Raw genomic sequence first — 237,244 nt, 5'->3', positions numbered from 1 at the left:
CCTATAAATACCTTGATCTAGGACTTCTAACCCCTAGAATCACGAGACAATAAATTTCTGTTGCTTAAGCAACCCAGTCTGTGGTACTTTGTTACAGCAGACTTACCAAACTAGTATAATCCATTAACAGCCTTCTCTCCCAAAAGGTTCTATTATTTTATCCTCTTATGATAGTGTATGAGAGTCCCCATTTTCTCATCCTAACTATGAGCATTGTCATTCTTTCTAATCTTCTTGAAACAAGAAATTATTTTAATTTGCATATCTTTGAACCTTAGTAAGATTGACTAGCTTGTAAATACTGGGCTCATTATAGTTTTTTGCCCATTTTCCTAATGGTGCAGATAAACTTTTAAAATACGTTTTTTACAATAATGCATAAATAGCCAACCACACGTGCACGTGCGCACACACGCACACACACAGCTGAAAAAAGTCTTGCAATAAACATTAAGTCTCCTTCCTCTGCTGCTTAGTTTTTTAGTCCCTCGCTCTAGAAACAGAATAACCATTGTTACCAGCTTCTGGTGTCTGTGAGCAAGTCACTTCTTTTTTTTTTAAAGATTTTATTTATTTATTTGACAAACAGAGATCACAAGTAGGCAGAGACGCAGGCAGAGAGAGAGAGAGAGGGAAGCAGGCTCCCTGCTGAGCAGAGAGCCTGATGCAGGACTCAATCCCAGGACCCTGAGATCGTGACCTGAGCCGAAGGCAGAGGCCTAACCCACTGAGCCACCCAGGTGCCCCTGATCAAGTTACTTAATCTCTCTGTGCCTCAGTTCCTCATCTATAAAATGGAATAATATCCTCTACCTTAATAAAGTTGTCGTGAGGATTAAGTGTGTTAATTTTGAAAAGCTCTTAGCGTTCTAAGCTAAGCGTTCTAAGCGTTACCTATATTACATAGGTAATGTTAAATGCTTTCAAAATCCTTCCAGTGATATTATATGCATGTAAAACCATATGTATATACATAGCTTTTTTACACATGTAGTAGCATACTATGCATGCTACACCATAACCTTAACTATAACATACATTAAGATATATGTTCATATCAGTAGTTGTCAATAATTCTCATTTTAAAGGACTGCATAATCCTCCAATATATATATATGTACCCGAATTTTTTTTAAATATTTTATTTATTTATTTGACAGAGAGAGATCACAAGTAGACAGAGAGGCAGGCAGAGAGAGAGAGAGGGAAGCAGGCTCGCTGCCGAGCAGAGAGCCCGATATGGGACTCGATCCCAGGACCCTGAGATCATGACCTGAGCCGAAGGCAGCGGCTTAACCCACTGAGCCACCCAGGCGCCCTGTACCCGAATTTTTTAAGCACTGATCTATTGATGGGAATTTAAATTATTTCCAGTATTTTGCCTCTGTAAACAATGCTGCAATGATTAGATATTGGCTTGCATGGATTGTATTTAACAGATAAATTCCCAGAAGCATAAGGATCGAAGGGTAGGTATATTTTTAACGTTAAAAGTTATTGCCAGATCACCCTTGACAGAGGAAGCATCAATTTACAATGCTGCCAATGCGTGAGAGTTTATATTTCCCCATGCCCTCAGAAGCACAGTGTGTCTGGATACGTTTGGATAACTTGACATTATTGCAACCTTACTCAAACCATGAAAGTAAAGATGAGTGAAAAATGTCACGGAGCCCATGTCTTGCTAAAAGTGAGATTCAGGGGTGCCTGGGTGGCTCAGTGGGTTGAGCCTCTGCCTTCAGCTCAGGTCATGATCTCAGGGTCCTGGGATAGAGCCTCACATTGGGCGCTCTGCTCAGCGGCGAGCCTGCTTCCCCCTCTCCCTCTGCCTGCTTCTCTGCCTACTTGTGATCTCTGTCAAGTAAATAAATAAAATCTTTAAAAAAAAAAACAAATAAAATAGGGGCGCCTGGGTGGCTCAGTGGGTTAAAGCCTCTGCTTTCAGCTCAGGTCATGATCCCAGGGTCCTGGGATCAAGCCCCACATCAGGCTCTCTGCTCAGCAGGGAGCCTGCTTCCTGTCCTCTCTCTCTGTCTGCCTCTCTGCCTCCTTGTGATCTCTGTCTGTTAAACAAATAAATAAAATCTTTTTTAAAAATAAATAAATACAAAGTGAGATGATTCATTTGGAACAATTGCTTCCTACCCAGCAGTTGCTTCAATTCACCATTCATCACCTGTATTCTGTCCTAATTATTTAGGCCCTAGACCACATCAGTATAAATCATACCATACCAGCCAGTTATCCAAACAGTACCTCTATCCATGGCTGAACTGACCAGTTTCATTCGGAAGCAAAACATAATTGAAAAAATCAAACTGACATCATTTTGCTTGAAAATTCTGTTTTGCTCTTAGGATAAAAATTACTGCATAACATTTCTTTGGTTAACTAACCAGTAACTCTTTTTTGTGTAAATGATTATAACTAGAGGCCCTAACAAAAACCTGATATAGTGCTTGAACGCGGTGGAATAAGGATCCATAATAGGCCTGCAGGCCAAGATCAGGAAGGGCTGTTTTTGTACACTCCCTCCAGCGAAGAATGGTCTGTGCAGCAGTGATGGATTGTATAAAACAAAAAACAAAAGGAAAGAAAAATATGTGACAGAATCCTTATGTGCCCCACAAATAACATATTTATTAACTGGCCCTTTATGGAAAAGTTTTGCTGACTGCTGCAATAGAAGAAAGTACTACACATTTTCTATGAGAGAAAGGAAAGATGATGGGCAGAGAGTAATTTGTCTTTTTTCCTTTTTTTTTTTAAAGATTTTATTTATTTATTCCTCAGAGAGAGAGAGAGAACGCGCATGTGAGCACAAGCAGGGAGAGCAGCAGGCAGAGAAAGAGGGAGAAGCAGGCGAACAAGGAGCCTGACAGGGCACTCGACCCCAGGACCCTGGGCTCGTGACCTGAGCTGAAGGTAGACACTTAACCAACTGAGCCATCCATGTGTCCCCCGCCCCCCACTGTTTTTTAAGATTTATTATTTGAGAGAGAGAGACAGTCAGGGGAGGGTCAGAGGGTGAGAATTCTTTTTTTTTTTTTTTTTTTTTAAAGAGAGGGTGAGAATTCTAAGCAGACTCTCTTCTGAGCATAGAGCTAACTCAGGCTGGATCTCACAACCCTGAGTCCATGACCTGAGCCAAAATCAAGAGTTGGACGCTCACCTGACTGAGCCACCTGGGTGCCCCTTGTCTTTATTCTTTCAAGCATTAACATTTAGAAAAGGGAAAGTTTTGGGGCACCCACGTGGCTCAGTGGGTTAAATGTCTGACTTTAGTTCAACCCTCAGTGGGGAGTCTGCTTGTCCCTCTACTTCTGCCCCTCCCCCACTCATCTTCACTCTCTCAAATGAATGAATTCATAAATAAATAAAATATTTTAAAAGATAAAAGGGAAAGTCTCAGAAATATAAAATAGGGACCAGTCTGGACATTTTCATAGGCCTATAGAAAACTCAAGAGCATTTTTTTAGAGCACCTATGGAATGATTTCTTCAGAGAACTTACTAATATCATTAATTGGGGCTACATATGAATATTAAATATTTCTATGGTATTTTTCAGTTTATAAGTTACTTACAAACACATTATCTCAATTTGAGGCTCATGACATTCCTATAAAGCAATGATGGGTCAGAAGTGATTGTTCATTTTTCTAGGAAAAAAGTGAAGCTCAGAGCTACAGTGATCAGTCCAAGGTCAACAGTAAGCACCAGGGTCAGATCTTGACCCAAATCTTGAGACTAGTCTTTCTGTTGTATACTTTCCATTATCCATAATGATTCGCATCCTGGTTTTACCTGGTTTTATCTCAAATTCATGCATATTGATTTCATCAACAAATGAAAAGAAAAATGCATTAAATCATGATTATGATTATGATTTGGGTTCATATACAAGATCAAAAGAGAGTTCTCAAATCAGATTGTTTTCATAGCATTTATCATCATTGCAATCATCCTAGAAAATTTAATTTTTCCTTAAATGACTCCAAAGAGATGAAAATATAATCTAGATTCTAAATATAAACTCAAGGGGTTCCTGGGTGGCTCAGTGGGTTAAAGCCTCTGCCTTTGGCTCAGGTCATGATCTCAGGGTCCTGGGATCGAGCCCCACATCGGGCTCTTTTTTTGGCGGGGAGCCTGCTTCCCTCTCACTCTCTGCCTGACTCTCTGCCTACTTGTGATCTCTGTATGTCAAATAAATAAATAAAACTCATTAAAAATTTTAAAAATACATTAAATACAAACTCAAAAGTTAAAACAATCTCCTTAAAATATAAGATTTATATCCAGACTATATGATACTGGCATAAGGATAGACATATTGATCAATGGTATATAATTGAAAAGTCCAGAAGAAAACCCCTACATTTATGGTCAACTGATACTTAACAAGGATAGTAAGACAGATCAATGGGGAAAGAATAGACTTTTCAACAAATAATTCTAGAAAAACTGGATATCCACAAGCAAAAGAATAAAGTTGAAACTCCCTGTCTCACAGTTATGCAAAAATTAACTCAAAATGGATCAAAAACTTAAATGTAAGGGCCAAAACTAGAAAACTCGGAGAACACATGGATGTAAATCTTCATGACTATAGACTAGGAGGTGGCTTCTTAGGTATGACACCTAAATCACAAGCAGCCAAAGAAAAAATACACAGGTTGGACTTCATACATAAAAATCGTTGGTGCTTCCAAGGACACTACCAAGAAAGTAAAAAGACAGCCTACACAATGGCAGAAAATTTTGGATGTCACAGATTCTCTAAGAGTCTAGTCTAACCAGAATATTGAAAAACAACAACTTTTAAAATCAACACTGAAAAGACAAAAACCCAATTTAAAAATGGGCAAAGGGGTTGTATAAGGCATTCTTCAAATGGTCAGTAATAAGCACATGAGGTGTTCCAACACCCTCAGTCATCAGGGAAATGTAAGTCAAAACCACAATAAGTTGTCACTTCACACCCACTACAATGGCTATGGTAAAAAAAGAAAAACAATAACAAGTGTCGTCTGGGATGTGGATAAATTGGAACCCTTCTACACTGCTGGTAGTAATATAAATTGATTTAAGCAGAGAGCCTGATGCAGGCACTTTGGTAAACAGTCTGGCAGTTCCTCAAAAAGTTAGAGTTACCATATGACCCAGTAATTTCACTCCTAGGTATATACCTAAGAGAACTGAAAAAATATGCTCACACAAATATTCACAGCAACAGTATTCAGAAAAGCTAGTAAGTGGAAACAACACAAATATCCATCAACTGACAAATAGAAGTAAAATATAGTATATCCATACAGTGGAGTATTACTCGGCCATAAAAAGGAACGAAGTATTGGGGCACTTGGCTGGCTGAGTTGGTAAAGCATGTGACTCTTGGTCTCAGCGTCATGAGTTAGAACCCCTATGTTGGAGGTAGTGTTTACTTAAAAAGAAAAAATCTAGGGCGCCTGGGTGGCTCAGTGGGTTAAGCCGCTGCTTTCGGCTCAGGTCATGATCTCAGGGTCCTGGAATCGAGTCCCGCATCCGGCTCTCTGCTCAGCAGGGAGCCTGCTTCCCTCTCTCTCTCTGCCTACCTCTCTGCCTACTTGTGATCTCTGTCTGTCAAATAAATAAATAAAAATCTTTAAAAAAATAATAAAAAAAGAAAAAATCTGAAAAAAAAAGGAAAAAGGAATAAAGTACTGACACAATGGATGTTAACATGTACAACATAGATGAATCTGGAAAACATGATACCAAGTGAAAGAAGCAGACACAAAAGGCCCCATATTGTATGATTCCATTTCTGTAAAATGGCCAGAATAGGCAAATCTGCAGAGACAGAAAGTGGATGAGTGATTCCCAAAGGTTGTGGGGAAGAAGAGTAGGGAGTGACCGCTAATGATTATAGGGTTTCTATTTGGGGCAATGAAAATGTTTTGGAATTAGACTATGGTGATGGTGCACGACCTTGTGAATATACTAAAAACCACTGAATTACATATTCTAAACGTATGAATTTCAGGAGTACCTGGCTGGCTCAGAAGGTAGAGCAGACAGTTAATCTTGGGGTTGTAAATTCAAGCCCTGTGCTGGGTGTGGAGATTACTTAAAAATAAAATCTTTACCAGGAAAAAAAAATGTGAATTTCATGGTATGTAAATTTTATCTTAATAAATGTTTAAATGAAGTTCTTTAAATTATCTTACCTATACTATTGTAATGTAAACCCCTAATGAGGTCATTGTAGAAGTCAGTAAATATAAAACAGATTAGGAACATATTTCAAGGAAAAGTTTATAGAGTTGAAGTGGCAAAATAATAACACAACTGAGTTGACTGGGAAGGTAGAAATAAAAAATGAAGCTGAAAATAAAATTCATGATTAATGAAAAGGTATTCTGGATCCACAAGTTTAGGTGAGAACAGAGGAAAAAGAAACTAATTCCTTATTTAGTAATTTTTTTTAAAGATTTTTTTTTTTTATTTATTTGACAGAGAGAGAGATCACAAGTAGGCAGAGAGGCAGGCAGAGAGAGAGAGGAGGAAGCAGGCTCCCCGCGGAGCAGAGAGCCCTACGTGGGGCTCGATCCCAGGACCCTGAGATCATGACCCGAGCCGAAGGCAGCGGCTTAATCCACTGAGCCACCCAGGCGCCCATATTTGATTATAACCCTGAGTCACACCACCTCAGAGACACAAGAAGGTTATAAGAATAGCATTATTATGATCCTATTTTATTTGCAGCTCAAGGAGATAGAACAAGCTGTCCAGTTTCACACAGTAACTTAATGATGAAATTAAGAAATTTCACTGAAGGCTTTCTCCTAATGTTTTACCTGCTTGCTATTTTCATGTTGCAAATATCATCTGTGTCAACCTTAAAGTGACATAATAAAGCTATATTGGCATTGCTCAGTCTAAACTCATCAAGAATTACTGTTTATTCCAGCTTGCATTCTTTTTTTTCCCCAAGTTTTTATTTAAATTCCAGTTAGTTAAGAGACAGTGTTAAATTAGTTTCAGGTGTAGAATTTAGTGATTCAACACTTACATAAAATACCCAGTTGCTCATCACAAGTGACATGTTCCCTAATCCCCACCCCCTGTTTAACCCATCACCTCCCCGTCCCTATACTTATGAGTCTGGTTTTCTTGGTTTGCCTATCTCATTTCCCCCCATGTTCATTTATTTTGTTTCTTAAATTCCACATGAGTGAAATCTTAGGGTAGTTGTCGTTCTTTGACTTATTTCTCTTAGCATAATACTCTCTAGCTCCATCCATGCCACTGTACAATGGCAAAATTTCACTCTTTTTTATGGCTGAGTAGTATTCGTGTGTGTGTGTGTGTGTGTATGTTTGTGTGTGTGTGTGTGTGTGTCTACACACACTACATCTTTTCTTAAGGTTTATTTATTTGAGAGACAGAGAGCATGTGCCTGCATGAGGAGGGGGAGCGGAAGAGGGAGATAGAGAGTGAAAGAACCTCAAGCAGTCTCCCCACTGAGCACAGAGCCCAATGTGTGGCTTGATATCACCATCCCAAAATCAGGATTTGAGCTGAAATTGAGAATCCAACACTTAACCGACTGAACCACCCAGTCACCCCACACTACATCTTCTTTATCCATTCATCAGTGGATGGACGTTTGGGACCTTTCCATAATAAGGCTATTGTAGATAATGTTGCTATGAACACTGGGGTGCATGTATCCCTCCAAATTAATATTTTTGTATCCTTTGAGTAAATAACTAGTAATGCAATTTATTCTACCTTGCATTCTTATATGAAACTGTTTAAAAAACTTCTGTTTAGATGAGACTATTCCACTTTCTGGTTACCGGAGAATTAAAATTTAAAATGAAATTAAAATGTTTCCTTAACTGAAATTACAGATTAATAATTTCTACCTAAATATCCCAGCCACAATAAATGAATGAATGAAGCTATTTACCACACAATTGTGAAGAACCAAGTTCCTTCAATATAGCCTTTCTCTCACATTAAACACAAGAGGCAGAAAATAATATCATCTCATTGGAGACTTATGGGAAGAACATTTTGCAAGAACACTTTATGCTTTAAAAACAAGTGTCAGCCTCTTCATTAGCTCTTCTGCCTTCCTGGGGCCAGGAATCACAGGGACTATTTGTGTAATGCTTTCATATCTTCATTTTACTTAATCCTCTGTTTACAACAACCCTTTGAGAGCAGAGGTTACGAATTATTACATTATTATCTAGTTTACATTTTGGGAAGCAGAGGTTCAGCAGAGGGACTTGCTCAAAGTCACAGGCTGGTCAGTGGCAGGGCTGGGACTCAATTGAGGCTAGATCTTCTATTACCAGATCCCATCTTTTCACCGCATCCCCTACTTCAGGTAAGCTGTGTTAGAGGCAGTCTTAGGAATTCCACAAGAAGACAAAATAAAAGGAGGGAAAGGAAAAGCAATGAGGAAATAGGGATGATGACAAGGGAAGGAGATGTCTTATTAGGAAATGAGTCTAAACACTTTCAATTGCCCCAAATGCCCCTTAAGTGGCAACCGTGCCAAAGTTACTCTGCTCTGTATCTTACGCCCCTAGGTCTACAGCTACTGTTATTTTACTAGTTACCAATCATGTTGGAGACTTAAACGCCTAAAAGAAATGTAAAGATTTTTCTCTTCTGAGATTCTGACAGCAGAACTTGGCCCCTCCCACAAAGGTCCGTGGCCCCTAGGTCTCGGTCATATTAAATGCCTTGGGGGTCGAAAAAACCGCGAACTGTAGGGGGAACCAAGGGAAGAGGATTTGGGTTGGGGGAGAGACTAAGGTTGGGCTAAGGCGAGGGGGAGCCTGCGGTGGAGCTGTGGTTGGGGGATGTGGGTTTTGTGGCTAAACTCAACGGTAGGGTAAAAAACCAGTATCGGAGGTGACTTTCAGGTCCAGGGAAGGATAGGGGAGCTGAGGGGCTGACCTGGATGAAGAAAGACCGAAGAGGAGGCGAAGCTGCATGGTCCCCGGGGCGCGAGGATGGAGGCGAGGCCCCCCTCACACGTCTGTGATTGGATGCTCCCTTAAGTCCCTCCTCCCCAGACCCCCCTCTCCCCTCAAGCCCCGCCCACGCCACCGGGCGCGCGCCTGGGGAGCGGGGAGGGGGACCAACCCTGAGAAGGGGGGAGGGAGAGAGAAGAGGCTCGTGCACGCGCCCCACTGGCTGCGGGTGCGCGACCAGCGCGCTCCCGCCGCCCGCGTCGCCATCTTTTCCCCCTCCGTCTGTCTGTCTGCCGTTGGCTTTGTCCGTCTGCAGCGCCGCCCCTCGGCTCCCCGCCACCGGCTTGGCTCGAAGCCGCCATCCGCCTGCCGGGGCTCAGTCCCGGAGAGCCCCGGCCCAGCCAGCCCGAGCTGCGGTCCGGGGCCCATTGTCCGGCGGTCCGTCTGTCCGGAGGCGGGGCCCACGGACGCGGAGCGCCGCAGAGCGCCGAGGCGCCGGGTAAAAAGAACCCCGTCTCTTTCCCCTCCTGGGTTAGGCTGAGGATGCAGGGGCTCCTCGCCCTCCCTCTTGTTGCCGGCTGTCGGTCCTTTTGTCTGTGTCTGGGGAGGGGGCTCCGGCTTGCTCTGGCCGGGGGGCGGGGGAGCCCAGGCGTGGACGCTCGCCCAGCGCCGGGTTCCTGAGACGAGGCCGGACCCGGCTGGCTCCCCACCGGCCGTTCCTCTTTCAGTCCCTCTGTCGGTCTCGGGCGCGGGAGGGGCGTCCGCACCGCCGCCCTCCCGCGGTGGGCCCAGGTCGGGCAGGGCCGGGCACAGCCGGGGCGGCCCCGGCGTCTGACAGGCTGGGGTGGAGCCGGGAGAGGGGGAGGATGGGCGTGGGAGTGCAGACCCGGGTGTCAGTCCCGCGTCGCGGTCTCGCAGAACGGTTTCTAAATTTAGATTTCTGAGAAGACTGTGTCGTCTGAGGGTTTGTCTGAGCCGCCTCGGAAGACCTCTGGCTTTTGTCGATAATTCCTGGGAATCTACCTGTGATCATGCTTGAAGAAGCCAAAAGGACCATCTCGGTACACATGCTCCAGACCAAAGAAAGTGGGAACAGGGTCAGTGAGGCAGCTACGTGACCGGCTTTCTTTCCTCTCCCTTTTGGCAGATAAAAATCACTGGGATTCAGGCGAGTTTACTTTGCTCCGTGGGAACTGCACCAGAGCTGGAGGTGGGAGTGCACCCTCTTTTTTTAAAGATTGGATTTCACCTTTTTTTTTCATGCTCAAGTCTGTGGTGTGTTCTGGAAGCTGCAACCTAACACCTGTGGGAGAGCAGGGACAATGTTAAGGGGAGATGTTGGCCCCCCTCCAAAGGACTCATAACCTCGGTCTAAAGACAAAGCTTCCTTCCTTTTTACATAGAACCCCTTGTAAACCTGGATCTCACCATTTACCTTTCTTCCTGTCCCGTTTTTTCTTCCAGATGGTGATGTTCAGGCGGCTCTCCATTTACATTTTTGTGTTGGTTTTAGATTCAGGCTTGGGAACTGAGGCAGTGTTAAAAGTAAAACTGAATGCGTGATCTTTAAGTCAATGTGTGTATGAATTTTAGCTTTTACTGCCTATAAAACTGTTGTCTAACTTCTGAGATCTTGCTGTATAGTCAAGAATGCACTTACATTGCCGTTTATGTGTGTATGTATTTTCTTTTTTTTTTATTTTCTAGAGTCCACGACTCCCCGGGCTTTCTTTTTTTTGAGGGAGAATAGGGTGTTTTCCTGTTTTTTTCCCTTAATCACTCAGGTGTGAAGTCCCATTGGGTACCATCTGGTCAGTTCCCCCTTCGGCCACTAGGAGGATTGTGAAATGGAGTGGACCCTGCCTATTTAAATATGCAGATACTCATCTGTGTTTCTTACTTGTAGCGTTAGCATTGAACTGTTGCCTCCCAAGATGGTCTGAATTGAGCCTGTCTCAAGTTATTTGGTCTTCATTCGGAAGGATCGTCATTACTTTTATCTCACAGTTTCAATTTTTAATCTTGATGAAGAGAGAAAATTTAAAGATTAGTTAGTATTTCATTTTTTCCCTTATATAATAGAGAGGTATAGCTCTGCAAATTTTAGGAAAAAAATGATAACCTGCATTTTATTCAGCTTTCTACTTTGTGATTCCACAGAGTTATAGGAAAAGACCCAAAGTGAATATGCCTTCACTGTTTCCATTAATAAAGTAACTACTTGATTAGAAAGAAATGACCTAGGCAAACAAAACTTAGAACAGGAATACATACTGCCCTCTAACTAGTTAACATTGATTTTTACTGTATGCATTTGGAGTTGGGGGTTGTTGGTTGTTTTTTGTTGTTGTTGTTGTTGCTTAATTTAAGGTCTGAAAAAGAACTATGTTTGATATGCAGATATGATAGAAGACTGCCCGAAAGCTGCTTCCTTTGCCACTTCCTGTGGAGGCCTGTCTTTGCCATTTGCGGTTTCTTTCTTCTTTTGGTAAGGGGAGGCAGGATCTGATTACAGGTCTGAGGTCCTTTCTAGCTACACTGAGGAGTTAGTTGGCATAACTGGAGATGAGTCTTCACTAACTGCAGTGCAAAGTATAGTTAGCAGTGCCTCTCATAAGGCCTTGTAAGGCATTGAACTACTTATTTATTCAATGTAAGTACAGTTTGAAAATGCAGGAACTGAAAGAAAACTTAGAGGGTGATCAGATCCATATTCTTGTCTTTGGTAGGAAAGACAGTCTCTCTTTTTAATCTGTTTATTCACTGTGCTTTCATAGAAAATTTCACAGTTTTCACTACTAATCCATTTCAGACTCTCTAACAACACTTACTGCTGGGAAAGTCTTTCTTATAAACTAACCAGGAACCTCCAGGCTTAGGAAATCTGTTCCCTCCAATTTCAGGGAAGCAGATGCAGGTCTCTGCAGCACTTCTCATTTGGGGAGCTTTTCTCTTTGTTCTTCCCACTGATCTCTTGCTACATAGAGGCTGAAGTGAAAGGAGGCACTAAAGTTATTAAATCTGACCGCCACTCCAAAGCATGTGAGCAGGGCCAGATTGATGTTCTGCACTGGGGTGTTGAGTTAGCAACAGTGTGGATGGCATCTGGCTGTTCTGGTGAGAGCTCATCTTCAACATTGGAAGCTTAATTGGTTTTAGTGCCCTGTCATCCACAGGACTCAGCACTGTGCATACCCCACTAGGTAAAGGCTCTATTTTCCATGTTGATCTCATTTATAGATGCCTAAAATTTCGAGACCTTTTCTGTCTCACAGGGATGGGATGCTTTGTCACCTTCAGACAAGATAACTTTTTGAAAAAAACATCTGGAGGCTCCCATTTGTGCGGATTGCAGGGCCTGACCTCCAGTGGGCGGATAATACGTGAGCTGCCACCCCCTTTTGCTTCCTTTTGCATTCACGGGGGTTATCCCTTTGAGCCTGCAGTGCTTCTGAACCTGTTTGCCTGAGTTTTTTGCTTCCTTTTCTATCCTCTGACCTTGATCATGATCACTTAATAGTATTCTGGATTCCACAGATAGATTTAGAGTGGCATTTTCTAAATCCTTTGAAGGCATCCCCTCTTAAACTTCTTGGGATCTTGATGTTGTGCTAGAGATCTATTCATTTCTTTCTTTTTAAAATTCTATTATTGTAACTGGTGAGTTCTATATGCTCAATAACTATTTTTAAAGTTTTATTTTATCTTTAATTTTGTCTAATTTCTGGCAGAAATGACATGTGCTAACAATATCCTTCTTATTATAGGTCAGCATCCTACAAGGAGGTAGTAACATATCCAGTTGTGAAACTGGGAAAGGCCAGAGCTCTCGGATCAGGGAAACATGTCCCGTCGGAAACAGACAAATCCGAATAAAGTTCACTGTGAGTACTGGGTTTTGTCTTCTGGAACCTGGGTACATTAAGGGTTGAAATGAGAGAGTCATCTGAATTTAAGTGAAAGGCTCACAGTAGTTTGTGAAGGAAAATAGGGTTAAAGAGTTTGAACAAGATTTTAAAATGTGGTTGCTGGAGGTTTTAGAAACCTGTTTTAGTAGGTGTACTTGATCATATCAACAAACATTTATAGGATATCTGTACAAAGCCTTGTGCTAGATGCCAGGGCTATAAAACAATGTAAAGATACATAAGGCTATAATGTAGCCACAGATACATAAAATAATATCTAAAAACACAAGATAGTATGTGCTGAGTGCCATATAGGGGTGCTGTAGACTGTGTGTACGACAGAAGTTAAGAGGAGGGAGAGAGTTCCATGGACTGAGGAAGGACGGAATGCTTCATGGAAGAGGCCCTAGACTGTGAACTTGAACTGGGCCTTAGAAGGTAGGAAGTGGATTTTTTAAAAAAGGAAGAAGGAAGAGATAAAATCAGTAGGGGAAATCATGTGAGCAAAGATATAAGGGAAAATGCACAGGGGTGCCTGGATGGCTCAGTGGGCTAAGCATCTGACTCTTGATTTTGGCTCAGGTTGTGATCTTAGTTCGTGAGATTGAGCCCTACACTGGGCTCCATGCTCAGCTTGGAGTCTGCTTGGAATTCTCTCTTCTCCCTCTGCCCCTCCCTCCACTTGCACTTGTGTTCCCTGTGTCTCTCTTTCTCTAAAATAAATAAAATCTTTAAAAAAGGGGGGGATGCACATGTTCAGGCGATAAGGAGACTGTATGAAGCAGAAGTTTTATTTATCCAGATGTCATAGGACACAAGATGAGGTTAGAGATGTTAAATTCTATGTTGTAGAGGCCTGAAGACCAGTCCAAGTTCATACTACATACTGTGGACTATAGGGAGGTACTGAAGGTTTTCAAACAGAGCATATGGATTGCCATTTAGAATGTAGTGTTTTAGGGACTATGAAGCAGAATATGGGAGGGATCACATGAGAGAAAGACTAGAACAGGAAAACCAGATATGCGTTATTGCCTTGCATTGTTTCTCACCAGTTTTATATGTATGTTTTATTTCATCAATTAGACTACAGAATTCTAGAGAGAGCCTATGTCCTTTTTATATTTCCTGCTATTCCTCTCTACTTCTCTCTACTTCTAGCACTGCTTATAATAGAGGATATTCAAAAGTGTCTCTTTTGCATAAAACTATGCAGATTTGATGGAATTAACCAGTTTCCTATGATCTGGGCAGATGAGCATCCTCACCCAAATGTTTAAAAAAGAGCCAAATAGCACTCTATTATTATGGAGGACTGACTAAATAAGGTACAGCAACATCTGAAGAGAATCCAGTGGCATGACTATGACAGGTTTTCTTGAGGAAAGAACTCTACATATGGGAGAATACATATATAAAATAAATTTATTAAAAACACACCAGGTGTCAGGTTCTGTGTACCTTATTGGGTAATTTCAAGAGAAAGAAAAAAAAAAAAAACAGTGCGAACAGAGGAACGAGGAGGACTTCAACATTGTATAGGTTAATGAGATTAGGGTGGCAGACCTCCACATACAATAATTCTTCAACTTAAGTCTTGGGAAGGTTTTATAAGAGAACAAGCCTGATGTGTCTAGGAGTATATTCTGGAAGAGGTGGCAGTGGAAGTCTGCTTAATACAAAGGTGCATGAGTGGTTCAGGCAGGGTTTAGAAATTGCTGCTAAAACAGTGCAAATGTGGTAGGCCTGAATGTCAGACTGTCCAGAGCAGTATCTCTAGCCTAGGTAATCCAACCCAGAGGTTTAGGAGGATAGTCTTCGCTCTGGTTGAAAATGAGTATTAAAAAAAGACACAGATGTGACCCCAAGAAGGCAGGGCAGGAAAGGTACTTTTAGTAGAGATGAGGTGTTCACAAATAAGGCAGTCACAGGAGTTGGGCATTTACCTGCAGAAGCACCTGTCCAAGAAGACTTGGTTAGATTTAAGGCGAGGAGCTGGCGGAGATGATGGCATGATTGTGATAAGGCCAGAGGAAGCCAGTGAAGGCCCATGTGGTCCGTCCCTGTGTCCACAGAGCTTACATCTGACCGCTGACTCTATTCCCACCATAGCCGAATGCAGGATGAGCTGGTATTAGGTCAGAAAACAGAGGGACACACAGGCCATGGAGAAGAGAGTATCACACATACACAATGGCAGAAATACCGTTTCCAGAATGAGTGAACAGCGTATTGTGGCTGAGTGGGTGGAACTGTGCGGGCTCTGTGCTGGGGACCGTTCGAGGGCTGTGAACAGAAATGTTCACCTGCAACTAAAAAGCAGACCCCCAGGGAAGGGCTGTGATGCATTTGGGTAGGGAACCGTGGAGGCTTCTCAGGTAATGGACTAAGCCTGACGAAAGAAGAAAAGACACTGAGGTTTGCTAGTGTCTCAGGACTTTCTACCTAATGACTATGCGGGGACTGAAGCCAATCCTACCTTTTTCAAAAGGGCATCTTCTCATTGCCCATGACAATAATGGCAAGTAGGAATAGGTAATTTCAGTCTTCTGGCCACTGGAGTCTCCTATTTCCTTGCAGTAAAATGGAACCAGTCGAATGTATTGAATTTAATGCTGCTCATCTATTTAAAGTAAATGGAATGGACTCAAGGTCTGGGAGGCGAGAATGTCTGCACAAGCTTTGCTGAAATGGTAAAGCCAGTCGGCACTTGAGTAGAGTAATGGCTGAGCTCCATTACATCTGCCTTCTGGGAAGGAGATTGTGTAGCATGAAGCTCAAAGCCCGCCTCAAAGAATGTATTAAGAATCCCACTGCTGTAGCCTGACAGCATTTGTCAGATCCACTTTAGAAGCCAGCGGGCAGGCTGCGCTGGCAGTTACTCGGCTTTCCTTAGGACTGTCTCTGTATCTAAATTACTGTCATGATTTCTTCTTTCCCCAGTAACATCCAGGCATACTCGTGTATAGTTTGTTCAATTCATTAACAGATTTGACACAGAGCTTTCTGAATAAAAGCCCAGAATTGTTAGTCTCAGAGAAACTGTGGATGGACTGTTAGACCTTCCTCATATCACCTCCTTCTGAGTACAAGTTTCTGTCAGCTGTTTCTAAAGAGGTTGAAAATAGAGTCCCTTGTACACTCTCATTTGGTGTTAATGCCAAGCAAACCACTAAGAAAAGGAAAACTTTTTTTTTTCCTTAAGAAAAACTCTTTCTTCAGACACTTTTGTTTTCAGATTGCAAAGTACAAACAAAACTAAAAACTTTGAACTTCAGTAAAAGCTTCTTGGCTTTTACAGACAAGTAGGGGAAAAAAGCCTTTAAAGTCCCTTCTCTTCCAAAAAGCACAACTTGTTTTGTCCTTGTTCGTTCTGTCAGCATCCTTGTGAGGTAAATGGCTGTGTTCCCAGCATGTGGTAGCACCTTGGGTTTTAGAGACTGTCAGCTGGAATGGAATCCTAAGCTCCTCATTCCCAAGATTAGCTCATTTTTTCTTAATTTGACATCTGCTCTCTTAGAATTTTTTTCAGCTGCTTTGCTTTACTTAATTTTAGTCAGCCAGAAATTGCATTTATTTAATTGCATCAAGGACTCAATACAGAGAATTGTAAAATCTTTGCCTTTCTAGTAACTTTCATCCCAGGCTTCTCGTCTGTTCTACAGACTTGCTAGAATGGCCTTGTTCTTGTCTGGTCTGAAAAACCTTAGCCAAATCAAACAGTATTTTGATTTCATACCCCACCCCCTGCCAAAAAAAAGAGAGAGCTAGCACCTTCATTTTTACTGTAGAGCTTAGATGACTTGTTCTCAACTATTAATAGACAAATAAATACCCGTGTTAAATAAGATGGTTGCCCTACATTAATATCTAAAGACCTGAGGTTTTTTTTAACCTACTCCAATAGTCTCAAGATAGAAAGAAATCATAATTCAACATTATAAAAGCAGGCAATTATGTAACATTTCTTAAGCACCTGTATCTCTGTGGATCACATTTGACTTGAGTTGTTATGATACACTTTTAGGTATGTAAAAGGTATCACTATCTTTTTATGAAACGATAATTCTGGAGAGTGGGATTTAGAGCTTAGGTAAATAGTGACTACTGGAGGATCATTCATGTACCTTCTCCTATGAGATAAGCCAAAATCACTTTTCTAATGATTTTTATATATTTTGCTTTATATTGATAGGAATAGCCCTAAGGAATAAAGTTTCCATTGACCTTTGTAAGTCAGGAATAGAACCAAATAGAAGAGCACAGTTTTCTTTCCAAACAGCCAAAAAGGAATAACAGAATTAATTTATTCCAATAATCGTAAGTGAGATTGCCAGCAAAAGTCCTAGATAGGGACATCTTCTAGATAGACTCTTCTCTGTTCTGTGAAGGCCTAAATATTAGACAACATCAATAGACAAAAGTGCTGAGCTCAAGTTTATGGGTCTAAACTGAATTACTAGTTGATCTGGAAAGTCATCCTTTTAGATGCCCTTTTATTAATCCAATGGTAATGACCACTGGTAATTAAGGGGGAAAAAAGTTTTCTTCGTATGTTATAAACCTAGTTGGTTTCTGAATAGGTTTCTTTAGAGATGAGAAGTGTCACTGATGAGAATGGTCTGCCCCTTGATAATTATCTGCTGGTATATAATGTGTCCCTTAGGGCCACTTCTGCCCATAGTTTCCACATCTGGAAGCATGCATCTATCCAGAAGAATTCAGTAACTAGTCCACTTGGCCATGGTCTCGTGGTTACAGTACAACCACCATGAAGAAAAGTATTTTCCTTCTGCAAAAAGAATGAGGAGGTGCTATAATAGAATTCACTGTTTGCCTTCTCTAGCAGTAATATTTACCCAGTATGTGATTGTGATATTTTAAAAATAGACTTAAAGCTGCTTATTTTTCTTTTACTGGAGGGCTTTGTGGCTAGAAGTTCACTTGAACCCTCAACACTTCTACTCCCACTCACAGTATTGATCAGAGTAGCCCCAGCATGGTAACTTATCACAGGGTATCAGAACTATCAAAATGATAGGTCTCTTTTTCAATGACTGGCCCTGAGAATCTTACTTTGGTATTTGAGGTGTAGCATCAGAGTCTTATGGTACAAAGGTAACATTATCACTATGATCAGAACCCTTCTTCTCACAGAGATAAGTGTTTGTTTTCAGCAAAATCACTCTGATGAACCACCTAACCTCACATCTCTGCTTGAAAGAAGTTTAAAATATGGATTTTAGAGCTATATAGTCCTGGGTTCAAATACTTTGCTTTCCTATAAACCTGAGTTTTCTCTTAAGTAAAGTATGGGTAGGAAGAATACCTAACACATAGAGTTTTGCAGAGAATCTTTAAGATAGAAATTATAAAGCACTTAACATAGAGCCTGGAACTAGGACATGCCAAATAGTAATTATTAGTGTTTAACACTTAGCATATGGATGCTCACTGAATTTTTGCTGAAAAAATGCCTAAAGTGAATCACATGAAGCCTACTTCATGTCAGTTCTTTCATTGCCCAAGGACTTATAGTACAGGTCAACTGACCATTTCTCCTACCTCATTGTATCCTGTCTTGGAATCCAAGCCTGTTTACTTTCCTTTCTCTCCATTAAGAAAGCGCCTGGCCTATTGTCAGACATTTCACTAGGGCTTTTTATTAGTCTCTCTTGGTGGCTGGAGAATGGGGACTGTAGTTTCCACTCTGACTGAGATAATGGAAACCTCGAGAAACCCAATTCTCTTTTCTCCTTCTGCCTGGCCTCTTGGAAATAAAAGAGCACTTAAATGTTAACTCTTCAGTAACCACACAGATCCTAAGAGAGTTCATCGAAAGTAAATGCATAATCAAGGACAGGTCCAGGGCTTTTGGATATTCCATACAAGAAAAGAAAAAAGAGGGGCGCCTGGGTGGCTCAGTGGGTTAAGCCGCTGCCTTCGGCTCAGGTCATGATCTCAGGGTCCTGGGATCGAGTCCCGCATTGGTCTTTCTGCTCAGCAGGGACCCTGCTTCCCTCTCTCTCTCTCTCTCTCTCTGCCTGCCTCTCTGCCTTGTTGTGATTTCTCTCTGTCAAATAAATAAATAAAATCTTTAAAAAAAAAAAAAAAAGAAAAGAAAAGAAAAAAGAAAACAGACCACATTGACCAAAGAAACTGATAAAATATTGTTGCAAATTGGTTGCTGTCTTTCAGGGAGTTTATTCCTCAGCAAAAATGACTTCCCGTATTACCTGTTCTTTTAATCTACTATTCAGCCAGTTGTTGATTTGCTTGTGCCTAATTCTGATAGACCCAGAAGTAGAGTCAAGGAAGAACTTCGAGAGCATGTCTTGGAAAGAAGATGGCTGAAGATGAGATTAGAGAGATTGTTATTGGAAGGGTTAGTTGACGCACTTGTTTGTAGTCAGAGCTAGACACTGAGCCAGGGCCACAGTGTTAGTATACTAAGAATCAGAGATTGTGCCCAGATTTGTTGCCCTATCTTTATCATCCTATCATTTTGCCTCTTCTGCCTCTCTCGCCAGTCCTGATGGAAGGTTATAAAAGGAATTGAGATTCTGAAGTTAAATGTGTAAAGTGGAAATTGATTACCTTTTGAAAGGAGTCAAGATTAGGAGGATTTAAGCAAGTGATGCTTTCTAGAGCATCTGGCTTACTGCCCGGGAAGAGTAGCGGTGCCCAGAACTCCAGGAGGCAGCAAGCTGACTTAGTGATGGATGACCCCACCATGGGGTACCTGCCTGTCTCCTACCTTTGAATGGTCTGACTTTCCAACCAGCTTCCCTGGGGATACATGCTGCCCAGCTGGTGGCCTGACTATTTTTCCTTGTGACCACCAGGGGATCAAGTATTTGCTGGGCTAGAAGAGCAAGCCCGCCAGGCGATGATGAAAACTGATTTTCCTGGAGACCTTGGCAGTCAGCGACAAGCTATCCAACAACTAAGAGATCAGGACTCCAGTAGCAGTGAGTTCTGCACCTTCTGGTAATGACTCAGGGCAATGGGAGAAGAATTATCAGAGTGTGTGTGCTCTGGGGATTGTGCATGGGGGTTGGGAGGAAGATATGAAGAAGAAGATTTGTGGATCCTCAGTGTTCCCAAAGATGTTCTAAGGTGTATGAGCATATGCTTGTCCAGAGAGAGGACAGGTTTGGTATTATATATATATTTTTTAACTCATGGACTGCTTACTTGGTGCAGTACCATATAGAGATAGGTTTGTGATGACTGTGATAGACAGGAGCATAGGGATTATTATTGCTCAACCTGTCCCTGAGTTAGGTCAATTGAAAAGAATTTCTGTCTCCTAGAATCTATTTACTCATAATTAACAAAATGTAAGAGTGGCATTAATGAAATTTTTGCTTGAGATTTCATTATAACGTTATATAAGAGGATTTCCTTACTAATGAGATTATGCATCATATAAAGTGCTGAAGTCAAAGAGCACCTGGCTGGCTCGGTAGAACAGGCGGCTCTTGATCTTGGAGCTGTGAGTTTGAGCCCCACAGTGGGTATAGAAATTACTTTAAAAAAAATTTTTTTTAATGGAATTTTTAAAAAGGAGTAAAATGTTAAAGTCAAGGTCTTCCCACACCAAATCCTAAGTAAATCCCTGGAAAGAGATGGAAAAGACAGTGGCTGGTAACTAGCTGAGCCTCACAGATCATCTGTTCCGTGAGCTGCCTGAACAAACACATTTTGAGATGTGTCATTTCCTAGGATGATCTCCTTACTTTACTAATCACATCCATCTGACATTAGTTGGTATTACTGTCAATTCAGAGTGATATTTTTAAATTTTTCTCCACATTGACGAATAAATGACAAATAAAGAAGGAAAGAATTCAGCACCTTCTAGGAACTACAGTTTCCACTCTAATAACTTAGCAACAAAAAACAATAATAATTTAGCATCTAATAGCAAATAAAAATGAACCAAAGGTTTCTAGAAACCCTGTGGGAGTTACCAGTTTGAGTAATAGGATAGGAATGGCAACATCTATAAAGTCTAATAGGCTTCCATTCTGGAAAAGCTGCATCGTCCCTCTAGATGGCATACTTATTTTGTAAAAATCATTTAGTAGAGAGATATGTTTGGATTTTTTCACCACTCATGTAATGTGTCTGATACAATGTTGTCTTAGACTAAGTTTACAAATATTCCAAATAAACTGGTGAGAAAATATGGTATGATTTAATCTGTTCCAGTCCTTCATTATTTAGATGCATTCAGATGAAAGCTTTGGGCTAGGGAATAAGGCATACAGGGCCCAAATCCAGTCCACCAAACAAGTAGAATATCTAATAGAGACATATGTAACTACTAGCAGATGATTTGGTTAGATTTTCTTATAAAGAAAAGGAATGTAATCAGTTTTGCCAAGATGCTGGTGGATTTCAGAATTGTACAAGGTGGTAGTAGAGAGAAGACAAGAAGCACTGTTAGCTGGGAAAGCTGAGTCTCACAGGTGAAAGTCTACCTTGTATTTCTCTTGCTCATAGTCAGGCCCAGGAATCCAGTGTGGTTGGGTTGGGGCTGGAGTCTCACAGCTTACCTAGACTTGGCTTCTTCTTATGATCTTCAAGGTACTAGCACTTCTTTTTTCCCCTTTTAGAAATTCCCTTTTTTATTGTGTGTGTGTGTGTTTTTTAATCTTTCCCCTACCATTTTATAAGTAATAGGGGAAAACATCAGCCCACAAAAACCTTGCAGATTCCCCCAGTCACAGGCAGACCACTCCCCCATAGCCACATCCTACCCCCTAAACGAAAACAAACTCAATTCTTACTTTAGTCACAAGAAAGTATATTTCATCCTTAAGAATGGCCTGTTCCCTTCACTTAATGCAGTCAGTTATCTGTCAGATAATCCAGAGACCCAACAGAAACAATGGATTTATTTAGCCTAGAATTCTGAGTTTCTAGCAGAGTAAGAACACCCTGAGTCAGGTAGCACAACAAATGGCCTAAGGTTGGTTGCTGTGCTCTTTTTTCCCACTGGACTGAACAAACCTTTCCCCATAAGGTGACATCACTACTACCTCCTTTCTTGAAAAGAGGAAGAAAAAAATGTGTTGGTTTTTCTCTTAAGTGTGCCTTAGGGTTGGTTGGGAGAGAAAAGATTAGTGGGACTCGGAATAGAACAGTACATGTGATGCCACTGGAAAAGCTGTACAGGGGGGTTATGGAGAAAAGTAAGTAATAGAATCAGTGAGAAGTGTGGGTAAGGCAGAGTTGGTGTGTTGTGGGAATGAGCATGGTGTGAGGTGCGTGGGAGGTGTGATTTCAAGTATGAGATGTTTGGGAATCGTGTAAGAATTATTTTTAGGATAACGTACAGGGCCCAGTAACTGTTGTCTAATGCAATTTTGCCTGAGATTTTCTCTTTAGTGTAAATGGCATTATAAACAATAGCTCTAGCTCTTTCACCAACATGATTTGTACCCAACTGTACCGACTATACGTTGATACAAACTCCATTATGGAAGACTTGAATATGTTTTCCATTATAGCTACAAACTCTAAGATGGAAAGCAACTCAAGATGTATTCATGCAAAAATCAGAACAAGTGACCAATTTGTGTGTTCCAGGTGACAGTGAGGGTGATGAAGAGGAGACCACACAAGATGAAGTCTCTTCCCACACATCAGAGGAAGATGGAGGGGTAGTCAAAGTGGAAAAAGAGTTAGAAAATACGGAACAGCCTGTTGGTGGGAATGAAGTGGCAGAGCATGAGGCAAGTGACAACAGCTCCCGAATTCAGGACCCCCAACCTTTCTTTTCTACTTGGCTCTGATATGTTTGATCCACAGTAACGATCTTGCATCTGGTGGTCTCCTAGGCCTTCATGTGAAGACTTTCTTCCTTCACAGCTCCATTTACCCAAACCCCCCACGCAGCTCTCATCACACCAGCTTTCCTATCCTTCCACATATGACTAACCCAGGTACAGCTTCCCCACTTCTTTCCAGACAGAATATCCACTTTTACAAGACTATCAGCCGACTTCTGAAGTGTACTCTTAAATATGCTTGCAAATATAAGTCAGAGTGACCTGAGGTGCCAACTTCTCTCTAATGTGTTTCCTGAGGATTCCTGCAAGAAGCACAGCAGGAGGAAAGCTAATCTTCTCTCTTCAGAGTTTACTGTGGGGAGTGGGGGATGGATCAGCTCTCTTAGGGCCGCCCTGTGTCCTCAGGGCAGGAAGCCTTGGAGAAAATAAAGATAGGAGTAAATGTGATTCCCTTTCCCTATTACTTTTCCCTTCAGTCCATAATGGGACCTGAGAATAACACGTGATATCAGGTTGTGTTCCTTTTAACACGACACCCTGTTAAAAGAGGTAGGGGCAGGGCAAAGAGTGGTAAACAGTCTTAATGAATTGCCTACTTGTTGAATTGCAGGTCACAGGGAACTTGAATTCTGACCCCTTACTTGGACTTTGCCAGTGTCCCCTCTGCCAGCTAGACTGTGGGAGTCGGGAGCAGCTGATTGCTCATGTGTACCAGGTATGGGCTGGGGAGCCACATGCTCCGGAACACGAGTGCCAGCACCTTGTTTAGCCTTTGCCTCAGCTCCCAGGGGAACCTTGGGTCGTTGCTTCCAGTAAGACTCCACTCTAGTCCCCAGAATGTTTTAAAGAATAAGTGGAGTGTGTTGTGTAAACCTGTTCTGGGTTCCCAGACAGACACACTCTGAAAATTAAATTTTTTTTTCCAAATTATTTAATGCACATTTGTTTATTTATTGATTGATGAGGGGTGAGTGGAGCAGGGGCAGAGTGGGAGAGAGAATCCGAAGCAGGCTCCACACCCAGCATGGAGCCCAGTGCAGGGTGCAGGGTTTGATCTCACAACCCTGAGATCATGACTTGAGCCGAAATCAAGAGTCAGACCCTTAACCCACTGAGCCACCCAGGTGCTTCAATGCATATTTTAAATAGTGAAATAGAAACTAACATCTGTTAATAATGAGGCCTTGTTTTAAAGAAGAAAAAATGAGTTAACATAAATGTTTCTATAATACTAGAAAAGGTATAAATGAGGGGATCAGAAGAACATAAGCTTTTTGTTGCTCTTTTCTTCTCTGATCCAGTCGCAGAGCACCTTTGCCTTGTGATCTGTATTAGAAAGGCATTAGCACACATGGCAGCCTGGGTTTTACGTAGTTGGTTCATGAAGGGAAGCCTTTCTTTAGAAGATTGTTTTTCAGAGGATTTAAGAAAAGGCAGGACAAAATGCTTTTGGATACCAGTCTTCCTAGCCAGCTTCTACACTTGGCCTTCATTGCTCCCTTAATATGCACCTGTACCTGCACAGTGTGAGGCTACAGACAGAAATTATCCCAACCATGAATTCTTTGCAGTTTTGAAGAGGGCTCTGGCTCTGGAGCTCTGTTGTTTACAAGCCAGCCACATGTTCCAGAATATAGTCAAAACTCTAATGAAATCTGAACAATAATTGGATTGGCCTGGCCCTTCTAAAGGGCCGTTAACAGAAGAGACTCTTACTTTTCCAGGTGCTAAGCAGGGAGAATAGTTGCAAATCCCTTGTTCTGAGACTAAGGAAAAGGGACATTTCCCAGAGAGCAGTTTCTAAGTGGGTGTAGATTACCTTAAAGGAAGCCTGAGCTGACAGATGAAGGCTCTGTTTTACAGCACACTGCGGCAGTGGTGAGCGCCAAGAGCTACATGTGTCCTGTCTGTGGCCGGGCCCTAAGCTCCCCAGGGTCCTTGGGTCGTCATCTCCTAATCCACTCGGAGGACCAGAGGTCTAACTGTGCTGTGTGTGGAGCCCGTTTTACCAGCCATGCCACGTTTAACAGGTTAGCTGGTCACCTAACCCTCTTGCTCTGGGAACAAATTACTGGGTGTGGGTTCTGCTTTCCCAGATCAAAAGAAAGGCTAGAGATAGGTAATGCAAAGGTGACTGACTCTGGAAATACAAGTAATGAAGCCAATAAATATATCCGTTCCATTAGATATCCCCAAAGGGAAATGAGTGCTCATTTCTTTCACCTATTAGAGTAATATTTTCATCTACAAAGATATTGGGGGGGCGGTCCAATAACATTCATGATAAAGCTTGGAGAAGTTACAGGGTGGTAAAAGGCCCCTGATGTGAGGACACAGTCTGTACTGTGACCCAGGAAGGCTGGAACTGTGTGAATTGTGTCCTAGTTAAATTGCCTAGGATATAATGCAGAGTCGGCCAGGGCAGGAGGGGTTGGGCCAGTGGACTCCCCTAAAGGCAGCCTCTACCTCAAGAGGGACCACCATTTCCACAGTAGGACTGCCCTGCACAGCTCTTAGAAATACCAGCCAGCTGGAATGAACCCTGCGCATTTGTGGGGGATATCTGGCAGGTGGCTCAGTCTCTAACTCCAGGAGGGCTTTAAAATTTGGTAGACCACCCAAGCCCAGAGAAGGTATGAGGTGGGGGAGGTCAGAGGTCTCCCAAGTACTCAAATTTGACCCCTAGTGGTCTCCCAAGTACTCAAATTTGACCCCTAGTGGTAAACTTGGAGCAACTGGCCTAGTAGGACAAGCGTTAAGTCAGAGCTGTATACCTGAGCCTTGCTAGGAGACGCTAACAACCCAAATTTTTGTATTCCAGTGAGAAACTCCCTGAAGTACTTAATATGGAATCCCTACCCCCAGCCCATAGTGAGGGTCCCTCCAGTGCTGAGGGGAAGGACATTGCCTTTAGCCCTCCCGTGTACCCTGCTGGAATTCTGCTTGTGTGCAACAATTGTGCTGCCTACCGTAAGCTACTGGAAGCACAGACCCCCAGCGTTCGCAAGTGGGCCCTACGCCGACAGAATGAGCCATTGGAAGTACGGCTGCAGCGTCTGGAACGAGAGCGCACAGCCAAGAAAAGTCGGCGGGACAATGAGACCCCAGAGGAGCGGGAAGTAAGGCGCATGAGGGACCGTGAAGCCAAACGCCTGCAGCGCATGCAGGAGACGGACGAGCAGCGGGCACGCCGGCTGCAGCGGGATCGGGAGGCTATGAGGCTGAAGCGGGCCAATGAAACCCCAGAGAAGAGGCAGGCCCGGCTCATCCGGGAGCGGGAAGCCAAGCGGCTCAAGAGGAGGCTGGAGAAAATGGACATGATGTTGCGAGCTCAGTTTGGCCAGGACCCTTCTGCCATGGCAGCCTTAGCAGCCGAAATGAACTTCTTCCAGCTACCTGTGAGTGGGGTGGAGTTGGACAGCCAGCTCCTGGGCAAGATGGCCTTTGAAGAGCAGAACAGTGGCTCTCTGCACTGAACCCGCCTGCCCTCCTGCTCACCCAGGTCCACGGGGATCTGTGCTACAGCCAACTCACAAGGCCTTGTCCTTACTGCCAGAGGAAGGCCTGGGTTTGCTGCAGGTGGACCTAAGCACCTCTTGCATGTGGGAGCAGGATGATGGGGTCAGCAGGGAGCCGGATTAAGGCAGCTCTGGACAAGGGAGTAGGCACTCCAGGGAACTGGACTCCCAGCCCACTGCTGCAGGGCATGCTTATAGGACTATGGGGCCCAGTGCGGCCCACAGAGTTGTGAGGGCAAATAAATTAATTTTATCTTTACTGGCCTTTGTCTGCTTTTCTCTCCATTTCATTCTAGGAAATGAAGTGATCTAGGAGAGTCCTGGGTGGAAATTTTAGGTGGCCCAGAGATCCCTTGTTTGGGCCTTTACAGGTCAATGAGGCATAACTATGACATTAAAGAAAGAACCGATGCTAACTTTGTGGGTCCATTCCCACAACCCTAATGAAGATCATCTATAGTCCCAAAAGCCACTTAAACCTAGCTTACCTTTTCCAAACTCAGAAGTAGATGCCTTTCCTCCTAGCTGGCATTTTCTAAAGAGATGCAGTATTCAGGCTAGGTATTGGCTACTTTTCCCAGCAGATTGCAGTTTGTCAAACTTTAAAAACTATCATAGATAGTAGTCACCTTCATTTAGGAGTATGTTCATAGAAACAGCTCTAATACTAAGGTCTGTAGTACCGAGGAGCTCTCGTTTGAGAGAAGAGATGATCCATCTTTTTATTTATACCCCAGAGCCAAGATAGGATAACACCCATTGAGAAAAATCCAGAATTAAGATGAGACGAGAGCTCAAGCTGACAGTGGTCAAAGCCAGAGCAAAGTGACAGTTTGTATGTCTGCCAAACCAAGGAGGAGACAAGAGCTGAGGTCATTTCTAAAAAGTGTCTGTGATGGTACAGAACAAGTACAGAACTTTCCTTAGCCTGCACCAAAGATTGTATACAGTTTAGATAATTATAGATCTTGAGGTCCAGAAGGAAGTGCCCTAGTTAACTTGTAGCCAGAAAAATAACTATGCCAGGAATGTGGACCTCTTCCAATATCATAACAAGGAAACTTGGACTCCTCTCTGACCTCCATAGGTTTAAGGCTATTTAATAGTGTTAACTGACCCCCTTCCCACCACTGAGCTACGGTTAATTCCTACCAGGCAGGCTGAAAGATTTCTGTTCTGGGAAAATAAAAATTTTAATAAGCTTATTCAAAAGTACTGGACATTTGAAAGAAAGTACTTAATTAGTCAAATGTCTGTCTGTCACAGAGCTCCATACTGAAGTTCTCGGGATACCTCAAAATGGTTGAGCACTCTCTATGTGTTAAAGATTATTCTGAGCAGATTAGATGGATTATCTCCTTGAATCTTCACAACAAATTAGGAGTTAATACAAACTCAGGAGCCCAATGCCTGGATTTAAAAAGCTGCACTGTCATTTAAAAACTAACTTTGGGCAAGTTACTTAACCTCTGTCTTGGTTTCCCCAAACACAATGGAAATAATAGTATGATCAACAAATGACTATCAATCTATAATTAATATATATTAATATATTAATGATATAGTTATTAATATATGTAACTTAGGATGGTTTGTGGCACCTGGTAAGTACTCAATGAATGTATCTGAGTCACACTCCTGTATCTGAGTGTTTCACCTCTTACTACTGGCAAGCTTTCTAGTTTAGAAGCAGTAGTTTAGGAACGCCTGGGTGGCTCAGTTGGCCTTTGGCTCAGGTCATGATCCCAGGATACTGGGATCTACCGCCGCATCAGGCTCCCTGCCCAGCGGGAAGCCTGCTTCTCCCTCTCCCACTCCCCCTGCTTGTGTTCCCTCTCTCGTTCTCTCTCTCTGTCAAATAAATAAAATCCGTTTTTTAAAAAAAAGTTAAAAAAAAAAAAAAAAGCAGTAGCTATGATTGCAGCTGATGTATTCCAACAATTTTTGGCAGCATTCCTAAGGAAAGAAAAGAACTGGAGAAAAGGCCAGCAGTGAGGACATCTACAAGTCCTTGTGATTGATTGTACCAGTATCTAAGTCTATAGGTAGACTTCCAGGTCACTGAAAGACACACCAACAGAATGCGCAGATCTGGTCAGAGCCCACCACATAAAGATGGGCACTATTAGCCATTACAAGCTCTCCCATGAAGGGCTTCTATCCCCCACCCAACAGTCACTGTCTGAGGCTGGGATAAGAAGAAGGCGCAAACACCAAAAGGAAAAGCTAGTAGTTTATATAGATAGATATATAGATATATAGATATTGATATATATTGTGTTTACATAGTCCACAAGTTAAATGCAGGTATCCATAAGAAGAGCATTAACAATAAAAATACAATCTGTGTGTAGCCAAGTACAGAGACTTAAAATGGTAAAACAGCAAAAAGGATCTCACAAAAGTACAAATATACAGTACAAATTGATTTATTTAAAACAGTTACAAAAAAGCACAACAAAATAGAGATTATCCTTAGAATTATTAATGCTTTGTTAAAGATCAGGTAGGATTAGAGGGTAAGAAATGGTACTGGGTGGGGGGAGCACCTGACTAGTTCTAAGGCTTTAGATACAATGCAGTTGATTACATATTAATTCAGCCATTACATACTGGGGATAGTAGTTGGGGGATCAGTAATTTATCTACAGGGAACTCCTACACAAATCAGATCCATCCAGACCTCCCCAGTGCAGTCCTTCTTTACTCCTCAGGACCCTAAAGCCACCCGATGACAACATTCCCACTTTCCTTTCTCCACCCCATTCCCTATCCGTATATTCTTCCCTCCCCTAAGGTGCTGTGCAAGCTGAGAGCAGTCTGCTCTCTGCAGCTGGAACATATACTGTTTTGGCTACAGGGATCCTGTGTGTGACTAGGAAGGTTGTAGGGGACAGCCTTATTTTAATACTTCAAGTTTGCCACGAGTACAGTCAGTCTCTTCCCAGCACAATCTATATTCTTTCGAGTGTGAGTATCAAGCAAATGAGGGATGAACCCTGCCTTCAGCAATACCAGCAATGCACTAACCACTCACAGCTCACAACTACGTGCAAACTCCCTGTCCAGGGAGTGGGTGTAAAACCACGGTATCACCAGCTCACTCTGTGAAGAACCTCAGTCCCGTGACAGTCATAAAGACAGAAACAAATGCAAGTTTGACAATAGGTAAAGGCACATGGGCTGCTGTCATACACACTGCAGACAGGAACCCAATTTGAGGCCATCTTCACTGCTGGGCATTTGCAGTAGAATGGCTTTGGGATCACACAGACTTTGAGTTTGCAACCTACCGGGGGAGGATCTAGGCTTAACAGAAGAACTAATAAAGAAACCTTAGTGTGAAAAGTGCATTTATTACTACTGTTCCTGCTGGGGAGGCTCAGCAGGGCAAACCGCACCACCTCTCCTCCTTCCACCCCAGGCACTGTGCATAGTCTGCAGGTAAGGAGAGAGTGCAGTCGACTCTAGCATCTCGAGGGCCAGCGTCATCCGAGGCCCAGATCAGGTTTCTGGCCCAAAGATGGACCCTAGAGTTGAAAGAGCAACTGATAGCTGCAAAGACCCAGATGCTTATTTTATTATTGCATAATGTGGGAAGCCCTCCCGAGCCCAGGGAAGCTGGATGGTGAAGGCTTCCCAGCAAAGGGCTAATAGGTTCCTGGTCAACATCCATCCTTGCACAGTCCAGCTCTTCAACTGTAGTGTACACTTCTTTCCACCTGGAAAGTATTGTAGCTTCGGTGTGGTTTAGTAAACTTAGCCCTAGGAGGCCAAAAGTCTCCCTAAAACTTGGCCTCTACCCAATTTACTTGCTCTTAAGACTGTGACCTCATCTCCATGACCAGTTCAGTTAATCAGGTATCTTTACTCCAAAGGACCCAGGCCCTTTCCCAGTCAGCTCATGCCCACCCTTCATCTCCAGTGTGATCATTCAACTCTCCAATGTGCCTGCATGTTGCAGGTTTAAATCATACCACCACCCTGTTTCTCTCCTATGATGTCCACTGGTAAAAATAAAACTAAACTGAACCAAGGGGCTATTTCGGCCAAACTTCAAACCCTCTTCAGTCCCAGAATCCACGTAACTGGAGCCAGATGACCCTAACCCTACCACGCTGACAAAGGCCCTAGCCCGGTTCCCTGTCATTTATTTTTAAAAACAGGATTTAAGATACCACAAAGGAAAGCAGTTAATACATAGAAAACGCCCACTAATACGACCTGTTTGCTTCTCCCTCAAGACAGTCAGGTGTTTGAAGCCTAAGGACTCCCGACAAGCACTGAAGCCACATCCCTTTGGATTCACCAGCCCACCAGCAGCATTTCATACTATCCCTACTCGATATGACGTTGCTATAAAGTAACACTCGCACAGTTAAGAATGGACAGGAAGCCTGGATTTCCTCTATATGGTCAGACATGGAAGGAGAGGGGGCTACAAAGGGTAGCAGGCAGGACAGTGAGCAGACAGCAGCAGTGGCAAAGCAGCACAAGAGCAAAGCCCTTGGTGTTATGACCAACTGGGACCAAGACTGTAGAAGGGTCAGTCCAGATCTGCTAGGGCCCCTCCCCCAGGTCTAAGTATTTAGCTCTGAATTCCCTTCCCCCATGCAGCCACCCTCCATGCCTCTCCCCAACCATGTACACATGTACATCTTGATAGGAATAATGATCCAAGACTTGGATGTATTACCCATCCTTTACCTGATCTCTACTCCCCAACTGATACAGGCATTCCTGGTCAGTGCGGGTTAACAGTCCTCCTTACTATTCCTCAATTCTGGGAATTTCCTACCACTGACAAGGGAGTGGCTCTGGCCTTCTTCAAATGCCCGTTTCCCAAAAAGCTGACAGCTTCCCACTAAAATGTTCACTATCTCAAAACTACTCTTAGGTCTCTTGCCAACTTATGAAATTCCTTACGGAAGTACAGACCACCACAGGCTCCTCTTACTTCTCATACCTGGAAGAAAAGACTGAACGGGAGGGAAAAGATAAGCAGAATGCCACAGCTCTGACCAAGATTTAGAGCACAGAGCTTCTTTTCCTGGGAGCCCATACTTTACAAAAGACACCTCTGTCGCTTAGCAAATCGAGTATTAAGATGTTACAAACACATGGCATGGTACTAGAAGAGCTGGTGATACTCCTTCACGGGCAAGAGACAGAAGGGGAACCGCAGCAGAAAGGTCAGGGCCCAACTTGCCAATGTGCACAAGATGTTCTCTTTCCAGGATTAAGTGGAAATTGCCAGGCTGAGAAGTGGAGGGTCACTTGGTTTAAACTACTGTCTGGTTGGACATGGGTTTGTTCCCATCGGGAGGAAGCTCAACTGGTGTCCTTGGTGGACAATTCTTGAGCATCTACTGTGTGCATGCCACTGTATTCAGTTGGTGGGCCTTCCTACGAGGAAGGAGATTTCTGAGAAACCCATGCAAACAATAATCCCTAGGAATGAGCTGATCACGGAACAGGCAGAGATGAGGTCTTCTCCCAGGGCTATCGTCTGAGAGGATTCCTCAAAGACTTAGCCCCACAGGCCCCCTCTGTAGGAAACAAGCCAGAGAAAGCAGCATTCAGAGAAAATGGGGGACAGAGCAGGGAAAGGTGAGGATCCCAAACACATACAAGGTTGAGTGTTCACCAGAGTTGGTGTTTGGTTCTGAGGTGACCCAGAGACTGAAGTACTCACAGTCAGGTCAGCAGCTTCCTTTGGATGGGCCTCTGAAACCTGACTGACTGCTCTCTAGGAATGAAACAGTGGTGTGTAGGGCTTGTAGCAAACAAGCCAGTCTCAGTCCCTTTGTTCCCCCAGGAGAACAACCTTTAGCACCTGAACACTAAGAATGACTCCATTCTCAGAGCTCCCCCTCCCCCCAGGAGGTAGGTAAGATTATTTATCCCCGTTTGGCAGCTGGGGAGGAAGTGAAAGAGCGAGAGGTCACAAGACTTGCCCGAAGTCCTTGACGGAGTAGAAATCAGACCTCAGAGGTTTGGGACTCCTGATGACAGGCAAGGCCTTGGCTAGTCCACGTACATTTCTAAACGAAATGCCAGGATCATACGCTGGGAGAAACCTCATCAGAGAGCGGGGTGGACGATACCCTGAGTTGCTTCAGGAGTCTAAAGACCCCTGAAAAACAAACAAAAAACCCACCCACCCACCTGAAGGCTGGTGGGGGAGCCTAATTCTCAATACCAGTGGAAACCCACAGTCCAAGCTGATGCTAAAAGTTGTGAAGAAAACGTGGACTTAAGACACGAGGTGGGGGCAAATGCAACTAAGATTGAGAATGCTCTTTGCAGAGGAACGCTCCACCACAAAATGAGACCTAGGAGACTTCAGGTACTGGAAACTTGTCAAGACTATCCCAGAACTCTAGAGCTGGCTGTGGGAGGGGATGGCTCGGAGAAGCCTGAATGCTGACAGAAGGTGGAATCAGATGGGAGGGGCTGTGTAAAAACACCAGGATGGGCACTGCCCAGCCAGGGGTATTTGCCCTGACCCAGGGCACAGTTCCCTTCTTGTTTCTCTCCCAAGCTGTTCAGCTGCAGAAGAGGAGGGGACATGATTATGAATTTTGAAAAACAGGGAATATAACTGAAGAGGAAATCAGAGAGACCCCCCTCCACACCAAACACTAGAGGTCTTGGTCAGAGTGGACAAAAACAATTTTGCAGAAGGGGAAAGGCAGTGCAGCTACAAATCAGGCCCAGGTCAAGACACCATGCAGGGGACAGGGCAGCAGAAGGGTTGGGGCAGCGCAGGCACTTAGGCACAACATAGACAGAGGAGGAGAGTAGGGGACTGGGGACAAAGGTCCACTGGTTCTTTCAAAAGTCACCATCACCAACTAGAAATTCAGTACGATTTCGAAGTAGGTCTGGCATGCTGGGTACAAGGAGCTCTGTTAGGTCAGCTACCTTCCCAGAAGCCCTGCCTAGAGCCCGGTCACCTGGCCATCGGGTCTTTCTCCCAAAGTCCCCTAACTGGGTCCCTGCCAAAGCAGTACTTCACTCTGAACCCTGGAGGGGCTTCTCTTTCTTCTGGTGCTAGAAGCCTCGTGGGAGGAACTGTGGAGGGATGGAAAGGGCTGAAGCACGGGATCAAGCAGAGTCCTGCAGATGAGTGCTCCTCCCCCACAAACCCACAGACATCTGTAACAAAATCACCCTTTAAAGTGCACAGCTCTCAAAAGAAGAGTTCTGGGTGGGAACCCTCTTAATCCCGATCATGGGGCTTCCTCCCCTCCCACCACAAAAAAGAAAGGAAAAAAACTTCAGACAGTTGAACTGCTACTATAAGCTGTGGATCATCATTTTTGGCTCTTTCTTTGCTCCCTCCCTCTGCCACCTGCCCCCGAAGTCCGACCTTCCCCTTGCAGGAGCTAGGGATGGGGAGGAAAGAACAGGGAGGCCCTGATATTTGGAATGTTTCTTATCCTGTGTGCACCCCCATCCTTCCTTAGCTCAGGCCTGCTGCTCCCCATCACGGCACCCTCCGGGGCCGCCCTGAAAGGATGCCATGGGGTAATGAGCAACAGACCCTGCCTTGGGAGGCTGCCTTCATGCCTCCTCTTTCCCCCCAATCTCACTGCCAAGAGAGCCATTCCCTGCTCGGCATGTGCAAATCCTCTGCCTGCTCACGCTGAGGCCCAGCTCTGGGGTAGAGCCCCAGTCCTGGTCTGGGAGAGAGGTTCATTTTCCTGCATTGGAACGCCCTTCGATGGACAGCTTTACCTCCTGCGGAATGAAAGAGGGACGGAGCAGTGCAGCCCGTGCCTCCTCCCCTTGCATGCTGTATCTTTGGAAGCTTGGGGCTGGCCAGCAGGCCTGAGCACCAGGCTCCGGCTGCGAGGGCTCTACCATTTGGGAGCCCTCACCTGACGGCTGGCTCTTCCCCTCACTGTCACATTGCTCTCTGGGTCCCAAGACTGTCCTCTCAGGCCTTTCTCGGGGGGGACCCAGCTGGCCTGGGGGAGCACAGCTAGCCTGAGAAACTGAGTTACTGTTCAAGCTCTGTAAACTGATAGAGATGCAGACATCTCCCACCTGCAGCCGATGGCAGGGCAAAGAGAAGAGCTGTGCAGTCCGCCCAGGGCTGCAGGACGACCAGCCCTGGCCATACACAAAGAAGGGGTGCTCGGGGGGCACCTCGATGCTCACTTTGCTCTGCTGCTCACCAACCACGAAATGCAGCATGACAAATCCAGGCCACTGGCTCTCCTGAATGTCCACGACCGTGCTAGAGTCAATCTTCAGCCCCCCGCTCACTTCGGCACTGCGCACAAAGTCCTGGGTCTGGAGGTCCTCCACCCGCTTCAGCTCCCCTGTAGCCAGCTGGATGATGGCGCCTTTCATGAAATGGGAGGGCAAGTGGGAGGAGGTAATGGGGGGTGGCGTTGGCTCCTTATCTGGGAAGGTGGCTCTGGCCTGCATGTCCAAACTTGATGCCACCAGGATCTCCGAGCCCACGGGCAGCAGACCTGGATCAGTTCCAGTGGGCACCAGGTTGCCATTGGCTACAACCATTGCTTTGGGTAAAGGTCTATGTTTCACCGGTTCCTGATGGGATTGAGGGTAGAACCCTCTGGCCTGATTTTTCTCGGCCATCTCTGCTGGGTTCCTGGCTGACCCTCGCCCCTCACCCTGATGGTCAGGGGTATGATGCGACAAGTTGAGGGGGCTGGGCTCATCCTTCCTCTGAGCTGTCACCACACGATAGTCCTGAGAAGCTAAAGCGCCAACCACCCGCTGGACCTCGAGGTCGGTGTCTGGGGTCCCTCGGTGTGTCGGCACTGCCACCTCCACCCGCGCAGTCTGAGAACCTGAAAACAACTGTCCGTCCACCACACATTCTACCACTGGCATCAGTCCCTGGCCTTCACTCTTGCTGTTGGGGGAGTCGAGGGCTTCGCTTTCCCGTCTTACTAAATTTCGTTCTCGCTGTCTCTGTCCGTTGGCAGCGGCTGCTTCCAGAGCAGACTGGCCCTCCTGAGGGGTAAGAAGTGGGCTGGCACCTGCTGGAGGGGTTTCATGCAAAGTGTACCCAGCAGGTAGCCTGGACATCTGATAATAAATGGGCATCCGGCCTGGAGCAAGGTCCAGTGGCTGAGTACTCGAGTGATGCGGCAACTGCCCAGGTGGGGAGGTGGCAGAAGGGGCTTTGCTGAACGAGTGGGCTGGGGATGAAGCCTGGGGAGGCGGAGTGGCTCCTTCTGCCAGGAGTGAGGCATATGGCACAAAGTGTGGAAGGTGAGAGGTGGCGAGGTTGGCAGAAGGAGAAAGGAGGGGACCTGGTAGGAAATTAGGTGGCACAGCATAGGGAAGGCTATAAGGAGACCCGATAAACTGCAGAGAGGTGGACGGGAGTTGAGCATAGTGGATTGGGGGATAATGGATTCCTGGATGTTGAATCAGTGAAGACGCTACATTAAACGTTGGGGGCAAAGGGCTCATGTTCACCACAGATGGGAGGCCAGTTGGGGAGAAGGTAGCAGGTGGCACAGCCACCTTATACAGCATACCATACTGGTCCACTGTCAGACCAGTGATGGCCTCAGCTCCCTCACCCCCCAGACTGACTCTGGCTCCTGCCTGGCTCTGCCCGGCCACCACAACCCCTCGGGACCATTCAGAGGCATCACTGGAGGGTGTGTGGTTAGTTGAGCAGCTGGTAGTTCTCCCCATATCCTCGCTGGTCACGGGGAGGTCTCGTTTCTTTGGTGGAAGGCATTCCTGACTCCTCTCATGAACAGGTTTCATATTGCTTTATGATGTTCCTGGAGCCTGGAAGGGGTCGGCTTGCTCCTTGGGGCATCAGAAGGGGCTTCTCTGTGGCTCCCCTGCACCCCTCTCTGCTGCTGGCTGGGGCGCCCACATCTGCTAGGGAACAAATCAGAAGCAAAGAAAAGTAACCTAGGGGCGAACCAAGTCAAAAGAAGTAGCAAAAACTGTGGCCACAGAGGAAGGTGTAACGAAGGGGACTGCTGGGGAAAAAAGGCATGATAAAGGGGCAAACAAGGATGCTACCCTCCCCTCATTCATCCAGCCCAGGACATGAAAGAAACAGCCAGGGAAACCACAGAGATCTATAGGAACAAACATTCAACAATTCGTAAACAACCTGTGAGCTCTACAACCCCAGAGAGACCAACAGCTTCATGATCAGGTGTCCCACTGATGGGGACCTTGACTCTTCCCAGCCTTCTCCCCAAAGAGATTTGACTACATGGTTGTTGCCGCTGGTTCTTTTTCCTAAGCTTCTCCTTTTGTCACCAAAGATTACCATGCTATCTTCTTTCCAACATATGACCTCATCCTCACTTCCTTTCCCCAGCCCAGTTTGGGTTATGATCTCACCTTTCCCCATCCCCCCATCCCAGGCCTGGTTAAACTCTCATCCTCCTTTGCCTCATATCACCACTACCTCAAAGACCCAAGTGCCACTGAAAAAAAGCATCTTCTGTGCTCCATGAAATACTACATTCAAACTTGGGCCCTATGGAAAGTGATTATACTAGTGTGTTCTATAATGTATTTGTTTCTGCTCTTCCCTAAACAGCAACAAAACTCTTCTGACCAAAGACTTCCTCCCCCCGCCCAAGTCTGGAAAAACTTCTTTTCTTCTCAGTAACCATCTTCAGTATACTTTCTTCATTCATTCTCCTTCTTTTTTCCCGTACGTTTTCTTTTGCCAATGGCTCTTTTTGCACTGTAGGTCTGCTCTAGGCACCACTCCCTAAATTCTTGTCCCATTCCTCCAAACCTGTCTAGTTCTCTATTATTCATAAGAAAGTTCTCTCCCCCTTTTCTCTTGCTGTCACCTTTCATACACACGTTTGTCCCTTGTCATAAAGTACCCTTTTGGTCCAAACATTTCAATGCATGAACTTTATCACCTATTTCTTCCAATCAAGGCTCCAGTTCTTTAGATTTGGATGTTACACTGCTCTGTTTTTCCACTGATGAATCCCAGTGTTTCTTCTGGCAACAAGGAAGTCAAATCTCCCTCTAGTACCTGAGCTTCCAGTAGTGCCTCTGAGCAGCTGAAGTAAGAAGCAGTGTCCTCCCCGCTGCCTTGGGAGCCTAGAAGACAGAAATAGGAATAACGTAAGCAGAAGTCCAGCCTCTCACTTCCCCAGGGTCATCAAGGTAATTCTAAAGCCACAAAAACATTCAAGTCCATGAGTCCCTGCCTCATGCTCTGCTCCAGAGGTAACAGCACATTTATCAAGTTTCTAGGCATTTGAACAGAGAAAAAGCTATCTCTTAAGCTCTAATTTATGGAAGGACATCCCTGAAAAAAATTTTTCAAGGTGTGTCAAGTTTCACTGTTTTCCTTAACGTTTTATTCTTCATTCTCTACCTGTTCTTATTCCCCAAAGGTTAAATTTACCACCAATCCCAACTTCAGGTAAATGTGCAACTAAAAATGTAAGATTCAACATTATTCCCACGTGAACAACAGGAAGCTGGAAAAATCAACTGCATGGATTTCACCTTTATTCAGGGCTGATGAAAACATAGATGTCAGGGTGCCTGGTTGGGTTCAGTCGGTAAGCATCTGCCTTCAACTCAGGTCATGATCCCAGGGTCCTGGGATCAAGCCCCACATTGGGCTACCTGCTCAGCGCAAAGCCTGCTTCTCCCTCTCCCGCTCCCCCTGCTTGTATTCCCTCTCTCGCTATCGCTCTCTGTGAAATAAATAAATAAAATCTTTACTGAAAAATACAGATGTGGAGGTTATTTAAATGAAAAAAGTGCCACTAGAGGAAAAAGAACACTTATTTATGTTTCTGGGGCAGAAAAAGAGGTCAAGGGGGAGTCACTCAAGGGGAAGCATTATTAACAGATTTTCAGGGTAAAAGAAATAGGATCCTGTGTGTGTGTAAAATTTTCTGAGTGACAACTTTGTATCAAGTGTTGAATCAGGTGTGACAGAAAATGCAAACACTGTCTGGGTGCCGGTAGCTCTTAACAATGGGGAAAAAAGTTCACATTAAAGTATCAAAGCTGAATCTACACATGCCAGTAACATCAAGCACTGAAGAACAGAGCCTTAATCTCTGACAACAGATAAAGCAGCACTGACCAGTACTCTGAGAAACTATCCATTGTCCTGTCCAAGTCCTACAGAACTGCAAGCCTCTAACCAAACTGAAGCAACATTTATCTCTTAAGATTGGCAAGGTGTGTATGGACAAGAAAAGGTGATGAGATAGGAAAACAAGGGGGAAAGAAAAATTCTCAGTTCCACAAACGCAAATTACACAGTGGGCACGGGTCTTGCATCCCTTCTTCACCAGCAGTGCCAGTAATCGAACAGCAATTAGCTTTCTCCCTCATTCCCAACAGAAATTGGGGTCACATCTCCAATCCCTGAATGCTTTGCTTCCTGCAATTAAAACCTTAAGGAAAACCTGCCTCTAGATTAGCCAAACACGGCCGAATAAAAAAAGGCAAGAGGTCTGAAAGAATGACAACAAAGAGCCAAGTCTGTGCACCAGGTTCCAACAACGCAAAACACATTTCCGAATCTGAAACCTCGGCCTCAGGAGGGGCTCGATGAAGACTTCTCAGAAGGAAGATAAAGCCTGTGACCCCAACCAAGCTGGCGGGGAAGAGAGTCTGTTCTGGTGAGCTGCCAACGCTGCTAGTGAGAGCCCAGAATCAAGAGAATGAACCCCAGATTCGGTGAGGGCGAGAGGTACGCCCGCCAGAAATGAGTGGTGCTTGGAAGAGACTATGGGTTATGGCTTCCCGTGATCCTGCAATCCTTGCTTCAACAAGGGTAGGGCCTGAAATTGGGAATTTAACGTTTAGGGGTGGGAAGTCGATCCTAGAAGCAGAGGGACAGGGACAAGGCCCCGCAGGCGATGCTTCCTTGTTTGGGGGCCCCTTCCCGCCCCCAAAGACTCGGACACCCCGGCCCGCGGGGACACAGCCGCGGGGGTGCCGGGGCCTGAGGCCGCCTTCTGGGCCGGGCCGGAGAAAAGCGCGCGGGACTCGAGGCGCGGCCTCTTTTGCTCTCCCGGTCCGCGGTTCTCGGGCCCCGGTCCGGCGGGGCAATGGGCTCCAGGGGGCCACTTCCTCCTAAGCTCCGAGCCCAGGCCTGCTTGGCCTCAGTGAGGCCGGTCCAGCGGCCCCCACGCCCAGAGACACTCACCGGCCCATCTCACGGCGCTCCTCGGGCTCCTCCCGCTCTTCCCGGAGCCGCCGCGACCGCGGCCGCCGCCATCCCCGGCCCCGGAGCCGCCCCACACCCAGCGCCCCCCCAGCCGGGCGCCCGGAGATGGCGTCAAGTGCGTTCCGCCCCCGTCGCGGGCAGATGGCGTCACGGCCCAGGCCCAAGAGCGACGCCCAGGAGTCCCTGGGAAGGGAGGGAAACGGCCCCTAGCCCCTCGCCCCTCCGCTCCAGCGCCCCGGTGGTAGGAAAACGGGCTCCTACCCGCAGGAAATAGGGTCACGTGAAGAAGGTTGGGGCGTCTCTCTCGCCCTGACCCCACCATGACCCCTGCATTCTCTCTACGCCAGTAAATTCTGGGGGTTCCCAAACAGAGCCCTAGGGCGTGGCCAACTGCGACCCTCATTTCCTGGAGTTCCGAGGCCTGACAGGTGAAGCCTCCTCCTGGGAACCTCGGGGAACCCCGAGGCGACCCCTAGCCAGGAGAGTAAGAAGATGCCCCTGGAGTCCCAGAGTGGAGATGGGGGAGCTCTTTGAGTTGAGAAATGGCTTTGACAGGGATGAGAATGGACGGGATCCAGGATCTGGGAGGTGAACCAAGTAGTGGGAACTTGAGGGATGATAGGAGGGGGTTCAAATATTAGGTCACCATATCGGTCAAATACTAGGTCACCATTCATTGCTAATTAACTAGTCACCTTCATAGTAACATGAACATCTGATTAACGATAAGTGAACAAGTGAACACCAGTCAAATTCGTGGTTTGATTGAAACCGTGTAAAAAAAGTTCAGCATGCAGACAGAAATAAACTAAACTGAGGAAAAAATAAGTTTAACTATTAGAGAGATTGGATCTGAGTGGGTTTTTTCCCCTTTCCGTTTCTGCAAATTCTATTCACTAAATAATAATTGATTTCTGTTCGATTTTAAAAATACTGGCTGGGCTCTGGTCCCTGCTCGGTAGCTATCGGACCTTAGGAAAATTGTTTTACTACTTTAGACTTAGGTTTCTGCTTCTGCAAAATGAAGAGCTTAAATTAGATGAAGGGATGGGAGTAAGATGTAGATAAAAGAGCTCTTTATAACCATTTTAAGTGAAAATATAAGCAAATATGTACAGTATGAAATCATGTATTTAATGAAAAGACATTTATGTATCTGTACAGAAAAGGAATGGAAGGCTGTGTAACAACTAGTTAACACTGGTTATCTCTGGAGAGGAAAGTAGCATTGATTGGTGACCAAAAGATACAAAAGGGACTTATTGTTTGGATTTCGTATGAAAATATTACCTTAGAAATATTAAGATGAGTAACTTAAAATACAAGTAAAGTTTATGTTCTCTAAGATTCTTTCTAGGGTATCAATAGACCTCAATTTTGGTATTTTCTCACCTGGATGGGCACAAATATCATCAAAATCATTGCATGCTGCCACACACATGCCTTGCACCAGTGGGTGAAACACTGAAGCTACTGATCTGTAACCATCTAATTAGTATTAGTCATGACAGTCATCTTCTCCCTCAGTTTGGCCAAGAAGGAAGTCCTGTGGTTACTCAGTGATTCCGTTTTAGCACTAACAGGAATTCTGACTTCTAATTCATTATTTAGCTCACTAAATTGGCATTAAAACTACCAAGATTTAAAAACAAAAACTGCCAGGATAGACAAACAAGCCTATACTATCAATCTATTTAATTTTAAAGATTTTATTTATTTATTTGCAGAGAGAGAGAGAGAGCACAAGCAGGGGGAGGAGGAAAGGAGGAAGCAGGCTCCCCGCTGAGCAGGGAGCTGATACAGAACTTAATCCCAGGACCCTGGGACCATGACCTGAGCTGAAGGTAGATGCTTAACCGACTGAGCCATCCAGGCGCCCCTATGCTCTTTTTTTTTTTTTTTTTTTTTTGTTAATCGAAGTGATATACATACTGCTTGCTATCTTTGCCAATTGTTTCCATATTGATAAATTCAAATCAATATAAAACAATCTGCCAAGATAGAGGCCCTTTGGATCATCCAGGTGTTTTCAAAGATAACCATTTCCTCCTAGATTAAGGTATACTCTCAGAGAGTTGGTGTTTCAGACATAATTGAGAGAGCAGACACAGGTAGATGCAAGCAAAAAGAATATTTTGGCTACCAGCTGTTAACGTGATTACATAGTGCAAAGGCGTGTTTGTTTTAAAGACAAAACAAACAAACGAAAAAACCAAAATGTTCTGATTGGTGAGACACAGGTGATTCCTGGTTTGGTGTGGCATTCCCAAAAGAGTGGGTCGTACCTCTGCTGTATTCTCTTCTAGAACTCTACTCCAAGCAATCTTCATGTCTTTGTACATATTGACAGTAGGAAGCTCCATAGTGACAGTTTGATAGGAGTATTAGTAATAAGTAAACTAACATAGTTTTAGATTTAAGACGCTAAAATAACAAAAAATTCCCTCATTTCCCCCAAAATCTGTATCGTTCTCTGGAATCTGGATAATTCCCTATATAAGTTATTTATAGTAAGTAAACTCAGGGTCTTATTCACTGTAACTGATTCAATGAATAGTTGTTGAATGAAATTTCGCAAATATATCTCAAACTGCGAGACTCTCCATGCTGATTTTTTTGCCCCCATTTCCTCATTTCTACTCTTACCTGGTTTTGCCTATTTGTTACCTGTTTTCAGCCTCTGTCATCTGAAAGTCCTTCATTTTCTTTCACCAAATTTGTTTAATTTCCGCAGAGTTTTATGAACTGATGTAGTGAAAGGAGGTTGGTTTGTCTGTTTGTATTCATTAAAAAAAAAAATTTCCCTGCTCTATAAAAGGAGATTTTTAAAGGTATTTGAGACATTACAACTCAATCTGTTTTGTCTACCTCTGCTCTTTCCTTGGATTCCCACAGAATTCCTTTGATGTGTGTAGAATGAATTTGTGTGATGGGAGATTTTTAGCTACTCTGTTGAGAGGAAAACAACAATGACCACAAAACCCTGCTGGGCTGGTTCTTCTTCTCCCTAAGCAGGCACAAGTTTCAGACCAGCTCTCTTTGTTGCCTAGTTCCTCATTGGTGATTTTTCTACACCTGTCGTAGAGGCAGGGGCTATTCAGACAACTATCCCAACTCTTTTTCAATGTTACAGGATCAAACCAGAGAGAAGAGCTAGTAATTTGGGAAACTATGTGTGTCATAACAAGAGGAATAGGTGTTTTTTTCATACTGTCAGTCTCTTCACTTGTATTGCTCAGCATGTAAATGTGTCATTGTAGGGAAGAACTTTATCTTTGAATCCCAATGGCAGAAACAACAATCTCAAGTGTAGGTTGAAGTTCTAGAAATACTTGGCAGATTTAGCTTTCTCAAGACATGTGTTGGTGCCTGGTATTAGATGATTTTTCAAAAGCTCTTCTTGTTGTCCAAATGTAGAAATGTGCCATTTTCAAGCTTCTGTTTTATCTACTTCGCTGAACAATGCTGTGTCCTTATTTCCACATGATTTTAATGTTATATACCCTCTCCAGATTCCAATGGGGAGTTCCCTTTCAAATTCATTAATATTTTATTTACAAGGAGGTCTTGGAATTTCTCTGTAAGTGACTAATACATCCTTTGGGGAAGGGAATCTTGATCTGCTGTTTGCTTCCTCAGACACTTGCCAAAGGCTTTCATTTTTATCAGAAACTTCCTGCATAACTCTGAAAAGTTGCATTCAGAACACTGACAATTGAAATAAACCAAAGGAAACCTAACCCTTATTTAAATTGTAAGAGTCCTATCTGGGGAGTTGGGCCACAGAGAAGGAGTACATTTAGACCATTGCTGAGCAGACAGGAATTCCTTACAGGGGCCTACTGAATGAATAAAGTAGATGTGGAAAAATTAATGCCCCATGACTTTGATAACTCTTCCTCTGTGAAACTGGCTCAGCAAGGTGATTTGTGAGCTGCTGTGCCTTGTGGTGGAATCTTGTTCATCTCTGAACATGAACATCTTCCAAGGCAATCGCCCTTCATGTCAACCTTCAAACTGGTTGTCAGTAGGCTGAAACTCCTGGAAAAAAGGAAAAGTGAGTGAACAGTTCAGACAGTACAACAAGCTGCTTCTCATCACGGAGCACTACCCTCCCACACCCCATAGATCTCCTGAGATGTTACTTAGCAATTCTGGAATTCAAAGGAATGTGGCTGACTTGTGGGAATGATGATTATAGTGATCAAATCGCTTAAAAGTTTGCAAAGACTGTTCTGTATCTTGATGGTATCAGTACCAGTATTTTAGTTTTGCAAGATGTAGTCCCTGCATGAAACTAAGTAAAGGGTACTCTGGATCTTTATTACTTTTCACAAACTGCACGTGAATCTGTGATGATCACAAAATAAGAAGTTTAATTTAATAAGAAGTTTCCAACGATTTCAAATGTAAAACAATGTCCAGAATCCTGGACTCTTCTTCATCAAAGTAGAGAACTTTATCTAGTCAAGCCTTTTCAAATGTGCAGGTGCTATTAAGTTTGAGCTGCCGGGCCAATTTTTCTGGAAAGTCTTCCTTATGTTTTTTTAACGTGCCAAAAAAGAAATAAAAAAGCTCTTTCTTGTCAGGTAACAGCTCAAGTAGTGTTAGACCCATGAGCTGGGGTAGTAGCTGACAAGTGTTGTCTTCTTTCTTTGAATCCAACTTCTTTTCTGTTGCCTCTTGTTCTTTCCTCATTTCAATGGGTCACATGAACAGTTAACCCCTCAAAAAACTGAAAAAAAAAAAAAAAAAACCAAACCCCCCCAAAACAATGATCTCTGATTATGAGGAAGGTTCAGGTAAAACAAGTCTTGCTTGTGCATGCAGTTTTCTGAGTGCCCCTTAAATAGCACTATTTACTATTGAATTACTGTCATCTATTGGTGGAGAGGCAGCTGTTCCTTAAACTTCCAAATTGATTTTTGGGCATTCTTGAGACAATAGGGGCCGTAAAAAAAAACCTTAAACAAAGAAAATTTAGGCAAGCCCAGCGGTACCCATCATTGTTACCATGAACCATGATGATGGCATTGGTGGTATACACAGAACTTGTGAATTTTCAACTGCACGTCCGTGTCTCCTCTTATTTGATCCTGGCGGTTCAGTGACACATATAATTATCCAAATAAATTATATCCTCTTTTTACAAATGATGTGTAAACTTGAAGTGCCGGAGTGATTTGAGGTAAATAAAGCAAATGAGCCCTGTCTTACCTAAACTTAGTACTCTTTAAAGGGAGACAGTTATCTTGACTTTCTATCACTCCAGCGTTCTATTTTTTTTTTTTTGAAGATTTTATTTATTTACTTGACAGAGAGAGAGAGATCACAAGTAGGTAGAGAGGCAGGCAGAGAGAGAGAGGGGAAGCAGGCTCCCTGCTGAGCAGAGAGCCCAATGCTGGGCTCAATCCCAGGACCCTGGGGTCATGACGTGAGCAGAAGGCAGAGGCTTTAACCCACTGAGCCACCCAGGCGCCCTCCAGGGTTCTATTTTTAACACAAACTATAACCTGGGCACATAATAAGTGTTTGCCAATATTAGCAGTGGTGTAACAACAATTCAGTATTTAACTGAAACAAGCCAGTTCTACTGTAATTTCTTTTCCATGTGACATCTAAAGCAGAGAACAGTTTCCTACTTTGGACATGGCTAAGCAGACTTTCAAGCCCTGAGCTTTGTGTTTATTTCAGATTCAAAGTAGTCTCATGTCAAGATTTGCTTGCAATGACAGAGTAGCTCCGTTCCTGATTAGAAAGTGAGCACGGCTCGGTGAACCAGAGGGGTTACATAGTTTGGAGGCTCAGGTTTTCCTGATTTGTGAAATGCCTGTTTCCCCAGGCTCAGTCATCAGTTGATAAAACAAGGTGGAAAGACTTATCTCAGTGGATTGGCCTGGGACAGGTTCCATTTGCTACCTCCCCAGCATGACTCAACTTGTTCATTTTATTGGCATACTGTGGTGAAAAAGCACAGAAACTTGCAGTTTGAAGATTTCTTCTAATTCAGTCACTCCTAATCATGTGACCACTGGCAAGCCATTCAACCTCTCAATATCTCAGTTTTCTCAGCTGTAAAGTGCAAATAACAACATGAACCTCACACAAGTGTTGCAGGGGTCACGTGGCACTATGTGTATGAAAACAGTTTCTTGTTTTTTATTTTATTTTCGAAAGATTTATTTTTTAAGTAATCTTTACACCTAACATGGGGCTTGAACCCACAAACCTGATATCAGGAGTTGCATGATCCCCCACTGACCCAGCCAGGTGTTCCTGAGGACAGTTTATTATTTTTTTTATAATTTTTTAAAAAGTTTATTCATTTACTTTTCAGAGAGAGAGCACAACAGGGCCAACAGCAGGCAGAGGGAGAAGTAAGCTCCGCGTTCAGCAAGGAACCTGATGTGGGGCTCGATACCAGGACCCTGGGATCATGACTTGAGCCAAAGGCAGACGCCCAACCGACGAGCCACCCAGGTATCCTGAGGACAGTTTTTTAAATGCAAAGCACTTCATGCATCTTCTTTTTTAAATAACCTTTTTATTATGGGGGTGTCTGGGCGGTTCAGTCAATTAAGCATCTTTCTTTAGCTAAGGTCATGATCTCAGCGTCCTGGGATTGAGCCCCACCCGGTACTCTGCACTCAGTGGGGAATCTGCTTGTCCCTTTGCCCCTATCTCCATTCTTGCTCTCTTTCGCAAATAAATAAAATCTTTAAATAATCTTTTTATTACTGGGGTGCCTGGGTGGCTCAGTGGGTTAAAACCTCTGCCTTCGGCTTGGGTCATGATCTCGGGATCCTGGGATCGAGCCCCGCATCGTGCTTTCTGCTTAGTGGGGAGCCTGCTTCCCTTCCTCTCTCTCTCTCTGCCTGCCTCTCTGCCTACTTGTGATTTCTGTCAAATAAATAAAATCTTTAAAAAACTCATTTATAAATAATCTTTTTATTACAAAAATAATAATTGTTCACTGTGGGACATTTTAGAAAAGCAAGACAAGCTGAAAGGATAAAACAAAGACCACTCATCAAAGCACCCCCTAGAGCAGTAGGCCTTCAACAGGTGTCAGAATTAGAGGGCTTGTTCAAACACAAATTGCTGGACTCCCTTCCAGAGTTTCTGATTCAGTATTTCTGGGGTGGGCCCCAAGAATCTGCATCCCTAACAGTTTCCCAAGTGATGCTGGTGTTACTGATCTGGGGATAGCCCTTTGAGAACCACTGACCTAGTGCAAAACACTGATAACTTTATATATGCATATATGGTGTATATTTTTTATTGTTTTTATTAAAACACTGTTTCACCCTATCGTATGCCTTTTTTATTCAACGAACTCCACTTTGTACATGCATTTTTCTATACGTGTGCTTCCTGCTACCACTGGGCTGGCCCAGAAAGCAAGGAAGGAGATTGCTGACTATCTGGCTTCTGGGAAGGGTGAATGAGCTCAGATCTGAGTGGAAGACATTATCCGAGAAGACTGCCTCATGGAGACCATGGAGATCCTGGAACTATATTGTGATCTGCTGCTGGTTTGGTTTAGCTTGATCCAAGCCACAAAGTAAGATCTATGGAACTTGCACCATTTTTTAGGCTCAAAGGGGTGAGAGAACATCCCTGCCCCATAGTGAGGAAGAGGGTGGACTTCAACTTGTTGAGACTGTGCCAAAGGACTTTGTCTCTAATTTTTATAGGAAGAAGTAATGCTGTTTGAAGAGACTAGGTCAGTCCAAAGAGCCATTTTTAGAATCATATGGTTGTCTTTTCCCCCCTGAGCTTGTAGAAAAGTGGAGAAATACAGACAAAAAAAGAATCTGTAATCACCAAGTATGGAGCTAAGAATTTTGGTGTATTTCTTTCAGTCTGTATATGTATTTCTGTATTTATCTATGTTGCATAAACACATTGTGTGTGTGTATATATATAGTTATATATACCTAAATGTACATAGAAGTATGTATTCTAATTTCAGTTAAGAGGAATTATTTGACATATTTTGAACATTGTCCATGGGCTACCTTTTATTTATTTATTTATTAAAAATTTTATTTATTTATTTGTCAGAGAGAGAGAGAGAGAGAGGGCACAAGCAGGGGGAGTGGCAGGCAGAGGGAGAAGTAGGCTCCCTCTTGAACAAGGAGACTGATGAGGGGCTCAATCCCAGAACCCTGGGACCATGACCTGTGCCAAAGGCAGATGCTTAACCAACTGAGCCACCCAGGCTCCCCTACCTTTTTTTTTTTTTTAATTTATTTATTTATTACAGAGAGGGTGCAGGAGCAGGGAGGAGGGACAGAAGGAGAAGCTTAATCCCAGATCTCTTCAGGGATCATGACCTGAGCTGAAGACAGATACTTAACCAACTGAGCCATCCAGGCGCCTCCATGGGCTAACTTTGAAGCAGGGGTGGGGGTGGGGAGAGAAACATAAAATCCTGTGTCGCCTAACTTTGTGTTTTCCTTAGGGAACTGGATTCTGGTCTCACTGAATCTGTGTCTGCACTAATCTGGATAGCCCCGTCCTCCAGTCAGAGGTACCTGAGTTGAAAATAGTAAGTCTAGGGGTGACTGGGTGGCTCAGTGGGTTAAGCCTCTGCCTTTGACTCAGATTATGATCCCAGGGCCCTGGGATTGAGCCCCACAGCGGGCTCTCTGCACAGCAGGGGGTCTGCTTTCCTCCCCCCCACAACCCCTTCGCTTCTCTGTCTACTTATGATCTCTCTGTCAAATAAATAAATAAAATCTTAAAAGAAAATAGGAAGTCTAATAGTTTTCACTGCCTGTGCTACGACTGTAGGTGAGGGTATCACTAGTGTTTCTTGTTTGGAATTGTGGGAGTAGTTCAAGGAATCCTTTTTTCTCTTAAAGGACAACGATAAAAGTTTTTTCTCCTGCTAGTCTTTAAGTGAAAAAAAATGGTTTTATATAGATACAAATAAATAAACCTCACCTAAAAAAAATAAAGCAAAATTTGAAATTGGATTTCTTTTGTGTGGAGACAGGAATCCTAATTTATAAGGTGTTTACAATTAGAGTTTCTAAGTGTAATATCAGATATTTTAAAACAAAGCAAAGCACTTGTTAAATGTTGCTGTTCCTGTTGTTTTGATGCTAAAAGAATATAATTCTAATGAGGTAATATGAAAGTGATTTCTGCTCTTTTGGTGGTTCTTCATCTCAAGCAAATTTGCCATAACTTGATGAATTTTGCCTTTATTTCTTTCTTGGTGATGGTTTGCTCCAGGTATCTAATCAGCCGTGTGAAAAGTACAGCCAAGAATATGGCCAGCTGTGTTGAACCAACGAGATTGGAACTGTCGGCTTTCAGGTAGTTCTCTTCCAGAGACACACATTTTTCTAAGTCAAGAAATCCAAGAAAAGAACACTTAATTTTCTGCAGATTGAAAGATGTTTAGAAATAAGTTTTGCAGGGGCACATGGGTGGCTCAGTGGGTTAAGGCCTCTGCCTTCAGCTCAGGTCATGATCTCAGGGTCCTGGGATCGAGCCCTGCATCTGGCTGTCTGCTCGGCAGGGAGCCTGCTTCCTCCTCTCTGTCTCTCTCTCTGCCTGCCTCTCTGCCTACTTGTGATCTGTCAAATAAATAAATAAATCTAAAAAAAAAATCCTTTTAAAAAAATAAGTTTTGCATTGGAGGCAGAGCATTTTAGACTAGGGAACTCAGATGCTTATCAAAAAACTAGCCTCAAGCAAGCTGAGATGATTCCTTTATGAAGAAGGCATACATTTTCCTAAATGAAACCGGCCTAGTGATATAAAGGAAGTTAATAAACTTAGAAGCTTCAGGTTTTGGACATCTTCCATCAGGACCACACACATAAAATTCAGGACTGACGTTCAGCTGAGCCACAGAGATCTGGCTGCAGTGTTGTTTAATGCTGGCATACGCTCTCAGCCTCTAGTGTGTCCATTTTTTTTTTTAGGATTGTGTTTATATATTTGACAGAGAGATCACAAGTGGGCAGAGAGGCAGGCAGAGAGAGAGAGAGAGGGAAGCAGGCTCCCTGCTGAGTAGAGAGCCCTGGGATCATGACCTGAACCAAAGGCAGAGGCTTAACCCACTGAGCCACCCAGGCACCCCCAGCGTGTCCATTCTGATTGGATGGTGCCCTGCTGTACTGGTTGCTGAGTGTGTTGTATCACCTCTGACAGAATTCAAATACGTATAAAGTCAGAATTCTCGAGTCAAAGTATTTTTTATTATGTTTATTTTCTTCCTCTTATTTTAGTTGGTCTGAGGCTCTTTCATCCCAGGAGAGGGCTGCCGTATTACATAAACTAAACTCCTTTAGTTTCCGAATTTGTAGATATGTGTGTGACCAAGTCTGTTATGTTCTTTATCTTGTAGCTCATGTGTAATTAAATGTGAACACTCTACTCCAAGTTCTAGGAGAACAATACCTGGTAGAAATTGCTAAGAACTATAATGTGTCAGATAAATCCAAGGCAGCCATTATGGTGAGTACGTTCAGGAAGGGAGACTTGACTTACAGCTGAGATTTTTATTGTGCACCAGAAGGTTTTTTTTTTTTTTCTGCTTAGGAATGTGGCTTTCAGAGTAACCCTGGCAAGAATGTAGAGCAGGTGACATTTGCACCTTTTTTCTGCCCACATACTTTTCCTAACAGAGCTCCACTTCTGCTGTCACATGACCCTTATAAGCTGGTAACATCGGAGTAGAAAACAAAGATGAAGATATCTTTAGAATGTACTTGTGTAAAAAAAAAACAAATAAAAAACAAAACACAGGGCACCTGGGTGGCTCAGTGGGTTAAGCGTCTGCCTTCGGCTCAGGTCATGATCTCAGGGTCCTGGGATCGAGCTCCCGCATCAGGCTCTCTGCTCAGCAGGGAGCCTGCTTCTTCCCCTCTCTCTGCTGGCCTCTCTGTCTATTTGTGATCTTTCTCTCTGTCAAATAAATAAATAAAATCTTTAAAAAATAACCACACACACACACACACAAAGAAGTGTGTTAAACATTTTTGTTCTTAAGATCTGGATTTTATCCCCCCAGAGATAGTTTGCATTTTAGTAAAGGGCTCTTGGATTAAGGGCAAATAGTTTTGCCCTCTCTTATGAATATAAGAGTATAAAGCACTCTCTTATGGTGTTGGTTAAGAGTATGAGTTCAGTAGTGAAATGGCCTATATTCAGATCCTAGATTCACCATTTATTAATTGTGAAACCTTGGGCAAGGGGCTTATCCTTCCAAAGACTCAGTCCTCTGAACTTTAAGAAGGGAGATGATCGGGGCACCTTGATGGCTCAGTCGTTAAGCGTCTGCCTTCGACTCAGGTCATGATCCTGGGGTCCTGGGATTGAGCTCTGCATTGAGCCCCTCATCAAGCCCCCCATCGAGGCCCACATCGAGATCCACATCGGGCTCCTTGCTCAGCAGGAAGCCTGCTTCTCCCTCTCCCACTCCCCCTGCTTGTGCTCCCTCTCTCGCTGTGTCTTTCTGTCAAATAAGTAAATCTTTTTAAAAAAAAAGAAGGAGGATGATCATGGTTAATAATTATTACCAAGTCTCATAAGTTCATTGAGATTATTAAATGAGCTAATATGAATAAGGAGGTTAAATGCAATGCATGGCATATAACCAATGCAATCAAGTTTTGCTTTTTGTCATCATCACTGAGGGTGGTTTAAGCTTCCAGAAGGTAGTCATGGAGTGTTTTAGGACAAGAGGGATATCCTCATAATGCCTTTGAATTGCTGAGGGCGAAGAAGAAACAGACTCCCCGCTGACGGGGACTTGGGGTGGGGCTCAGTCCCAGGAACCTAAGATCATGACCAGAGCTGAAGTCAGACACTTAACCAACGGAGCCACTCAAAGGCCCCATTCCATTGGCTTTTTATTTCACTGACAGTAACAGGCAGCAGCTTTCCTCTGACCAAGGAGGCCACCCATAGGCACTGTCATCTCCTCTCTCTGCCCTCAATCTCTCTGTTCTCCCCTTTATTTACTCTGCCTCAGCCACACTGGCCTCTTCCTGCTTCTTCAAACACACATGCTGATTCCCACCTCAGGACCTTTGTACTTCCGGTACTCTGTGTTCTCTAGCTATCTGCCCTGTCCCTAGCTCACTTCCTTCAGGTCTGCACTTACCTGATCTCTTCTCTGAGTCCCTTCCCAGCTACCTTCTCTGAAATGCCCACCTCTTCCCACTTCTCTGCTTTATGTTTTTTCCTCTATGGCTCTTATCTCCAACATACTGTACCATTCACTTAGCGATCTTGTTTATATGTTTTGTCCCTTGGATTATCAGCTGTATGTGGACAGGGACGTCTGTCTGTTTTGTTTACTGTAGCATCCCCAGCCCTGTGCGGACTTTATGTTAGGTGGTCAATGGATTCTGTCAAATGAGGGAATAAATCCAGACTTTGCCACTGCTAAATCTTGGTGAACTTTCTTGTAGATCTGTCTATGCATATTTATGTGTAGCTCTTAATCACTGAGGTACCACAGGGCCTGACCCTCAAATGTAGTCATTGAAAGAGAGAAAGAAGCAGCTTGTGGGCCAGAGGTTTGAAGCCTGCTTTAACGGTCATTGACATATACTAGAGTCTAAACTGCGTGAGGGTAGGAACCATGTCTCTTTGCTCACCACTTCTTCGCCTGTGCCTCCAAGAATGTTTGGCAGATGGTAGGTATTGCAATAAACAAATGTGTGATAAACTGAGAACCCAATGTGATTCTTACCTTCTTGCCTCAGGAGGAAGCCCCGATAGACCTGGTCAGTATTGGATTTACTAAGGATGTCAAGAAAGGTGCCCTTGCGCCTGGGTGGCTCAGTGGGTTAAAGCCTCTGCCTTCGGCTCAGGTCATGATCCCAAGGTCCTGGGATCGAGCCCCGCATCAGGCTTTCTGCTCAGCAGGGAGCCTGCTTCCCTTCCTCTCTCTCTGGCTGCCTCTCTGCCTATCTGTGATCTCTGTCTGTCAAATAAACAAATAAAAAAAAAAAATTGCTGATCCTCTCATTTAAAAAAAAAAAAAAAAAAAAAAAAAAAGAAAGGTGCCCTTGGCAGAACCAGTGGAACTTTAACAAAAACCGGTGATCCACTCAAGGCATTGACAGTATCGGCACTGGGGCCCTTTCCTCTGAGATCCCTGGCCCCTTGTTTCTCATGCCTTCCTCATGAAAGACAGGTCAGTACAGAAATGGGAAACTGAATCTGGAATGATACTACCATTAATGGTAGAATATATTTCTACATGGGCATTTTGAATGGTACAATAATCCTTGTGAAGTTTTTAAGGCCAGGGGGCATATTTACAGTCATTTAGCTGACATTTGATGTGTTTTTATGCTGACCTCATGAGACATAGGCCTATAGTCTTTTATCATCCTCTTGACAATACCACAATATGGATGCAGGAACATTTTTATGAGCTGGACAAATCTGAAAGTCTTTAATGTACAGTGATTTAGACTCATGTTTCAATATTTATTTATTTTTTTAAAAAATATTTTATTTATTTATTTGACAGAGAGAGAGGTCACAAGTAGGCAGAGAGGCAGGCAGAGAGAGAGAGGGAGAAACAGGCTCCCCACCGAGCAGAGAGCCCGATGTGGGGCTCGATCCCAGGACCCCGAGACCATGACCTGAGCCGAAGGCAGAGGCTTAAACCACTGAGCCACCCAGGCGCCCCTCAATATTTAATTTATATGTGGTTAAAAACAATTTACTCTCTTGTTGAAAATAGTATAAAAATCTCGAAACTTTGTATGTATAAATCTAGAAAAATCAAATAAATAGAAGTTCAGGAGCCGTAGACATTAATATTCTTTATTCTCTGTTCCTTCAGTATGAAGTAAAGAGAAATTGTTTTTATTCTTTTTTACCTTGCTAGGCATTTCTGACTCCATGGAACTCTTTTTTAAAGATTTTATATTTCAGACATAATTTATCTCTGATCTTCCTTGTTGACATTTTTGTCTGAACCACACCTTGTGTACTGCTCCGCTTCCAATCTTGGAATGCAAGTACTCTGATTTAAAATCAAAAAGAGTAATAATCTCTAGCTCCATCCACGTCATTGCAGATGGCAGGATTTCATTCCCTTTATGGCTGAATAATATTCCATTGTGTATATATGCCACATCTTCTTTATCTTTTGATGGGCACTTGGGCTGCTTCTGTATCTTGGCTATTGTAAATAATGCTGTTATAAGTCATTCAGAGAAAGACAAATGCCATATGATTTCACTCATCTGTGGAATTTAAGAAAAAACAAGCAGAAGAGAAAAGAAGAGAGAGACAGAGAGACAAACCAAGAAAGAGTCTTAACTATAGAGAACAAACTGATGGTTGCCAGAGGAGAGGTGAAACAGGTGATGGGGATTAAGGAGTGTACTTGTTGTGATGAGCACCAGGTATTGTATGAAATTGTTGAATCACTGTATTGTACACCTGAGCTAATACAACACTTCATTTGACCAAATGGAATGACACTAAAACCTTAAAGAAGAAAAATAAAAATGAAAAAGAAAACTTTATCATGGAAACTTAAAACACACAGAAAATTAGAGAGGGGGCGCCTGGGTGGCTCAGTGGGCTAAGGCCTCTGCCTTCGGCTCAGGTCATAATCCCAGGGTCCTGGGATCGAGCCCCGCCTCCAGCTCTCTGCTTAGCAGGGAGCCTGCTTCCTCCTCTCTCTCTCTCTGCCTGCCTCTCTGCCTGCTTGTGATCTTTGTCTGTCAAATAAATAAATAAATAATCTTAAAAAAAAAAAAAAGAAAAGAAAATTAGAGAGAATAATATAATGAACTTCCAGGTACCCATCAATTTTAACAGTTGTCAACATTCTGCTTCTTTTATTTCTTTTATCTCGCTCCTCCTGACACTTTTTGTGTGTGGGGGGAAGAAGGAATTTAAAGCAAATCTTAGACGTCATATAATTTCACCCGTAAATACTTCAGTATATATTCAGTATATATATTCAGTATATATTTCTAACACATATCCTTTGTTTTTGTAATATAAAACAATGCCATTATGATGCCCAGTACAATTAAAAATAATTCCTTAATATTAATTCCTTAATAAATCCTTAATACTCAATATACATTATATTTTATTTATTCTCAGAAACATATTTTTTACAGCTTTTTGTTGAAATAAAGATCCAGAAAGATCCAAAAAGATCTACACACTGTATTTGCTGATATATCTTTTAAATCTTTTCATCCTAACACTCCCTTCGTCCTGCTTGTCCTTTTCTCCTCGCCACTTACTTGTTGAAAAAAGGGTCCTCTGACTTTATTAAACTGAATCATCTTTCACAAGTAGCATCTCCAGGCTTAAAGATAAAAGATTTCCCAATTCGTATATGAGACCACACATAACAAAAAAAGCAAAACTCATGGTCACTCCTAAAGCTAATTTTCAGAAGGCATAAAAAAAAAAATAAATTCCCCTTCACAGAAAGGAAGTTTGACTGTGATTAAGTTAACTTAATTATATGAAATATTGGGGCGCCTGGGTGGCTCAGTGGGTTAAAGCCTCTGCCTTCGGCTCAGGTCATGATCCCATAGTCCTGGGATCGAGCCCCGCATCGAGCTCTCTGCTCACTGGGGAGCCTGCTTCCTCCTCTCTCTCTGCCTGTCTCTCTGCCTACTTGTGATCTCTGTCTGTCAAATAAATAAATAAATAAAATCTTTAAAAAAAAGTATATGAAATATTTATTGAAGGCTTACTATGAAAAATTGTGTGTTTGGATCTCAAACCAATCATATCCCAGTGATCTTTTTTCTTTCAGAGTGACTCCTGTAAGAAGAATGATTTGTTTCCTTCACTGGTTCCTAGTAAGTATAGGGAATGCTGATAGAAACTGGAATTGCTTAATATCTGTTGAAGTTGTCCAGTTGTTATACGACTATTCCTTGGGGTGCTTGGGTGGCTCAGTCAGGTAAGCATCTGATCCTAGATCTCAGCTCAGGTCTTGATCTTGGGGTTGTGAGTTCAAGCCCCACTTTGGGCTCCATGTGCTCCAGTTAAGGGAAAAAAAAAGAACTATTCCTCCATAGGTGAGAGAAGGTTATTAGTGATTGACTAGGAGTACAGTGGCTTCCTTTATTGTAGCTAACAGTTTTCAAAGTGGATATAGATCTCTGAGAGATCTTTAACACACACACACACACACAGAGGTTTTTAAACCACTACCACACTGGATCATCATGGCACATATTTTGAAAAAGTGTTCTTTTTTAAAAAGTCCAGTTTGAGAAAAAAAAGTCCGGATTGCCCTTGAAGCAAGGGCCAACAAAATGTCACTGCTACCACCGTTTGCATGCTGGGGGAGTTGTCTAGTTCTCCAGATTATATGCTGCCCTCTTGAAAGTAATAGTAGCCTACTGTCTTTAAGTCTGGGATTTCTTTCTGGGAGACTGTATTATTGTGACTTTGAATTATATTTATTGAAATGAACAGGTCAGGACTCAACCCCCCAACTTCTCCAAAGCCAGAATCAAGATCCAGGGTTGGTTTTGTTAACTTTATGCTGCCTGATTTGCCCAAAGTAAAACCTCAGGCAAGCCTATCCATTGACCCTCATGGTTCTGAGGAATTTGATCTTGAAGATCGTAACCAGAGACTTGAAATGCTGAAAAAGACCACACAATTCTTTGGTCTTGGATTGGGCAATTAATTTTTGGGACATCAGAGCTCTTCAGCACATTTTAATATGGCTACTCATGTGTGGGTCTGAAGTTTTCTCATTTAAAATTCCTTCCATCTCACTTTTTAAAAATTTGTTTTTATCCTTCCATCTCTTAAAGTCTGTGGTTCTCTGTAATAATATGTATGTGTCTGTCTGTTTGTATATACACATATAATTATTCCTGTCTCTTAAAATTCTATAAATCTTAAATGAAGATTCCTGACCTAAATAATTTTATTAATTATAGTCAATAAGCTCTTGATTTCTCCTGGATCCTTATTTCTCTCGAAATTATCACTTTTTCCAGGGAGGCAGAACCGTGTGTATTTAAACCCTGCACTTACTAGCTATAAGACTCCTGGGTAAATGGTACCCTTGTCAGATGTGCATGAGAGAGCAAAGAAACTAGAGAAATATGTGTCTTTTAAAAAATGAGTATTTGGGGGGCACCTGGGTGGCTCAGTGGGTTAAAGCCTCTGCCTTCTGCTCAGGTCATGATCCCAGGGTCCTGGGATCGAGCCCCACATCGGGCTCTCTGCTCAGCGGGGAGCCTTCTTCTCCCTCTCTCTCTGCCTGCCTCTCTGCCTAGTTGTGATTTCTCTCTGTCAAATAAATTAAAAAATTAAAAAAAATAAAATAAAATAAACAAACATATAAATAAATAATATCTTTTTTTTAAAAAATGAGTAATTTAAAGGAAGAATGTGCAAGCACAGAGATGAAAGGTGCTATCAGGAAATCAGAGGAATCCTGTGCATCTGGGATCTGTCACTTACTAGCTGTGACCCTCCTTTTTCTCATCCATAAAATAGAGACAGTAGAGGCGCCTGGGTGGCTCAGTGGGTTAAAGCCTCTGCCTTGTGCTTGGGTCATGATCCCAGGGTCCTGGGATTGAGCCTCATGTCGGACTCTCTGCTCAGCAGGGAGCCTGCTTCCTCCTCTCTCTCTCTCTCTCTCTCTCTCTGCCTGCCTCTCTGCCTACTTGTGATCTCTATCTGTCAAATAAATAAATAAATAAAATCTTTAAGAAAATAGAGACAGTAATGAGAATTAAAAGATATGGTGTATGTAAGTCCCTTTAGCACTTAGTAGGTGCTTAATAAATGTTAGTATCCTTTTCAATTTCTATTATTTGCTAAGTTCCAGTGAGCTAAATATTAGTGACTCTATGAAACTGGATAAATGGGAGGCTGAGAAAACAAATGGTCAGATTATTTTGTATTTTGTACGACTGTTTTTGTTTTTGTTCTTAGCAGCCTCCATGCCCAGTGCGGGGCGCCAACTCACTCTTGAGCTGAGATCAAGAGTTGGACGCTTAACCAACTGAACCACACAGGCACCCCTGTTTTTCTTTTTCATAGTCTTTGTGTTTTAGAGCAGTTTTAGGTTCACAGTAAAATGCCAGATTTTTTTTTTTTTAAGATTTTTATTCATTTACCCGCGCGCGCATGCACACAAGCAGGGGGAGCACCAGGCGGAGGGAGAGGGAGAAGCAGGCTCCGCTCTGAGCAAGGAGCCGGTTGTGGGACTCCATATCAGGACCCTGGGATCGTGACCTGAGCCTAAGGCAGTTGCTTAAGCAACCCAGGTGTCGCTTTTTTTTTTTTTTTTTTTTTTTTAAGATTTTATTATTTGGGAGCGAGAGCACCAGTGGGGTCGAGGAGGAGTGGAGGGAGAGGGAGAGCGGAGGAGTGGAGGGAGAGGGAGAGCGGGCATCTTGCTGAGCAGGGAGCCCAACTGAGATCATGACCTGAGCGGAAATGGAGAGTCAGATACTTAACTGACCAAGCCACCCAGGAGCCTCCCATTTTTATTTTTATTTTAATTTTATTTTATTTTATGTTTTTAAGGATTTCATTTATTTATTTGACAGACAGAGATTACAAGTAGGCAGAGAAGCAGGCAGAGAAAGAGAGGAAGCAGGCTCCCTGCGGAGCAGAAAGCCCATTGTGGGGCTCGATCCCAGGATTCTGGGATCATGACCTGAGCGGAAGGCAGAGGCTTTAACCCACTGAGCCACCCAGGAGCCACCCCATTTTTATATTTTAAATATTTTTTTTTATTTTGCCAAACTGATTTAAAGATTTTTTTTTTATTTTGAGAGAGAGAGCACATTATTATTTATTGAGCACATGAGTGAAGACTGGAGGGGCAGAGGGAGACGGAGGGTGAGAAACAGAAGCAGAAGAAGAGGGTTGGATCCTAGGACCCTGAGATCATAACCTGAGCTGAGGTCAGCAGACCCAGGTACCGCCAAATTAATATTTATTTATTTAAATTAGAGAGAGCACAGGTGGTAGGGGCAGAGGGCGAGGGAGAAGCAGACTCCCCAGTAAGCAGCAAGTCCTATACGGAGCTTTATCCCACCACCACGGATCATGACCTGCGATGAAAGCTGACGCTTAACCAACTGAACCACCCTGGCACCCCCAAATTAATTTTCATTTTATTTTATTAAAGATTTATGTATTTATTTGAGAGAGAGGGAGAGAGCGTGAGCAGGGGGAGGGGCAAAGGGAGAGGGACAAGCAGATTCCCTGCTGAACAAGGAGCCTGACCCATGTGAGGCGCTATCTCACGACCCTAAGATCATGACTTGTGCTGAAATCAGGAGTTGGTCATTCAACTGACTGAGCCACTCAGGGCAGCCCCCAAATTAATTTCTAAATACAATTATTGATTATGCAAAATCTTTATTCAGGATCCCATTTAATGTGTCTAGCAGAGTTTATATTGCCCCTTTTGCAGGTGACAAAGTGATACGTGTAAACCAACTTCTCTCTTTAAAAAAATCAGTTTGATCTTGAATGTTTCATTGAAGGATTTCCCCCTCCTCGTATAAAGCACGTTTATTCAAAGACTTATGGGGTCAGAGGGAGGATCTTCCAAATCCAAGGCCAGGGACTCGCACAGCCAGCGGGCTGCCTCTCCTGTGGAGTATAGCGCCTCACTCTGGCACCTGTTTGAGTCCTAGATCATCCTCTAGAATGTGTGCGCAGTTTGGTGGAGGATTTTGGTGTTTCCTTAACTGGGTACAAGGTAATTGCTGCATCAGCCGCTGTATATGTCTCAACACTTCTTGGACTTTCCAGGCTAATTTTATTTTATTTTATTTTATTTTTATTTAAAGTAGGCTCCACGCCCAGCATGGAGCCCAATCCGAAGGCTTGAACCCAGAACCATGAGATCAAACCTGAGACCATGAGATCAAGATCTGAGCTGAGATCAGGAGTCAGATACTCATTTAAAAAAAAAAAAAAAAAAAGCCAGATGCTCAATTGGCTGAGCCATCCAGGTACCCTTTCCCAGACTAATTTTAAAGCAAATTGTAGGTATCTGGGTGGCTCAGTCAGTTAAGTGTCTGCCTTCCGCTCAGGTCATGATCCTGGTGTTCTGGGATCAAGCCCAGCATTGGGCTCCTTGCTCAGTGGGATCCTGCTTTTCCTTTTCCCTGTCACTCCTCCTGCATGTACACTCTGTGTGTGTGTGTGTGTCAAATAAGTAAAATATCCAAAAAAAAAAAAAAGCAAGTTGTAGATCTGCCTTATTTTAGAGGAGTAAGGATAAGGCTATGCACTTAAAGAAAAACAAAACCGATTTAGCATGGACTTGTAGGCAAATGATGGTGCCCATATTAAGGAACTAAAATTACTTGAGTAGGGAATGAGTCAGAAGCCCTGCTGTGTTTCTGGATAGTGCAACCCTCTCTGGTGGTCACAGTTTTGTCTTCCCTAAACTAAAAAATGGCACTATTTCCTCAGGTTGGGGTTTCAGTTGGTTGCAGTCTCATATCTAGTGAGAGTTTTCACTCCAGAAGTGCCAACATAATACAGAATCACTTAGGGACGCCGGGGTGGCTCAGACAGTTAAGCGGCTACCTTCAGCTCAGGTCATGATCCCAGGGTCCTGGGATCGAGTCCTGCATTGGGCTCAACGGGGAGCCTGCTTCTCTCTGCCTGCTTGTGCGCGCGCTCTCTCTCTCTGACAAATAAATAAATAAAATCTTTTTAAAAAGATATAGAATCCTTTACAAACCAAGTATAAGTATTCTACAAAAAAGAAAATATTGTGACATAAAACATCTCAAGTGGCACTGTGGACTGCCTTTTTAAAAAAAAAATCTCTAAAGCAAAGAATTGGCTTGGCTGAGCCTTGTATCCTATAGACTTTGAAGGAACATGTAGTAGATTTCCTGCTGGTCTTGGTAGGTTAAAGAGCATATGGAGTTGACTCTTAGAGTTTCAATTTTTACATCATTTCTAGCTCTTTTGTCACAACTGAAAAATCAATTCCTAAACCTTTTCTCAAGCCAGGATAAATTGTGAGTAGGGACCATGCTTAAAAGAATTGTAAAAATGCTTTTTGTGAAAACAGAGGGACTAATTTCTCTCTGACTTTCAGGCTTATTTATAGATTTGGGTGACTCAAAACAGTGGAGCTGCCTCACGTCACTGTCACTATATTTCCTATGGGTTGTATCTCCTTCACTCTCCTTTCTTGGCTGAGGTCTCTGGCACGTGGAGAAGCAGGAAGGGTTCCTTGTGAAAGACGCTCACCACATTTCTGCAGGGAGAGCTTTCCCTATCTGCTGTAAAGATCATATGGCTTCAGCTGCTGATACTGAGTCATTTAAGAACCCCACTGCATCTAAGCCCAAAAAAGAATATCCCGCCTCACCCAACCCCCTGGATACCACAGATTCCAAATGGCATGCCATGTCTTCCAAGACACCTCTTTCACTGTTCTGCTGCCCCATGATCTCTCCTTTTTCTGCTGATTTTGGGGTTAAGACTTATCTGCTAAGTGATAATATCATTGACATTTTTGTGTTAGAGAATTTTTTAAAAACCTAGCTTACCTTAATGAGATTAAGGAAGGTATGACAGTCTCTTTTGAAATGTCCCGTACAGGGGTGCCTGGGTGGCTCAGCTGGTTAAGCATCTGCCTTTGGCTCAGGTCTTGATCCCAGGGTCCTGGCATTGAGTCCCACATCAGGCTTCCTTCTCAGCAGGAATGTCTGCTTCTTCCTCTGTGCTTTCCCCTGCTCGTGCTTGCACGCACGCTGTCTCTCTCTCTCTCTCTCTCTCTGAAAGAAATAGAAATCTTTTAAAAAAATTAAAAAAAAAAAAAGAAAGAAATGTCTCTTGCAGATTCTGTGCACCCAGGACAGTATGGTGTGGAGACTCAGGCAGACCATTTATTAAATGACTACTATGTAGACTAAAAGAAATATACAGTTAGTCCTCACTTTTCAAAAGGTCACATTAGACCGCCTCACTTTTATGAATGACCTACATTAGTACCTGTTCTTGCTAACCAAAGGAAATCTGAAGATTTTCACTTCTACCAAAAAAAAAAAAAAGTGAAAATGGCACTCAGTGTTTGTTTCACAGTGAGCATTGAGGCAGCGTGCACATGGAGCAGTGAGAGTGTCCCTGCCAAGTTTCTTCCCTGAGATCTACGCGAAAATTTAGGTAAGATTTTTCCTAGAAAGACCTTATATTTATTGGGCCTTTACTATATACGCCTATCCCTGTTCTAAGTCCAAGTGTATCAGCTCATTTGATAATGACACCAGCTTTAAGATGACCATGTTACTGCTGTTATTAACTCCATTTTATAGATGGAGACACCGAGGTTCAGAAATCCTCAGAGATGCGAAGTAACTTGCTGTAGGTCACATAGTAAAGAGAAGAAGTGCGGTATTTCAAGCCCAAGCAGTCTAGCACTAGAAACCAACATTTTTAACTGCTACAGTATAATGCCTCTATGGTTCACAGCCTCCTGAGGAGCAAATGAATCAGTGCGTAGGAAAACACTTTTGTGAGTTGTGAGACACAATGCACTACTGTTACTTGTAGTGGACAATCAATACATGGCTCAGCTGAATTGTTTGGTGGCACAAAAAGTATTTATACTTACATTGTAATGATCCTTGGTACTTTTCAAAGTGCTTTCACACATTTGATCTCTCGGGATAAGAAGCCACTTTGAATCCATTTTGGAACAACGCTGGTCATCAATACATGTGGGGCCGCTGAAGTCACAGGCCCAGAGATGGGAAACACCTTGCTTACAGCAGGAAGTCAGTAACCCAGTCAGGACTGGCACGTGAATGATCCGACTCCTGGCTGATGCCTCTTTGGTTTTGTCCTTGGTTTTTGTTGTTATTATTTGTTAAATTGAACATGTGAGTTATTAGTAATAAACAGAACTATACAAATAATTATCCTTTCTCCCACCTGTTTTTTCTTCTTACAGGTTTTGCTAATTCTTTCAAGATGTTGCTGTATAAAAACAAAAATCCCCTGGGGTGCCAGTCTGAAGAGCATATGACTCTTGATCTCAGGGCCCTGAGTTCCAGACCCACATTAGGTATAGAGTTTTACTAAAAAAACTAAATAAACTTTAAAATAAATAAATAAAAACAAAGATTTCCTTTACGATTTGGATCTGTACAACTGCATTATCTTATAAGAACTTTTTTCCAAAATGCAAGTCTTTTCCCCCCCAAAAGTACAGAATGCTCATTGCAAAAACCAAAATGTAATAAAGTAAAAATCCTCTCTAATCCCACCATCCAAAGATAACCATTTTCACATTTTAGTTTTGTCCTTCAACTTTTTTTCTGTGTACATACACACTTTCTACAATATTATTATAACGCCACTTTGTAATGTTTTTTCTAATCTGTCATACCATGATAATAGAGAACTAGAGCTTTAGTTTTATTGGCAGCATAGCATTCTATTTTATTGATGTGCTGTAATTTATCTGAAACTGAGGATTATGCTTGACTAGACAGGGAGTAAGTCTTCCCAAACTTTAATGGCTAGCCACAGAAACCAAAGCTCTTAGGATAATGATGACCATGCTCTCTACTGGGTCAATTGCTTTTATTTTTTGTTGCATTGGAGGAGTTTGGTAATTATAAACACAAGTAAAAAGATACATGGAGGGAGTTTACATTTTATACTGTCTGTCATGTTCTCTTTAATGCTCTGCCACTTGGCATGGTACTAGAAAAGTTCCTGCCTCTTTCTTAGGAAGATAGTTTAATTTTCTTTTGTGGTTTGCAGTGGTAAACACTTAAATTCAAGCTCAAAGCAAATTTTTGTGATGTTGCAAACAAAATGCCTTAACTGCTTTGTAACCTGCAAGCTTTTTAAAATTTTTATTTTAAAAAAGATTTTATATATTTATTTTTCAGAGAGAGAGAGAGAGAGAGAGAGAGCACACAAGTAGGGGGAGCAGCAGACAGAGGGAGAAGCAGGATCCCTGCTCGGCAGTTGCAGAACTTGATGCAACGGACCCTGGGATTATGACCTGAGCCAAAGGCAGACGTTTAACCAACTGAACCACCCAGGTACCCTCCACCCAAACTGTTCTTAACATGTGTTCATGCCTAGCTATACTTCAGAGGAATATTTGTAGTGACATCACCATGTTCTCTAGTTTTGTGCTACTACTGAGTGGATGCATGATCCAAGGCTGCACGGTACAGTAGTGCTTTGGGGGATATGAGGCAACTGAATTCCATAAGCTTTCTGTTCCTTAGACCATTTGGACTGATTCTACCTTGAGTGTGGATGTGGGGGTGGGTGGGTGTGTACTCTTTTCTAATTCAGAAGGTGGCACCATGTAGCAGAATCCCGATGTGAGAGGGGCTGGGAGGTCTTTCAGTAAGTAACACTTTCTGTGAGCCTCAGCCTCATTTTTTTTATTTTATTTTTTTTTAAAAGATTTTATTTATTTGTCAGAGAGAGAGTGAGAGTGTGCACAATAAGCAGGCTCCCCGCTGAGCAAGGAGCCCTGGGGCTCTATCCTAGGCCCCTGGGATCATGACCTGAGCCAAAGGCACCTGCTTACCTGACAGAGCTACCCAGGTGCCTCTGTCTCCTTATTTGTAAAATTAAGTTACCTATGTTTATCTAGTCTGATTTAGCAGGTTGGTGGGAGGGCCAAATTAGGTTACATGAGGAAAATGCTTTTATAAACAATGTGGTGTCAATATTTAATAATAAAAAATGGTAATTACTATTATCATGCCCCTGGGCTTTGTTTCCAGTAACTTGGTAAGTCCTAGTAGTCCAGGAGTGAAATTGAAATTGTACAGGTTGACCTCCTCAATTCAGTTTTTTTTTTAAAAGATTTTATTTGACAGAGAGAGAGAAATCACAAGTAGGCAGAGGGACAGGCAGAGAGAGGAGGGGAAGCAGTCTTCCCGCCCAGCAGAGAGCCCAATGTGGGGCTTGATTCCAGGACCCCGAGATCACGACCCAAGCCGAAGGCAGAGGCTTAACCCACTGAGCCCCCCAGGCTACCCCTCAATTCAGTTTTTTAAGAAAGATTTTATTTATTTGAGAGAGAGAGAGAGAGAGAGAGAGGAAACAGGAACAGTGGGGAAAGGCAAAGGAAGAAGAAAACTCCCCACTAAGGTGGGAGCCCTGGAAGGGCTGGATCCCAGGAACCCAGGATCATGATTGGAAGGCAGAGGCTTCACCCATTCAGTCACCTGGGAGCCCCTCCTCAATTCAATTTTTGGAAAATGTTTTGAAATCCCCAAATAAATGTGCCTAAGGAAAAAAGCACAACCTCCTGTCTATAACAGGTCCTAAACTCAAGATTTATGGTTAGTAGTTTTAAAAAATATATATTTTATTTATTTGACAGACACAAGTAGGCAGAGAGAGAGAGGAGGAAGCCAGCTCCCCGCTGAGCAGAGAGCCAGATGCGGGGCTGGATCCTGCAACACCAGGATCATGACCTGAACCAAAGGCAGAGGCTTTAACCCACTGAACCACCCAGGCACCCCTGGTTAGTACAGTTCTTTTTGGCATCCAGCCAGGTGCAGTACTTTATTCATTTTCAGGACTACTTTACTGCCAATCTACCTGAAGGACTTTAGTTTAGGTAGGTCACCTTTCCCTTAAATGGGCCAAGGTATCATGACCCTCTTTACCGTTCACGTGGAAAATATATGAGTCAGGTGTTAGTAATTATTTATCAAGCCAGGAACTGTCTGGGTAGACTGTCTTTGGCTCAGGTCATTAGTTGTTGGAGACATGGTCAGAAAGCCCACTCTGGAAGGGTTTTAACCCTTACTAGTCCAAATCCTTTGTTTTTACATATGAAGAAACTGAAGCACTAAGGGTTTAAATGGCTTGTCCAATGCAGGAGGTTGAGCGATGGTACTGGAACTGGAATCCACTCTTCTCTATCATTCTCTAATCTAATCTAGAGAATCCGAGACCACTTGGAGCATGTTCCCGAAGGTAACCTAGAGAGAAAGCTAAGGTCTCAAACACAATAGGAAATAGTTTGGGATATTTGTTCATTAGGTCCCAGCGGCCACCTGCCTCGCCTCGCCCACTTCCTCAGCCACCTTGGTAGCCCCGCCCTCTTCAGGTGGCCCCGCCGCTTCCTGGTAGCCCAGCCTGCTCCTCCCCCACAAGCGGAACCAATATTCGGAGGCTTCCAGGGTCAGCCGGATCTTTCTCTCTCAGACTCTTCGCAGCGGTGACTCGGCAGCAGCGTCTCGCGTCATCAGTGACCGCCCCGTATCTTACTACGCTTTGCGTCGCTCTGCTAGGAGCAGTCACCTCCTCCTTGGCAAATAGTCCTCGGCGGGGTCCGAGTTCTTGGATAATAGGAGAAGGGGGGCACAAGAAGTTGCAGCCAGGGAACACAGAATCGACAAGAAGAGGAAGACAGAGACCATAGTTTCTGCGATACTGTGTGAAGTTAGTTAAAAACTTCCTCCTTCCTAAAAGGATCCTTCCGCCTGCAGTCGCGGTGGTGAGGCCGAGGGAGCCGCCATTTTGGATGTTCGGTTCCTGCTGCCACTGCTGCCGCCGCCCCCGGAGCTGCTGGTTTCATTCGAGGTTTCGGGCCGGTGAGTGTCACTCGCGGCGCTAAGAACATATTGCTTCTTTTGCCCCATGCCTGCCGGCCCCACTCGGCCGGAAGCTTCCTGTCGGTACCAGAGGTCCGGTCCTGGGCTTTAGGGGTTGAGAAGAGAGGACAGAGGCTGGCCCAGGAGGGGCCCGGAGCCCCAGGGGCTCCTTCCGACTTCTTGAGGGCCAACCCGAGGCCTCGCACCAGGAGGCTCCGCGAGCCGCTGTCTTCTGTGCTGTGGCCTTGCCCGGTCGGTGCGGGCCTCCGTTGGACCCATTGACTTTCTCGGGCTTCGGTCCTCTTTTGAGGACTCATTTAGGGAGCCTGGGGTTAGCGGGGCGGGTCCCGCGGGTCCCACCCCCGCGTGTCTTGTCTGAGCCACGTATCAGCGTTCTTGTATCTTGTACTCGGGTCAGGTCTTTCGTAGAACTCTTCTTTAGCTCCTCATAATGCTCAATTAATCGCTGTCTACTCTGCAGTGCCGTCCTCTCAGAACCGGACATTGCCCTCGCCTCTCTCTACCCTTCCAATCAACTTCTTTCCCAATTTTTAGGGTCCCTCCCCCACTCCCTAACTCAGCTGCGAGTGCCCTGCTTACCCTTCTCTCAAACTCTTGATCTTGCGGACTGCAGTTTCTAATAATTCTCCCTGTTTTCTTGACTGTCTGGAAGAGTCGGGACGATTGGTTATGTTTCCCTGTTAGGGTTTGATGAAGGAGACCATCGAACCACTCGCTTAGAGTATACTTCAGCAGTAAATGTTTGGAAAACTGATTAAATGGCTTTTGGGGAGGGGTGTAGGGAGGAGGCTGTCAAATGTTTTCTCTTTTGTGAATTCCCTCCTTGTGTTGAAGACTTGGCTTTTTGGTGCTTATTGACACTTATGTGTTTGTCTTGGTGTTATATATCCCTGGGCATGAAAATTGCCCGAGAAGGATCTTAATTCGACGTCGGCAGAAAGGGAAGTAACTTTCTTGGCTACTGTAAGGATTAGTTTCACAGAGGAGAGGAGTGAAGATTTCTTTTTTTTTTTTTTTTTTTTTTTGTGTGTGTGTGTGAAGATTTCTTAATGATCTTAACTTGCAGGTTATGATCTTTGCTGACTGACTCTGAAAAATACTTAAGTGGATTGTGTGTTGAATTGGGGGGGGGGGGGTAGTTGAATTTTGAATATTCACTTCTGCTGTTCTCCCATAATACTTGTCAGACTATATACCTTAAGTTTTGGTTTAAAAATATAGACTCTCCAGGTATCTATAATCTCCCCACTTTTATGCTGTTCTTAAAGTATGTTTGCAGTGTGGCATGCTTGAATAAAAAGTATTTCACAGTAATTCACTGATTATTTCCTACATTTCAAGTTAGGCGAGTGTGATTGAATCACCTGTATTTCATCTCAGCCTGGGTTTTTAAACCTGCTGAAGAGAGCTTATTTGAGATTACAGCCTAGTGACTGTTGAAATTTAAATTTGTAATTTAATGGACTCCTGTAGAGGGATGAAGAGGAAAGTGAAAAAAATGTATAACTTGAACTTGGATCAAACCTTTTAATACTTCTAATCCATGTCTAAGTGCATTATTCTTATCACCAGGTAGATAAATTCCAGTACTGGTCATATGATGTCTCAGTAGGAGACTGAATGTTTTCATTGTAAATAGTGTTCTTGTTATTTAAAGAGACTTTTCAAAATTATGTTAGTGTTTCTCTATTTACTCTCAGGATAGGGAGTTTCTCTTTTTGATAAAGGAACTATCACAGCCCTGAACATCTGTGGAATGCTTACTCATTTACTAAGTATCCCTTTGTAATTGTTAATGAAATGTTCCATTTCTGAGTTACATTTTTAAAAACAAGGTTATTGGAAGAGCTATAGGGTAGGTGTTACTTAACTCTGTTCATTTCGTGGTATAATGTATTGATAGTCAAACCTTATTCATTCTTAGGTGGTTTGCATTCAGTTGGAAAGTGTCCTTTTGCCTTACAAATTATAACCAAAATGCTGTTTAGTGCACTGTTGATTAATCACATATTTGAATGTCCACTTTGTCTAAGCTTGTAGGATTATACTTGAAAGAAATATTATTGTTATATGTGCTGCCGAAGCGAGCACGAAAGAAATATTATTGTTAAGGAAACTTCAGTTCATTTTCTTTTGGGAGCAATTTCTTGTTCCTTGATCTGTTTCACTTTTACCAGTTCTCGATTTGAACTAAACATGAATTTTAGTTTATTTTTTTAGTGAACTCTACCCCTAACTTGGGGGTTGACCTCAAAAACCCTGAGATCAAGAGTTGAATGCTCTACCAACTGAACCAGCCAGGTGCCCCTTGATAGTGAATTTTAGAGTGAAACTATAAAGTATAAAAATTGTCAGCAATACCTTGATGCTATTTTGCCCCCTGTTTATTTTAAAACGTAGTCTTGAAATTAGTGATGTGCAAAAACAAAAGTCCAAGTTTTTTATGATTTCTTTATTTGGAAGAGAGAGCCAGAGAGCATGCACACAAGAAAAGCTCGAGAGCAGGTGGAAGGGGCGGAGGGAGAGTGAGTCTCAAGGAGTCTCTGCACTGCGTGTGGAGCCTGTCTTGGGGATCCATCTCACCATCTTGAGATCACAGCCTGAGCTGAAACCAAGGGTTGGATCTTCAGCCAGGTGTGCCTCCCAAGCACCCCCAGGTTTTTTGTGATTTATTTTTATTATTTTTTAAAAAGATTTTACTTATTTGAGAGAGTGTGCACAAGTGAGAGAGCAGAAGGTGAGGGAGATGCAGACTCCCCATGAGCAGGGAGTCCGACGTGGTACTCTGTCTCGGGATTCTGGGATCATGTTCTGAGCCAAAGGCGTCCATTAACTGACTGAGCCACCCAGGTGACCCCAGATTTTTTTCTGATTTATTAAAAGTCTATATGTATCGAAAAAGTTGAGTATTTTCCAAAGATCATTTTTAATTAAAAAAAAAGGTATTAGGAAACTACATACCAAAACAGATTTTTGAAATGCCTAATCCCCTTATTTGCATTTGATGAGGATTTAAAAATTTTGTGTATAAAGCAGGACTTAATTGAAAGCAAAACTTTGAAGCTCTTAGATTTAGCTTCAGAGAATATAAAACTTTTACTTTACCTTTCTGTAAACTGGAACTACTAGTTTAGCTATATTTGGTCCTTAAAATTCATTCATTCTCAGCTTTATCAATTGTTGTGGGTTCTTGATTTTGATGTCTTCATCCCTCTGTTACTTTCACTCAGTTCCTTTTGTGCAGGATTAGGTTTCAAATAACAACTAATTTTAAAATTAAGAGAACATATAGATTTACTTAAGCTTTCATATTTCTGGGTGTATAGGTTTTTAAAGTTGTATTTTGGAGCGCATGGGTGGTTCAGTGGGTTAAGCTTCTGCCTTCGGCTCTGGTCATGATCTCAGGGCCCTGGGATTGAGCCCCCTGTCAGGCTCTCTGCTCAGCGGGGAGCCTGCTCCCCCCCCCCCCCCCCGCCTCCTTGTGATCTCTGTCCATCGAATAAATAAATAAAATCTTTTTAAACAAAATAAAGTTGTATCTTTGTCAGAAAGTATTAGGATTTTTCCATTTGCCTTTTTGTATAGAAAATTTTGTATCTGTGAAGACATTCATTTCTATCTTGAAAATATACATAAGGTTTTCTGGGGGTTGGGTTTTTTTTTTTTCCTCCTTCACTGAAGGAGTAACAACACAGTTTGGCATGGAGGAATAATTTAATTTGGCATGAGTCTTGGTTACCAGAACATCTCTTGTCAAAGTTTGAAGGGTCCAGAAGTGAAAAAAACCCTCAAACTTGCCAGACTTGTTGAGTCAGCATTAACTAACACTTTTGTATAAAAAGGGCAAGGTGTAAGATACTATGATTGAAATGAGAAATGATTTTTCATTAGGTACTTGGAAGTTTTGTTTTGTTTCGTTTTTTGGCTTACTTAGACAATTGGAGAGAGAAAATTGAGTTATAAATGTTGTCAGTGAAAAATAGGTTTCAAAAGGAAAAAAAGTAATGGTCTTTTAAAAGATGATGAAAACATACGTGACCTTTGCACTTTATAAAGAAATAAAGACATCTTAAAGGCAAGTGGTTTTTACCTCCTTTCTCTGTTGTTACAGTGCAGCAATCACAGTGTAACCTGATAGGCAGTTGCTTTGCTCACCCATCTTTCTTGTGTTTTACTGAGCATCCTAGGTTTTTCAGCTTGTTTGGCCTTGCGGTTAATGTTACGGGTTTTGGGGAAGAGCAAATATGAGAAAGACATGATCTTAGATCTTTGGGATTGTAAAATATTTGCACTCCCCTCACAAACCTTTGGGTTAAAAATGAGACTGATTAGAATAGATGATGTATACTATTGGGTTAAAAGATCTAACTTTAGTAAGTAGCCATATAGTTGTACAACTCAAAAGGAGTTCCATTAGTGGTTTTTAAAAAAAAATTTTTTTTAAAGATTTTTACTTATTTATTTGACAGAGAGAGATCACAAGTAGGCAGAGAGGCAGGCAGAGAGAGAGAGGGGGAAGCAGGCTCCCTGCTGAGCAGAGAGCCCGATGTGGGTCTCGATCTCAGGACCCTGAGATCATGACCTGAGCCGAAGGCAGAGGCTTTAACCCACTGAGCCACCCAGGCGCCCCTCCATTAGTGTTTTTACAGCTCATTTTAGTGAGGCTATTTACTAAATGTCACTATTGGGAAATTATCCCATTTGAAGCTGAAGAAAAGGAAGGGAAGTTAATTTTTAAAAATTCCTTTTTAAAGTCTGCACAAAGGATTTGGTTCCTTTCCCACTTTTTGATATTTTGAAAACGTGATCCTTTTAAAATATGGTGAAAAGAGGGGTACCTGGCTTGCTTAGTTGTTAAGCATCTGCCTTCGGCTCAGGTCATGATCTCAAGGTCCTGGAATCAGAGCCGCACATCCACCTCTCTGCTCGGCAGAGAGCCTGCTTCTCCCTCCCTCCCCCTGCTTGTGTTCCCTCTGTAGCTGTCTCTCTTTGTCAAATAAATAAATCAAATATTTTTTTTTAAAAATATGAAAACATTGGTTTGAGCTGAATGGAGAAACTAAGTGAGAATAATATTTTTGTAGATAGTAGGTTTTGGATATGATTTATTGAAGGTAAGCTGTTGTGAGAAGAGCTTCTTTTTCTGATAGTACTTTGGATACGTGATGTTTTTTAAATATGTGTTTGTCTCTACCAATGAAAGTTGGGCTTTACGTTTTCCTTAGAAACATTCCATGATGAAAGTTAGTAAATAGTGTTGACTATTTAAGAAAGTAGAATTAGGGAAGTAGTTTACTAGCAATTGGTTGTATTATTTTTATTTACATATACTGAACTTCATTTATTTTATACTTTTAACCGTAAGCGCTGTTATACCCAAGGTGAGGCTTGAATTCAGCGACTCCAAGATCAAGAGTTGCTTGGTGTATGGATTGAGCCAGCCAGGTGCCCCTACACACACAACTTTTTTTTTTTTTTTTTTTTTAAATACTGTTCCTCTAATACTTTATGTTCTTTAATTTTCTTTGTACCTGTTCTACCTATACCTGGAATGCTTTTCTTTTCTCCCTTCTACCTAGTGAATGTGTTCTTCCTTCCTCTCTACCCCCAGGCAAAGGGGTATAGTACTTTCTTTAAAGTACTTCAACTGTCTAACTTTCCTTGAGTTTTCAGAGGACAAGAACTATCTAATTTATGACATCATTAGTACATAGCACAGTGACTGGCCCCTAGTACCTACTCCAGGGAATAGATGTTACGAATGAAAATAATATGGAAAAATTATTCAGGTACTCAGATATATGGTAACTGGTTGATTCCAGAGCCAAAAGCAGTCAGGGTCCTGAGTTATGAGAAGCTACTGCAGCTCATTTACTTATGACTTGTAGAGTTGATGTCAGTGAAGTTTATTTTCAGATTTGGAAAACATATATGAAACCTCATATCTTTGTCCTTGAAAATATTATTTAAATGTTTAATTTTGAAGTTGGCATTATTCTTTTTTCTTTGTGATTCACTCAAACTCTTTTTCAAAAGTTCCAAGTGGCAGCAAAGAATCCCACTCTTCCCCATCTTCTTTCTTTTGAATTCTTACTATGTAACTCATTTTGCTAAGGAAGCTGATAGTAAGTGAGAATGTCAGTCTCCCCCTCCCCCCAATGGAAATATGTCGATGCAGTTCAATGAATTGTTTCCTATTCTCTTCTCCTGTTTGAATAATATACTTTTATAGTGCTGAGTTTTTAAAATCTTTTTAATTTACAAAAAAAATAGGTTTCCATTATGATAAATGAAATACTCTAAAAACATATTTAAAGCTATGAATTTCCCTCAGTCTCTTCATTGTTATTACCCAGCTATTTTATCAGGTTATGGGTGTACTTCAGTATTTCTCTCCATGCTTGGTCAGGTGTTGTATATAATAACCTAAATGTGCACATTTATAAGGATTCTTTATTTTTACAAAAGGGACATCATACTTATTATATTACTCTGTAACAAGCTTTTCTTAACACATCCTGGTTAGTAAATTTAATTCAGTTTTGTTTTTTAAACATCCCTGTTATGTCTCATAACATGAATGTGTACCATACATAACTTACTCAAGTTTTTTTTTTTTTTTTTTTTTAAGATTTATTTATTTTTAAAGATAGAGTGTGTGGGGAGTGGGATGGGGGAGAGGAGGGACAGGGAGAGAGAATCCTTAAGCAGACTCCCAGCTGAGTGTGGAACCCAGTGTCAGTCTCAGGACCCTGAGATCATGATATGAGCTGAAATAAAGGGTCAGACCCTTAACCTACTGAGCCACTTAGGTGTTCCTATTCAGCGATTTTCTTAAGGACATTTTCCTGCAACTTTTATTTCTGCAGAATAGATTCTCCAAGATGGGATTTCTGGGTTAAAGGAAATATACTATAAATGTGTTGATTGCCAGATTATTCTCTAAGTAGATTTTCATTTCTATCTCCACTAGCAGTGGGTTTTCTGTAGCATCACATCCTTAGATGTACAATTTAATTTTTACTCGTCTACCAGATGATGAGTCTTCTTTCAGTTTGTCTCAGTTTTCCTGGCCATTATTAGAGCTAGCCTCTGTTGATTTGTTTGTTTGTTTGTTTTTTGGTTTTTCTGTTTGAATTAGCTTTATTGAGAATTTTCTGTTCATGTCCTTGGTTCATTTTTCTTTTAAGTTGTTTTTCCTCCCTTTTATTTTTTTTTATCTTGTAGGAATACCTTATGATATATTAATTCTTTGTTGTATGACTCATGTATTTATTCATCTGGAATTAACTTTTTTTTAAAAGATTTTATTTATTCATTTGACAGTGGGAGAGGGAGGAGCCGGCTCCCCACTGACCAGGGAGCCCAGTACAGGACTCGATCCTAGAACCCTGGGATCATGACCCGAGCTGAAGGCAGATACCCAACTGACTGAGCCACCCAGGTGCCCCTGGAATTAACCTTTATAGGATAAGAAGAAGTGAGTCTTATATGGTTTTCCTTTGAATAGAGAGCCAGCTACATGAGGATTAAACTGTCTTTTTCTCAGTGAATTGAAAGCCATCTTTAAAAAAAAGATTTTATTTATTTGACTGAGAGAGAGTGAGAGCATGCACAATCAGGAGGAGGGGCAGCAGGAGAGGGACAGATTCCCCACTGAGCAGGGAGCCTGAAATGGGGCTCTGTCCCAGGACCTTGAGATCATGATCCAAGCCAAAGGCAGACACTTTAACCAACTGAGCCACCCAGGCACCCCAATTAAATGCCATCTTATATGTTATGTTCCTGTATATGTTTGCTCTATTTCTGGTTCTTTTTTTCTCTTTACTATTATTTTACTTTCTTGAGTGTAATAGTTTTATAAAAAGTTACCCTCTGTTAAGAAAAGCTCCTCTTGGGGCACCTGTTGGTTAAGCTAAGCTTTGGACTCTTGGTTTCGGCTCAGGTCCATGATCTCAGGGTCATGACATCAAGCCCCGCATCAGGCTCTGTGCTTAGCACGTCTGCTTGAGATTCTCTCTCTCTTTTTCTACCCCTCCCGCTCGTGTTTTCTCTCTCTAAAATAAATCTTAAGGGGGAAAAAAAAAAGAAAAACTCCTGTCGCTGTACTTTTTCATTTTCTTAACTATTCTTGAACATTTATTTTTACATCTATTGACAGAAAATAATTCTGTTGGATTCAGTAAACCTCACAAAAAGCCCACTGTTTGGAATTGCACTATATTCACATATTAATCCTGAGAGGACTGACATTTTTAATGACGAAAATTTTTCCTTATGATGAATTTCCATTGTTCAGGTCCTGTTTCAGTTTTAGGTTCTTCAGTACAGGTTTCATAGATTTGACAGTCTTCTTCATGTAGTTCTTTGCCTTTCTTGCTAAATTTGTTCCTAGGCATTTTATAGTTTTTGATACTATTGTTAATGGGACTTTTCCTTGTCTGCTTCTTTTTTTTTTCTTTCTTTCTCTCTCTCTCTCTCTCTCTTTTTTTTTCTTCAAGAGAGGGAGAGAGAATCTTAACAAGGAGTTAAGATGCCCAGTGCAGAGTCTGACATAGGGCTCAATCTCATGATCTGATCTGTAATCAGTAGTTGGATGCTTAACTGACTGAGCTACCCAAGCACCCCTTCCCCCATCTATGTCTTTTTCTTTAAGATTTTATTTATTTATTTGACAGAGCAATAGAGTGAGAGCACAAGTAAGCAGAGTGACAGGCAGAGGGAGAGAGAGGCTCTGCTGAGCAGGGAACCCGATACGGGGCTCCATCCCAGTATCCTGGAATCGTGACCTGAGCTGAAGGCAGCTGCTTAACCAACTGAGCTACCAGGCGCAACCCCCCCCCCCCCATCTATTTCTAACTAGTGTCAGAAACATGGGTTAAAATGAATCTTTAATTTCCTGTGGACCAGATCCCCCTCCCCTCCTTTCTTGGTATCCAGAATTAACAGAAGTTGGGTTTGTGAAGAATATTTAGGAAAACTTTATTATTTTAGTATGAAATCACTTTCTAGTGATTAGAAATAAACTTTCTAATGTTCTCCTGTAGAAAATGCCTTTAGGTAAATGTGACTCTGTCCTTCCAGGATGAATACTGTCTTCTTATTTTTGAAAAGTTCACAGTTTTCCTGATTTTTATTATTTTGAATTTTTGAAACAAGATTTATTACTGAAATAAATTTTATTATTTAAAAGTTAGCAGAAAATAGGTGCGCCTGGGCGGCATAGTGAGTTAGGGCTCTGCCTTTGGCTTGGGTCATAATCTCAGGGTCCTGGGATCTGGCTCTCTGTTCGGTGGGGAGCCTGCTGCCCCTCTCTCTCTGCCTGCCTCGCAGCCTACTTGTGATCTCTGTCTGTCAAATAAATAAATAAATAAATAAAATCTTAAAAAAAAAAAAAGGCAGAAAATACAGAGAAGTTAAAAAGGCATCTATATTTATACAAAGCACAGATAGCCTATCTCTAATATTTATTGTACCCTTTGCGGCATAGCTTTAAAAACAAAATTTTTGTTTGGGAATTTTGCTACAATTCTTGATATTTGTGGGCTCTTTAGGACTTTTTTTTCTTTTTGCTAATTTTAGGGTTGAGAGTAGAAAATTATTTTTCTTTCTTTTTTTGTTTTTTAAAGATTGTATTTATTTATTTGACAGAGATCAGAAGTAGGCGGGGGATGGGGGGAGAAGGCTCCCCGATGAGCAGAGAGCCTGATGTGCAGCTCGATCCCAGGACCCTGGGATCATGACCGGAGCCAAAGGCAGAGGCTTTAACCCACTGAGCCACCTAGGTGCCCCAGAAAATTGCTTTTCATCAGTGTCAAATTAGGTATTAATCGTGTTTATCATTATTTGGCCTTTGTATTTTTATTTTATTATTTATTATTATTTTTTAAAAGATTTTATTTATTTCGCAGACAGAGATCACAAGTCAGACAGAGATCATAGGTAGGCAGAGAAGCAGGCAGAGAGAGGGGGAAGCGGGCTCCCTGCCAAGCAGAGAGCCCGATGCGGGGCTCAATCCCAGGACCCTGGGATCATGACCTAAGCTGAAGGCAGAGGCTTTAACCCACTGAGCCACCCAGGCACCCCGTTTGGCCTTTTTAAAAAAAAGATTTGTTTCTTTGTTTAGAGAGCAAAAGAGTGCTGGAGAGGCAGAGGAAGAGAGACTTTTCAAGTGTACTCCCTCCTGAGTGTGGAGCCTGATGTGGGGCTCAATCCCAGGACCCTGAGATCATGAGCTGAGCCAAAATTAAGAATTAGCCACCTAACCGACTGAAACACCCAGGTGCCCCTTATTTGGACTTTATATTCATGCATCTTATGCAATTAAATTGTCCAGGAGGCATATTTGCATTTATATACATCTATTAAATTCTCAGTTTCAGTGAATTTTGATTGGATAATTTAAAAAGAAGATTCCTGTAATTACTGTGTCATTTTAGGCAGAATTGAGCTTAGGACTTCTTAGAGGAATGCCAGCTGGCTGCCTAGACAGAGTGTGGTGGTATAGTGATGTGGTCACACATTTCAGAGTCTATTCCTTAGCCTTGAAGATGGAAAAATTCCATTTTAGTATTTATTTGGGGGCGATTTAGCCTAATCAGATTCACTGATGTGAGTTAGAATAACAGTTTTGTAATTCACAAGGGGCTGTGCTTTTATCCTTAATTACCTGTGATTTCCAGGGCACCCCTTTCCTTACGTGTAGGAATTTGGGAGACAAGCTACTTGGAAAGATGATTGATAGTTGCAAAGTTGCATTATGAGCCTGAAACCAGAGCATATATAAAGTTGAATGGTCTTGAATGTTTCATTATTCTAGGCCCTGGTGAAACCTAATGAAAGAACTATCCCTGTCCCACATGGTGTTTACCTTTGCAGTGACCAAAAAACTTATCCCCAGATACAGTCTCTCTTATTCAAATAGTGATGTACTAACATTGCTCTCCCTTTTTCTTCACTCTGTAAAACATTTCCCTTCTGTAAGCAGCACACTTCCTCATACAGGGGAGATAGATGTGCATTGCTTCCCCTCCCTGCCCCCAGTACTCAGAGGAATCAGCTGAAACATAAAAAGGTGAAAAGATCCAGCTCTCTGCTCAGCAGGAAGCCAGCTTCCTCCTCTCTCTGTCTCTGCCTGCCTCTCTGCCTACTTGTAATCTCTATCTGTCAAATAAATAAATAAATAAAATCTTAAAAAAAAAAAAAAGGTGAAAAGAACCCAGCTAAGTCAGAATAATGACAGTTGGTTTCTGTAAGATATATTGGAAAGTTAAAGTCTGATCAAAGCTTAATACTGTTGATCAGTTTGGTGTAAGCTTTCTTACTAGTTTGGTCAGTGTTTTCTAAGTTGTAAATGCATTAAACCAATTCACATATCATATGCAATAAAAAATTTGAAATAAGGCTTCTCTGTGGAGCATAATCTAAATATACGGCCATGTGGAACGGGGCCCCTGGGTGGCTCAGTCAGTTAAGCCAACAGCTCTTGATTTTGGCCCAGGTCATGATCTCAGGGTTGTGGGATCAAGCTCTGCTCCAGACTGTGTGCTTAGTCTGCTTGTTCCTCTCCCCCTCGCTCATATAACTAAATAAATAAAACCTTAAAAAAAGTATTACCGTTATTAATTTGAAAAAAAAAATGGGGGGCGCCTGGGTAGCTCAGTGGGTTAAGCCTCTGTCTTCAGCTCAGGTCATGGTCTCAGGGTCCTGGGATCAAGCCCCACATCGGGCTGGCTCTCTGCTCCACAGGGAGCCTGCTTCCTCCTCTCTCTCTGCCTGCCTCTCTGCCTACTTGTGATCTCTGTCTATCAAATAAATAAATAAAATTTTTTTAAAAATGGCCATGTGGCAAATGTGGGTGAGAGAGCACAGTAACTTCCTCTGTAGGGTTTTGCCTTGTGTTAACTTAGGTCCCTTGAGTGTTCTTAGCCATACTTAAATCTGTGACTGGATGTTATAGGGTAATCACTGGCAAAGTTAATTGAAATCTATCTTGAATCTTTTCTCATTGTTAAGCAAGACTTCATGTACAGATTTTGTGTTGGTTAGAAAAGGAGGCAATTTTAATATTGAAGAAATTGCTTTTAATTTAGGTTTTTTTTTTTTTTAGGTTAGAGCTCACATAGCTTCACGTTTGGGGAAAGAAGGACAACATACAGCAGGAACCCCAGCTATTCGGTTATATGTTCTTAACTGGGCTGACAGTGGTTCTGAGCTTAAAGCCAGGTAGTATTAGCTGAGAAGTAGAAAAAAAGTTAACTGAGAGGGTAGAATAGAGGACTGCGTTGAGTCCTGATGCCTGCCCGTTGCTGGTGGCAAGGAGCCAGTGCACCTTTACTTTGTTTGCTTTGGAAAGGACAAGTGCATTTTCTTTATTCAAGACTCCTTTAGCATTTAGGATTCATTTAAATACAGTGTTTCTCAAGTTCCTACCTTTAAGTAAGGGGAATACAAGGATGAGTAAGGCTCACAAGGATCTGGCCTTTAGGAGCTTATATTTGAGTGGGAAAAATACACATTTCAAAGAAAAAAAGATATTCACGGTCTGAGGTTAGTATTGCAGTATGAGGAAAATTTTTATCAATTAAAGAGATTTGTGTGGTGCATGGGTGGCTCAGTAGGTTGGTCATGGGCGTCTGCCTTCAGCTTGGGTCGTGGTCCCGCTCTCCTGGGATTGAGCCCTGTGTCCTACAAGCATGTGTGCATGCACTCTCTCTCTCCCTGTTTCTCTTTCCCTCAAATAAATAAAGTCTTTTTAAAAATATCAGAGATTTGTGGAGAGTTTGAAAAATAACCATTTTCTCCGTTTTGGAATAAAGTTTAGGAGAATTGGAACATATACAGTCATTGTTTTTTTTTTGTCTTTCTTCTTTTTTTCCCCTATAGTAAGCATTCACAATTTTGGTTATTTTTTGGGTATATAAAGTAATTAATTTAGCTTTAGCTCCAAAACCTAATTTTGTTTACATTTTGGATAGAAACATCTGAAATTAAGTTCTCACTTGTTTGTGTTCTCTTTATTTTTTCAATGTTTTTTTATTTTTTATTTTATTTTTTTGAGAGAGTGTGTGTAGGTTGGGTAAAGGGAGGGGGCAAAAGGTGAGGGAGACAGAGAATCCCAAGCAGGTTTCGTGCTCTGTGTTGAAGCAGGGCTCAATCTCATGATCCTGAGATCAAGACCTGAGTCAGAATCAAGAGTTGGATGCTCAGTGAAGTGGCTGCGTTCGGTTAAGGTCATAATCCCTGTGTCCTGGAATCGAGCCCCACATTGGGATTCCTGCTTATAGGGAGCCTGCTTCTCCCTTTCTCTCTGCTGCTGCCCCTGCTTGTGCTCCCTTGCTGTCTCTCTCTCAAATAAAATCTTTTTTTTTTTAAGATTTTATTTATTTATTTGCCAGAGAGAGAGAGAGAGTGCGAGCGAGCTTAGGCAGGCAGAGTGGCAGCAGAGGCAGAGGGAGAAGCAGGCTCCTTGCTGAGCAAAGAGCCCAACGTGGGACTCGATCCCAGGACGCTGGGATCATGACCTGAGCCAAAGGCAGCCGCCTAACCAACTGAGCCACTCAGGCGTCCCTCAAATAAAATCTTTGAAAAAAAGAAGAAGAAAGTTGAATGTTTAACTGAGCCGCCCAAGAACCCCTCAATGTTATTTAACAAATAGCCATTAATGAAATAAATACATTTATCCACAATCTCTGTATTTTAACAAGTTAGAATTTTTAATTTTTCCGTGTTCCTTTCCCATCCTTGCCCTAGTAAGTATTTTAGGACAAAAAAGGACATTTTATTTTTTACAAAATGTACCAACTATGTAAATATAAAACAGATGGACACATAGGCATTGAATACAACTATTGAAATCCTAAATGTAGGGCTCAGTCAGTTGGGTGGCTGCCTTCCGCTCAGGTTTTGATGCCAGGGTCCTGGAGTCGAGTCCTGCATCTGTCTCCCTGCTTGGTGGGGGGTCTGCTTCTCCCTCTCCCTCTGACTACTGATCTGCCTATTTGTGCCATCTCTCTTTCAAATAAATAAAATCTTTAAAAAAATACTAAATGTAATGGATAGAAACACAATTATAGTGGTAGACTTTATGGTTTTTTTTCCCCCAAAGATTTTATTTATTTATTTGACAGAGAGTGAGAGAGAGCATGAGAGGGGAGAAGCAGACTCCCTGCAGAACTGGGAGCACGATGTGGGACTTGATCCCAGGACTCCGGGATTGTGACCTGAGCCGAAGGCAGTTGCTTAATTAACTGAGCTACCCAGGCACCCAGACTCTATGTTTTTTAATTAAAAAATTTTTTTAAAAATGTATTTGCTTGTCCTAGAAAGGACAAGCAGGGGGGTTGGCAGAGGGAAAGGGAGAAGCAGGCTCCCCACTGAACAAGGAGCCTGATGTGAGACTCGAGCCTAGGACCCTGGGATCATGACCTGAGCTGAAGGCAGCCACTTAACTGACTGAGCCACTATGGTGTCCCATAAACTTTTTTTTAAAGATTTTATTTACTTACTAGAGAGGGAGAGGGAGAGAACATGGCAGGGGGAAGGGAAGGGGCAGAGGGAGAGGGACAAACAGAATCCCCACTGAGCAGGGAGCCCAGTGCAGGTCTCAACCCAGGACACTGAGATCATGACCCAAGACAAAGGCTGTCTGCGCTACCCACAAACCCCTTAATTTTTTTTTTTTTTAAAGATTCTATTTATTTATTTGAGAGAAATTGCGAGGTGGGGATGGGGCAAGAGGGAGAGGTGGGGATGGGGCAAGAGGGAGAGGGCAAAGCAGTCTCCCTACTGAACAGAGAGCCTGATGAGAGGCTTGATCCCAGGACCCCAGGACCATGACTAGAGCTGAAGGAAGATGTTTGACTGACTGAACCACTCAGGCACCCCTGTAGTGGTAGACTTCAACATACCTTTCTCAGTCTTGGATGGGTCAAGTCGTTAAATTAGTTAAGAACAGACAGTGTATGAACTATACTGTATAATTTTTAGAAATTGTTCCACAGGTATTATTTTTTTCATTTGATTGTCATCTTAGTTTTAAAAAACAGCTTTATTGAGGTATATCAATATTTAATGTCTGTAATTGGATTATAAATGCATTATGGATTGAATTATAAATTTCATAATACACATAAATGCACTAATATATATATTTAATCTATATAATTTGATGTTAGGATAAAATTTTATATTAAGGTTTTTCTGTCCTCTGCATTAAGTGCTAAATGTTGATGTTATTACACCATTTCTTAATAAATCGGGGTCTTATATAAAAACCAGTTACAGTACTCTTTGTTATTTAATACTCTTAAGACTTTAGGGAGACTTGCTTCCTCCTCTCTGTCTCTGCCTGCCTCTCTCCCTACTTGTGATTTCTATCTGTCAAATAAATAAATAAAATCTTTAAAAAAAAAAAAAAAAAGACTTTAGGGAGACTTGAATGCTTTTTGCCAGTACACTAAATAGGCTCAGATTACTATGTTGTGTGTGTATTTAAGATAAAGACTTCAGGGGCGCCTGGGTGGCTCAGTGGGTTGGGCCGCTGCCTTCGGCTCAGGTCGTGATCTCAGGGTCCTGGGATCGAGTACCGCATTGGGCTCTCTGCTCAGCGGCGAGCCTGCTTCCCTCTCTCTCTCTCTGCCTGCCTCTCTGTCTGCTTGTGATCTCTCTGTCAAGTAAATAAATAAAATCTTTAAAAAAAAAAAAAGATAAAGACTTCAATTTTGGATTTGTAAAAAAACGATAAGGTAATTATTATGGAACTCAAAGGCAGGGATTTGCAAGTGATTAGATCTTTTCCTTTTGATTAATCATGGAAAATTTTTATAGGATAAAAATATGATTTAAAAGGCACAAACTTTTTAAAAATTATGGTAAGAATGCAAGCTGATTTCTACTCTTGACAAATTTTCAGTTGTATAATATGGTATTGTTATCTGTAGGCACAGTTTGTATAGGAAATCTGTAGAGTTTATTAATCTTGCTGCTGTGCTGTTTGGATACTTGTTTCTGCTAAATACAGGTTTTGTTTGCATTGCTGCTGCTGCTGTTTCTTCCCTTATTGTTAGATGACACTTTGGCGGCCATCAGTGTTCTTCCCTTAAACAGCCTGTCTCCTGGTTCCCACTCTCTGTTTCCTCTCTAGTTTTCTAATTTGTAAATTAGAGCCTGCAAATAGAATAAAGTAGGTGTTCTACTATATTGATGTGATGTTCTCTGTATTGCTCCGTGAGGTTATAAAGATGTGTTTTGAGTTATGTCCTGTTTAGCTGAGTCATTACTATACACCATATTCATCCTTTATTTTTAAAAACAGGGTAGTTCGTCGCTATTACTAATAATAGATGTTTAAGCTACTGTATTTTAAGGAATCTTGTGGTTTTGGGTATTTTGAAAGGCAAGTAAAAATTCTTAAAAAGTAAGGAAATCCTCAACATTATATTAAGAGCAAGTAGGTTGTGTTTTCCAGTTTAACTTTTATTTATTTTATTTTTTAAAAGATTTGTATTTAATTATTTGTTGGAGAGAGGGGGAGCAAGCGAGCGTGTATGCACAAGCAGGGGAAGCAACAGGCAGAGGGAGAAGCAGGCTCCCTGCTGAGCAAGGAGCTGGATGTGGGATTGGATCCCAGGATCCTGGATTTCAGGACCCAGGACTGGATCATGACCTGAGCTGAAGACAGACACTTAACCGGCTGAGCAACCCCAGGCGCCCCTGAATTTAATCTTCTAATACGAAACATTTCAGACATAAAATATTTGGAGGATAAGGATAAATATTCATTTACCCACTACCTACTCTTAGAAATAAAACACCAGTATAGCTGAAACCTCCTGTGTGTTACTCTGTTCCTCATCATATTCCCGTTTCCAGATGTGCCATTTTTTTGGTCTATGTTTCACGTGCATGTTCTTACTCTTACTGCAGTTTTGTATCTCTAAAGAATAGGTTCTTTTATAATATTTTAAATCTTTATAAAATATTAGTACTATATCTTTCTCTACCTTATTTTTGCTCAGAATTAATTTATTCAAGGATAGTATATATAACCAGCCATTATGTCCAGCATTTGTTTAGTGCATACATACTATGTGTGTGGCACTGTGCTAAGAATTTTAGATGTATTCTCATTTAATTCTTGTAACAGTCCTTTGAGGTGGGTCCTCTCCCCATTTTACCGATGAGGAAATGAAAGCTCTGTGATGTTAAGCCATTTGCTCAGGACACACAGTTGGTAAGTGGTAGAACTGGGATTCAAACTCAGGTGATTGCACTCCAGGGTCATCATTTTAAACAATGATTCGGGTCATTGGATTCTGAAATTAAACAAAAACAAAACACAGGAGTTCTTCTTAATTCTTTTGGTGTTAAAATCTGATGTGACCAGACAGGAGGCTGTAGTATTTATTTTTTCTCATTTGAGAAAACATATATGAATATTCATATATGAAAATATGTGAATATTTGTATACGAAAGTATACAAATATTCATATATGTTGCTGCAGAAATATTGTTTGATAATGGAACTGCTATCCCAGAACATATTAGGCGAGTAATGACCTATAATATATGCACTGCATTACCTTTCTAAAATTCAGAAAATTCTAAGTTTTGTTCTTAAAGGTTTTGGATGAGAAATTGTGGACTGGTACTGTGCTGTAGATCCCTTTCTGGATGGAATTTTGGAGTTGTTGGTTTAATCAAGAGGGCACTTAATTTTGCAAAAGAAAAATTTTCTAAATATATTGAATTAGTTTGGCCATGACACACTTTAGCTTACCATAATTATAATTTTCTGTTCTGTCACTGATCAGCAGAAACAGATCTTGCTGATTTTTTATATTGCTGGAATTGTAAAAATCTGTTTTCCTCACTAGACTTTTGAATTCTTAAGGTTAGAGATCATGACCTTGGCTGTCGCCAGCATTTATCGCCTTGCCTGACATAGAGAAGGCTCAGCAAATATTTGTTGAATGAGTGGTTGGCAACTTTTTGGTATAACGTGTTTCCCTATTTCTTAGGTCATCTATGGGATAGTGTGCAAAATTGAATAAGGAGGGGAAAAGAAGAGATGCATGAAGCTAACTTCTGATTCCAAATTTTTTTTTAAAGATTTTATTTATTTATTTGACAGACAGAGATCACAATTAGGCAGAGAGGCAGGCAGAGAGAGAGGAAGGGAAGCAGCCTTCCTGCTGAGCAGAGAGCCTGATGCGGGGATGGATCCCAGGACATCATGACCTGAGCTGAAAGCAGAGGCTTTACCCCACTGAGCCACCCAGGCGCCCCATGATTCCATATTTTTTACATTCTCCCTGCCTCCTTTGAAATGGATATAAATGATATAATTTATGATATTGTTTTCTCTGTTAACTGTAGTTAATAGGTCCTGAAGTTTTAAACTATTTTTTAATTTTCTTGATTAAAGACTTTGATCCTGCTGCTTTCTGAATTCAAGATTCTCAAAACTTAATGCCCATTTTTATTTATTTTTTTTTTAAATTTTTTTTTTAATTTTTATTTATTTATTTATTTGACAGAGAGAGATCACAAGTAGACAGAGAGGCAGGCAGAGAGAGAAGCAGGCTCCCTGCGAGCAGAGAGCCTGATGCGGGACTCGATCCCAGGACCCCGAGATCACGACCTGAGCCGAAGGCAGCGGCCCAACCCACTGAGCCATCCAGGCTAAAAATTGGGTTTAACTGCCGTGTTTTGAGAGTTCCTTTTTATAGTCTGGTTACTTTTATGTCTGGTTACAAGTCCTTTGTTGGATACGCATATCCAGTCTGTAACTGGTCTTTCCATTTTCTTAGCACTGTTTTTCATAGTGCAAAAGTCTCTAATCTTTTATAAATCCAGTTTTATAATTTTTTTCTTTTATGGGTGTGACTTTGGTATAATGTCTAACCCCAAGTCATGAAGATTTTCTCTGTCTTCTAACAGTTTTTTATAGTTGTATGTTTTGTTTTACATTTAGATCTATGATCCATTTTGAGTTAATAGTTGTATAAGGTATGAGATTTAGGTTGCCGTTCAGTTTTTTTTCCATATGAATGTCCAGTTGTGTGTGTTTTGATACCTTAGTATCACCTAATTATCTTTTTAATAGTTGTGGTGATATCCCCTTTCATTACTGATACTGGTAATATGTGTTACTTTTCTTATCATCTAGCCATAGATTTATCAGTTTTTTGTTTGTTTGTTTAAGATTTTATTTATTTGACAGACAGAGATCACAAGTAGCCAGAGCAGCAGGTGGGGTGTAGGGGAGGTAGGGGGGTGGGCAGGGGCTTCCTGCTGAGCAGAGAGCCCGAGGTGGGGCTTGATCCCAGGACCCTGAGATCATGACCTGAGCTGAAGGCAGAGGCTTAACCCACTGAGCCACCCAGGTGCCCCATATAGGTTTATCAGTTTTATTAGTCTTCTCAAAGAACTGGCTGGCTTTTTTGGTTTTGTTGACTTGACCTAATTTCTGGGTTTTTTTTGTTTTTTTTTTTTAAAGATTTTATTTATTTATTTGACAGAGAACACAAGTAGGCAGAGAGGCAAGCAGAGAGAGAGAGAGGAGGAAGCAGGCTCCCTGCTGAGCAGAGGGCCGATGCGGGACTCGATCCTAGGACCCTGAGATCATGACCTGAGCTGAAGGCAGCGGCTTAACCCACTGAGCCACCCAGGCGCCCCCTAATTTCTGTTTTTAACTTCATTGATTTCTATTTTTTATTATTTGCTTTTTTCCTACTTCTCTTAGATTTATTTTCCTTTTCCTAGTTTCTTAAGTAGACCCTTAGATTGCTTGGGATGTTTCTTCTGTTCTGACAGAGATAAATTTAATCCTGTTCATTTTCCATTAAGCACTATCTAGGTGTGTACCACAGATTTTAACATGTGTTTATATTTTTGTTCAGTTCCATGTATTTACTAATGTCCCTTGCTATTTCCTCCTTCACCAATGGATTATTTGGGAATGTATCAGTTTCCAAGTCCATGGAGGATTTTCCAGTTAGCTTTTTTTTACTGATTTCTGGCTTAATTCTGTTAGTGGTCAGAGACTGTACTTTATTTTTTATGATTCCCATTCATTTAATTTATTAACTCTTTAGTTTTTAATGAACCAGGACATGGTCTGTTTTGGTGAGTGTTCTGTGTGCACTTGAGAAAAATGTATATTCTGCCATTGTTGGTTGAGGTGTTCCATTACTGTTGGATAGAGTCAGTCAGTTGATGATGGCATTCAGGTCTTTTATATCTTTGCTGATACTCTGTAATTTTATCATTTACTTAGGAGCCATATTGAAGTCTCTGTAATTGGGGTATAAGCCAAAAGGGAATTTCTCCCATCCTTCTTTTCTTGCTTCCTGGACCAGAAAGAGAGGGGTTTTCTTAGAGCTCCTTCTCTAGTGAACACTTCTGGGTTTTGGGTTGCCATTGGGTCTAGGCTGGGCAATACGGAGGAAAAATGACAACTTCTTGGCATTTTGATAGAACTTCAAATTCTGCTCTCTTTCTCAAATCTGCTGTCATTTACTTTTCAGAGTTCTTGGGTAACTGTGGTATGCATTTTGTCTGGGATTTATAGTTATGGTCAGAGGGAGGGACAGGAGTCCCCATGAAGTATGTTTACTTCATCTTCCCTGGAACTAGAACTTTTTGTTTAGCTTTGAACTTAGACTGTATTTTGAAATACACTGAATTCTTTATTCTGTAAATTAACTTTTTCATTCATGCCTGAGAGAATTTCTTGTGATTAAAAAAAAAGAAATAAGTAGAAGTAAGTTGTCACAGCCAAGGGAAGAAAATACTGCTTTTCTCTAGAGATAACCTGGTGCTGGAGAAAGAGTGTTGATTGGGGGAATCACAAGATGTGAGTCAGGCTAGTAATTAATTCTTTGACCTTGTGCAAGGTAGTTAACAGCCTGGATCCTCAATTTCCTCCATAAAAAGCTAGTGGCATAAACTGTCTGTGATCCTCTGGCTGAGTTGAGAAATTGCTCCAGGTAACTTTTCTCTCAGCAGCCTTAAACTCTTCTGATTTGTTTACCCTGCTGTTGGCCTAAGTGTTTTGGAAATAGATTTAGGCTTTCTCTAATAGTCTTGTTTGCTTTATAGAATCATTCAGGCCCTCATAGAGAAAAGTTATTTTCCTCCACATACCAAATTTGGGTTAATCATAAATAAGATTCTTTTTTTTTTTTTTAATCTTTGTTTAGGTAATCTTATACCCATTATGGGGCTCAAACTCACAACCCTGAGATTGAGAGTTGCATGATCCTCCCACCAAACCAGCCAGGCTCCCCAAATAAGATTTGTGTTTTTTTCCAAAGATATATTTACTTATTTGAGAGAGAGAGGGAGAGCAAGCATGCCCATGCAGGATCAGGGTAAGGGGCGGAGGGAGAAGAATACCCAAGCAGATTCATGCTAAGCACAGAGTCTTGACCCAGGACTGGATGGTGATCAGGAGCCATGAGGTCAGGACCTGAGCCGAAACCAAGTTGGATGTTTAACCGAATAGCTATTTATGAAAAATTTTAGGACTTAAATGCTTTGTTTATTGAACCTTTTTGACTTTTAAAAAGCTTTTGATTGTGAAAATTTCTAATATATATAAAAATAGAGAATAAGAGACTGTAATTTCATGTAGTCATCATATACCCTCAGAAGTAATCAGTGTTTTGCCCGATTTGTTTCATTTTTTTCCCTCCTCAATACTTTTTCCCCTGGAGTATTTTGAAACAAATCATAGCAGTCATATAATTTTATCTCTAAAGATAATGTTCATTTTTGAAGTACTGAGAAGAACTCTAGCCTTGGAGTTCTAATTCTTGGAGTTCATGTGCTAGCTCTGTCACTTACCCTTTGTAATCTGAAGTTGCATAATTGCTCTGAGGTGAAGTTTCTTCATGGGCAAAGCAGGGATAATGATCTCTGCCCTTACTTCAAATGGATTAGAACAAATGAAATAATGAAGATAGTGAATGTATGAACGTTGAAACACGAGGCCCACAGTATTTCTATTAAAAAGTAACAAAATATTGTACTGGTAACCTTATACAGCTTAATACGTGTGATTTTTAAGAGGGCCATAGGGAGGAACATACCAATACCTAGAGAACTTTTCAAAAAATTGCCAATATACTATCCCTGCCTTGAGAAGTGATGCTATAGTGAACTAATGGGACTGGGATATCTTACTGGTTTGTGCGATTAGAACAGCTTTGAGACTTACTGGTTTAACGATCCCATAGCTTGTATGTACTGAAGATGATAGTAATGATATTTTAATCTAATTTTTTAATCATTTTTCTTAACACTGTTGAGGTATAAATACATAAAACAAAATGCACTTGTTTTAAGTGTTCAGTGAATTTTGAGATGTGTATATACCCATCATAAACATTTCTGTCACCTCAAGAGGTTTCTTTACATCCCAGTCGATTCCCATCCCCACCCTCAACACCAGGCAATCATTGATCTTTTTAGCATCACTATAGATGAGCCTACAGTGTCATATAAGTGAAATCATACAGTGTGTACTTTCTTGTTCCTGCTTCTTTTGCTTAGCATAGTGTTTTTGAGACTCTTCCATGTTGTGTTGGTTCTGTTTTATTCTGAAAAGTATTCAGTTATGTGGGTATACCCTTATTATTCACCAGTTTATGGACATTTGAGTTGTTCCTAGTTTTTAGTAATTATAAATGAAGCTTCTGTGAACATTTGTGTACAAGTCTTGGTGAGAACATATATTTTCATTGCTTTTTGGTAAATACTGAGTGGATTTGCTGAATCCTATACTAAATATATATTTAATTTTATAAAAAATTGCCAAACTGTTTTCCAAAGTAGTTGAGCCATTCCATTTTGCATTCCATGTGAAAGTTGAGCACTGGTGTTATACGTAAATAATGAATCGCTGAACGCTACATCAAAACCTAATGATGCACTACTATATGCTGGCTAACTGAACATAATAAAAAAAATGAGGAAAAAAGTTTTACATCACTGTCAACACGTGGCATGGCTAGTCTTTTAAATTTTAGCCATTCTGATGGTGTAGGGTGATAACTTATAGTTGTTTTTTTGTTTTTTTTTTAAGATTATTTATTTATTTATTGTCAGAGAGAGAGCACAAGCAGGCAGAGTCATAGCAGAGGCAGAGAGAGAGAAAGCAGGTTCCCTGCTGGACAAGGAGCCTGATGTGGGACTCGATCCCAGGACCCTGGGATCATGACCTGAGCCGAAGGCAGGGGCTTAACCGACTGAGCCACCCAGGCGTCCCATCTTATAGTTTTAATTTGCATTTCCCTGCTGACTAATGACATTAGCATGCTTTCATGTGTTTATGGACATTCATATATCTTCTTTGAGAAGTGTCTATTCAAATCTTTTACTCATTTTTAAATAATACGTCTTATTGAGTTGTGAAATTACATATTTTGAATACATGTCCTTTGTAAGATCGGAATTCTATTTTTTTCTTTGTGGCTTGCCTTATTTGCATCTTTTGAAAAGCAAAAGTTTTAACTTTTTGTCAAGTCAGTTTTATTATTTTTTTTGTATTTTGTGCTTGTTATATATGACATCGGTGCTTAACCTAAGTTCCCAAAGATTTCCTCCTATGTTTTCTTTCTTTCTTTTTTTTTTTTTTAAGATTTTATTTGACAGAGATCACAGGTAGGCAGAGAGGCAGGCAGAGAGAGAGAGTGGGGGAGGGGGAGCAGATTCCCTGCTGAGCAGAGAGCCAGATGTAGGGCTGGATCCCAGGACCCTAGGATCATGACCTGACTGGAAGGCAGAGGCTTAACCTACTGAGCCACCCAGGCACCCCCCCCCCCACCATGTTTTCTAATGGAAGATTTTTAGTTTTGGCTTTATTATTAGGGCTGTGATCTGTTTTGAATTAATTTTTTGTATGTTATGTGAGGTTAGGATCCAAGGTTAATTTTTTTCTCTATACAGATATCTCGTTGTGCCAGCACCATTTGTTGAAGGAATCCCTTTCTCCTATTGACTAACCTTGGTCTCTGTTGAAAATCAGTTGAGCTTATATGTAGGTCTATTCCCAAACTTTTTCTTTTGCTCCTTTGTTCTCTGAGTCTGCACTAAATTCATCTCCGCATTGTCCTAATTACTGTAGCTTTATAATATTTCTTGAAATTAGGTAGTGCAATTTCTCCAACTTTGTCTTTTAAAAAAATTTTTTTTAAAAAAGATTTTATTTATTTAGCAGAGAGAGATACAGCGAGAGAAGGAACACAAGCAGGGGAGCAGCAGAGGGAGAGGGAGGGAGAAGCAGGGAGCCTGATGTGGGGGTGGATCCTAGGACCCTGGGACCATGAACCAAGCTGAAGGCAGACGCTTAACAACTGAGTCACCCAGGCGCTCCCCCCCTTTTTTTTCTTTTTCCTTGTTTTGGCTATTAAAGGTTTTTATTACTGTTACTATTACAATTTTAAAAATACGAGAATATGACTCTAGTAGTCTTATCCTCTGAGATTGGTTTATTATTTTTTCCTCATCACAATTTCCAAAGAGTACCCAGTGTGCTGAGATGATTGTTTTTTCTTGGAAAAAGTGTTTAAATCTAATAATTGGTTTTGTAATCTATATTTTGGTGAGTCGAACTTTGTGATCATATTCAATATTCATCTGATAATTTATTGTGTTATACTGAGTTAACAGTTGAGCAGAAAATATTTGTCTTTAAGGTTGGGCATAGACCTTTTCTTAATTACTTTAAGGATGGAGTAAAGATTTGGGTTGAGTTTTTCCTAAGATATTTTGATAATAATGATGGATTTTTAGAAATTGGTATATTCTGTGTCTTATCTTGCTTAACTTAATACTTAACAATTTTGTTTGTATTCTTTCCAGATACTTACTGAGTTGAGTTTCTATGTAATAGCTTTGCTGAAGCTTTGTATCCTTGGACTTAGCAAATCTTGAATTCTTAAAAATAAGAAATTTTTGTGGGAAGTTGTGTGAATAGTTTTGATAGTAAAAAAGTGAACATTTTTATTTAATGTCTTTCCATATCCAGAGGATGCCAGCCCCCATCAGATTGCGGGAGCTGATCCGGACCATCCGGACAGCCCGAACCCAAGCCGAAGAACGAGAAATGATCCAGAAAGAATGTGCTGCAATCCGATCATCTTTTAGAGAAGAAGACAATACATACCGGTGTCGGAATGTGGCAAAATTACTATATATGCACATGCTGGGCTACCCTGCTCACTTTGGACAGGTAGGCTGGGCTGAGACCACATCTAGCAAGGGTACGCTTGTTTGAATGACAGGAGCTCAGGGAGGGTCGGTCAGTATTTTCCTGTCAGGAAAGACAGGATACTTTTCATAGTCATGTAGTCTGATCATTGTGGAACTGAAGGTAGAATTGAGAAAGTTGCAGACCTGGAAAGGCATGATACTGCTGTCAGTTGTGCTTTCCATTGGGAATTTCTCATTATGTGGATTAGAGTATGTTTTGATGGTGGCAACTAGCTTGTTTTAAGGATTAACCAGTAGGTTGTGATTGGTCAGTCAGAGGGGCTGGACTGTAATGAATTTTTAAGAAATATTTGCTAAATGTTTCCTTAGCTTTATTCTGTATGCACAATGATAGAAGGAGGACTACTCGGAACAGATGTTTTTAAGTAAAAGAAATTAAGAGGTTGCCACATAATGGCATTTATGGATTCTGTCGTAATTACCTCATTACTCGATCGCTATAGCCACTGTGCAGGTCTGCCTCCTGATTTTCTCCTACACACAAATGCTTATTACTAGATACAGCCAGTTTAAGCTCTGAGAAGGGTATTCTTGGTGACAAGTGCTTTCTTCTTTTCATGTTTATACATGTTAATGGCGATTGAGTCACAGAGAAGGGTATAGTGGGTTGTTTTTTAATTCTTATTAATGCTATTAAATTTTATCTCACTGAATTTAGGAATTGTATTACATGCTAAATAGTCTTTTTAAGGAAAAGACTACAAAATTGAAAGAATGTGCAACATTAGGAGAAAAATACCACCCATGTTTCCATTATTCAAAGATAACTATTGTTAATGTTTTGGTATATTTAAATTACCTGGAAAGGTGGACATGTTTATCTTTTGTTCAGCTCAGTAAGTCCAGTGAAAGGAGATTCCCCACCTCTGAATTAAAACAAAACAGTAATGGGATTGAATCCTATCAGACTGACTTGGGTTAGTTTTATGCTTATCTTAGGGCTGGGAATGAGGTCACTTTCTATAGAAATATATGATTGAGAGTGGGAGAACATTAATTTCCCAAAGGAAAATTGAGGTGTTACTATCAGAGGAAAGTAGGACCAGGTACTAGGCAAACAGTGTATGTTTTTGTTGGTTGATTTTAAGTAGACACATTTAGGTTAGATTTATAGAAATCTATTATGTTGGGCTCTAAAAGATAGGGGTGGAGGTGGGGAGACTTTTTAATCCCTATACTCAGAAATAACCGTTGTTAACATTACAGAATTAAAGGAGTTCTTTAAAGACCAACTGTTGAATTTAAAATCATATGATAGGTTTAACACAGATGATATTTCATTTTGTGAAAGAGTACTCTCTATTTCTAAGAGTCATTACTATGTAAATAAAATATACTTTCCAACTTTACTAGATGGCAGTTTTTTGGGTGTTCTGGAATTTAATTGTTTGATAAAACATTTAATTCTTAGGTGGAAAGTGTGAATATTCAAGGAAACTGTACTAAAATTTTGGTACCAAAGAAAAGATTTTTCCGAGTAGGGATAGGAAATCATAATTTTAAGTCCCTTACTCTATTTCCTCTACTGAATAAGTCAGGGCCCTATCCAAGCAGTAATTTGGTATCCTGCCCATCAGAATTTCCTTTATAATGTACCCATAAAAAGATTCTTATCTAGGTTCTCTCACCTGCATGTATGAATCACAGTATCATTTTCATTTAATTATGTGTAAAAACAGCTATCGTTTATTGCATTTTATTAGACTTGTTAGACTTGTGCTGTTCATTATGATAGCCAGTAGATACGTAGCCTCCATTCTCTCGAAATGTGGCTAGTTCAGCTGAGGTGAATATTAAAGGAAAATAAATTTTTGATGGGTATTCGATGCAGTTACTGGAAAACTTTTAAGTGTTTTCGACAACTTGGGTATGTGAATCTACTTTATCAATTGTAAATTTTATGAAATCTAAATATAGTTAAAATATTTCTGATGGATATGTAGTATACAAATTGAGATGTGCTGTTAAGTGTAAAATACATACTGTATTTAGAAGCTTTAGTACAAAAGAAAGTTGTAAAATATCTAATAATTTTGTGTTGATTATATGTTGAAATGATATTTTAGATATATCGGGTTAAATAAAATCTATTATTCAAACTAATTTCACCTGTTTCTTTTTACTTTTTACTGCAGTATCTAGCATGATGCTGTTCAATAGAAATAAAAATATGAGCCAGATGGATAATTTAAAAATTTCTAGTAGCCACATTTGACAGTCTTTCAAATTTTACAGTAATACCCACAAGATAGGTAATATCCTCATACTGCTGATGAGGAAACTGAGATTCAGAGATTAAGGGACTTGTTTAAATTCACACAGCTAGCAAATAATTAGGGAGAGGATTAGAACTCAACTTTGTATAACTCTAAAACTGAATCATTTTTTGGATATGTTTAAATCTGTAAATAAATGTATTAACTAATTATTTTAGCCCTGACTTACTGTACAGAGGATTTGAGGTGACATTCATTACCAACATCTGTTTAAAAAAAAAAAGGATAGTAGAAAATAAGAGTTGAGAGAAGGAAGAATTCAGAACCCAAAGTCACTGTACTTGCTGTTGGTGAGGCAGGTAAGCCAAGAAAAAGAATTCAGTTATGTGGTTGTTACAACCAGAGTTTAAGAGGATGACTACAGGAACCAGGATTCCTAGATGTGTATTCTGGCTTTCTTACTTTACTATCTGTGATTTTGAGCAAGATCCTTAACCCCCCGCCCTTTTAAGATTTTATTTATTTATTTGTCAGAGAGAAAGGGGAGGGAGGGAGTGCACAAGCGGGGGAGCTGAAGGTAGAGGGAGAAGCAGGCTCCCACTCTCAGCTGAGCAAGGAGCCCCATGCAGGACTTGGTCCTAGGTGCCTAGGATCGTGACCTAAGCCGAAGGTAGACACTTAACCGACCGAGTGACCCAGGCGTGTCTGGATCCTTAACCTTTCTTTTCTCAGTTTCCTCATCCATAAAATGGGAACAATCTTCATACTACTCTATGGGGTTATAATGAAGATTAACAAATTAGATGAGTAAATATTAAATGTTTCTGTTTTGTATATAAAAAAATATTACTGACTTTACCATTTCCTCAAGAACAGCAAATTTTTTTTTTTAAGAAAATCACTGAATTCTAAAATAGGTTTTCATTTATTTATGTATTATGTAATCTCTACACCTAGTGTGGGGCTCAAATTCACAACCCCAAGATCAGGATTTTCATGCTTTTCCAACCGAACCAGCCAGGCACCCTTAAAATACATTTTCTTATGTGGGTTTTTAATCTAGGAGTCTCTTAGGTAATGTAAAACACTGTAACTCAGTATTTTTACAACAAAAGCCATGATAAAATCTCCTGTAGGGTTTGTAACCTTTCATGTGTCTGGCTTAAACATGACCCAGAAGTAAAGTTGAGTATCTAAAAAAGTGGGTAGATTGCAGGGGTAAAAAATAGTGGCTTGGGGGCCAGATTCTTCCACAGATGTGTTTTGTTTTGCACAGTATGTTAAATTTTTTAATTTGCTGCTGACATAAAAATCAAGGAACTTCTCATGGATATCTGGATTTCTAGTTTCTCAGAAAATCAGTAGGATTTGATATCACTGGATCCACATTTTGCCATGGCATTTGTAGGCTGGTGACCTTTTCCAGGCTGGGCTTGCGTTGTCTATTTCTTTCCCGTCCCAGCCTGGCCTGCTGTACTCAGTTATCGGTCCATAGTAGTCTTCCCTTCCATCAGTATAGTGTAGCACTTCACTTCCTTATGTTCTTTAAAGTTTTTCCAGTGTTCTCTATAAAGTCGTACAAACCTTTGGTGAAATTTGTGGGTTCCTTGGAGCTCTTCTTCCTATTGCAAATAACACTCTTAAAACTTTAATAATTAGGATTTAGATATACAGAAATATAGTTCATTTTTGCATATTTATCTCCTTAGCAACATTATTGCCTTTGGTTCTGGGAGTCCCTGTAGACTCCATTGCTTCCATATAATCAGTACTGTTGTCTGTAAGCATTGGCAATTCCCTGACTTGCTATCCTTAGTCATTTTTTTTCTTTTTCTATACTACACTGTACCTGTAATTGGATGGTGATAGTAGGTGTCTTTGTCTTGAGCACTGTTAAGCCCAGATTGTGGCCAAAATAAGCCTGAACTCTTACTGTGCCAAAAAACAAAAACTACAGAGGTCATGGTAAAAGGTTTAGCCACCAGAAGTAGCTTTTTGTTGTGCCCCCAAATAAGAAAATTTGAGCATTAATACGAATAATTATAATTGAATATATCAAGTAAGTTTATATCAGTGAGTTCATAATTTTTTTTTATCCTAAGTTTTTATTTGAGAGAGAGAGTTGCGCGCACACAAGTGAGCAGGGAGGGGGCAGAAGAAGAGGGAAAGAGAGAATCTCAAGTAGACTCTGCCCTGAGCGAGGAGCCTGACATGGGGCTCAGTCTCACGATGCTGAGATCATGACCTGAGCCGAAATCAAGAGTTGGATGCCTAACCGATTGTGCCACCCAGGGGCCCCAGTGAGTTTATAAGTATTAAACAAATTTTTTAAAACTTCATTGGTCATCTTTGGAGCATACTAGGGTCTCATTTTGAAAATTGGTAAATAAAAGGAAAGAAACATTTATCCTACCTTTTTTCTTTTTGAGATTTTATTTATTTATTTGACAGAGAGTTCACAAGCAGGCAGAGAGGCAGGCAGAGAGAGAGGGGGAAGCAGGTTCCCCTCTGAGCAGAGAATCCTAGGCAGGGCCTGATCCCAGCAACCTGAGATCCTGACCCGAGCTGAAGGCAGAAGCTTAACCCACTGAGTCATCCAGGTGCCCCTATCCTGCCTTTTCTACCAGTAGTTCCTTCTGAAGGAATTATTGGTAAGTTCCTTCCAAAGGAACTCTTGGTAACCCAAGGGTACGTATAGAAAAATCGCTCCTTAGAGGAAAAGCCCAACCAATAAATGAAGAAAGAATAAAAGAATTAGAATATTTTGTAATTCCTGGTGATCATCATTGATACTAATGTCACAAAAGAGAGACAACCACCAGAAATAATTGTATGCTTCTTGATGAAAGCTCATACCACCACCTATGAAGTGTATTTGCTAAGTCAAAACAAAATAAAAACTGAAAAACCTGAATCTGATCAAGAATCTTGTCCATTTAACAAGGGACATTCATAAGAGTTCATTGTAGCATTGTTTCTGATATGAAAACATTGGGAATAATCTTTGTGTCCACAGAATTGGTAAGTTGTGGTATATTCTCAAGTGGGATAGTATATTAGCAGTGAATATAACTGAATTACAATTTCTTATCTGAATATGAGTAACACTCAAAGATGTTGAATGAAAAGAGCAGGGATACGGTATGATACTTAGGAGAGCTTAAGACATTAAAAAATAATTGTCTCGGGCGCCTGGGTGTCTCAGTGGGTTAAGCCGCTGTCTTCGGCTCAGGTCATGATCTCAGGGTCCTGGGATCGAGTCCCGCATTGGTCTTTCTGCTCAGCAGGGAGCCTGCTTTCCTCTCTCTCTCTCTGCCTGCCTCTCTGTCTACTTGTGATCTCTCTCTGTCAAATAAATAAATAAAATCTTTAAAAAATAATAATAATTGTCAACATATGTAGTAAAGACATGCGGCATGGCAATGATGAGCAACAATTTTGAGTTCTGGTTACTCCTAGGATGGAGAGAAGGGAAATGGGACCAAGTCAGAGTATGCAGAGGGCTTCAGTTGAATTTGTGATACTAAAAATTGTAAAATAAAGTGAGTAGGGTAAAATGTTAAGATCTGCTAAGGCTGGCTGGTGGCTCAATGAGTACTGCATGATTTTTGTGTATTTTTGAGTGAAATATTTCATAATTTCATAATTTTTCTCAAGAGGAGAAATGGGATGCAGTAGCAATGTTAAGTATTTTGTGTTTGTTTTTCCCCTTTGCCAAAAGAATGAAAAAACAACCTGGTCTCATAGAGATTTTTATGTTGTCAGACAACATAGTGGTAAAGCAGTTACAAGCTTATTCTTCGTGTGTGTGTATGTGCGTGCTGTGTGTATAAGCTAGAAAGTTATTTCTGAATATTAAATAGAAATAAAGGTAATTTTTTAAAAGTTAACCAATCAGTTGCAGTTCCATTAATGTATAGTTGCAAATTTTCATCAAGGTGATTGTTCACATCATAAAGCTTAGATGTTAAATTTAAAAGCAAATGTATATATGCATTTGACCTTGTGGGAAATTGTTCTGGAAGCTAACAAAAATAGGTGTAGATTTTTTTTTTTTGAAGATTTTATTTATTTATTTAACAGAGAGATCACAAGTAGGCAGAGAGGCAGGCAGAGAGAGAGGGGGAAGCAGGCTCCCTGCCGAGCAGAGAGCCCGATGCGGGGCTTGATCCCAGGACCCTGGCATCATGATCTGAGCCAAAGGCAGAGGCTTAACCCACTGAGCCACCCAGGCGCCCCAGTGTAGATTTTTTTTTTTAAGGGCAACCAGATTAAATGTTGATAAAGGGCAATATTTGTACTTGCTTTAGAACAATGTAAAAAGGCCAAAAACCTTTCTTTAAAAAAATTGCTTTGAAATTCAGAAAAAAATGGAATATTGAGTCAGAAAATGTTTATGAAAACAGTCTTTACCTGAAACCTACTCCATCAGGATATTTTGGGGATGACCTAAGTCATCAAAACTCTTCCAGTTGATTTTGATCAGTCAAGTTTGGAAACCACTTCCTTAAGGCATTATATTTATTACAAAGGGAGCTGGAACTTCACTCTCTAGGCTTGCTAATGGCTGCCTGGAATGTTTCTGCTGAGAAAAATTCTTAGGCCACTTCAAGGGTCAGCTGTAAAGAATTAGTGACTACTGTATTTGCCTTGAAAGTAAAGAGTGGAGGGCAGCGTTAGGGTTGTCTTTCATGATGTGACCCAGTTATCTTAGTGAAGAGGAGACTGAAGCCCAGGTTGTTGAAGTAACTTGCTTAGGTCTCTTAAGCTAGAACCAGGATTAGGGCTTTTAGGTCAAATAGTGTCTTTCTATTCCACTGTGTTATATAAAGGGATAGGAATCTTTCTCTGATGTTTTCTTACTGTTTCTCACCTTGAATGAGTGCCCTTCCTAACTTGTTTGCATAGTAGCTTGTGCATGATTGTCACAGTGTGTATATAATAGATATATATCCTACGATGTATATGTATGTATCATACTTGTGATATATATCCAAAAATTGGTTTCCTTTTGTGTGCCCTTCTAACTGGGTATCAGTGAGAATGTCTAGCTCATTGGTTTTTATACAGCAGGAGTTTATAAAGTTGAAGAAAAATCACAGCTTAAAAAGAACTGGAACGTAAATATAAAGAAAATCAGTGAACAGCTAAAAATTATTGCAGTCAGACCTTTGGAATGGAAGATAACAGGGAGAGCGAGGAGGTTGCTGTTGAAAAGTCAGTTATAAGAGTTGTTGACAAGGAAGAAGCTGATAGTGAAAAATGCAGAATAACTGCCAGCAGAAGAAAACATAGCCATTGTGGGCATTAGAGATAAGGAATGGACATAACTTTGTAAGCTCTTACAGCATTACAGGTATGCACAATAATCGTTCATTAGGAAGTTAAGTTATTTTAAAAAGGCTGATTGTTCCCATTTACTGAGTTGTATTTTCATAAGATCTTTGGTCTTAAATTCTCAGTCTTTTCATAAAACTATTTTAAGACTCTAATGCTTTTTTGTTAATTTTTGAAATTACATGTTACTCAGTTTGGGAGAGGGAGTAATTGCCCTAGGTTTTTTTTCCCCTCCTTTTTAATTGTATTATTATATTAACTTTTTTTTTGCTTTTTATTATTATTATTATTTTTTATAAACATATAATGTATTTTTATCCCCAGGGGTACAGGTCTGTGAATTGCCAGGTTTACACACTTCACAGCACTCACCATAGCACATAACCCTCCCCAATGTCCATAACCCCACTCCCCCTCTCCAAACCCCCCCTCCCCCCAGCAACCCTCAGTTTGTTTTGTGAGATTAAGAGTCACTTATGGTTTGTCTCCCTCCCAATCCCATCTTGTTTCATTTATTCTTCTCCTATAACCACAAATTAGATATAAGTTCCCTTTATCCTGCAGTTTTAAACTTTTTCCTTCTAGTCCAATATTATTTATCTTTGGAATAGATAATGACAGTTCATTAATGCAAAATTTAAAAGATAGAAAAGAATATATGATGAAAACCCTGCTTTCTGTTCACTTTCAGACACTTAGTTTCCTGTTTTGTTTTGTTTTTAAGATTTTATGTATTTATTTGAGAGAGAAGGAGAGTGTGAGCGAGAAAGCACAAGCAGGGGTAGCTGCAAGGGGAGAGGGAAAAGCAGGCCTCCCGCGAAGCAGGGAGCTGGATGGATGGATGCAGGGCTGGATTCCAGGACCCCAAGATCATGACCTGAGCAGAAGGCAGAGGCTTAACTGGCTGAGCCTATGAGGCGTCCCTGCTTAGTTTCCTTTTTATAGGCAACTGTCTGTGTCTATCCTTCCAGAGATACTTAATACATCTCCAGGCAATGGAAATGCCTACTCCACTGTAAAATACATGTGTGCACTGTCTACTTATTAATCTGCCTTGAAGATTAGCCCATGTCATTCTTTTTTCCAGCTTTTTTGACATACTCATTCTTTTTGCCAGCTTCTTTGACATACTCATGGTAATGTATCTAGCATAGTAGTCCATGATACTTTTTTTTTTCCTTAAGTTTCTGTTTATTTGGGGGGGGGGAGGAGAGTGCAAGTGTGAGCACAAACGGGGGGAGGGGCAGACAGACAGGGACAAACCAGATTCCCTGCAGAGCTAGGAGCCCAGTGTGGGGCTTGATCCCATGACCTGAGCCGAAGGCAACACTTAACCAGCTGAGCCACTCAGGTGCCCATATTCCATGATATTTATGGATCATAATTTATTTACACTGATGCCTTATTAATGGACACTTATTTCCAGTCTTACTGTTTGTTTATTTAATTTTATGTAAGCTCCACACCCATTGTGAAGCTCAAACTCAGGATCCTGAGATGAAGAGTCACATGCTGTCATCAACTAAGCCAGCCAGGTGCCCCTCCAGTCTTACTGCTTAAAGTAGTGCTACAATTGAATAATCACCATTATTTTACACGTATATGAAATGTAAAGGTAGTGTAAGTTCCTAAAAGTGGAATTATTGAGTCAAAGGTTATGTGTATTTGTATTTTAGATAGGCCAGATCTTTCTGGCTACAGCTTGTGCCATTTTATAGCCAATCACTAATGTCCTCACTCCATAATGACAGTCTAACTTTGCTAATGTAAGAGGTTAAAAAACTGTCTCACTGTGGTTTCCATTTGCATTTCTTTTTCTCTTCCAGTAACTTCACTGAGACATATTTTGCATATCTTATAATTCACCCTTTTCAAGTGTACGGTACAGTGATTTGTTTTAAGTAAATTTACCTACTTGGGTTTGCATTTGTTTTATGAGGAGGTTGAACTCCATTTCCTGTGTTTGAATTATTTTTGTTTTCTTTGAACTGTCCATATTCTTTGTCCATTATTATATTGAGCTGTTGGTCTTTTTGTTTTTTTTTTTTTAGTTGTTGGTCTTTTTGAAAATCAATTTGTAAGATCCTGTTATATAGGATTTCGTGTCTATGAAACAGGTTGGAAATATTTTTTCCACATTTGTCATTTGTTTTTTTACTTTGCTCAGGGAGTTTGGAGTAAAATCAAAAGTTATTTTTTTATCTCTGTCGTTGTGTGAATATTAAAGCTAACTGTTTTCTGTGGTCTTAAAGCATATGTTAGATTTGTAGGTTAGCAGTGTTTCAGGTGGGATTTTCAAGTAGCTTTAAGTGAGATGGAGTAGTACTAAATTTGAGGTTGTTACCTAAGGGGCAAAAACATTTAATCGATTTTACCATTTTTCTTCTGTAACTCACACTAGAGTTGCCTATTTAGTGGTTGCTGCTCAAAAATGGATGCCTTCCCCTAGTATTTCCCCCAAAACCCCATTGTCTATCCCTCCATCTTTTTTCTTCTTCCATATCTGAAAATTTTGATAATATTCTTAAAGATGAAACACAGTGCTTTCTTAGCACTATTGCTGGCCATTAACACCAAAGTGTAGAGGATGATGAGAATTAATCCTTCAGTGGAGGATGTTTTTCAAATGCCATTTCCAGTCTTTAATCTTGGATTTTCCTCTCAAAATTTGCCACCTTTGTAAAACAAATGTGTATTCTTGAAGCAAAGTCACTGTACCAATGGGGAATGTTAAAAAGAATTAATTTAGTGTTTGTCCCTTTACGTTGTAGTTTTTTTCTTCATTTTTAGGTAAGTTTTAAACAAGTGTCACAAAGAGCAACAAGTTGTACTCTCTAGTCATTGATGACTTTTAGTGTGACTATCTTAAAACTTGGCCTAAAAAATACACAGTCATATTAATGCCTAAGAGTAAATCTGTCTTCTTCATTAGTTCATCTTAATAACATTTTTGGATAGTTTATTTGCATAATGCCTGGTATTTGTTAAAGGCACGATTCAATAAGGATGATTAAAAATTTCAGTCTTTTAGACAGAAACTCTAAGACTAAACTCTTAGAACTCTTTTTTTCCACTGCTTAAATATTCATTTTTAGGATTATTAAATGGGAAGGTTAAAAATCCTTCTGTTTGAAAGAGTAAGATTTTCTGATAATATTTTAGCTCCTGTTCTTTTCATTCACCTCAGCAGTAATTTTCCTGCTGAGATTGTGAAAATGACTTTATTCATTTTTTATTTCAGAAACTTTTTTAAAATTTAAATTGAATGCATAGAAGGAAGGGAAGGGTTGTTATATAATCTGTCAGTTTCAGAGGCATTTCAGTTTCCCTTTTGGATCCTGGTTATTCTTGGAGGATTTGATTTGTTCATGATAGTATAGTCATTCTGCTAACTTGAGGTGTTTTTTTTTTTTTTTTAAAGATTTATTTATTTGACAGATAGAGATTACAAGTAGGCAGAGTGGCAGGCAGAGAGAGAGAGAGAGAGAGGAGGAAGCAGGCTCCCAGCTAAGCAGAGAGCCCGATGCGGGGCTCGATCCCAGGACCCTGGGATCATGACCTGAGCTGAAGGCAGAGGCTTTAACCTGCTGAGCCACCCAGGTGCCCCACTTGAGGTGTTTTTAATGCAGATGTATCAAGAAAGCAGTTTTTAAGTAGCTTGAAACAGTTTTATTTGCAAATGCTTTTATTTTCCTCAATTTCACTTTTGAACTTACAGGCAAATTCAGATGGGAATAGTCTCATGATTTTAGACTGTTGTGTACAGATCTGCATTTGAGCCACTTTCCTTGGGATACAGTGATTCTAAATGGGAACATAGTTTGCAAAACTCCTTTTGGAATTTTGGAGTGTCTAACTTAGGTACACCCTTTGAAAACCATCACTATAGAGGAGATGTTTGGCCTTTTGCATGTTAGTGAAGGTGGAATGATAAGGTATATCAAAATGATTGTGATATTCAAGAAAGGCCAAGTAGCGGGACAGTCTGTTTAACTACAAAGAGTCTTAAGCTCTGAGAATTTTTATAAATTACATAAAGCAAAGGTGATATAAAACATTTTAGGTTTATTCCACTCCTGAAATTTCCTCTGGCCTTTTTTTTTTTCCCCTCTGTATTTTTATTCCTCATATGCTAAACTCTTACTTCTGCCTTCTCCTTGGTTCAAGCCCTAAATGTAGCACTTCCCACATTATATTAAGGTTAGTTGTTGTCTCTTTTTCAGTTGTATATTCCTGATGTTTAAGATAGTTTGGCACTTTGATGTATTTCCAGTTACTGAGTTTTTTGATATTCAAAATAGAAAAGACCATAAATGTACCCATAAGTTAGGTGCTCATTTAGTACAGCCGGGGATTAAATTAAGAATTGGGTTTATTAATATTTTATTCTAATACTTTACTAATAATTACTTACTTCAATCTGTGGAAGTAAGGTAAACCTCACAGATTATTTGGATAACTTATATAATAGGACCTTGCCTAGATGATCTATTCCAGAACTTGGTGTCCTATCATCAGGATATCTCAAGATCTTAGGCAATTTGATATCTACTTATTTCAGCCATCCACTGACTCTGGGTTAAAAACATTGCTTTCCTGACTGTGGTAGCAATTCCTTAATTTCTTTTCTTTTTTTTTTAAAAATTTGCAGTTGGAGTGCCTCAAGCTTATCGCCTCTCAAAAGTTCACAGACAAACGCATTGGCTATTTAGGGGCAATGCTGCTGTTAGATGAAAGACAAGATGTCCATCTTCTCATGACAAACTGTATCAAGAAGTAAGTCTTTTCCTTCTTTTAATAACTACTTTGTGCTTTTAAAGTTTTCTTACAATGTGACATTTAGAGCTTCTATTTATTGACTTTATTTACTACCTAGAATATATTTGAATTGCTCTTATAGTTTGTATGTAAAGAGGGTAAACAAAGGATTAAAACTTCTGTAGGGCAATATTTATTATTATCTTTTAAGATTTTATTTATTTATTTGAGAGAGAGAAAGAGAGAGTGTGTGAAAGCACACGGAAGCAGGGGAGGAAGGGAGAAGGAGAGAATCTCAAGCAGATTTTGCACTGAGTGCAGAGCCTGATCCAGGGCTCCATCCTATGACCCCACAATCATGACTGGAGCCAAAATCCAGAGCTGGTCACTTAACTGACTGAGCCACCCAGGCGCCCCTGTAGGGGGTAATTAAATGTACAGCATTGCTGTACATCTTCACGCATAGGACCACAGTTTAGCAATGAGACAAGAATTTGGGCCTACAAAGAATAGAAAAAGCATTGGTAAATCAGAGATTTCTTGTATTTCCAGGACCTTGAATACCATGAGTAATGAAATTTTACATTTATTAAAGAATTACCAGTGTATGTTCTGAGTAAATACCATTTAAAGGTAAAAGAAGAGGTCTTGCTTGTTAGTGGTCTAATTCAAGATTTTACTTGCATGAAATTTTACTTAGGCTTGTGAATTTTTGTGTGTCTTTTTTTTCCTCTAATGGGTGCTTTACTAGTCCAGTCATGTTTGTTTAACTTACAAACTGAGGAATGCTTTCTATATGGAGGAATTAGAGTAGCTGAGCAAGGGAATTAGCAATTTTTCCCAGCATCCTTCTTACATCAAATGTTTATTCAAAAGTTGTGGAAGTTCTGGTGGCCTTATTGGTTAAAGGTACTTTTTGGTTTGTTTTAGTTTGGTTTTGGTGTGTCTATTAGTTTAATCTCCTTTTGTAGATTTCTTTTTCATTTGTAGTATTTGTTTGACAGAAAGTAGAAGCAGGGGCTATATAGGTAATCACATTTATAGTTATTGAACTCTTACACTTTAATGTGGTCAATAATGTTCTATTTTAAAATTTCCCAGTGGATAATGGAAAATCCCAAAATGAGAATTACGATTTGCTTGTAAATATAGAGGGTGTCATGTAAATACATTGAGTCTGTGAACTTAATTTTTGGGGAATCTTAATTTTGGGTCTTGAAATAAATACTAATGAAAATACGAAGTTGATTCATGTATTCAACAAATAAAACTTGTTGTATACCTGCTGCGTGCCAGGAGCTGTTACAAGTTCTGGGGAGGGAGAGTGAAAACAATTTGCAGAGATCCTTGGTGTTACAGAGGTTACAGTCTTCATGTTCAGCATGACTCTTTTATAACTTTACTCTGGCTAGGCCTCTGAGAGTTTCTTTAATTTTGGTTCTTGCATGCTCTGTTGCCCTTATTACTTAAGCCTTCAGTCACATGCTGATGATTTGGCAGTTCTGCCTAGCAGCAAGTTCATATTAAAGAGTTAATACCAAACTCAAGTGTAGGTTTATAGCTTGATAAAAAATTGAAGAATGAGGCACATAGGCAAGGAAGAAATCTTTGTTTTGAATTTTAATGAGACCTAACCAGGCCTCAGGTGAACTTTTTGAAAGAGAACTAGTAGTTGGGAATTGATCTGGCCCCTTAGTCAAAGCTCAAGTTAAAGGACTTTGGGTCATTTAGTTTTGTTTTTCAAAAATATTTGTTAATGAATGGGTTGGTTTGTTTTGTGAGGTTTTTTGGTTTTTGTTTGTTTTGCTTTTGGTTTTTATTATGGGGCATCATTGTGTGCCAGTGGTTTTTATGTTTAATAATGAATATTTTCCGGATGTCTGGTTAAGCGGCTGCCTTCGGCTTGGGTCATGATCCCAGGGTCCTGGAATTGAGTCCCACATTGGGCTTCTTGCTCAGCCAGGAGCCTGCTTCTCACTCTGCCTGTCGTTCTCCCTGCTTGTGCTCTCTCTCTGACAATACATAAAATCTTAAAAAAAAAAAAAAAAGAATGTTTCCCTTATTGTTCATTGGCCTAGAAAAGCTCTAAGCAATTGAAGATCCTGGAATCTTTAAAAATTGGGTATGATATTTTAAGATATTATTGATCATTGAAAAATGAATGAAAAGTCAGCTAAATGTTCTTGGAAACTGGGAGCCTAAATGGGAAAGTCATAGTTAAGACTTAAATATTATTGGGGTGTGTGGGTGGCTCACTCAGTTAAGTGTCTGCCTTCAGCTCAGGTCATGATCCCAGGGTCCTGGAATCGAGCCCCAGATCAAGCTCCCTGCTCAGCTGGGGGCCTGCTTCTCCCTCTCCCTCTGCCTCCTGCTTTGCCTGTTGCTCTGTCTGCTAGTGCATGCTCTATCTCTCTGTCAGATAAATAAATAAAATCCTTAAAAAAAGGAAAAAAAAGACTTAAACATTATTTTTACCAGGAAAAAAAAAAAAACTTTTTTGGGAGAGAGAAAGAGAGGGCAAGCAGGGGGTGGGGCAGAGGGGGGGAGAGAGAGAGAGACTCTTATTTATTTATTTTTAAGATTTTGTTTCTTTATTTGACAACACAAGCAGGGAGAATAGCAGGCAGAGGGAGAAGCATACTCCCCACTGAGCAAGGAGCTCAAAGTAGGGCTTGATCCCAGGACGCTTGGATCATGATCCGACCTAAAGGGAGCCACTTAACCCACTGAGCCACCCACGTGCTCTGGAGAGAGAATCTTAAACAGTCTCCATGTCCAGCTTGGAGCTTGACTCAGGGCTTTATCACAATCCTGAGATTATGACCTGAGTCAAAATCAAGAATTGGACACTTAACTGACTGAGCCACTCAGGTGTCCCTTATCAGTCACTTTTATCTTAAATATTCAAATTGCTAAAAAGTAGCAAACATGGCTAATTTATGCTTTACTTTCTTTACTCAGGGAAGGTTAAAACCATTTATTATTTCATTGAAAATTACCAGTAATGAACCCCTTACATGTTAACATAAATAACATTTTTTTTTTAATATTTTATTTATTTGACAGAGAGAAATCACAACTAGGCAGAGAGGCAGGCAGAGAGAGAGGAGGAAGCAGGCTCCCTGTGGAGCAGAGAGCCTGACGCGGGGCTCGATCCCAGGACCCCGGGATCACGACCCGAGCCGAAGGCAGAGGCTTTAACCCACTGAGCCCTCCCTCTCCCTCTGCCTCCTGCTTTGCCTGTTGCTCTGCCTGCTAGTGCATGCTCTCTCTATCTCTCTGTCAGATAAATAAAATCCTTAAAAAAAAGGAAAAAAAAGACTTAAACATAAATAACATTTTTAATGAAAAATTATTTTCCAAAATAAAAACAATTCAAATGAGAAAAATAACATTATTTCATATATTTTTTTAATCTTTAAACATTGGTCTAATGGAAGACAGCCAGATGTCATACTTGTTTCTACATTGAATTTCTTGTGTTGTTTTGATTGAAGTATATGAAGAATATCCGGCCTTTCACAGATAGTTGGATAGTTAGAAAAAGGAAGAGGACTTTATAGCCTTTTCAGATAACTGGATATTCTTCTTTGATACTATACCAAAACTCCATAAATTGTAGTTTTTTAAGGATTAGTTGCAAGGTGGAATTTGAAACCATATTAATGAAGTTTGGTACTTTGTTACATTAAACCCATTGGTCCTCTTGCATTTGGAATCTTTTACTCATGTATGCATTTGTAACACCATGCCTAAGTCACTTGGAGAAAATTGGCTGAGTTAAAGTATTGGTAGACTATGAAGTTCATCATGGCAATACATATTATCCAAAATTCTAACTCTCACTTCAAAGCTTGGATTTTATCATTGGCAACAAGTATTGTCAGTTGTTGCTCTTGATAGACCAACTGGGCTTCTTTTCCAGAAGATGTCAGCTACATACCCAAATCTTAATAATTATGTTTGTCAGTTATTTTTCAAATAAATATTGTATATATTTGAAAAGTTCATAGTTAGGGGCACCTGGGTGGCTCAGTCAGCTAAGCATCTGCCTTTGGCTTAGGTCATGATCCCAGGGTTCTGGGATGGGGCCCCACATTGGGTTCCCTGCTCAGTTGGGAGCCTGCTTCTCCCTCTCCCTCTGTCCCTCCTGCTCGTGCTCTTTCTTATCTCAAATAAATAAGAACAGAAGTCTTAAAAAAAAAAAGTTCATAGTTTAGCTTGCAAGCGCACAGGTGCTTTTCTCTGAGATTGACACTTGGGTATGCAGAAATTCTTTATGAATACTTATATTTCCTCACACGATATTAAACAATATGCATTTGAGTCAAGATTGAGTAAAACTGAGCTTCTTTACTGCTTTGTCACAGGCAGTCTTAAGTGAAACAGACTCATTCTTTCCCTCCCTCCTTCCCTCCCTTCCATCTTCCCTCCCTTCCATCCACCCTTCCTTCCTTCCTTCCTTCTTTCCCTCCTTCCTTCGTCTGTCTGTGTGTGGCAGTGAATATAGTGACCACTAGTACAGTTTGGTGCCACTACTCTGCCAGTAATTTTCTCCACCACTGCTTTTGCATCAAGTGCAAATGTCAGTATAGTTGGCAAATAACGAGTTAGTATTGTGAAAATAGTTTGGCTGTCCTGGACCCCGTGAAACAGTCTTGGGGCCTTCCAGAGATCCATTAACCACTGAAATCCTTGAGAACCACCAACTAAAGAATATTAAAATGCTTTTAAAGTGGGTAGAAGTAGCATAACTCATATAGTAATTCAGCTTCTAAATAGTAGAAGTTGATTATAATATATAGATGAATTTACTAGTTCAAGCTTTTTAGTATTTCAGCTTTTTCTGAAGGTATACTTCCTGGCTGGCTTGTAAATAATTTTGTAGAGTAATCAATGTCTATTAGAGATAGGATTTTGTATGTCTGTATCACCAAATACTGGGCCTCACCGTAAATACCTAGTTTAGTTTGTTTAAAGGTTGTTTAATTAGCTAATTTTTCTAGTTACTATTTTTTTCCTCTTTTGAATACATAAAAATGTAAAAATTAGGGCATCTGGATTGTTAAGTTTTAAGTGTCTGCCTTCAGCTCTGGTTATGATCCCAGGGCGTCGAGCTTCCTGCTCAGTGGGAGGCCTGCTTCTCCCTGTCCCACTGCCCTGCTGGTGTTCCCTTTCTTGCTATGTCTGTCTTTCATATAAATAAATCTTTAAAAAAAATGTAAAAATTAATATGACAGCAAGGTAAATATTATACCATAAGGTTAGAGGTTTCAGAGTATTTCTCTTGCGGCATTTAAGTCACCTTAAACGCTCTAATAGTAGGGACTGCTTTTTGTTTTTGTTTTTTTTTTAAGGTTTTGGTTGATGTATGTATATCTTGTCATTTTTTTAGTAATTAATAGTAGAGCATATTAAATTTTTTAAATTTTTATTCTTTAGATAGAATGTGCATGTGCCAGAGTGGGGTGGGGGGAAAGTGGAGGAGTAAGGGGGTGTCGTGCAGGGGGAGGAGGAATGGAGGGAGAGAGGGAGAATCTTAATTGGGCTCCTCACCCAGTGTGGAGCCCAGTGCAGGGCTCGATTTCACAACCCTGAGATCATGACCTGAGGGAAATGAAGAGTCAGACCCTTAACTGACTGAGCCACCCAGGCACCTCCCCAAATCTTCTAAACATATAGTTGTGCTTCACATTTCTGTCTTTGTTGGCATTCACTTCCATTGGTTTGCTGAATTTTCTGAAGTGGTTAGTCTTCAGCAGATAACGTATTGCTGAATTTCTGTTACTTCGGTATTTGGAAACATGGAGTTGTAAGCCTGTAGGAGGCACTGTAAGTCAATTCACTGTATTGGTAATTTGTAATAAGGTAAACATATTTTTGCAACAAATAATCTTATTAATTATTTTTCTTACTGGACAAATTGTGAATCATTCAGAGTTGCCTCATTAGATTGTGAAGCTTCTGTATGGGGAGCACGAGTAAAAGCATGTTCATTTCTACCTTTTTCCATTCTTTTGCAGTGATCTTAATCATAGCACGCAATATGTACAGGGGCTAGCACTTTGTACCCTTGGCTGTATGGGCTCTTCAGAGATGTGCAGAGATCTTGCAGGAGAGGTAGAGAAACTCCTGAAAACCTCCAATTCTTACTTAAGAAAAAAGGTAACTTTTAATGAAACCAAATGTCTGCATTTGGATCAGGGACTATTATGGAATTGGGGAGGCAAATTATTTTTGAGAGCTCTAATGATGGTATAACGTATCTTTCTTGGCAGTAGATATATTTTAAATGATTATATATGAATCAGGTGTTTGTAAGTCAAAATCTGTCTTTATACTAATTTTGGAGGTCGGGTTTTTTTTTTTTTATTAATAATTAACTCCAGTTGTAATTGTGAACACTTTAATTCTTCTCTTAATTCCCCTTTTTTCAAGGAAATGATTTATAAACAAACAAATGTTACTGGATATCCTAGATACCTAATTACTTCCTAATTTGCCAGATTCTAAACAGTATTAAATAGAGTGATAATGAACAGAACTTTAAGAATTTACTTTTGTCCTCATAATTAGTGCCCATGTCTTTGTATGAGTGTCTTTGAATCTCTGGAAGTGCAGTTCCATTGGGACCTACGTAATTATTAGAGAATGATCTAGAACATACTTTATAAATTGGTCTAAATGGAATAGTAGTGGAAGACAATAATCTTACTCTCTTACTTGCTTTTATATGTTGATATAAACATTTATGTTTTTTAAAATTGTGCTTGAACCTTGTAACCTTCATAAACAAAGGGTGTAAAATGTAGAACTTAGGAGACACGAACAGTTACTGTTGCCTGGTTGTCATTCACTGTGCTGCCACATTAATTGTGTGACAAGGCCCAAGCTGTTTTCTAGGATCATGGACTGTTGATGATGATTATGAACCAAAGTCAGTGCTTTCTCTTAAAGTATGAGTGGGCTGCTCTTGTTCAGAAAGTACATTATTTCATTAAATAAAACACTTCTGAGGATTAGAAAAAAAATCATTTTCCCCCCAAATATAACTTGGGAAGAATTAGCTGAAATCTTTTCTTGTTACTATATCTATTTTGTTTGTGGTATTTTACTCCAGCAAATAGTATTTATGGGTACTTTTGGTCTGCGTAACCAAAGTCAGTCTTTGTACCTTTTTTCCCAGTGAACAAGCCAAGACCATCTTTTCTTCAGTAGAGACTAGCTAATTATCAAATGATTTTCTTAATATCAGCAGAGAATGAATTGGGGAAGATAATAGGTATTATTAAAACTAACAGTAGTAATGTATCTTTAAATTTTATGGTGTTTTTATAAAACCTTTTGGTCATCTTAGAAGAATGAGTATCACAAATGGAAGTCTTTATTTTTAACTTTGTAAAACACAGAAGTTATATTTAATTTGTTTGATAAATTCGTGTTAACCGTGGTCTAGTCTAGGAAGTTTTTGTCCACTTACTTAGTAATACATGAACAAAGGGACATCTGAGCTAAGAGGTCTCATTAATGAAATAGTATAAATTGGAAAGTCCTGACCAGTTAATATATAATAAATCTGATGTCTCACTTCTTTGTTCTTTCTTCTTTCATTAGGTGAACTAAATGATAAGGCTTTTGAACTAAATGATAAGACTGGTTGCCCTGACTTAGTTGAAATAAATCTTTTTCCTTTTCCTTCATAGGCAGCACTATGTGCTGTTCATGTCATCAGGAAGGTTCCTGAACTTATGGAGATGTTTTTACCAGCAACAAAAAATTTATTGAATGAAAAGAACCATGGTAATGTGATTTGGATGTGCTTGTGAAGTACTGAGGGAAAGCAGGAAAGAGAAAGGGCTTCAGGGAGTTTTGGCTTTCTCTTCGAGTGCAGCGGACTTACCTTTTTGCTGTGCTTAGACACTTTGCCAGGAAGGGTTGATGGGTCAAATCTCACTTCTCTCAAATCCTGTTTTTATAATTAGAGATTAATTCCTTCATAGTAAACTTGGTTTTCATTTTCAGTCCTCTTTTACTGTATTAAAAATACTGTGTTAAGTTACTAATACTCAGTGTAATGTACAAATGATTCTAGCCTTGATTTTCATATCTAAAACACTTTGATTTCCTAGCTATCTTACCCTAGGAAAAAAAAACATTATATATTATTTATTACCTTGTGGTAGGAGTGTAAAATTTATGAAAATCCTTTAGGTTACTTGTAACAGGAATTTATAATGGTACTTAGATATATTTATATAAAACTTGAGAGAAACTAAATGGAACATGGCTATTTTTTCCCATACTTTTATTCTTATTTTGAAGTCAGTGAAACAAGTTCTGAGGGAAGAAAATTCATTTGTCCTACTAAATGTTAAGAGAAAAATGGTAAGGTATATTTAATTTGATTAATTCAGTCCTGTGCCTAGAAGGCTCAAAGTAAACTTGTTGGACAAATGAGTGGTAAGGTACTTACTTATTATTAGTGGAAACTATTGTGAGATTCTTTTTACTCTGGAACAAGTATATTTACTTTGTCATCCATAATTACCTTGGAGTTTTGATTCATTTTATCTGGAAATTTAAAAGTTTTTTTTTAAGATTTTTGCTGTTTGAATGATCAGATCTCAGCTAACAGCTTTTTAATAAGTACAGGGCAGATGATACCTAGCTTATAGTGACTGTGAGTATTTCCTTATGATTAGGCTCAGATGGAGAGACACATGTCTTGGTTTTCATTTTTTAGCAGTTATCTTGGTTACATAGTTTAAAATATTCTGATTTAACTGAGTTAACCAGGCATCAATTTAAGACTTCCTTTGTATTCCCCTCAATGCTTAGCTTCTTTGGGAAATTAAAAACAAAAGTAGCAGCTATCTTTTTGGAATTGACCTGCAGAACTCAAAGCCCTATTCTGTGGAGTTGAATAATATATAGCCTCATTTTAGTTTTTATTTGCTCTTATCTTTCAGGTGTCCTTCACACATCTGTAGTCCTCCTCACAGAAATGTGTGAACGAAGCCCAGACATGCTTGCACATTTCAGAAAGGTAGGTACCATTCTGTATGCCTAAACCTTTCTTGATTGAAAAACAATTTTCCTGAAGAGTACATGATTTCCTCACTTAGGAATTTTCTTTTGAAAGGGAGTTATGGAGCTGAATAAAGGACTTGACCAGCCCTGCTGTGTGGTAGGGCTGGAAGCCAGATTTAGGCATAGAAGAACTGGCAGTAGTACAGTGTTTTCCCTTTCATAATAGAAGTCTCTCAGTGTTGGCACACCTACTGGTCTCTCATGTGCTTTATCTGCTGTTTTCACATTGAAGTCAGGAAATGTAACTTGAGGTCAAATTACAAACAGGAATTGTGTGTGCGTGCACGTGTGTGTGGGGGTGGGTGGGTGGTGCGGTGTGTGTTTTTAAAGGCAGGTAATTTATTTTTTTTTTAAGGTGAAAACTACAGTGAAGTTCGACATTACTTTTATGTAACACAGGGTCACCTTCTGTTCATTTTAGACTGTTGACTCTGGTGACTGAAGTCTAGCTTTCTTAGGTTCCCCCTCTCTTTCTTACAGCATTCTAAAGTGGAAATTTTTGTTTTCTTCACTGGCTTTTAGAAGATGGTAGTAAGGATGCCTGGGAAAAACTGTACTTTGAGTAGTTACGTGCATTTAATTCCTTTTTAAGGTGCTGATCCCTCGATAAATGGGGCTTACTTTGTATTTTAGATCTAACGAGGCTCTAATAGCACTTATTTTTTTGGTTGGTTTTTTTTTTCTTCTTCTTAGATGTTCATGTCTTGATTAAATTATTGTAAAATAGTATGAGGCCTGTATCTGTCCCTAATGCTTGCTTTGTATGTTTTGTTCCTGTTGTCTATTTGGAATCCTGCTGTATGTTAGAATGAAAAGGTAAGAATTAACCCTCTTTTAGATGGTGCATGCTGGCATTAGGTCCTTAGTAGCTTTTGTGCATCCATCCACAAATGTAGCTTTTTAAAAAATACACTAATGCTGAAGCTGTGCTTAATACTATGAATTATTTGTTTTAGCATTTTTGGCTAACTCCTGAGTCCAGTTTTTGTCTTGTCACTTAAACTCCTCACTCCAAAGTCAGCCTTGGATTTCAGTTGCAGCCTTTCCTGAATTCTAAGCCTCCTTTTCTGCCTTTTCTTCATATTCACTTGAGAAACTTTGAACAGTTTCCCGGTGGCTTTGGTGATGGCAATTCCAGATCAGTTTGGAGCCTTGGCACAAAACACTGCTTCTTTTTGAAGTAGATATTTTAGAATCATGTGTGGGTAACCTCATACTTTATAAAAAGCTCTGTATGTACTTCTGAGCTCTCGGTTCAGACTTAGAGCTTTTATTTCTCCCTTACCTGCACTTACTTTTTCCTGGATGGTTTGGGATATGAAAGGATTTTGGGACAGAGTGGGTGGGCATCAACTGATTTTCATGGCTGCAGCGTTTACCTTTGTCATCTTATCTTGTTTGTCTTGTCATAGTTTTAGTGACTTGCGTTTTTGTCTGAAGAATAAAGCTGGGTTCCAAGAATTTGTATGCTAAACATTTAGGCATTTGTGCTTTTTGTCCCAGGGCAATTTTACGTGTGTGCTGGTCTTGTGTCCGTGAATAAAAAAAATTTGTGAATTTAGTAGCCCAAGGAAAAAAGACTTCTCTAAGAAATCAGGTTAAACAAGTAATTAGGGATATGTGTAGTACAAAAAAGGAAGCCATTGGGAAGTAAGCAGGGTGAGCCACTTTTTGTGCAGAGCTTGGTAACCAGGTGATCCTGGCTTTATTACATGTTAAAAGCAGTTTACAAATTTATATTATTCTTCCCACTAATATAAATCTGTCCGCAGTTGACAGATTTAATGGGGATTCAGTTTAGAATTTACAGGTCACCGTAACTTAGGTTTGTTTTAATCTCAGAGTTGTCCAAGTTAGAATTTTGTTTAAATGGCTGATGAATCACCTAATTCTGAAGTGTTACAGCCAAAATTCTTTAAATTCATACAGATTATATTCTCATATTGAAAAGTGGCCTCAGTGTTGTGAGTGCATTTCTTGGTCTTTGTTTTGATCTTGATCCCCTTTTAAAGTTGAGGCGTAAGGAGGAACAGAGCCAGAACACAGTGAGAAAAAGTCATTGAGTTGCAGCAAATTGGTTGGGGCTGTTTGATCACCTCCAAAAGAGATGTCATTTGCTTCATTTTAGGCACTTGTTTTCTTAATTTTAGGTGATTAGAGATGTTTATGTAGCTAAATTGAGTTTTCAGTTGGAGCCCAGAAAAGTTCCCATTGTGGTGCACATTTTGGAACAGGGTTTAAGATTAAGTGCTTAATCAACAGAATGAAATGAATGATAACATTTGAAGCATTTAAAGAAAATACTTTGAAGTTCAGCTTAGCCATAAAATTGCCTTTACTATGTGTTATGACTCTGGTGGACAAAGTAAATGAAGGGCAAGAGGGGAATTCTGACCATAAGGAATATATAGTTTCATTAACAAGATGAGACAAAGTAGGCAACAAAGTGTGTATAATTAAGTGCTGAAATAAAATTTTACCTAAAATTGTATCTTATGAGTTAAGAATAGGGAAAGGAAATTATTCATGGCCTTGCTATCTTCTTAAGGTGAAAAGTACAATTTTTTTAATGTGTCTTTTCTACTTGGTCAATGTTGGAGGCTTTTGGATTCCGTTGTTGGTTGGAAAAGAATAGATCTAGCCTTGTCTTAAGTTTTTTCTCTGTTTGAGATAGTATATCTTAAAACTGTAATTTTAATAAAATCACCAGTATTTTTTGGTGATAACGTTTTATATTCAAATGTTTGAATGAATAAAAAACGAACATGTTTGTGTTACTGAGATATGTCAAGTTCTCTAGAAGTTGAAATGCAGTGTGCCCTGTAGGCATCTGTTTGACTTGATTCCCACAGGCTTTCTGACATCCTGTTACTTGTAGTATCTTTGCATATATAACTCTAGGGTAAAAATGTCATTTGTTTTTAATTCAGATAAAATACATATTCCGTCTTGAGTTCCTGGCCTAGGTACTCTTAAGCTCTGTTTATCAAGCATCAGCAGTATACCAGCGTATGGTATCAGTAGAATTTTCTTGGATTCAGACCCTTGCACCCCTTTTTAATTAGGCAAATTACCCGCCTATTCATGAGAAATTCTTTGATGTTCACTGTTTTTTGATACATTTTTCTTCTCTGCAGCTTGTGCCCCAATTAGTTCGTATTCTAAAGAACCTCATCATGTCGGGATATTCACCAGAACATGATGTTTCTGGTATCAGTGACCCCTTTTTGCAGGTGAGGTTGAAAGAAAATTTTGGAGAAATGAATTTAATACCTTTGGAATAAATTGTTTCTTTCCTCTTAAGTTTATGTCAGTAGGAATTTGATAATTAACTGATTAAACAAATTACATTAATAAGTGAATAGTGGCAGTTCTATACTGCATTAATAGAATAAAATTATAGTTGTACTGTGTAATATCTATTGCATAGAGACTTGACTTACCAATATACTATAGCTTTGCAGGTGGTGGTATCCTTTAGCTGTGGAGTGATGAAGTGTGGGTTGTCTAATTACTTCATTCAGACTTAGAAGTATTTACTACTTCTCTAAAGATAATGTTTAAAATTCTTCTCTTTGAATTTTGACCATTTCTAATGAGATCTCAGACTTCATTTAAGTTTTTTGAGTTTCATACCAACTAAGTTCCTTTGTGCCAGGCGTAATTTGCTGACACTAATCATGTTTTCATGTTAGGTACGAATTTTGCGGTTATTAAGAATTTTAGGACGAAATGATGATGACTCAAGTGAAGCTATGAATGATATATTAGCACAGGTGAGTAGACTCAGTCTGTGTTGTATAAAATCTTCATTTTAGTGTAGTGGGAGTAGAACGATGGTAGTTAGATGGAGCAGTATTTATTTGTGTCTCCTCATTGGTGGCTGTAATCATTCACAAACTGTCTCTTGTTATCTCTGGATATTTTTTGAAACTGTTATTTTATCACTAATGTACTGCCCACTTGTGACTTTTCAGGTTGCCACAAATACGGAGACTAGTAAAAATGTAGGAAATGCTATTCTTTATGAAACGGTTTTGACTATCATGGATATTAAGTCAGAGAGTGGACTGCGAGTAAGTCTTTTTAAATCTTTTTCCTAAACATTTCAATTAGAATAAATAACTTAGGCCTGAGTACTTTAGAAATGAATTGCATTTGGAAATTAACTTCAGGAAAGTGATGTGGAATGTATAATGCTGTGTTTTGGGGTCTGAAGTATCATTCCCTCCATTGAAGGCTTTTAATATTGATTACAATAAAGTTTGGAAGCTCACAGGAATAGTTAGATATATAGATACTGTTGAGTGAAGGAAATATTTCAAAATAAGCTTTTATTAGAGCCATGATTTGAATTGTATTCATTACTCCAAATAAGACATCATATTTGAGTTACTTTGTTTTTCTTAAATATTTGTGTGTTTGTTTTTTTTTTAAGAAATGAACACTTAAATTAAAAAAACTAAAACAGTACCAAAGGTATGTAGGGAGGGAAATGTTTGCCTGTAGCTTTCACATTCTCCTAGTGGGGAATATGGTTACCCTTTCGTCATGTATTTTTTGAGAAATCTGAAAATGTGTCTGTGCATGTGTATTTCTTCTCTTTCCCACTTTTTGAAACGTGTGGCAATAATTTTAGACTTACAGAAAAGTTGCAAAAATAGTTCAGAGCTTTCACTCAGTTTCCCCTAATGTTAACATCATGTATAAATAGAGATAATTATCAAAATTAAGGAGTTAATATTGGTATCATGCTGAATTACAGAATTTAGTCAGCTTCCACCAATTTTTCTACTTCTGCCATTTTTCTGTTTGAGGAACTGATCTTCAATTCCACATTGTATTTAATTGTCATGTCTCCTTAGTGCCCTCCAGTCTGAGGCAATTCCTCCATCTTTCTGTGCCTTTCATGACTTTGACACTTTTGAAGAGTACTGGTCAGTCACTTTGTAGAATGTCCCTCAATTTGGCTCTCTCTGAAGTTTTCTCATGATTAGACTGAGGTTATGCTTTTTTGGCAAGACTACCACAGAAGTTATGTGTCCTTCTCAGTATCCTGTCAGGAGAGACATGCTATTTATTTGTTTCGTTACTGGCGATATTAACCTTGGTCATTTGGTTAAGGTGGTGTCTGTTGTGTCTCTCCACTGTATTGTTATTTTTTCCTTTGTAACTAAAAATAGTTTGAGGGAGACACTTTGAGACTTTGCAAACATCCTGTTCTCGGACTTTTTGCCCACCCATTTTAGTATCCATCCAAGAATCTTTTTTTTTTTTTTTTTAAAGATTTTATTTATGTGTTTGACAGGCAGAGATCACAAGTAGGCAGAGAGAGAGGAGGAAGCAGGCTCCACTGAGCAGAGATCCCGATGAGGGGCTCAATCCCAGGAACCTGAGACCATGACCTGAACTGAAGGCAGAGGCTTAACCCACTGAGCCACCCAGGCACCCCTCCATCAGAGAATCTTTTCTACAGTAGTTATTAGGGTGGTGTTCCAGTGACACTTTTCTATTTGCCTCATTTTTTCCTCATTAAATAATTGTAATTCCTCTGTAAGGAGGAATTTATTCATGAATTTATCAGGAATTCATTTTTTCAGTCACTTAATGATAATAAGAATTGCTAGTTCATAGTCTTGTAAGAAACAGGTTTACTAAATACAGTCCAGTATTTAAATGTATACAGTTCTTTTTGTCCTTATCGCTCTCGAGTATCTAGATAACTTAACCAAAGTAATTTAGGTTAGTTCTCTTCCTCTCCCTCCCTTTCAAGCAAAATGATAACATATTGTATAGATTGTCCTGCACTTTACTCTTTCCACCTAACATTATCTTGGAATTAGTCCATATTCATGTATAGAGACCATTCCCTTTAAAAAAAAATTGGAATATGCATAATATAAAATAAACCATTTTTAAGTCTGTAGTTCAGTGGCATTAAGTAATTCACTTGCAACCAGCACCACCATTTATCTTCTGAACTTCTTTGTCTTCCCAAACAGAAACTTTGTATCCATTAAACACTAACTTTCCATTATTTCCTACCTTCAGTGCCTGGCAACCATCATTCCACTTTCTTTTTCTGAATTTGACTATTCTTGGTACCTCATAAAAGTGGAATCATAGAGTATTGTCCCTTTGTAGCTGGCTTATTTCACTGAACATAATGTCTTCAAGGTTCATCCATGTTACAATATGTGTCAGAACCCTAATGGCTGCGTGCTACTCCCTTGTGTGGGTTGCCCTAGCGTACTTAGCAAATTTGCTATTAATGGACACTTAGGATGTTCCGGTCATTAGTGATTACAGATAGTGTCGCAGTAGATTCTTGTGCATATGTACAAGTGTGTTTTTCAGGTAAATTTCTATAAGTGGAATTGCTGAAGCAGAGGAGATGTTTAAAATATGTATAATTGCCAGAATTTTCTCCAGTGAGGCTGTGCCAATATTATTCTTCACTAACAGTATAAAAACTTTAAAACATAATCTTCTAGCAATTACTTTTGAAAGAGTATGATTTTATGAGTTTGCCCTCAGATTTTTGTTTTGTTTCATTTTTGTTTTTTGCTAGCCATCTATAGAAGTATCAACTATCACCTTTAAATAGTTTGCACCATCAGGGGTCAGGAGGTGATCCTTATACAACATAAATGTTTAATTTTATTAGATTTTTGACCTGTGTTATTTCTCTTTAGGTCTTAGCCATAAACATCCTTGGTCGTTTCTTATTGAACAATGACAAGAATATTAGGTAAGTCAACTGGAAAATATCTTGTATTTTGGTATTAGAAACTCAGTGTTTTCAAGAGTGAATTTGCTCAAGATTGCATATGTACTGAGTGACTTTTCTAGAACTTCCAACTCAGGATTTTTATTTTGAAATCTTTTTTTTTTTTTTTTTTATTTTGAAATCTTAAAACTTAAAACTACTTTTGTAAAGAATTTGAGGATTTGGCTCATGACTTAACTTTTACTTTGGTTTACACTGTCAGCATTAGGAGTCAGCAAACTTTTTCTGTGAAGGATCAGATGGTCACTATTTTAGGCACTGTGGGCCTTAGGGTCTCTCTGGCAACTATTCAAAACTCTGTGTCTTGGTATGAAAGCAATCATAGACTATGTAAGTGATGAGTGGCTGTGTTCTAATAAAAATTCATTTATAGAACCATGCAGCATAGGGCTAGAGTCTTGTAGGTAGAAGCTGTGGCTTGCTGACCTCTGCTATAAATTAAGAAGAAAAATGTAACATTTTGCACTGCAGACCTGGAATGTGTTTGTGAACTCCAGCTAATTTTTTTAAGTAGATGAATTTATAAGTATTTTATTTTGTTACTTTCCTTCATGTATTATATTCTTCTTGCCCTTTCCCCCATTTTAATCAGGAGAAAATATTCTTTCTTATAATGTGAGCAATTAAAAATGTGTAAATAATTATGGTACCCTGAATTATCTCCTCCTTCCAAAAGAATTTTTAAATATTTGAATCTTAAACTCAGATTTTTACAGGGGCAGTTTTGGTAGTATCAAATAAAAACAAAGAAAATACAAATGGTAACATTGAAATCATTTCCTCTTGTGTTTTGCCTCTAAGGAAAGGCATACTATATGCTTGTTTTGTTGTACTGCTTGGAAGAATTTGGAAGAATGGAATCAGTCACTTTTAGAAGTTTAAGTGGATTTGACCATGAATGCAAATCTAATAAATTCTTGTGATTACCACTACTTAAGATTGTAGTGTCTTTTATGGTTTTAAGATGTTACTATTACACTAATTCTGTTTTGACTTTTAAATATTTAAAGATACATGGTCATTAGACATCTTCTTTGTCATTATTTAAGTAGAGAAGAACTATCCTGAATTTTACATTTCATTTCTGTTTTCTGCAACTTTGTTTCATCCAGATATGTAGCTTTGACATCTTTGTTGAAAACAGTCCAGACAGATCATAACGCAGTACAGAGGCACAGAAGCACAATTGTGGACTGCTTGAAGGATTTGGATGTCTCAATAAAACGGTAACAGATTACTGATCGTTCTCTGCTCTGCCCCCTACCTGATAACTTCGTAATAGTTCTGAGAATGAGTATGTCGCAGTTTGTTTATTTAGCCATTATTTTCACAGTTGAACTCTCTGCTGAGGAAATCCTTTTTAAGAGAGGATCGGCAGGGGGAAGGTTAGATCAGTGAAAGAGGCCAATAAGGAGTAGTGAAGTGCACACTGCAGTTCTCCTTGGTTCTTTGTACAAACAAACAGGTACATATAAGCCGGGGAGAGGTCTGCTTAACAGAAGTACTGTGCTCTGTGTGCTGGAGGATGAAAATGCGGAGTGATCCATCGGCTAAGTGTTTTATCACAATGCTGAAACTCAGTTGCTGACAGCACACATTTTCCCACAGTACTTACGCCCTGAGATACTAGAAGCAAGCTGTGTTTTTTAGCACAGTGCATCTAAGAATGACTGTTAGGCAGCAGATAGCACTTTGAAAAGGCATAATTTCTTTTCCCCAGTGGAGTAACTCCCCTGAATCTATGGGAAGAATTGAGAGATGTTTGTAAAACCTAGTTAGAGTTGGCCTCAGTGAACTTCTGGTTGTATGTTCAAATCCAGAATAAATTAGATTTGAAGTGATTTCTGAAACCATTCATTTAACAAATATCTATTGATACTGAGTTCCTTTTATTTTCAGAGAGCAGACGCTAAGCGCGTGAGCAATGTAAAGACAGACCTAAACTCACCATAACTCACCTAATGCTTTGCACAGGATTTTTTTTTTTTTAATTAAAAAAATTTTTCTTTTAAAGATTTTTTTTTTAAATATATTTTTAAAATTTATTATTTATTTGACAGACAGAGATCACAAGTAGGCAGAGAGAGAGGAAGGGAAGCAGGCCTCCCGCTGAGCAGAGAGCCCGATGCAGGGCTCCATCCCAGGAACCTGGGATCAATGACCTGAGCCGAAGGAAGAGGCTTTAACCCATAGAGCCACCCAGGCGCCCCTAAAGATTTTATTTTTAAGTGATCTCTGTACCCAATGTGGGCCTTGAACCTACAACCCTACAAGAGTTGCATGCTCCACCAGCTGAGCCAGCCAGGCACCCCAGGGTTTTTGTGTGTGGTGGGAGGGGTGCTTTGCACAGGGCTTAAAACACCCTCTCAGTTGATTCTCAAAGCAAGTCATTGAGACAGACTAGACAATTATTTCTATCCCCACTTAACAAATTAGTTAAAATACAGTCCCATAGGAATCAAATGATTTCCTCTAAACCTACCTCTGTAAGGGGCAGACCTGGGAATAGAAATTATTATTTTTTTTAAAGATTTTATTTATTTATTTGACAGAGAGAGAGATCACAAGCAGGCAGAGAGGCAGGCAGAGGGAGAGGGGGAAGCAGGCTCCCTGCCGAGCGAGAGCCCAATGTGGGGCTCAATCCCAGGACCCTGAGATCTTGACCTGAGCTGAAGGCAGAGGCTTTCACCCACCAGCCACCCAGTAGCCCCTGGGCGTAGGAATTAGACCTTCTGACTCCTATTGTGTTGTTTCTCTATTGCTCTTGACTGGGATTTGCATTTCAAAAGTAAAAACTGTGTCTTCTTGACAGGGTATTTAATGCTAGGAGCTCAAACTCTGCTGCCCTAATGCCTCCTTTCAAATTTTGTCTCTGTCTTTATTAAACTTGCTTTGGTCACTTAACCTTTCTCTGCCTCAGTTGTCCCATATGTAAAATGCAAGAGCACCCACTTCAGAGCCGCCTGTTTGGCGCAGTCGGTTAAGCAGTTAAGCGTCTTAAGCTGCCTCAGGTTGTGATCTCTGGATCCTTGGATTGAGCCCCACATTAGGCTTCCTGCTCAGTGGGGAGCCTGCTTTCCCTCTTTCTCTCCCTCAACCTCTGCTCCTCCCCACCACTCATTCTCTCTCTCTCTAAAATAAATCTTAAAAAAAAAAATGAGCACCCACTTCAAAGGGTTATACAGGATTAACTGGATTATTATATGTAAAGTACTTAAGCACTATACAAGAATTAGCTATTATTGTATCCCTGTAAAGATTGAATGTTGTTCATAGATTAGCTAAGATGAAAGTATTTCTTACTTATTAAATTGGTACTTTGAAAGTAAATTATATACCATGTTTGAATTTACTGACCAAATATGAGAAGATGCATGTAGTAATCTTCCAACTTTTACATGTCAAACATTTCCATTTTGCCAGGGTTGCCAAATTTGATAGGCAGTTACAGAAACTTACTTGCCCGCACAGCACATGCCCTTTTTCCCTTTGCGTGACCCTCATTCTCTCTTTTGCCACCCCCCGCCCGCCAGCTTTATTGAGAAAAAAATTAACATAAACATTGTGTAAGTTTGATGTTTACAGGTGCATTGATTTGATATATATTGTAAAACAGTTACCACCATGGCATTATGACACCTGTGTCATACTACATAGTTACCATTTCTTTTTTGTGCTGAGAATAGTTATCTATTCCCTTAGCAACTTTCAAGTATATAATACATTTTTATAATTATTAATTGTTGTTGTCATGCTCTGCATTAGATCCCCAGATCCCCAGGATTTACCCATTTAATGGCTGAAGTTTGTGCCTTTTGATCAACTCCCCTCCCACCCCCCCCCACCCCCCCCCCCCCCGTAACCACCATTCTAGTCTGTTTCTATGCTTTTGACTTTTTTAGCTTCCAGGTGTAGGTGACATCATACAGTATTTGTTTTTCTCTGACTTATTTTGCTTATCATAATACCTTCAAAGTGTGTTTTTATTCCAATTTTCTGTATATCTTTTGATGTAGACTGTTCTGTCATCTTTGGACAGAAATGGAAGTAATAAAAGGCGAACGTGGTGGCTTTATCACGTTTTTAAGGAATAATGCAAAGGGGTATCATTCAGTAGTACTTTTGTTGCTTCTCTTTTTGAGCCTTTTAAGTATTCTGAATTTCAGCTTCTTAGACTGTTGAACCCAAACTGCATTTTTGGTCATAGGTAGTGTATCTTTTAGAGCTTTTTGAGGGAGAGTGTTGAATGACGATTCAAAATGCTAAAACTAACCTTGTTAAGTGTAGTTGTCTTGTGTACAAAGATTGGGATCACAAGATTGTGGAAGGACATCAACATATCTGCCAGTACTCGATGTTCAGAAACAACACACCTGGGTCTTTGTTTCGTTCCTGCTATAAATATCATAAACTTTTTTTTTTTTTTTAATGTTTTCCCTCTGCAAGGCGTGCAATGGAATTGAGTTTTGCCCTGGTAAATGGGAATAATATCCGAGGCATGATGAAGGAATTACTTTATTTTCTGGATTCATGTGAGCCAGAATTTAAAGCAGACTGTGCATCTGGAATCTTTCTTGCTGCAGAAAAGTAAGATTTAATTTTTACATTTATTGGTAAAAGATGCTTGGAACTTTTTGAAAGCATCTTTACAACTTGGGGAAAATGTTGTAAACCTCTTTAAAATGTGTAATGTTTATTTCAGCCTCCCAGTTGGAAATTTGCTTCATTAGAAGGTCATTCTAGCCAGTATTTAAGTATGCTAAGACCAAAAACAGCCCACTTTTATGAAATGTCCTCTTTTATCTGTTCTTCAACTTCTCATCTATGAAGAAGATAATAGAAAAGCTTTTGTTTGTTTCTTTGTGGGTTTTGGGTAGAGAATAGAAAGACTATAGCATCACAGCATCTACATTGTGATTCTGTATAAAACTTTTAGGAAGAAGTACCTCAATTTTAGTCGTATGGTTATTTCTCCTCTCTGCATTGTGATGTTAAGGAAATGAGTTTCTATTCCTGGTATTGCCTGGATCCCTTTTCTTTCTTCTCTGTCCTCCTGCTTTGTCTTCGTGATTTGTTTTCTGAAAAACTGGAGATGGAGTCCCAGCTCAGTAACTCGTGTTACAGTTATTATGGGAAACATCTGAGTTTGTGTACCATTTCATTACCCTTTGAAATGGGGGTAGCTGCTAGATTCGAAGGTAAGATTTGCCCCCAAATAATCACTTTACCAGTAAACCTATAAAAGATTATAGGACAGGATTTTTGAAAGTCACTGAGCACAGAATATAGTTCACAGGTTCCAGTAATTTCATCTGGTGCCATTATTTCCCCAGGTATGCACCTTCCAAACGGTGGCATATAGACACGATCATGCGTGTTCTGACAACGGTAAGTACTGTTGTAGTCAACATATACCAAGTGCAGGATGTGCTGGTTAATGAGGCAGACAAATCCCTTGTTCTCAGGAGGGTTTACATGCTAGTTCTAGTGGGAGAGATAGGAAATTCATGGAGAAATATGTACTATCCTGTTAGGCAAGAAAAAAATACTATGAGAAACAGTGAAGCAGCATGAAGGACTCAGTGATGGCAGGAGAGAGTGGAATATGGGGGCAGTGGGCGAATTTTTTTTAGGTAGAGTAGTCAGGGCAGCTCACTCAGAGGAGGTGACATTTGAGGAGAGAGCTCAGTGAAAGGTCGAGCCATGCCAAGGTTTGGGGGAACAAGTGTTGCAAAGCCCTTGAGTAGCAGCAAGTGTGGCCTGCTTGGAGGCAATAAGAAGGCAAGGGAAGCCAGTAGCATGAGAGGCAGAGAATGGTAGGACTGAAGCAGGAGCTAGGTTATATAGGGCCTTCGAGGAGTTTGGAAGCTGTTGGAGGGTTTTGAATGACTACATTTATTCTGGTTTTAAAATTACAGTTTTATAAGTTATTCTTTCTTTGGCAGTCTTCCAGAGTTTTGGAGCATCTCTGTTTATCATTCAATTAATAAGAATCAGAGATTTAACAATTAAAATGAAAGTGTTGTGGCATATAAAGAAAACATAACTACCTATGTTTAATTGCTGTGTCAGAAATAGATACCATAAAGGGAAGTTTTCCCAGGTTTAATCACATTAAAATTCAAAACTTGTAAGGCAAAAGGAAAAAAATCTACAGAGTTAAAAGGCAAATGACAAGTGGAGAAAAACACTGTAACATATGACAGCATGTTAATATCTTTAATCTATAAATAGTTTACAATTTATAGAAAAAATCAAACACTGTAATGGAAAAATTGGCATTTGAACAGACATTTCACAAAAGAAGAAAGAAATGGCTAGTTAACATTGACAAATACCCTTACTAATAAAGAAATTTTACTTGTAAAATTACAAGGGAGGTATCATTTTTCACTTGTCATACTTTTTAATCAAATTCCTAGTGGTAATTAGGAAATAGAGAAATAGGCAGTACCCTCCATTTCGTATTGGGTATAAAATGGTGCCATCTTTCCAGAGTACACTTCCCGAAATCAAGATTTGGCCCCTTAACTGAGTGAGGCACCTAGGCACCCCTAGTTTATACCTTTGAATTCAGTCATTGTCTTTTTAGTAATTTATCTTGGAAAAATAAAAGGACAAGTGTACAAAAACATATATACAAAGATATTCATCTCAATGTTGTTTATAATGGGGGAAAACTGGAAATAAATACAAGTCTCCAAATGGGCATTGGTTAAGCAAGTTTCAAAACGTGTCTGTAGGAAGGAATGAGATCGTTAAAATTACGGTGTGTGTATATATATATTTGTTGCTGTGGGATTCTGTCTGTGACATGCTGGTTTGCTAGTTTACTTGAATTAACTTCATAAAAAGTTAATGCACTAATGAGGAAATTATATTTTAACAGAAGCTGTGAATCAGGACACATTTTTTAGTTTTTATAAGGCTTAAAAGAAGAGAAAATTAAAGCTCTTGAAGAAAAATGTTGTCAGTGCTTCATTCTTCTCATTTTTCCAATTGACTTCCATAGTTTTATTATGGTCCTATGATTTTTCCTCTTTAACCTGTTGATGTGCTGGATTACATTAATTGATTTTTGAATGTTGAACTAAACTTCCATACCTAGAATAAATCCCACATGGTTGTGGTGTGTAGTTTTTTTTAATACATTGCTATGTTTGATTTGCTAATAGATTTTTTAAGGATTTTTGCATCTTTACTGGTGAGAGATACTGGTCTGTAATTTTCTTCGACCTCTGTGTTACGTAGTTATTTAGTCTCCGAATATTTTGGGATTTCTTAGCTATCTTTGTGTTACTGATTCCTAGTTAAATCTTATATGACTTTTATTCCTTTATTTATTTATTTAAAAAATTTATTTATTTATTTGAGAGAGAGAGAGAACACAAGTGGCGGGGGACGGGCAGAGGGAGAAGCATTCTCCCCAGTGAGCAGGAAACTTAACATGGGGCTCGATCCAAGAACCTCAGAATCATGACCTGAGCAGAAGGCAAACTTTCAGCCAACTGAGCCACCCAGATGCCCCTATCTTTTATTTTTTTTAAATTTGAGATCTTTCTGGGGCCACTGCCTGGCTGAGTCGGTAGAGGATGTGACTCTTGATCTCACTGTCATGAGTCTGTGTCCCAGGTTGGACATGGAACCTACTTTAAATAAATAAATAAAAATAAATTTGAGATTTTTATTATGGCCCAGACTATGGTTTGTCTTGGTGAATGTTCCATTTGAGCTTGAGAATAATGTGTTTTCTCTTGTTGGATGAAGTGGTGTATAAATGTCAATTAGATCATGTTAATGCTTTCTCTTATTTAAAACACTCCTTTTTTTTCCATTAGGAAAGAAAAATGTAAAACAGTTATTTATTTTTTCACTTCTGTCCATTCCTTTTTGACCATTTCCCCAAACTTCTCGCTCCTCTGGCTTTGTGTTTTTTTCAGCAGGTGTGGGTATCCCAGTCACCTGGGGTTTTTTTCTTTTTCTGTTTCTGTTTCTCTCTTTCTCCTTTCCCTTTTTCTGTCTCTTTCTCTTTGTTTCTCTTTCTTCTTTTCCTTTTCCTTGGTCTCATTCTTCTAAGTCAGTTCTGGTCCTCTGTCCTTGATCAAGGTGGGCTGATAAGAGGCACAGGTTCCACTGTTTATATGTCCTGCACAGCTTGGTTATCATAATCCTCTGACAAGGCCAAGGTTTAGTTTCCTCAGAGGTTAAATAGCTTTACTTTGTTGCATGGTTGCGAACAGTACCTCAGATTCTACTAGTCAAGAGGACATTGGAGAGACCAGGTTTGTTTTTGCTTTTAATGTGCATGATTGAATACAAAATATTTCTCCTTTCTGGGACGAATGTTCTTTAATTTTTATAAACTCTAGTTTTCAAAGGACAGTGTGATATTTTTAAAAATTTGCAGTTTTAAAAAGATTACTATTTATTTAATTCTTATTTAAAATGCTGCCTTTTGGGGGTGCCTGGGTGGCTCAGTCAGTTAAGCATCTACCTTCAAGGTCATGATCTAGGTTCAAGGTCATGATCCCCAGGGTCCTGCTCAGCAGGGAGTCTGTTTCTCCTTCTGCCTCATCCCCAGTTCATTTGTGTGCAGGCGCACTCTCTCTCAAATAAATAAAATCTTAAAAAAGAAGTTTTTTAAAATGCCTCTTTTCTGGACTACTAATATACACTCCTCTCTCTGTCCCCCAGAGTAATGTGGCTTCTCTAGCTAGCCCATATGATTTTAACTGTGTTGGGGAGTTGTGAGAGGGACAGGTTGTTGCAGTTAAGTTCCCAGTGAATGTACTTCATACGTTTTTGAACTCTTAAACCTAATCTCTTTTGATAAAGGTCCTTTATATTTTACTTTTACTTTGACAAAAGAGATTTTTAAATTTTTTATAAAATTAATAAAATTAGAATAATCATTTAAATAAGAAATAAGTCATTTGAATAAGTAAAACTGAAGTTTGTGCTGCATATAAACCTGAGATAAAGATACCAGCTTTATCTCTGAGGATGCTTTGTAGTCGTCTCCTTTGAATAAAAGCAATAGCTTTTATTATCATTACGGTGTGTTTCTAAGGGTAACTGTGTTTCCTTTTAGGCAGGAAGCTATGTTCGTGATGATGCAGTCCCCAACTTGATCCAGTTAATAACCAATAGTGTGGAGATGCATGCCTATACTGTCCAGCGCTTGTACAAAGCAATTCTTGGTGATTATTCTCAAGTAGGTACTTTCTGCTTTGGCGGGGAAATTACCCATTATGTTCCTGGTGTGTTCTTACTACTAACACTCCAGATACATATTTCTTGGTTTTGACCTTTATGATTAGATGACGTGTGATTTGCATTAATCAAATCCTTGCAAGGATTAAAAGCCTTTGACAAACGGTGACTTTGTTTTGACAGCAACCTTTGGTACAAGTGGCTGCATGGTGTATAGGTGAATATGGAGATCTTCTTGTATCAGGCCAGTGTGAAGAGGAAGAACCTATTCAGGTACTCCTTGTTACTCTTTCAGGCGGGGGAAAATAGTGTTACAGGAGGATAGTGTTTAATGAGGAGTTGAGGTTCATTCCTAAAAAACCTGTTGAAGAAGGCAATGCCAGAATTATATTGGGAAACTTGCCAGTTTTTGAGATGAAACTTAATAGCCCTATGTGAGATTTTAAAACCACCTGCAGACTGACTCCCACTCCATCCGACTAAAATACATTGTTTCTCCTACCCTGTGGCTTGATAAGAAGAAATGAGACATATCTATCTGCATTTGCTTATTAAAAGACTGGCTTTAGGGGCGCCTGGGTGGCTCAGTGGGTTAAGCTTCTGCCTTTGGCTCAGGTCACGATCTCAGGGTCCTGGGTAGAGCCCCAGGTCAGGCCCTCTGCTCAGCGGGGAGCCTGCTTCCCCCTCTCTCTCTCTCTGCCTGCCTCTCTGCCTACTTGTGATCTCTCTCTGTCAGATAAGTAAATAAAATCTTAAAAGGGACACCTGGATGGCTCAGTCGGTTAAGTGTCTGCTTTCAGCTCAGGTCATGATTCCGGGATCCTGGGATCGAGTCCCGCATTGGGCTCCCTGCTCGCCGGGGAGCTTGCTTCTCCCTCTGCCTGCTGCTTCCTTGCTTGTGCTCACTCACTCTCACTCTCTATCAGACAAATAAATAAAATATTTAAAAAAAACAATTATCATATGCTTTCACTTATTTGTGGAGCATAAGAAATAACATGGAGGACATGGGGAGATGGAGAGGAGAAGGGAGTTGAGGGAAATTGGAGGGGGAGATGAACCATGAAAGACAATGGACTCTGAAAAACAATCTGAGGGTTTTGAAGGGGCGGGGGGTGGGAAGTTGGGTGAGCCTGATGGTGGGTATTATGTAGGGAACGTATTGCGTGGAATACTGGGTGTGGTGCATAAACAATGAATTCTGGTACACTGAAAGGAAATTAAAAAAATAAAATATTGGGGCATCTGGGTGGCTCAGTGGGTTAAAGCCTTTGCCTTTGGCTCAGGTCATGATCCCAGGGTCCTGGGATTGAGCCCCACATCCGACTCTCTCTCAGCAGGGAGCCTGCATCCCTTCCTCTCTCTGTGCCTGCTTGTGATCTCTGTCTGTCAAATAAATAAATAAAATTTTAAAAAAATTAAAAGTTAAAAAAAAAAAAAGACTGGCTTTAGGAGAAGTCGTGGCAACAGCACTTGAACTCTATTTATCCTTTTATTTTTCTTCCTTCTGCCTTTTGAAACAAATAATTTGTCTCACAGCCCCCATTGGATATTTTCCACTCTTTTTTTTTTTTTTTTTTTAAGATTTTAGTTATTTATTTGACAGAGATCTCAAGTAGGCAAGAGAGGCAGGCAGAGAGCGAGGAGGAAGCAGGCTCCCTGCTGAGCAGAAAGCCCATTGTGGGGCTCCATCCCAGGACCCTGGGATCATGACCTGAGCCGAAGGCAGAGGCTTTAACCCACTGAGCCACCCAGGTACCCCTCTTCTTGTTTTTTTTTTTTTAAACATCCCTCCTACCTGCCTCTGATTGATGAATCAGTGTGGACACTGAATGGTGGCGAAGCACAGATTGTGTTAGAAGTTTTGGTAATGATGGTAGGGTTGTCTTTCTGATGGCATCCTGTGACTTGAAATCAGATTTAGATATCTACTGTTGGAATTCATCCTATTTTTTTTTTCCTTCTCCAGGTAACAGAAGATGAAGTGTTGGATATTTTAGAAAGTGTCTTAATCTCTAATATGTCCACCTCTGTGACCCGAGGTTATGCCCTCACTGCCATTATGAAGCTTTCTACTCGATTCACCTGTACTGTAAAGTGAGTATGGAGAAAAAGTAGAATGGACATGTTATTTATAATTTTTAAAAACTCTTTTGTTATGGAAAATTTTAAGCAAAGGCAAAAATAGGATAGTAAAATGAATTTTATATACCTGTTTTTCCACGATAGTAATCATTAATTTGTGATTCATCCTTATTTTATCTATACTTGCTCCTTGTTAGCCTCACACTCCACCATTTATTTTTTTTGAAGGTAAAAAGTTATGTTTTTAAAATCTGATTTTTAATGCCTTTTCTCTTGTTTAAAGTAGAGAAGTTACTTCCCTATATAAGGGTTCTGGTTTATTATAGTATTTTGAGATGTCTGAAGAGGAAGAAAATCACAAAGGTTTTGGTGGTCAAATGTTTACATTCTGCTCTTCATTATTTTGAGTTGAAGTCAGTTGGATTAGTTTCCCAGCCAGATATATTTAAGGCAAACTTAGTTCTCTTAGATTTTCTGTAAGGCCATGTGAAAAAGGGTATTTTTTACTAACTCTTTAAATTGTGAGCCATAAGAATTCATTGTTACGTAATAACCTTTTGTTGATAAAAGCTTATTTTAAATGTGTTGAGAGAATGAACATTACATGCTTCTTTTGTAACAGATTGATAATTGGTACTTTTTTCTAGCAAATTTTAGGGATGGGACATTTAACAGATAAAATCTAACATTACAGTTAGAACGAGTACAGTGGTACATGATGGTGTTGAAGTGTATGTTGGATGAAAGAAGACAAAGGAAAGGTGTTTTGTTTTTGAAAAGATATGTAAACTAAGGAAAGAGGAGTGAAAACTCTGGTTTGTTTATTCTCTCTGCTTGTTTATGAACTTTCTTTTGGGTATTTGAATTTGTTTGTCATTTTATCCCAAAGCCGAATTAAGAAAGTGGTTTCAATCTATGGAAGCAGCATTGATGTGGAACTCCAGCAGAGGGCAGTAGAATATAATGCACTTTTTAAGAAATATGACCATATGAGGTAAGTGGAAGAAGCTAAGCAGTGCATGTGGCTGTTAGCATCCTGAACACATTGTCATGATAATCCACAAAGGAGACTCATTCCTTGTGCTTGATTACCTGGACTTCACAACTCTGTTTAGTCCTAATTGCTTGACTGCTTTTATTTGTCCGTCCTCTATTCTGCCTGCTCTGTAAAGACTTAAGTCAGTCGTGTCCTCCTATTCACCTTCTCCCCTTTCTTTTGGTGTGAAATGTTTGGTGCTTCATATTCCATTTTATTGGGTTAAGAAGTGGGAGTTTTGGCTTTTTTTTTTTTTTTCAATGGAATCTCATTGCAGTATTTAACTCTGTAACACACAGTCTTTTTTTTCCATTTCTGTTATGCGGTGTCTTCTTGATTGGAACTTGTTAATTCCTTCTTATTTACCTTTCCTTCATTCCAATTTCTCTACCACCGAGAAATCCCAGTCTCTCGGGATTTAGGTAGATAGTTTGTCTATTCAAGGTTTCTTGCCTGCCCTTAATCCAGCCAGGAATTTAGGTCATGTATTCTTGTAATCCACCTTCTATTTTAGTGTGTGTGTTACAGGGTGGGGAGGGGAGATGCTGTCCATATTTGACTCCAATATAGTAACAGTGATTGTCTTGGGTAGGGAATCTAGGTTAACTGCCTAGAATTTAACCACTTCAGATTCTTCCAGGTCTGCCCTCCTTGAGAGAATGCCTGTCATGGAAAAAGTGACCACAAATGGCCCTACTGAGATTGTGCAGACAAATGGAGAGACAGAACCAGCTCCACTAGAGACCAAACCGCCACCCTCTGGGCCACAACCCACCAGCCAGGTAGCTTTTCACTTGCTTATCTGGGAATCCTCATGATCTTAACAGTTCCTTATAACCTCTCAGCTGATTCCCTTCAGTGTTCCTGGATTGATTGATGGCTCTCTTCCTTATTTTTAAGTGTTGAAAGAGCTTTGCCTTCGTTGCAGATTAGACAAATGACTAATGAATTGAGGTATTATTTCCTTGTATAGGCCAATGATTTATTGGATTTGTTGGGAGGAAATGACATAACACCTGTCATTCCAACTGCACCTACAAGCAAACCAGCTTCTGCTGGTGGAGAACTTCTTGATTTGCTGGGAGACATCAATCTTACAGGTGAGACCAGACTGGAGTTACTTAATGCCTTGCCTGGGGATAAAGGCCTTAGGGAAAAACTACACTGAACATAGACATTCTGGCATGTGAAGCAGTTAAAGAGGGGAGAAGCTAAGTGAGAAGTAGGAATGGAATCTTAACATCTGGGATATAAACTGCCATGCTAGTATTCTAGAGCTAATTCACAGGGAATAAAGAGTCCAACTTTTAATTTTGGGAGGATAAATTACTCTCCTAGTATTTAAGATAGAAAGGACTTTCTCTTTCAGGCTACAAAAATATATTCCAAGTCACTTCTGCTTTTACTTAGTGTCCTAAGACATCACTTTTTCTCTGTTTCTTTCTATTCATGATTAGCTTTCAGTAGCCAAGGCCATTTGTGGAGAGTGGAGAGACATTAACCTATTTTCCTCTCACCTTCTTAATAAAACGATGGAGGGAGAAATTTGTCCATGATGATAATATTCAAACATAACTTTTCATCTGGGAATATTTTTTTCTTTTCTTTTAAGATCTTATTTATTTATTTGACAGAGAGAGAGAGAGACAGTGAAAGAGGGGACACAAGCAGGGGAAGCAGGAGAGGGAGAAGTAGGCTTCCCGCCAAGCAGGGAGCCCTGTGCGGGGCTCTGTCCCAGGATCCTGGGATCATGACCTGAGCCAAAGGCAGATGCTTAACGACTAAGCCACCCAGGTACCCCCGGCACATTTCTTTTTCTTATGTTTATATATAGTAGACATTAGTGATTGTTGATGTATTCAGTAACATGAACCCTGAATCCAAACGTGTCACTGTAGCATATAATTTCTATCTCAAGTGATTTCTTTAAAAGTATAATGGTGAGTTACTGTGTATATGACTCAAATAGAAAGTTGCCATAGGATGAGGATTTTGCCTGCTCTTCTAGACAAGCTACCAGAGGCTAAATGATTTTTCCTAACACAGCTTCTTCCCAGAGCTTACAGTTTATATTTACGTCTTAACAAAATTTCAAAATGTTACTGGTGCGTACTTTTGAGTCATTCCCAGATAGTTTCACATCGTCAGACGCCATTGCTTTACTGGATATATCAAAAAGCAAAAACAGCCCCTTAGTTAAAACATAGTGTAGGGGTGCCTGGGTGGCTCAGTGAGTTAAGCCTCTGCCTTTGGCTCAGGTCATGATCTTGGGGTCCTGAGATCCGCTCAGCGGGGAGCCTGCTTCTCCCTCTCTCTGCTTGCCTCTCTGCCTACTTGTGATCTCTGTCTGTCAAATAAATAAATAAAATCTTTACAAAAAAAACAACAACCAACATAGTGTATAGATGATTCAATTACGTATTAACATATTAGCATTTCTGTGTTCATACTTTTCACAATTATAATTTTAGATGGTTGTCCAATATTGCATTAAAAGGTTTGCATCATTATTTACGCAGTTCCTTACTATTGGATGTTTTGTTTCAGATATTTCTTGTAACTAATGCCTTAACAAATATCATCATTACATTGATTTTCTCTTATTTTGGATTACATTCTTAGATCAGGTTACTCAGTATTTCTGGTTCTGTTTAAAGTAAAGATGGAGGTGCCTGGCAGGCTGAATCAGTAGAGCATGTACCTCTTCATCTTGCGATTGTGGGTCCAAGCCCAGCTTGGATGTAGATTACTTAAAATTAAAATCTTTTAAAATAAAAAAAGGATCTTTTAAAATGAAAAAATCTTTTTAAAATTAAAAAAAAAAAAAGGTGCCTGGGTGGCTCAGTCACTTAAGCATTAGCCTTCAGCTGGGGTCATGATCCCACGGTCCTGGGATCGAGCCCAGCATGGGCCTCTGCTCATCAGGGAGTCAGCTTCTCCCTCACCCTCTTCCTGCCACTCCCCTGCTTCTGCTTGCTCTCTCTGTCAAATAAATAAATAAAATCTTTAAAAAATAATTTAAGAAGGATGATAACTACTTTACCTTATAAGCTCTTTGTGAGGAATGGTGACTTATTCAGTACATGCAGGACACATAGTAGGTACTTAGTAAGTGTTGTATCTTTTCCTCAGTAGCATGTGGCTACCAGTTTCACTGTACAGTCATAAGCATTGTGTATTTTCATTTTGAAAAAAACCCTACCAGGTAAAAGATTGGCCCTATTATTTTGTTAAGTTTTAATTTTTTCCATCACAGGGATAGTTATATCTATCTATATTTTTGCACACGAATTTCTTTTTTGAATATTCCTTTTGTATCTTAAACTCATTTATTGGGGGGGTTTAATGTTTTGTTTTGTTTTTGTTTTTACTTTCTTTCCTAGTGTTACATGAAAAAGCAAACTGGTAAAACATTAAAAGAGCCTGGATTTTCCTTACTCATAATGTGTTTTAAATGTATTTTCCCATTTTCTTTATTAGGTTAGACATTTTTGAGTATTATATTCTTTAAGCCATCTTAACTTAATAATTTTGAGTATTATATTCTTTAAGCCTGTATTGTAATGCATAATCATTTAAGTGGAAATTAGGAAATAAATTTAGTGTGTCTTTTTAGGGAAATTGGAGCAGTGAGTTTTTGTTGTTTCCCAAACTACTTAATATTCCTTTACAGGAGAAAAGAGCTCATGTCTGAGGGACTTAGGGACCCATAATGCTGCCTGTATATTTTGAGTAGCCTCTGATTTTTCCATGGGAATGCATTTCTGACATTGTTTTGAAAATGGAAATTATGGGAAAACTACTAGATTGGAGTTATAAAAGTTAGGAGAATTATATGAATATTTCTCTGTGTACCTTATTGGTAATGTCCTTGACTGTACTTGCTGTGGTGTTAACATTTGTTTTAGCTTCTTAAACTTTGCTTAACAATATATATTTTTACCTTCCTTGCTAACTTTTAATGTCACACTTTTTTCTCATGTACTTGGGGTATTTTTTTTTTAAACTTTCCCTCACTTTGTTCATCCTTTTTGAAATGGCATATTTTCAGATATTTCATAAGTAGTTTGAAATCTGTTTACACCTAAAACTCCTTATTTCACTGTTTTCTTGTGCCTTTTCTTGGAATCCTGATTTCTCTCAGTTCATGGTCATTTTCTATCACTTTCTATCCTGAGCTTGTTCTTATTTGGAAGGATCAAATAAAGATGGTAATTTGGTGACTTCTTTCCTCCAATTCATACCGCCTCTCCCAGGGTGTCTATGCATGTGTGTTAAAATTTTATTATGCACGGGATGCCTGGGTGGCTCAGTGGGTTAAAGCCTCTGCCTTCGGCTCAGGTCATGATCCCAGGGTCCTGGGATCGAGCCCTGAATCAGGCTCTCTGCTCAGCGGGGAGCCTGCTTCCTCCTCTCTCTCTGCCTGTCTCTCTGACTACTTGTGATCTCTGTCTGTCAAATAAATAAATAAAATATTAGAAAAAAATTTTATTATGCAGTATTTAACATCTATATAATTTAATAAATGTCTTGATCTACTTAGCTTATAAAATAAAATCTTATTAAATTATTATTAAAATATTATTTTGCCTGCCAGGTGTTGGCAGTGTTTGGAGATATTTTTGATTTTCACAGCTGAGAGGATGCTGCTATCATTTAATGGGTAGAAGCCAGGGGGCTGGTAAATATCCTACAGTGCACAGGATAGCCCCCTACAGCAAATAGTTAGCCTAAAATGTCATTAGTTTTGAGGTTCAGGAACTTTAGAGGTATAATCATGTTCAACTCTGTTATTGCCAGATTGTTCTCCAGGTTGTTTGTACTAGTGTGCCACCTCTACAGCAGAGAGTAGAAGTAGATTCTCTTTTTATTCAGTTTCCCTCTTCTGTGAATTTCTTGTTTATATCTCAACATTTTTAAAGTTGGGTCATCTTTTTTCTTACTGATTTGTAGAAAATATTTATAGTTATGGATACTCATTCATTTGCCATTTTGTAGCAAACATTTTCTCCTGCCTATAATCGCTTTTCCTATTTTATTATAGTATTTTTTAAAGTATTTGAATGTTTAGTTCTTTCCCTTTATGGTTCTTTTTTTTTTTAAAGAAATATATTACTTATTTATTCAGAGAGTGCGGGGGTGGGGCAGAGGGAGAGGGGAAGAGAAAATCTTAAGCAGGTTCTGCTCTTAGCATGGAGCCCGAGGCAAGGCTTGATCTCATAACCCTGACTAGAGGTGAAACAAGGAGTGGAACATTGAACTGACTGAGCCACCCAGGCATCCCTGGTTTATGCTTTTCACAGCTTGTTTAAGGAATCCTTCTCTTAATGTGAGATGTAACAGTCTTCTCCTGGGGTGTTTGGGTGTTCTTTTGGCGAGCTTTGTCATGCTGGTTAAGATCGACTCACCACTGGAACGTTTCATTTAGGTGCTCCAGCTGCTGCTCCTGCCCCTGCCTCAGTCCCACAGATATCCCAGCCCCCCTTCTTGTTGGATGGGCTTTCATCACAGCCTCTCTTCAATGACATCACTACAGGTACTGGTATTATCACCCTCAGTGAAAGGTAGTTATTGAGGAAGAGTAATTCTGTGAGCATTAAGCTGACTGCAGTTAGACTGATCTTCCTGTGCTTTCCAGGCATCCCCTCCATCACAGCATACAGTAAGAATGGCTTGAAGATAGAATTCACCTTTGAACGGTCAAATACCAACCCTAGCGTCACAGTGATAACGATACAGGCCTCCAACAGCACAGAGCTGGACATGACAGACTTTGTTTTCCAGGCTGCAGTACCAAAGGTACTACAGTGTCTTCTTTGCCTTTTCCATGCATTTAATAAGGGATATACTTTAATGTTTAGACGTTAAACTAAATTTACAGATTTAACCCAAATTCACAATAGTGTGTTACGGTTCATTGAGGCATGTCATTTTGAAAGCTTTTTTACTTGGTCAGAAATATTCTTAAAGTATAAAGAAAGAACATTCTTGTAATAGCTAGTGAGACTTACAGAGGAATTCTGCAAGGTGGTCTGGTAATGCTCAGGCCATGGACGATGACTGGGATTCAGTAATTCAGCGGTTAAAAACAAATTCTAACATGGAATTGAAATTCATTAAGATGAAGGACTTTATCTCTTTGGTATTTTCTTCTAGTTACTGGATCAGAATTTAAAGTTTTCATCTCTTGTTATTTATTTAAGTGAAAGAAACATTTCCTTCTTTGTTAACATGTAGTTTAATATTGATACAATGACTGGTTATTTTTGTGAATTGAAGCTTTGTCTATACCAAATCTTAGTTTAAGGAATATTTATGTCCTTTGAATAATGAAAAGTTTTGTATAAAGAAATAATGTAAATGAAAAGTGGGCAAAAGTTTTCTGTTAAAAGACAAGATAGTAAGTATTTTAGGCTGTATGGTTTCTGTTGCATCTACTCATTTCTCCTGTTATAGTGGGGGGAAAATGCCATAATTAATATATAAATGAAAGAGTGTGTTTCTGTTCCAATAAAACATTTACAAAAGCAGGTGTTGGGTCATTCTTGGCTGATGGGCCATGGTTTGCCAGCCCTTGTTTTAGGCTAAACTAATCTAATCTTTGCAGTGACATGGGAATATGGCATTCAAATGACACATTTTTGGAAATTGAAGACTCTTCTTTTGTTTGTGGTTACTGCTGACTTTGCAGCCTCCTTTACTTGCATTTTTTAGGAGCCAGAGTCATGTACATGTTTTTATAAGCAGTGGAGTTGGGGTTGTTTCAGTACTAGTTGTATGATGTTAAGTTTCTTAACCTCTGTGCCTCAGTCTCTTTGTTTATAAAGGAAGGATGGTGGCAGTGATTATCTACTTCCTGGGGTTTGTTTGAGGGATAGATGAGTTTTATGGGCTATGTACTGTTTTAAGCACTTTTCATATGTTCATTGCTCAGTAAATGTTAACTGCTGTAACTTTGGGTTTTATACTTGTTATTCTAGGCTGTGCTCTAGCAACATAGCATCTCTGCCATTAAAGCATGGCCTTATTTTTGGTGCTGTTGTACTGTTTAATACCTATTTGCATGTCACGATGTATCTTGAACTTCAAAATAATCATATTTTATAGATTCTGCCATTGCTTTTTATTATCTCTGAAATTGAGATGCATTTTAGAATTGATACTTTATCATAGTTTAGTTGATGGCCTTTTATTTCTTCTCAGTGGTATATAAAATAATGGTGTGAAAAACAGTGGCATCTTCTATTTGATGAAATAAATGTAAATAATAATATTTCAGCTTTACATAATCTATCTTGACAATAGAATTATAATAAGACCCAACATAGTAAGTCTTTGAGTTGATACTAAATCTCTTTACTCTTACAATTTTGGTCCTAAGAGAAGGATAGACTTTCTTCCTCTTGTCTCCTGCCAGCCCTGCACCCTACCTGTCTCTTTCTGTCTCTCTCCGCCTTTCCCTTTTTTTCCCTCTTTCTCTCCCCTCCCTCCTTCTCTCCCTCTGTCTTCTTCCCTCTGCCTCTCTTTCCCTCTCTCTTTTCTCTCCTCACTCTCCATTATTTTAGGAGACCACACTTTGAGGAGAGATTTTTTAAATCCTAGTATGGGGTGCCTGGGTGGTTCAGTCAGTTAAGTGTCTGACTCTTGATCTCAGCTCAGGTCTTGATCTCAGGGTCATGAGTTCAAGCCCCACAATGGGCTCCACGATGGGCATGGAGCCTATATAAATTAAAATAAAGTAAAATCCTAGTATGTAGAATAGCTACATACATACTATATTGTGCTAACAATTATGGGTTCCCTGTCATGCTGATAACACTTTTATCTCTCTCCTATTTGTAAACAAATAAAACCCACCAACACTACAAATTATGATAGTTGGCTTTTCCAGGTCTTTTGCTGTATAGGCTAGCTCTGCACGAAATTGTTCTCTTAAGACCTGTGACCCCAGTGGGGGAGATCTTGATGTATTCCACGTACATATTAACAGCTTGGCTCTTTACAGCTTTTCCTTACCTCTGTCATGTAGCCCTTGACACATCCCAGATTATGTAGACTTGAGAAAACAAATGTTTAAGTCTCCATTTCCCAACCATGGAAATCAATGACAGTATAAAGGCCTGTAGTTGGGGATTGGTGTGCTGGTTTGTTATTTCTAGAAAGTGTTTTTTCTTTTTCATTTCTTTATAGCTTTTTTTTTTTAAGCCACATGCACCCGTTTTTCACCTGCGTAGTTGATCAGTTACTATTAAGCGAGGTTGCCAAAACAAGAATTGGTCACCTTTTGAAAAGTGGTAGGCTAAAGTTCCTTTTGCCTGAAAGAGGAGAGTGGCTCATTGCTAGTTTTCATGATCAAAGACCTAACGTGGGGTTTTAAAAATAATGTGAAGGTTATAGTCAGCCCACCTACTGTGAATTGCTGATATCTGGAAAACAAACAGAATGTAGTAGTAGGTGAATCTGCTACTTGAATCATTATCCAGGTGTCTGGCTTTTTTATTTGTTAACATCTCTGACATGGTATTGAATGTGTTATTTTTTCTGAAGAATGCCCTTTGTTCCCCACAGACATTCCAGCTGCAGCTTCTGTCTCCCAGCAGCAGCATTGTCCCAGCATTTAATACAGGGACCATCACACAAGTCATTAAAGTTCTGAACCCACAGAAGGTGAGTAGCACGTTTGAAGACGGTATCTGAGGCAGGTGTAAGCATATTTTCTGAAATAAAATTTTGCTTTGTTTCTCTAGGTTTTTTTCTGACTCATACTTGTGGAAGAAACTGTGAAAATGTCTAGTCTAACCTCTTCATTCTTTTGTAGATTAGATAATAAACGTAGCTTAGACACTTGAAATGGTTTAGTGGCAATGTTAAAATGCAGCTCTTTTTTGAGAGGGAGAAGGGACGGAAGGGGCAGAGAGAATCTTAGGGAAGATCCACGCCCAGCACAGAGCTCGACGAGGGGCTTGATCTCACGACCCTGAGATCATGACCTGAGCTGAAGTGAAGAGTCAGACACTGAACTGACTGAGCCACCCAGGCATCCCTAAAATACAGTTTTAAGGAGTTACTTATTTAGAGGCTTCAAAGTCTAGTTTTTTGCAAGAGAAGAGGGAAAGCTTAGACATTTTGATCTTTTTTTTTTCTTTACTTTAAGATTGATTTATTTATTGTAGAGAGAGAGCAAGCGTATGAGTGGGGGGTGGGGAGAGACTTTCAAGCAGACTCCATGTGAGCACAAGCCTGACTCCGGGCTCGATATCACAGTCCTGAGATCACGACCTAAACAGAAACCACAAGTCAGATGCCCAACTGACTGCACCACCCACGTGCCCCTTAATTTTCACACAAATTGCAGTCTGGTGTAAGAGTATTTGTAGAACCCTGTCTATCCATATTTACTACTGTGATTATTAAGAATGCCAGTATGTAAGTGGAGGTATTTTTATTGAAGCAGCCAAGTGAAAAGTAGCTTTAGAAACTGACATTAAGCAGTATTTTCATTATATCTTCTCAAAGAAGTAAATTGGCTTCACTTTTAATAGTAAGCAATTGGCGGGTTTTTGTACAGTTTCTGTAAATGGCCCAGAGGATTTCTTCACCTTGAAAGATTTCTAGCAGTGTCTCATAACCCCAGTATGATGATTTTTTCTAACATTTTTCCTTTCCTCCGCTACTCACTGGATTCTGAGTATCTGCCTATAGCCCAGATTCCTTTGATGATCTGACAAAGAGTAAAAATTTTCTTAGTCATTAATATTTGAAATATGCCACATAAAATAAAAAGGGTGTATAGGGGCGCCTGGGTGGCTCAGTGGGTTAAAACCTCTGCCTTTGACTCGGGTCATGATCCCAGGGTCCTGGGATCGAGCCCCGCATCGGGCTCTCTACTCAGCGGGGAGCCTGCTTCCTCCTCTCTGCTTGCCTCTCTGCCTACTTGTGCTCTCTGTCTGTCAAATAAGTAAATAAAATCTTTAAAAAAAAAAAGGGGGTGTATAATTGAGTTCTCTTTTTTTTATTTTTTAAAGATTTTATTTATTTATTTGACAGAGATCACAAGTAGGCAGAGAGGCAGGCAGAGGCGGGGGGAAGCAGGCTCCCCGATGACCAGAGAGCCCGATGCGGGGCTCCATCCCAGGACCCTGAGATCATGACCCGAGCTGAAGGCAGAGGCTTTAACCCACTGAGCCACCCAGGCGCCCCTAATTGAGTTCTCTTAAAACGGCTTCCGTTCCCATAGTTAACTTTTTTCCTTTTATGTCTTGGGAACAAAACAAGTTTATGTTCACATTTACTATTGTTTTTATACACAAAGCAACAGTATCTCAGAATGTAGAGCATAAGATGAGTATGTTTACCTCATTTTTCTGGGAAGTCGGATGCAAGGGTTGAATCTTTTTGAGAAGCACTCAGCCAGTGTTACTTTGAAAACGCTCCCAAGTGGTTCTGTCCTGTTAATGCAGTTCTAGGATGGAAGCTGATGACGTGTTCTGGAGGGGCACTCTCTCTGCTCTACAGCATGATGTTGGCTGGAGAACTAGGCAGGAATGATGGTGGTAGTGGTTATTTGCCTGTGTGTCATTTTTAAGAGACAGCTTTCCTCTAAAATTATTTCTTTTCTCTGGATTAAAAGACTCTCTGTGGATCACACAGATTCTAGAGATTTCCTTTCAGTGTATAATTTGCGATTCTCTGTTCTTCTACAGCAACAGCTGCGAATGCGGATCAAGCTCACATACAACCACAAGGGCTCAGCAATGCAAGATCTAGCAGAGGTGAACAACTTTCCCCCTCAGTCCTGGCAATGAGGGCCCGGCACCATTCTCATTCTTGTCCCACTCAATCAAAGGAACTCTGGGAAGGAGGTTGTGATTGCTGGCAAGTCCCCCCCCCAACTGTACCATGGGCATGAGGAGCTGAAGAGAACTGTTGAGGAGGATTTTCCTGAAGTTACTGCTGACCTTGAAGCATTGGCAAACACGAATCTCCTCTCCTCCAGTGTTGAGGCCGGCTGCTTCTGGAGGCTATTTTGCACTCTTCCTCCTCTTCTCCTTTGTCTGCACTTCTCCACCCCTCCCACATTTACAGCCAGAATCAACATTCCCTGGGCCCCTGAGGAAATAAGCAGCTGGTCTGGAGGAGAGGACTGGAATCCACGGCAAGAAAACACTCACTCTGTCTCTGCAGCAAAGAGTTCCCCTTCTTTCTACTGTGTTTTTCTGTGGACTGGGCGAGGTGGGGATATTCATTCCTCACTAGCTGGGTTATCATCTTCAGGCGCTTTTTACATCAGGCATTCAGAATGAAAATGTTAACAGTGGACATTAGGGAGCCCTGCCTTTTTCTACTGGTTCCCCCAATGTTTGAAAGAGGCATTAGGCTCCTGGTAGCCTTTTCTGTGCATTGCTGTATACACACAGACACACACTTGTATGTTTGTTTGTTACCAAGACCTTGGCAGACCTGGAGAGGTTATTTGTAAACACTGGACAGATGCAGTTAAAAAGAGCTTTTGTTGAGATTTGGCATGAAGGATATGGTGCTCTATTTGTAATAGAAACTCCCAAGGCTCTTCCAGCTCCCCTGTCTCTCCATTCTTTAGCTGTAGTCATGAATACTCTCCCTGATTTTCAAAATTGATTCCCCTGAAAGTGCAAAGTGGACAACTTCTAAAAGATATATTGATAGTTATTAATGCCCCATCCCCACCACAAATTTTAAAGTTTCTCCTAAGCCCGTAACTTGCCTGTTGAACTATGGTAAATGGGTGGAAAGAGGAGTTCGCTTTTTAAGATCAGACTCCTTAACAAAAGCACCTTTGCCCATAGGAAGAGTGAGTATCAGACTCATCCTAGAGCATATTGGAGTCATCTTCTCCATTACTCCAAACCTTCCTTTTTATTTCCTGAGCCTGGCTTGGACCTTGGCATTCCGTTTGAATTCCTTCTTCTAACTGGAACATTTGTGTTGTATCTGTAACACTGGCACTGAAATAAAGACCACGCGGTTAAAGAAATCTTTCCTATATTGTACTTTATGGTGTTGGAATGAAGCCTTGTAGCTTCCTTGCCCCCTGTGTGAGAGGAAGTCTTATGAACATCGTAGGGTAGGCATATCCTTTCCTGAGTCTGAGAAGTTGGCCTCATGAATATCAGCATCAAAGACCTGAGGTCTGGAGCTTTTTACGCTAGGGAGAGTGCCGAGTGCTTTTTAGAAAGGACCCTTGTGTTCTCAAACCTTTAACACTGAGTTGCTGGAATGAGGTAAGGTGACTCCTGTGGCACATGGTGAATGTACTGTGTACGTTCGGGTGCACGGGTGCCATGTCTGACGTACTCAAGAAGAGAGGAAGAGTCAGGCCCACCTTGCTCTTAGAATGTTTCGCAGTCATTACTGTATTGAGTACAGTATAAGGACTACTTTGGCTTTGGTCTTAAAACCTGGGTACAAATCTCTTCCTCCCCCCCTCCCCCCCCGCCCCTCGTTTCACCAAGCCTTTACTTAAAATCTTCAGTGTCTTGTCAGATCTAGCTCTGTATCAGGTGCTAGATTATTCCTAACATTTGACAAACCGGGGTTGAACTAAAAGGCTCCAAAGGGGAAACTTTCTGGTCTTGTTTGTAAACAAGAGCAAGATTTGCTAAAACTTACTCTGCTGGATAAATGGTTGAGTCAAGAACAGGATATTATTTGGTGCACAGTTTTCAGTAAAGGCAAGTGTGGATTAGAGAGTGTTTCAGACAATTGCTCTGCCTGTGCAATGAAGAGTAGCCTTTCAAGGTTTCTTTGCCGACTGATTTCATTGGATGGATACTTAATGCTGTGAAACATAATAGGATTAACATAATATTGGTGGATTTCTCGAATAGAATTTATCTAACATTCCTCTTTGGGTTAGAGGCTTTATTTTTCTCTCACGTTAATAGTTGACCAGCTCAGGTTTCTCTAGTTGGACTGAATTGAATCTCAGAAACCTGCCAAAGTCCATGCTATGAGACCGTGCTAGCTAGGGGAGCTGGAAAGGGTCTGCTCTAGGAACAAAGCATCTCCGTGGGTGACTGTAGTTTTGAGGTGGAGTGATGTGGTTCTCCATTGCTTTGTCTAGACGGGATAAAAATCATGGCCTTAACGCAGAGGGTGCTGCCTGGAATATTTGAGGTGATTTTGGAGAGTTGAAGCTGAGCACCACACTGAAGAACTCGCGGCCAGAAAGCTGCCTAGGATCCTGACGGTTGTGACGACTCTTTCAAATGATGGGATCTTTGAAGGCTTCAGCGTGCCTTAGTTTCTAGGATCAGAATTAGTTCTCCTTGTACTTGGCCTTGCTGCTAACAGGAGAAATCTCTTACTTTCTATAAATACTTACACATTTCAGTAATTTCTTTCCCTGGGATGACCATGCAAGGGGGAGCAAATTTGGATAGCTATACAACGTCAGAGCCATTGTGAGGAAAGAATGATTCCCATGGCTGTCTTAATAACCCCAGGGTGATGAGCAGTGAGCCTACACATACTCGGACAATTTCACGTGCACTTTGACCTCATTTTCCCCCCTTTTTCAGAGTAGTGTATCCTCTCACTCCCGCCCCCTCCACCCAAGAAATCCTAAGGGAGAATTCATCTAAGTAATCTCAAAAAACTGTAGGAAGGGTACTCTACCCGAGAAGCTTCTCCCATAATGCTCTGGTACTGTTACCTTGAGGTGATTGGGACAGTCATGGAATGAATGTTTTATGCTGTGCGTAGTGATCATCTGTTCATTTTAAGGTCTTTCTCATTTAAAGAAACATTCCCCAGTGTAATTTTTGGGCGGGGATTCTTTCTCTCAACTAGGTTAAAGATGTGGTTCATACCTTTTATTTGTCCCATTCATGTAAGAAAGTAGACATTTAAAAACTGTTTAGCACTAACGGTTTGAGTATTTCCATCTACTGTATAACATGCTTTTCATTTTTACGTTCTTCTAGAAGAGGTTGGAAGTTAGGGGAATACTGTTTTTGAGGTTCAACTTTATTATTTTCCTCATTGGAAAATACTTGGGCCATGAGAACTAGGGGGAAGAAAGAGTTTGAATGTGTCTTATTTTTTTTCTAGTGAATGTATTTTATCCACATTGTCCTAAACCAAGTGAGAGCTAGAGAGCAAAAAGTGGATATTCACGAATTGGTGGTTGGTGGAGAGGTGGTCCACGACTGTATACTCATGTGTTTGGGAGTGGGGAGGGTCACTGAAGAGTGGAAAGTCCTGAAGTTTAAAACACATTGACCAGCTTTGGCTCAGGAGGGTGGGGCTGCTTGTGGAAGTGAAAGTGAATCACTCTTTTTCAAGCAATAGTAGTGAGTGGGCTCCATCTGTGGGGATCCAGGACCCAGGACACTTAAACAGAAGAGCGTGCTGAAGCAGCTTGCACAGTTGCTTCGTGAACTTCTGTGAGGCTGATTCTGGCTTCAGGATGGAGCATCCAAGTTCTTTTTTGTTTTTATTTTTTGGAACCTGCTGTTGCGCTTTGTGTGTTTTGTTTTTGTTTTCAGTTTGGGGGGGCTCGCTCATGGGAAAGAGCTTCTGGACTCTTTCCTTTGTGAACTCCCACTGTGTTCCTGTAAAGTCCCTTTTCTCTCATAATTGTTGTAAGTTACATTTTCATTAAGCCCCATCACATCTTCTTTACTGTAAAAATATTAAAAGGCTGTTTCTAAGTGGGACGGCTAATTCTAATTATTGCAGACATATTTTTGAGATGTAAAAAGAAATTTAAAATTAAATGATAAGTCTTAGAGGCGAGTGAGGAATAAAATGGATGTAAACATTTACATGGGATGCATTAGAATTCTGCTGTGTGTATTGTCTTTTGGTTGAAACAAATTATGAACAGTGACTAATAATAAAAAGTCAATACTCAATGATTTAAAATTTGCTTCCTTACTTCTTACAAGTAGATTAGAGAAGCCTTGAATGAATTCTTATTCCAGAGCTTTGGGCTAAACTTACTGACCCCTTAATGTTCCTTTAACACAGAAATCCCACCTAGAAGAATTTGAACATTGTAAAAAAAAAAACAAAAAAACTTGTAGGCCATACCAGTCAAAAAGTGCAATTGGAAATTTTTATTAATAATTATTAGTTCATGCTGCTCCACATGGGTTAATTTTCAAGGAAAGCAAAGAAATCGTATCAAAGTGACATGTGTATTTAGAGTTGGTCATGGGTTTCAGTTTAGTTATAAGCTATTTGTAAATTGTTTAAGTGTATCTGTGACTGGGAAGAGGAACGTTTAACCAGCCAAAATGAATTCTCTTTCGGGATCTATCTTATATGAATTCTGTAGAAGTGAGAGTGGTTGGATGTCGGAAGCTATACGTTTTCTGTTACTTGGGTGATTCCTGATACTCCCTTGATTGAGAAGGGGAAGAGCATGAAAGCCCCCTAAGTGAGAAGGAGAAGAAGCCTCAGCATTAATCTAGTTTTTGCAGAAGTGCCCTTTGGCACTGTCTGATAAGTGACATTTCTGTAATCTTATATGTGGTTTAGTTAAAATTCATCTTTGTTTCTAATATTAAATTTAATTAACATGTTCATCTATCTGCATGTAATTTCCTGTTAGAGGAAAATATAAAAGCTACAGTAGAAAAGTTTAGCCAGGAATAGACTTCAGGCACTTAGTCAACAATACAATGAATAGTGTTCAGAATTGAACTTTAGTCCAGAAGCACGGAGTGAATTTTTATCACTTTTAAGGATTTTCCGTGCTCTTTCCTCCCCTAGTTCAATTGTCCCCATATTTTGAAAATACATCCTTTCAAACACTGAGGCAAGGTAAATACTACCTGTTTCTTTGGAACTAAAGTAAAGACCGTCTAAAAGTGGGGCACCTGGGTGGTTCAGTCAGGTAAGCATCTGCCTTTGGCTCAGGTCATGAACGTGGAGTCCTGGGATCAAGCCCTGTATCAGGCTCCTTGCTCAGAGGGAAGTCTGCTTCTCCCTCTGCTCCTCATCCCACTCTTGTGCTCTCTCCCTCTCAAATAAATAAAATCTTTAAAGAATATCTAAATTTGTTCAACCCGTGGTAAAAAGAAGAGATTAGGTCTAAAGATGACTTTGTGGTCATTAAAGGGGTGGGAACAAGCTATAAATAAGTGAATGTAGTAAGACCTTATGGTTCTACCACATTTTGACAAACTTTTCTTGTCCAGACTTTCTTTTGATTTTGTAGTGAGGATTAGGAAAGCTCCTGGGATAAAGCGTGTGTGTGTGTGTGTGTGTGTGTTGTGTGTGTGTGTGTGTGTGTGTGTGTGTGTGTCCTTCTCAGGTGGAGCGAGAGGTATGTATAGCTGCTTATAGGAAGGATACAGAGAGGAGACAGTAATGACTTCTCTGTCTCTTGGCTTGATCTAAACAGTGATTTTTGTGTAATGATGAACCTACAGTGAGGGCAGATGGATTTTTGCACAGAAATTCCCAGAGGATTTTATTTTTAGGGTTAGTCTCAGCTGTTTACCATTTCCAGAAATTGTAGTTACATAACCCTTGGCATACATTAATGCACACTGCCTTGAACTGGGGAAGAACATGAATATGTGACCTTTGAAACAATATAAAATGTTAATGGCAGTACATGATTTGGAAAGGAAAAGGAGAATCCAGTTGGTTGATTACTGAACTGGATCCTAAAACAGAGACCCTTAAAGAGTTGCATTGTAAGTAATTCCCTGGAACATCTGGGTTGGTAGTTTTTTATTTTTTGTTTTCCTTTGAAAGAGGTGCTACTGTTTTTGATGAAGAAGTAGTAAATACATAACTTTTAACATACGCTTGTATTCCGAATATATGCATTAGCAACATTACCCCATTCATTAAAACACCAATCTACCACTGCTATTCCCCAGCATGAACTCAAAATGCTGGCCCTGGGATAAAATCCTTTCCCTTCAGGTGATTAATCAAAAAACGAGATCCGGAAAGTGTAATGTATAAATCCTCAAGAAACAGGCTTTTAGAAACTCTTAATTCTGAACCACATTTTGGTCTTTCCACTGCCTCTTTGTCCTCTGTCAAAAGTCTAGTTCTCTCCCCATACGGGTGCCTATAGTTTATATACCAGTGTTCTTGCTGGAAAAAGTTACCCAGTAAGCATGGAAATGGGAATTCAACCACTTTGAGTAGCTTCCTTGAAAGAAGTTTCAAGTGGAAGACCCAGGAGGTAGTCAACCTAAGAGCTTTTCTCACACTTCATAGCAGACTCATAGAAGTCATTTTTAATTTTAAAATGAGACAAATGAAGACTATTGGAGATTGAATTTTGGTATATGCAAAGTAGCTCATGTGAAGGGAGAAAGTAGTGACTAAACTTTTGTACAGAGTCAGAATCTACAAGAGTCAGATTTTGTCTAGTAATCTGAAAGATCTCCAAGTGGTTGCATATCTTATAGTAGAGAGGGGGCATGGACTGTACTGTTAGATCTCAAACTCTCTTGTCCTAAACCTATAATTAAAATATTTTAAACATAGTTATTATAGAGCAGGCAAGCTGGAGCAGTGGATAAGGTGATACTATTTTTACCAATTCACTGATTTTTTTGCTGCTTAATTCCTCACATGTTGCTTGAAGATTAATTAACACCTTTTTAAGAGGGAAAGCCCTAAAATCCAGAAGTCTAAGAGGTATCCTGGGAAAATTTAAAGTAGAATTTACAAGAAGAGAACACTGAGGAATTGAGTGAATCTTAGATTTGGAAAATCAGAATTATAATGGCTATTATGGATCCCTACTAAGCACTTTGTATGCATTCACAAAATCTAGGTAATATCTGCTAGAAAGATACTAATTTCTATTTCACAGCTGAGAAACAAAGGCTCAAATCAAGTTAATTGCACAAGGGTATAGTAAGAGGTAAAGCTCAGATTTGGAATCAGGCTGCCTGACTCCAAATTTGGCTGACTGGCTAGCCACAAAGTACCATCACTGCAGGAATTAAAATAATGAATTAACTTAAAGATTTTCTGAATTAGCCTTGCAAATAATAAAATGGCCTTAGATTATATTGTGGCTGAGGCAGAGTAAAAAATTCTGATACTTCTACTAACGGAGGAGAAAGGGGAATTAAAGTGTGGCTGGGAGGTGAGTTGACATTTTGTACACGAGGTTGGGTCGAATTTGCCAAAGAACATCGTGAAGGTCTCTAATAAGGAAGAGAAAAGGCCTTGCTAAGGTGAATATTCTCAACAATCCATTCAGTAGCTTTGCATGTGAAGGTGACAGGCCAGTTCTGAAGCAGAAAGAGGAAACGTCTGGGAGAGGTAAGTTACAAGAGCCACTCTCAGCAAAGGGCAGCGCCCTGTCACTACTAACAGGTGCAGACCCCCACCTGTCCCTAGTCCAGCGCGTACTTCGGAGGCAGGGATAGCAGTAAATAACCCTTCCCGTGCCTCAGTCCTTCAAACCGAGGGCTGCGGGGCAGGAAGGCGCAGGCCCAGGCTTGCGGAGGCGGCCGGCTCCGCCCGCGGGGTCGGCACAGCAGTCCAGCCAGGATGCGGCTCGCACAGCCTGGGCCGCGCCCGGCCCGCAGCTACGCAGGTCCCGCTGGGCTGCGGGAGGGGAGGGGAGGGGCGGGGCCCGGGGAGGGGAGGGGCGGGACCCGGGGCGGGGCGGGCGGCCGCGGGGGGCGGGGCCGCGGGCTGCTCGCGCGCGCCGCCGAGGCTTCGCGCGCCGTCGCGCCGGCCCGGCGTCCCTGTGCAGCCTCCGCCACCGATGGGGGAGGTGGAGCCGGGGCCCGTGGGCCCGCTCGAGCCCCCGGAGCCGCCTGAAGCGCCCGCGAGCCGCCGGCCGGGCGGAATCCGGGTCCTGAAGGTGAGGCGAGCGGGCTGGGGAGAGAGCAAGGGCGGGGAGAGGCCGCCCCTGCCCCGCGCGGTGGCCGAGGCAGCCGGCGACCCCCGCGACGCGTCAGTCTGTCCGCTTCCCCGCCTGGCTGTCCCGCAGTCCGGCTGGGGGCGCCGCAGCCCCCGCCGAGGCCTTCGCACCTGGCCCCCACCGAGGCCTCGGCCGCCTCCGTCTCCCCTCCGCTGCCCATCCCTGGCCGCGCGCCACCCGCCTCGCAGGCCCACGCCTTCGGTCCGGCGTCCGCCCGGCCGCCGCCGCCCACCCGGCTCCTCCGGGACCCGGGGGTCCGCCTCTGCTGTCCTCGGCCTCGCTGGGGGCCGGCGGCCGGTCGCCCGTGGCCCGAGAGCGTGGCTGGAAGTACGCAGGGCTTTCTCCCCGGACACCTGAAGACATCACCCCAGCGGGAGGATGGCGGCGGTGATTGGCCGGGTGCTGCCGTGTGCTCTGGGCTGCGCCGGGTGGAGCGGGCCGACTCTGCCCTCGGGGCTCACCACCGAAGTTAGGACCCGGCTCCCAGCTCCGAGGCGCCGGCCTGTAAACTCCACCTGCCCGCCCCGACAGAGAATCCCCGGAGGAGCTTAATCTCGGGGAATCTCTGGGCGTGTTGCAGCAGGGAGGAGGGGTTTGGCAAAAAGGGCATTCCCGTTTGCGGGAGCCGGGCTAACAATCCAGGGAGACGGTAATGGGGGAGCGGTTATGCAACAGGCAGCTAGCGGGGTTTTGGGGCAGGAATTGGGGGGAGTAGGAGGAAAATGAAAGCAGATGCTGGCAAGGCGGGGAGTGGAGCCTTGAAGGGAATGACAAGAAGTTTAAATGCACAAGGAATGTAGGGTCGGCAGGGGACAGTGAAGATGGTTTAAAGGAGAGGTTCTGGGAGACTAACTGGATGGAGTTTTCTACTAGCCTCTGAAATAGTTGGAGAGGAATTTTTCTGTAGGTCAAGTATATAAACTAGATGTCCTTCTGGAGATGAAATAGAATTCCTTCTAGAGTTTTAGAAGAGGAAATCAGCAGGATTTAAAACTTGCCAGCGAGACGGAAGAGAGGAGAGAAAATTAAGAGGTTTTGATGTCTTTCAAAACTACTTTGCAGCACTGAAAATACATGATGTTAAAAAATTCATTAAGTAATAGCTGTTAATTGGAATTAAGGGTAAGCACCGTATATTAAGATTATTTGCAAGACACTGCTAAAAGGGAAACACTGAAAAAAAAAAAACATGTATGGGATCTGGTGACTCCATCCATAAAACAACATAAAATAGAACTCCGTGAAATATAAAACACTTTTTTTTTCTGCTGTTACCTTCCAATCTTAATGCAGTGACTTAAAGCAATAACTTTTCATAGTTTACTTCTGCATAAAGCTTGTACATATTTATTTTAACTTATTTAGCCATAAGTTTTAAGTGTTATTACTTTAAGGCTTTTAGATATTTATTTAAAACTATAAGGTCATCAAATGTAAATTGTGAATGAGGTTTTAAAAAAATGCTGTGCTGCTCTGGCTTATCAGGAAATGGCAGGTCTGAGAGATAGGTAATGCCCTCTGGCCTAGAAGATAAACAACCTTGGCTTTTTTTAAAACAACTTTTTGTGGGGGAGGGAGTGAGTTGTGAGATGGAAGGAATTGAGATAGGAGGCTCTTGATTCAAGGGTCCTGTCTTCCTAGACTTAGGAAGTGGTCAGATTTACCACTGGTTCCCTGGGGCTCCAATCTGGGGACGGTTAGAAAGATACCAGAAATTGATCTTGATTATGGTACTGAGTTGGTGGTATGGGAGGCCCACAGTGCCCTTGTGTCTCTTTTCTTTATTGCATATGGTCAACACTTAAGTAATCCTTGCATGTAAATGGGACTGGCTTTGGAGAATAGGTGCTGTGTGTTCTACATGCTGAGTTGTTGAATTTTGTGCTAAGTGAAACTGGAAAAGAATATCTAGGTAAAAGTCATTATCTCCTACTTGTTCTTTGAAGACCCTTTGAAAAAGGCTTATTCTATTTTGCGATGCTTTTTTACTAACTACGAAGTCATGAGCATCATTATTGTCAAATAATACAGATCTTCATAAAAAGGCTAATATAACTAAACCAGTATAATTTAGCCAGATTAGATCTCAGTCCATCAGTATGTGGTATTGAAAAGTTTGATTCAAAATCTGCTCCCAGATTTATTTAGCAAATTGCTAGTTAGAATGTACCCCTTTACTGTGTTGTAATATGATATTCGTGATACTCTTTAAGATTATTGGGAGTACCTGTGAAGCTTAGTTTTCCAGATGTTTGTGACAATTTGGGGCTTATATTTTTACTCAGACTGTAGAAGACATGAAGTTGTAACGGGACAGCAAGTCCCATGAGATCCATTTTTGTCAGTACTAGTTCCAGATTTTTATCCAAATAATGTGTTTATATGTTTTTTTTTTTTAAATCAGTGAATACCAAAATGATTTTTTAATGAACGGAAATATTCTTCTCCTTATCTCATCCCACCCTTTTGCAAAATATCCTTAATATATATATTCTTAAAGATGAGCCCATATTGTTTGTAAAGTTTTGAATGCTGGAGCACATCTCCTACGTTACAGTATTTTACATTCTCTTAGAACTCAGTGAGTAGGGAGAGTTACTTGACCAGACTCTGTTTTTCCCGTACATATCTTAGAGTTAATTGTATGTGGGTGTTTAATAGTTTATCACCTTGAATTGATCACAGCCCTCATATGTTATTTTATTTTATTTTTTTTTAAGATTTTATTTATTTGATAGAGAGATCACAAGTAGGCAGAGAGGCAAGCAGAGAGAGAGAGAGAGGAGGAAGCAGGCTGCCCGCCGAGCAGAGAGCCCGATATGGGACTCAATCCCAGGACCCTGAGATCATGACCTGAGCTGAAGGCAGAGGCTTAACCCACTGAGCCACCCAGGTGCCCCTGTTATTTTCATTTTTAGAGAGTTAAAAGCTTAAAACTGAAGTGAGTACTTAATTCATGGCTTACTTTAAAGACTTGCACTTTCTGAATATAATTAAATATTTTTATTTTATTTTTTTTGGAAGCGGGAGAGTATGGGGGAGGGGCAAAGGGAGAGAGAGACTCTCAAGCAGGCTCTGATCTGGGAGACTCTCGATCTTGAAGATCATGACCTGAACTGAAATCAGGTCAGTCGCTTAAACCAACTGAGCCACCCAGGGTCCCCTATTTAAGTCGGAAATGTGCTTTTACAGTTGTTTGATGTGAGAGTTGATTATAGATCTTGTTCCCTTTTAGAAAAGTTTGTCAACAGATTTACATAAAAGTAAGGGAAGCAACAGAATGTTCTTAATCTAGCAATTTCAGTGGAAAAGTGATTCTAAAAGCTGAGAGTCTATCAGCGGACCCTGATAGACTGGCCTTTCCAGCAGTTATCTGATGCTTTTTGCAATGGAGAAGGAAGCACTAAGTAATTCAGCAATAGCTAATAATAGCTGAACAGTCCATCTAGATTGTCACTGGAAGGCTATGCTTGCTTGGTGTCTAAGGCCTTTTAAATGCCCAATTAACAGGTTTAAGGGAATGATATCTACTACAGGTCTAACTCAGCAGTTTATCTGCATGGGGTCTGGAATATATCATATAAATAGGAGATACATTCTTTGACCAACAACACAGGTGTTTCAATAAGAAATTTATAGTCTTTTTTTCCCCCAGTGCAAAAAATGTTTTTATTAAAGCACAGGGACAGAACCCATGGGCAGAAAGAGCTTGCCAGGGATTTATAGTCTTAAGGGAAATATATAAACACTTCTTTTTTAAGACTTTATTTATTTGAGAGAGAGAGTATGAGCAGGGGAGGGGTAGAGGGAGAGGGACAAGCAGACTGCCTGGTAGTTAGGGAGCAATCCATAGGTCTCGATTCCAAGACCCTGAGACTGTGACCCCAGCCAAAGTCAGATGCTTAACCAACTGAGCCCCCCATAAATACATTTAAAATGACTTTAAAAAGTTTTTGTTCCCAAAATTTTATTTATTTATTTATTTGAGAGAGAGCGAGAGAGCACAAGCAAGGAGAATGGCAGAGGGATAAAGAGAAGCAAGCCTGATATGGGGCTGGATCCCAGAACCCTGGGTTCATGACCTGAGCCGAAGGCAGATGTTTAACTGATTGAGCCACCCAGGAGCCCCTAAAAATGACTTTTAAAAATCCTCCCAGAAGAAAAATCATGGATGAACTAATATAACTTCCTGGGATTTTCTTGACTTTTCTAGGAATAAGAAGATCATTGGGCTATTATTTGACTTGAAAAGTTTTTTTTTTTTTTTAAGAAGCTTTTTGGTGGCAGGGGCGCCTGGTGGCTCAGTGGGTTGGGCCTCTGCCTTCCTCTCAGGTCGTGATCTTCGGGTCCTGGGATTGAGCCCCACATCAGGCTCTCTGCTCAGCAGGGAGCCTGCTTACCCTACCCCTCTCTCTGCCTGCCTCTCTGCCTACTTGTGATCTCTGTCAAATAAATAAATAAATAAATAAAACATTTTTTTTTTTTTTTAAGCTTTTTGGTGGTTTTGTGGTATAGTATCAACTTGCTCTTAGTAGCGAGGAGCAAAATTTCTCTCCAGTCAGTGCAGAATGCAGAGCTTCTTTGTATAAACGTTGCTGTACCTTATAGAATACAGAATACAGTTTTTAGATGGGCCAGTTGATCTTTTCCAAAGACTAAAAAATAGGGGATATTTAAAATTAATCAGTGATTAATTGTATTCAGTGGCTGAAATTACTGATACAAATATGATGGTCTTTGTCTTTATAAAGTAAGTACTTGAAATCCCTTTGTTAATTCTGAGATGTTCAGCTTTGAGAAAATGCTCTTGTGGTGGAGAGACCTAGTTCCTACTTGGAGCTGGGGTTTATCCTACTTATCTAAAGTTAGAATCAGTAATAATCCTTATGGTTTTGAATAGCTATATTCAAATCCTTAATATCTGTAAAATGATGGATTTACCTGTTATCTTTAATTAATTAATTTAAAATTATTATTATTTTTTAAAGATTTTATTTGACAGAGGGAGAGAGACAGCGAGAGAGGGAATACAAGCAGGGGGAGTGGGAGATGGAAAAGCAGGCTTCCCACTGAGCTGGGAGCCCCATGCAGGGCTCAATCGCAGGATGCTGGGATTGTGACCTCAGCCAAAGGCAGATGCTTACTCTGAGCCATCCAGGCGCCCTTTGTTATCCTTAATTTAAACAATGAAGCCATTCTCACTCATATTTTTCTTTCTTCCCACGTGGAAATGCCTTCTCACTTTTCCTTCACTTTTCTTTATCATCTTAGAAATTTAAATTTAGGTGCCACAATTACCCTCAAATACTTAATCTCAGTAACTACAACAGTAATATTTGCTTTATTTATAGGTATTTCTGACTTCAAATGAGGAATAATAGCAAAAGTCTTGTATTTACTTTGTGGTTGGTAAAAAGATTTTAGTGTTCTCTGTAAAAAAAGGAGATTTTTCTTCTCAAGTTTGTTCAACTTCTTGCCAGAGCATATTGGGCTACATTACAGACTGATAATATATTCTGTGATGTGATGTGATTTCTGTGAGTTCTGCATGCCACTCAGGTATTAAGGCTCTATAATAGATTCTCAGTGTAGAAGAGAGGGAGAAATATCAAATGCATGATTAAAACCCATTGTAGGGGGTACCTGGGTGGCTCAGTGGTTTAAGCCGCTGCCTTCGGCTCAGGTCATGATCTCAGGGTCCTGGGATCGAGCCCCACATCAGGCTCTCTGCTCAGCAGGGAGCCTGTTTCCCTTCCTCTCTCTCTGTCTGCCTCTCTGCCTACTTGTGATCTCTGTCTGTCAAATAAATAAATAAAATCTTTAAAAAAAAAAACCCCACTGTAACCCCCATAGGACTAGAAGACATACATTCAAGATTAAGATGTTCTCCTATGAAGAGAGCAGAGTCACTAATTCTAGGTGTCCAGAGAAAATGGGGATGGGATACATGGAAGGCTCCATATGGAACACAAGAGAGGGTGATGTGAGTAGAGTTTTGAAGACCATCTAGTCAGATGGACAAGACAGGGAAGGACATTTCAGACAAGTCACAGAATTGTGGGCTCATGGTGTGTTTGGGGAGTTACAAAAAGCTGGATATGACTGAAACAGTGACAGGTAACAGAGAATGATGCTAGAGAGGTTTGGCAGTGTGTTAACGGAAATGCCTTTATATCAGGGAACAGGGGCACCTGGGTGGCTCGGTCAGTTAAGCATGCAACTCTTGATTTCAGCTCAGGTCATGATCTCAGGTTGTGAGATGGGGCTACAGGTGTAGGGCTCCCCACTCAGCGGTGAGTCTGTTTGTCCTTCTCCCTCCTCTTCCCTGCCATGCCCTCCCACCTCCCTCCTCTCTCTCTCTGTCTCAAATAATTTCATAAATAAAATCTTAAAAAAAGGGAACAGAACTGGCCCATCATGAAAATAGAGTAGGTCACTATTGATCTTAGAGACTTGTCATATTGCTATAGCAGTTGTTTTTGCTTTGAAGTAACCACCGTATGTGTGAATTTCACATACCTAAATTATCAAACTCAGCACTAATTTTTTGGAAACATTAGAACAGAAAGAATATTTGTGCAACATTGTGTTATTTGCGATATGAGGCAGAGGGTCAGGACCCTAGAGAAACTTCCAGTTTGCACTGTAGAGACATATACAAAAATGTTTAATGCAGGATTGTTTCTAAAAGTGAAAAAATTAGAAACTAAATGCCATCAGCAGGAGAATGGGAAAATTGCAGTGTATTCATATAATGAGATACTACTTAGATGAATGAGCTGGGTGTATTAGCATGACCAGTGTTGAACCAAATTAAAAAAAGTCAGTGTGAAACAATGTTAGGAAAAAAAAAAAAAGAAACAAGTATGTTAGGGATTTAAAGTTCTAAATCATGGAAAACAATTGTATTTAGTTTATAGATATGTACAAACATGGTGGACATAAAAATGCATGGAATGGTGAATAGCAAGTACACTAGAGTGTTTCTGGGGAGAGAGGGAGGAAAATGGGATCGAGGTGGGGTATCAGGTGACTTCAGCTGTGTATGTATATATACATACATGTTCTTATATGTGTGTAAGACATGTAAGTTGTACATGTAAGAATGTATGCTCTTTAGAATAAGGATCTGAAATAAATATGACAGGATATTAAAATTTGTGGAAAGTAGGTAGTAGGTACACAGATATTTTATTATTCTTACATTTTCATGAAAACGTAAGAAAAAGAAAGGGTCAGACAGAGTGACGGACAGGCCATGAACAGCTGGCAGGAGAGGAAGTTGTCTTCCAGTTTAGGAATGGGCATGGCGGGTGTGGAAGGCCCCAAGGCCGGGCGGTGTGGTCGGGAATAGAGAGTGGATGGGTGGGGTGAGGCCCGAACGTGGTGAACTCAGCCAGACTTTCTAACTAATGATTTCTTTCTCTTGATGTTTTTTAGAGAAATATGAAACGCAATGGGAGCAGGAATTGTTTGAATAGGCGGAGTAGGTTTGGTTCTCGAGAAAGAGACTGGCTGAGAGAAGATGTCAGGAGAGGTTGTGTGTACCTGTACGGAGCAGACTCGACCACTGCCAGCACAAGCGCTTCTGCCTCTGCCGCCTCCGACTTGCATCTGGTTCTGTGCACTGTGGAGACGCCAGCATCAGAGATCTGTGCCGGAGAGGGAAGGGAAAGTCTTTATTTACAGCTTCATGGGGACCTGGTCAGGTGAGGTCTGAGTTTTACCCCTCTAACTCCATTATAGTGTAATAAATAATCTGCGTTTCTGCTTGGAAGTGGGCTGTAGGATTTGACTGGTGCTTAGAACTGACAATGATTATGGGATCACTTGGCTTGAAATAAGGTTTGTCTTTGGAATGCTGAAATTATGATTCTTGAATTTAAAAGCAGTGCATGAAGGAAAATTTGATAGTTACTTCATTTGGATTATACCACGGGTCAGATATCCAAATTTAGAATAAGTTGGTTTTTTTTTTTTTAAGATTTTATTTGTTTATTTGACAGAGATCACAAGTAGGCAGAGAGGCAGGCAGAGAGAGAGGGGAAAGCAGGCTCCCTGCTGAGCAGAGAACCCCATGCGGGGCTCCATCCCAGGACCCTGAGATCATGACCTGAGCCAAAGGCAGAGGTTTTAACCCACTGAGCCACCCAGGTGCCCCTAAAATAAATATTTTAAAGTCATTAAAAAAAATAGGTGCACCTGGGTGGCTTGGTTGGTTAAGCATCAGACTCTTGATTTTAGTCAGGTCTCCATCTCAGGGTTGTAAGTTCAAACCCCCCATGCTGGGTGTGGAGCCTACTTAAAAAAAATTGGGACACCTTGGTGGCTCAGTTGGTTAAGCATTTGCCTTCGGCTCAGGTCTTCATCCCAGGGTCCTGGGATCAAGTACCACATCGGCTCCTTGCTCAGCCAGGAGCCTGCTTCTCTCTGCTTTTGCCTGCCACTCTGACTGCTTGTGCTCTCCCTCTCTCTCTCTCTCTGACAAATTAATAAATGAAATCTTAAAAAAAATTTTTAAAATAATACATGTAAATAGAATGAAATTGAAATGTATGGAAGGAAATAGAATGAGAAGGATATATGCTCATGCATAAGTATGTTTCTATTTATATGTAAATTTTAAAATTAATGGTGCTATATGCAGCACATTATTTTTTTAAAGATTTTATTTATTTATTTGACAGACAGAGATCACAGGTAGGCAGAGAGGCAGGCAGTGGGGTGGGGGAAGCAGGCTCCACTGTACAGAGAGCCCCATGCGGGTACCCTGAGATCATGACCTGAGCCAAAGGCAGAGGCTTAACCCAACGAGTCACCCAGGCGCCCCTATGCAACACATTATTGACTTGAAATCTTTTAGAGATCTTTCCGTATTAATATTTATATAATTTTCATTTATTTAATGGCTGTATAATACTTTGTTTTATGAGTCTACCATCATTTTAGCAGATCTCCTATTAAGGGACATTCACATTGTTACCAGTTTTCTACTTCTGCAAGCGGTGTTGCAGTGAATATTTTTTTACCTATGATATTTCTCCCACAGAAGTTATCTGTAGGATAAACTCCTAGAAGTGGGATTGTTGGCCAAAGGATATATGCATTTATAATTTTGCTACATATTTTCAGATTTCTCCTAATAGAATTTAAACTCTAGGGGCGCCTGGGTGGCTCAGTGGGTTAAAGCCTCTGCCTTCGGCTGGGGTCGTGATCCCAGGGTCCTGGGATGGAGCCCTGCATCGGGCTCTCTGCTCAGCGGGGAGCCTGCTTCCCCTCCCCCCTGCCTGCCTCTGCCTGCTTGTGATCTCTGTCTGTCAATAAATAAATAAAGTCTTTAAAAAAAAAAGTTAAACTTCAACAAATAATATAAAAGTATGCCTATTTTCCCCTTAGTTTCTCCAGAACATGTTAACATTAAATTTTATATATAAGTATAGACACATACCCATGCATGAGTGCATACTTGCTTGTGAGTAGAAATGATTGTTCCCGGTTTTTAAATTAAGGAATTACAGAGTTAGCATTCCAAAGACAAATCTTTTGTCAAGCCTAATGACTTAGATTTTGCAAATCTGATAGGAATTTTATTTTTGTTATTTTAATTTTCATTTATCTTAATGAGTGAAGTAGAGCATGTTTTCATAGTTCAGATGCCATTTGTGTTTCTTTAAAATCTTTTATATGAATGTGAAGGAAAGTATTCTTATAGAATCTTTTACTGTGCTTATGAACTCTTTGCTTCAATTAAAAAGAAAATGACTTTTAGTTCTTTGAATTAGATGTCAAATAAGAGTTGAAAGTGACTGACCTTTCTCTTCTCCCTCTTCCCTGTAATAAATAAATGTCTTGAAACAATTCAGAGCTGTAATCTCAGTACTCTTGAAAGTGAGAAAGGAAGCTCCCACTTACACCTCAGAATGTGGTAATAATAGTAACACCTTTAGCTGAGCTAAAAATTGATGTCATTTTAAAAGTCTAGAACGAGGTTTACTATGTATTCCTTTTAGGATTTGGACTAATTCCTGAAAAAGTAGATTAGCGCTAATTTGAATGTTTTCCTTGTTCACGAGTTAACTACATTTCCTAAATCCATTTGCAAAACGAAAGGATCAGACTGGGTGATCCTTAGGCTTTTCTAAATCTTAACACTGATTCCGATCTAATTTTATCAGGTGGAAAGCCTTGACCTACATTATAGCTGGTAGTGATTGATGGAGTTGTATGTTTAAGCCTAAGACCTACTCAGTTGTATACTAATGTATTTGTATAGAGAGGTGCTAGAAATGTGGAGAAACCCCCACCTGAATTAGCTTCCTAGTTGTGTAGTGAAGAATCCACATGTGAAATAATATACTTTAGTGAATCTAAATTACTTAAAATGGAGAGTGGCCTTGATAATTTTGTAATGAAATAGCTCTTCATAGATCTAATTGGTTAGAAAATAATGAAAATACTATTGAACTGCCATTGGAAGGAATGAGTATGTTTTCATTGCTTGGAGCAGCTTAAGAGGTGTCACTCAGCCAAAGAATGATGCCTCTGGTGATGAGGGTAGATTTGGGCTGACATCACGCCTTGTTTTGCCAGTCCACTGTGCTTAGTTCTCTACGTACATATTCTCATTAAATCCTCACAATAGATCCAAGATCCTTTCTTTCAGATGAGGAAAAGTGAGGCTTTGCAAGAGGTCCAGTAACCTGTTCAAGGTCAGGCAGGTACTGCCCGGCAGTTGGAATGTCTCATTGAAAGTAGGTGGTGGACTTTGTTCGAGGAAAGGCCCTCCTGGAGAGGAAATGGTCCTATTTAATCATACTTAAAGATCTTTTTTAGATATCTTACTCAGCTGTTACTGCTTGAGTTCAGTCTTCTGTTATCTAATCAGAGGAATAGGTACTTTCTTTTTAATAGCCTGTGAGATAGTTGACAATCTCAGGCGCTATCTTTTTTGTTTTCTTTCTCTTTACTGAATTTTAACAGGTAGTCACTGTAGAAATTTTGGCACATGAAAAAGTATAAAGAGAAATAATCTTCAGTGCTTGTGCTTTTTGTAGAGTACCGCATTTAATCCTCACAATGATTGTGTGAGGTAGGTACTGTTTTCATTTCATCGATCAAGAAAATGAGGCTTAAAAAGGTTCAGCCTCTCACCTAAGATCACTTGTGGGGTGTCAGGGGGGCACCAAATGTGGGGCACTCAGATCAGGTAGAGGCCAGCAGTGCTGGTGGTGAAAGAATTCACCCCAAGCAGAATAAAAGAGATAAAAGTTTATTGAATACACCGCAAGGAAGCAGTGAGCAGACTTGCAAAGGAGAGGCTGTCTGCCACAAGGCGGTGGTGAGGGGCCACAGGTATAGGGTGGAGTGAGTATGGGGACAAATGGAATTTTCCCTTTTTTGTTGATCTTAGGAACTGTGCCTGGTTGTAATTGTTCATTTAGGGCCTATGGTTATTTCAGGGTGGGTCACTTAATGAGCTTAGGCATCGGTTTTAATCTCTACAGGAAATTACATTTTACAGAAATGCTACTATAACTTGTTTAAAAATTGAGAAATAATAGGCAATGATGATTTAGAGCTTGCATTCTGGAACCAGAGTGTGTGGGTTCAAATCCTGGTTTTGACAGTCACTATGCAAGTTGTATGATGCTCTCTATGCCTTAATTTCTAATGTGTAAAATGGAGGATGATTCTATTTACATTATAGAGCGGTCATGATGAAAATTAATTACACCTTATGAAGATCAAATAAATTAATACTTGTAAAGTAGTGCTTCTTAAACTCTAATGTTCACCTGGGAGCTTGTTAAGATACAGATTCTGATTCAGAAGGTCTGGGTTGGGGCCTGAGATTGTGTATTAAGCTCCTAAGTGATGCGCTTCACTTAGAGTGGAAAGGAAGTAAAGTGTTTATGTCTGTCACCCAGTCTGTGACACCCAGTAAGTGCTCAGTGAGTGTTAACCTACTTGGGTTGTTTCAAATCACTCAACTCTTAGAAGTGGTGTTGTGATGACTAAACCTTAGCTTATGAATCCTTATATTGTTTTGTTTTGTTTTGTTTTATTATTATTTTTTAAGATTTTATTTATTTATTTGACAGAGAGGGACACAGCAAGAGAGAGAACACAAGCAGGGGGAGTGGGAGAGGGAGAAGCAGGCCTCCTGCTGAGCAGAGAGCCCGAAGCAAAGCAGGGCTCAATCCCAGGACCCTGGGACCCTGACCTGAGCTGAAGGCAGAAGCTTAATGACTGAGCCACCCAGATACCCTAGAATCCTTATATTGTTGATCTCCCTAGGCTCCATGCTAGAAATGGGATTGCTGAGTCGAAAATTACCGTGTTTTTTTTCCTAAATCATCCAGGACTTTCTTCTTTCCATACTCTTTTCAATCACGGATTTGTCACTTCAGTAAAACTGAAGCATTACTAATTTATAGAATTGTAGCACTTGAAGGAACCGGAAAGACATCATCTACTAGGGAAACAAAGCGTACCCAACTTAACGACCACCCCGCAGCCCTCTCCATTTGGAAATATACGTGGGAGCAGGGTTTGCTGGTTGTCTGAACTACTAGGGAGAGTTACCAGCATTTAGGGGGAAGGGCCAGAAAGGCTTAATGTCCTCAATATGGGGGATAGGCTTGTACAACCAAGAATTGTCTTGCCCAAAAGACCAGTGACTTCCTAGTGGGAATAACTGAGAGCATTTCCCTTTGTTTCATAAATGTGAAACTGAGGCCTGGGGAGGGCTGGTGGATAGCACATTCTGGCTGCCGCCTGGTCTGTCGCTGTCCCATTCCATTGCTCTTACATGATGACACTTGGTTTGTCTTTTTTATTGAACTGTTTAAGTGAGAACTGACTCACTAGTGAAGTTTAGTGTAGGCATTGCCTTCTGCCTGAAAAGTTGTAACAAGATCATTTATGACAAAGTGGAGTGCCCCTTGGCTCATGATCATATATTTACTTTTATTCTTAGTCATCAAATTGAGTAAGATTACTGTGTTTGATAGACTATCTTTTTAAGATAAGTTAGGAGGCAGTAAGATGTTTATAACAGAAAATACCCTTGGGGTTTGGGATTCTGCATTCTAATTACTTTTTTGTCACTGACTTGCTGGGTGACCTTGTACAGGTCACTAAAATCTTGTTTACCATATTTTGGTGTTGTAAAAGTAGTGTGAACAGTTCTTTTTCAGGATATGTACTGAACTGATTACTGCCTGAGGAAGGAATTACTGCTGAGGAAGAAAAAGATTAGTTTTGTTTTTTGCTTCATTTTTCTGTGCTATTTTAAAACTTTAAAATTATCTGTTATACATTAAGTAATTCATTTTTGTTTTGTTTTTGTTTTTACATCATAATACTGCTGAAATCAGCTTGTGTTCTACAGTTGTTAATGGGTCATAGTTTAATTGGCAATGTTTTTTTCTTTCATAATGGTTATTGTGATACCATTTGGTTTACTGCAGTACAATTCTGGTCCTAACCACGCAGACTTTTCACACATTTCACAAGTTAAAGGCCATGGTCCACAGTAAGACTGCCCTTCAGATTCTAGCCACACTTCTAACCAACTGGATATAAATTTGGGAGTTCCCATGACCCTTTTAGGTTTAATAATAATAGAATGATTCAGACTCACGAACGTGTTCTACTTATGATTACAGTTTTAGTAAAGGATAGTAAAGGATACAAATCAGAACTAGCCAAATAAAGAGACACATAGGGTGAGGGAGGTCTGGGAGGGTCATGAACATAGAACTTTCATGCCCTCACCCTTGTCATCCTCTCACCATGTCTCCTCTTGTCACTTACCAGAAAGTTCCATGGAACTTCAGTACAGTTTTTATTAGCATTTCATTGGGTAGGCTTGATTGGTTCATTGACCTCATGCTTGGCCTTCAATCTCCAGCCATGTCTTCCTTCCCTACAGTCAGGCTAGCTCCAAACCCCAGCCTTTTCTTCACTTGATCTTTTTTTTTTTTTTTTTAAAGAGCAGCTTTTCGGGCGCCTGGGTGGCTCAGTGGGTTAAAGCCTCTGCCTTCGGCTCGGGTCATGATCCCAGGGTCCTGGGATCGAGCCCCGCATCGGGCTCTCTGCTCCGTGGGGAGCCTGCTTCCTCCTCTCTCTCTGCCTGCCTCTCTGCCTAGTTGTGATTTCTCTCTGTCAAATAAATAAAATATTTAAAAAAAAAAAGAGCAGCTTTTTTTTTTTTTTTTTTTTTTTAATTTATCTGACAGAGAGAGAGAGAGAGATCACAGGTAGGCAGAGAGAGAGGAGGAAGCAGGCTCCCCGCCGAGCAGAGAGCCTGGTGTGGGGCTCGATCCCAGGACCCTGGGGTCACGACCTGAGCCGAAGGCAGAGGCTTAACCCACTGAGCCACCCAGGTGCCCCTCTTCACTTGGTCTTTATGGTGACCAGCCCGCATCTTGAGTCATCTCATATGTGGGGGGTGATGCCAGGGGCACAAGAATGACTAAGACACTCCTATTATTCAGGAAATTCCAAGGCTTTAGAATCTCCCTCCAAGAATCAGGATGGAAGACTAGTGTAAGATTCTGTATTATACAATGATGCACACAAAGGTAGTGTATCTTTCAAATGATAGCCTGGAATACAATACTTTTTTTTTTTAAAGATTTTATTTATCTATTTGACAGAGAGCACAAGTAGGTAGAGAGGCAGGCAGAGAAAAGAGGAAGCTGGCTCTCTGCTGAGCAGAGCCTGACATAGGGCTTGATTCCAGGACCCTGAGATCATGACCTGAGCCAAAGGCAGAGGTTTTAACCCACTGAGCCACCCAGGTGCCCCATAGCCTGGAATACAATAATTTTAAAACAGAACTCTTTAGGTTCTTTAGTGTAAGTTAACATATGAAGTGTTTTGAGCTCTCTTCTGCATAAATTATTTTAACTATATAAAATAATGTGGTATACCCAAAAGAAGCTAGGATTTGTAATGAAACCAGCACACCTTGATGCCGCTATGTACTCATTGTGTGATTCTGAATCTCACTTTCCTTATTTGCAAAATAGACATAACTTTATAAAACGTGAAGCACTTTTCAGCATAGAGTCAGGCATGGAGTAGACATTCATTGAAGTATCTTTAGTATTGCTGTTTGTATTAGTATTATCTGTATTATTGATCTTAACATTTGCAGATTTTACCTCTATAGGTAGCTAGAGATTGAGTTGTTGTTATACTTTTTCTTTCCTTTTATTTATTTATTTGACAGAATGAGAGAGAGCACAGTCAGGGAGAGTGGGAGAGGGAGAAATGCACTCCCCGCCAAACACGGAACCCGATGCAGGAACTCGATCCCAAGTCCCCAGGATTTCCTTAGGTGGGAATGTATAAACAGGGTTTCAAATTCTGTAGAGCCCCTTTTGGAAGGAAATTTAATCATGTAAAAAATGCAGAATTAGGATGTTTCCATTTCTCTTGATTTTCTAGACAGAAATTGAAAAATGGAGCTGGTGAGATTTAGCCTGAATATATCATTTCTTGGTCCTGGCTATGTGATCATTTTATGGAATTATGATATTTAAGTACATTGAACTCTGTATCTGAAAATAATAGCAGAATTCAGGTAGAATTTACATTTATATTAGGAGGGTGTCTTGGATACCTCATAAACACTTGAGTTCTAAAAGACCCTAAAGATCATCTGGCCCAATCTGATTCTTTAATTTTAATTTTAATTAATTAATTTATTTGTTTTTAAAAGATTTTGTTTATTTACTTGACAGAGATCACAAGTAGGGAGAAAGGCAGGCAGGGAGAGAGGGAAAAGCAGGCTCCCTGATGACCAGAGAGCCCGATATGGGGCTCGATCCCAGGACCCTGAGATCATGACCTAAGCCGAGGGCAGGCGCCACTTTAATTTTTATTTATTTTTTATTTTTTTAAGTAGGCTCCACACACAACCTGAACTCACAACCCTGAGATCAAGACTTTAGCTGAGGGGCGCGTGGGTGGCTCAGTGGGTTAAAGCCTCTGCCTTCGGCTTGGGTTGTGGTCTCAGGGTCCTGGGATCGAGCCCCATATCGGGCTCTCTGCTCAGCGGGGAGCCTGCTTCCCCCTCTCTCTCTCTGTCTGCCTCTCTGCCGACTTGTGGTTTCTGTCTGTAAATAAATAAATAAAATCTTTAAAAAAAAAAAAAAAAAGACTTTAGCTGAGATCAAGAGTTGGACATGTAACTGACTGAGCCACCCAAATGTGCCTCATCCTGATTCTCTCAGGAGACTCTTTATCTAAAATTTCTGTGACACGTGGTTCTCTAGCTTTCCGTGAGCTATTTTGAGAGTCAGTCTCTTTGGTTATTGGTCATCTGTAATTATTGAAGTTCTTCCTCATTTTTGATCCAGATTTACCTGTGCAGCTTTTTATTGTTCCTAATTCCATTCTTTGGAGTGATCCAGAATAAGTCTAGTCCTTGACACTGGAAGAGAGAGATAGCTCTTTATGCCTTTGTCTCCAAGTTAATCCTTCAGTGTTCAGGTTACATGGCTAATTGACCCCTCCAGAATACAGCTTATAAGAAGTCCCTCTTACAGGGACGCCTGGGTGGCTCAGTCAGTTAAATGTCTGCCTTCGGCTCAGGTCATGATCCCAGGATCCTGGGACTGAGTCCCACATCGGGCTGTCTGCTCCGCGGGGAGCCTGCTTCTCCCTCTGCCTGCCACTCCACCTGCTTGTGCTCACTCACTTTCTCACTCTCGCTCTCTCTCTGAAAAATAAATAAATAAAATCTTAAAAAAAAAAAAGAGTCCCTCTTACAATACATCCTCCTTAGAAGAATTCTACCACTGTACTGGAAAAGTGCTTAATACCGCTATAATCCTTTGTGAGGTTTTATTTTGTTTGACTAGAGATTAGTTGTAATTGATGAGTTTTTATCCTGAGAAGTTAATTTTTTGTTTCTATTAAATTCAGTATTTATTTGTCTTTGTAGGGTTTTAGTTCTTGGTCATACTTCATGTAGTGGTTCTGAGTTTATGGATAAAAGTCTGCACTGAGCAGTCAGGAGGGGCCAAGTAGTTGTTTTATTTTTGCATTTTTGTGCTTATCAGTATGATTTACATTCCTAAATTATCATTTTTTGTGGGCTGTTCTGATGGAATGGGGACTGGTGGTGTGGCCAGTGAAAGAAGTCACGCAAGGCAGAGCAAAAGAGATAGAAGTCTCTTGAGTGCACTGCAGTGCCGTAGTGGGCAGGACAGCAAAGGAGAGACTGTCTGCCACAGGCAATGGGCAGAAGTTGTAGTTACAGGTTGGAATGAGGGAATATGAGATGTATGGAATTTTACCTTTTTTGGTGATCTTAAGAACTATGCCTGCTTGTAAGTGACTATGGTCAGTCAGGGCCTGTGTCTTCATGAGAGCCTGTTAGTGTCAGCATGGTAGTTGCTGTGGGTCCTTTTGCCTTGCTCAAGTTTCCATTGCTGAGGCCTGCTGCCTAAAATAGTCTCTATAATTTTGGTAGTTGTTTACATTCAACTTTGTAGTATTACTATTTTCATGTTAGTTTTACTTAAATCTTACTGCCAACAGTATTTTCTACTCCTTTCACCATAAAACACAGATGTCCTTCATATCGTTTTGCAGTGATGGGAGGTGTATCATGTTTCTTGTAATTAATACAATTCTTAAGTTTTCTATTTATTTTAAAGATTTTATTTATTCATTTGAGACAGAGAGAGCCCAAGGAGGGGGAGAGGCAGACTCCCTGCTGAGCAGGGAGCCTCATGCAAGGCTCAATCCCAGGACCCTGGATAATGACCTGAGCGGAAGGCAGAAGTTTACCGAACTGAGCCACCCAGGTGCCTCCTGGGGTGCCTCCCCCCACTTTTTAAAAGATTTTTTTTTAAGTAATCTCTACACGCAATATGGGACTCAAACTCATGGCCCTGAGGTCAAGTATCACACAGTCTACTGACTGAGCCAGCCAGGTGCTCCTTAAGTTTTCTAAACAGAATCCTTTTAAGACATAAAGACGAACGGTCCTTTAAAAGATTTAATTTTTTTATGAGAGAGAGAGAAGATAGCATGAACATGAGTAGGGGGAGGAGCAGAGGGAGAGGGAAAAGCAGACTCCCTGCTAAGCAGGGAGCCTGACTCCTGGGACCCTGAGATCATGACGAGCGGAAGGCAGATGCTTATCCCACTCAGCTACCCAGGCGCTCCTCTTCAGGACGTTTTGAGCACACGTGTGGTTTCCTATACTTGTTTCTTGGTTGTTGTTTCAGATGGGGGAGATATTCTCTTTTTATTCTAATTAAAATTTGACTCCCATCCTAAGAATTTTTTTGAGTAAGTCATCAGTGTGTTATTAAACACTATTATATATAAGATGTTTTGCTGAACACTTTAGTTACTATATAATATCTTGTAAGTAAATATATTTAATAACAACTTTGTGAGTTAAGTACTATTGTATTCCCATTATACTGATGGGGAATTTAAGACAGGTTGAATAAATTGTCCAAGGGCATGCAGCTGATAAATAAATGGCAGAACTAAGACTAAACCCAGGCAGTCTGACTTTTGGAGCCTATACTTTTAGTGACTGTATTGATTTATAACTATTTGCTTTCTGATAAAACAATTGTAAAAGGGCTGTCTTGTGTTGTTACTGATGTAGCCCCTTCCATCAAAATATGCGTGGAAGATTTTTTGTTTTTTATGTATATACATGTATGTGTGTATATATTTTTTTTAAGATTTTTTTTTTAAGATACTATTTTTTTTTTTAACATACTATTTGTTCATTTGATAGAGACACAGTGAGAAAGGGAACACAAGCAGGGGGAATGGGAGCGGGAGAAGCAGGCTTTCCCGCTGAGCAGGGAGCCTGATGCAGGGCCTGATCCAGGACACTGGGACCATGACCTGAGCTAAAGGCAGAGGCTTAATGACTGAGCCACCCAGGTGCCCCTAAAAATTTTTAATATTTACGTATTTTAAGTGTTTTAAGTCTATATGATTTAAAATGTGCAGTGTCACCAGAGGCCAGAAATAATTACTAGACATTCTGACTTTAATTTAGCTTTCATTTGGGACCACATGGTAGAATGGTTTCTGGGGAATTATTCACTCCTAATTTTTATGCAAGAATCATCTCTGAAGCCAGTGGAAAACATAGTACCTGAGACACAGTAGGCAATTCAAAGAGTGCATCTCTGATTATGTGGGCAGCTCAAATGACTGAACCACTTAGGCATCCTCATTATTTGGAAATTACTAATTTGAGCTCCTTATTGAGTAAATACCAGTAGGTATACCCCATGTAAACAAAAACTCTTTGGGGGTCCTCAAAGACTAAAGAGGGGTCCTGAGACCAAAACCTCTGAGTACTTCCTGTTTAGATTGGTTGTATCATGTGATATTAAAGATCTTGATACAGAAGTAAAAATCTAAAACATATTAAAAGATTATAAATATTAAATGAAGCATTTTTATTTCTTACTAAAATACTTCTCTTTTGAATTGTGTAAGCAGGAGACTGGAACCTACTGAACGACCTCTTCAGATTGTGTATGATTACTTATCCAGGCTGGGATTTGATGACCCTGTGCGTATCCAGGAGGAGGCAACAGATCCTGACCTTGGCTGTATGCTTCGATTTTATGGTGGTAAGAATTCATCAGTGGCTTTCTGAATGTGTTTAATTGCTTTTAGTTGATCATTTGTGCCCCTCTCTGTCTTCAGCTTTTTAAAAGCATTTTAACAAAAGGTGTTTTTAAGCCGTTTAACTACTGTGATTAAAAAAAACAACAAAAAGAAGAAGGTGAGTTGTAGTTAAGGGAGACTTAGAAGTATTAGCCAAAACACCTTCCCGTTTTTATTTCTTGTTCTGGTGTTTTTGCTGACGTAAAACTAGAATCATTTTATTTCTTTGTCAGAATCTTGATCAAATCATGCTTTTCAATATCAGTTTTACTTTCGGGTGCCTTATAAAAACCATGGAGTTCTGGATAGCTTAAGAATGTTGAGAGCTAGGTGGTCATTATCAGATATGACTTGACATTTAATGAATACATTTGTCAAATCTATATATTATTAAATTTAGTGGGCTTGAAATCTAGGATTTTTTAAACTCTTGTTTCTCTTTTGGTGCATTTTCCCCCCCATCATCTGTTTTTCACCTGATCACTTCAATAATAAAATTAGACATATTAGGACATATTCCTTTCCTCTCCCTCTGCCCCTCCCCTGAGTCATGTACTCTTTCTCCTGCATCGGGCTCTCTGCTCAGCAGGGAGCCTGCTTCCTTCTCTCTGCCTGCCTCTCCGCCTACTTGTAATTTCTGTCTTTCAAATAAATAAATAAAATCTTAAAAAAAAAAAAAAGAAAGAAAATATTTCCAGTAGAGTCTAAAATAGTACCAGTTTGTAGTTCTTACCGTGTTTTTGAGGGGAGAGGGTCTTTAACAGAGAACATTTCCAAAAATGGGGTCTATTAATTTAGAGAAGCTAGTATAATTTGAGTGAGAAGATTATGTTTGGGAAAGAGGTTTTTAAAGCTAATTATTTTTGAAACTAGAAAATACGTATAAATGACACCAAAAACAAAAATTTTATATATATAAATTATCTCTTGTCTGTGTATTGAACTACCTCAAAATTTAGTAACTTATGGGAGTGCCCAGGTGGCTCAGTTGATTAAGTGCCCAACTCTTGGTTTTGGCTCAGGTCATGATCTCAGGGTTGTGAGATCCAGCCCTGCATGGGGCTCCAGGCTCATGTGGAGTCACCTTGAGATTCCTTTCCTCTCCCTCTGCCCCTCCCCTGAGTCATGTGCTCTTTCTCTAAAATAAATAAATAAAATCTTAAAAAAAAGAGCAACTTAGTAACTTAGGGGGCCCCTGAGTGGCTCAGTTGGTAGAACATGCAGCTCACACTGGGTGTAGTGATTACTAAAAAACATAAATAAACTTGAAAAAAAAAAAACTTTGTGACTTAAAATGATAATGAATATTTATTATATAGTTTGTGTCAAAAATCTAGGAGTAATTAAGTTGGATGGTTCCAGTCTGGGTTGCATGAAATTGTAGTCAGTCTTTTGGTTGAAGGTATAGTCATCCAGTGGCTTGACTGGGGCTGAAAGAATCGCTTCTAGGGTGGCTCACTCACACGGCTGCTGGTAGGTCTCAGTAGTTGGGAGCCAGCTTTCATAGGATGTCTCAGTTTTTCACTTTATAGACCTCTTTCTAAGGCTGCCTGAGTGTCTTCCTGATAAGGCAGCTAGCTTCTGTCAATTATGAGACAGACATGCACACACACACACGCGCACACACACACACACACGGAGGCCTCCGCATTTTTTATGATTGAGCCTCATAAGTCACCTGCATTATTACCACTTTCTGTTTAGTCGAAGTGAGCCACCATATACAGCCTACCCTCTTGAGAGGGAAATTAGGCCCCACCTTTTGGAGAGAGAACTAGTGAAGAATTTGTGGACCTGTCTTAAAACGATCACAAAAAGTATGCTTCCCTCTCACCTTGTTCCTCTATCCACTCAATTCCTGAATCCCGAGACAACCACTGTTAGGAGAAGAAAAAATATCTGAAATATTCTCTTAGAAGCAAATAGCTTAGTAATCAGCTTTAAATATTTTATATATAGTGTCTTTGGTGACTTAGCTTAGTTAGCATATAGTGTTAATGAGGCCAGGGTCATAAAGGCCTAAGTTCAAACCAGTTAATGTTGCTGTGCTTGCTGGATCTAAAAGGTACCCCATACCCCAAGCAGCCATTATGCAAATATTCATTAGTAGTGTTGCTATGTTGCTGGAAAGGGAGTTCTGGGGAAAAGTGAGTTAGTGAAATGACTGGCTCAGTGCAAATTCATGATAAAAGCTGTGGAAATAACATAATTGACTAAAGATGAGTAGGTAGCATGATCAGTCACAGAGATTAAGAGAGCACATTAATGAACTCTTTATTTGTGTATGAGGAAAAGGAGTCTAGAAGGTGTGATTTACTAGTGAAGTTGTAATTCTGGGGCTCTGTGGCTCAGGTAGTATAAGTCCCAGCCTGAACATTTCTTTCTTCCTTTCTTCTTTTTTTTTTTTTAAGATTTTATTTATTTATTTATTTATTTATTTATTTGACACACAGAGAGAGATCACAAGTAGGTAGAGAGACAGGCAGAGAGGGGGGGGAAGCAGGCTCCCTGCTGAGCAGAGAGCCCGATGCGGGACTCAATCCCAGGACCCTGAGATCATGACCTGATCCAAAGGCAGAGGCTTAACCCACTGAGCCACCCAGGCGCCCTGAACATTTCTTTCTGTACAATAATCTTTTTTTTTTCTTTTTTTTTTAACAATTTATTTATTTATTTGAGAGAGAGAGAAAGAGCGTGAGCCAGGGTAGGGGTAGAGGGGGAGAGAGAATCCTCAAGCAAATTCCCCACTGAGCACAGAGCACAACCCTGGGCTCCATCTCAGGACCCTGAGATCATGACCTGCACCGAAATCAAGAGCTGGATGTCAACTGATCAGGCGCCCCTCTTCCATATTCTATGCACACATTAAGACAGTTTTGTTTTGGGGGCGGACACCTGGGTGGCTCAGTGGGTTGACTCTGCCTTCGGCTCAGGTCATGATCTCAGGGTCCTGGGATCGAGCCCCACATAGGGCTCTCTGCTCGGCAGGGAGACTGCTTCCTCCTCTCTCTCTGCGCCTGCCTCTCTGCCTACTTGTGATCTCTGTCTGTCAAATGAATAAATAAAATCTAAAAAAAAAAAAACAGTTTTTTTTTTAAAGATGTTATTTATTTATCACAAGTAGGCAGAGAGGCAGGCAGAGGGCGGGGGTGGGGGGGAAGCAGGCTCCCTGCTAAGCAGAGAGCCTGACTCAGGGCTCTGTCTCAGGACCCTGGGATCATGACTTTAACCCATTGAGCCACCCAGGCACCCCAAGACAGTTTTTTCCAAAGAGCATAAGCACAAAAAAATGAAGCAAGATACAGAAGAATCACATAGTATGTTTCCATTCATTTAAAGTTCAAAACCCGACAAAATTCAGCCATATTGTTTACAGATGTGTGGCAGTATTACTATCTGTCCATCAAAATCTGTTCTTTCCTTCCATAATAATAGAGTTATAGTTGGCACGTGACTGCCCAGATACATGTCACTTCCCAGCTTTTTTTGCCGTTAGGTTTGCACACATGTGACACAGTTTTCTTCCCTGGTATGGAGTGGAATTGTTGTGCTGCTTCTTTTTTTTTTTTATTTTTTTATTTTTTTATTTTTAAATTTATTTATTTTTTCAGCATAACAGTATTCATTGTTTTTGCACAACACCCAGTGCTCCATGCAATACATGCCCTCCCTATTGCCCACCACCTGGTTCCCCCAACCTCCCACCCCCGCCCCTTCAAAACCCTCAGGTTGTTTTTCAGAGTCCATAGTCTCTTATGGTTCGCCTCCCCTTCCAATTTCCCTCAACTTCCTTCTCCTCTCCATCTCCCAATGTCCTCCATGTCATTTGTTATGCTCCACAAATAAGTGAAACCATATGATACTTGACTCTCTCTGCTTGACTTATTTCACTCAGCATAATCACTTCCAGTCCCGTCCATGTTGCTACAAAAGTTGGGTATTCATCCTTTCTTTTTCTTTTTTTTTATAAACATATAATGTATTTTTATCCCCAGGGGTACAGGTCTGTGAATCACCAGTTTTACACACTTCATAGCACTTACGATAGCACATACCCTCCCCAATGTCCATAACCCCCTCCCCTCAGCAACCCCCAGTTTGTTTTGTGAGATTAAGAGTCATTTATGGTTTGTCTCCCTCCCAATCCCATCTTGTTTCATTTATTCTTCTCCTATCCCCCAACCCCCCATGTTGCATCTCCACGTCCTCATATCAGGGAGATCATATGATAGTTGTCTTTCTCCGATTGACTTATTTCACTAAGCATGATACCCTCTAGTTCCATCCACGTCGTCGCAAATGGCAAGATTTCATTTCTTTCGATGGCTGCATAGTATTCCATTGTGTATATATACCACATCTTCTTTATCCATTCATCTGTTGATGGACATCTAGGTTCTTTCCATAGTTTGGCTATTGTAGACATTTCTGCTATAAACATTTGGATACACGTGCCCCTTCGGATCACAACGTTTGTATCTTTAGGGTAAATACCCAGTAGTGCAATTGCTGGGTCATAGGGTAGTTCTATTTTCAACATTTTGAGGAACCTCCATGCTGTTTTCCAGAGTGGCTGCACCAGCTTGCATTCCCACCAACAGTGTAGGAGGGTTCCCCTTTCTCCACATCCTCGCCAGCATCTGTCATTTCCTGACTTGTTAATTTTAGCCATTCTGACTGGTGTGAGGTGATATCTCATTGTGGTTTTGATTTGTATTTCCCTGATGCCGAGTGACGTGGAGCACTTTTTCATGTGTCTGTTGGCCATCTGGATGTCTTCTTTGCAGAAATGTCTGTTCATGTCCTCTGCCCATTTCTTGATTGGATTGTTTGTTCTTTGAGTGTTGAGTTTGCTAAGTTCCTTATAGATTTTGGACACTAGCCCTTTATCTGATATGTCGTTTGCAAATATCTTCTCCCATTCTGTCAGTTGTCTTTTGGTTTTGTTAACTGTTTCCTTTGCTGTGCAAAAGCTTTTGATCTTGATGAAATCCCAATAGTTCATTTTTGCCCTTGCTTCCCTTGCCTTTGCCGATGTTCCTAGGAAGATGTTGCTGTGGCTGAGGTCGAAGAGGTTGCTGCCTGCGTTCTCCTCAAGGATTTTGATGGATTCCTTTCTCACATGGAGGTCCTTCATCCATTTTGAGTCTATTTTCGTGTGTGGTGTAAGGAAGTGGTCCAATTTCATTTTTCTGCATGTGGCTGTCCAATTTTCCCAGAACCATTTATTGAAGAGGCTGTCTTTTTTCCATTGGACATTCTTTCCTGCTTTGTCGAAGATTAGTTGACCATAGAGTTGAGGGTCTATTTCTGGGCTCTCTATTCTGTTCCATTGATTTGTGTGTCTGTTTTTGTGCCAGTACCATGCTGTCTTGATGATAACAGCTTTGTAATAGAGCTTGAAGTCCGGAATTGTGATGCCACCAACTTTGGCTTTCTTTTTCAATATTCCTTTGGCTATTCGAGATCTTTTCTGGTTCCATATAAATTTTAGGATTATTTGTTCCATTTCTGTGAAAAAAATGGATGGTATTTTGATAGGGATTGCATTAAATGTGTAGATTGCTTTAGGTAGCATAGACATTTTCACAATATTTATTCTTCCAATCCAGGAGCATGGAACATTTTTCCATTTCTTTGTGTCTTCCTCAATTTCTTTCATGAGTACATTATAGTTTTCTGCATATAGATTCTTAGCCTCTTTGGTTAGGTTTATTCCTAGGTATCTTATAGTTTTGGGTGCAATTGTAAATGGGATTGACTCCTTAATTTCTCTTTCTTCTGTCTTGTTGTTGGTGTAGAGAAATGCAACTGATTTCTGTGCCTTGATTTTATATCCTGACACTTTACTGAATTCCTGTACAAGTTCTAGCAGATTTGGAGTGGAGTCTTTTGGGTTTTCCACATATAGTATCATATCATCTGCGAAGAGTGATAGTTTGACTTCTTCTTTGCTGATTTGGATGCCTTTAATATCTTTTTGTTGTCTGATTGCTGAGGCTAGGACTTCTAGTACTATGTTGAATAGCAGTGGTGATAATGGACATCCCTGCCGTGTTCCTGACCTTAATGGAAAAGCTTTCAGTTTTTCTCCATTGAGAATGATATTTGCGGTGTGTTTTTCATAGATGGCTTTGATAATATTGAGGTATGTGCCCTCTATCCCTACACTTTGAAGAGTTTTGATCAGGAAGGGATGCTGTACTTTGTCAAATGCTTTTTCAGCATCTATGGAGAGTATCATATGGTTCTTATTCTTTCTTTTATTAATGTGTTCTATCACATTGATTGATTTGCGGATGTTGAACCAATCCTGCAGCCCTGGAATAAATCCCACTTGATCGTGGTGAATAATCCTTTTAATGTACTGTTGAATCCTATTGGCTAGTTTTTGGTGAGAATTTTTGCATCTGTGTTCATCAAGGATATTGGTCTGTAGTTCTCTTTTTTGGTGGGATCCTTGTCTGGTTTTGGGATCAAGGTGATGCTGGCCTCATAAAATGAGTTTGGAAGTTTTCCTTCCATTTCTATTTTTTGGAACAGTTTCAGGAGAATAGGAATGAGTTCTTCTTTAAATGTTTGGTAGAATTCCCCTGGGAAGCCGTCTGGCCCTGGGCTTTTGTTTGTTTGGAGATTTTTGATGACTGTTTCAATCTCCTTACTGGTTATGGGCCTGTTCAGGTTTTCTATTTCTTCCTGGTTCAGTTGTGGTTGTTTATATGTCTCTAGGAATGCATCCATTTCTTCCAGGTTGTCAAATTTGTTGGCATAGAGTTGCTCATAGTATGTTCTTATAATTGTCTGTATTTCTTTGGTGTTAGTTGTGATCTCTCCTCTTTCATTCATGATTTTATTTATTTGGGTCCTTTCTCTTTTCTTTTTGATAAGTCTGGCGAGGGGTTTATCAATCTTATTGATTCTTTCAAAGAACCACCTCCTAGTTTCATTGATTTTTTCTGTTGTTTTTTTGGTTTCTATTTCACTGATTTCTGCTCTGATCTTTATGATTTCTCTTCTCCTGCTGGGTTTAGGTTTCTTTCTTGTTCTTTCTCCAGCTCCTTTAGGTGTAGGGTTAGGTCGTGTACTTGAGACCTTTCTTGTTTCTTGAGAAAGGCTTGTACTGCTATATATTTTCCTCTCAGGACTGCCTTTGCTGTGTCCCACAGATTTTGAACCGTTGTGTTTTCATTATCATTTGTTTCGATGAATTTTTTCAATTCTTCTTTAATTTCCTGGTTGACCCATTCATTCTTTAGAAGGATGCTGTTTAGTCTCCATGTATTTGGGTTCTTTCCAGCTTTCCTCTTGTGATTGAGTTCTAGCTTCAGAGCGTTGTGGTCTGAAAATATGCAGGGAATGATCCTAATCTTTTCATACCAGTTGAGACCTGATTTGTGACCCAGGATGTGATCTATTCTGGAGAATGTTCCATGGGCACTAGAGAAGAATGTATTCTGTTGCTTTGGGATGAAATGTTCTGAATATATCTGTGATGTCCATCTGGTCCAGTGTGTCCTTTAAGGCCTTTATTTCCTTGTTGATCTTTTGCTTGGATGATCTGTCCATTTCAGAGAGGGGAGTGTTCAAGTCCCCTACTATTACTGTATTATCATTGATGTGTTTCTTTGATTTTGTTATTAATTGGTTGATATAGTTGGCATAGATATTTAAAATTGTTAGATCTTCTTGTTGGACAGACCCTTTGAGTATGATATAGTGTCCTTCCTCATCTCTTATTATAGTCTTTGGCTTAAAATCTAATTGATCTGATATAAGGATTGCCACCCCAGCTTTCTTCTGATGCCCATTAGCATGCTAAATTGTTTTCCACCCCCTCACTTTAAATCTGGAGGTGTCTTCACGTCTAAAATTAGTTTCTTGTAGGCAACATATTGATGGTTTGTTTTTTTTTTTTTTTAAAGATTTTATTTATTTATTTGACAGAGAGAGAGGTCACAAGTAGGCAGAGAGGCAGGCAGAGAGAGAGGGAGAAACAGGCTCCTCACCGAGCAGAGAGCCCAATGTGGGGCTCGATCCCAGGACCCTGAGATCATGACCTGAGCCGAAGGCAGAGGTTTAAACCACTGAGCCACCCAGGCGCCCCGGGTTTTGTTTTTTTTTTAATCCATTCTGATACCCTGTGTCTTTTGATTGGGGCATTTAGCCCATTAACATTCAGGGTAACTATTGAGAGATATGAATTTAGTGCCATTACTAGCCTGTAAGCTGACTGTTACTGTATATTGTCTCTGTACCTTTTAGGCTCTCTCTTTGCTTAGAGGACCCCTTTCAGTATTTCCTGTGGAGCTGGTTTGGTGTTTGCAAATTTTTTCAGTATTTGTTTGTCCTGGAATTTTTTTATCTCTCCTCCTATTTTCAATGATAGCCTAGCTGGATAGAGTATTCTTGGCTGCATGTTTTTCTCGTTTAGTGCTCTGAATATATCATGCCAGCTCTTTCTGGCCTGCCAGGTCTCTGTGGATAAGTCTGCTGCCAATCTAATATTTTTACCATTGTATGTTACAGACTTCTTTTCCTGGGCTGCTTTCAGGATTTTCTCTTTGTCACTAAGACTTGTAAATTTTACTATTAGGTGACGGGGTGTGGACCTATTCTTGTTGACTTTGAGGTTCTCTGCACCTGCGGGATTTTGATGTTTGTTCCCTTTGCCATATTAGGAAAATTCTCTCCAATAATTCTCTCCAATAGACCTTCTGCTCCCCTCTCTCTTTCTTCTTCTGGAATTCCAATTATTCTAATGTTATTTCGTCTTATGGTGTCACTTGTCTCTCGAATTCTCCCCTCATGGTCCAGTAGCTGTTTGTCCCTCTTTTGCTCGGCTTCTTTATTCTCTGTCATTTGGTCTTCTACATCACTAATTCTTTCTTCTGCCTCATTTATCCTAGCAGTGAGAGCCTCCATTTTTGATTGCACCTCATTAATAGCTTTTTTGATTTCAACTTGGTTAGATTTTAGTTCTTTAATTTCTCCAGAAAGGGCTTTAATATCTCCAGAGAGGGTTTCTCTAATATCTTCCATGCCTTTTTCAAGCCCGGCTAGAATGTTCAGAATCGTCATTCTGAACTCTTGATCTGACATATTACCAATGTCAGTGTTGATTAGGTCCCTAGCCTTCGGTACTACCTCTTGTTCTTTTGTTTGTGGTGATTTTTTCCGCCTTGTCATTTTGTCCAGATAAGAGGATATGAAGGATCAAATAAAATACTAAAAGGGTGGCAAAGACCCCAGAAAAATGTGCTGTAACCAAATCAGAAGAGACCCCAAATTTTGTGGGGGGGGAGAAAGAGGATAAAAAGAGGTTCAGAAAAAAAAAGAAAAAAATTTAAAAAATAAAACAAATAAAGAAAAAATATAAAAAAGAAAGAAAAAATATATATTTTAGATAAACTAGTCAAAAAACGTTAAAAAAGAAAAGGGTAAAAATTTTAAAAAATTTATCAGAAGAAGAAAAAAGAAAGAAAAAAAATTGAAAAAAAAAATTGAATTAACTGCAAGACTAAAGAATCATGGGGAGAAAGCCATGAGTTCCGTGCTTTGCTTTCTCCTCCTCTGGAATTCGCTGCTGTGTTAGGTATTGAACCTGCTTTCCTTGATAGATGAACTTCGTCACCCAGCCCGGTTCCAGTTCAAGGTAACCCGGAGCTGAGAGTTCAGTCCTTGGCTCTGTCTCTGTAGCCGGCTTCTCCGTTCTAACACCTGCGAGCTCTGCGACACTCCGACACCCCCGATCCTTCTGTGACCCTGCAGGACCTGGGGCCACGCTGACCCCGCGTGGGCTTCACCCTGGTTTAGCCTCTGGAGCAATGTCCCTCAGTGGATCAGACTTTTACAAGTCCTGATTTTGTGCTCCGTTGCTCCACCGCTTGCCGGGAGCCAGCCCCTCCCCCCACGGTCTATCTTCCCGTCGTTTTAGATTTGCTTCTCTGCCAGTCCTACCTTTCAGAAAGTGGTTGATTTTCTGTTTCTAGAATTGCTGTTCTTCTTCTCTTCGATCTCCCGTTGGATTTGTAGGTGTTTGCGATGTTTAGATAAGCTATCGAGCTGATCTCCTGCTACCTCTGTTGTGCTGCTTCTGTACCTGGTTCCTTTTGTTTTTTTTTTTTTTTTTTTTTTTTTTTTTTTGAAGATTTTATTTATTTATTTGTCAGAGAGAAAGAGAGCAACAGCAGGCAGAGGGAGAAGCAGGTTCCCTGCTGAGTGGGAGCCCAATGGTAGGGTTCTGTCCCAAGTCATGTCCCCTGGGATCTGTCCCAAGATCCCAGGGGACATGACTTGAGTTCCCATGACTTCAGCCGAAGGCAAACACTTAACTGACTGAGCCACCCAGGTGTCCCTCTGTATCTGGTTAGTGCCCTTGTCTTCTTTCATGGGCTAGGATGGCATTCATCAAAGCAGTATTAGAAGTCATGTGTTGAAATGGCAGAGCTATCATCAGCCCGACATCAGCCCGAGTTCCTTGATAGTGTTGACCTGTGGAAACCTGCAGTGTCTACCCTAAGAGGATTAGATTTGTTTTGTGTTTGAGCCATTATGTTCTTTTTGTTGCAGTAGTTTAACCTGCTATAACTGATCCAGGATGCATATATAAGTGACAAAAATATGAAGAAAGCAAGGAAATGATTATAAAAGTCAGGAGAGTGGCTGATCTCTAGGGTGGAGGGACAAGGACGTAATTGCTAGAAATACGATTTTTTTTTAAAGATTTTATTTATTTGATCGAGAGAGACACAGTGAGAGAGGGAACACAAGCAGGGGAGAGGGAGAGAGAGAAGCAGGCTCCCCGCTGAGCCGGGAGCCTGATATGGGGCTCGATCCCGGGACTCCGGGATCATGACCTGAGTCAAAGGCAGAGGCTTAACGACTAAGCCATCCAGGCACCCTACAAATACGATTTTTGAGTCAATACATACATATATATATATGTATATATATTTTTTTTAATTTTATCAAAATATTCCTAAATTGCACAGACAATACTGATATGTGCTTTCATCAATAGCATTTGAGAATGCTCATTTCTTTATACCTTTGCCAACATCAGGTATTATTGTTAAAGTTAATCTTTGTCCCAGGGCACCTGGGTGGCTCAGTCAGTTAAGTGTCTGCCTTTGGCTCAGGTCATGATCCCGGGGTCCTGGGATCAAGCCCCACATTGGGCTCTCTGCTTAGCCAGGAGCCAGCTTTTCCCTCTTCCTCTCCCTCTGCCTGCCTCTCCCCTGCTTGTGCTCTCTCTGTCAAATAAATAAATAAAATCTTAAAAAAAAAATAAATAGAAATAAACAAAATTTAAGGAGAAGTTACAGGCCGAGAAAACATTTTTTTACAAATATAGTATGCAAACAATGTATACTTAGAATACATACACACATCCTTTGGTTCAATATGAAAATAAGAAAAAAACTTACACAGAAATATCAATGGGTTATTCAGAGAAGAAGAAATCTAAAGATCCAATGAGAATCGAAGCAACATTCAATCATACTAGTAGTACTCAGGGAAACAAAAATGAAAACAAAGATACCATCATTTAATTTATCATATTAGTAAAACTTTCAAATGCTAATAATACTAAAAGGTGAAATTGTGGGTAAAGGGTTACTTTGATATACTGATGGGCTATACATTTGTTCTGCATTATTTTATTTTATTTTTTAAGATTTTATTTATTTGACAAAGAGAGATCACAAGTAGGCAGAGAGGCAGGAAGAGAGAGAGGAGGAAGCAGGCTCCCTGCTGAGCAAAGAGCCCAATGCGGGGCTCGATCCTAGGACCCTGGGATCATGACCTGAGCTGAAGGCAGATGCTTTGACCCACTGAGCCACCTGGGCGCTCCTGTTCTGCATTATTTTAAATGCAAATATTCTATGACCCATTAATTTCATGTTTACAGATCTACTCTGAGGAAACACAGGGGCACAAAGGAGGCGATTTTACTATAATGCTGTTGGCAATAGTCAAAACTGGAAATACTATAAAGGTCTACCACTAGCAAAATGGTTACATAAATTATAATACATGATATTTAATATTGTGCAACTTAGAGAACTGCATATAGAAGACAGCTAAGGAAAGATCTCCAAAACATATGGTTGAGTGAAAAGGCATGAAGACCACAGCAAATAATACCACTTATGTACACAAAATGTATTTCTACAAATACGTATTAGGTATGAATATAAGTTAGGAAATTCTGAACAGATATACACCAAGTTGATAGCAGTGAATGGAACTGGGAGGTGATTGTAAGACACTGAAATACTATAAATAATGAGACCGTAGGGGTGCCTGGGTGGCTCAGTAGGTTAAAGCCTCTGCCTTTGGCTCAGGTCATGATCTCAGGGTCCTGGGATCGAGCCCCACATCAGACTCTCTCCTCGCAGGGAGTCTGCTTCCTCCTTTCTGTCTCTGCCTGCCTCTCTGCCTACTTGTGATCTCTGTCTGTCAAATACATAAATAAAAATCTTTTAAAAAAAATAATGAGACTGTATGCACATCTTACTTGTGAAATTAAAACTACTTTTTTTAAAAAAGATTTTTTATTTTTATTTATTTGACAGACAGAGATCACAAGCAGGCAGAGAGGCAGGCAGAGAGAGAGAGGAGGAAGCAGGCTCCCTGCTGAGCAGAGAGCCTGATGTAGGGCTTGATCCCAGGACCCTGGGATCATGACCGGAGCTGAAGGCAGAGGCTTTAACTTAACACTGAGCGACCCAGGCACCCCTAAAACTACATTTTTTACAGAGGAAAAATATATGGACACAATGATTACAAATGTGAAATATGCATATAAAATATGACTAAGATGTGCATAATCATAAACATAATTGTGTAAGGGTGGTAGAATAGTTTTTTGTTGTTACTTTTTTATTTATTTATTTATTTATTTATTTGACAGAGAGAGAGATCACAAGTAGGCAGAGAGGCAGGCAGAGAGAGAGGAGGAAGCAGGCTCCCTGCGGAGCAGAGAGCCCGATGCGGGGCTCGATCCCAGGACCCTGAGATCATGACCTGAGCCGAAGGCAGCGGCTTAATCCACTGAGCCACCCAGGCGCCCCTGTTGTTACTTTTTTTTTAAAGATTTGAGAGAGAGAGAGAAAGCACGCATGCAAGTGGGGACAGGGCAGAGGGAGAGAATCTCAAGCAGACCCCCTCCTGAGGGTGGAGCCGGACTTGGGTTCCATCTCAGGAAACATGAGCCCATGAACTGAGCTGAAACCAAGAGTCGGACACTTAACCAACTGAGCAACCCAGGCACCCTGGAATGTTGTTGTTGTTTTTAAGATTTTTTATTTATTTACTTGAGAGAGCGAGTGAGAGAGAGAGCATGAGAGGGTAGTGGGAGAGGGAGAAGCAGACTCCCCACTGAGCAGGGAGCCTGATGTGGGACTTGATCCCAGGACCCTGAGATCATGACCTGAGCCGAAGGCAGAGGCTTAACCCACTGAGCCACCAAAGTGCCCCTGTTTATTGTTTTTAATTATGCAGAAGTTTTGTTTTTTTCTATTTTTTTTTTGTGTGCAGAAGTTTTATTTAGTCAGATTTGGTGAGTCTTTTCCTTTAATGTATTTATATTCCTTAACCTAGGTCATAAAGGCATTCTGTATTTTCAGTACTCCAAATTTTTGGAATATGCGTAAGATAGGGACCTAACTTTACTTTTTCTCTATAGGTTGATAGCCTTTTGTCCCAACAACATTTAAGGAATAGATCATCCTTTTCCTACTGATTTGAAATATCATCTTTATTATTCTTAAGTTCTTATAAAGGCAGTGTTCTATTTTTTGGACTCTAATTTTGGACAGGATAGAGCTGACCAATTTGTCTCGTGCTAATGCCAAAATTATTTTAAATAATATACTTGTATGACACATTTTGATAGCTGATAGGGAAGTACCTTATCACTGTTCTTCTCTGAAAAATCAGGGAGATCTCTGGAATCAGAGACGTCTTTGTGAAGAAGTAGTATTTGAGTTGGCTCTCTAAAAACTGATAGAATTTCATTAAGCAGAAAGGAAAAGGAGGACTTGGGATGGGAGATTAGACACCTCAGTTATGTGCTGTGAATCACAGAGAATTCGATTCCAGATCGTTCTAGGTGTTGAGTGCAGTATCAGGAGTTTAGTCTTCATTTGGCAGATGATAGCAGGAAGTGAGAGGATCCAAGTGAGCCAGAGAAGGTGAATCTGGCACCAGTGTGGAGAATAATTCAGATGTGAATTAATAGGGGTCTGGAGTGGAGAATGGGAAGGAATTGTTCAAACGAGAGACTTTTTGAAGGGATAATCGGTGAGAGTTGATGGCTGACTGAAAAGGGGAAATGAGGAAGAGAACCTAAGAATTGAAGCTGACACTGAGGTTTTAAGCCGGGGTTACTTCAGGAGAATGCCAGGACTTGAGTTGTGAAAAGGAGCTGGTTCATGGGGATGGTGATGACTTGGTTTGGGAATGTTTCAGTGGTGGTGCGATGTCTGACAGGTAGTTGGCTAATGTGAAACTAGAGCTTAGGACACACAGATCTGGGAGTTGGGTAGGTGGGGATGGTAAAGCTGTGGAAATTGTCACGATACCCGGAAAGAATTCTTAAACGTAGGGAAAGGAAGCTTAACGCAGGCAGAATTTTCATTATAATAACTAGCTTTGGTTTTATACCCTTGCTGTGTGCCAAGTGCTTTCTCAAGTGCTGAGCACTCTGTATACCTTGTCTCATGTAACCTTTGAAACCTTCTAGGTAGGGGCGCCTGGGTGGCTCAGTGGGTTAAAGCCTCTGCCTTCGGCTCAGGTCATGATCTCAGGGTCCTGGGATCGAGCCCCACATCGGGTTCTCTGCTCCGCAGGGAGCCTGCTTCCTTTCTTCTCTCTCTGCCTGCCTCTCTGCCTAGTTGTGATTTCTCTCTGTCAAATAAATAAAATATTAAAAAAAAAAAAAAAAAAAAAAAAAACCAAACCTTCTAGGTAGAGGTGATTATTCCCGAGAGACTGTCAAATGCCCCAGTCAAATAGCAGAGCCAGGAAGCAGGTACATCTGTCTGCTTCTAAATTTCATCTTTTTAAATTCTAAGATACTCCGCCGTTTAGTTGTTGGAGAGAGAGTTTAGAGGAGGATGAAGGATCCATCAAATGAGAACACCTAATCCAACTCCTTGGTCTGAAACTCAGGAAACTAAGGCCTGAAGATGTAAGATTTATTTGGGATCATGGAACCAGATGGTGGACTTACTTTAGCCATCACTGCTTTGCCAAGTTTTCTAGTGAAACACTTCAAATAGAAGTTTTTTGTGTGGTATGAGAGCCTGTTGCAGATTTGAAATTTGTTGTGAGGTTTCCTATTTTGATCTTTGAATGTAAGTAAATATTTCATTTTCACCTTCTTACATATCTGCCAATATTTTTTGGTTTAACTTTTTATTTGGAGCTAACTTTGGATTTTCAGAGCAGTTGGAGGGCTAGTACAGAGAGCTCCTCCTGCACACCCTTCATGCTGTCATTTGAACTGTTGTTCCGGTATAAATAGTACTTCCATTTTCTCCGGCTTCTCTTGAGACTTTGTCTTTAATTTTCAGCACTTTGATTATATAGTATCTGAGCTAGAATTTCATTGGGTTTGTTTGGGGTTCACCGAACTTCTTGAATCCATAAGTTTCACTATAATCTTTCTCACTAGAGGAGTTTTCCTGTATTTCTTCAAACCATTTTTCAGCATTGTGCTGTTTCTTCTCTCCCTTTGACTCTATCCCTTAGTTCAGTTGTCAGAGTTTTTGGCCTGCTGCTTGGGATCACATTCACATTTGTATACCTCAAGGGTGAGCCCTGGAGTTCATAGACAACTTAAGGGGGGTCATTTTCCAGATCTCCTTCCTTTTTGATATTTCCTGGGGTTTTACTTAACCTGCCCTGTTGGACACTTCCTGCAAGGGCATCCACACTGCAGGACTCCCAGTGGGACAGGGAGACCAAAAATTCAACAGGTTTCACCGTGGGATTGCAGATCTTCCAACCACAGAGGAAGTCACACCCCTCAGAGTTTTAGGTGCCCGTGTCCCCACTTTTGGGGGCTGGAACTTAAGAAAATGAAAAGAGGGAAAGGGATGAGGAATTTCTCCCACTCTCTCCGAGTGTTAGGAGACCCCTTTTCTCCTCCTTAAGACAGGACCTGAGGGCGTTTCCTAGAGCTCTCTGTCCACACCAGCACCTGCCTCTGATCTTGGGCTTTCTCGAGTTCTGGGCTGGAAGATGTCACAGGAGAAAACAGTGAGAAACTTGCCACTGCTTGGGTGGTATTTCAGATTGTGTTCTTCTTCTGTAATCTGCGTGCTACTATTTCCTTTTTGGCATCCTTGTATAGCTGCTCCGTGCATTCTGTCTAGGTCTTATAGGTGCATTTTGTGGGAAAGACACGGTGGAGTGTGCCTTCTCCATCTTACTCAGAACCAGAACCTTAATGGTGTCTTTTGATTACTTCATTTTAATATAGTCCAATTGAACAGTCTAAATTTACCTTTATTATTTTCTAGAAGCTCTATTGTTTTTTTTTCAGTTTATATTCACAGTCTGTTTGATTCTTTTTGTCTATCACTGTGAGCTCATGGGCTTGTATATTTTTTTTTTAAATTTTTTTTTTAAGATTTTATTTATTTGGCAGACAGAGATCAGAAGTAGGTAGAGAGGCAGGCAGAGAGAGAGGAGGAAGCAGGCTCCCCGCTGAGCAGAGAGCCCGATGCGGGGCTCGATCCCAAGACCCCGGGATCATGACCTGAGCCAAAGGCAGAGGCTTTAACCCACTGAGCCACCCAGGAGCCCCTTGTATATATTTGTTTTGACTTATTACAGCTGTTACTCTTTTTGTTGCTCGTTTTGTCCCATTTCAGCTAGTGGGAGCTCTTTACATTGGCTTCTGTCCTTTCAGCATGACCCCAAGAGTTTATGATAGCATTCTGGATTTTCCATTAAGTTCTGGCACAACAAGATGTCCTAAGCTCATCTTTTCATTGTCTGACTCAGACCAGGAATAAACTCTTTTTCTAAGGACTCCTGGTTCATTTTAATGAAAAATGATATTTAGAGATTATATTCTGGACAGTAGAGGAACTCATTGCTACAGGGTTGCCCTTGATTGTTTTTTTAGCAACTTTTTAAAATTATAAAAACATTACATTTTCTTTACAGAACATTTAGATGTATAAATATAAGGAAGTTAAAATTATCTGTAATTTTCCACTTAGAATCTTGGCTTTTGAGATTGTAAAACTATTTTTTAATTTGAACTGTTAAACATTCTGAATACTTACTAGAACTTTCTCATTCTCATTTTTTTGTTTTTTTGTTTTTTGAGTAGTCTCCATGCCCAATAGTCTCCAAGCCCAGTGTGGCCTTGATCTCAAAACTCTGAGATCAAGGCTTGAGCTGGGATCAATAGTAGGACACTCAACCAACTAATCCACCCAGGCACTCCTCATTTTTTTTTTTTTGCCTTTTTTCTTTTTTTATATCACTTTCAGATCAGAGACTGAATGTCTAGCAAACACTCCAACATTAATAAATAACAACATGTTATTTTATATGTAAATGACTTATCCAAAACACAATGAGAATGGTGGTGGATAGATTTATCTGTAATAAAATATAAAGAAATAAGGCCAAGTAAGAACAGACTCAGAATTATATATCAACTGATATAACATCTTTTTCATGTAAACTTTTAAAAAGACTATTAGGCAATTTGAAAACATGATAACTATCATGAAGTCCCATTTTTACATAATTTAGCCAACTTTGTAGTAGGTGATACTGTTAACCAGGGTGGGGAATATAGAAGCCATTGGCATGTTTGGGGAGAATAGTGAGATTAAAAAAAAAATAGCAGTTTTATTGAGATATAATTCACATCCCATAACATTCACCCTTTAAAAGTGTACAATTCAGTGCCTTCTAGTATATTCGGAGAGGTATCCAGCCATAACCACAGTCTAATTTTAGAATGTGTTCATCGCCGTAAAACAGGACCCCGTATACATTAGCATCATTCTCCAGTCCCCACTCCCACAGCACCTGGCAACCACAGATCTCCATTCTGTCCTTATGGATTTTCCTGTTCTGAACAGTTCATGTAGTGGAATCATACATTCTTGGCCTTCTGTGGCTAGCTTCCTATACTCAGCCTAGTGTTTTCTGAGCTCATCCATGCCGTTGTAGGTATCCGTACTTCATTTCTTTTTATGGCCGAACAGTGTTCCATTGTGTAGACAGACAGTGCCACCTTTGGTTTATGCATCAGCTCAGCTGCTGGGCGTTTTGGTTGTTTCTACCTTTTGGCTCTTACGAACGATGCTATTCTGAACAAGCACATGTGTATGAGTTCTTGTGTGGACATGTGTTTTCAGTTCTCTTGGATATAGATGTAGGAGCAGAATTGCTGGATCGTATGGTGGGTCCCTGTAAACTTCTGAGGAACTACCACACTGCTTTCCACAGTGGCTGTGCCATTTCATGATCGCTCCAGCGGCATTGGTTTACATCTTTGCCAACGCTTTCTCGTGTTTGTCTTTTCCGATTATAGTCATCCAGTGGATGTGAACTGCTGTCTCATTGTGGTTTTGATTTGCGTCTCTCTGGTCACAATGAGATGGAGCATCTTTTCATGTGCTTGCTGGCCTTTTATATATCTTCTGTGAAGTAATATCTATTCAGATTCTTTGCCCATTTTTTAATTGTGCTATTTGTCTTTATTGTTGAATTGTAGCAGTTCTTTATTCTGGATACAAGTCTCTTAATATGTTCATGATTTGCAACTCTTCTCTCCTAGCTGGTGAGTCATCTTTTTACTTTCTTGATGATGTCTGTTGAACCGTGACAGTTTTTTACTTTTGATGAAGTCCATTTGTCTATACTTTCTTTTTTGTCACTTTCTTTTTTAAAGGTTTTTATTTATTTGAGAGAGTGAGAGTGTGAGAGAGAGAACACGAGCACGGGATGGGGCTGTGGGCAGAGGAAGAAGCGGACTCCCCCTGTGCAGGGAGTCTGACTCCGGACTTGATCCCAAGGCCCAGGGGTCATGACTTGAGCCAAAGGCAGATGCTTCGCCGCCTGGCATCCCATGTCACTTTTACTTTTTGTGTTGATGCCTAAGAAAGCTTTGCCTGACTTAAGACCATAAGATCTATTCCACTGTTTTCTTCTAGGAGTTTTATAGTTTTAGGTGTTATATTTAGGCCTGTAATCCATTTTGAATTAATTTTTGTATATGATATGAGGTCAGGGATCTGACTTTATTCTTTTGCCTGTGGCTTTCTAATTGTTCAGCACCATTTGTTGACAAGACTCTTCTTTCCCCATGGAGTTATCTTGACACCCTGCTCAGAAATCAAATGTCCATAAATGTAGGGGTTTATGAACTCTGTTCCATTGCTCTATGTCTGTTCTTATGTCAATGCTGTGCTTTTTTTTTTTTAAGTAATATCTACACCCAGTGTGGGGCTCCAACTCATGACCCCAAGATCAAGAATCAGATACCATACCACCTGAGCCAGCCAGATGCCCTAAGTGCTGTACTGTATATGCCAACTCCATACTCCATACTCGAGTTCTGAAATTAGGGAATGTGAGTTCTCCAGTTTTGTTCTTTTTAAAATTGTTTTGTCTATTCTGAGTCTACCGTACTTCTCTATATGAATTTTAGGATTAATGTGTCAGTTTCTGCCATGAAGGCAGCTGGAATTTTGATAGGGATTACATTGCTGTAGATCAGTTTCAGGAGTTTTTTCATCTTAACAATATTATATCTTCTAAGATGAACCCTGAATGTTGTCCATTTACTTAGGTCTGCAACTTCTTTTTTTTTTTTTTTTTAAGATTTTATTTATTTATTTGACAGAGAGATCACAAGTAGGCAGAGAGGCAGGCAGAGAGAGAGGGGGAAGCAGGCTCCCCCGCTGAGCAGAGAACCCAATGCAGGGCTCGATCCCAGGACCCTGAGATCATGACCTGAACAGAAGGCAGAAGCTCAACCCACTGAACCACCCAGGTGTCCCAGGTCTGCAACTTCTTTCAACTATGTTTTGTAGTTTTCACTGTACTATTTTCATTTTATTCTTTTTGATGTTATCTTAGATGTAGTAAGTTTCCTGATTTTATTTTGAATTATTTATTCCTTATGCATGGAAATACAGTTGATTTTTTAAAAATGTTTTTATCTGGGGTGCCTGGGTGGTTCAGTTGGTTAAGTGTCTGACTCTTGATTTCTGCTCAGGTCATGATCTCAGTGTCTCGGGATGAATCTCTGCATTGGGCTTTCTGCTCAGCAGGGAGTCTACTTGAGGACTTTACTCCCTCTGCCCTTCACCTCCCCCTCTTGTGTGTTTTCTTTCTCTCTTTCTCTCAAATAAAAGTAAATCTTTTTTTTTTTTTTAAGGAATTTATTTATTTGTGGGGCGCCTGGGTGGCTCAGTGGGTTAAGCCTCTGCCTTCAGCTCAGGTCTTGGTCTCAGGGTCCTGGGATTGAGCCCCGCGTCTGGCTCTCTGCCCAGTGGGGAACCTGCTTCCCCCACCCCCCCCAACCCCCATCTCTGCCTGCCTCTCTGCCTACCTGTGATCTCTGTCAAATAAATAAAATCTTTTAAAAAAGGTTTTATTTATTTGAAAGACAGAGATGGAGCATGAGGGGGAAGGCAGAGGGAGAGGGAGAAGAGGACCCCCTGCTGAGCAGGAAGCCTGATAGGGGCCTTGATCTGAGAAGCTTGGGATCATGACCTGAGCTGAAGGCAGAAGCTTAACTGACTGAGTCACACAAGTGCCCCCAAAATAAATAAATCCTATATATATATAAAAAAAAATTTGTGTCCTGTAGCTTTGCTGAACTCATTTATTGGTTGTAATTATCTTTTTTGCGGCTCACTTAGGATTTTCTATATATATGATCTTGTAGTTTGCAAATATAGTTTTCTTTCTAGTCTGTTACTGGAAATTGAGGTGGTTGGGGACATCTTTTGGACACGTCTAGCAGACAATTAGATATGAGATTAGAACCAAGGGACGATTGGGGCAGGAGATAGAATTCTGAGAATTTTTTTTTTTTTTTCACGGGGAAAGCCTGGTTTTGTTTTTATTGAGGCTCGGGTGGCACATGACAGTTCATTAAATGGCTTCAGAGGTAAGGGCTAGAGGAGAGACAAAAATAAACTGGGGTGGGAGAAAAAAATCAACCAGGAGGAGGCAGGAGCTGGCTGGTTCCTTCGCAGCCTGATTTAAGGGAGGGACGTGGTGCCTCTTAACAGTAGGATGGCTCCCTTCTTTCAGCCCTTGGTAGGGACAGAGAAAAAGCAAAAGGCTGTTGCTTCGGCCCTCCTGAGTCTCAAGGGAAAGGGGAAAGCTGGTGTTTTGATGTCATGAGTTCTGGGAAGGGGGCAGGGGGTGCTGGGTGGGGTACAGGGCAGCTGGAAAAACTGGCAGATAACCAGATGGTAGCTCTGGGGGTCCTTCATGTTGGAGTCACTCCAGTATGGTGGGTGGGGGGTCCCCACTGTTGATGGGGGCTGAGGTCTCCGGGGCTGTAGGCTGCCTGGGTCCGGGGGGCTGTTGCCGCCGCCGCTGGAAATAGGGGCGGTTTCGTGGGCGCTGGGGCTCAGGCCAGGAACCATCAGTGAGGCCTTGGTTGGGCTTGGTCTCGCCATCCCCACCTTCTGTGGTCGGCTGCTGGGGTGGCCTGGGGCGGAAAGGCCTTCGGTACCGAGGCCAGAATCTGGGAGGGGGTACGTGCTCATCTCCCTGCTGGTCCCCCTCCAATAAGTATGAATAGGGCAGTTTGGAGGCTGGACCAGACTGAAGAAAATTGAGTAAATAGGAGGTGAGGTAGCAGAGATAGCTCATATAGAGGCACAAATGAGAACAAAAGAGTCTCGAAGGGTAAACTTACAATTTTTCAAAATACAGTTTGTGGACCAACTGCACTTAAACTACCTGGAATAGTTGTTAAAAATACATTTCCCGGGGTGCCTGGGTGGCTCAGTGGGTTAAGCCTCTGCCTGCTCAGGTCATGATCTCAGGGTCCTGGGATCGAGCCCCGAGTCGGGCTCTCTGCTCAGCGGTGAGCCTGTTTTCCCCTTCTTTCTCTCCCTGCCTCTCTGTCTACTTGTGATCTCTGTCTGTCAATAAATAAAATCTTTTAAAATAAATGCATTTCCCTGTGTTCCATCCCAAGCCCTGTGGATTAGACTCTCCATGGGTGGGTGTCAGCATCCCACATTTTAAATTGGACTTACATAGTAAGTCTTGGACACTCACAAATTGGAGAGTCACTGAACTAAAGAAATTCCACAGTTGAGACCGAGAGGGCACGGGAGAAAATGGGAATGCTCTTGTAGCTTTGACAGGAACGGTAAGGAGGGTGGAGCTGAAGAGTGAGAAGAGAGAAGAACCAAACTTCTCAAGAAAGGTGGAGTTTGGAATATAGATGCAAGGATTGGTTTCAAATAGAAGGAGAGATGGGTCTCCCCCAGAGCTAGTGTCAAATAGAAAGTTTTAAAGCTTTGAAGTGATCTAACCCATTTCCTCAGGGAAACACATAGTTAAAAGGGCGACAGGATGGCCAGGTTCCATAATCCATCCTGTACTAGTATCAAGTATAATGCAGTCTTCTCTCTTCCCAGCTGATTGCTCTTTACAGCACCTCATACTAGTGGTGCGCCTGTTCATTTTGGTGTAGTCTGGTTTTAGCCGTGTTTTAATCAAGAACCTGTCTTCTGGGGGCGCCTGGGTGCCTCAGATTAAGCCTCTGCCTTCGGCTCAGGTCATGATCTCAGGGTCCTGGGATCGAGCCCCGCAACGGGCTCTCTGCTCCGCGGGGAGTCTGCTTCCCCATCTCTCTCTCTGCCTGCCTCTCTGCCTACTTGTGATCTCTCTGTCAAATAAATAAATAAAATCTTTAAAAAAAAAAAAAAAAAGAACCTGTCTTCTGTCGTCATGTGCTGTTTTATTCACTGTGTCTCAGCCTTAGAAAGATTTCTAATGGGGAGGGAAGGTACAAAAAGAAACTCTTGTGTGCACGTATGAGCTTCTGCCACCAAGATTGGGATTGCTGAATGAAGTATGGGCCGTAAGCTCTTCCTCACAAGGAACTGGAAAATGGAGTAATTTGTACAGAACTAGTGTGCTCCCATACTTATTAATTTCTTCCATCTAGAATGGACTCATCATAAGAGTGGCTGTCATTTATTCAGTACTCCTTTTGTTACCCAAAAGTATGCTCAATAGTTTAAATTAATCATGCTAATTTTTAAAAAAGAAAACCCTAAAGATAAGTAGTATTAAGATCCAAACTGTAAAAATGAGGAAAGTCAACCTCAGTGATTATATTAAGTAGTTCAAAGAAACAAAGTAAGTGGCAGAACCAGGATTCAAACTCAGGTTTACATGTCTGGCCCCGAAGTCTGTGATCTTAATGACTTGCCAGATTGCCTTTCTCTGTGTACATGGAAATAGGACTGTGTTGGAAGAAGAATTAACAATGGCACCCAAAATAAAATCTTCCTCCCTGCCCCAAAATCCACAGTACCCCCATTGTAAAACTTAAGTGATGGATAACATTTTATTTTTTTAAAAGATTTTATTTATTTATTTGACAGAGAGAGATCATGAGTAGATAGAGAGGCAGGCAGAGAGAGAGAGAGAGGGAAGCAGGCTCCCTGCTGAGCAGAGAGCCTGACGCAGGACTCGATCCCAGGACCCCGAGATCATGACCTGAGCCGAAGGCAGCCGCTTAACCCACTGAGCCACCCAGGCGCCCGATGGATAACATTTTAGAACTGAGATCGTATTTTATGATACTGGTATTGCTTGGTAACTTAAATCTGTAAACGAGGTTGTTGAGTATTGACACACAATACTTTCTTCTTCCTTGTAAGAGTCTCATATACTTGAATGGTGACTTCTGAATGCTGACTCCTGTTCTGTTTTCTTTTAGAAAAACCATGCCAGATGGATCATCTGGATCGAATCCTTCTGTCTGGCATCTATAATGTACGCAAGGGAAAGACCCAGCTGCATAAGTGGGCTGAACGCCTAGTTGTTCTCTGTGGGACATGCCTCATCGTTTCCTCGGTGAAGGATTGTCAGACTGGGAAGATGCACATTTTGCCTCTGGTTGGGGGAAAGGTAAGATGCATAAAAATGATTTTTCTTCATTTATTTGATCTTAATTAAAATCACATTTAATTTTTGGCATTTTCCCCACATCTTTTTAAAGAAGCCAATATGAGCATTATTAAAGATTGCATTACAAAGTTTGCTTTTTAGAGTTCTTAGTTTTAACCAGAAGAAACCGACTTAGGCTAATTTTTTTTTTTTTTTTTTTTAAGATTCATTTATTTGAGAGAGTGTGCAAGCAGCGGGAGGGGCAGAGGGACAGGGAGAAGAACAGCAGACTCCCTGCTGAGCTTGGAACCCAACACTGGGCTCATCTCATGATCTCATGATCTTACAGTCTCATGACCCATGAGATAATGACCTGAGCTGTAACCAAGTCAAACACTTAACCGACAGAACCACCCAGGCACCCCAACTTTACTTAGGCTAATTTAAGCATAAAACAGGTTTATTTATATCACAGGTTCTCTGGGAGGTCCAAAGCCTGTTCATACTAAATTCTGCTGCAGAACCCATTTGTTGATGATACCTCTGCCTCCACTGCTAGGCTCCCATAACACCCGAGTAGACAGAGAATGCTGCCCCTTGCAGCCTCCTGCCACATCCATCCCCAAAACGGATTCTTTCCAGCTTCTCCTTTTTCCCCATTTGACTTAAATTCAGAGTCGTGGGTGGTCACAACTACCTCTCCAGAAGTAAGGGGAGTGGAGGCATACCGTTTCTAGTCTGTGCTGGACAATTCCGAATCCTTGGTAGGGAGTTCATTTGCAAGTCTTTCAAACAGACTGACAGATGACTAGAAACAGGTATGTTAATATTTATATGAAGCTGTACATCATTTTGTTTCTTTAATTTCCATCTTGAATATCATAAAACAGTCTGAATTTTAGAGAACTTCCAGACGAAATGACTTAGTGCATTCACGTTTTGAGATGTCCAGTCTGGCCCAGATGCATAGCAATATCAGTAAAAGAGATATATTCAAAAGGTAAATATATAAAAAGACATAGCTGTGCTATGGAATGTAGAATAGATGCAGTGAGCGGGTCTGAATCTGAGGGCCTGCTGGGTTCTGGTCCCAAAAGGTTGTGGCAGCCCAGGAGTTCAGCTCCTGTAAGTATTTGGGTTTAAAAGTCCTCTGCTCTTGAGAAGAACCTGGCCCAGGCTTATTCCTTGAAGCAGGAGATGAGTGGTACTCTGCTCCTAAAGATATGCTGGAAAGGAAAAACAAACAAGAAAAACAAACAAACAAAAGCCCAAAACAGCTGTTAACCACTGACTGGAACCAAGCCTTTTTCTCGCTGGTTCTAGAAAGGTGGAAGGAACCAGTTATGTGCCCTGTGACCAGGAAGTGAACACGTCCCCACTGAATGAATGTGCACACTCCACTCTCAACCGGGGGCAGCAACCCAGCACTTACTGATGTGAGACCTGGTTCTGGTCTTGGGGGCTGAAGGACGGAATGAAGAAAATAGTTTAAAAGCAAATGACAGCCCTTCCCACCCCCCACCCTCACCAAGAAAAAAAGAGAAAAGAATACAGCAAAGGAAAGGACGTTCAAAGGGAAGTTCTAAGAAATAAGAAATAATGATAAGTGCAGACATTGACAAAATATGATGGTAAAGTTAATATTGATTGTAAAAAGTTGAACTTTTTAAATATTTTAAATATGAATATAAACTCTTAAAGCTCAAACTGCCCTGAATGATATTTAAGATATAGTGGTATGTTTGATAAGTAACATGTGATATAGCCTTGGAATAAGAGAATAGAAATACCAAATAACTTGTAACTTTATTAGGAAAAAACCTTAAGTGTGAGTATAAAAATTTTAAGGATAACCACTAAGAGAGGGAAAAGGAAACATAAAACATTCTGTAGTGCTAAAAGAAGGCAGGAAAGGAGCGGAGAGAAATGAACAAAATGATTGGCATGGTAAATTATCACAAATTATAGTGACAGAAACATATAGAAATATATCAGTAATCATAATTGCAATACAAGTTGTCATTTAAAATCCCAGTACTTGCTGTTTATTTTATAGGATTTTATTTATTTATTTATTAGAGAGAGCATGAGCAGGGGGAGAGAAAGAGGGACAAGCAGGCTCCCAGCTGAGTAGGGAGCTCAACGTGGGGCCCGATCCCAGGACCCTGGGACCATGACCTGAGCTGAGGGCAGATGCTTAACCTACTAAACCACCCAGGTACCCCCAGTACTTGCTGTTTGTAAGAGACGCAACACTTAGAAGGTTGAATGTGAATGGTGGGAAAAGCATGCTAGTCAAATAGCAACCAAAAGAAAATTGGTGTGCTCATATTAACATCATACAAAACATTTTTATGAAAGCTTATCTGCAACAAAGAACTTCTCTCCAGAATTTATAAAGGAATTTTACAACACAGCAACTGAAAGGCAGATAACCTAGTAAAAACTGGGCAGAAGAGTTGAGCAGATCCTTTACCAGTGAAGATCTACAGATGGCAAATAAGTACTTAGGATGATTCTCACCATCATGAGTCATTAGGGAAATGCAAATCAATATCACAGATTCTGCAAACCACTATAGGATGACTAAAATCAAAAGACTGATGAGTACCAAATTTAGCAAAGATGAGGAGCAACTGGAATGCTCTCACATCATTGGTGGGAGTACAGTCACTTTGGAAAACAGTTTTTCATTTCTTATAAACTGAAACATATGCATATCAGATGACCCAGCATTTCTCCTAGGTATTGGGAAATGAACATCTGTCTTTACAGAGACTTTATATGAATGTTCATAGCAGCTGTATTTATAATTGTCAAAAACTAGGAACAACCCAAAATTCATTGACTACTGGTGAATTAATAAACAAATGTGGTACATTCCACACAGTGGACTACTACTGAACAGTAAAAAGGAATGAACTGCTGATATACACCAAAATGAGGATGAATCTCAAAAACATTATTTTCTTTTTTTTTTTTTAAGATTTATTTATTTATTTTAGAAAGAGACAGCAAGCAAGTGCGGGAGCCAGCAAGCATGGAGGTAGGGGGAGGGCAGAGGGAGAGGCAGAAAGAGAATCTCAGATTTACAAATCTTCCTCAGTATTTGACATTATGTGAGTATATTTTTCTGTCTCAGATACCCCATAGTAAAATATTTAAAAGTTTATTCTAAAACATGGGCACCTGGGTGGCTCAGTCAGTTAGGCATCTGCCTTCAGCTCAGGTCATGATCTCAGGGTCCTGGGATTGAGTCCCGCATCTGGCTCTCTGCTCAGCGGGGAGTCTGCTTCTCCCTCTCCCTCTGCTGCTCCCCCTGCTTGTGAGTGGTCTCTTGCTTTCTCTTTGTTAAATAAATAAATAAAATCTTTTTAAAAAGATTATTCTAAAACAATATCTGTTCTTCATTTCAGTAAGATCCTTTATTTTAAATAAAGGATCCTTTAAATCATTAGCATGATTTATTACTAGTAAAAAATGATCCTGTTGTGAAATCACAGTTGAGTGTTATAAATATTTAATTTTACTGGTATTTTTTTTTTTTGTGAAGATTTTATTTGAGGGGTGCCTAGGTAGCTCAGTTGTTAAGCATCTGCCTTTGGCTTAGGTCATGATCCGGGGGTCCTCGGATTGAACCCCACATTGGGCTCCCCACTCTGCGGGAAGCCTGCTTCTCCCTCTCCCACTCCTGCTTGTGTTCCCTTTCTCACTGTATTTCTCTCTGTCAAAGAAATAATTAAATTCTTAAAAAAAAAAAAAAGATTTTATTTATTTGAGAGGAGGAGCATGCACACACATGAGCAGAGGAAGAGGGAGAAGGAGAGGGACAAGCAGACTCCCCACTGAATGCAAAGCCTAGTGTAGGGCTCCATCACAGGACCCTGAGATCATGACCTGAGCTGAAGGCAGATGCTTGACTGATAGAGCCACCCAGGTGCCCCTTATTGGGATCTTTATCAAGATCCCAATCTTGATTTGGGAGGAAATGAAAGAAAAAATGATTCTTTTTTGCTTAAAGTATTTTGTGTTTTTGCCATTTGATTCAGTCTTTACTTGGCACTAGAAACCTAATGATTTATGAGTATAATTTGGAAGTTTCCAGCTGACTCACCAAGATTCAATAGTTATGACATATCAAAGTGAGATGTTAGACAAAGATGTAAGTGGTTCCATAACTATAGAGACTTCATCTTCATCAAAGCTATGGGAATTGGGTTGTTGGATTTGGGGGGAGAATTGCTTTGAAGAGAATTGCTATTTTGCTGTGAATCCTACAGCCTTCCTGGCTGGGAATGGCTTCTGCCTTTTTCCTCAAGCCTAGTGAAAGAGGTTTCAGCAGGCTTCAAGAGAGCTTGAAATGGGTCCCTTGCAGTAAGGGGGGCATGGTGGATTGGTGTCCTGCCATCCTGTCATCTCTGTCCTCAAGACAGAGATGAGTCTGTCACCAGAACAGCCAGGTAGCCTAAGAGCCTAGGTCATGCATTGGGATCGTTGTGTCTCCTTGGGTTTGTTAGTTTGTAACCCAGATGGCTTGAGAGAGGAAAAGCCAGTGCGTAGATTGATGGATGAGTGGATGGATTCTCTTAGAACTTGCCCAGCAGGGCCATCTCGAGGGTCAGATAAGCTTCCCTTGAGGATAGGCTGACAGTGGACCACAGGATTCCTTCATGTCTGAGGAGGGACTAGTCAGCTGCTGGAAGAGTATGCAGTAGCGAGGTCAAGTGATCAGTAAGTGAGACACTGTCATTGTTTGGTGTGGGGTGGGGGGTAACCAAAAGAACCCTTAAAAGGACCCATTGTGGAAGAGGATTTTAGAATCTCCTAGGCCCAGAGACTGTGAAATCATGTTATGATTCTCCTTGTCTACTAATAACCTTTGGTCTTCCCTTTCTACTTCAGCCCTGGAGAGGGTAAAAAATGGGAGCTAGCCCAGGGCTAGGGTGAGAAAGGAGAGGAGTCCAAAAAGCAGGCCATGGCACCCTTTGCAGGCAGACAGCTACCTCCATTGTGCCCCAGTGTAGGTGGAAAGGGTTGGAACTGCCTTACCTTTGCAGTGGAGACTTTGGCTCTTATCACGCGGTCCAGAGACTCCTGTTCTGAAACCCGGCGTGCAGCCCTGCATCGCAGCGAGTTGTATTTGGTGTTCCTGTATGTGGAATGCTCCTCACCTAGGAGGTTCCCACGCCTGGACCCCCTTAGGGTTTTTGCTCATGTGTTACCTCAGTGAGGCCTTCCCTGACTGCTCTTTCATAATTCAGATCACCCACCCTGTTCGCCAAGCTTTTCTCCTGCTTTCTTTTTCTTGATATTATTCATTATATATTGTGTTATGCTACGTTTTGTCACCATTTCGGTGTTAGAGTATTTGTCCCTTCTCAAATACAGATTGCACTAAGGGCAGGGGCTTTGTTGTTTTCCCCCTGCTTGTCTCCAGCACGCAGAACCGTAGAATGTATTCATGTAACAAATGTTTAATTATCAAACAGGGACTGTGTTGTGACTTACAGAGGAATTAATAAATAGATTTACTTAGGAGAATGCTCCGGGTCCTATTCCTTCAACATACTTCAGTGAAATACTCCTTTGCTTTTTCTAAGCAGCTTTATTGAGATACGTTTCTTTGGAGAAATGTCTATGCAAATCTTTTGCCTGTTTTAGAAAATTGAGTTCTTTGTCTTGTTGTTGTCCTTTGCTCTCTGACTGGGATTTTTTCTCTTGGTTCTGGTTTTCGCCCCTCCTGCTCTTCAGGTGGAAGAAGTGAAGCGACGGCAGCACTCCCTGGCGTTCAGCTCAGCCGGAGCCCAAGCTCAGACCTATCACATCAGCTTTGAGACGCTGGCTGAGTGCCAGAGATGGCAGCGACAGGCATCCAAGGTGATAAGCTGTCGGGCGTCCTGATGTGGGGATAAGACTGTAACATCCCACGAGAGGTGTAATTTGAAACTGAACTCTCTCCAGGAGAGTGAATTATAATTTTTATGTATCTTACTTTAGGCCAAGTATATAATGAATGGAAGAATGAAAGTCCAGCAGGTCCTTAACTTACTATTTGTATTTGTAGAGTAGAAAAAGCTTTCAGAAGTGTTTGCAGGTGCATGTACCTCTCTACCATCTCTCTCTCTTTTTTTCCTTAAAGAATTTATTTATTTGGCAGAGAGAGGCACAAAGAAGGGGAACACAAATAGGGGGAGGGGCAGAGGGAGAAGCAGGCTTCCAGCTGAGCAGGGAGCCCTATGTGGGCCTCTATCCCAGTACGCCAAGATCCTGACCTGAGCCTGAGATCCTGACTTGAGCCGAAGGCAGCAGCTTAACGACTGAGCCAGCCAGGTGCCCTCTACCCTCTCTTGAGAGGAATATGGCCTTGAAGGAATTGAGACACAATGAGATTCAGATGACTCCCTCAACCACTGTAGTCAGTGAGAGATGGCACCGTTCCCTAATTCCTAGCCTAGTGCTTCTTGGTCTTGTATGTATTTAGCACAGCTGTGATGAGCCACTTTCAATTTGAACTTACCATGGGATGTGACCTGTGCTCCTGTCACAAAGTATTGTTACTGTATGCTGAGGATAATTAGCTTTTCAGCATATTTCTGCTTTTTTAATCTTTATAATTTTTTTTAAAGATTTTATTTATTTATTTGACAGAGAGAGATCACAAGTAGGCAGAGAAGCAGGCAGAGAGAGAGAGAGAGAGAGAGGGAAGCAGGCTCCCTGCCTAGCAGAGAGCCCGATGTGGGACTCGATCCCAGGACCCTGAGATCATGACCTGAGCCGAAGGCAGCGGCTTAATCCACTGAGCCACCCAGGCGCCCTGCTTTTTTAATCTTTAAAGATGAAGTGCTCTAAAACTGTGTTGCAGTTTCCGAATTCTCTTGTTCTAGCTATTTGCAGAATTTTGGCACATTTTTCTTGTGGAGCTAAATAGTTGCATAAAGGATGGTTTTCGTATAATGAGATGCCATAAAAGATGAGTGACTTTTCCAGTGGCATTTTGTTTGGTTTTTAGACCAATTTTCACAGTTCATCTTTTATTAGCATTCTGTTATAGAAATATAAACTTGTTTTGGTTTTATTGAATTTTCTATACATACATTGTAGTGGTAATAAAATCTCTTCTGAATAAAACTAGTTTCAATTTTAAGTAGCTATTCCATTCTTTTGACCTTATAAAGAGAAGTTAATTTTTTTTTTTTAAGATTTTATTTATTTATTTATTTATTTATTTATTTATTTATGTGACAGAGAGAGATCATAAGTAGGCAGAGAGGCAGGCAGAAAGAGAGAGAGGGAAGCAGGCTCCCTGCTGAGCGGAGAGCCCGATGCGGGACTCGATCCCAGGGCCCTGAGATCATGACCTGAGCCGAAGGCAGCAGCTTAACACACTGAGCCACCCAGGCGCCCCAGAAGCTACTATTTTTTGAGCACCTTTTGCATACTAGGTAGTGTGCTGTGTACTGGGTTATTTAATTTTATCCTCACAACAGATGAAGAGACTGCACTGGTAAGTAGCGAAGCCCATGTGGATACAAAAGGCCATGGCTTTCCATACCAGCCTGTCTGTTAGAGTTTCGTATAGTTATTTTGGATCATCTCAACTTCTTGTATGAAATGTTAACTTTCCGTTTTTATGATTTGTGTTTTTTTACTTTTTACTTATAGACCCTTTAAAACTTACACTGTTGTGTGTTTTGAAGCAGTTTATGGTTTTAGGAAAAAGCAAAAATGAACGGTTTTTATAAATAACTGGATCTCATTACCCTTTTCTCCTTCGCATTTTTAAAATTAGTGCCTTTTTATGTAAATGCGATTGGTTCCTATGCTGGGTGAGAGACATTTGGTGCTGGCTCAGATGGCTCTTCTCCTTGACCCTGTTCAGGTGGTGTCCCAGCGAATCAGCACTGTTGACCTGTCATGTTACAGCCTTGAGGAGGTTCCTGAGCATCTCTTCTACAGTCAAGATATCACCTACCTCAATTTGCGACATAATTTTATGCAGTTGGAAAGACCTGGGGGCCTTGACACTCTCTACAGGTATGTGAGGAATGGGTTTCCTGACTAACTTACTCAAACCAAATCATGAGCACCGTCTTAGTCATCTGTACCTGGAAGTGAGCATGCTTACCATGGTATATATTTTTGAAAATTTCCCCTCCATCTTGAAGAGGAAGTAAAATTTTTTACTCATACAGTTTTCTTACACCACCATCACCCCCCACTTTCCCCTCCATGCAACAGAAGATAGATGCAAATGTTCTGTTACAGAGGCAGTGTTGAGCTGCCATTGATCTGGATAATCTTGTTACATAAGTCACTGACAGTGATGCGTGATCTGAAGCCAGGGTAAACTGGGAGATTGATTATATGGCAAGTTTTTGAATCATAAGTATCAAACTTAAATAGCTTTAAGGAAATAGGCCTAATTTCAAGAATTCTATTTTCAGGTTGGGGCTTTTATCTTTCCTGTGTACCTGCTAATGCTAGCTTCTAAGCCTTTTGACAGCTGTGAAACCTCTCTCTTCTGATAAAGGAATCATTTCACTCCTAAGGGACTATGGCCCATATATTTTCCAATTTCTTTGTTAGAATATATTCCCCCTTCCAAGCCTCCACCCTTTAAAAGTGGGTGGAAGTGAATAAATACCTAGTATAAGTAATTGTGTGGGCTTCTAGTGAACAGGGGAGAAATTGGAAATTAAAGCATTTAAACTAAGTGGTGATTAAAAAAATAATACATATTGTGGGGCATCTGTGTGTCTCAGTTGGTTACGTGTCTGACTTCAGCTCAGGTCATGATTCCAGGGACCTGGGATTGAGCCCTGTGTCAGGCTCCGCACTCAGTGGGGAGTCTGCTTGTTCCTTTCCCTCTTGTCTGCCCCTCCCCCATTCATGCTTTCTCTTGCTTGCGCTCTCTCAAATAAGTGAATAAAATCTTTAAAAAAAGATAATATACCTTGAAATGGCGTATTTTACTTTAATATTTACTATTATATTACTTTATTATATTTTTTATTTACTATTATATTACTTTAATATTTTTAGAATAATTTTGAGAAAGCGCTGTGATTTTCAGCCCATATGATGTGTTACGAAGCTTTTTGGGCATAAGCAAGCCTCTATCTAGTAATGAGATAATAGTTTTAATTATATTAGTATGTAAAAACAACAGAAGTGATAATTTTAAGGAAGTGGGTATCTAGCATTTTCTTCTCAGTCACTATGAAAACAGGGTTAATGCAGTTTGAGGGCAGCATTAGGAATTCAGAAGTCAAGGCACCAAGCCAAAGGAACAATCAGTGCTCAAGGTCAGGACAATTGGAAATCAGAAGTTGAAAATTTGAAAGAGGAGCATTAAAGTGAAGTACCAGACTCCAGTCTAGGAGCAGGTGATACAGATCATCATCGTGGAGAGCACTCACACTAATAAAATCATTAATCCTCCTGAGTAGAATTGCCAGAGTGATGCCTGTGGATCCAGTGTGTGATGATGATACAGTCTCTGGGTAAGACAGTGTGGATACTTGCACTTCTAGGAACAAAACAGAAGCACTGAAAATTATTATCAGACTGTATTGCAGTCAGACTCCATATAACATTCACATTTGTAAGTTCTAAGTGGCCCATTCATTTCAAGTGACATTTGAGTCAGTATAATTTCAATATGTAAAAAGTTGCTTTTATAATGGGATTTGATGTGCGTTTTCGTTAGCTCTTCCTGTGTCCATGAGTTGGTGAATTGTTACAAGGTTTTTTATATTGCATATGGAAATTTAATAAAGGAAGAGATTTCAAGCATATCAGTATGACTTGATATAAAATACTTATACCAGCATGGGCTTTTCAAGATTTGGTACGTTTTTAAGGAGAAGGGAGAGGAACTCCAGTTGCCCTAGACTTGATTTCCTTGTCGGTATGGAGCTGGGGTTAGGCATTTTAGCGTTCTGCGCTGTGCACGATGTTTGGCATGTGGTGAGTGCTCAGTAGATATTTGTGGAACAAATTCTACTGTGGACATTTAAAACAGATGGCTTTTTCATTCATTACTGTACTTTGTATGTTTGATTTTTAGATTTTCTCAGCTGAAGGGCCTAAACTTGTCCCATAATAAACTTGGGTTGTTTCCTGTATTGTTATGTGAGATTTCTACCCTCACTGAGCTCAACCTCTCCTGTAACGGATTTCATGACCTGCCGAGTCAGATTGGCAATTTGCTAAAGTAAGTATCTGACTTTTGTTAGATTCATTTTTTACTGGCAGCATAAGGAGCTTGTCTGGCATTGGGAGTGAAGGCAGTCACATGAGCTCTGGCAGTGAAGTAAATCATGTAATTACGAGGATTCTAGACAGCAGCTGTTACTAGCTTGCAGGGGCAACCACTTAGCCCCTCAGTTTCAACAGCAGAAGCTCTGACTATTTTTGATGTTGGAGGGACCATCCATGGCAGTTATGTGTGTCATTGAGTCTCCATAGGTGGCGTATTTTATCATCATTGGATTCATAATAAATTAGTGATACAGTTAGAATATATCCCTCTATATATCCAGTTAAAACCTTTCCTAAAGTCTGTTTTTTGTTTTCTTACTACAGTCTTCAAACCCTCTGTCTTGATGGCAACTTTCTGACGACTTTACCAGAAGAATTGGGAAATCTGCAACAGCTTTCTTCCCTGGGAATTTCCTTTAACAACTTTAGTCAAATTCCAGAGGTTTATGAGAAACTCAGTATGTTAGATAAAGTGGTTATGGCGGGAAATCGCCTGGAAGTCCTAAAGCTTGGGGTGCTGAGCCGGATGAGCCATATCAGACATGTGGATTTAAGGTGAGGCCATTCTTCAGATGGATCTCTGATGGTTTCTTATGTTCGCTCTGTACAAACACTTCTCTAAAACATCAGGATTTTAGAACAGTGTCTATCGTCCAAATTATAGTAAAGCTTCATTTTTCGCTCAGTAGCAGAGAGATGATGAGTGAGGTGGGTGGACCACATGACAGAGACTTTCACAGTACCTTTGACACAGGTTGTTCTGACTTACCCTCTCAGCAGCCTTTTAAAGAATGCCCATTTCTTCATGTGCTTATCAGTGTTGGATTTTAGCAGTCTTTTTCCTTTTTGTCAGTGTAGTAGGAGAGAATAGTACTTAATTGTTTAAACAGCATTTATGAGTGAGGTTGAGCATCTTCTTAATATGCTAATTGGTAGTTTGTATTTTCCCTTATACTTGACCATTTTTCTGTTGAATCATTGGGCTTCTTCTTGATATCCATTGTATTACAATTAAAATGTTAAAGGTTTTCCTGTCAATTTTTTTGTAGGTTTTATTTTCTAGTTATAATATTTTCCTACAGGAAGCTGGTAAAAGACACATACACATAAAAGACACATATGCATAGTGTAAATGTACTTTCATTTACACTAAGCCATTGATGTTCCTTGTAAAGAAATAATAACACAAAAATTTATTGAAATACAGGGGAATGAGAGCATGTCTGTGTGTTCTCTATGAGTATAGAAAAGAACCAAGAAGCCATTTTCTGTAATTCGCCCTTGAACTATTCCATATAGATACAGATTATTTTCCTCTGCAGTGATTAATGTGATGTGAATCTTACCACAAGGAAGAGTAGGCAGAGCCCGGAGAGAAAGTTTGGCTGCTTCCTCTTGTTTTCTACATGGTACACCACGACTCCTTTGCTTCTCACTAACCTAAAAGCTACGTTCATCTTCTTGTTTCCTTGGCCTGCTTCTTCATCCCCGCCTAACTTTACTAAGTTTTTAATGATTTGTAAGCGTGGTCCCTTTTCCCTTTCTCTTTATTTAACTTGTATATGTATTTGCAAGTCTGGATTGTGTAAGTTTATAAACAGAGAATTCAGGGTACAGCTGTCCGTGCAAAATGAAACAAGTAGTTAACTTTTTGAGTTGTTTAGGAAAGAGAACGGGATCATACTTCTCTTATTGTTATTTTGGTAAGCACATTCAGTAGAATTTATTTCTAATGATATCCTTATTTCTGAATATTTAAGGATGAACCATTTGAAAACTGTGGTTACTGAAAATCTGGAGGGAAATAAGTACATCACTCATATGGATCTGCGGGACAATCAACTGTCTGACTTAGATCTTAGCTCCTTGTGTAGCTTGGAGCAGCTGCACTGTGAACGGAACCAGCTGCGAGAGCTGACGCTCAGTGGCTTCTCCCTCCGAACTCTCTACGCCAGTTCCAACAGTGAGTTCTCCATCCAGCCTCCTGTTTTTCCTCATGTAGATCTTGTCTGAGTTTTTTTCTTTTTATATATATATTTTTTCCTCTTTTATTAAGATTTTATGTATTTTTAAATTTATTTTCAAGGATTTTATTTATTTGACAGAGAGATTGAGAGAGGGGACAAGCAGGGAAGTATCAGGCAGAAGGAGAAGCAGGCTCCCTACTGAGCAGGGAACCCATGCGGGACTCAATCTTAGGACCCCGGGATCATGACCCGAGCCGAAAGCAAATGCTTAACTGACTGAGCCACCCAGGTGTCCCAAGATTTTATTTATTTATTTGACAGAGTCACAGCGAAAGAGGGAGCACAAGCAGGGGGCGTGGGAGAGGGAGAAGTAGGCTCCCCACTGAGCAGGCAGCCCAACGTGGGACTTGATCCCAGGATTTTAGGATTAGGACTCAAGCCAAAGGCAGATGCTAATGACTGAGCCACCCAGGCACCCCTCATCTGAGTTTTCTAAGAACAGTGGCATCTGTGGTGTTGCTCAACCACTCTGCAAAGTGTAGTTTGAGGTTCACAGAGACCAGCTTTGTCCTTTAAGTTTGCTGTCAACACTTAAGTAGTTGAGATCTGCGTAAAAAGGCATTGCAGGATACTTGGATATTCACTTAGAAAGTATAATGGGCATTTTGCAAAGTGACCAGGGGTATAAGGGTGGGCAAGCATGTTCAAAATAGAGTATCAATAATAGCTAGAACACGTGTTGACAAACTACAGCCCAGGGACTAGATCTGGCCACCACCTGTTTCTATAGGGCCCACGAAGAAGAGGGTTTATACATTTTTTTAGTGGCAGGGTTAAGAGATCAAAAGAGTAATTTTGACTTGGAAAGTTCTATGAAATTCAAATCTCAGTGAATAGACTTTGGTTGGAACATGCCCACTGTCATTTGTTTACAGGTTACTGCTCTCACGAGGCAGTGGCAGAATGAAGTTGCTGTAAGACAGACTGGCGGGCCTGCAAAGCCTAAAATATTTGTGACAGGCTTAGCCCTTTATATTTGCCCATCTCTAGTCTAAAACTTTGTGCTGCTTCAGTTCTAGAATGAGAAGCCACTCACTTCAATAGTGATGTGCTCCAGGAATATTTTTATTTGTTGGGACCATTCTTTTTATGGAGTTTTCTTTACCAAGGAAATTATAATTACTTTTTCTTTACTAAGGAAGGGATGGGGAAAGATGTTGAGTATCACTAAGTGTCAGAGAGTGCAAATTTTGATAATGCCATTGTATACTCAACAAATTAAAAAAAAATACTGCGAAGTGCTTTGAAGATGTGGAGAAGCAGCTCTCACACATTGTCAGTGAGAGGGTCATTTGGTAAAATCCCTTGGGAGAGCAATTAGTGTTAAGAGAAGTCAAAGATGCGTGTAGCCCATATTCTGACAGTTTCTCCATTTGGGACATCTCCCAGAAGTCCTCACATGTGCATAAGGTGATGTTCCTTACTGTGAAAAAAAAAAATGACTATTGATAGGAAGACATATTTATACAATAGAATATTGCACAGCAATGGAAATGAATATCCTGAAGCTCTCTGTGTTAATCGGGGCAAATCTTAGAAACGTTATTTGAGGGGGGAAAAAAAAAGCATAATTATATGTATACCAAGATAGTTGTTATGAGATTTTCAAACACACAGAAATGTTGTTTTCTTGGCTATATGTACGCCATAACAGTAGAAAAGTACCCATAGGAGAGATAAAAATCATGGGCACTATTTTAATTCTTTGAAAAGTCTGCATATAAGGCAGAATGTGAAGATTCATGAAAAGCTGGATGATGGGTGGATGAGTGTTCATTGTTCTCTTTTCTGAATCTCTAAAATACATTTTTAGGATAAAAGATAAGGAATTCTCTTTTCATTTCCTTTATCATGCTAGAGGAGTTTCAAATTGTAGCTTAGATTAGTAGCTTAGGTCCAAACAGTGTCACAGCTGATGAGTGTCCACTTGTGCTGTTTATAGATATTACCGTGAGATGGTAGTCTGTCTTTTGTCATGTAAATACTTGTTTTCAGGCCCATTCTCTATTCTAAATGTATCTAGAGAATCTGAATGAGTGGCCCTGCTGGAAAAGGCCTCATTGATGTACACCCTGTCTTAGGGACTGATTTTCTCTCACAGTGCCCTACTAAATGTGGCTTGCTTGAAGTTAGCAACTTAAGGAACGCTTAAGTTCTACAACCTGGAAGAATTCATACCAACACTTGCAGTTCTGATGCCTCAAAAGAAAAGAACTCAGCTTTGCAAAAGAGGTTATCCAAGTTACCTTAGGAAAAGGAAAAGGCCCTCAACCTCACTGGTCATCAGGGATATGCAAGTTGAAACCCCAGCGTGACACCCTGCGCACCCAGCAGAGTGACTAGAATGGAAAAGACTGAAAATGCCAGCATCTGCTGTTGTGGGTGTAAATCAGTGCAGCCACTTTGGAAAACCAAGGAATTGTCTACTCTCTCTCTTGCTCTCCTATTTATACCAGCATAAATGCTGGTATGTCTGTGGCCACAAAAGACATGGACAAAAATGTTCATGGAAGCAGTATTCATAATTTCATAGTGACCCCAAACTGTAAAAGATTTCAATGCTTACCAACTCTAAAATGGTTAAATAAATTGTGCTATACTTACATAAAAAATATGATACGGCCACGAGAATGAGTGAACTACAGCCACATGTAGTAATAGCACCAAATCTCCCAATCACGGTGTGGAGGAAATAAAGCCAGACAGAAAATTATGCAGACTGTGTGTATTTATATGGATAGGCAAAAATGATCTGTGGTATTTGGAGTCAGGGTAGGGTTGCCCAGCTGGGGAGTGACTAAAAGGGAAAACGGGGGGTCTTGGGGGCAGCTGGTAATGCGCTGTTTCTTGATCTGGGTACTCATTACCCCATTGGGTTCTGTTTGTAAAAATTCGTTGATCTATACACTTAAGATTGTTGCGCTTTACTGTATTTATGTTTTACTTTAATTAAAAGTTAAAATACTGTCAGTAAAAATCCAATTATTAATTTTTTTTTAAAGTTTAAAAGCTAAGTAGTCACTGTTGACATTTAACCACTGCCTGAGCTAATGTGAATTCAGACCAGTACATAGGATCCTTCTATTAGTTGTTTTATTTGGTTTTCAGATCAGGATCAGGTAGTCAAAGTTAGTCATTGCAAGTTACCCAGGTTTTTGTCTTCAGTCCATCTCAGTAGATGACATCAGTTTTCTCCCTGGTGATCTCATGGAGCCACTTTGCCCTTGTTTACTCTCAGTTACTTTCTTCTTTGGAGAGTGTCACTAACACCTGTTTGTTTTTTGATTAGGGCTGACAGCAGTGAATGTCTATCCAGTACCCAGTCAACTCACTTCTCTAGAACTTTCCCGGTAAGTATGCCTCATGAGAGTGGTGCTTGCTTGATTCTTAATGTTTAAGAGATAGATGTGGATACTTTGGTGGTTTTGAGGTATAAGAGATCTAAGTACATGGAAATATTTGGATAGCCTGGAGAAGGGAGAAAGGATGAGAGGAGGAATACTTTTCATTGCCATACCGTCTATTTCAAGGGAAGGTCCTCTTGAAACAGAAAGGTGCCTGTGAATTATTCTTAAAGTCTGGGAATTTAGAATGAGGTGCAAACAAAGAAGTTCTTTTATCGTCTTCATGGCAGTGATTTCCTTTTTGCTGAATGAAATCAGATAATTCTTGGTTTTTAGTGACTTTTAAATTTTTCTTCTCTAATTATTTGGTATTCTTATGACCCATGTTGGTCTGATGGTCAGAGAAATAGTAATTATATATTAATTATATTCCATTGATGGTCAAGAACAAATATAACTGAGGTATGCTTCCTTCCCTTCATTTTTAACACTGTTGGGCATTCAGGATTCAGTGGTTGAGTGTTATGGTCTGGTGGAGAGTTTGACAACCAAACAGACAATTACAGGGTAGCTTTTTAAAAGCTGTGATCATGGAGTGATAGAGCAGATAGAAGGTGGACAGGGTCCCATATGGTTAGTGTCAAAGATTAAATGAGATACTAAATGCAGAAGATTTGTGTGGTGCCTAGCAAAAAATAGTGTTTCAGGAAATAGTAACTCTTAGAGCCAGGTTTCTTTTTGTTGTTACTTTGTTACCATTATTATTAAGCTGTTGTTCTAGATTCCTTTCCATCCCCTTCTTTCTGTCATATCTTCTCAGCAAAACCCCAGCATGGGTCAATACTAAGATTTACTTTCTCCTCCCGGCTTCATCATCGCTAAAGAAAATCTTATGGACATCACTGTAAAGTCACAGTTTCCAACCTCGGCTGGAGCTGATCAATCTTTTCTCTTGTCGGGTCCTTCCACTGTCCTGGGCATCTGCTCCACGTGGCTTGGCTTCCCTCCGCTGCTCTGCCCCCCATCTCGTCCGCTCCAGAGCTTAGCTCCTCACTTGATTGGGAAAATTGAGATCATCTTAGGCCATCTCCCTCAGCTTCCTCCCACCTTGCTTGAAGGCATGTAGATTGACATCCATTCTCTACTTCTTTTGCCTGTTCAAGTCCAGGCCAGCCTCTCCGCCTGGGCCGGCAGCCGCTCCCCTGCTCCACACCTGGCTCTGTGCGTCACTACTTCCTCCCCTCTCTTCCTCCCCTCCCGTGTGTGGTGGTGGTCTTCCCTTTTCTCCATCCACTTACACTCACACCTCTTCTGTCCTAAAAAACACAGCTACTTGCAGCCCCTCTAGGTCTTATCTAATTCTTCGCATTCCCTTTTTGTCCAAATTTCTCAGTAAGTATGTTCATTTGCTGGCTCAGTTTCCTCTGTTCGCATTCGTTTATTCCGTCACAGCTTGCTTTGTCTTCTCATATGGAACTTCTTTATGTTGACACTGTCATTCCTGCTCTCTTTTCTTCAAGCATGCTTTTTCCTCAGCTGGCTAATACAATCAGATTTTTTTCATGCGGCTTCGACCCCTCCTATCTCCTGCGCACTCTTCTTCCTCAGCCAGCCTTTTACAGGTTCCTTATTCTGGGTCTGCCCTTGCCTGCTACATTCTCATGCGACAGAGTCTCATTTACTCCGTGAGTTCAGCGACGCTTGGCTTTAGCATCACTGAGATCGCCAGCCCGGACCCCTTCCACCCTCAAACCCATGTGTCCAGTTGCGCATTAGGGATTTTTGACCTGCCCGTCTCCATGTACCTCAAACATGTGCCAAGTGAAAGTCCTTATTCACTCCTCCAACCTTAGCCTAGCTTGTTGTCGTAAGTCTGCTTCAGCTTTTGGGATTAGCATAAGATAATCCTATCAGATGGACACCACATGCAGTTTACATTTCCAACTTCTTTTGGAGCCTGCCAGTCCTTTCTCGGGATATGATTTTTCTCCCTAGATGAAAAGCCTGAAAATCATTTTTTATTCTTCTGCTCTACTCCCATGTCTAATTCATCTCCCAGTTGTTTGATTTTTGCATCCTAGATATTTCTGGAATCCCTCCCCTCCTTTCCTTTTGTCTTACCACCCACTTAGGTCCATACCATGTCTTGTCTGGAAATCTGTAGCAGCTTCCTTTTACTAAAAAAAACCATCTCAGCCAGACCTCTTGAGTATCCACAGGGTGAGCTATTGAAGGTACAACACTGACTGTGTCTTCCTGCGGCTTACAGACCCTTCAGTGATCCTCCTGTCCCTGCAGGATAAAGTCACAATCTTCTAGACATGATTTACATCTCTCCAGCTTGTTTCCTCCCCCTTGGCTCCACATTTGCTGCTCTGGCCTCACCACACTGCTTAGTATTCCTCACATACACCAGGCCCTTGCTTTTCTTCTTGCTGCTCTACCTCATGTTGTCACCTCTTGCTTAGTATGTCTTTGTCATCTTGGGTGAGTGTACAGCATTCTTCAGATTCTAACCCAGATGTCATGTGTCTTGGGGGAGCTGGCCCTGATCCATGTTGGACAAAGTGCTCCCTTCACTTGGCTCTTGTAGCAATATCTGCTTCTTTCTGCCTCATGATGTGATCTGTCCATCAGTAGATTCTTTGAGTCTGTGCGAAGCTGAGTATCATCTGAACATAGAATTCCTTGTGCTAACTATCTGCTGGGTGGCCTGGACTCACGTTGTAAATGACTTGAAGCTTCTGCCACCACTTACCTTCTGTCTCTGCTTCCTCACCTGTATTCACTTGGTTCATTTTCTCTACGATTTTCCTTCTCTTCTCTTCCAGTCATTTATTACCTGTGCAAATCCTACTCATCTTTGAAAGTTTGTTTAGAATGCCACTGACTTCATTGTCTTACCTTCACCCATCTCTCTACTCTGTGCTTCCCTTGGTGCTCGGAGCCTCGGTGTCTTCTTTGAGCAGGTAGCATAATTGATGGAATATAATACATGTTCATGTATTTGTCTCTCTCTTGCTATCAACAGCATTCATTGAGCGCCTTCCATATTCCAGGTGTGCTAGGGATGCTTTGGGGAGAGTGCTTCTGCCCTCAAGGTGCTCACAGGCCGGTTAACAGATACATTAGACTAGTGAAATGAGTTCCACTTGTCATCTTCAGCGATGCCTTTTAATTATTTTCTGTAGAAACCTGCTAGAGTGTGTCCCTGACTGGGCCTGTGAAGCAAAGAAGATGGAAATATTAGATGTGAGCTATAATCTTCTGACAGAGGTTCCCATGAGGTACGTGTGTTTGTATGTATTTGTAATTATTTTCCTAGGTTTGGGTTGCCTTTTTTTTTTTTTTTAAGATTTTATTTATTTATTTGAGAGAGAGACAGAAGGGGAGGGGCAGAAGGAGAAGCAGATTCCCCAAGCAGTGTGCCCGACTTGGGACTCCATCCCAGGACCCTGGGATCACGACCAGAGCCAAAGTCAGACACTTAATCGACTGAGCCACGTAGGTGCCCCTTGGCTTTCAAAGGATTTTCATTCTTTTTTGTTGTTGTTGTTAAATATTGAGTACTTGCTGAGTGCAGAACAGTGTGAAGTGTGGTAAGGAATACAGTAATGGCTAATGCACAGTGTTGGCCTGCATGGAACTGGTAAGTGGATAGTTGGGATGACTTGTGCACAGATAACTGTGATAAAATGTAACAAGAGTTATTGCCATAGATCAGGGACTTGATTATGATAATAGATCATTTGTATTGGATAAGTTATTAGGAACTGAGTAATATTCTAAGAATCTCAATTTTATTATCTTATTAATCCTTTAACCACGTTATTAGATAGACACTCTTATTCTCATCTTACAAATGAGAGAATGAGGGCCTGCAGCGGTTAGGTAACTTGCCCAAGGTCACACTTGACTAGGAAATGATGGGAGCTGACATTTTGAGTGTAGTCGTTCTTAATCTGAAGCCCTCACTCTTCATCATTACGCTGTATGAATCAAATGTTTTAGAAATTCACAACTTCCAGTGGTTAGAGAATGCTTCATGAGAGATTTGCATATTCAGGACGACCTTTTTACAAGATGGTAAGATTTCTGTATGTGGAGGGGGAGAGAAGGAGGTACTAGGGGTGAGGGAATGGAATATTCAGAAGCACTGAGGTGTAAAATGTGTAGTTGTACCTAGTGGAATCTTTAAACTAGAGGCTTGCTGCATAGTAGGTGTGAACACAGCCTTCGGAATCAGACCTCAGTTCTAGTCCCAACGATACGATTTCCCACATTCAGTGTGAGATCTTTGGGAAATCAAAGTTCCTTAACCCTTCTGAACTTAATAGTTAAATTGGCTTGGCACATTTTAAACTCTAAATAAGTAGTAGTTTTTGTTATAATAAATGTTTTTATTTATTACATTCGGTTACAGTTGACCCTTGAACAGTGTGGAGGTTATGGGTCCTGGCCCCTACATAGTTGAAAATCCACATGTAACTTTTGACTCCCCCCACCTCCAATCAGAGCCTACTATTGACCGGACGCCTTACTGATCACATAAACAGTCGTGTTTTGTATGTTATATGTATTTTATACTCTATTCTTAAAGTAAGCTAGAGAAAAGAAAACCTCATTAAAGAAAATCATAAGGAATAGATAATACATTTACAGTAATCTGTTGCCTTTATTAAAAAAAAATCTGCACATAAATGGACCTATGCAATTCAAATCCATGTTGTTCAAGAAAACTGTGTATTAATAAACTCACTGAATTTTGGTGTTGTCTAGACTTAAAATATAAATCAATTTATTCTAGAAATTGCTTTAGTTTGTTTGTTTAGATCTGTGTTGTTTGCTTTCATTAAGTCACCTTTTTCCAAAATGACCTTATAATGACTTCCTGGTGAGTGGTAGGTAAGCATATGGTCGTGGCCGCCCTTTTGGCTCAGGTGCTTGCCAGTGAGGAGACTATCTAGAATAGGCTTTTCTTAGTTTACTGATTTCAGGGAGATGGCCAAGAGCATACTCAGAAAATGTGATTTAAGGAAGGTTTTCATTTGTTTCTTTGTACTGTTTCCCTTAGAATCCTTAGTAGCTTGAGTCTCAGAAAGCTAATGGTGGGGCACAACCAGGTGCAGAGCCTCCCGGTGCTGGCGGAGCACATCCCTCTGGAGGCGCTGGATATTCAGCATAACCTGCTCACCAGGCTGCCAGATACACTCTTCTCCAAGGCCTTAAAGTAAGTGCTACAGCGTTTATTGAAAAGAGAGTCATCAATACAAACAGTATTGACTTGTCATTGGCATGACCTTCGGAATTCTATTTACAGTGTTTGCCGTGTGGTCCAGCTATAGGTGGGGATTGACTTATATGAGTAATTTATAGGAAATGAAACATGGCATATAGTCTTTAACTCAAGAGTTGAAATAACCGGGGCGCCTGGGTGGCTCAGTGGGTTAAGCCACTGCCTTCGGCTCAGGTCATGATCCCAGGGTCCTGGGATCGAGTCCCATATCCGGCTCTCTGCTCGGCAGGGAGCCTGCTTCCTCCTCTCTCTCTGCCTGCCTCTCTGCCTGCTTGTGATCTTTCTCTGTCAAATAAATAAATAAAATCTTTTAAAAAAGAGTTGAAATAACCATCAAATGGGGAAGAAGTTTTAGTGTTGCAGACAATTTCAGGCAGCTTGGCAAATTTCAAACAGGCTTTCATCTCCGAAAATGAATACATTTATGACCTCTTAAAGAAAAATTATAGCATTCTGATAAAGCTTTCTTGGGCAATTTTCAGCTTTTGCATATGGGAGAAAGGGACCTACCAGTAAAGTTAATTTAGTTTTTGCTTCTTGCTTTACCAAGCTATCATCAAGTTATATTCTTAATGTGCAGTGCTTTTTTACTACCTGCTGTGAAAACTGTGCTTTTAAAGGTAACTTTGTTCCAAAAGGTGTTTTTTGTGTTTTCATTGTAAATTAACAAATAGATAGTGTGTCTTCCTATTACTTCCTGTAATCAGGTTTATCTTATGCATATGTTACCATTAAGTGAAAACTCATTTTAATTATAGTCTTCTGCTATTATAGTCTTACTGTCTTCAGTTTAGAGATGGAGAAAACAGAGATGAGCATTAGTAATTTAACATAAGGCTATAGGATACATATGAAAAGCGTTTAGCTCACAAAAGTCTGGCTTACTCTTTGGCAGCTTATATATTTCTAAATGTATAATATACTTGTTTGGATTTTCCTCAAAAAAAAAATCTTTGGAAATTCTATAAAATATTTGAGGGAACTTTTCTTTTTAGAAAGCTTATATGGGATTTTACTGCAGTAACATTTAACTTGTTAATTAATAAATATTTGTTAGTAATGCACAACACTGCATTTAGCTTTTTTTTGTTTGTTTTTTTTTTTTTTTAATATTTTATTTATGTATTTGACAGAGAGAGAGGTCACAAGTAGGCAGAGAGGCAGGCAGAGAGAGAGGGAGAAACAGGCTCCCCATTGAGCAGAGAGCCTGATGCGGGGCTCGATCCCAGGACCCTGAGATCATGACCTGAGCCGAAGGCAGAGGCTTAAACCACTGAGCCACCCAGGCGCCCCTTAGCTTTTTTTTTTTTAAAGATTTTGTTTATTTATTTGATACATAGAGAGAGATCACAAGTAGGTAGAGAGGCAGGCGGTGGAGTGGGGTGGGGAAGCAGGCTCCCCACCGAGCAGAGACCCCCAATGTGGGGCTCGATCCCAGGACCCTGAGATTGTGACTTGAGCTGAAGGCAGAGCCTTTAACCCACTGAGCCAGCCAGGCGCCCAGTCTTTTCTTTTTTAGCAAGAGGAGAAAGGGTAGAGGGAGAATCTTTTTTTTTTTTTTTTTTTTTTTTAAAGAGAGATCACAAGTAGGTAGAGAGGCAGTCAGAGAGAGAGAGAGGGAAGCAGGCTCCCTGCTGAACAGAGAGCCCTATGGGGGGCTCGATCCCAGGACCCTGAGGATCATGCCCTGAGCTGAAGGCAGAGGCTTAACCCACTGAGCCACCCAGTCACCCCTAGAGGGAGAATCTTGAGCAGGCTCTGTGCCTAGCACGGAACCCATCACAGGGCTTGATCTCACAACCCTGAGATCATGACTTGAGCTAAAATCAAGAGTTGGATGCTTAACTGACTTGAGTCACCCTCTTTTTTTTTTTTTTTAAGATTTTATTATTAAAGAATTTCTGTACCCAATGTGGGGATTAAACCCACAACCCCAATATCAAGAGTCAGATGCTTAGCTGACTGAGCCACCCAGGTGCCCTCTTTGTTGTTCCTGTTGTTGTTGTTCAAGTTTCTATTGTTAAGCAATCTCTACACCTAACATGGGTCTTGAACCCACAGCCCCAGGATCAAGAATCGCACACACCACAGCCTGAGCCAGCTGGGTGCCCCACTGCATTTAGTTCTTCTTTTTTTTTCCTATCTGTTGCATTTAGTTGTAATGACAGTCTGAATAAAATTAGTTTACAAACTTAGAATCTGTAATAAGGAAGCTACTTAGTAGCTATAGCAAACTGTCAATGATATTAATTTAATACTAACTCTGCACAGAGCACTTTTGGGACATATAAAGACATACACATATTAACAGTACCCTCAACAGCTAAAAAGCTAATTAGGAAAAAAAAAAAAAAGCTAATTAGGGATGTGAATCACATAATATGAAGAAGACTTAACATGCAACAAGGTTAATAATAATAGCTGTCTTTTATTGAGCATGTTCTGTATATACCAAACACCATGCTAGGGAAATTTTAAAAATCATACCATATGTTACTTCTTAGATTGGTGGAGATTAAAATGAATTATGATACTCAGTATTGACAAAGGATTGAGCAAACTGACTTTCTTATATCCTTCTTGTGGAAGGTATAACTTGATAAAGCTTTTCGGGAGTACAGTTTGACAATGCATATATTCCCCATATTTTAAAGGTGAATGTATCTTTTGACCCTATAAATTCTGCCTCTGGGAATATAGCCTAAAGGAATAATTAGATAAGGACACAAAATTGCTCATTATGATGTCTATAATTGCAAATAGGTGCCAACAGCCTATATGCCCATCATTAGGGGACTGTCAGGGAATTGTCTAAATAAATATGATCCTATTAAAATCAGACCAAAACTTCCCTGAAGGGTGTCTTCACCATTGATAAATTTGTAAACATGAGATTCAACAACACCTTTTCTGTGGACAACAGACAGTAAAAGATGAAACTAGGTTAGAATCAGGCCACTGCAGAAGCCTGGGAACACAAACAAACCTAAATTCTTTGCTCTCTGCTTGGCTTGCATGAGTTGAATAAAAGGAACTTTGGTTGGGTGGATAAAAAAAAATTAGGAAAAAACCCTGGAGGAATTGACTTGTGTCACAAGTTTGGGAGCATGAAATGGCAGTGTCCCATAATGAGATGGGATGGTGGTAACAAATAGCCATAAAGGAAGTGGTGATTTCTGTGTGTTGTGTCAGTCTCAGATACTTGAATGCATCTGCAAACAGTCTGGAATCTTTGCCATCCGCTGGCGCTGGAGAGGAGAGTCTGAGTGCTCTGCAGCTGCTCTATCTGACCAACAACCTCCTGACAGACCAGTGTGTGCCTGTTCTGGTGGGCCACCCGCACCTGCGAATCCTGCATCTTGCCAACAACCAGCTACAGACCTTTCCTGCAAGGTGAGCAAATCACCCGCTGGTCATTTTAGACATTTAGGGTGAAATCTGCATTTGCCAGTCTACCTTAGAGTTATCTTACTGGGTGCTCTTGCTTTGTGTTGAGCAACCTGCTGGTGCTGTGGTTCCACTAGTTGAATGAGAAAATCTGTATCCAGTTGTTAAATATCAGTAACCAGAGAAGTTGTAGATAAAATGCCTTTAATTCTTTGTTCTAAGTACTTAATAATGATCTCAGAATTTTCAACCTATAAAAGTGCAGTCCTAAGAAATACATTCTGAAAACAATGTTTTCTTTTCCCTTGTCAGCTCTGTTTTATAATATATTGTTGTCCATTAATTTATTCTTTATATATATAATATATTATATGTATATTATATCTAAAATGTCTACTTTATGTCAAGTTCTGCATAAGTACTGGGGAAACAGTGGTTAGGTAACAGTCTCTGTCGTCATTACGTAACTTACCGTCAGGTTGGGGATACGGACAAGTAATGGGCAGTTGCAGTACAGTGTAACAAATGCGGGATGTCAAGAATACACACAGGTAGCTTGCTGCACTGGATGGTACCTGGGGATGGGGTTGCCCTCCAGGAGGAAGAGATGAATAGTAGTTAGCCAGACTCTACCCACAAGAAAACATAACAGAGCTATTTAATACTGTTAAAGTTTTAAACAGTATCAGTGGAGAAATCAACATTTTCCAAAATATATTTGATTAAAAGATTTTGGAAAATTTGATGCCAGAAGAACCTATACCATGGAAGTAGTCATTAAAAAAATGATGTTTTCTTTTTTTTAAAGAGTTTATTTATTTATTTGACAGAGAGATCACAAGTAGGCAGAGAGGCAGGCAGAAAGAGAGGGGGAAGCAGGCTCCCCACTGAGCAGAAAGCCTGACGTGGGGCTCGATCCCAGGACCCCGGGATCATGACCCAGGCCAAAGGCAGAGGCTCAACCCAGGCACCCCAAAAATGATGTTTTCAAAAATGAAGCCTATAGGGAAATGATGTTTGATATAATTTGAATGGAATTTTATGTATCATATAAAATTATGTTTGCTGTAATTTGAAATTATGCTTGGTATAATTTGAAAACAAAACTATTTATTTTGATATTCTAATTTTATTTTATAGATTTTTCTTAGAAATGTGATAAACTTGGGGTGCCTGGGTGGCCCAATCGTTAATGGTCTGCCTTCGGCTCGGGTAATGATCCCAGGGTCCTGGGATTGAGCCCCACACTGGGTTCCCTGCCAAGCAGGGAGCATCTCCCTCTCCCACTCCCCCTGCTTGTGTTCCCTCTCTCACTGTGTCTCTGTCAAATAAAATAAATAAAATCCTTTTTAAAAAAAGAGAGAGAAGGGGCGCCTGGGTGGCTCAGTGGGTTAAAGCCTCTGCCTTCTGCTCAGGTCATGATCCCAGGCTCCTGGGATAGAGCCCCATATCGGGCTCTCTGCTCCGCGGGGAGCCTGCTCCCTCCTCTCTCTCTGCCTGCCTCTCTGCCTAGTTGTGATTTCTCTGTCAAATAAATAAAATATTAAAAAAAAAAGAGAGAGAGAGAGAAATGTGATAAACTTAGAAAAACTCATAGAGATCATAGTTTTTGTGAATGTTTATGAAATGAGTTATTTGGAGCTTATAAAAGACAAGCAGGATGAACTTGATGGCTTCCTAAAAGAATTTGAACAATTTTTATGTGAAGGCAAAATCTTGGGGCACCTGGGTGGCTAAGTTGGTTGAGCATCTTCCTTTAGCTCAGGTCATGATCTTGGGGTCCTAGGATCAAGCCTCACATCCCTGAGCAGAAAGTCTGGTTTTCTCTCTCTTTCTCTCTCTCAAATAAGTAAAATCTTAAAAACAACAACAAAAAAAATGAAGGCAGAATCTTAATTTCAGCATGTGAGAGGTCTCTTGAAATCCTATCACTGGCCTCAGATACGTTCCTGTAAAGTGGAAACAGACCATTGACAAGTCATACCGGTTTTTGAAGCTTTTGGGAGATAGCAGATGGAATGCTCTGAAGCTGATGAATTCCTCCTAATCTGATGACATTCTTATTGGACGCATTAAAAGCAGACTGATACAGAACTTAAAATACCTCAAAGATTATGAAAATAGGTTAGAAGATAAAAAGTAATAGGAGATTACACAAAATTAGAGTACTCTGAATACAGATAATAAAACTAAATGGAATTTAGGGGCAGTATATTAAAGAAAATGTTCCACACTGAATCATAAACCCACTGACAAGTCATCTCCTGAGCAGTGTTTAATTACACAGGCGTAGTCCAAATCTTCTGTTTCTTTTGGACTACTTTTTCAGAATCTAGTGTAGCTCTAGGTGCTCAGTAAGAGGCTGGCTGAAATAGGAACGTTACATTTTTATTTACAAATTAGAGCTAAGCAGGGAGAAGTATAAAAGAAAAGCATGAGATTTGGACAGGAGAACATTTTTAAAATGTTAATTTGTTAATTTTAAAATGTTAAATTGTTAAGTTAAAAAAAGGCAAATTATTAAACATATGTAACATTTTTTACTTTGAAAAATAGAGTTTACTGCATTAAAAAAGACAAGAAAGAATACCCTCCACCAGACTGTTACGAGAGATTATCTCTGGTAGTAGGATTAAAAGATTTTTTTCTGTTTATCTCTACTTTTCAGTTTTTTTTTCAATGAGTATGCATTACTAATATAGTAGGAAAGAAAACAATTTGAATCTCCTGAACTTATTCGAAAGTATCTATGAATTTTCTAGCAATAGAAATTACTTATGATACATGGAAAGGGCAGGAGATAAATTTTATGTAAAACAAATATGCAAATGAAAATTCTGCATATGCATCTCATTTAGCAGAAACAGTAATTTCAGATTGGTGGTATTATTGTTTTATTTATTTTCTAAACTTCCTCTTCACGTTATAGGACTTTATTTTTATAATTTTTTAATTAATAAATTATAAACAGAGCAGTTTGTAATAATCTAGGTAAAGATGTTAGGCTGTCTGAAGATAATTTACTTGCTGTGTAAAAGCTTTGCTTAGGCCCGCAGAACCGTGTGAATCCCTCACATCATAGTCCCTGGCACGTCGCTGCGTGCAGAGCGAGCCCTCCTGAGGTGTCTACTGAAGGTGGATTATGTGACTCACAGGTAGCTGTAGAGACTTAGCCCTGAAAGGAATCTTAGCGATGATTTTTTTTTTTTTTTTTTTTTTTTTTGGTGCAAAATGGTGGTTTATTAAATCACGGGGACAGGACCTGTGGGCAGAAAGAGCTGCTGCCCCTTAGCGATGATTTAGTACAACTTGTTCATTTTATAGCTGAGGATGTCGATGCCCGCTGACATTAGATTGTGCGGTATTTTGCAGCTAGTTAGCAATGGCCAAGCTAGTCCCATGGTAATCCACTTACCACAGGGCATCGCGGATTCAGCCTCTTCCCCGTAAGTCAGATAACAGAAAGATGTTCATACCCACGAGATCCAAGAACTGTAAGAGAAGCAAGTTGGAAGCTTCCAGCCTTGGAACCCAGTGAGAGGCAGATGAGGCTGAGATTTAGGGAGCAGTCACCTTGGGGAGCTGTTTCCTTTGCTGGCATCTGGCTGTTTCACTCTGAGCAGCCTTCTGGCAGCGGCCCAGGCTGCCGCTGTCACACTGGCATGGTGGCTGCCCCTTGTGAGTGCAGTGTGCTATGTGGTTGTTTCTTTTTCAGCAAACTAAATAAATTGGAGCAGTTGGAGGAACTGAACCTAAGTGGCAACAAGCTTAAAACCATTCCCACGACCATAGCCAACTGCAAAAGGCTTCACACCCTTGTGGCGCACTCCAACAACATCAGTATTTTCCCAGAGATACTGCAGTTGCCTCAGATCCAGGTACTTTTCTGTGACGGAGCGGTGTCCTGCTAGGGAAACGGCAGGTCACGCTCTTCTTGTAGAGGAGAAGAAAGTGGCAGTTTGGGAGCACAACAAATTTAATCGATTCCTGGGAAGAAATTATTTCCTTTGAGGATATGGCAGGGGACTTTTAGGGATCTAACAATTCACTGTCTGTGATGTATTTTCTTTTGATTTCCCCATTTTCCTCTCAGTTTGTAGACCTAAGTTGCAATGACTTGACAGAAATCCTGATTCCCGAGGCTCTGCCGGCTACTTTACAAGACCTTGACCTGACTGGAAATACGAATCTGGTTCTGGAACACAAGACACTGGACACATTTAGGTAGGAAAAATCTGAAATTGAATCCACACGTGCTTTTAATTCTGTCAGCCATGCCGGTGATCTCCTGTAGAGGTCTGTAGGGATTGTGATTCGTTAATGGAAATAGAATGAATTAGGCCATAGAGCCTCTCTGTTCTTTTACTTAATTCAGTTATGGATAGATATTCTATCCAGTAGACAGCCAATTTATATCGGAACTCAGCGTCATGAGTACTGCTCACCACACACTGAATATCTGTACATAGACATTTTAGGTGGCTTGGATTATACTGCATTACATCATCTAAGAGATGATGCAGCCTCACTCGCTGTACCAAGCCTTCATTGTATCAGAATATTTAAGTAGACAGTTGGCTAAGACTTGGAAATCTTTGGATGTGCTTGGTTTTTCATTGAAATGAATAGTACCAATTGCCACAATATTTGGCCCCTATATCTTCCTCCAACCCTTTTTCTTTCTCCTCCTCCTTAGCCCGTGGGTCAGCACACTACTTTCCTCATTCTCTCTGGAGATGAGTCTTGGTTCAGCAAATGATTTTATAAAATGATTTTATAAAAACACATTCAGTTCTTTGGGGATAGTTTTTGTGAAAAACAGAAGCCTATATGGTCTCATCTTCCCTTCGTGCACTTTCCACAGCCATATCACCACCTTGAAAATTGACCAGAAACCTTTGCCAACCACCGATGCTACACTTACATCAACCTTCTGGAGCCATGGACTAGCTGAGATGGCAGGGCAGAGAAATAAGTGAGTATCTTGGCCATGGAGAAAAATTAAAAAGGCAGCCCCTGACATCTGATCTGCGGCTCAAAACTGGGCCACGGTTGATTCCTGTGGGACAGAAACACATCACAGAATGCCAGCGTGAGAGAAGATCCCTCTGAGAGCATGGTTCAGGGAGACAAAACCAAGATGAACGCACAGTCCACAAAATACCAAACATCCCCTCTCACGGCTAAAATGGTGACTGCTACTTTCTCCTCAAGCTAATCTTCTTTCCGTATAGATCAGATTTACTGAGATACCCAGCCGTAGAACGACTCCACTTTCTGACAGCACCTAATCTTGGTTCACTTCATCAGACCTTTCCCAAAATGACCCAACGAAAGCCCAAACCCTCTAGTGGCTTTTTTCCAGCATGCCCTTAGCGCTCACCCCAGAGTTCCGTGGTGGGCATTGTCCCGTGGTGGGCATTGTCCCTTGCTGGGAGGCGTAGTAAGCCTAGTTTGCTCTGCCGTAGTTGTGCTTCTGGGGGGGTCTCTGGCTGAAGGATGTTGACCATAATAGTCCTTAATCACTATTAAAAGAAAAAATTGACTCTTCCCAGCCTTTGGCAGCACTGCAAAGCAAGTATGTACTGCCCGTCTGTGTGGCTAAATTCCCCTGTTTCTTATGACATCAGCTCTTTCAGGTGCTACTAATTACCACATATTTTTTTCACGTGCAGATTAGAATTTACTACTGTTCTTTGCACCTGCAGTTCATACTTTTCAAAGAAGGCTACCTGGAGAAGAATCCTTTTACCATAACTTGCTTTGATGTTTGTTTTTCTCCTGTTTTTGTTATAGGCTGTGTGTCTCTGCCCTGGCTGTGGATAACTTTGCAGAGGGGGTGGGCGCTGCGTACGGCATGTTTGACGGGGACCGGAACGAGGAGCTCCCTCGCCTGCTCCAGTGCACCATGGCGGACGTGCTTTGGGAAGAAGTACAGCAGTCAACAAATGACACGGTGTTCATGGCTAACACCTTCTTGGTATCTCACAGGTAAGCAGGTGGGTTGAATAATCCCTAACTCGGTTCTACTTTTGGAACGTAAATCTCACTAAGCCAGAAGGTCAGGGTCTAAATTTATAGGTACAGGATCAAGGTCTCACCTTGATCCTTCTGCTACGACTGTTCTCTGGACCAGCATGGAGAAATGTGGGGCCTTCGGTCCTTTATTTATTTATTTTAAGATTTTTATTTGAGAGAAAGAGTACGAGCATGGGGAGGGGCAGAGGGAGTTGAAGAAGCAGATTCCCTGCTGAGTGTGGAGCCACACACAATGTGGGGTTCCGTCCCAGGACCCTGAGTTCACAACCTGACCTGAAGGCTGATGCTTTTCTGACTGAGCCACCCAGGAGCCCGGGGACATTGGTCCTTTGAAGAGCCTGGGGAGCCATTTGTTTTCCCTGTTGAACCCAGAGGCTGCTGAGGATCGGGAAAACCCAGAAATCGTGTGTAGAAGGTTGATTGTGTATAAGTGCATTTGTACATTTGGGTGGCGTGTAAGCTTTTGTAAGATTCTTCACAGACTAAGTGACCTACAAAAAGTTAATAAGCACTGACCAGATTTGTGTTTAGAATACTTCTTATTGGGGATTTACCAGTTAACCAGCCACTTAACGGCAAAAAGTATATAACCAAACTATTGAAAATCCCTTAGTAGCTAATATAGCCTCTTGTACATCAGGTGGGCTGTGGGAAGGCCACGCACAAATGAGAGGTAATAACCTTGTACCATCCAGGTTGAGATGGAATAGCCTGGAGCCCAAGCTGGTATTACCTCTCATTATAACACAAAGCAAAGATGTTGGGAAAGGAGTCTATTTTTCAGTAATGGACTTGAGCTAGGAACTTGGCAAAAGAAAGAGTTTGGGAAAGAGAACACGGTTTATGAAGCACCGCCAAGAGCCAGGCAGAAGACCAGTCTGTCTTTCTCATACCATATCTTTAGTTTTCCAAACAAGCCAAAGAAATGGGTATTTTCTCAGAAAAATTTCTCAGAGAACTATCTTGCTATGGATCTGCAGTGAGCCAGTGGCAGAGCTGGAATTTGCAACCGGATCTTTCTCAAAGTATCTGCTCTGTGCTTAGCATTGTGTGCCAGGTGCGAGGGGATGGATGCCATGTGTATGGGACATAGAGGAGGGAGAGTGTGGTCCTTCTTTGGTGAACCTCACAGCCTAAGTGAGTGGTTCTCAAAGTGCTGTACTAGGAGCAGCACCCTCAGCATCACTAGGAACTTGTTAGAACAGGAGATCACTGGGCCAGCCCCTTACCCACTGCATCAGAAACTCTGGGGAGGGAGCCCAGCCATCTGTTCTCATGAGCCTGCCAGGTGACTTCTGATGTGCGAAGTTGAAAATGACCAAATGAAAAAACAGTCTATGATCAGACACAAGCAGAAGCTGTAGACGAAGATGTAGCTTCACTGGCTCCCCTACCCTCAGCCTGTTTGTAAAATCTCTTTTCTCAGTCAGCTGCACGTGGAAGGCATGACCTGTAGTTAAGAGTCTGCCTTCAGGTGAATACCCGGCAGCTGGCTCTTAGTCACGTGGCAGAGAAACGAGGAACACGTGGACACAAAGGACTGCTTCTTACTTGGACAGCTTCATTTTCTTTCTTTCATTTTTTTTTTTTTTTCCCTAAATAGGAAATTGGGAATGGCTGGCCAGAAGCTGGGCTCCTCTGCTCTCCTTTGTTACATCCGCCCCGACACTGCTGACCCAACAAGTAGTTTCAGCCTGACTGTAGCCAACGTTGGCACGTGCCAAGCGGTCCTGTGCCGCAGTGGGAAGCCAGTGCCCCTCTCGAAAGTCTTCAGCCTGGAGCAGGACCCGGAGGAGGCTCAAAGGGTGAAGGACCAGAAAGCCATCATAACAGAGGTGAATCTCACTCTCTACCAGTTGCTTCTGCTTCCCAAATCTACTGAACGCTGTTCTGCATACAGGCAGTGAAGGTCCATTTTCTTCCCATCAAGGCTGGTAAATTGTATCCAATCCAGATAATCGTACTAGAAGACAATCTAATGAATAGTTAATGAGTAACAAAAAGAAAAGGCAAATTAGAAATGAAAAATCCTAATTTGTGATCCTTCAGCTGATAGCTAGTACGTAAACTGAATGCAGATGTCTCCCTTGGTTAATTTCCAACTCCTCTGATTTGTTATTCCAAATAGAAGAAAAAATTCTGCAGTTTGACATCACTGTTCTGAAGTGCAAAGTCTTAAGATATTTTTACTGTTTATATTATGTCTGGCTTAGTATGCTCTGGTGGTTTGGCTTTGCATTTTAATAATGAAGCATCAGTATCTCTACTATTTTATAGGTTGTCTCCTTTTCTAGTAATTAGCATCACATTTTTGCTTTCAAAGAGACTTTAGTAATTGCATGTGAACACTGTTTACTGCAAAAGCGGAATTCTGCTTAGATGCTTTGCGCATTTTTAATTGTTTCTTTGTTGTTGAGTTGTAAGAGTTCTTTGTGTATTTTGGGTACAAGTCCTTATCAACATGTGTTTTGCACATACTTTCTCCCAGTCTGTGTCTGTCTTTTCACTTTTTTTTTTTTTTAATTTACTTGACACAGGCAGAGATCACAAGTAGGCAGAGCAGCAGGCAGAGAGAGAGGAGGAAGCAGGCTCCCCACTGAGCAGAACCCTGGGATTATGACCTGAGCAGAAGGCAGAGGCTTTAACCCACTGGGCCACCCAGGCGCTCCTCTTTTCACTCTTTTAATGGTGTTGTTTGCAAAGCAGAAGTTTTAGTACGAATTTTTTTTAATTTTTGTAAAATTTTTTTTCTTAAGTAGGCTCCACACCCAATGTGGAGCTTGAACTCATGACCCTAAGATCAAGAGTCAAATGCTCTACTGACTGAGCCAGCCAGGCACATCCCAAGAAGTTTTTAGTTTGAATGAAGTCCTACTTACCTTTTTTTTCTTTCATGGGTTCATGCTTTTGGTGTTTACAAATTCATTGCCAAACTCAAGGTCACCTAGATTTTCTTCTGTGTTATCTTCTAGAAGTTTCATGTTTTAATCTAGGTGGATCTGGTTTTAATTAATTTCTGTGACAGATGTAAGCTCAGTGTCTAGAGTCCTTTCTGCTTTTTGCATGTGGATACCCAGCTGTTGCTGCAGTTTTCATTGACCAGAAAGTCCTTTCTCCATTGAAGTGCCTTTGCTCCTTCGGCAGCGATCAACGGACCATATTTGTGTGGGTCCATTTCTGGGCTGTCTGTTCTGTCAGAATTCGGTGTAAGGATTACCCAGAGGAGATTCCATAAAAACCATAAAAAGGGCCATAAACCATAAAAAGGGCCATTACAGTGTGGGTTGATATTAAGGAGATTCTGGTAGACCAAGGCATTAGTCTTGAAGGTCATTTAGTCAAAACAAAGGAAAGATAAAAGATAACTTTGTGTTTGAATATTTGAATAATCTCTTTTTCCAGGATTTAGATAATGTTTTGGTTTTTCTTGGGGTGCCAGAGGCAGGCAGGAATTATTCTTTTTTTTTTTTTTTTTTTTTTTTGAAGATTTTATTTATTTGACAGACAGAGGTCACAAGTAGGCAGAGAGGCAGGCAGAGAGAGGGGGGGAAACAGGCTCCCTGCTAAGCAGAGAGCCCTACGCAGGGCTTGATCCCAGGACCCTGGGACCACGACCTGAGCCTAAAGCAGAGGCTTTAACCCACTGAGCCACCCAGGCACCCCAGGCAGGAATTATTCTTAAAGTGTCAGTTTAACCACAAGCGTTTATTGTTTGCTAAGCACTTGACTCTTGTTTTATTTACTTTTCACAATAATCCCCATGAAAGAAGTGCTTTTATTTCCATTTTACAGATGAGGAAAATAAAATTTAGAGTTTATGACAGATTCTGGTAAATGAGACAGCCAAGATTTTTACCCAGAGAATGACCACAGCTCTGAAACAAATACGTTGATGACTTTTTAGAGGTTTTGTTTGATTTTATCTTAAAAAGAAATCAATACAAAGTATTTGGCAGACAAGCATTCCCAACCTGCAAAAGAGGATTATTCTTTTTCCTCTAAGTTTAGAATTATATCCGTTGTGACTTGATCTGCTATTCATTCCGGGCACAGGCCTTACAGATGAGGTAAATTATGCTATGGAATTCAGACTTGACTTTTCTAGGCTAAATAGCTTTAGAGGTCATTTAATGCTTGCACTACAAAGATTCTCTTAGCCATTTAATATCTAACTGAATCTTTTCTGTCCCAGCTGTGCCTTTAATGTGAAATCATTTTTAGTGACCCACCTCTGTGAGGATACTGGTGATGGAGGGTTAATACCAGCCCTGCTTATTGTTTTTCTAACAGATGTTTCTCTGTTTAAGGACATGCTGAGGCCTGTACTTCTGTGAGAGGCAGTATCTTTTGAGATGGAGGTGTTAAACTTTTAGCCACTTAATTTTAATTGGTTCTAACTCCAGTCCAATGAACTATTTGGTATAATAACCACATGATATTTTGTCCTTTAAGAATTCTGTACATTGATTTTTGTAAGTCCACTTAAATTATAGAGATCTGAGGAAAAGCCCTGTCTGTTCTCTTTTACTGTAGAGCACTAGGCATTGTGATCTAGAAAGATAAGAAATTGTGTGTCATTGTTGCTTGTTACTCAGAATTTTGCATTCTGCTTGTCTCCTAGGACAACAAAGTGAACGGGGTAACCTGCTGTACCCGGATGCTGGGCTGTACATACCTCTACCCTTGGATCCTCCCTAAACCCCACATATCTGCCACTCCACTTACCATTCAAGATGAGTTGCTGATTCTGGGGAACAAAGCATTGTGGGAACACCTGTCATATACAGAAGCTGTCGACGCAGTACGCCACGTGCAGGACCCATTAGCAGCTGCCAAGAAGCTGTGCACGTTAGCCCAGAGTTATGGTTGTCAGGACAATGTGGGGGCGATGGTGGTTTATTTGAACATTGGAGAGGAAGGGTGCACGTGTGAAATGAATGGGCTCACTCTCCCAGGTCCTGTGGGATTTGCTTCAACCACGGTCCTCAAGGACCCCCTGAAGCCAACCACTCCCTCCTCCAGCAGTGGCATTGCCTCTGAGTTCGGCAGCGAGATGTCCACCTCAGAGGTGAGCAGTGAGGTGGGGTCCACCGCTTCGGACGAACACAACACTGTCGGGCTGGATGCTGGCTTGCTTCCGCGGCCGGAGAGGCGCTGCAGCCTCCATCCAGCACCCTCCTCCGCACTCTTTCAGCGCCAGCCTTCTTGTGCGACTTTCTCAAGTAACCAGTCTGACAATGGCCTGGACAGTGATGACGACCAGCCTGTCGAAGGTGTCATAACAAATGGCAGCAAAGTGGAAGTAGAAGTCGATATCCACTGCTGTAGGGGAAGGGATCTCGAGAGCTCTCCCACTCTTAGAGAGAATTCTCCTACCCCGTGTCCAGAGGAACATGCTAGAGGATCGTTTTTTGGGATCCGAAGACAGAACAGTGTGAATAGTGGCATACTTCTGCCAGGGAGCAAGGACAGGATGGAGTTACAGAAGTCCCCCTCCACTTCCTGTCTCTATGGAAAGAAACTCTCGAATGGCTCTATCGTGCCCCTAGAAGAGAGCCTGAACCTCATTGAAGTGGCCACAGAAGCACCCAAGAAGAAGACTGGCTACTTCGCTGCCCCGACTCAGCTGGAGCCGGAGGATCAGTTTGTTGTACCTCGTGACCTGGAGGAAGAAGTCAAAGAGCAAATGAAGCAACACCAGGAAAGCAGGCCCGAGCCTGAGCCCCATGAAGAGGATCGGACCGAGCTCCCGGAGGAGTTTGACACGGCCCTGTAACCCTCCCCCGCAAACCGGAGCATTAGGCAAGGCTGTGCAGTGTCGGGGTAGGGATCCTACCAGAGGCACAGTGCCTTTGCTTTCCTAAACCGTAGCTGAGGGGGTAGAACTTGGAGCCAAACGTGGTGAGAGCTATCAGGGTCTTGCTCCGGGATAAGCTAATAAACACCATCAGTGTTAAGTTTCACATTTAACCTGCATTGGAATTCCCAGAGTTACTGGGAAGAAAGCCGATGTGGTTCTCTATCAGTCCTACCACCTGCCATTAACCCTTTCTCTCCTAGGATAATTTGAGAATTTGCCTGCCTGGGCAGGAAAGGGACTTTTTCTGTGGAGGAAATAACTGAAGATTGATTCTCTTTACTAATTGCTGCTGATGGATCTCTGTGACAGAGAAATCACCTTATATCTCAGCCTAACTGATGGGATGTGATGTGACTAGTCACATGGCTTTTCATTCTTCTCTACGAGAATACAGCCTTTCGAAATGATGTTTATTTGAAATGTAGAACCAATCAAACTGATAATTTATGTATGTAATGTAATGAGAGCACTTTTCATTGACTGTGAACTTTTTATTTTTGAATCTGCACTCGAGCCAATCTTCTTAGAGGCAGCCCGGCACCTTTGTCTGTAGACAGAATGATCATCAGTGTTGGAGCATTCTGTGAGGGTACTAGGAAGGGCCCTGGGCAATCTTCGAACTGTTGGAGGGCAGGCTGGGAAAGCTCTTGGGAAACTTGGAGGAGTAGGATCTTAGGGGATGAAGATGGGAAAGGAAAGAGAATGAAGGCTGCTTCCCCGTCAGTCAGAAAAAGAGATTTAACTCCTTGACACATGTGATACCTGCCAGGAATTGCCCAGCAGATCACAAGAGAAATATTTGGGGACTGGCCTCTTCCCACAATGTGTGATGGAGTTGGCAGCCAGCCTCCTCACCTGTAGGGCCAAGGCTGATGCTGCTTGCATCCAGGTAACCTTGAGTGTAGCAGGTGACTCTGTACAGACCGAGGCGGAATGAGAGCAGACGGAGGGACTGAGCTCGTGGGTTAGACATGTTCCTTATCTTACTCTAGAGCAGAGGAATCGTTTCCTAAAGTGTCAGAAATGAGTCCACATCTTTAATGTTGAACAGCGTATGCTTCTGAAAACTGCTTATCCACCTCACATGGTTTCGGAGTACTAGGCTCAATTAATAGGAAGAGGAAGGAGGACTTAATTGAGAAAATCCTAAGCTTACAGAAAACCTGGTTTACTGTATTTTTGCACATTCCACAAAACCCTAGCAAAATACAGTTCCTTCCATATTTCTGTTCTGTTGCCTTTTCCATTAGAAGACTTACTTAGGAAACTAATTCCTACTTATTCCTATAAAATTTTGACATTGCTTGATTTCACCTGATGGGGAATGTGCTTTGAATTTTTAGAATACTTTAACAATTAAAAAGAAAATAGTGCGGAACCATGAATTTGCTTTATGAGAAACAAAATGTTAAAGATAGGGTTGAGATATATATAGATCTGGCTGTCCATCTATTTATATCTTTGAGGGAGTTTTTGAAGTTTTTGTTAAAGCAATAGTAGAAAACCAGATGACCTGTCCACAAATGGTTATGTATCCTCATCTTCTCAGAGGCCCCACATCCGTGTGTGTGTGTGTGTGTGTGTGTGTGTGTGAGAGAGAGAGAGAGAGAGTGAGAGAGAGTGGGGTTCACTCTTGGGGGGTTCCATACCACTCCAGTGGCTTTCTGAAAATCAACCCCTCAAGAATCTTGAGTTTTAGTCCCCATATTGTCAGAAAAACTTGACTTCTCTGTATCAAACTACTGGTCAGCTACTAAAAGTTTCAGAACTCAGGTCTTAATTTGAAGTAGGGAAAATAATGATTCATGCAAAATTTAGATGCTGTTAGAAAAGGGTGAACAAATTGTGTGTTGCTGCCCTATTTTTATATGGGGAAATTGTGGGGGGGTGGAATGAAGGAGAAACGAAAATGAAGAAAAGCCCAAAATAATAGTGATGGGTGATGTGAAATGTCTTGCTACCCGGACAGCAGAATCTTTGAGTTACAAAACACTGATGCTGTCTGTCTGCAGAAGAAAGTTACTTTGGGAATATACCACTTTCATAGTATAGCTTCTTAAAAATAGTTCTTTATCTCTGTGAACCCTTTTCTTGTCTTTGTTTCCCACCCAACTTATTGGAACCACCATGAAACGCAGTTCTGAAATGACTTTACCAAAAGTAAATGTGTTTACTTTTTCATCAGAAGAACTCTAAAATTCCATATGTTCTTTTTACATGGTAGATTTATTTTCAGGAAACACTAGGTTGCACTGAAAACCTTTCATACAGGCTTTCATATCATTAGTACCAAACTACTCTTTTCTGTGACTTCCTTTCATTCATTTCCCTCTATAATTGCTCTGTATTAAAATAGAGGGTAAGAAGGCCATAGTCCGTTACCAAAAATAGATTACAGAACTCTTGACCTATGAGGTCATTTATTGTCGTGTGATCTGATTAGGTTGTCACATGGTGAAATCCAGGAATCTGTCTCCAGGTGAATGTAATCTACTGCCCAGGACTTTACCCAGAGGATGTTTTCTCCAGGTGGGCAGAGTACCATTGATCTCTAGCCCAGAGATTCTAGCCTCTGGGTGATTCTCAGGTCTCTGTGTGTACCTCCCATTTAATAGAGAACTGTAAGAGGATTTGTGAAAGGGTATCACTCCTGCTTCTGGGAGCAGTTCAGGAGTCCCATGGAAGAAAGAAAAATACATGAGTCTTGGCAGCCATGGTATTCTTATTTTTGTCCTAATGGGTTGGAAATTCATTTTTTGAACATGTGAACGCCACTATGTCATTACAAGTCTACCGTAGAGTCATTGAATCGGCACTCCTCATGCAAGTGAGGGCGTCATTATACTACTGTAGAGTGTATGTGTGCAATAAGCTGATGAATTCATTCCTTGGTGTACGGAAGAGCCAACACAAGAGCTTGGTAATCACTGGGTGCTATTACAGTTGTTTGTAGCGAGTGCTATTTTCCGGGAGACGGAGCCGTTTAGGCATATCTACTGAATCTCAAATGTTGCTCTTCTTCCCACGTAGACCTTCAGCAAAAGCAGGTACTTGGAAGCCACAGGCTCACCTTCTCTATCTACTCAATAATTATTAATGAAGAGACCTCCATAAGGGAGCATTTGGCTGTTACCGATAAATGTACCAATTATTAAAGAATTAGTCTCCAAGCCATTCAGTGATGCCTGCAGCATCACTAGAGAACTGTGTCGCATCACTTTTTACTTCCCTCCGGGCGGGGCCTTTTCAGACTCCCCCAGTCACGGAGGCGAGTTCATCTTTCTCTCCAGTTAGTGACTTTTGCCCCGTAGTTGGGTAAGCACTTCCTAGATTGAGAAAAGCAGCTACAGTAAATCCTGCTATTTCCTTCATTTGGTGATCATTCAGTCACACAGAAGCTCCTTGTATTCTGAATTTCACGCACTTCTCCCAGATGCTCTAGGGTTTTCTCTCACTGTTGCCAGTGGATGTCATCCAGACAGTGAGTCCATATCTTATGGTTTTGTGCAATCATTGTTGTATTGTAGTCCTAAGACTCATTATAGTGTATTTTTGATATTTTTGAAATGTGTTAAATTTTTTAATTCAATAATATGAGCCAGAGCATGTTGCAGCAAATCTATTGTTTGTAAAAAATAACAATAACAGTAATAATAAATAAAATAAAATGGAATATCTTTTTCATGGCTTTGTTTTAAAATGGAATACCCGTTATTTTAGAAATACTTTATTTTGGCATGAAACTGTAATTTTCTCTAACTTGTATATAGAATTAGTTTCTTAACCAAAAGCATCTTTAGGATTTTTCTTGCCTCCCCCCCCATTTATTTATTTATTTTTTGCTTTTTTAGAGGAAGATAACAAATGAAACCACATTCCATGACACTATGGAGCAATGAGTTAAGGCAAGGATAAATATTTTCGCCCACCTCTTAAGCTGAAACTGCAATAAAGATTTTTTTTTATGTTAAGAAACATATTCTGACTTGACTTATATGTTTAAATAAATCCCAAAGACCGGAAACAGTCCTTATTTGCATGCAGGCTGTTAGCGGACTAGAAGAAACTCAGATATAAGTAACTGGTAGCTCCCAAATCATAGCGCTGGTAATGACACGGAAGGGCCAGTTGGATAACCTAGCCGTCGCGTTTGTCCTAAGCTAAGGGTTTGGTGTCAGAACCTTAGCTGTAGGAGTGCGCTTTGACTCACAAAATACTTAAAATCCAGTTCAGCCTCTAAATTATCTCCTCACCACCCTCCCTCCCCCACTGGTTGTCTCCCATAATCCCTGGACTTCCAAGCAGATTAGGTTTCTCAAATAAAAGCCAAGTTGAAGTCATTTTGCAGGTTTCCTCCTCATCTGGCAGAATGAACATTTTTTAAAACCCTGGTGTGTCAGCTGTTCATTGAGCACCTTCAACGTGCAGGGCTCAGGGCCACCACCCGTATGCTCGAGTGTCTCAGCTCTCCGAGACACTCCCCTCCCTACTCCAGGGAGAAGTCAACAACAGAAGTCGAGTCCTCTGAATGTGTTCTCTGCTTCCTGTGTTGGCCCCGGTACACACAAGAGTGCGTTAGTCTCTCAGAACATGTTCTGAATGTATTGGGTAAGTTTTGTCTCTGCTACCTAAAAGATTTGACTAGGGCCACCTGGGTGGCTCAGTTGGTGGTGAAGCATCCATCTCTTGATTTCAGCTCAGATGGTGATCTCAGGGTCGTGAGATCAAGCCCCACATCAGGCTCCACACTGGGTGTGGAACCTACTTAAGATTCTCCCTCCCTCTCTTAAAGAAAAAGATTTGACGTTAGGCAAGTTAAATAACCTAAGACTGTTTTCCTCACCTGCTAAAAATGGAAATAACTCCATCTCTCCCAGCAGTAACTTACAAGCTTGAACGAGACCGTGCCAATGCTACCTTAGCCCAGTACCAGGCCTGGCTTACGATAAGCAGTCAACAAAACATCAGCTGTCAGGTAAGCCACTTAAACCTTGAACCTTCGTCTCCTCATCTGTAGCAAGTGAACAATTAAATCCTGACCTGCCCATCAGACAAGCGGTAGTAAGTAAGGCGAGGTTTGCTCCAGCCTTTGGACATGATGAAACTGCACAGGTGGAAGGTTATGATTGCAGTGACGGATGGACTCCGATCCCTCAGGAGGAGGGGACTCGCCGGAGCAGTAGCGAAGCCGCCCGGGGCACAGTGCTGGGGTCTAGATAGGCCAGAGTCCCCTGTTTTATCAAGAGTAAGATCCAGACGTGGGTAACTCTCACAGGGACATGTCTCGGGGAAGAACGCTAGGGTTGGGGGGGGGGCAAGAATCTTCTTTTCTGGGGGGTGTGTGAGGAGGGAGAGAGTTCTTTTGACTTTTGACTTTTGCTATTGTTAAACATCCTACCAGCTGGCGAAAATGGGGCTCTGACCATGGCCTCAAGGCTGAAGGTGACAGGGAAGCAACTTTCTTTTTTTTTTTTTTTTTTAAAGATTTTTTTTTTTTTTTTTTTTAATTTGACAGAGAGAGAGATCACAAGTAGACAGAGAGGCAGGCAGAGAGAAAGACGGGGGGGGGGGGGAAGCAGGCTCCCTGCCGAGCAGAGAGCCCGACACGGGGCTCGATCCCAGGACCCTGAGATCATGACCTGAGCCGAAGGCAGCGGCTTAACCCACTGAGCCACCCAGGTGCCCCGGGAATCAACTTTCTATGGCTCCGCATTTGTACGTTAACCGAAGAATGTGGATGCTCAGTTGATTATTTTCCTCTAAGCTTTACTTCTACATAGAAGGAGAATGAGGTATTTTCCCATTTCTGTATGAGGTTTAGTTTTGACCTTTCAGCTTGGATCGGTTCTACAAGAAGTAACTGTTTGAAGGGACTTGAGAGGAGAGGAAAAGGAGTATGTTCCAGGGAGGACAGCAGCTGGAAGGTGGGGAGGAGGAAAATGAAGTTTCTCCCAACAGCCATTTTGGTATATGTGGAAAGAGGCTCATGTTTGCTGGTTTCTTACTCACTAGAAATTAGAGAATCAGAAATTGATGTCAGAATTGCATCGTGGAAATAAATTGTTTTTAGAAGTAAAAATTTAATTTATGAATAGCTTAACCTCATCTATAGTATGAAAGTAAAACTGATGTTACAGAAAGACTAGCTGTGGAGAAGCAAGAAGGCAATTAGGAAAAAACTTAATGATAAGGGCATGTGCATTTCGAGGTGCGTCTGACATGAACTGAAAGTCTGAGACCGGTCGTAAAGTATAAGAACAGCCATAAAACTTGAGATTACATTATCATTTGTTTCCATGAATTTTTTCAATTCTTCTTTAATTTCCTGGTTGACCCATTCATTCTTTAGAAGGATGCTGTTTAGTCTCCATGTATTTGGGTTCTTTCCAGCTTTCCCACCACCTGTTCCCCCAACCTCCCACCCCTGACCCTTCAAAACCCTCAGGTTGTTTTTCAGAGTCCATAGTCTCTTATGGTTCACCTCCCCTTCCAATTTTTTTTTT

General features: G+C 40.7%; 4 protein-coding genes and 1 non-coding gene across 11 annotated transcripts; 4 read left to right on the top strand and 1 right to left on the bottom strand.

Moving 5' to 3' along the window:
* The first annotated feature begins 9,164 nt into the window (after positions 1 to 9,164).
* On the top strand, positions 9,165 to 26,438 carry ZNF821 (zinc finger protein 821). Of its 5 annotated transcripts, XM_045989419.1 has the most exons (9): positions 9,165 to 9,477; positions 10,126 to 10,188; positions 11,379 to 11,466; positions 12,746 to 12,862; positions 19,732 to 19,857; positions 22,487 to 22,632; positions 23,300 to 23,404; positions 24,553 to 24,719; positions 25,511 to 26,438. In XM_045989419.1, exons 4-9 carry the CDS (start codon positions 12,823 to 12,825, stop codon positions 26,163 to 26,165), a joined length of 1,239 nt encoding a protein of 412 aa, XP_045845375.1. In that variant the 5' UTR covers positions 9,165 to 9,477; positions 10,126 to 10,188; positions 11,379 to 11,466; positions 12,746 to 12,822; the 3' UTR covers positions 26,166 to 26,438. The 5 variants fall into 5 exon arrangements, with proteins under 5 accessions (XP_045845375.1, XP_045845377.1, XP_045845378.1 ...); XM_045989421.1 differs by lacking the exon at positions 11,379 to 11,466; XM_045989422.1 differs by lacking the exon at positions 19,732 to 19,857.
* Positions 26,439 to 28,620: 2,182 nt separating this feature from the next.
* ATXN1L (ataxin 1 like) lies at positions 28,621 to 39,510 on the bottom strand. Of its 2 annotated transcripts, none has more exons than XM_045988077.1 (3): positions 39,379 to 39,510; positions 37,231 to 37,298; positions 28,621 to 36,095 (listed from the first exon to the last, which is right to left on the bottom strand). In XM_045988077.1, exon 3 carries the CDS (start codon positions 35,973 to 35,975, stop codon positions 33,909 to 33,911), a length of 2,067 nt encoding a protein of 688 aa, XP_045844033.1. In that variant the 5' UTR covers positions 35,976 to 36,095; positions 37,231 to 37,298; positions 39,379 to 39,510; the 3' UTR covers positions 28,621 to 33,908. The 2 variants fall into 2 exon arrangements, with proteins under 2 accessions (XP_045844033.1, XP_045844032.1); XM_045988076.1 differs by having other exon boundaries at positions 28,621 to 36,092.
* Positions 39,511 to 65,605: 26,095 nt separating this feature from the next.
* Positions 65,606 to 142,777, top strand: AP1G1 (adaptor related protein complex 1 subunit gamma 1). Of its 2 annotated transcripts, XM_045988493.1 has the most exons (24): positions 65,606 to 65,978; positions 91,037 to 91,240; positions 103,486 to 103,610; positions 109,616 to 109,757; positions 111,296 to 111,392; positions 112,562 to 112,638; positions 113,490 to 113,498; positions 115,820 to 115,915; positions 116,378 to 116,458; positions 116,660 to 116,758; positions 119,378 to 119,433; positions 120,585 to 120,698; positions 123,919 to 124,059; positions 124,806 to 124,860; positions 128,564 to 128,686; positions 128,869 to 128,958; positions 130,655 to 130,782; positions 131,660 to 131,764; positions 132,447 to 132,588; positions 132,780 to 132,906; positions 137,235 to 137,342; positions 137,445 to 137,605; positions 140,375 to 140,473; positions 142,510 to 142,777. In XM_045988493.1, exons 2-24 carry the CDS (start codon positions 91,040 to 91,042, stop codon positions 142,609 to 142,611), a joined length of 2,478 nt encoding a protein of 825 aa, XP_045844449.1. In that variant the 5' UTR covers positions 65,606 to 65,978; positions 91,037 to 91,039; the 3' UTR covers positions 142,612 to 142,777. The 2 variants fall into 2 exon arrangements, with proteins under 2 accessions (XP_045844449.1, XP_045844450.1); XM_045988494.1 differs by lacking the exon at positions 113,490 to 113,498.
* On the top strand, positions 120,985 to 121,069 carry LOC123931952. Its single transcript, XR_006816370.1, has one exon. It is a non-coding gene; the product is annotated as a small nucleolar RNA SNORD71 (small nucleolar RNA).
* Positions 142,778 to 150,443: 7,666 nt separating the features above from the next.
* PHLPP2 (PH domain and leucine rich repeat protein phosphatase 2) lies at positions 150,444 to 234,716 on the top strand. Its single transcript, XM_045988492.1, has 19 exons — positions 150,444 to 150,647; positions 158,148 to 158,416; positions 170,214 to 170,347; positions 194,356 to 194,546; positions 200,277 to 200,402; positions 202,405 to 202,559; positions 204,595 to 204,741; positions 205,113 to 205,343; positions 206,549 to 206,751; positions 210,105 to 210,165; positions 213,351 to 213,446; positions 215,234 to 215,389; positions 218,648 to 218,848; positions 222,558 to 222,720; positions 222,936 to 223,066; positions 223,707 to 223,817; positions 224,639 to 224,833; positions 226,485 to 226,716; positions 229,503 to 234,716. The coding sequence occupies exons 1-19, from the start codon at positions 150,549 to 150,551 to the stop codon at positions 230,655 to 230,657; spliced, it is 4,056 nt and encodes a 1,351-aa protein (XP_045844448.1). The 5' UTR covers positions 150,444 to 150,548; the 3' UTR covers positions 230,658 to 234,716.
* The last annotated feature ends 2,528 nt before the right edge of the window (positions 234,717 to 237,244 follow it).

The sequence above is a fragment of the Meles meles genome, chromosome 19 (genome assembly GCF_922984935.1).
Source record: "Meles meles chromosome 19, mMelMel3.1 paternal haplotype, whole genome shotgun sequence".
NCBI lineage: Eukaryota > Metazoa > Chordata > Mammalia > Carnivora > Mustelidae > Meles > Meles meles.
Note: the sequence above shows the minus strand (reverse complement) of the source record. Positions and strands in the feature narration are given on the sequence as shown.

What these genes read in the sequence shown, in the direction of transcription:
- ZNF821 (XM_045989421.1), top strand. Translation starts at nt 12,823, where the DNA reads ATGTCCCGTCGGAAACAGACAAATCCGAATAAAGTTCACT. An exon ending in ATGAAGTGGCAGAGCATGAG is followed by an intron (nt 22,633 to 23,299) that starts GCAAGTGACAAC and finishes GTTGAATTGCAG; the next exon opens with GTCACAGGGAACTTGAATTC. An exon ending in TGATTGCTCATGTGTACCAG is followed by an intron (nt 23,405 to 24,552) that starts GTATGGGCTGGG and finishes TCTGTTTTACAG; the next exon opens with CACACTGCGGCAGTGGTGAG.
- ATXN1L (XM_045988077.1), bottom strand. Translation starts at nt 35,975, where the DNA reads ATGAAACCTGTTCATGAGAGGAGTCAGGAATGCCTTCCACCAAAGAAA.
- AP1G1 (XM_045988493.1), top strand. Translation starts at nt 91,040, where the DNA reads ATGCCAGCCCCCATCAGATTGCGGGAGCTGATCCGGACCATCCGGACA. An exon ending in ATGACAAACTGTATCAAGAA is followed by an intron (nt 103,611 to 109,615) that starts GTAAGTCTTTTC and finishes ATTCTTTTGCAG; the next exon opens with TGATCTTAATCATAGCACGC. An exon ending in CGATTCACCTGTACTGTAAA is followed by an intron (nt 130,783 to 131,659) that starts GTGAGTATGGAG and finishes TTTATCCCAAAG; the next exon opens with CCGAATTAAGAAAGTGGTTT.
- PHLPP2 (XM_045988492.1), top strand. Translation starts at nt 150,549, where the DNA reads ATGGGGGAGGTGGAGCCGGGGCCCGTGGGCCCGCTCGAGCCCCCGGAG. An exon ending in GGCAGCGACAGGCATCCAAG is followed by an intron (nt 200,403 to 202,404) that starts GTGATAAGCTGT and finishes GACCCTGTTCAG; the next exon opens with GTGGTGTCCCAGCGAATCAG. An exon ending in ATGGCAGGGCAGAGAAATAA is followed by an intron (nt 223,818 to 224,638) that starts GTGAGTATCTTG and finishes TTTTTGTTATAG; the next exon opens with GCTGTGTGTCTCTGCCCTGG.